This window comes from Trichoderma breve, chromosome 2 (genome assembly GCF_028502605.1).
Source record: "Trichoderma breve strain T069 chromosome 2, whole genome shotgun sequence".
NCBI lineage: Eukaryota > Fungi > Ascomycota > Sordariomycetes > Hypocreales > Hypocreaceae > Trichoderma > Trichoderma breve.
In genome coordinates this window covers 5,133,356-5,404,879 of record NC_079233.1, presented here as the reverse complement: position 1 = coordinate 5,404,879, position 271,524 = coordinate 5,133,356, and the positions used below count along the sequence as shown (strand labels likewise).

Genomic DNA, 271,524 nt, shown 5'->3' with positions numbered 1-271,524 from the left:
TGATTATAGACGGCAAGCGAAATTCCCCGAATTTGCAAGCATTAGGAGAGTATCGGGGAAGCGCTGGGAAGTGGCATGACTGTTTGAGATTCAGCACTAAAGGCAAAGGATGAAAAGGGGGAGCGAAGAAAACGCAGGAAGTGACAGGTAACTTACGGAGACAGGTCTGAGGTGAGAAGACAAACAAATGAAAGCTGGAAGACCGTGTTTCGGTCGGCGAAGACCTCGTCAAGATGGTGTGTTGTTGGTTCTTGGACTTTATGCGTTTGGCTAAAGGATACTAGCTCCGCCCTCCTAAGGGAGCGTCCTTGGTGTGTCCTGTGGCCCCTCCTTTGGGCAATACGACATTGTGAGTTACCCAAAGATATTCAAAGGCGACAAGGACTCGAGAGTGGCTCTTTTTCAAAGCGCCTTTCCCCAAAGAGCCTTTTAAGCAGGCGTTAATACTGCCATGGGTGGGCGAGACTTGGAAACTTCATGGTACGGCCATGGGACGGGGTGTCATGCGACTAGCCGATTTCATGGCCAGGGGAAGATCCCAGTAGGACTCCCGACGGCACTGGGGAGGATGTCTTGAATACTCGTAGAGTTGAATTGTTGCTGAGGTGAAAGCCCAAGTAGGTCATTGCTTCGCTGAGGCGTTGCTGGGAGTGTGGGTAGGGTGTGTATGGCAGCTCCCCCGAGGGTGGTTAAAATTTGCGGTAGTGGGCGCGCGCAATACTGGCCTCAGTTACATCGTATCTATCGAGCAGCCCCGCCTGCACCACTTGGGAGAACGACCCAGCCATTCACATGTACAGGTGGACATGACTACCGTGGAGCTGGCTGTTGGTTCCAGGATATCGAGGCCATGATGTAAAGCGGCGGGCATTTCAGAGACTCGAATGTTATTGCGGTATCCTCGGCGGACCCAGGACTTGGGAAATTTAGTACTCGTTGGGTACGAGGTTTATGCAGTCACGTCTCGGGCGTGTTCTCTCAACGGAGGCGTGAAATTGGCCGAGGCGCATGATTCTGGGCCGCATTGTAGATGCAGCACCGCCGCTGGTAAAAATTGGATTGAGGATGGAGGCGGAAAAAAAAGTTGAGCTTGAGGAGATGGAAAGAGTCTGAGAGAAGGTACAGCCAAGGTTGTATCAATGGATTGGGACACCGCCTACCCAGAACAGCCCTCACTGAGCAAGTACAATACTAGGAGCATCAATGGATCGTAATGATTTCTATAGCACACGGTCTCCAGGGTAATTGCAAGTGCCTACCACGGTACACTTATGGGTGTCTTCAAAATTCTGACATTGATGGCTCCATTGGAATATTTACGGCGTGTGCAAATCAAGCTCTCGGATAATGCGAGGTGATGAGCTTGAGGCTAGTCAGAAGTACATCAGCAACGAGACGCCGCAAAGCCGCCCATTGAGCAACAAGACGTTCTCATATCGAAATTTTGGTAGCAGTCTGGTGTTACTGTAGCGATACAGAAAGGGAGGCGTGCAGCTCAGCCCATTTGCATCTATGATGTCGGCTAGGCAGAGAGGGTGGTATCTACCACCCTGAGGAAATTGGGAGTAGTACGAGCAATACTTGGTATAAGCAGCCTAATTTGCACCCCCATGGGAGTACGAATCTCCAGACGCCAGTCATGTAAAGAAGAAGAGGAATTCTCTAGTCTGCTGGAGCACTCGTATGAGGTGGTGACGGCATACATGTTGCGGTGTGAAATGATGGTTCTTTTCAGCAGGTATAACGCACGGATGCCGGTGTGCTCCCTACACCGCACTCCGGCAATGCTACCTCATAAGAAGCCTACCACTCTACCTAATCTGTCGTAGGTAGGCCTTGCGATGCGGAAGGTTACAGCCATGGATAGAATCAGACCAGCGCCATGGAGTAGCCCAAGCCCCATGAGCAGCTCTGACCCTTGTAGATGCAAAGTCGCCGTCGACGATAGTGTCACTTGGACGGGCTGAGAGCCACTTGAATTCTTGATAACCCATACCAGTATGCAGCTAAGGCACAACAATCGTTAGTACTGAGTATCACAGATGGGTACCAAGAACATGAAGATGTGCTAGTTCTCGTGCTAGAGATCCCTTGCACATGAAGAGACGTTGGACGTGGTTGAACCGCACATGGACGGATATAGGCCAATGCAGCATCACCAGTCACAAACACGGCCTCGCTCTCTACCTCGGTGCTCACTCTTTGCTGTTGGTTGACTCTTGACTGCGCTTTGCCCGTCGCAAGTGGGGCCTCGGCGGGTCGCGCCGGGACAGCGCAAAGAGCATCTGATGTGATGAGCTTGTCTTATAAGAGGAAAAAACACAGAGTATCCGTCTGGTACGAGGACTGGATGATGCTGTACGAGCACTCGTAATTGTAATTTGCACAAGGCTCCTTGCCATTCGTACCGGGGCTCATGGCATTGCAGGCATTCTCCGTGCTCGTACACGCCGGCCCGGCCAAATTGGATCCTGGCATCGATGCTCGTGAAAGCCGCACCGATCCCCGGGGCCAGCCCAAATCATGAGGTGGTGGGCAAATTGATGCGTCCATGCAGGCTAGCGACCAATCCGGCCACCTTACAGCGTCCAATGTAAGCTGAATGTTTTCCATGTTGTCTCATTTCTCTATTTCGTATGTTCGTCTCTTTTCTCTTTTCTCTTTATCTTCCTTTTTTTCTGTAGTGTTTTAACTTGGGCTGTCACACCAGAGAATCCTAAGCCACACTATATTAGCATAGCCAGAACCGGCTCATGCCACCATGTACGTCAAGTATAGTACTCCAATTCGTACAAAGGGGAGCTAAACATTATGGATATGGAGGACATGTAACCATTGGATGCCAGAGAAGTGCTGCAATTTACCTTAGCGTACACCCAGGCAAGGCGCTGATGGACGTGCGGGAGCCAGAGAACTGGTCAGGACTGAACCTGGAGCCGCATCTGAATCCGCTGGAACCAAGCCGTCGGATTCAGCGCACGATGCAGCCCTCGACACAAGCTTGCTCCGCCTTCGCTTTGGCGCTACAAGTATAGAGGATGGAGTACCAGTAAATAGTCTAGTACTACTGGGTAGCAGTAATCAGACCATTCGCAGATCTCATCTCCATACTCATACTCATATTCGTGTGTACATGTACGGAATATGTCGGTACCAACAGACAACAACTACCACCAAGACCAAGAGGTGGTATTGACTCCGAGGGCAAGACGTCCAATTGCCCTACCCAGCAGGGTCGCCGATGCCCGCCTGGTCGATCCCGGCGCCGCAGTGAGAGAATTAGGCATGGGCTCAAAGGCTCAAGGTTGCATTTCTGCTTGTTGGCTCCAAGGAATAACTCCAGGCAGCGTCGAAATTTTTACCAGGACGTGCAAGCATCTCGGCAGGGTGGGACCCCTTGAGGAGCAAAGCAGCGCGTCTGGCCACAACGAGTCACCACCAAGTCAGTTGCTGCATGGATCCATGAATCTTTTAATGCGAGTGCAGGCAGAAAGAGGCATCGCCCGGCACCGCGGAAGGTCGTGCAAAGCATGGATAGGGGTGGAGGGAGGGCAAGGACAAGCAGAGCATCAAATGACTGCCAGCCAGCGATCTTGCACTAACATGCTCGTCTAAAGCTGCCGCGAAGGCCCTCAGGCATTGATGACAGACAGGGCTGGCGCATCGTCCCCTGGCAAGCCTGGCTCCAGTGCACTGAGCAGCGCAGCGCATTGATCTGATACACCCTCCCCCTAGCAGCGGGCACTAATAAGGGTCAGCCGCAGGCATGGGATTACGTAGGATTGGGCAGAGGACAAGAAAAAGGATCCCCGGGGCCTTGGGCAGGGGACGATTGCGAATGGGTACGGAGTACGGTCCAGTAGGTACTTGCAACTTGCAACTTGCACACCCGCCACTTTCACGGCCAGTAAAAATACACGAGCCACTGGGGAGTCCAGGTATCGGGTACTCGCTGCGGCACCGGTGGATGTACGAGTGCTCGTACCGGTACACGCGCTGGCAGGTGGGCCGCCGCCTGGGCGTGGGGAACGGGGCCGTGGGGCGGTCGCAAAGTTTGAGGTGCGGCTGGGAGGATTGGAGTGGCTTCCGGCGCTGCGGAATGATGGATGGATGGGCTGGGCAAGCGAGAACTAGAATTAGAACTAGAATGAGAACAAGAAACAAGAAGTGAACTGACACGTATAATTTCAAGGCAGATTCGAGGTGGGTTGTAATGAAAGGGAAACGTGAGGGTGTGGTGAAGGGCAGCTGCAGTGGCCCAGGACCTGCAGGAATATGCGCACTTACGGAGCCGGCGATGCAGACGCCACTAGTCGAATCAGCGTTGGCGCCTCGTCCAGCGGCGTTGAAAGAGGCAATCGATCAAGGCCCTGTGCTGTATGTAATGTAATGTAATGTGCCGTAATGGATGTCCATATGCGTGTCAGGTATCTAGACTAGGTGTGAGCACGTCGTGGTGTGTGCCTTACTTAGTAAGATCCATCGATTATCACTATCAAAATCGACCATGGTAAGCAAAAGCAAATCATGCAATACGCAGCCAAGCACGTACAGTATGTACGGCAAGACAACGATGCTGCATCCATCGGCCTGCGTGGCGAGCGAGTTGCGCGAGTGTGTGTGTCTTGTATCAATATCATTTGCTGCAAATCCATGCAAGGACGTCGAGCGTCCAACACAGCGGCCGGGGGATGGCCTGGCGTTGGGGCTGTTGTTGGCTGTTGGTCATCAACGCATTTGCTGAGCTGGGCTGGGCTGCTTTGTACAAGTACGTTGCACTCTGTACTACCTCCCGCCTGGGCTCGGTGCATTGCTAGCACGTTCTTGAGCACCAGAACGTCTACCACTTACCTTCCTAGGAGTACTCGTACATGCTAACCAGTCTCGATGCTGGAAGTGTCACGGTGCTTGATGTGTCTGGTGTCTGGTGTCTGGTGTCTTGTCTGTCGATTGCATTGACGCTGATGTCATGCCACGGAATGCTCCCGTCTTTCCAGGCCCTTCGGCAGACCACCGGGACAGCCGCCACAGTCCCGCGATCCCCTTTGATCCCATACGCCCATCATCCTGCCCTGCCGGCATGAGCAAAACCCGCTGGCATGGGAGTTTCCCCCGGCTGCTGCGGAGGATTAAGGCCGAGTAATGTTAGAGCATAGTCGAGACAAGCACTACAAGTACAAGGCCATGGCAGTGGCTAGAGCGGCCCGAGAAAAGATGAGATGGACTGCGGCAGTGGCCAGTTGACTGGGAGGGCCGCACGGGACGGACTTAGTGCAGGGATGGACGGCTTCAACAGCTTCTCAGAGAATGTACCGATACCAGCACCACCACCGCCGTCCGTAGCGGTACACCCGCCGCATGTACCAACTGGAAAGTAAGCCAGGCCAGGCCCGGCGCCTGCATCTGGATCCACGCGCCACACCACCTAATTGCTTTCCTGGTAACACTGGGACCGCTGCCCATGTCCTGACTTTCATACTGGTCTGTTCTGTTTCTGTCTGGCGCTGGCCCTCGCCTTGCCCAGCTCTTTTTTCTGCTCTGCTCTGTTCTGCTTCGTCCCGTCAACCTTCCATGCCCATGCTGGTGCCCGTGCTTGAGCGAGAGAGCGAATGCGAGAGCGAGTGCTGGAACCAGAGCCCTGAATCACCAGCCAGCCTCTCAACCACCGCCTTCACCACATCACCAACCCCCGCCAAACCAAGCCAAACCAGCCCAGACACCACACCAGACAGGGAAGACCAAGGAAGACTGAAGAAGAGCCGCCCTGGACCACCAAAAACCTGCCCACCGCGTCTTCGTCTAGCCTCCCTCCACTCTGGCTTCGGAGCTCTTTTGCTCTAGCGCCAAACCGCTCCAGCAAATCATCTTGTGTCTGTCGAGGCATTCAGACCGTTGTTATTCGCACTCCTTTGCTTTGCCTTGCCGTCCCAGCTTCTCGGGATACCATTTGCCATTTCGCCTCTTTTTCTCTCCTTCTTTCTCTCAGTCCCCTTCTGTCGCTCACTCTCTGCTTCCCCCATCTCTCTCGCTGTGTCTCTTCTCCCTTGTTTTACCCACCACGCCAGACACACCGGGCTCGGCACAATCGCTCCCGTGCTTCCTCTCGCGCCGTTGCTGTCTCAATTATACCTACACCATACGCCTCTCTGCCCTGTGTTGGTAGCCCGTCGACCCAAGAGCGACTGAAGGGGGGGAAAACCGAAGCCAAAATTTCACTAGAGCCCTGGCTTCGTCGTTGCTTGCTAGTACAGGCCATTCATCCCGGGCTCGCGTCAATCCACCAAACCCCAAAGAGCCCTAGAACCTCGCGACACTCGCCATTGACCCAACGGCTCACAACGACCATCTGTCGAGTCGATTCTCGACTCGGCCTCCGTCGACTCGGCCAAACCCTCCTCTCTGGTCCACTCCGGGCCCGAGTTTCGCGCCAGTCTTAAAGGGCTAGCCGTCCTCCCCCCCTCTCCTGTTCCTGCTTGCCGAACGACAGATCCCGACCTCAACCTGGGAGTCGTGATACTTTCGATACCGCTCTTCTCCGCTCTCTTCAACGTCATTCGCTTGTGTCTTACAAACGGAGCTACTACGCCGTTAAAAGACCTTTCCATTTCCTCTTCGACTTGCATCACTGTTTACCTTTACCCCCCCTACTTGTTGCTGCTTCTCGTTATTACGACTTGGTGACAAAAGGTGGCTGAGGTCATTGGAGCTGAGATACATGTACTCGAGCTCATCCAAGGAGCCCCATCAGAGTCCAGCCCAGCGGCTTCCTAAAACACATCACGAACGAAGATCGAATCATCGCTTAATCTACCCTCCAACATCTGCACGGCGCACTCTCGTGATACATACATCGGCATCCGTGTCACGTCGTTGGGATTTCGACCAGTTGAATTTCTTCATGTAAGTCGCTATCTATCTTTGTTATAAATCTGGTTGCTCTCCTGCCGCCCGCCCGCCTATTCGGCTCTGTTTCCCTTTGGTTTATTTGTCCATCCTGTCTCACTATCGTCATGTGTGTGAAAAGGCGCCGTGCATGCTATTTGTGTCCGGCCCGGACTGAGTTGCTGTGCCCAGCCGACATGACTTCCTCCTTGGTAGCCAATCATAGCATATGACTGTTCACTGCATTTTCTTATCTTATTGAATACACCTTCCCATTTTTCCTTTTAAGTGTGAAGCTTTTCCCGATTCTATGTCTTTACGGCTTCTCTTTTCCTACATCATTTTGTTAATTACTTCTTCGTCCTGCCAGCAGCCAGGTGACGGCTGCGATTTCACACATTTCCTTGATTATTCTTTTTTCCTCCTCTCTATCTTTTGGTATGACCTGAAGCTTTAGTATGCTTATCGGGAGATATCTCAAATCTCCTTCACAATTACTCTCCATTTTCAGATAATGATCCGTTGCTAATGACTCGTTGCAGCTGGATAATATTTCGATTGGTCGCCTTATTACATTTCCCTGTAAATTACCCATTTCTCTTTCCTGGACTCTGGAACAATTGCCTGGATTTTGCCAACTCCATTCCCGGACCTGGATCGCCGCTCCCGTAGCCCCTCGTGATCTTCCAAAGGACTCATCACACGGTCGCCATGTCGCTCAACGCTCGAAATGGGTGTGTTCCACCCTCCCCAGCTATTGTTGCTCCGCCTTCGCCCAACGCAAGTCTGCGACTAACTGTTGGGGATCCGGCCAGTGAGCCGCCAAGTCAACCTGCAGAGCGAGTTCTTCAGGCCGGATTTTGGGAGCACGGCCGCTTTTATGGTTCTTGGAAGCCTGGGAAGTACCTCTTCCCCATTGACAAGGTTTGTCTTTGTTTCTGCTTCATGTCAGTACCCCACGTATCGATTCTGACAACATCATCTAGGAGGAGCTCAATAGACTAGATATCTTTCACAAATTCTTCATGGTGGCAAGAGAAGATCGCATCTCTGAGGCTCCCTTGGACAAAGAAGGGCAGCCAAGGATTATGGATCTCGGAACCGGTACAGGCATCTGGGCATTCAACTTAGTAGAAGAGTAAGTCTCAACATGTGCATCAATCCAACCCGACTAAATTGCCGTGCTCACAATATCCAGCTTCGCCCATGATGCTCAAGTCCTGGCTGTCGATCTCAACCAGATTCAGCCAGCTCTGTAAGTTGCGATCCGGAAAACCTTACTTTTCCCGGGCTCTAACATATTGCCAACAGCATTCCCCGCGGTGTAACTACTATGCAGTTTGACATTGAGGAGCCTTCATGGGAGCCACTGCTTCGAGACTGCGACTTGATTCACCTTCGATTGCTCTACGGTAGTATCAAGGACAGTAACTGGCCTGCTATTTATCACAAAGTCTTTGAGTAAGTAGCTGCTATACCCCACGGCTTGTTCACGTGAATCTAACGAGTAGTGTAGGCACTTGGTCCCTGGGGGATTTATCGAGCACATAGAGGTAGACTGGGCACCACAGTGGGAGGATGATAATATCCCTACTCATTCGGCCCTGCGCGAGTGGGCTCACCTGTTCCAGCGCGCCATGCGTCGATATCAACGAAACGTCACAGTGTCATGTGAAGGTGCCCGAGACAATATGGAAGCCGCTGGTTTCACCGATTTTACTGAAACTACGATGCGGTGCTACGTGAACCCGTGGTCTCCCGAGCGCCACACCCGGGAAACTGCTCGCTGGTTCAATCTCGCCCTCAGTCTAGGCCTCGAGGCCATGAGCATGATGCCTATGATTGATAAACTCGGCATGACGAAAGAAGACATTCAAGACCTCTGTAACAGAGTCAAGAAGGAGATTTGCATTCTGCGCTACCACGCCTACTGCACTCTGTAAGTTACTTGCCAGTCCAATGACGCTATCAAGTTGTTTCGACAGAATTGTTATTAATCCGCATACAGACACATCTGGACAGCCAGGAAACCTGGTGGACGGCCCCTGCCACCGCCTCTGCAAGCGTCACAGCCGCCTGTACTGTCGCCGACAAGTGCCTAGAGAAGCCACCCGCAAAGCTGGAACTGCCACTCCGGGTCAATTATTCATCACCATCATACAGAAGTATAGACTAAGAGTCTATATGAGATTTGCAAGGGCTCAAACCCTTGACAGCTTCATCTTCCGGCTAAGACGGCTGGCAGATATCACGATATTAAGAGCATTCTTCTGATTGATGGCACAGTGATTTCGCGAAAATTTAGCGTTTTGGGGATAGCAGCCTAGAGTTGATATGATACCTCTTGCACATTTACAACGTTTCCCCTTTTGCCTAGATGTCTTGAGGAGGAAAGGGGTCTCGCGGCATTTTCCTTTTACCTGTTCGGCCTTTACATTTTCCTTTGCTCTCTAGTGTATGGTATATGTTTTCTACGAAAGGGGGGGAGGGGGGAAGGGATAATGGTAAAAATGTACGGATTTAGACGAATGGGAACAAAGGTACCAAATGAAACCAACGGACGTAACGCCTGAGAGTGCATCCGTGGCCTTATTGGAAGGGCCATTATGAAGAGCTGGGGGTGTTACGCGATGATTGGTGTTACAGGGCAATGTTTTGTAGCTTATGCTTTTTGAATGGTAGATTGGATTCCTCGGGTTCGCTGTCCGGAATAGTGTGAGTGATGATGTTGGACGGAGTAGCTGTGACTTGGGTTTTTTGTGTTGTTGGTTGACAGGGGTAAAGACGAACGAGGCTGTAAGGCGCCAAGATGTACAACATGATACCTGGACAGATACATCATGGCAAAGAACGAGACAAAGATGCAAAGAAAAAGAAACAAAGCAAAATATCCCCTTTCTCTCTTGACTTACACTCTGAATAGCAGGAACATTGAGTTCTACAAGTAATACTCCATGACTTTGCATTTAGGACATGTACTGAGCTTTAGATAGAGGAGAGGGGGGAAATGTTAGGAGATGCGGTTTCCTCCGTTTGGGGCAAGGTTCATGTGAACCCGTAGCCTAGCAGATCCGCTAGTTCCACAGAAAGCAGGGGATGGGGATGAACGCAAACCGGGAAGAAAATAGACAAATAAAAGAAGAAGAAGAAATTGGGAGACGAGGGAAGAAGTGAGGGTTTTTGGTGCTTCTGATTTAAGGATTTTGTGGAAAATAAACTTGTTATTTCTGAGTTCATAGGTACTCAGGATGAATGAACCACTGAAGTAAGCGTTTCTTGATTCTTTGCTCATTGAAAACAAGAGATGTACAGCAAGAACAGCAGAATGCGGGTTTCTTCGGCTTGCTACTGTACAGTAAATGTCTTGACAGACATGAACCATACTCTAAGAGTACCTGTACATGTATTCGTCAGGGGTCAAAGAAAGTGACATATCGGCAAGGGGGGGATCGCTGTGACCAGGGGGGGCCCCCAAAAGAACTAAACTCCATACATAAGGGTCTTATAACAGCTCACAACATGCGATTCGTGCGGACAACGCATCCCGAGATGAAATGTCTCTCTCGACAAGAAGAGTAAAATTTGGCAAGGAAGCATTCTGGCCAGTCGGCTGGAGCCCATCAAGCCACGAGGTTGCACCAATGCTACATGTCAGTTGACACAAGGCTGTTGGCCGACAGCCGGTCTTGACGGGAAGAGCACAAGGAGATTGATTTGTGACCATCCGAAGAATTTCGTCATGGATTAAGTTGCTGCTTCTGCTGCTATGGCATCAAGCAAGTTCTCTGATGTACATGGTTGTAGCTGGGTGTATGCGTGACAAAGGGGGTGTAACAAAGAAAAAGATAAAAAAGTCAAAACCAAGTTGCTCACACGTATACACACGAGGCAAAAGAGGGATTCTCCAGATGTCCAAGCCCAAACCTCTTGCTAATCCCTCCTGTCCCTCGCCTCGTCTCGCCCGCCACGCATTCTCTCACTCTTCTTTTTTTTCTCTGCCAACCAATTGGTCACACCAGATATCCCTCGCTTCGTCAGTCGGGGGTTGTCACACCCGGCCATGTTTTCCTCTATTCCGTTCCTCTTTGTCTATCCGTACATGCCGATTTTCATGTTTTTTTTTCTTCCTATATGGTATGCGTGTGATATGTGTGTGCTTGCACTCCTTCCTCGTTCACTCTCCAGAATTTTTTTGCTTTCTTCCTCTACCACAGACATTTCTCATTCTTCGAGCATCAACAAAGCTTGGCCGGGTGAAGTCACGCTTTGGTACTTGATGCCTGTATAATTTTGACCTCCTTTAAAAACATTAAAAGGACTTAGACATTCGCAGACACGTTTAGTGGTGCGAAGCGGTCTCTCCGCGGTAGCCAATCAGCTTGAATCGGCCAATCATCTCACCAACGGTGAAGAAACCCAGGCACTCGGCGAAGATGACACCACCAGCAACCAGCTGGCCAGGAGTCAGGCTGCGGGCCTGCTGGAGAAGGTTCTGGGGAGACTTGAGGATAGCGCCGCTCTGGATAGACTTCCACAGGGACTGGTAGAAGTTCTGGAAGGTGGCAACGGAACTACGGGTCGGATGGTTAGTGTCACCGCTCGAGCAGATATGGAAACGAGTCGCTTACGGAGGGCTCATCTTCTGGGCGTGGAAGACAATCTTGCTAGTCTCGACGGCAACCTTGCCGTAGTAGACGGCCTGAGGGGTTTGCTCTGTAGATAGCAAACACGGGTCAGCAAAATGCGCGGGATTGGGCTACGGCGGTTGCGTCACGTACTCTCAACGAAGCTGATGAGCTTGCCAGTGCGTCCACCGACCTTGCCGAGCGCGCTGGTGAGGCCACGAGCAGCTCCGGCAATGGCAGGGCCAGCGGCACCCGCGACGCGCGACAGCCCCTGCGCAGCCTTTGCCTGGTACTCCTTGGCCTTGCCGGCAGCATCTTTGGCGGCGTCGGTGGCCTTGCTGGCGGCGGAGCTCTCGAAGCGGCGGAAGGCAAGCTGGCGCAGGGCCGGCGAGCGGAGCATGGGGCGAGCAAGCGATGAGGGGGCCATGATGGTTTCTGGAGCGAAAGTCTGGCGGTTGGACCGGAGAGGGAGGAGAAGGAGAGAGAGAGAGGAAACCGGGTCGGCTCTAGGGAGAAGCGGCGGGTTTCGAGGAGGCTCGTCTCGGTGGCAGGGAATCGCTGGCCGGGGCGCAATTGATGGCGATTTTTTTGGGTTTTTTGAATTTTGGATCCTCTGTATGAGGGAGAAAAAAAAGCTCGGGAGAATTCGTGAGGTCGCAAAGCCGAAAGGTGTGAGGTGTGGGGGCTTGGCCCGTTTTGGGAAAGCACATCGGAGGCGAGCGCTTGCTGCTTTCCAGTTGTCCAGAGGCTTGGTAGATGTACTTATTATCAGGCTTTAGAAAGAGGGGAGTTTAGGTACTGGAGACTTTTTGCTAATACTAAGTGCGTGCATGCTTCAAGAAGTTCGTACGATTGTTTCTCGCAGCACCACCTTCTACTTCTACGTGGTCATTGAAATATAGAAAGCACCACTAATCTTATTACAGACATAATAAATAGATAGGCAGCTATACATTTTCTTTTAAATATTTTTTATTCATTTATGTATTTATTGATTCCCCAATGCACCAACTCTGAGTGATTATTTGATTTGATTCATCTACATTCTCGTTCGCCAGCTCATCGCCATATTGATGCTCTTTGCATCCCGTCATCCTGGAAGAAGCAAGACCAGGGGGAAAGGGGGGGGAATGGAGAAAAGAAAAAAAGGAAAAAGGAAATAAACATTGAAAAAATGATGCTTCGGGACACAGTCAGCCAACCCAGTATCTGATGCTTGCAAACCCCTTCAACCGGTCCCTGTTCCCCCCAGTTCTTGCGCACAATCCTTCTCTCGCCTCAACATCTACAATGGGCAGCTCAACTCTCAGTCCAGGCTCTGAATCATGACCTTGATGGCACCGCTCTTGGGGTCCGCCGACGTTTCAAACGCCTTGACGGCCTCTTCCAGCGTGAAGCGATGGGTCACAAACTTTGACAGGTCGAGCACGCCACTCTCAATCAGGCGAATGGCTCGCGGCCATGTGTTGCTGTAGCGGTACTGTAGCTGGATATCGACCTCTCGCACGCTCGCCCGCATAAAGGGGATGTTGATCTCGTTCTTGCCCACGCCAATCACAAAGACCTTGCCTCCAAACTTGGTGGCCCAGATGGCCGCAGAAATGCTGCTCTCCACGCCGGTGCACTCCATGGTCACGGCCGGCTCGATGCCGCCGAAGGAGTCGACAATGCCCTTGGCTGTCTCTTCGGCTGACTTGCCAATTTGAATCTGATGCGTGATGACACGGGGGCAGATTTCCTTTGCAAACGCCAGGCGGCTCTCAGAGATGTCGGTGATAACCAGAGGACAAGCACCGGCGGCGGCGCAGCAGAGCATCGACACAAGACCGATAGGCCCAGCTCCGCAGACGAGGACGGGGTCGCCAAGCTGGACCTTGGCCCTCTGCATGCCAGCCAGGGCCACACTCAGAGGCTCCAGCAGCGCGCCGTTCTCCCAAGACATGTTGCCAATCTTGTGACACCACACGGCGGGGTGGTTGACGTAACGCCGCAGCAGACCGGGTACCGGTGGTGTGGACAGGAATTCGACCTTTTCGCAGCCGTTGTAGCGGCCCGTGAGGCAGGGCTCGCAAGCGTTGCAGATGATGTTAGGCTCAATCGCAACCCGGTCGCCGACCTGCAGGCTGGTGACAGTCGGGTGGACGGCGATGACTTCACCCGCGGACTCGTGGCCGAGGATGTGGTCGCCCTCTACAATCATGGGTCCAATGCACCCGGCGTGCCAGAAGTGGACATCGGATCTAGATGAATTCTTTATTAGCTGGCTGCTCCTCTGCGCTTGGGCGCCGAACAGGAATAGGTATAGGAATATCACATACCCGCAAATACCAGTGCTACGGACGGCAATAGTCACCTCACCAGGCTTCAGGTCAGCTCCAGACTTGACGGCATCGGCGCTGGGTTCGGCTTCGCTGATCCAAAGATCGTGCTTGGGGTTTGTGAAGACGCCAATGTTGGGCTTGACTGAGATGGCCGCCCCTCTGGCCTTGGGGGCGTCATCAACCGCGGAAGGCGACATGGCGAGCTGTATGCGTGCGAGCGTGTAACGAGGAGCTTGGGAAAGTGAAAAGATGTCGGGCTTCAACACAAACACAATGTCTATACCGATGAAGGACGGAGAAGTAACAAAGAAGATGTGAGTTTGTATATTTATACTCGCCGTCTCTGCTTCTCCCACTCTTCTTCAGGGTCTAGAATGGCAGTGGCGGCTATAAAAGGTAAGGCATCGACCAATTTCCACCTACAAGAAAGCGTTCTTGTCCCCTCTTCGTCACCCATGCGAAGATGATGTGGGGGTTTATCAGCTTCCCGTACTTGATGCGAGCATCCCCGACTGCTAAATGCTTAGCTGTACGGTATAGTTGCGTATGAAATAAGTGGCTCATGCCCAACGGTCATGTTCTGCTTCTCCAATCCCCCATTCCGGAGCGATATTGGACCCGGAAAATGCCTAAGCGCACTTATAACCACACAAGACGGTCCGGGGCCGTTTAGACGGGTCCGATCCTGACCCGCGCCAATCACCGTGACGGGGGCACGAACAAACCAATCCGCCGCCACATGTGTGGACCGAGAGATTTGGAGTGATCCAGGCAACCTTTTCCGTGGGAGATGTGAGCAGGTGATGGCTAGCTGTGCAGATGCTAAGAGCTGAATTGTTTAATTATGACAAACAGGTTTCATTGAGAAACTGTACAGCTAATACAAATTGGTTTTCTCGCCGGAATAGAGATACCAAGACTAACAAATGCAGTTGCAGAAGACCACTTCTTTACCTATTCTCAACCAAGTTGCCACGATACGACACAGCATGCTAGTTGATCAATTAAAACACCCTTCGGAATAATTCTGGAGAGTCCTAATTCGGCTTCTCGTCACCCTGTTTCTGGCCACCTCCTCTCCCCCACACCTCAATGCATTGCGAAAACTCGGGCTATGAGTGGTACGGATATATACTCGGTGGATCTACGTTGCGTTTGATTTTAGGCGTGTTCCATTCGTACAGTCCCGTGGTCGCAACAACGGACGGAGTTGCCCTTGCGTGAGCGTTTTGGGGTCTCGATTAACCTACATAAGCGTCTTTGTATATTTTCATTTTTTTGTCACATTATTTTTCCACCTTTTCTCCATAGGGAAGTGATTCAATGGCAGATACGGAGAGCTCCGTTGTCGGTTCTGTTTAGGCTTTGTTGCGAAAAGTGGCTGAACGAAGCTTATTGAACTTTGTATTGGATGAAGTAGCTACAACGATTCTTTACAAGGAAACAAAAAAAGAAAAGACATCCACGTATATTCCCATGTGTAAAAGCGTGCAAATGCAAGAAGAGGAACAGAGGAAAAAGAAATAACAACTGGATAATATATGCAAAAAGTAAATTTCAATGCGTGAACTGGGAATCGAACCCAGGGCTCCCCGACGTTGCTCGGATGGCAACGGAGAATTTTACCACTAAACCATTCACGCTGGTTCTTATTGAAAGCTTATGTTCAAAATTCGATCTAAGACTTTTGGTCTCGCGAACGAAACCGTCTCTCCTCCAGAAAGCTCGTCCTTGTACATTTCCAAAAACAACTCCCGTTGTAACCTCGATGGAATCTAGTGTATCAACTGTGACACGTATGTTCATTCTCGCAAACATTCTCGTTTGTGTTTGTGGAGATACACTGTATGCAGCAAGCCGCCATCTACAAGGGTAATTGATGTTATTTATGAACCATCCAAGCACGATAACCAGTGTGATACCAAATTCCGCGTTTGTATTCTGGCATAATCAAGACCTATATCGAGCCCTGCGTTTCCCAATTATAGTCGCAAATGCTTCATTTAGGATAAGTTTTATATGATACCATGGCTACTTTACAAAATAGTACTACTTGCTCTGCAGTGCCAGCCTCCAGTCTTCTCGTTCCCCCATCAATGGACAATGTTAAGAAACAAACTCGTGATCATATTCCGTGCTAATCACTGGTAAGCTTCTTGCATCTATAGAACGATCGTCCACGGTTACACAACATCCGTCCCGATCTTCTGCCAGCTCCCTGGGCAAACATCTGAAGGCGACGTTCATCCACAAGCACTTGTATGGCATCAGTCAAGAGTAATACAAGGGAGTAGCTATTCACCACCCCAGTGGTTCGTGAAAGTTTGAGCGATGGAACCGGAAAGCTGTTTGTTTATTACTATAGGCATTCACCTTAATAGTAATTGAGAAACATATAGTTGACTTCTTTTAGTAACTACTGCTATTACTACTTTCCACTCCTATAACTACCTATTTCTCTAGGTACTAGGGAGTATCTTCCACTATAGCTACATTTGGTATTCGGGATTATTTGCCACACGAGATGCTGGATAGCAAAGTTGGGTGCTGAATTGGCGTTCCCGTAATACAATCCGTTTAGCAATCAAAAGTGGTCCAATTATTTCTTATTAGTTTTGGCTTTGTTCTACCTGCCGTGACAAGGCGATAGTTCTAAAACAATTATCGTTCATTCATTTCCCTTTTTTCTCTTTCCATTGGTACGCCGATGCCACATTCCCCCCAAAAACGCCGATACCCATCGCTCCAAAATATGCTCTGCTCTTCATGTTGCTGTGATGTCTCTGGGTGATCCAGCGTCAAATCTGTGGCCGCTGTCTGGGTATAAGAATAATGCATTGCCGCCTGTCATCGACGCCATCTCGATATTCAGAGGTGCTGGGTTGTGCCCTAGTTGCCGACAGAGACGACGACATCGCCTTTGCAGTTACCGTATGAGCAACACGCAGATGGATCCATGTCGCCTCGGAGGATGGCGTCCACCTTGATCTAGAAAAATCGTCAGTTACCATCATCCAGTTGACCAAATCATCAAGTTCTTACATCTGGGCACGGGCCTGAGGGACCAACAGGCGCCGACGCAACGAGCATGCCTTGCAGGATCGCAAAGCCTGTCCATAAAAGTACTGACTTCATGGCGTAGATGGTAAGGAGAAGGAAGAGTCGATAGTATTTGTCTCAAAGTTTCGTGATTTAGTCCCCCGTGACAGAGATTATGCGCTGAAGTCCTGAAGCCCCCGTAGGATAGATCTTTGGAGAGAAGAAAAGATTGAGGAAAGGGGACGGAGAGAAACCCTAAAGGTGATGTCCGAGAATAATCGTGCGCCGTTTCACTCCGTTGACGATCAGGAGCCGAGCAAGTTAAATAAAGTTCGGCAAGAGTTGCGCAGATGGGTTGAGAGCGTTGCGGGAGGGGGTGGCGGAAGGAACCTTTGATCTTAGGTTCCGGGGCTTGTTACGGGTAAATCGTATGTCTCGATGTTGCTTGTGTTTGTTCAGGTATGTATATACACATATATCATATACGTCGTTGCAGTCGTTATCAGGACAAGGCCAATCAGGACGGATGCTATATCCTGAATCGTTAGCTTCTTCTCAGCTCTTCGGCAACCTTTAGAATGCATGTGACGCCTACCGCAATGCAGGTATGTTCTTGGTAAAATCGATCAGCCGTTGCTCCCCCCTTGGTACTACAACGTACTAACCCCCAGGAGTAAGTATATACAAGATCCCTAGGGAAAGAGGTAGCAGCCGTTGTGGAATGAAGTATCGAATCTGAGGGGGATTTGCCGTCGAGCAGGACAAACACGGCGGTTTTGTGCACCGCGGGAGGGAGGGCGGGCGCCATATTAGTGCACTCGTACCTTATATCGCCGTTTCCACTTTCTGTATCTATCTTTGCGTCACGATAGCTGTGCTAAATTCTGCCCCCGAGACCCGCTGCCGTGGGCTCTTCTGAATACGAGTTTTGTTGTCTCTGTGGCTGGTCAGGATAGATCCTTGCTCGGCTGCGCTCTGCCCTTGCTGCACAGGCATGTACAGATGCGGTAGTATGGAAATGTTTCTCTCGCTTGTCGGATCTTAGTCGGCACCCTTAAGAGAGACAGTTCAGGGATTTTTGTGCTGCTTGTATGTGGTTGATGAGGTCATCACAGCGCCTTGAAACACGCAAGATTTTATTCTCTGGGCTCTCCCCTTCTATCTCTGGGCGGTATTGCCTAACGAGTTCTGCCAAGAAAAATAAGGCATACGAAGAAGGCGGTGGGCAAAAAGTACGAGCATCTCCAGCGTTGGCCGCCGTATCTACATCGTGATAGTGGACCACGAAAAAAAAAGCTAGCTGTCTATTTTTTTTCGCGTACTGCGTCAGATGGTCCGCCTGTGACTGGCAGCTGAGACGAAAATGTCTGTCCCAACTCCCCTAATGTCTTTCTCTATTCACACTCATTTCAAAAATGAAATATAATAATTTAAAAAGGTCCCTTGTGTCGAGAGACGGCTGTTTCAGCGGCCTCGCGTCAGCGTCGTACTCGGTACACTCGCAGCACCCTCCTATCCTATCCCATCAAAAAGTCTCTCGAGGCCGCCGTTTGATCTCATGTTAACAGATGCCGCACATCCACCCGCTAGTCGACCCCCGGTGGTTCTTGTTCGTCTAGGTTGGACTTGGACCCCGATTATGACGACACAGCCGTTGCTATCACAGCTCCTAAGCCAGGACCCCTGGTCTGCAGTCTTCACGAAAGCTCCATAAAGCCCACCTGTGCCCATTCAGCTATTTAACGCGCCGCTTCCCTTTTCCTTCTCAATGCAGCTTTGGCCGAGACGAAACCCCGAAATGCCTGGTCGAAGCCTGTCCATCTCTGGGTTCCCTATCTGATTGAATGGCCGGGGGGGAAGGGCTAGGGAGTAGCTTGGGGAAGCCGTGTAATAATCTGCGTGTACTTTCTGTACGGAGTGGCCGTATTACCGATTACGCGATGAAGGCATTTCTTGCAAAACCGTGAATATTGTCAACTCTGCTCCCTTGTTGACTAGAATGGCTGGCTCACTCCAGGCTCCAGGCCTCAAGCCCTACACCCGCGAATACTACAGTCGCCGCGTCGCTCTCCAACCCGCCAACGGCTGCGATATCTCCAGCATCTGCCACGCCGATACACTCTCCCCTGATGAGCTCGACATTCCAATCTCCGCTGCTGGGGATTCTCCACAGCTTCACGCGCTGATCGTTGCTGACACTGATTCCCACGACTCCTGTGCGTCGACGAACTAGTAGTACGCCTGCAATAGCTGCCGCGTGGGCGTTGCGAACGATGCTTCGCTTTGAGAAGGTCCAGCTTGCATCGCCTGTGCTGCCCGAGGTCCGACCGAGCAATGTTACTCCTACGCTGTTGTCGTCACCTCCAGTAAAGACTTGATACCCTTCTCCTGATTTCATCATGTCTAGGCTTTTGATGCTGTTTTGGTGCAACGGCACCACCTGTTTTAGAACATATTTGCGCTGCGTCCCTTCGTCTGGCTCGGTCCGCCATAGGGCAAGATGGCCATCTGTGGATGCCGTGAGGAGTAGTGGCAGCTGATCGCGCATGCTGAGATGGCGCGTTTGAGTGAGACATGCTCCTGTGTAAGTCCCCTTGGCAAGGAGTTCGAAGCGGCCACCGTCGCTTGTGTAGCGATACGTCCTTAGCACCGAGTTCGAGAACCCCATTGTCACCACGATGCCGCGTCCATCATCAGATCGACAGACGTCAAAATCCATGATACGGAGATCGGCATCCGCGCTCTTGTCGGTGAAGACGCCCTCACAGACTACGGCCAGCCCCTTGTAATCGGACTCCAAGTTCTGCACTTTCCATACAAAGAACTCTTCGTTGCCAGCGCTGCTGAACAGGTAGTCATCTCCTAGCCAAACAAGCTTTTGGAGGCCTGTGATGTGCGTCTTCATGGATGCCACGCATCGCAGCTCTGCCTCTACACCTTCTCTTACAGGTTGATACTCCCATATCCGAATGGTCGTATCCTCAGCACCCGTGGCAATATAACGACCATTGGAACTCAATGATCGAATCTCCCTTCCGTGAATTCCGGCCTTTACCCATTCGTGCGCCATGCGGTTTGATGAAGAGATGGAGAGCTTGGAGGTCTTGGTATAAGCGAAACGATACCGACCAGGTATTGACTCGTTGTATGTTAGCTGGAACGTGCGATGAGCTCCACCACACTCAATAGTGGCCAATTCTTCACGGCGTGTCTCATTCCAAATGACAAAATCCTTGCTTCTGAACCCATATAGTACAAGCTCAGGCACCTTGTCTTTGGTAAACCACGCACCAGCAATCAGAGGTCCAAACGGTGGTGAGGTTTCATGTCGCAGATGAAGAAGGGTAGAACCTTGGCGCTGATCTAATTCATATATCCTGTACTTTCCATCGCGGCTTGCGACGAGGATATAGTGAGAGGCCTGTTGTGAGCCTGATTTCGGAGGGAGTGGAAGAATGGCAGTAATGGCATCACGGCTTCGAGTCAAGATGTCTAGGATTGGGTAGTACGGCCCATCCTCTTTCCGGTCAAGGATGGACAGAAACCCGTGCCGAGAGCCGATGAATAGCAAGTCATTCATTTTCCCAGCCGCTGTAGGGACGAACCTAGGATCGAGCCCTTTGGCCAGCCCTTGGCTGCGTAGATCCCCTGTAGAGACATCGATTGCAAAGTAATGAGACTCTGCCCTTCCATGAAGGAAGACTAGCACCTCAGCCAGAGAATTGTCCGACTCATCCCTACTTTTGTTTGACAGGCAGTTCATTTCGACGATCTTGCCTGGCATGGAGGCAACTAGTTTAGTTCTCCGTAAGGAAATATCAAAATGATAAATGTTCCCACTTGATGTGCCCAACAGAGCTGCTGTAGTCGCAATGCTTTTTACGACATAGCATAGCTTCATGTCCCCTCGTAGCTCTTCAGCAACTTCAATCTGCTCCCATTCTGGTTCAAGCTGAGCATCTTTGAAGTGACCTAAAATAAGCCTCCCGAAGCTGGTGGTGACGAGGATATGGTCATGAGAGAGAAAATCGTAGCGACTAATAATTTCCTTTGTAGGTATAGTTGATGTTGATTGGTCGATGAGGCCTTTGAGAATGTCCTTAGTGTCTAGAGTTATCGAGCCGTCAAGACTGCCCAGTCGTTCGTTGAGTAAGGTGGACTCTTCGATGAGACAGATTTGGCTATCTGCGCCGCCGGTGGCAACGAGCACAGCCTCGTCTTCAAGCAGCGTGGCTCTTGACCATAGGTGCTTCCCAGTATGCAGGGAGAATGTTTTACCATGAGACAGCTTCCCTGTCAGAGGACTTGCGGCGAGGTCAGCTTCTCCAGCCGACGCGGCGTGGCTAATCTGGAGACGCCATCTCTGCGCTGTTGCATCTTCCCCAAAGGAGTAAATAGACAAGGCATTCTCCCCGCACGACGTGCCAAATTTTACTCCCCATATGCGCGATGCGTGGCCCATGGCAGCGGCAATAGGAGCACTCCCTTTGCTAGAGTCTTGGGTACTATCGCCGTCGTTGAAGTCGTTACCGCCGAAGCCAGTGTTGATCACCTTGGTGGTCTGAGACTCACGAGAATGGACACTGTCCTCTCCTCGCTTCGTAATATCCCAAACCCGGATCGTTCTATCGTCGCTGCAGCTGGCAAGTATCCGTGCCGTGCTGCCGTCTGAAAGTGTGATTGTACAAATGTCCACGCCGAAGATAGATCCCTCATGGCCTTCAAAGTTGAATAACGTTTCAGCTACCCCCTTGCCGCCTTCTTCCAGCCGACATTTCCACACGACGACGTGCCCAAAGACAGTCCCACCAGCAACTAGAATGGTATCGTTTGATATCCAAGTAAGATGAGCGGAGTAGAGCATCGGTCTTGAAGGCGCAATGGGGGTGCTGAGGATAATCTCTCCGGTAACGGGAGAGTATTTCAGGGGGATAACTTCATTGTGAGCCGTAGCCAGAACGGCGACAGAAGGGTCCATGTCTGAAAAAGCTCCATGATATATCCAATCAGGAGCCGTCGCCCTAGATATCACGGGCGTCGGATCATGGTTCTCAGTAAGAGCGTCAACAGGTAGGATAGCTACATGGCAAAACCCCCACGCGAGAACCCGCCCATGCTGCACATGAATCCCATGAATGGGTTGGTCCGTAAATACGCTTGTCCGAGAGACGAGGCGGCCCTTGTGCTGCCCATGTTTCGCCTCGTAGACAGCGAGGTCCGAGTCCTCGCCGGCTAAGACGAAGAGTTTTCCGGATGGGCCGCGGTATAAAGCGAGAGCTGTGATGGGGACATGGGAGAGATCCCGTCTTAATCTGATTTGGTTTGTGGCCTTGGATGATTGATTAGCTATGCCTTTGTCAGAGTGAATGCTTGAGAGGGCTGAGGAGGCATGAGAAGGACGAGGTTGATGCTTATCAAAAGCAGAAGGAGGGGCAGTTTAAAAAACGGCATGCAAAGACGCACATGAACCATGATGATATATATTCGAGGCCGCGGATTGGTGGTGACCCCTTCTATGATATGAGCCACGGGCCCGATGAAGCAAATGCACTATACAGACATCCAATTTCAGTTGAGTAGACGGGTCTTTACTAAATGCTGCTGGTGTTGTTGCGTGCGTGATGAAATATGTGGTGCCAAAAAATTTTGTGCATGCACCAACTATCGCTACACCCCATCTCACTAGCACTTGTCAAAATCAACGTTGAGCAAATCTTCGACAAAAGGACATCACAACACGATGAGACAATATTCAATATTTATCAAGCACGAGGGTTCCATGTATTATGGGTTTAAATAAATTTTCTTGTCGTTCATTCATAAATGTATCCTCCATACTCTATGTACAGATTGTTCCCACCGTCTTGGGTATCCCAACTACCAACCACTGACTGTGCCACCCCGTATCCTTCCCATACTCAAAATATACCAAACGCCGCGCAAAGGAATGTTTAAAAACGCATCACAACAAGCACTCAAGTACTTCTTCGGTCGTTTATGTATCTAGATGTACCACAAATGGTCGGTGCCTTTTAAGGCCTTTTTGATTACCAGGTCGAGTCACACCGTCCATTTAGGCGCGGTGGGAGTAGGGCTCGTAGGCAAGGTCGGATCGGCCAGAGCCGGCGGCGAAGCGAGGAGCAGCGGAAGTGTAGCCGGTCTGCTCGCCCAGGGGAGCATATCCGCGAGATCCAAATCCGCCAGAGGGCAGCAGCTTCTCGCCATCGCTGGAGTGGTGGTGGTTCTTCTGGCGCTTCTCGGGCTTGCAGCAGCAGATGGTGAAGATCCAGAAGAGACTGGCACCGATACAGAAAGCAGCACCAATCCAGATGATGGCAAGGAAGCGGCCGTCAAGGTGAACCTTGGCACCGTAGAGCGACTTGGAGCCCTGGACAACACCGGCAATGATGGCAGCGGTGGCAGTGGAGAGAGAGCAAGCAATGATGACAAGGATGGTGGTGATGACAGATTCAAACCACGTCAGGCAGGAGACAGCCCGAGAGAAATTTGAAAATATGCCGATGAGAAGCTCCAGGCCAAGGGCGATCAGAGCAATGATAAAGGCAACCTCAGACCACTTGATGAGCTTCTGGAAGACCTTGAGGGCGTCCTTGATATCCTTGGGCAGCTCGATGGTGGTGCTGCCCTCCTTGATGTCATCGGCATTGATCTGCTTGCTGGCCCAGTCGAACTGGCTCTTGGTGCAAGTCCACTTCTTGTTGTCATCGGAGGAGCAGGATCCCCAGAGCGTGAGGTCATAGTACTTGTGGAGGCCGAGGGCTTCGGCGGTGATGTTATCCGTCTGGGTCTCCTTCATATTGAATTCGGCTCGCGAGGTGAGGGTCTTTAAGCTCAGCGGGCTGATGCTCAGGTTGCTGAGGTCCACCTGGATGAGCTTGACGTTCTCGTGGGCAACGCCAGCGAGAACTGCGTAGAGCAGAGTGCCAATGGAGGCAATTGTGAGGAGCAGTGGCAAAGCCACGCAGAAAAACCGACCGGCACCCATGCTGTCTTGTTTCTGGTTGGATTTTTGGATTTATTTGTTTGTTTGTTTATCGGTGGGGGATTCCGTCAGGCGGAGGGGTTGACAACGAGCGAACTGGTCGATGTCTCTAGAGCAGAAGAGAAGAGAGGGTAAAAAGGTCGACCGGTGCAAAACGAAAGTCGAGCTGACGCACTCACGCAAAAAGGTGAGAAGACACAAAACAAGACGGGATGAGGATGAGATACGAAATAGACGGTGGCATCTAGTTGGGCACCAGGTGGTTTTAAAAGCTGGAGGCGGGCTGAAGAAGCGTCGTTTGCTTACTTGTTTAGGTGGGCTGCAAGATGCGGCGAGTGGGTGGCGCAGTCGAGACAAAGCCCAGCCCAGAGGCGGGTTGACCACTGTGCGAGGGTGGGGTGGATCCTTCGGCGGGCAGTGCGAGATTCTGGTGCAGCTGCGACGATCCAGCCGGTGCTGACAGAGAGTCGGATGGCCTCAACCTGGCAGATATGGTTAAAACCGCGCAGATGGGCCTTGGACCGGCCTCTCTTACTGGAGTAAGCCCTGCTAAGCAGGGTCTTGCAGGGGGGAGGCTGGGGAATCTTGGGACGTTGGCACGAGGTTGGTGCCAAATACTACAGCACTATATTTGACTCTATGTATGGTGTATGTACGAGTACGGAGTGCATGTTGATGGTTTTGCTGTCTGTGATCAACCATGATGAGCAGCTGGGTGGACTGTGATGCACGTTACCTGTACTGGCCAACAAGTGGCGTTACTAATCTGCACACGCACAGGTCCATAAATAGCCAGCACCTATCGAGAGCTGTTCCTCAAATGTGGCTCAGTGTACGAAGGGCAGATAGCGCTCGTGCTATCTGTGCTGGGCTGCCATTAAGCCCGGGGCGTGCTAAGGCGCGGAACTACTGCTGGGCTTCCCTGTCGTGATACAAATAGCTACCCCATGATAAATTGGCCCGTAAGCACATGTTTTACGCCAACTGGAAAGAAATAGAGCCGTGCTATTTTGGCACAACCGCTTAACGTCCGTTGGTCATCTTTGGAGCTAACTTGAAATAAAACTGTGCTTGTGCTTCTTACTGTACAGGCACGACGAGCACGGTCGAAGAAAATGCCCCAGACTCGCTGTCTGCTGGGTTGAGTTGTGGCGGCGGCCTCCAGGGGTCAGGATAGACATAGTAAGGTACTGGACTGGACTCGATATGATTGCAGGTGTAATACAGTATCAATGGGTTACTATACTTGTTCTTGTATCCTGCGCCCCGCTGGAGGTGCTGGAGGATTGAACGACCCAAACGACATCCATGGACATGGACATGTATGGACCCAGCCCCGCGTCATAGCTTGAGATGGCGGCGTTGCGGTGGCTGGAGTCCCCTCTTTGGGAAACATGGAATTGATCAATGTCCATCAATTCCCGAGTAGATCACCCAGCAAAGTGGCTTTGGATCTTCAGTGACCAACTTTTCCAAACTGTGCCTGGGATGTAGTCCGTATAGACAAACAGAATAACCACAGTGATACGCGTACGACTCGTGTTTTCTTGGTTTGGTTTTTCCTGTGCTGCTTTTTTTTTCTGGAGCTGCTGACGACGGCAGCTGAGTGTGTGTGGTTCCTGGCGCTGATCGCACGGACAAGCATTTTTTGCCTAGTTCTGACTGTGCACGGAAAATGGCATCCGACAGTAGCCTCGAAACCCCCCCAGCGCGGCTCTTTGTCGAGCTGCGTCTAATTCTGCAGGCCCAGGGGGTAAAAAAAGCCTTCCTGGCAAACGTGCCCAAACGTCGAGGCATCTTCTCCGTAAATATCCCCGAATGCTCATTCATTTTTGCCTTGACCTTGTTTGTATGTTTCTTTCGTACCTACTTACGTACAGGGTAGTGGAATCCGTCGCTTGGCAATCATGACACAGCCCAACCCAAGGCTAGCTCTGGATAGTTTGATGCGCTAAGTCGGAGCTGTGCTGCCCGACACTGGGCTGTGAGGCGAACCATTCCATGAGGGCTTCTAATTATAGCCATCCCGATTGTTAGCTGGGACTTGGAGTGTCACTCGGTACTAGCCCAACGGCAACGGTACTCCGTACAGTACAATGCAAGTTATTGTTGAAGCGTCAATGCAAAGAAGCTACACCGCAACCACTATCGCTGCTATTTAATAGATCTTGAGTAGATGTTGGATATTGAATTTGGGATGCCGGCTACGGCTACGGAGCACATGTGGAATGTCCCATCGCCTCTCAGTCTTGTCAAATGGAAACGCGGAACGCTTCAGCCAGACTGATTGGGACAAAGCTGCTCGGGTTGCTTACATGTACCCGTACTCAATAGTCCAAGTGCTCAAGGCGGAATTTGATAAGCAGGGACTCAGCTTCGACTAAGAATGCGAGTGTGTGCCAGGGGACAAGCTCATGCGCACGATTCCTCGCTTTTCCAAATTTGTGAGTCCAGTAAGATCGAAGTCTCCTCCTAATAAGCTGCCTTAGTAAGCATCAATGTGCTTTTTTTGCTTCACAGCGTTAGGTTCAATGTTTCCAGCAGAGATGGTACTCTCCACTTATCGATTTCCAAATCCTCCTCATTCTCACTGGTTATTCCATTATCGTCCATCTTTTTTAAGCTCCCCCTCCTGTGACTCCCCCCTGCATTTACATCATGGATGATTACTCATATTATTCGCTGCCTGTTTTACAATTCTTTACGCGGACATATTTAGGTACCTACCCTAATATCTTAAGGGAACGCCTATTCACCCTAATTTTGCTATTCTGCATCCCGTGTCGCAAAAAATACTGAGTACTAGATCAATACAGCTAGCTATAGTAGTGAATATTGAAATTATATGGAGGTTATACTTATTATCAAGAGGGTCAGTAAAACTGCAATAGCTAGGTCAGAGCAAGGCTACGCCCTAGCCTTTTGGTTAAGCCAGAATCAATCGTAGCTCAACTAGATCGGCCACAGCCGACCAAGTCAAACCTCGAAGATTTAGGCCAAATAGTATGACCGCTGCATCAAGGTTCAAGACCAAACTCAAATCATTAAAATTATATAACTATAGTAGCAGATACTTAGAGAATTGGGTACCTAATATCTAGGTACATGTACCTAGTATGACTTGAGTAAATGCTTTCCCGTAGCAGTAAGTAAGCGACTTGCTGGTTCCAATGCTCAAATTTCACGCAGTCGCTAGGTTTCTGGATACACGTAGCCGACTCAGGGTATTGAATAGGTACATATAGCTGCTCTCTATATTAACCTCTTATAAGAGTCTTCAACTGTTAGGAGTATCTCTCGTTAGGAGATTCATCACATCTAAACGTAACAAATGCCACATAGGGAAAAGGCAGACAACATGATGGGTTAACCACTATAACATACCTACCCTTATCAAGTACCTGAGTAATACCTTACTATATGTAGAGCCCGAAGTTAAACAGTGAATGAGCTGTACCACCAGATAAAGTTTGGCTTCATTGATACTTGTATATATAAGCTCCTGGTTGGAATTTCGTGAGATAAGAGCACAGGTCCTCACATTCAATCCTTTTTCTCTCTTCCGATAAAAACATGAGTAGCCTCAAAGATCGAGTGATCAGGCTCTTCGAACGCCTCAAGGCGTCTCGGATTCTTCTTGTCGAGTGGGAGACTACCCTTTGGATCCGGTTAGGCAACCGTGCTCTTGCATGGAACGGAGTACGTCAATATCCCTGGCTCGCCAAATGCCAATACACATCCGACTAACATGTCGATAGAGCCTGTTTCTTCTGGTTCCGGACCATCAGTTCCAACAAGTCCTCAACCTCGCCATCGATGCAGGACTATCCCCCGCAGATGAGGACACCCTACCTTCAATATACCCGTGCGAGATGCTCCGTTGTGCAGTCCGTTTCCTTATCGATGAATCTCCCTCCACAGAAGGTCAACCGCGGCGCAGGCTCGTCTTTTTGCCCATGTTCTGGACGGGGATTACGCGTGGGGAGATCGTGCCACGCTCCACTGGCGCCGACTCCAAGGAGTACTACCCACCACTGCCAAGTTCTATCCAGACGGTGCCTCTGTCGGTTGCAGTTGCTGCCCTGTGTCGCATTGCTAACCGCGAGAATGGGCCAAGTCGACTGCGAACAGATGTTCTTGAAACCATTTCTGGCTTGACTTCAGGCGGCCGCCGATAAGAGTGATGATGGAGAATATATGGATCTTCCACCAGATGAGCAACCGCTCTCAGGCCGGGACATTTTGGAGAAGGAGGAGGCTGCCTGGGAAATTAGCAGATGAGATTTTAGAAGCGACGAAGAGTGGGTTAGAGACATCTTGATTCGAATTATTACTGAAGAAAGCACATACGGCAATCTACCGTTTGCTTGAACATTCCAACATGTATTAGTCGACGGGAATATACAAGTCTGCCTGTCGGCGTCTTGCTGTCTTGTATCGTGACATTCGGTTTTGAGTGTGCACTTGGTTATTTCAGCTTAAAAGAAAGACGAGCTACATAAGTAGTTAGAGAATGGGAAATACTATTTCTCATTGCGAGAAGTTCAAGTGTCGGAACAAGATGCGAAGGGAATCCTATATACTTACGTATCTACAATAGAGTAGTAGATGCCCGGCTCTTTGAGTACATATATCTATTACTGACACTCCCTTTAGCTACTGTCGATACTTTATTCTATTGTCTGCTGCTGTGGCTATATTCCTCTATGTAGTTTCTAACATTATCAGTCGCTGCATAATATGTGGCTTTATAATTGAGACACGGGATGCTGGTCAACACATTTGGGGCTGGCTAGCATTTCCCCAGAAAATGATCTAAATAGGCTGATATACCACACAACATCTGTCGTCCATCCTTTCGTTCACTTCATACCTCTACCTGTATATCTCCTGGACTAACCTTTGATTCGTTCCCTCGAGCAAGCATTCTATCGAAGGCCCGAGCTGTCCGAAGTACGAGTATGGCGTCTTTCAAATGAGTTTTTGCCTACAGAGGAAAGATAATAGCCTCCAGGAATTCGGAATCGTCAGCAACCGCATGTATTCATGAAGTGGTACTAGATCAATGACTTGGTAATCATCAAAAAGGCGGTAAAGATGAATCATGCATGGTTCTTTTGCCCCGACACAGTGCTCGTCTCACTCGCGGCATTCTAGATTACTGGAAGACTACCATGATATATTGTTGGCTAGCAGACCATCCAACTGGCTGCGCATCAATACTCATCCATTTTGCAGAGCCAAGAGATGGAATGGCCGAGATAATGGTGGATGACTTTGTGCCAGCTGACCAATACACTTCCCGAACACGCGAACCAGACTTACGGCAAGCAGGTAGAAATCATACCGGAAGCTGCTTGTTGTCTCCTTGGGGTCTGTTTCCTCACGCTGGCATCATCTCACAAGAAATAAATATGCGATGCCACACGGGGAAATACGGAAGTTTTGTCTCGATCCGAGCGTCCTCCGAAGGATGCAACCGTCCACAGAGGCTCAGCTGTTGGGCAACCGGGAACATAGGCAGCCAATGGGAGGCCATGGAAGGGCGACCGCGCATGAGACGAAGGAAAAAAGAAAAAACAAGGAAACAAAAAATGGCCATGACATGTCACTGCTTTTTACTGCCAACCAGTGCTACCTTTGTGTGATTGGAAAGACAAGGTTCGGTAAGGTTGTGTTCTGTAACGGAAGGGGTTTTGTTCGAGACCAAACAAGGAGCCTCATGTCGTGCGTGGTTGAGTGCGAGTATCATGTCACTTTGAGCCGCACATTTTAGGCACGAGGATGCCGACGAAGCTGCCTAGCTGGCACTACTCGTATATTATTCGCCGCACATGGGAAGCGCAATGCATTTCGGGCTCCAAGAAACGGCAGACGGTGATATGTCGAGCCGCAGTCAATCTGTTGCAATTCTTGATGGCATTTGCGATCAATGGATCAATTCGAAATTGAATCCAGAAAGCCGTTGCGGCCCCGGCACGTGCCCTGTCGAGTCGGTCGACTTGCGCTGCAGGGGGCCAGCTGGACGCACGAGCTGCTGGCCTTTCAGTGGCTCCCCGGGCTCGTGGGGGCTGGACTCGGTCTGCGAAAGTGCAAGGCCGGACTGGGATTAGGCGGCCCCGGAGCCGTTTAGGGCCACTAGGGCGAACGCTACAGCGCGTTGTAGGGGGGTCCCCTGGCTGGCTGTCAGCGCCCAAGATGCCCAATAGTGACCGGGGGTCGCAAGAAGCGTTGCGCGGCATTGAAGGCATCGCCTGTGTTTTTGCTGGCTTGTTTGCTGTTTTCTGCGGGTCAAGTAAAATTTCTTTGTTGTTTTTGTATGCCATCGTCGTTGTTTATTTCTGCTATGACATGCTCTTGTATTGAAGCTTTCAGCTTCAGATTGATACTAGACTTGGCCAGGACAAGTAAGCACTTGGTGCCTATTAAATCCATCACTCCTGACTAAGCACTCTCCGTACACCTCCAGCTTTCGGTGTCCTGACGGGCAAACGCTCCGCCTCGCCGCATCCAGTGCCTCCCTTCCGGAACCGATAGCATCTCGAGTCTGTCGCCTTTTCGACCCCCAAGAGCCCCAAGAGAGCCAAGAGGGGGTTGTGGATGGGTGTGAAACCTTAATCGTGGGTCAATGGTTTTCTGCCCCGGGCGGCTGTGTCACAAGGTCCCGGGCTGGCCTCGTCCGCATCCAGCTTCGCGGCTATTCACAGCTGGAGCTTCTGTTGGAGGTTTTCTCGCCTCCGTCTTCCCATTCCTCCCTACTTTTTTTGCCCATCACCATCCATCCTTGCGAGTGTGTATATATAATATATATCGCCATCAGCATTCTGAATATTCTCTTACGACTCGGCACATGGATAAAACTTAGATCGAATAGCCAACCTCCACCAGCCATCTGCGGACCGCGCCCCACCAGCCTTGCCCAACGCCCGATCCGCACGGTAGACGCCTGGATAACCGGCTCTCCTCTTGCATCGTGTTTTTTCCTTCTTTCACGACCAAGGCGTAAAGACGAGGCGAGACAAACTTTACATAAACTGCTGCCTGCCGGCGTTACCAGCTCTTTGCTCCGTATCTACAAAGTACTGGCGCCTTTCTTGTCTATTGCCAGCTTCACAGCTCCATAAACCCGGCTCTGACTCTCGCAGCTAGCCCAGGCGAGGCGGCGAGTGTAAATACGTGCTAACGCCGCCATAAGCTTGCCGAGATAGGAGCTCCGAGTGAGCATCGCCACCATCCGGGCCCGTCCTGGCACGCCGTCCGCACGCACCTTGTTGTTGCTGATGTATGTTGCATCCAATCTGTTTTCTTCTCTCCTCCCATTCCTCCATCTCCATCTTCATCTCCCGCGATACTGCTCCCCCCAACCTTAACCGGGAAAACAACAACCAACACCAACGTCTTAAGACGCCCAGGCCGTCCCGAGACCTTGCCCCTCCAACCCCATTTTGCACGTCCGATCCATGTCTTGGACCTAAGGCCCTGCCGTGAGCTGGCGCTGGATCTGCAAGGTACCTCTTGTTTCCAATTCCATCGCATCAAGTTTCGGGCTGTCTCTGGCAGAAACCCGTTGCATCGTTCCTATCGTCGTCTCACTATCGCATCCTGCCCTCGAGACCGCGTCACTCGCTGCGGCGCTGCCATCCGCCATAGCCGTTTTGCTTCCCATTGCCTTGTCCGCGTTATCCAATACCTGTACCCATCCTACTATATCCCACCCCGCTCCTGCGCCCTGCTGCAGTCCCGCGGATGCAGTAGACACACTCGCTCCGGATCGGCCGCGCTGATTTCGCCGTCTAGAATTTTTTTTTTTGCTCACGGCCGAGACCATTTCCACCGTGGCATCCCCGGCTTAATTTTTGGCGGTTCCAAAGCCGGAGCGCTGTTTCCAGAGCTGCCAGTCTCGACCCAGAGTCACGAGCTCTTACCACGACGTCATCCGCAGAGCTCCGTTAAAGCTCCTCCAAGCTGGCCTGTCTTCCTAGGCTCTCGCCTAAGACAACCAAAACGGACGTTCCAAGGAGTCAGCGGTCCTCTTTCTTTACCGACCTCGGTCGACGATTTCATCCTCCCTAAGATTGGCTGGGATTGCTGTTACTCATCCATTTTTGAACTCCCAACGACTTTTGCCACGGGATCCCACGAGCTGCTGAACGATACCTAATCAATTCAACGATACCTGAACGAGTCTCCCGTCGCGACCTGATAAAAGGGTCCGCCAGAGAGGCAACCTAGACCTTAGCATCCCCAACTTTCGCCACTTTTTCCCCATTCTCTCTTTGCTGTCTTTGAAAAGCACAGCTCTCGCCCTGCGAGCTCTCTATCTTCACGCACCTGATTCGCAATGGGTAACCAATCTTCCAAGGAGGGCGGCTCCTCGTCCAAAAACGGCTCTCCCTCGGGTGACGCTCTCTCGTCGTACCCTTCATTCAGCAAGTCGGACACCAAGGACTCGACTCGTTCTTTTCGCGGGTTACGGTCTAAAATCCCGGGTAGTGGTAGGGTTGACAGCCCGAGAAACTCGATTGTCGGCGACTCGGGCGATGCCGCCTCAGTAAAGTCTGGGAAGAGCGGTCGCTCCAGCATCTCGCGCTCCGGCCGCAGTACCGATACAATCCCGTTGAGGGGCAACTCGACCGATCTATCCGAGCCGCCTTCTCATGACGACCAACTACCTCCGCCATCACCCGTCTCCGAATCAGTCAAAAGCGGCGCTCACGACGTGAGCGCAGCACAGGCCTCGGGCGAGGTTGACCACGTTTCTGACCAGCCTCCGTCGGCCAATGCCAGCCTCAACACGCATCTCCTTCCCCCGGGCCAGTCCATCCTAGTGAAGCGCGACGATGCCCCAGTCAAGAAGACCAAGCCAAAGAAGCCAAAGAATGATGCCATGGGCATGGACGAGATAAAGGAGATGGACCTCGATGATTACATTAAGCGGCTCCTCGATGCTGGATATGCCGGCAAGGTCACCAAGAGCGTGTGCCTCAAGAATGCGGAAATCATGGCCATATGCGCACGTGTCCGAGAGGTGTTCCTGGCTCAGCCTGCCCTACTGGAGCTCGATGCTCCCGTCAAGATTGTTGGTGATGTACACGGCCAGTACACCGATCTCATTCGCATGTTTGAAATGTGCGGCTTCCCTCCGACGTCGAATTACCTCTTCCTCGGAGATTACGTCGACAGAGGCAAGCAATCCCTCGAGACGATCCTGCTACTGCTCTGCTATAAGCTCAAATTTCCCGAGAACTTTTTCTTGCTGCGTGGAAACCACGAATGCGCCAACGTAACCCGAGTCTATGGGTTTTATGATGAGTGTAAGCGAAGGTGCAACATCAAAATCTGGAAGACATTTATCGACTGCTTCAACACACTTCCCATTGCTGCCATTGTGGCCGGCAAGATCTTTTGTGTCCATGGAGGCCTGTCACCTGCCCTGAGTCACATGGATGACATCCGCAACATTGCCCGGCCTACCGATGTCCCTGACTATGGGTTGCTCAATGACCTGCTCTGGGCAGACCCGGCTGATATGGAACAAGATTGGGAGGCCAACGAACGAGGAGTGAGTTATTGCTTTGGAAAACGAGTAATTACCGATTTCCTTGCCACCCACGACTTTGATCTAGTCTGCCGCGCCCACATGGTGGTCGAAGACGGTTATGAATTCTTCAACGATCGAGTCCTAGTCACCGTTTTCAGTGCGCCAAATGTAAGTTGCTCCAAACCCTGTGTCGCATAATCTGCCACGCTTTTCAGCTTTGACTAACCTCCCGTAGTATTGTGGCGAATTCGATAATTGGGGAGCAGTCATGTCTGTATCTTCCGAGCTCCTGTGCAGTTTTGAGCTCCTCAAACCTCTCGACTCTAGCGCTCTGAAGAGCCATATTAAGAAAGGCCGTAACAAGCGCCAGCAGATGCTCAACAGTCCGGTAAGTGAGCTGTCGGATCTTAAAATGACTTGGAGACTAACGATAAATAGCCTGCGATGGTTCAACCACAGAGTGTCTGATGATGAGAGCTTTGAGAAACTGCACCCGTTGGGTATATATTCTCTTTTTGCCTTGTCTACTCTGCGCCTCCTTCTCTTCGCATTTCCGTTCCTTAATGTTCCGAAAAAAATGGAAAAGAGAAGGCTTGAGATTGCCAGTAGACAGCGCCATCCATCTTATACATATCTTAAGAGGAGCTACGTGTCCATGTGATCAAGATGGCAAGACAACACAGCATGTGGCTGCCGCAGCCACGGGGTAACAACCGTGCCGAGCAGTTTGACTGGCTTTACCTGAGCAGCAAGACGTAATTGTCTGAGCCAAGACCTGGAATGGTCTCTTGGCACTGCGCCCTTTTCTATGGGCCTCATTTTTCCTTGGGCACGGCAGAAATCACCACTTTTTTTCTTGGCTTTTTGTTCTTTTTTTTTTCAAATACAGGTTGGCGCCTCAGGCATGGGAGGATCAATGGGTAGATGTGTTGGGTCTTGTAGCGAGAGAGGTCGACAATCAGGACATTAAGAAGCATTGGTTTGGAGCTTCATACAAAATGGGCTCGCGCTGGAAGTCTGTGGCATCCAATGCGGCGTTAGATGATGTGCCTTTTTGTCTTTTTGTCTGGGCTGGCTTGGAGTAGAAGATTTATTATGGGAATTTCCTGAACAATACATTAAATCGAGAAAAAAATTTATCGAGCATTGGAGTGATGCATATCCCTTTTTTGAGTTTTAAGATAACCAGGCCAGAGTTTTTAACTTCACCCACCCTTATAAACTTCTACGAGAACACTCAACCTTTGCCCATCTCACGAGACTAAATGGTTTTATTCTTCACCTAGACACCATCACTGACAGACATTGAAGCAAACTGGTGTCTTTCGCCAGTATGGAAACTTGAACGGCATGGCCACCTACAAGCAACTCCAGCGCGAACCAACTCTTAGAGAGCTGTTCAGCAGGAGAATCACAACCCTGCAAGATCTATACAGCATTTCCAAGGACTCGACCTTTATCGCAATCGACACCGAGCATTTTCCCATTACAAGCGGAAAGGATCGGAACCTCCATCAGGTCGGCCTGGCACATGTTCAGAGCCTAACACAAGATTTGCCCCAAAGGAACGATACATCACGCAGTACCAGCCGGCCATGCTTTCAAGATTTCTACACTGAGAACAAAATCCGGGCTTTAACTCTCAATATCAATATCAACAAAGAAAAGCGAGAGGAAATTGTTCGTCTTAAGGGGGAAGGCGGCGTGCCAACCCGACGTCGGCATCGTTTTGGCAGAGAGCAACAAGTTGATCTTCAAACTTGGAGGAGATCATTATTGAATTCATACAGAGCTGTGAGGGCAAGGGAGATTTGGTTCTGATGGGGTTTGAGATGGCAGCTGAATGGACATACTTGTCCAGAAACTTCCCTCGTGCAGTACCTTTCTTCTCGGCGTGGATGGATCTTCGGGATATTATTGGTAAAGATATAATTCGTCAGTTGGGGTGATTCCTGGGTTGATGTCTTTGTTGAAGATTTTTGGGTATTACTGGAAGGACATTCAGCCTGGAAGAGGGGATCTCGGCGGTGGACTTGCTGATAATGCTGGAGATGATGCTGTGGCTACTTGTGTATTAGCCGGCGCTCTCTTCGATCCGGAGAATCATGAGAAACTGAGGTTTCGACAAGAGTGTAGCCGGATTGCTGGGAGGAAAGGTTTCCGGGCTCCAGACGTGAGGGATCGTTTTGCTGTGTCGATCTGTGCTGAAGGATCGCTTCCATATATGATTAATTCGGGGATGAAACATGCCCGCCAATTCTTTAATTATTCACCACGAGCTGCTGGAGTAATCTCCAAGGAGATGGCTTATCTTACATTCAGAAATCAAGATCAAATGGATCACTTCGTCGCTGCTATACATGAACTTGCACTGCCTACAGGCGAGATTTTATCTGTTCAAGGCTATTCCCAGGAAAATAGATCAATGGAGGGTGAAGATGATAAGCGAAAAGAGAAACAGGAGCTAAGGCGGAGGAAGAGGCTGGAAGGGATTGTAAGCGAAGTGGAGGATTTGGAAAGTCTTTTTTCCAGTCGGCTTCTTTCTTCATAAATTTCTTGACTTAATTATTATACATTCATAGAATGTCTCTTTGTAATTAAATATGGAAGAAAAGTTGTTTCCTTCATCGATAGAGACACATTCTGTAGTCAACTTGCACTCTTGTTGTATCGAGTCCGTCTTGTTGCGCGCTTAGTCATCCAACGACAGAATTTGGTTCTCTGCATCCCAAACCATCCCACTTCACCACAAGAAGATTCCCGAGAGCCACCAGCCGCAACAATGAGCTCTCAATCACTCCGCTCGATATACCGAGCGAGGCCAGAACTGGCACAAGCCGGAAATGCCCTAAGAGGCTACTTTCGCCAATTCTCAACGACGCAATCGCAGCTCGACGAGGCCCCGGCGGATCCCAATGCCAAACCTACAGCTCGACAGCGCACCCGCGCGGCGGCCAGCGAGATCAATTCCTTGGTGAAGAACCGGACACCTGGCCAGGGAGCCCGAAATCCGACGGATTCTTCAGCGACGCCGGCACAGCCAAGAGTGATTGATGTGCGGAGTCTTCCCAAGGGAGGCATGCTTCGAAGGCCGGGCGGACTGCGAGGACGAGGCACAGGTGCGGGCACAGGCACAGGCGGGCCAAGTGCTGCTGGCGCTCCTCGAGCTGCGTCGCCGACCGGAAACCGATTCTCGGCCGCCAACAGAGGGAGGGGAGGCTCTGCGCTTGGAGCAGGACGAGGAGGACGAACAGCCGGACGACCAGGAGGCAGACCCGGCGCGGGCAAGGGCAGGGCGGCGAAGAAGACCGAGGGCGAGGGCGGCAACAAAGCAGCCGGTGCCGCCGGCCCTCGTGGCAAGAGGCAGGACCCCTTTGAGAGGATGGACCCCCAGGAGCAGCAGTTTGACGACGCCGTGCGGTTCGGCACCCGCACCGAGTTCAAGCCCTCTCTGACCAAGGAGGCCCTGACGACGTTTGTGCCGGCCACCCCCGCGACGCCTGAGGGCCACCTGGCCACCGTCATGGAGAACCTCAGCATCCTCGGCGGCAGGGCGGATCCCGTGGGCGTGCCGCAGGGCCTGCAAGCCAAGAACTACGCCGACGAGGTGCAGGACAACGGGGCGCGCTTCTTCGCCGACGTCAAGGCTCGAGAGGCGGCGGAGCATTATCTCCAGGAGCAGCGAAGGGAGAAGTTGCTGGCTGAGGGCAAGGAGGTGCCTGCTGAGCAGCAGCCCATTATCAAGGACGCTGAGGAGGCTGTCAAGAAGGCCATCTTGGATCAGGCTGTGGCGGGGAAGCACGAGACGCCGCGGTTTGCGACGGACCCTGTCGGTATTTCGAGGGCGTGGCACTTGAGGTCTGGGACGTACACTCAGAGAGACGTGGAGAAGTTTGAGAAGAAGCTGACGACGTTGTTGGGCGTGGGCGCGGCTGGTAAGGGAGGCAAGAATGTGAAGGCTCAGGCGAAGGCTTGAGATGGGAGAAGTTGATGAAAGAAGACAAGAAGAAAAAAAGTATTTTGTACGATTAAAAGAACGCTAGAAATATGGCTGCTGTTTTGATGTAAAAATCTTCATGAATGGGAAACATACATGTTCATATACGCTGCAATTCCTCATGTGATATATCAAATTTGTATTATACAAATGGGTATGGGTGGCTTCCTATGCGCATACGCCGGGAATCTACCTGCGATCAATCTGCTTAATCACCTGCGCCTCTTCGCCATCAATCTCCTTCATCTTCTTGTCCTGCAGCTTCTGCAGCTCCTTGTCCGCCTTGCGCACCACGTCGGGCAGCACAGTACCGTTCTTCTTCCAGTCCTTGAGCGCCTTCTCATGCTTAGTGCGAGCCTGGCGCACGCGATCCCTCCAGCCTTGACAAGCGTCCTTTACACGACGCACGAGGTCCTCCTTGCGCTCCATCTCGACCTTGAGGAGGAGCTCGAGCTCGTTGTCATCGGAGCGCTGGGGCTGCTGGTTGAAGTCCTTGCTGGCCTGGACGGCGGACATGATGGGCTTGAGATACTCGCGCTCATTGACGAGGAGAGAGATGATGCGTCCGGAGCGAGGCACGATCTGGGCGAGCTCGCGCAGGGGGAAAGTAACCTTGGAGCCATCGTCGTCCTTGATGGCGACGGAGAGGGCGCCGAGGGCGTCGGGGTTGAAGCGGCCGCCGTGCAGGACGGCCTGGAGCTGGGTCTTGAAGTGGGCGTCGATGGAGACGTATGCGGCGGTGAGGGAGGAGAAGTCGAGGGGGTCTTCGGGGTTGGGCTGTCCGTGGTCGGCCTTGGAGGAGGAGCTGGGGGAGGATGATGATGAGGGTGAGGGAGCGGCTGAGTCTGCGTCTCGCGAGGAGGGGCTGTTGCTTGCGCCGGCGATTTTGCGCTTTTTGAGGAGAGGCGCGGAGTTGTTGAATGGACGGACGGATGAGGGGGTGTGAGAGGGCCGGATTGTGTGTGTAACGATCGTCAATGGGAGGAGAGAGGAGATGCTGGAGAGTTGGCGCCTGTATGAAGTTGAATGCTAAGGTTAGCTTGAGCTGTTCCATCCGTGGGAATGGCAATTGGTTTGATAGAGTGATCTTGCCCTTCTCTCTGCGCCAACAGGCGCATTCCGTGGCTGGCAAGGCTGCTAGTACGTGAGAGCGCCATGGCAATGGATGTGTTGGTGTTGGTGATGGTTATGGATAGTCTTCTGTTTCGTGTAAGAGCTTGCAGAAGCTTGCACGAGGTACCAAGTACGTCACCCCACCTGCTGCGTCCTGATAAGATAAGAGTGTTGACGGTCACAAGAAGTCTGCTTGAGGAGCTGCCGAATAGACCGAGTAACTGAATTACATATCTATGTCGTCTACATTATGTTTCTTGATTCTGTACTCTAGAATATGCAAGGAAAGTTAACCTGATATAGCTGTACTCTTCTGTTCATTTGTAGTGCCCTCCATACCCTCGCAAGACCTCTTACCCCACCATTAGATCTCCAGACCAAAAAGGGAACATCAACACGACATCTGCAAGGGAGCAGTAAGCACCTCCGCAAGGTCTCAGTGCCAAAAAGAAAACAACAGATGATGATAAGTATATGAATAATAGCAAAAAGAGAAATCTCAGTCTTGAGAAATGACCATGGCAGGGGTCGAACCTGCGACCTTTCGCGGTATTACTTTGTAAGGCGACTGCGCTAACCACTGCGCCACATAGTCTGGTTACTAATTGTTGTGGGTTTGCAGAAAAGAAGATTTTATAAAGTTTACTGTTCTCAGGACACTTTCAGAGCAAGAATTTGAATCGATGTCATCATACTGCTATTTCTTACTAGGTGCAGAATGTAAATAGAGTTGCAGATGGTTGGATTTCCATCAGAAGTCTAATTCCTTTTTCTGACTGCAGAAGACTAGTTTTTGCCCTTTTTGGATGGCTTAATATTACATGGGTTCCTGGAACCATTATTTGCAGAAACCAAGCACATTTGGGACTACGATGCCATTATCTACAAAGGAAAAGATGGCAGAGTTTCACTTCTGGTATTGATTCATTCCATGTGTGTAATTATCGTTATTTCATTGAATCGTGGGACATTAAAAATCATTGGCTACTCTATCTCGCTTTTAACTACTTAGCTCTGCAGAGGCTTACCCATACCGCCGTAGGTAATCATCTTGGTGATTTGGTACTCTGCAATACCATACTTTGATCCCTCTCGGCCGAAACCGCTCTCCTTGACACCGCCGAATGGCGCCGCAGGGTCGGAGATGATGCCCGTGTTGACACCAATCATGCCAACCTCGAGAGCTTCGGCAACGCGGTGAACCCGCTCCAAATCGCGAGAGAAGAAGTAGCCGGCCAGGCCAACCTCGGAGTTGTTGGCCAGCTGGACGACCTCGGCCTCGGTCTTGAAGGGGAAGAGGCCGGCAACGGGACCAAAAGTCTCCTCCGAGGCAATGGCCATGTCAGCCTTCATGTCGCGGAGGACGGTGAGCTGGAAGAAGTTGGGGCCGACGTCAGGCAGCTTCTGGCCGCCGACGAGGAGCTTCGCACCCTTCTTGACGGCGTCCTGGACGTGGGCGTCGACCTTTGAGATGGCGCGGCCGTGGATGAGGGGGCCGTGGGTGGTGCCCTCGGCGAAGCCGTTGCCGACCTTGAACTGCTTGACCTTTTCGACAAACTTTGTGACAAAGGCCTCGTAGATGCCCTCTTGGACGTAGATTCGGTTGGCGCACACGCAAGTCTGCCCTGAAGATCGGAATTTAGACATGATGGCGCCGGCCACAGCGGCGTCGAGGTCGGCGTCGTCGAAGACGATGAAGGGAGAGTTTCCGCCGAGCTCCAATGACAGCTTCTTGAGTGTGGCGGATGACTGCTTCATCAGGAGCTTGCCGACACCAGTGGAGCCAGTGAAGGAAACCTTCTTGATAGTGGGATGGGTAGTCAACAGTTCGCCAATGGCCACGGTGTTATCCAATGTCGTCACAATGTTGACAACACCCTTGGGGATACCCGCGCGGTGAGCCAGCTCAGCGAGCGCAAGGGCTGTGAATGGTGTCTCTCCGGGAGCTTTGCACACGACTGTGCATCCGGCTGCCAGCGCAGGGCCAATCTTTCGTGTGATCATGGCAGCGGGGAAGTTCCAACTGTGGCCATTTGTGTCAGCATATATATCCTACAATGAGAAGTAGTCGGTTCAACGTACGGTGTAATCAGACCACAGACACCAACGGGCTCCTTGAGAGTCCACACCCGGTTTCCAGGCACGGTGGCAGGAATGACATCACCATATACGCGCGGCGCCTCCTCGCTGAACCACTCAAAGAAGTTGGCAGCATAGGTAGATTCGCCTCTGGCATCGGCAAGCGGCTTTCCGTTCTCCCAAGTAATAAGCTGGGCAATATCCTCGGCGTTTTCCACGGCGAGGTCGTACCACTTGCGCAGCATCTTGGAGCGCTCGCGGCCGGTCAATGAGCGGAAGGTCTTGAAAGCATCGGCGGCGGCAGTGATGGCTGACTCAGTGTCTTCGATGGAGAATTCGGGGGCAGTTCCGATCAATTCGCCAGTGGCAGGGTCTGGCATTCGAAGGGGTTAGCTACTTTCATAGAGACACTCGAGAAGATGGGAATATGAGGCCGTGACTAACCGTTGACCTTGAATGTCTTGCCAGACTTGGCAGCTACCCACTGTCCGTTAACATAGCAGACATCCTGCTTCAGCAAGGACGGATCTCTGAGCTGTACGTTTTCAATTCGGATTAGCCTTCAGCCAGTTTTGGAAATTGGACACTTGGGCTATTGCGCCACTGCGCACGCACCTTGGGAGCCATGGTTGAAGCTCTTCTGTATAATATGGACGATACACCGGGAGCGAAGCGAAATGTCGAGGGAGAAGCGAGTCTATGCAGTAACGCCATGGGAACAAACAAAAAGAGGGGAGAAGTCGACGAAAAAAAGAGAACGGGTCAACCTAATATATGAGGTAACGGTAACGACTCGCGAAATGAAACCGGCAGCCGTCAATTGGGGGGAGGTTCCTCGGGATGTGATTGGAAATGCAGAATGCGGAGGAGACAGCCTTCAAAGACCGGGCCGGGTCAAAAGGTGCGGATGGAGGCGGGGAAAAACAGGGCGAAGGTGATGCGCACAGCTCTGACGTCTCGAAAACGCGGGAGTGCAGCAGCGGGGTCACAGGGCACAATGCCGGCACTGGCCAGGGTCCAAATTCCGTTTCTAGGCGCTAGAAGCCAAGAAAGCGTGGGCTTTTTGGTGGAATCAATTGATGGTGTTCATTATGGATCCATTACTTGATGTGCAGAGGCCGGGCCGGTTCTGGGGGAGCGACTCCGGAACTGGGCCGGGACGGAAGATTCCGCCTGGAATCGGAACTTCTCTGGTTGTTATCTTCATTATCTGCGATATACGGCGACGCATGGCTTGTAATCAAGGCTGCTAGGAGAATTTGCTATATTTGGCTGGATTGTTCATCAAATGTGGGTATATATATAAGACAAAAGAAAGGAAGAGAAAAGAAAACATATAGGTGGACGGTGGCAATTTTTGGAGGTGGCTTCTCATTCCTCCTCCTTGTGCCTGTGCCTGTCAGCCTCCAGGGCCTTGGTGTCATTAACCGTCATATTACATGCGTAAAAGCATGGAAACGCCTTGCGCCGATTTTTCCCGCCGAGTAACCCAAGTCGCCCATTTGTCAGGGGACGTATAAATAGACAAGAAAAGAAAACACAGCGTGCCTAAGAGTATACCATCGCCTCGTGCTCCTGTCTTAGCGGAAGCTTTCGGTCGAGGATGTGGAAGGCTTGTGTTCTCGGCGTAAAGGGCATGGCTCCCGATGCCATTGGGGTTTTCATGTTGGTTGGCCAACCGGACATCTCCAGGCCTTTGCCCTCCTTGATGCTCGGTGCCTCGTCATCCTCATCCTCGTCGGTCTCGAGATTGTTGAGAGGGTTTGGCCACATGCAGTAGAGCGAGAAGCCGAGGACAATCACATATATGGTCCTGTGAATGGAGTTAGCATACATGCAGAGAAACCGTGGCGCAGACATCGGATGAGACTTACAACATGTACAACGTGATAAAGAGCGAACCCTGCGCAATCTGGCAGTTGGTGTACTGTCCATACGGCTTGGCCATATCGCAGCCATATCTAAAGTACCATGCTGCCGGGGCAGGGTATCTCGGATCACTGTAGTCGGGGCCCACCTGGCCGTAGACGCTCACGGCGTAGAGAACAAGCAGTGCCAAGCTGCCCAGAGTGGACAGGAGAGGGTACCAGATTCTCATGATAACCGCAATGAGCTTGGTGAGCAGGAAGAAGAGAGAGATGACGGAGATGGCGACATTGAAGTCAGTGAGCCTGATATGACGCTGTCAGTAAAGAAATTTCCCTTTTCAACGAGTGAGTCTTTACTCACGTTCTTGACCAGATGAGAGGAATCTTTGGCTGAGCCACATGGTTGGCATAGGCAAAGAGGATGACATCGGGGTTCGAGTTGAGGCGGTGGTCCCAGCCAATCTTCCACATGGCAGATCGATACAGATCAGGCTGGGAGAGACCAAAAATAGTCAGGATGGGCACGAGGCCGATGAATTCCGCCAGCATCAACCAGCGGATGGCCAGTCTCGGGACTCTGGGCCATTTTCGATGGAGGATGTGGTAAGTGAACTTCCGGTTGGTGTCAAGGATGCCCATTTTGTCGACTGTCGTTTATCTTCTTCTCGAGAGTAGTCTTTGGTTGCTTGTCGACTGCGGCTGCTCAAAATCAATCCCGTAGATGCAACTCGATAATGATTCGGTGTTCTTCTGCGCGAAATCGAATCCGTTACGCAGGGCGTCGAGAATTGAAGCTCGGATGCGCGCTTTGGCTTGGCAGCGAAGCAGAAGCAGCTTACAGGCTCATGTCCGCATATGCATATGCACCCGGACGTATAAGCTCTGACTTTAGTTGGTCGACGTCGCGATCTCGAAGAAACAACGCCAGCGCTTCAACTCCAAGAACTCGGACCAGCCTTGTAATATCCGTTCAAAAAATCACAGCACAGCTTTATTTGAATTGAACTCACGCTGCCCATCGCTCCGTTGGGGGGGCGGCGGCCGTTTAAAGGGCCTGTGAGAGGGAACCGGCGCCTCTTGGCTCTGTGAACGGGGCCCTTCCAGCGACCACTGATAGCCTGATGGCTTCATTGGCACTCGCTGGGAGGTGGGGAAAGCTTCTGCAAGGTGCGGGCGCTTGAGCCTGTGATGGGCTACGCGCCTCGTGATTGGGCCGAGCGCGGGTAACAGCAACAGACCGGGCCAATCGCAGCGGCGGCTCGATGGGAAGTTTAAGCGCCCAAGATCGGAGATGCATGGCTCGATTGGCCGGGCCGGACATTGACGGGCCAATCACGGCGCTGCGAGGGCTGCCGTTCGTTGCGGGATTTGGACAGCTGAGTGGGAATCTCGAGAGAAAAAGGGAAAACCTGGACATTGAAGGCCATGTTAAACCCGGGTCGACTCGTGGTTTATGCGCCCATTCCCTTGCTGCTGGTGATGCCGAGCACGTTTCTTGCAGGTTCGGATGTCTGGCATCTCGTATACATGTTACTGTCACTGTACAGGCACAACCAACATGAAGGCGCCCGGCTCCGGCATTCCGCTCAAGCAACGTTGACGCCATCTCGCGTGTTGAGGTGACGCTCGCACAACTTGTTGCTCTGGAATCTTATTCGGCGACGGGGTCAACAAGTGGCGCCATTAGTGCGCCGACTCGAGCTTTTTGCCATGGATTGGGATTGGACTTGTGTCTGCTTGAAGCTGCTGTGCCTGGGCGCCACCAATCTTAACAGCAACGAGCACATACATCCTCTGTACCTACATATGGAGTATCCATACTACTTGAAATGAGATTCTTGAATTTGCCAGTCTGCTCCATACAAAAAACGTCAATTTTCCTCTTCATTTTGCACGTGTAAATGAGATCTCGTCTCTTCATTCTTGCTGTGTAAGTGTCGTGCGCCAAAGTCTGAGTAAGCTGACCCTCAACTTGGCTTTGAGGCGGCGACGCCTCTTCCGCCGCGACCGTCTCTTGTCTGAGTCGCCGCCACCAGGCCTTAGTCATTTCATGTTGAAGCGAGCCTCATCAACCCTTACAGATGCGGTACACGTTGTACGACAGTGTCTGCGACAGCCTTAAACCCGCTCATACAGGCATTCAGAGGCTCCACTCGTTTCTCCGCTCGGAACGGGATCCGGCCTTTTGAGGCGGCAAGATGAGACTCTGCATAAACGCCATGAAACAAATATTGAGTCTAGGAATATACGGGCGCTGCGGTCTAGCTGAGCTGTCCTTGCGCTGTATCGATAGGCAGCTTGGTTGATGCTTCTTTAGCCGGCCTTAAAGCCTTCCAGATCGTCAACTCTTTGTACGTATACAGTATGTCAGCAAGCGATCAGCAAGGGACATTTGCTGTCACCGGAGCTCTGTTAGCCATACTGTCTAATAATGACTACAATGGCCTATCGGCCAACAAGCAACACCAAGGTTGCGTATATAGCGTACATACGTATATTTAGGGAGTGGCTATTCAGCGCCCCCGATTTGCTATCCAGCATCCCATGTCTTGAATGTAAAGCTACCCACCGCTATGTAGTGATAATACCAAGTGCTAGAGAAATATAGCCATAGCAGCATATACCAGAGGAGAGTGGCAGCTAATCTTGAATAGAAAAAGTAGCTATATCTGCAGATACCAGACTTTTCTTCGCATCTTGTTCCAACACTTGAACTCACGCAGTCATTAGAATGCTAGATATCCGACTTGGAGTGATGAATAGTACTCTCAGATATGTGTTTATTTATCTCCAAAGTATTAGCGCTTAATCAAGGACCAATTTCCAAGCCGCTACCCGGCATCCACATAACCTTTCATGCGGCGATGCTCTGCTTGAAGCCGGGTAAGCATCCCAGGTGCGCAATTAAACGATTTACCAGCCGCGTAACCAGATCAGCCCATGTCATTGCGTGAAATGGCCGCGTCTTGAGCGACCTGCAGCGAGGTTCACATGGGGGGTAACGGGTAGGAGGGGGCTTAATTCGCAAAGGTGCCTGGGAGGCACATGCAGAATAGATTAAGGGCCGGCGACAATATCCGCGGCGCTAAAAGCTCGAACGAACCACTGAGTACGGAGTACATGTACTCAAATGTATGTAGGAACATTCAATTACTGATTTGTAGAGCTCTCAGGCTCTTTCAGGCGAGTATGTGCCATATTCAAATATTATTTACTAAGCCGTTTTGTCAACAGAACTCGCCGTGGAACGGCTGTTCTTTTCTCGCTATCGTGGGAGGTCGATTCCAAGATATTCGCATCCGTTCTTTTCACATATCATATCACATGCAGCGTGACGCAAATCCTTTACTCCATATGGATATCTAACGGTTTTTACTCATAGGTTACTTCCGGTTGGGAGGTGTGGATCTTCCTTGTTTTCCTCTTCTCTTTTCCCGCTTTCTCAAGCCTCCGGTGAGGAGAAAAAAAATAATCAAGCACTCCAGCACTGCCTCTACACTACCTGCCCGGTGGCCAAACCTGTGGATTGCTCATATGCCGAGGTATATCTGAAGCCTCTTGGTTGGACAGCTAAAGAATATTGAAGTCAAGCTGCCAGCTCTATCGGCATTCTCTTTGTCAATTTGCCTCCAGCTAGCGCCCTAAAAATCCAAAATTTTCAGTCACCGAGCGGCAAATAACCAACCCTGCGGCCCCTGTTTTAGCGGGCAGCGAAAAGGCATCTAGACCGGTCGATGGCGGTAGTGAGTGCAAGCGTGAGTCTCAGTTCCGCCTCAGGCTCAGCAATCGAAAATCAACGGCAGGGATCCAGCTTTATACGCACAACTGTACATACCCGGCCTGGAAATGTACAACGACACAGAATGCACTCCGCACCGACGTGATCAGTATGACGCGGGTGTGTATCCGTATAACCCTCGCAGTCCGATCTCGATGCTGTGAGTCGCGAGCGCAGAGCATCGGCCATCTCTCAACGCTGCCTGTCCTCGTACTCGTCGTATGTAGTTGAGACAAGCCGTTATGCGTCCCAACTTTGGAATCTCGTCCAGCTCCAGCCGAGAAAAGGCTGTGGGCTTCGGAGGGGCCCCTCCGCGAATCCCTGCCAGGCCAGACACCAAGCCTTGACCAAGCCTTGCTAGGTGGGAATTACCCGAGGAGATCCATCTCGGTGCTGGAAACACACGACGGTGCGCATAGTCTTGTGTATGCACTATGCTACAGCTACAAGTACAGCGCAAAACGGTCCGCCTGACGTGAAGAGTTGTAGGCTGGTGCAACGTATGTACAGCCCGTTCATAGCCCTAAGGGTTCAAGGGTATCGTATAGTAGGTACAGTAGTCACCGAAGAGTAAAAAGGAAAAAAAGAAAAAGGAACAAGAAAAAGAAAAGTTGGGGGCTCGCTCTGAAGCCAAGGATGACCCGTGATGGCCAGACCTTGGGCGGATGGGGTCTTTTGCTTCCCCCACCGAGGCGCCCCGTTCGTCTCCCTGCTTTCAATCCATCTCACCCGTGCAAGCATTGGCATTACAGTAGCATGGTAACACTCCTTCAGCTGCTAGCAGAGCAGTCCGGTTGAGGTGCCGGCATAATACCACATAATACCACATAATACGAAAACCCGCCATGCTCGAATCGAGGGTTTGGCCGTTGATCAGCGCTCTGCCTCGTCCTCACCACTAGCAACAGCTGCCCATCTCCACAGACAAACTCGCCGTGCTGATCAGATCAGCAGTCCCACCACCAGGCGACCCTTATTGTCGGGTCCGTCAATCGTCCCCGGCTCTAGACCCTAAGACTCTGGACCTCAGACGACTCTCAAACTTGGGCTCCGAAGCTCTAGACCGGCACTCGCCGCCTGTGGCCGTTGTGTGGATGTCTGTGTGTTGATTCAGGGCCGGGCAACTTGCAATCAAACCCCCTCTCTCTGCGAGTTGTCGAGTGCTTTCAGCTGTCTGGTGCTCTGTTTCTGCGCTGCGCAAATCTCCCCTAATCCTTTGTCTTCCCGCCCGCTCACAGCTGCTTACGATTATTCTCCTTTCCCACTGCCTGCTTAATCCTCGAGGGTCTTTCCCTCAGACTTGATAAGCCCTACCCAGTCTCGGAAAAGCTGCGTGTCTCTCTGTCCGGATTCGCCTCCCGTGTGCTGGCGCGCAGATCTTCAGCAGTTCAGCTCTCGCCCATCATATCACAGCACAGCCCGGCCTGTCATCGCCATCGTCTGCCGTGCTTGGGCCCTGCTCGCATGCCTCCAGAGCCAAAGCCGTTGGAGAAAAGACGTTGCAGAGGATCAACGCTCCGTTACCCACTCCATCATCCACCCTCGCCATCTCGATCTCGTCCCCTACTAGGCCTAGGTCCCTTACGAGACCACGCTATCGTGCAAGGTTCGACGTCCTAATAGCGCAACACCCTCTCCATAAACCCCGCTGTCAGTCAGTGCAAGCCGCATCTTGGGCCTTGGTCTTCATCGGAAGTGCCTTGTTTCAAGCTTTTCGAATCAAGCCGAACCGACGACCCTCCCTCGCCTTCTGGCATCTTCGTCCCCCCCACCGGCGCCTCTATGCAGGAAAAGGACGACATCTCCGCTGATAGCATTGGCTTCGCCTCCGCCTCCGCCTCTGCCCGTTCCTCTGTTTCTGGACCTGCTTTTCCCACGAGTACTGCTCCCGTCGACCATCCGTCCTCAGCAGCGTCTTCGACTCGGGCACCCGGCGCCTTTGACCCCGGGTTGCCGAATCCCGCCTTGGCCTCTACAGACGAACCTGCCGCCTCTCCTCGACCTCTTGCTGCGGTGTTGGAGACGGCTTCTTCTTCTTCTTCGCCGTTCCGCAGCAGCTCTTCTCACCTTGCCCAGAGCCATCTAGACCACTCGAGACATCATTCGGCAGGCCTATCGGCGGCACCATGGCATACTGACAGTAACAGCCCAGATCACATCTCTTCGCCATCCCCTGCGCATCCAATCACAGCCCTGCCGTCGCACAGGAGCTATCCCAGCCTCAACGAAGCCTTGGCCGCAAGTCTATCGTCGGCTGATAGTGGGAAGCGCCAGTCGCGCAAGGTCAAGGACGACCAGGCCATGGGGTCGACACCAGTCAAGAAGGCTCGAACCGGGGCCTCTCCCCCTAGGAGACTCGAGATGCTCAGCGATGCCATGTTCCCCTTATCCACCAAGGCCGCCGCACTCCAAGTAAACCGCGAGGACGCAGTCTCCCCCCTCTTCTTCTCCCATGCCCCTGCGAGGCACTTCAACCGCCCTCAGAGCGTTCCCGTCTCAGATGTGGCTTCGGCCATTCTAGCACACGCTCGCAATGACGATGCAGACCCCATCACGACTCTCAAGCTCCCCAGAGCAAGCGTCAGCTCCACCAATGCCGCTCTTTCTGGCAGCACGCCATCCTCCATGGACATGTCTGCGCCGTCCCTAAGCCCTGACGTGCGCAGCCTGCCTCCTAGCTTGCAGATGCTTCAGGGTGTTGGTGTTCTTGAGCTTCTCGAGCACGACGACAGGCCCACCTTCCTCGTCGATCTGGCAAACCCAGTAAACACTCAACGGCCTGGGTTGCCCATAGTGTACTACAACGCCTCTCTTCGGGCGTCTGAGTCACTCCACGGCCATCTGAGCCCCGACCAGGAAGACCCTGCTACCCCCGACCTGATGGATGATTTTAATGACTTCAAGTCCTGGGTTTTGACTATCGGTGTTGTTGATTCCCTTGATACTCCCTCGTCGACGTACGAATACCGGGGAGTTACGTGGCTGTGTACAACTTTGAGGCGTCGATTTCGATTCATCAGTGGGAATGTTACCTATCAAACTACTCGCCAGGCGTCACCAAATGTGATGATGGAGGAGGAAGGGGAGGAGGCACCGGGGCAAGATGGCAGTGGCGACTGTCTATCAACTCCAGCTACACCTGCTGCTGACATCCCCGAGCCACAAGATTACTTTGGCACCGCGACTGCGAAGGACACGATTGAACCCATGGACACAACCGAAATAACTCCTGCAACTGGCACCATAGAGCCAATATATGACATCAACCGACGCCATCCAGATGACTTTACTAACCAAGTCTTGCAATCACAGCCTGTAAGGTCAACCTTTGACTGGACCAGGATTCCATACAGCGAGAACCTGCCCGAGCACATCAAATTAGCAAAGTCAGTAGATTGGGCCTCCACGCCTCTTGGCCCTATGAGTGAATGGGGCTACAGCCTGAGAGCCATGGCAAATTTAGTCATGGGGAGCCCCAACCCGGCTGCCATGTACTGGGGCCGTGAATACGTCAGCATCTACAATGCCGCATATGTGGCACTGGCAGGCAGTAAACATCCATCCCTCATGGGCAAGCGTTACGCAGATGCCTGGTTCGAGCTCAACGAAGAGTTCGCCCCCATATTAAAGGCGGCTTGGGATTCCGGTCAAGCCACAATGAAGAACGATGACCAACTCTTCATCAACCGACATGGCTTTTTAGAAGAGACTTTCTTCTCGTGGTCCATCATTCCCCTTCTTGGCGAAGAAGGCGAGGTTGTTGGCCTGTTCAACCCGAGTTTCGAAAACACCAGGCGGAGGATCAACGAACGCCGAATGCTTACTTTGCGCGAGATTGGAGAGCGGACGGCGTCGGCAGCTTCCATCAGTGAGTTTTGGCCGCAGGTTAGGCTAGGCTTGGCGTTCAACGAGTACGATCTTCCCTTTAGCATGATCTATTCCGTCAAGGATGATGCCGAAAGCGAAGTGTCATCACTACAGTCTGGTAGCCTCCCGCACTCCCCTCAGCTTATTCTCGAAGGATCTCCTGGTGTTCCGGAGGGCCATATTGCAGCCCCACCAACTTTGGATCTACGTACATCAGAAGAAGGGTTCGCGCCATATGTACGGCAGTCATTAGCAAGAGGCGGCACCCCTGTTGTGCTTTCCGAAGAAGACGGTACCTTGCCAAAGCATCTCATAGAAGGATTTGAGTGGCGGGGTTTCGGTGACCCTTGCAGGACAATCGTCGTCTTTCCAGTCGTCCCCACAACCACGGGCGAAGCTGTGACGGGATTTATTGTGCTAGGCGTAAACCCCCGGCGGCCATACGACGACGACTACAAACTGTTCATTCACCTTTTGTCACGGCAGTTGGCCACTTCCATGGCCTCGGTTCTCTTGTTCGAGGAAGAGATTCGACGTGGCCAGCGAGCGGCTCACCTAGCTGCTTTGGACCGCCAGGAGCTCTCAGAGCAACTTTGGCAGCGTACGCAAGAAGCAGAAGAGCTGGAAACCAAATTCACGCGTATGGCCGAGTTCGCGCCGGTCGGAATGTTCATCGCCGACCCAAGTGGTCATATCAACTATTGCAACGATATGTGGTGGCAGATTTCTCGACACTCTCGGTCTGAGCAAATAGGCACTGCTTGGATGGATAGTGTACGAATCGAAGACAAGCCAGGGTTGATGACAGCCTGGACAAAGCTTCTTGAGCAAAAGATGACCATCTCGGTTGAGTTTCGATTCAACTGCAGCCAACTGTGTGGAGATCACACCGTCGACACCTGGGTTCTGATGAGCGCATTTCCGGAGAAGGATGCTGATGGCAACTTGACGTCCATCTTTGGCTGTATCACAGACATTTCCTCTCAGAAATGGGCCGAAGAGGTACAGAGCCAAAGGCGTGAAGAGGCTGTAGAGCTTAAGCGGCAGCAGGAAAACTTCATTGATATTACCAGCCATGAAATGAGGAACCCCTTGTCGGCTATTCTTCAGTGTGTCGATCAAATCGCCAATAGCATAGCCTCATTCACAGCCCATTCGGATAGGACAGAGGTGGACGCCCTTTTAGAGTCCTGTCTTGATGCTGCCAACACCATCAATTTGTGCGCCAGCCACCAGAAGCGTATCGTTGACGACATCTTGACGCTGTCGAAGCTCGACTCCAACTTGCTAGCCGTTACTCCCGTCGATGAACAGCCGATCAAAGTTGTGCACCGTACTTTGAAGATGTTTGAGTCGGAATTGCTTGCTCATGATATAGACTTTGAGTTCCGCGTTGACAACAGCTTCGAGACCTATGGAGTTACTTGGGCCAAGCTGGATCCGTCAAGGTTGAGGCAAGTACTCATCAACCTCCTAACCAATGCCATCAAGTTCACCCAGGGCCGAGAGAAGCGCGCTATTACTGTAAGCATGTGCGCAACCAAGGACATCTCCGAGATTACGAGTCAGGGGACTTTTTACTTTGAGCGGAACGACGTACAGCGGACAGTCGGCATGGATATCGACAACGAAGAGGAATGGGGTACCGGTGAGCGCTTCAACATCCACTGTTCGGTGGAGGACACGGGCGCCGGATTGGGCGATGAGGAAATGAAGGTCTTGTTCCAACGCTTCCAGCAGGCGTCTCCCCGGACGCATGTGCAGTACGGAGGTTCTGGGCTAGGATTGTTCATCTCGAGGATCTTGACGGAAATGCAAGGCGGGCAGATCGGAGTCTCTTCCCAGAAAGACGCTGGGAGCAAGTTCAGTTTCTATGTCCAGAGCCGCAAATGCTTGAACCCTCCGTCTCAGTACGAACACATTACGCCGTTCAAGCTCGAACGCAAGATTCAATCTCCGGCTAACAACAGCGGCCAGCCCGCGAGCTGTCCCACGTCACGAAGCCAGTCGGATGCAGGCCGCAATCCCCTTTTCGACGTCCTCATTGTCGAAGACAACATTGTTAACCAGAAAGTCTTGCAGCGACAGCTGCGCAACTACGGCAATAACACGTTCGTGGCCAACCATGGCAAAGAGGCTCTGCAGACGCTGGCAAAATCGAGATTCTGGGCGGGCCAAGAAAAGGAAGGCGTCGATATTTCCGTCATCCTGATGGATTTGGAGATGCCTGTCATGGACGGCATGACTTGTGCAAGAAAGATTCGCGAACTTGAAAAGGAGGGGACAATTATCAAGCACATCCCCATCATCGCAGTCACGGCGTACGCACGGCCTGAGCAGATTGAGAATGCAAAGGCTGCCGGAATTGTGAGTCTCGGACCTACTTCTTTATAGACACGCCATTGATTAATGTTGCTGACTGACTAATTACACAGGATGATGTTATCTCCAAGCCGTTCCGCATTCCCGAGTTGCTCCCCAAGATTGAGGAGCTCGTGGGCAAGTACCAGAGCCTTTCTGTGTCGGATAATGCATAAAGGGCAACAGCATCCAATCTCCCTTGAAGGAGAAACGGTCATGCGACCATGTCTCTCTGCTGTCTCGCTCTGCAAGGCACACTTCGTCTAATGTCTCACGGATACGACACGCCGCGGTATTTCCAACCTCTTCCTTTTCCCTTTCTCTCTCCCCTCTCTATCATTTCAGCATCTTCTAGGTTTACCTACATGTGGGTGCTCAGCGTATCATTTCCAGCCTGGGCGTTTCGGTAACTTTCGTGACTTATTGGGATTTTCATCTTTTCTACTTCATGTTTCTTCAAGTATACTGGGCGGAGTCGGATGCGAAAATAGCCAGCCAGGGATTTCTTTTCGTTTTTTTTTTTTTATTTGTTTCATGTTGATTCTTGTCAGTATTTGCGAGGCGGCTTTCCTCAGATACCAAGTTTGTTTTTAGACAAAGTCTCCATTTGCATACGATTGCGAAGAAGGAATGGGTCCGGGCATAAATATAACTAGAGTTATGTCCCGAGAGGAGCGATATCACGATGGGATTTTTTTTTTTCTTCATATACGAGTACACAAAAAAGGACGATGCAGGAAGCGGGGATATTAATAATGGCGGGCATATAGCATCACAATATTTAGAAAGAAATACAAACACGGGAATTTTCACCACGTTGCCGGATCCCTCGGGGTTTCAGGGTCCCTTGACCTTTTTTTTTTTTTTTTTTTAACGCAAGGCTGTGATGGGGATTTGAGCGATTGTCCATGCATACGCGTAGACACGGGCTTTTTTTTTTTTTTTTTTTTTTTTTTTTTTTTTTTTTTTTTTTGGAATAGAGAATAGAGAAAGTAGATACTGTACGGAGCAGCAGCAGCCCACTTGCGCCGGTAGATGTTAAGCGTAAATAGTGGAGCGATGAGAAAATCCTCGCTTCTTCTAACCCATAATTCAAAGAAGAAGAAAAGGCCCCGGCTTTGTGTCCGTCTATACTGTCTAAGTAGAAGATTTGCCACTTCAAAAGACGACTTTAGCGTGACTTTGACAATAGAAAGAAAAAGAGAAGAAGATTTGTTTGAGACAATCCCGAATGCCGTGATTCTCCGTGATAAATCTAGCCTGTGGAATTCAGATGGGGATGGGGGTACCCATTGTCTGGCTCAAACAACAACTGCGTGAGTGAGCTTGGCGTCACTCCGTTGTCAAAAAGAAGAAATGGTGGCAAAAACATTCAAGGGAAGAAGAGAGATGGTTTTAAGTTTCTACAACTGGGTGCATTCATGAGAGGCAATTATCTCTTTGAAGTTGATTGGCAAGTTAGAAAGACTCAGTTGTATGTAAACATTAAACATTAAACACAAAGCAGTATGATTTACTCGGCAACAATAGAATTAAGAGACAGGCAACTTCACAGTGTAGAAATGATAGTATAATAAGATTAGACACACATCATCTGTATATTAGGTATTAATTATCTCCTCCTCCCGGGTATCGAACAAAGCAGAACGCGAATGCTGTATACTAGCAACATGGATTTTTTCAAGTTTTTTGATGTTGAATTTTCGTCCATTGACGTGCAAAAACAAAATGGAAAGTGGTATCAGTGAAAGCAGTCTCGACAGGGTATCTTGGTATCTTGTGAAGAAATGCAGATCCTTCCATTCCCAGTCCTCTCATGCGTGTTTTTTGTGACAATTATATCAAGGAAAGTTTGCAAAGTGTGTCTTTAGTCGTAAAACACTCACTGTCGGCGAGTTCTCTAAGCGGCCGCAGTGACGACGGGGGCAGCAGCAGGGGCGCCCTCGGGCTTGTTCTCAGCCTCAGGCTCCTCAGGCTTGGGGGCCTCCTCCTCCTTGGCCTCCTCCTTGGCAGCCTCGGCGGCGGGAGTCTCCTCCTCCTCCTTGATGGCATCCTCCTCCTTGGCCTCCTCGGCAGGCTTGTCCTCAGGCTTGGCGGCGCCCTTGCCCTTGATGGTAGCACGGAGCTTGGAGAACGCGCCCTTCTTCTCCTCTCCCTCAGAAGCGGGGCCAGGGGACTTATCACGCTTGCCGAAAGTGAAGGGCAGAGAAGACTTGCGCTTCTCCTTCTCCTTCTTGGCATCACCGTTGGTCACGGCAGCCTCGGTGGTCTCAGTAGGGACGGTAGCAGGGCTGCTGACATCGACGGCCAGAGGGGTGGTGGCCTCGACGGGAGGGATGACGGGGGCAGCCTCAGTGGTGGCGGGGACCTCCTCCTCCTCCTTGGGGGACTCAGCCTCAGGCTTGACATCGGCGGCCTTCTTCTCCTTCTTGGAGAAGACGTTGCCGAAGAAGCTGGTGCGCTTGTTGACAGCAGGCTTCTCCTTGGGGGACTCGGGCTGAGCAGCCTCATCGGAGGTCTTAGCCTCGGCCTCAACAGCAGGCTCAACGGCGGGAACAACCTCCTCGGTGGCGGGAGCCTCAGTCTCGGGGACAGGCTCGACGACAGCGGGAGTCTCAGTAGCGGCCTCCTCAGGCTTGGCCTCCTCCTTCTTCTCCTCCTTCTTGCCGAAGCCGAAGAAAGAAGCGCGCTTGCGGCTAGCGGAGCGACGCTTGCTGGGCTCCTCGGCCTTCAGCTCATCCTTGGTCTCCTCCTTGGCGACGGTCTCCTCAGCGGCAGCAGGCTCAGCGGCGGGAGCAGCGGCCTCCTCAGCGGGAGCAGCCTCCTCCTTGGGGGCCTCGACCTTCTCCTCCTTGGGAGCAGGCTTGAAGCTCTCAATGGTCTGCTTGTAGATCTCAGACTCAGTGACGGTGGTGGCGAGCTCCTTGGCCTCAGCGATCTTCTCCTTCAGCTGGGCAACCCAGTTGTCACGCTCGGCGGCAGAGTTGGCCTTGAAGCTGTGCTTGTTGCCCTTGGCAGAGAAGTGGAACTTGTTGGAACCGTCGTTCTCAGGCTCGGTGGCATCAGCCTATGAAGTCTCGAGTTAGCTTCAGATATTTCAACAGTAGGGGGGTATTTGTCAATGAATGCCTACCAGGTTGATGACGCCATGGGGGGCCTTCTTGTCGCCAATGAACAGAAGACCCTTGCCGGTGTGGGTGGCCCAAGCGATGTTGTGCTGGGCAACCTCGACGTGCTTCTCAGCCTTCTTGTAGGCGGCGAGAACTTCAGCCTCGACGGCATCGGAGCCGAAGAAGAAGAAAGCCTTGCTGGCGATGAGGTTCCTGTAGGTTGAACTGGTTAGCGCCCGGCGAATCCTATTGACGCAGCCACACAAAGCCAACATAAGCTCTCGCTATACTCACTTGGGGAAGCTGGCGCCCTGAGCCTTGTGGCCCAGGAAACCCTCCTCAATAGGCTTCGCCTCCTCCTCCTTCTTATCCTCCTCCTTGGCAGCCTCAGCAGGCTCCTCGGTCTCGGCGGGCTTCGCCTCCTCAGCGGGCTTGTCCTCGACAACAGGGACCGGCTCGACAACGGCGGGTGTCTCCTCAACGACAACAGGAGCAGCGGTCTCCTCAACGGCCACCGGGGCGGCGACCTCAACGGGCTTCTGTTCCTCAGCCATTCTGGATAGAAAAAAGGGTATCTTAAAGCGCGGGGGTATCACAACAAACAAAGGGTATTAAAAAAAAAGAAGGATCCAGAAAAGGCCTTTCGGATGTGGTATGGAAATAGTGTGTGAAGAAAGTAGAAGTGGGAGCAGGAGAAGAGAAGCAGCAGAAGGGGGTGGCAGGGCTACTTATTTGCCTGTGAGCACGCACGGGAAAAGAAAAAGGGTAGGGGGAAGAGCTGGTGCGGATTGTGTGACAGCTTCGTAGTGGGCAAGGCCTGGAATCAAACCCTGCAGAGGAGGGCATCAACCATCAAATGGATGCGATAGCAGCTGTAGCAGCGCTGTCAAGTACCGTACGAGTACAGCACAGTGGCTCAACCCAACTCTCTCACAATGCTGTCTTGTGCCATCGCCAGTGACGCCACGGCGGGAGAAGCTCACTGCAGTCGGCGCCCGCTAGCGCTAACCGGAGCAGTGAATGCCCTGAGACCTGGAGCTCTGGCGCTCTCTTTTGGGTTGCCGGGGGCGCGGTGGGCCCCTGCGTGGTCTGTGCGGGCCTTAAGCGAGTGGGCCTGAAATTGCAGACCCGTCGACCGGCCTGCGCTAGTGGCGGACAGAAATGTTCGGCAGCCACCAGGGCTGGCAGCGGGCCTAAGCCTGGCAGGCCTGGCACTGGTACTTGATGGCCGTGCGGCTCGGCGGCTACTCGCACGGCCCGGCCGGTCACTCTCGTTCGTTTCCGCTCAATGACTCCCAGCCTCCACTCCTCATTTTAAACAGCCTTCTCCTTTGTCCCGTCTGGGCCATGGCCGCCGATAAGCTGGCTGCCGGTACGAGCAACGGGGGACTGACTCGGGAATCCGCGTAGAACCTCTGGAAGCTTGGTCAACATGGATCGCCGTGAACCATGGATGCTTGTGCTTGTGCTTGTTTGGGCCGAGGGCCATCTAAGATTATCTTGCCTGCCCCACGATCCATCTTCGCCTGCTGCAGCTGCGCATATTGCTCCGGTGTCTCGTACGTTATATCCTTTGTAGACGACGTCAAGTCAGTGCTCCCGCTAGTAGTCGTAGCCGTGGTGTATAGCTACGGTAAGGAGCAATATTCTACGGTATTGCTCCATATCAATGATACTATTATTAGGTAGTACTGCTTCTCCTTTGACAACAAATATTGCCAAGTACTTGAACTGGTGAGGGCTGGGAATTGCAGTATTGGACCGGCCCCCCTTTTCCTGAAACTAGGTACACTGGGCTTTGTTTAAAGTACAAACCGATAGTGCGCATTGCAATCCAATGTTGCCTCATTACACCGTGATCAAAAAGTGGACGGGCAGGTCCAGCATCAAATGTCGGCTCGCGGTACAGAGTGGTATTGTATTTGCAAGAGTTCGTTACGCGTAATTAGCAGCAAAGACGATCTTCACTCGGCGAAAGGAGAGGGCGAGGAAGATGAAGATCAGGTAGGCGAGACAATCAGCTCGACGACAGTCTCATTCTCGCCGTCCCCTATTCATCTATCAAGGTAAACCTGCCCTCCGTTCGGCCATTTCATCTTAATCAGTCGTTCAATACGGAGTACTTGGACCAGCCCAGTGTCAGCACTGTCCGGCCATGTGTTATTCGTCCGGGTAAACAGCGGCATATACCTTGCGGGCAACAAACCGTCCAACTGCCTTGTCGATCCCTCGCTCCATTCAGTGTTTATTACCACAATGTCCACTTCCACCGAAACGCTCCTGGTCTCGAGGCTACTAGTGAGTGCGCCAGCCTTGGTCCCTGGCCATGGCACGAACCACAGCAAAATGCTAGAATGGAATCGATTTTTTTTTTCTTTTGTCCTTTAGGCGGTGGATCACAGTACAGGTACAAAGGACGAGTGCTGCAGCCACAGGTTCATGCTGCTGATTCTTTGTCCGTGCTAGTGCTCTGCAAGTACGAATAGTACGAGTACCACCTCGACGTCGCAGAAGAGAGCAGCAGAAGCAGAAGCAGGGCAGGGGGGGTGCCAGGGGGGCACAAGAACGAAAGGTCTTGTTTGAGCGCCCATCAATCAAAGGGGGCCGTGATTCGACCTCCTGATTCTCCTGCAACAAGAAGCCGCCCTGATGAGTGGCGGTGAAACTCCAGCGCAGCATTAATTGGAGGGCGATCCAGCCATACGGAGCACATGCTCGCAAACCAGCAGCAGAGCAAAACAGGTACAAGTACGAGCGCAGCACCGTATGCCGTGTCAGTTAGTTGTGGCCACCCATAAGAATGCTGGACTGGACTGGATGGAGCAGTGTGGGACGAATGGCCATCTCGATTCATTCTGGCCCTGTTTGCCTCTTCTGATGCAGCGAGGGGAACATCACGATGCTCCTCCCGCGGCTACTCTCCTCCCTACTGTACCGTGTGTGTACATGCAGATTACCACGTGAGAGTGAGTGAGTGAGATTGGGCATGAGCATGAGCATGAGATTGAGGGTGAAATGATTGACGACCGCTACAGTACAGTGCAACTACGGAGTACTACCTGCTGAAAACGCACCAGGACAGGCGATGAGGGTTGCTGCGATGCGGCAACATTGCGTATGGGATGGAGGATGGAGCACATTTCGCATGACGCTGGGCTGGCAGGGAACCAACCAAAAGTAGCCTCTCGCAATCAAGTACCGAGATGGCACTTGGCTGCACAAAAGTGGCGCGCCGGACCCCCTTCTCATGTACAAGTACGGAGCGGCGCTAAAATGCGCTGCAGTGCGTGCAGGTACTGCTACCCCTGCCCGTCCAAGAAGACAGAAATGCCTTCACATTGGATCACTCCATTGATTCCACTTGTGGCGCGCCCCTCCGTCAGCGAGATTGTCTGGACTGGACTGCACGAGTACATGCATGTACGAGTACAGTACTGTATGGGGCAAGGGACGTTGAACAGGTCATTGGGCTGTTGGTGATGGATGGTGTGAGTGTGAGCCCGCGCGAACCAGCAGCCATTCGCAACACCACCCAATGGCATCACACACATTCCGTCGCCAGATAACAGCTAGCCGGAGCTTAGCTGCACCACCACGTTGTTGTCATCGGCCATGTGACACCTGCTCTAGCGTCACTGGACTGATATCATGAGGGGCGCCGAAACAGAAAGAAGAAGAAGAAAAGCAGCTGGCTGGACCGGACCCGGACCGGCCTTGCCTTGGATGCGCTGCGATGCGATGCGATGCGCTGCGGGTGCGGATGCGATGCCCGGCTGCGCAAATTCATCCTGTCTCGACCGGTGCTTTCCTCAGGTCAGGTCAGTCTAACGGCGCTGCTGCAGGGTTTCTTTCATGGAACAGGCCGGTTTGAGAGGCGTCCCTGGCATGGCGGTTTGCCTATTCCAATATCACCCCCTTTCAATTCAAGCCACTCAGCATTTGATTTGATTTGATTTGATACCTGCCAGCTTCTTATATTAGTACGAGCATGTATTTCGTACACTCCAGCCCTTGCCTTATCACGACGCTGGGGGAGAGCACAGTGCTCACCTCACTCACTTTTTTTCCAGCCCTTTTTGAATCATTTCTTTGACCATGCATCCTCGTACGAGAGATGCCGTGATACGAGGATATTATTACTACTAGCTAAGAAATGCCCCGACTTGTATCTCCGATGTGAAAGAACCCAAAGGCCAAAAGAAAAATTACACCAAAAAAATTACAGGGTACCAGACCCAGTCTTTTAGCAGCTGCTAATAAAGCCGGAGAGAAGAGATTTCATCCATGCGACAAGGATCTTCATCAAATGAGAGACGGTCGATAAGTTCGTGCGCCTTGAATTTGTCCAACCGCAAAGATGAAGAACGGGCAAAATAAAACCTCTTTCGGTGGTAGTCCGTGGCTACTATAACGGACCCGGGGCCCTTTACTTGTGCTCTGAATTCCAGGCCTCCAGGCCTCTCCCCAAGTACAATAAATAGGTTGCGAATATTGCATGCATGCAATACCTATAGCAGCAATATCTCTGGCCAGGGCAGCTTGTCTCTGTTGTTTGCCAAGCGAAGGATTTGTTGTTATCAGTCGCTTGCTACTCGTATGCTTGGATACAAGCATGTGCTTCATGGTGCCGAATTTGGAGACATGTAATACAAAGCAAATTTGCTTTAGGTATTGCGCACCACTCAGGCTCCATCACTGACTGTTTTGGCAAGGCAAGATGAAGAATCAAATTGCTACGTGTTCAAATACAAGAGTATTGATATGAATATCGTAATAACCTGAATGAACTTACCACCACATTCGGCACGCATCGAAGCAGCATCAGGGTTTCAACAACCGCCCACAGGTCCGTGTAAATGCTCCCAACTATGCTCATGTGCTACAGCGCTTGGCTATTCTGAAACCACGGGCATGCAAAACCTTTACCACCTATGAGCTGATGTCTGAATGGCTGCTTTTTGCATCTTTTGACTCCCAAACCTGCCAATCTACTGTACGAGTAACAGCATCGAGGTGAGGGCCGTGCTTCGCCCTCCCGCCCTCCTTGACTCACTTGACTCACTTGACTCATTTTACCGGCGGAAAAGGCAAATACAACATGGAACTATTTTGCACCCTAGCCAGGCACGCCGGCGAATAGGGACTGCTGCTAGGGCGCGAGATGAAATGTGACGTTTTGGCGGCTCCCACCCCAAGCAGGATGAAACATTTTATTATTAATGAATTTTTTTTCGTCAAATCTTTTTCTGGCCAGTCTCAATATTGGGGACCAGTGAAACACGAGGTTTGGGACACTTTTTGGATTCTTCCCGGTGGCTGGTTCGATGGGCTAGTAACAACAGAGTATACAGTACGTAGCCGCTCAACTTCGTCCCATTCATTCATAGGTACGAGTATTAATAGATTCGATGACTATGGCTGCTAATCTTAAACAATACGGCAACGCCCCTTGGGAGCCTCGTCCGTTCATTGGATTTGTTCTGGCCGGCGCCAAGAGGCCTTGTGACGACAAGCCACGACTCCACTGCCCGGGAGTTGCACTAACAAAAAGGGAGCACACAGCTTTTTTTGCCGCCTTTGTGATCTCCAAAAGCGCATCTTGATCGCCAAGTTCACCCCGCTCTCAAAGGCGGTGGGGACGGCAGAGGCTTTTGAGTTGTTTGACATGATTCCCAATTCCGTACGGATATACAGGCTTTGAACAGTCGTGGACACTTTTTGGATACGTGTGTACAGTACAGTACAGAAGATTTGCCTCTGTGTTCCCTTGGTTATGATCGATGGATCGTATGATGATGCCTGGGCTCGTTACTTGATACACACCGGCATAAGCACCACCTCACATCATATCCTTCATAGCCGCCGCCACTGAATGGTCGTCGACGTTAAAAACCAAAAACAAAATCAAAAGAATGGAATCCAAATCCCGGCGGAGGCCGCCATTTCCCGGATCTCATCACGGGTGATTCCTCGGTCCGCAGCAACGGCCGGCGGCACCGGAAGACTCAGAGAGCCCGCGGGCTTGTCAAAAGCGTGTAGTCGTACCTTTTCTCGTATCAAAGCGGTTGAGCAGTTTCAAAAAGTTGGCAGTGGCACGACCGCTCCCCAGTGGCTAAAAGGTGGTGTGACTCTGCACCGGACTTTTTTGGGATGCAGCAGCAGCAGCCTCATCCCTGTCCCCTTGTACTCCGTATGTACGTAAAATCTGCAGCGAGCGAAAGCGCCAGAAAAAAGTTGATTGTCATGCCGCTGCCCGGAACAAGATCCCTTTGGCCGATACAGGAAGGCCGTTTGCCTGTGCTCCCCCCGTTTCGGATGCAGCTTTGGCGGGTTTTCAGTTGATGTCATTCATTGTTCTGGTTCTGGGGGAGTGTTTTGGGTCTCTTCCATGTACGATACTCGTACTCCCTACTCCGTACAAGTGATGGGTCACGCATGATACGACCAATATTACATGTATGCAGGCCCCGTGTGAGTAATCACATTTTTTTTGCAGTGTGTGTGGGAAGATATCTTCCCGCCTGGCAATCGATGATTGTCAATGTTACCCTATAATAACGAGGATATCTGTTGGGAGGGAAAAGAGGAGAAACAAGAAGAAAAACCTGCTCTGTGTTTCGTAGGGCGTTGGTCGTGCAACTATACTAGTATTTTCTTAGTGACACCTCAAAGTGACCAAAGTGGTGCGCCGTTGGAGTAGCTGAGATCCGACATGGTCTTAGATATCGAGTCGTGTGATCCATCTCCCTTTCTACTTTAAGAATAGGATCGCGATTAGCATGCCCGTGTGTAATAAATACTGGTGCCGAGAACTTTTTTTCCATCTTGGCTAAGCCTTGGCTGGAGTGAGGCGGGTTGACGTGATGCTTGACCATGTCTAGGTCAGGTATATTCCTAGAGCCGATAGCACCCACGCGAGGCGAGCGTAATTACGCTTTCGCAGGAGCCGAGCACGCAAAATGACATTGTGATCTTTTGCCTCCTTCAGAATGTCTACTTTCTGTCTCCATCTCTCTATGGGTATTGTTTGATGGGTTACTGAATCGGTGCTGATAGCAGATATCGGGCTTGATTCGCGATTCGGAGAAGAAATGTTGGAGGCGAGGCTCGGCGAGACCGATGTCGGATACCACGCATAGACGATTGCTTGGGACGGCAAACACTTGAAGATCGAAATTTCTCGAGCTTTCATGGGGCTGTGGGAGTCTCAGGGATTTTGACGACCACCGATGCTGACCTTCCCTGCATTGCTCATTTGATGCCCTGTCACTACGACAAGCCTGCAACGGTGAAATGAGATGTAGACTCATGATGCGAAAGAATAAATAAGAACTCAAAGTGTCGCTTAATGTCGTTTAATTAGATGGTTATACATGATCCGTCCCTTGACTGTGTTGCTCGACGGTCTTCTTGTATGCTATCTCTGCAGGAGGCGGGAGCAATATCGCTTTGACGTCCCCTGTCATTCGCATTATCGATTTCGCTTTCAGATATAATTGCTTGATATGAGATATCGTATTTGTTGGAACCTATGCCGTGTAACAGATTCCGGCTGGATTCGCACATACATCGGGTGCTGATGGCATGCTATGTGTATGTCGATATCACAGCCACATATATTCTCAAAACGGAAAATTTCCAGTGGCATCTGCAGTCTATATATAAACATATATATTCAATTTTGTTTCTGCTTTATACTTTTTTGAAAAAGTATTGTCGATTGACTGTAGTTTGCTTGTAGTCGATCCTTTCCCTCGGCCGTATTCGTCTTTTAATTCTGGCATCTGATGTTTTGGGAATGATGTCTTCGTAGCTGAGTGAGCTTGCCTTTCAAACGTCTTGTTTCTCGTCATGTTTTAATTTATGTGTATATCCTCTCAATGAAACGTATCGACTCAACAACATAGGCAGCTGGTTGCTTTGCACCTATATTTTGCGGTTAGAGTTGGTTCTGATGGGGGATGTGTCGACAATCATTGCATACCTGGACAGTTTCTGGTATATGCCTTCCGTTTCGTAGGAGAGACTTCAAGTGTTGCAGATGGTATTCGTGTCACTGAATTGGCTTTAGCTAGGCAGAAATTTCGGCTCGCTCTGCCGGGTCATTGCTCGTTCGCGCTTAACGAAATTCGAGACAAGCCGAAGCATCTCTACAGGAAGAGTAATCGTAATCATGGTGTGAAAACTGTTCTTGGATATCTTTAGTTTCATGTTGCCCATCATGGCGATACCTATGTTTTCTGGCTGTCTTTAGAATGTTTCTAAAGAGAGCGAAGACTGTCTTTGTGACACGCTCAGCTCCAAGAGGGCTTGCGATTTGGAATGTTCTCTCATTCTGTAATCTATTAGTAGAACAGTCTTAGTTCCATTGACAATCAGAAATACAAAAATTCCTGATGTCTATCTTCCTTTTATTTCTCTGGTACTTAAGTGCTACGGCTTTAGGATCGCCGTATCGTATTAGCTATCGAGAGGTGGTGGTGCACTCTATTCTCGGTGGGGAAATAATGCTCTTCGTATTCGACTTCTTACGGCGGAGGATATCCGTAGTTAGGGTTTGTTCCTAGAAACCAGCGATGTTAAAGATATGTTTAATTTCTGGGAGCATAGTTTTGTTTGAAAAGATAGAGGAATATGTACTTATGGCGAGTTAGCACGTCTTCGAAGCTGCCTTTCAGCGTGTTGACAACAAAGGCGCGCGCGTTGTCTCTCACAACATCGCACCAATACTCAACGCTTCCTTGAAATTAGCATACATGTACTTTGACGGTTCCCGTGCTGGATAGTTAGTCATTCAACGGTATCGTTTCTTGAACCGCGATGCAGCATCCAGTACGTGCTTGTAGACGTGAGTACCTTGTCCCTGTCAAAAGAAGCTATTGTATGGAGGGATTTGTTCAAGCTAGGTGCTGATTCTTTCATCTGTCTGTATACCAGTGGAGTGGTTGGTAGTAGGGATATAAACAACTTGGTGCCGAGAATTTCGTGATGTTCTTCGCGTCATTCTGTTCGAGATGAAGGGCCAAACAAAGTGAATAATGCTAGGATGATTTTAATTGATAGGAAGCCAGCAAACGACTTGGATATGTAATGGTGAGTAGTGGATAATGATGAAAAAGAGAAGGAATTGGGGATACCCAAGCATCACGGTTCTGCTCCTGGACTGTGGCTGGCGGTCGATTTGGAGACAAAGGTTGTTTCGGACTGCATAGGTAGCTATAGGAGCCAACTCGGGTGTAATGAAATGAAGATGCAAAATAATTGTTGACCTAATGCATCAGGTAACTAGAAGGGTTGCAAAATTCTAAAACCTTAAACTTCAAGCAATGTTGCTAAGAGAAGGGGGGAGTGGCGGGCATCAAACGTCCAGGGGCTGGGGCAGCGCTGAATGCAAGTAACCAGAACTGACATTACCATGAACACGCTTGCTGTTCTCCTTCCGCAGGAGAACAAACAACAAGATGTGAAAACAAAGCAGATGATCTTATTGAGTTAAAGACGCTCTGTTCAGCAGGTGCATTGCGCACAACAGCTAGGTGCTAGGCAGGTATATATGGGAAAAGGATTCGCAAATTACAATAAAAGACTGTCAAGTTCTACACACCTGATATTTCGTAATTATTCGAGGTAACTGAAGACGGACAATAACTATTCGAGAGATAATAGAGGACGGATGTAGATGTGTTTGGCATTAGTTTGCTCCTGAGAATCAGACCTCACAAGGCTAGGGAGGTGGATATGAACCAGTACATGGAGAGATGCCTTATAGCTCAGACAACCGGCACTTTAGTGAATTATGAGCCTCTCCCATCAGCTCTTCCTGCAAACCAGCTGCAAGCGTTGGTGGCCTCGAGGTGCGAGTGCGAGTGCGTGTGCGGCCCACACGTGCCTTGCAGTTGTTATTCCAGCCGGCTACAAAACGCCCTTCCCCTTTCACTCCCCTCTTCCTCCTCCTCTCCTCCTCTCACACTCCTCTACCTCAACCCAACACACAGACATCATCACAATTTGCTTCTTTTCTCCCAGATCAAGTGCACATCGCTTGAGATAGATTCCTGCTCTCAAACCTCCTTGCTGGATATATCAGCTTCCTCCCCGATGCCTTCTCTCGAGAACTCTGCTCTTTCAATTTGGTAAGCTCTTCTCGATCTTCTGACTTTATTCTACATGACACGACTTTGCTTGTTTCCATCAATCAATCTTCTCTTTCATCACCGACACAAGCCAAAGAATTGATGGAACTTACCCGCACATCTCTCTTCTCGTTTACTGCACCTGGCCTTTCCACCATCTCTTTGTTATCCTTTCTAGTATCTTTCTGAATACTACAAGCCAGAAAGCTGTCTTTCACACAAATCCTATTCAGCATCAATCCCCCCTTCTTTCTTCCCAAGCGCTTCATGAAGGAGAAGAAAAGCTCATCCACCCGACGCTAAACATATCCAGTGCGTGGTGTTGAAAGACTGTTCTCCTCTATCTAGACAGAGTTCTTGCCCTCCACATATCATCACTCACGTTTGTCTCTTATGGAAACCATATTCATGTGCATCCATCTTTGAGATTATGACTACGTATTGGCGCAACATATATTCTGCCGCTTCCTGATAACTTCTTTGCTGTTTTGATCACTGGTAAACAGATGAACGAACGATAGAAATAAAATTCAAAGCTCGTTTGGCTCACACTCAAAGCGATAGACACATATTTGAACCAAGTCTCTGTTATCGCAAAAGATTCGTCAGAGAACATTACACCAAGCCCTCCCTGCTGACCCAATGGATTTTGACGATGATGATTTCCGTTGTAAGTGCTTCAAATTCATAACTATGTTTGGAATGTACTAATGTCCATCTCAGGCCGTGTCACCCATTACGGGATGTCTGAGTCCAGGAAGCGTCTATCAGATGGAAAGTTCCATCCAGATGTTACCACGAAGACGGCTGCACAGCTGGAGAACGAGGCAATAAGGTACCTCAAGAGTAGAGTTTTCCGGCCGGATCGAAGCAAATATTTCAAGTCTAAGAAGCAAACATTCATCACAAGCGGTCGGATATATTACAGACTTCGCCGCCTCACAAAGGTAAGCAACTGCACGACACTAAAATCTTGGGATAGAAAACTGATGACAGTATAGGGCCCATGGTTTGTCACTGAACGTCTTTCGAATAGGCCGGCTTTCAAAGCGGCAGCCAGCCGCCCAAAAACTGTCTCGGCTGTAGTTGAGACTACACCTTTTATTCCCCCGGAGATTGTACCTGTTGTAGGACATCTCTATCTTGGCCCTAGAATCATGGAAGATGTCTTCCGTGATGGTCATAAGACAGCTATGAGGCTATCTCTGACCTCGAGCAAAATGTTCAAGCTGGTTGGCGACAATGTGGTAAGTTATCATGTACCATGATAGAATCCAATGAGTGTCTGACAGAAAAACAGAATCGGTGGGATTTTTGTGCCATGGCCTATGTCGTCGAGGTTCCCTCTTCTGTAATGATTGTAGAGGTTCCCCAACACACCATTGGGGATATTCTCGAAGCCCAGAAGAAATATAAGTTGAGACTTGACTCGCCCGAGTGGAAGGAAACGCGTCAAAGGTTGGAATCTTTGCAGGACTTTGATAACTATAAACTGCGATCTATCGAAATGGAACAGGTCTTCTTCCAATGGGCACGGATTTGGAGAGCTGAATGCTTGCGAGTTGCTGGGCCTTACTGGGCAACGGACGATCAAGGGATTGATCCTCTAACTACTGATCGTGCCAAGGAATGGTGGAAAGACGATGTCAATGGCATCAACGTCATGGGTTCTCTCGAGCCACTCGACAAGATGTGGTCGGCTAATCAGTTTGAGGGGACCAAAGATAAACTGCATAAGATGCCCATCAGTCTCGCGATGGAGAGTCTTTTTAAACTGAGTAAGTGCCGCGGGCATCACCTTTAACACTCTGGAGTACCGAGTCTAACGTCTTCATCAGTGGCTGAACTACACAGGGCTCGTTCGCATATCGAGGTTCTGCACCTTCACAAGGTGCCCCTTCTCGACCGACGGATGCTCGCCATCATACTACGGGGATTGCCAAATGTGACCATGGTGGGCGTATACAACTGCCCTCTCATCCACTTTGGCGACGTGATCCCGATTCTGGATCTCATCCATGAGATCAACAATGATCGGCGTAAGAAAAACATGCCAAAGATCAAGGCATTTGATTTCTTTCCCCATTTTAACCAGGGCACGCCATATGCACACGAAAACGCGGCGACGTATGGTATCTCTTGGGGGCCAATCGAGATGGATATTGCCCAGCGAGGTTTCTATGCCATTATCCTAAAGGCCGTTCTGAAGTCAAAGGGACTGGGGCTAGACCTGCTATTTTCCAAAGACCATGCATTCATGGACTACCTTGCCAAGGTGCCAAACATTCCACTAGGCGTCTATAGCTTTCTAGATGCCGTATATCGGTATATAGAAGTGGACAGATGGGCTTGGAACCGTGGCGACATTAAACTCCAGGCAATCTACGACATGCTCAAGCCAGTTCGAGTAGCGGTTGAAAAGCATGTGGCTCACGACTGGCCCAAGTATTACCTCAAAAAGATGGCTACGACTTTCTTCTGCTGCTGCTCTTGCGGCTATCAAACCTTTATGGAGTTCTTCTCAGCCGATTCGATAAATCTATTGCAACCCCATAGACGCATCTGTTGCGCCTGTCATTTGCAGAAACGCCTTGACGCGGAGACAGACCATTTGAAGGCGCAGAAGAAAGGTCTCTTGGACAAGCTCTGCCCTGACTGGGAGCAAAAGGCTTTCAACCAGGATGCACCCCTTTTCCGTGGCGGAGTGGGATTAATTCGCCTTCACTCGACCGAAACTGTACGCCATCAGCCGAGACTCGTGTTTGCTGAGGGCGTTGATGGTGTTTTTAGGTGGCCTCATTACCGGCAGCGCCTTATGCGAGACAACAAGCTGCCACATGACTCGCTGGTTAAACTCCCCAGCCTTGAAGATGTCGCCCTCGATGAAGCTACCGGACGTCGCTGGCTAGATGTCATTGCCTCTGCCGTCAGAGAAGACGTCCATCGTCTGGGCATCCTGGAACTTCGAAAGACTTATCCAACTGGCTCGAAGCGAAAGGGAATTCCCGCATATGGCCCCACGCGAGAGGATGGAGGGGCGCCAGATGATCTAGATGAGCTCCAGCTTCCACGTCCAGACTATTTTCGATACTTTTTCGATTACGAAAGTGCCTTAAAGAAGGCACGTGAGCTACAGAAGGAGAGCTGGTGAACAGCTATCGACGTCTTTCTGGGTTTCTATTTTTCTGGGTTACCCACGATTTGAACACTTTTTTTGGACGGTCTGCTTTGATACATTGTGTTCTTTCTTTTCGTTTTGCTTGCTTATCAGCCGCATCGGTAGCTGTTACACTGATTGACCAAGAAGGACTCGAAGGGGTGAAAAATGCTGTGGTGAAGCTGAGACGCTGGGAGGAAGGAATTTGCTGGATCGTCCCTGACCAATACGGCATAGGGCAAAGCTTTGAGGCTTTGAATATCTATGGATGCTGAGGAATTGCGCTTATGTATGAACAACATGTATGAAAACTGGCTATTAGATAGTCGTAGGTACTAAGCTCACGGATGGTTTTTGTTGAACCATATACCCAACTTGCGCCAACTTGGTGAGACGGACTGTGAACATGCATGGAGACAAAGACGGGCTTTATGCCAGGGCCGTGACAATGAAATGCATAGACACTTAAAATCATTATAGAGCCAAAATTATTACTTGGCTATATTTTTGGAGCAAAATATTTGCTTTTCCCTTCCTGAAATGGAAATGTTCGAAGGTGACGCTCAACACCGGCAAGCCACGTGACCTGTAAAAGCAGATCGCAAACCTCCAAGTCCCGAAAAAAACCGGCCCATGTCTTATCTCTGCGCAGCCCAGCAACAATCAGCACATCGACAATGGCATCCCTGCTGCGCACGCTCTCTCTGGCCGCAGGGCTTTTGCGCTCTTCTCAGGTTGTCAAACCGTTTGCGGCTGGCAGCTTTGCGACGGCAACGAGCCCGGCCTCCTCATGGATGGGATGGCTGTCCAAGCCCGCAATTGGAGGAACCCTGCAGCAGACGCGGGGCATGAAGGTTCACAGCTCGGTCAAGAAGAGGTGTGAGCACTGCAAGGTGGGTTTGAATTTGGATTGATTCTTTTCAGCGAGACTTTGGTTCTAAATCTTGGGGTTTGCAGGTTGTTCGAAGAAAGGCTGGCAAGCGACACAATGGATACCTGTACATTATCTGCAAGGCCAACCCTCGACACAAGCAGCGACAGAGCTAAGGCGGCCGCGAAGATGTTTCTTCTCTTTTTGACGACGATGACGACGATGACACCCGGACGAGTGGGCATTCTGTATATTATTGGCGCATAAACGGTGACGAAAGGGAGCGACGAACAAACACACACAACGGTCTGGCAAAAGCAATTGATAGACGATACTACGGCAATGGCTTCGAAGACGTGGAGGACATGACACGAGCCGAAGTGCGGACTGATTTCTGGAAGAGCTTTTCTTGCATGCTCGAGAAATGACGGTTCGACAGCCGTCGTAAAAATGTACAATTCTATGTAGTGTTACATACCCCCGATATACCTCTCCATGCTTTCCCATTCCGTCTTGCCTGTTGATAAAAGATATCTGATGTGAGACTTGTTTGCCGCGGAGGGGTTCCAAGTTAGCAGGAGAAATTTTTCTCTTTCACGCGAGGGGGAAGAATGGATGGACGGTGACATACGATGTCTTGGACGTTGCGATGCCGCTCAAACTCGTCCCGGGCATATTTGCGGGATTCGGCTCTTGTCCGAGCATCTGCAATGCGCCTTGTGCCTCTCCAGATGGTTCTGTATAATGCCAGGGCTTTTGTTCGTTGGAGAAACTTGCAATCGGCTTGTTAGCTGGCTGCTGTGGCGGGAATCTCAAAAGGCTGGCTGATTGACGTACGTGATCGAGGCTTATCGTCGGTTTGAGCCGAGAGGGTGGCCGTTGGGTGGCATAGCCACGGCCGAGGGGCAGCAGGCGGATGCCGGGATTCATTAAGGATTATTCATTGAACCTGAAATAGACTATTGTACAAGAAAAGGAAAAATAGCTTTTGTATGTGGATTTCTAATCAGATGAGGCAACTCAGAAAAGTTGGCGATATATTGAGAAAAAGAGCTTGAGTCGGGCAAACTTCGGGTAGGGGTAGCGGGTTGTTGACGGCTTCTATGAGGAAGGTACACCGACCTTTACGGGCTTGATCGTTTCTATCATAGAAAGGTTTTAATAATTGCTTGCTTTTTTTCATTGTGAGTCAAATTCTACATAATTTCATCACTATAGTGCCTTTGAAGCCGCAATATTCGAAATTAGTAGTCAGTGGAATATTTCTAGGTCCTAGTTTCGGCAGGGCCTTTGGCTCCATCTCGATTTACACAGGACGCTTTTAGCATTTCTTCACACTACCTACAGGTTATTCCTATCCAGGCCCAATAAAAGACACAAAATTACACACAATGGCTGAAGAACCAAGAAGAAGAGAATTCGGATCTTTTCCAAAGAAACCTCAGAAAATTACCCCAATCGCGACGGCCAACGGGAAGTCGGATGAAGAGTTCATCAGAGACTACATAAAACCCAGGTAAGGATATCATACATCCCATGCAAACCCCTGCCAATCACATTATGTCAAGACATTTTGCTAATTCAACAATTTTAACTTGTTTGAAAGCCAAGAATGGACAACATGGACTCACCCACTCACACAGAAAAGCTACTCGCTCGAGTTTCTATCGTCACACGAGCTCAGCAAAGATGACTTCCGGACTTGCTTTGGCATCATCGAGACGACAAGTGGCGTAGATTACAAGAATTCGTCTGTGGGATGGCATCCTGCTATGAAAAGGAAAGAGATGAAGTCGCCGGATCTCCGGTACATACTCGTCAAAGATGACGGTGGCGCGGTCCAGGGCTTTACATCCTTGATGCCTACATTTGAGAATCATGAGCCTGTGTTGTATTGCTATGAAGTGCATTTGCTTCCTGAACTTCAAGGGCAAGTTATTTTCCTATTTTTGTCTCTTCTTCTTTCCAGTTTGACTTTCTCTTTCTAGACTTTGTTACTACATCAGGCTGACCTATTGGCATTTTCTATTAGATCCGGCCTCGGCAAGCATCTCATGAACCAACTCATCACTATCGCGGAAAACATCCCGTCGACCAAGAAAGTAATGCTCACTTGCTTTACGAGCAACCTCAGCGGTCTCAAGTTCTACGAAAAACTCGGCTTCGCGAAAGATGACTTTTCCCCTGCAGATCGCACTTTAAGAGGCGGGAAAGTGGTGCGTCCTGATTATGTGATTCTGAGTCGTGAGACTTCACATAGAGGGTTGGATGGGGAGCTGAGGGATACAAACTAGATTATATAGATATTCGAAGCGTTTAAATGACTTATACAATATCAAGTCCTGGTATCGGCCGCAGTTCGAGTATAAAGCTCTGACCAAGTCCAAGAATCAAGCAGAAAATTTCACAGCATGGCTCTCCAAGTCACTCTGAATTTTGGCATGCCCCGAGGGAGCCGCCGCTCTTTATTAAATTTATGAAAATTCATCATTCATGTCATCAAACGCGCCAAGCCTGCCTCTAGAATCATTGCTGGGAGGTCTTTTGTTTACTCGATAGCTTCCAAGCTTATCACCACATGCATCCCTATACCCAAACTCCAGAAATCAAATACAAGCCTTCCCTTTTTGTCCACTCCTTTTTGTACCGGAACCCTATCCGGAATTCCCTTTTTCATCAATCATTCCTTTATGCGTAGAGCTTCTTCTCATACGACTCCATGTTCACGTTGCCCTCCAACTGAGCGCTGGCAGTGCGAAGCTCAAATCGCAACACACCGCTGGCAGCAGAGTCCTGAAGCTCCTGCAGGCTTTTCATGCCGCAGTCCTGCATGGAGTGCTTCAGGCCAGCAGCAAGGTAGGGAACGAACTTGGCGATAGATCTGATTACATGTCAGCTTGGATATTCACGCATATTTGAGAGAAGGGAGGCGAATTGCGTGTTAAACTTACCCTCGGTGAGCCACGGAACCGGAAACACCCTGAGCAACCAAGACGCTGTCACCTTCGGAGAAGTAACGAGCAGTACCGGCGTTGCTCTTCTGGCTGTCCTTGCCACCGCCACCAGCCTTCTTGTCCTGCATGGCGTCAATGCTGCCCATGCCACGGTAAGCCTTGACCAGCTTGCCTTCGCGCGAAACGAAGGAAGTACCGGGAGACTCGGTTGTACCAGCCAGGAGACCACCCATCATGATGCTGGAAGCACCGAGGGCAAGACCCTTGGCAATGTGGCCAACATTCTGGATACCACCATCAGCAATGCAAGGCACGCCGAAACGAGCAGCAAAGGTGCTGACTGCGTGGACAGCAGCAGCCTGGGGTCGGCCAACAGCCATAACCTCCTGGGTAATACAGGCTGAACCACTGCCCATACCAATTCGGAGACCGTCAACACCAGCGGCAATGAGGCTAGCAGCCTGCTCGCGGGTAACGACGTTACCGCCGATGACGTCCAGGTTGGGGAACTCAGCCTTGATCCACTTGATCATCTCCACCTGGTACATGCTGTTACCCTGGGAGCTGTCAAGGATGACAATGTCAAGACCAGCATCAACAAGCTTCTGCAGACGGATCTTGTCCTCTGGGCGAGTGCCGATGGCAGCAGCGCAGATGAGCTGCTTGCTATCGGGAAGCTTAGAAGCCAAGGGGAAGTGCTGGTTCTTGGTCAAATCGGAGCGGGAAATCATGGCAACCAGGTTGAAGTCCTTGTCCACAATGGGCAGTTTGCCCTTCTTGGACTGGGAAAGAATCTTGTTGGCCTCGGTCAGGGTGACACCGTTGGGAGCAGTGATGAGCTCAGTGACCATGACCTTGGAGACAGGTGCGCTGAAGTCATCCTCGAACTGGATGTCTCGGTTGGTAACAATACCAAGGAGCTTGGAGCCGATCTTTCCGTCCTCTGTGTCAAATTAGTCAGGATGCTGTCGATGGCAAATTTGGACAACATTGAGAATGAGACAGGTGCTGGTCATAGTAACGGTGGTCCTCAGGACAAAGGTCTTTTGGTGGAACGAAAGTTATAATTGAAAAGATTTATAATCATTGCAGTGTGAAATGAGAGATATAGAACCAAGTGAAAATTTTTCTTACCAGTAACTGGGAAACCTCCGAAGCCCCATTTCTCCTTAAGAGCCTTGGCCTCGCCAACAGTGGTGTCACGGTTGATGACAACAGGGTCGAGGATGAAGCCGTTCTCGTAACGCTTCACCTTGCGGACCATGTCGGCCTGAGCATCGGGAGAGCAGTTGTGGTGGATAACACCCAAACCGCCCTGGAGAGCCATGTGAATGGCCATCTCGTGCTCAGTGACAGTGTCCATGGGGGAGGAGACGAAGGGAGTCTTGAGGGTGATGCGCTTGGTGATGGGCGAGTCGAGGGTGACCTCAGAGGCAGGGAAGCCAATGTAGCCAGGCAGGATAAGGAAGTCGTTGTAGGTCAGGCCACCGTGCTTGGCCGTGTCCATAAGCTCTTGTCTGTCGAGGCCATCGCGAGACTTGTACTCTCCCAGCACCTCCAGAGCGGTGGTGTGGTCGAGGATCTTGGCGGAGCCGTTGGTGGCCATTTTATCTATTCTGGTATTTTCTTTTTTGAAAATTGAAAGGAATAGATAGCAGACAAAGAGCGAGGATAAAGGCTGTGAATCAAATCTAGTCAAAAAAATGATCGAAGCCTTTTCCCGAGAGAAAAAAGAAAAAGAGGAAAATTCTCGAGTCGAAACTTTTTTTTTTAAGGGCCTGCCTGGGATCCACCTATTGCGAGGAGGGGCAACGCCAATGCGGGGGCTAAAAAATTAGAATCAATTACAGGTACTGATGTCTAAGCGGTTTGTTAATCAAGGCTACCCTGAAATTTTTGGATTGCACATGGCGTTTACTGCTATGTACAGCAGATTAACTTCTGCTATAGTTACGATATGTTTTATTTTGCTGAACTTTGTGTGCTGTCTATCACTTTAAAGTGAAACTTTTTTGTTGGCTGGTGCAGAAATGCCCTTTGTGGCTTCATACATGATTGGCGATGTTTCTCTGCCATACTTGCGTTCTGAGGGTGTGCTCGCGCTCCAATGGACGTGAATCACTTTATCCGACCCCACAAGTGACAGCCGGATAAGTGCGTGAACATGCTTGTAAGTGTCTTCTGAAGGGATATGTAGTTTCCTTGCCCGTAAATCTTTTGTCCGCTTCGATATACTGATCTGATAACAAAAGACAAAGGCATTCATGTCCATGTTCTGCAAGTACTGAGAAGGCACAAGCCCACCTGTGGCTGCGACTGTGCCCCTCCATTGCCGCCGTCAGGTACATCCTGGTACCTGTACCCTGCCAACCTGCCCACTGCGTACCGGTGCTACACAAATTGGCCCATCCAGGGTTCCAGTACGTCACTTCTCGATCGTGTGGCGGAGAATCTTCGGTACAGTCTGCATGCATGTGCATACGCGGACTAGCCATGAGAGATGGGGAAGCTGTGCAGAGTATCGACCTTGAGATCTAATTAGCTCTTTTCTCGATTGCGAATCGAAAGTTGTGGCTTGATTTGCCTTGAAGGGCAATCAAAGGTCGCATCGCCAGAGTCTTTCAGTTCATGAGCTTGCGATAGCTAAACTACCGACCTTAGCTGGCCCGTGCCATCGCCGGAGCTCCAGGGCATACTTACACTGCCTCGATAACCCTTTGTTGACGTGCTGCATGCTGGACAATGTCATGGAATTTGCGACACCATGTCTGACCCTGAAGAAGCATCTCCTGCTGGAGAGCGAGCGGACGACTATGAGAACCCGGCCCCTGCCGTAGAAAACGAAAGCCAAAACGAAGACGATGCCGATGTCCCCCAGCTCGAGCAGCCAGAATCACCGGAAGACCCAAGCTCTGTGAATGCGGAGGAAGAGGAGAAGAACCATGTCATAGATGGCACCCTCCTAGAGCCGCCTGTTCAGAATGGGGATATTTCTGAGATTACGTCGGCGGATGCAAGCTCCATCGATGCGATCCCGCGGAGAGCAGGGAGTCCCATTGAATCCGTCACTTCTGCGCCGGGAGACTCTCCCTCGGTCCAGGTATGCGATGCTTTCTCCATGTTTAGGGAAGCCGTCTGACAGGCACAGGGCTCGCGCATATCCTCACCGGGCAGCAGTGTGTTGCCGTCATTTGCCTCCCGTCCGGGCATCAGTAGTCCCACGCCGTCCTTCCGACCCTTTGATCGACGTTTCCAATCCCGAATAGCATCATTCAACACCCTCAGTCCTCGTCCATCGACTCCTACATTTGTGCCAAATCACAGCCGCCATGCCTCCTTCAACTCCAATTTCCCGTCAGAGCAAGCCGATACTGATACACCGTCACCACCGTGGGAGGTTGTGAGGTGGACAAGGCTGAAGAAGCTAAACAGTTATGCGTTCTCGGAATCAGGGAGACGTAATTTTGGATCCCCTACCTGTCTTTCTGTGTCTGCATCCATTGTTCTGGGAACTTCTAAAGGAATAATCTTAGTTTTTGACTACAGTCAGAATCTAAAAACCATCATAGGACCTGGTACCAAAGGTATGTGCCAAAATGTGATGTGTAAATGTGCATGGCTAATTCTGATAGCTATCGAATCTGGGCCTATCACTGCTCTTGCTATATCGGCAGATCACACCATTATAGCCGGAGGCCATGCGAATGGCAACATCTTCACCTGGGACACAGCACGTCCCTCACGGCCCTTTCTCACAATCTCACATCTGGATGAATCTCAGGTACAAAACAGGACTCTTGATGGCCACATGCCTGATGCGCCTGTTATTCACCTGGGCTTTTTGGGCACTCGACATACGGCCCTTGTGTCTGCTGATGGCCATGGCATGGCGTTCTCTCATCTTGCCACGAGGGGTACTGGGCCTCTTGGAAGAACGGTCAAGACTACAAGAATATTGGGTCGATATCCGAATGCGCCTATGCAGCCGGGAAAAGTAATAAAGCCTAGCACTGTCCTCGCCTTTGCGCCTCTTCCGCTGGGAAACGTTGAGCGCGAGACTGACAAGATGGGACTGACAGCCATGTTGACCCCTTATTTGCTCGTTATTGTGTCTACCACTCCAGTGGCACAGACGCAGCACAAGTCTGCACGCCCCAAGGATGTTCCGGCTCACAGCGCCATGACGGGTTGTTTGGCTTGGTTCCCTGCCGTAAATCTCAAGGTTGCAGATACACACACAGGATCAACCACCTCAAAAGCTAAGCTGGCGTATTGTTGGTCTAATGTGCTTACAGTACTGGATGTGGATGAGATTCCTGGCGACGATAGTGATCCGCCATCATTGAGATTTAAAGCTCGAAGCAGGTGGAAATGCGAAGAGTCTATTGCTGCGGTGCAGTGGCTCAGTCGCTCCGTGTTGACAGTCTTGACCATCTCTCAAAGATTGATTGTCCTGGAGGATAGAACCATGCGCATGACTGAAGCATTTGACTTATTGGAGAGATACATCTACCATACTGACCTTTTCTCCCAGCAGCTGCATACCCTTGTGGAACATTTAGATGAGAATGATGTGTCCATGCATGGAGTTGTAGCCGATGCGTTTTATATGAGCTTCAAGGCATACAAAGGAAGAATGTTCCTCTTAGGTTTCAACGATGTTGCTATAGGGGCATTGTCAAATTGGGCAGATCGGCTAATTGCCACAATGGAGCATGGCGACTACATAGGGGCTATCCAGCTGGCTACCTCATACTACACTGGCGACGCCAATAAACTGACAGTCGGCCTCCCTGACGATACTGAGCAAAGGCACACCATGGTTCGCGACAAGATCATGGAGATTACGAGTGCCTCTCTAAAGTACGCCTTTGCACAAAGGCAGAAGAACAAGACGTCTGTGGATAATGACCATTTGAAGCAGCTTGCCGAAACTTGCTTTGTGGCATGCCAAACTGTTGGCAATACTGACTATCTGTTTGATGAGCTGTATGAATGGTATAGCGATGCTGATGTCGAGGGCATATTTCTTGAAACTCTTGAGCCTTTTGTCCTCGATCAAACAATTCGTATCGTTCCGCCTACGGTGGTCAAGGATATGGTCAGCTACTATGTCACCAAAGGCTGGGAAAGCAGGCTTGAGGAATTGATATGCCATATGGAGACTGCCACTCTTGACTTGGATCAGCTCACAATCCTCTGCAAGCAGCACAATCTGTATGATGCGCTTACCTATGTCTGGAACCAAGCTCTGCAAGATTACATTACGCCAATGATCGACCTCCTTAGCCTTCTGGTCCCGTTGATGTCGAACGGGGACTCCGTCCCTGATAATACGGCTGACGATTACTACGGTGTCAATGCGGTCAAGATTTTCCCTTACCTCTCTTATACTCTTACCGGTCGGGTTTACCCAAGCGGCGAAATCATGGACGAAGAGACGGCGAATAGAGCCAAGGCCGAGATTTATTGGTTTTACTTTTCTGGCAAGACCATTTCATGGCCCAAAGGCAGTGGTAGAGAATTTCTCACCAGACCCGACGCAGAATCAGAGCCTGCGTTTCCTTATTTGAGGATGATTCTCAAATTCGACGCCCCGAGCTTCCTCAGTGCCCTCAACGAAGCATTTGAAGATTCCTTCCTTAACGACTCCACCGAGAAACAACTTAATGGCAGTAGCTCCAGAGTAGACATACCAGAAGAGCAGATCTTTGGCCTGACAATCAACCGACAATACGTTTTATCCATCTTGCTCGACGTGATGAATCCGTCAGATTTTGCACCGGCCGATACCATCTATCTCGACATGTTCATTGCTCGAAATCTTCCCAAGTTCCCCCAATATCTGCTCTTCTCTGGTACAACCTTGTCAAAAGTCCTTACCGGGCTCTGCAACTACCCTGGCCTTGATCTTGCCGAGGATGCACAACTGAGCGCCGAATATCTGCTATCAGTCTATCACCCTTCAGACATGCCTGCGTTAATGCCATTGTTCAAGCAGGCAGGCTTCTATCGAATTCTGAAACGAATATACAAAGTTGACAAACAGTTCGGAAAGCTTGTACAGACATTCTTTGAAGATCCAGAAGATCAGGACTTGGTGTTTGACTGTATTGCGGAATGTTTACGACCCCATAGTGAACTGAGCCAGCGACAACAGCACGAAGTCTTGACCATTGCCGAAAACCACGCAAGAGACTTGCTTGAATTGAGCCCCGAGCGCTCGGCCTCAACTCTCGCTCTACAAAAGACGGAACTACACCAGCATATTCTCAATTCCGCAGAAGATGCCCCTGAGCTACAGCATGCTTATCTAAAGACGTTACTAGAGCCAGAAGATCCGCTGGCAGATGGACAGCTAACGCATGAGCGGCTACTTGTTGAACGATATGTTCGACTGATGTGTAAATTTGACGCACAACACGTGTCGGACTACATTGGGCTCGTCCAGTCGGTCGATCTTCAACTAGACAATCTGTTACCCACTATGGAAGAAACGGGTGTGGTGGATGCCGCTGTTGTGCTCATGGCCCGAGCAGGACAAGTTGCCATGGCCATGGATCGACTAGTGCGTCACCTGGGCACGCTCGAATCTGCTATGGAAGCACTTTTGCGCTCATCCAGCTCACAAGACGCCGAAGAGGGCAGTGCACCGTCGCTAGAAGCCTCAGCTGAAGCTCTTCTTGAAAGCCTGCAGAACTATGTCCATGTTGGGATTTGGTTATGTCAGGAGCAGACAAAATCTACAAGGAGAGTCAGCGTGGTGTCGAAGAATAAGACTTCCCAGGAGAACCTGTCAGCAGATGAAAGTCTCTGGCTGAACCTCATCGGTGCCTGTGTACAGGTCACTCAAAATCTTTCACCCGCCATACAAGCTGCTGCGAGCGGCAGCGCCTTTGATGAGGAGAAGCTCTTGGCGAAGCTGCGATCGCTTGTGCAGCATACGTTTACTTCGCTCCTTGTTTCTACTTCAAGCCAAGCTTCGAATCAAGCAAATGGCCAGTTGGGCTCCAATGCTTTATCAAGTGCAGGGTCCAATCTCTCGTTCCTACGAATATTGAGAGCGTTCCTTGCAAAAGCAGCAGCATCATCACCAAGCTTGGCTGATCTTCGCAGTGTGCTTGCGTCCATATTCTCGGCTTACGCATACGAGGAGTCTATACTTCGTCTGTCGAACCGACTCCTGGAACGAAGTCTCTTCACAAGCGTGGATACATCTGTCGAACTTAGACAGCGCGGGTGGAGGCCGCGTGGTTCTACATGCGAGGCATGCGGCAAAAGAGTCTGGGGCCCAGGGCTCGCTGGCTCGACAGTGTTTGAGGCTTGGGAAGACAAGCAAGCGGCGGAAGATGTGGCCAGACAGCAGAGGCAAACGCAAGTTGCGGAACGAGCCAAGGGCCACGCAAGAGTTTCAGATCGTAGGAGTAAGGGGAAGAGCTTGGACATGCGGCCGTCAAGCATGCTCATCGAGCAAATCGCTGGAAAGTCGAATAAAGACCAGGTCTTGGGGCCGCTCGTCGTGCTGGCTTGTCGACATATTTATCACCAGACATGTCTGGATGCGTTGCAAGAGAAGCAGGAGAATGGCGTCTTGCCTAGGGAACTTGATTATAAGTGCCCTATTGATGGATAAAATACGGAGATGAAGCAAGAAGGTTATACGTGTCTATCTACCCACGTGTATATAGCAGCGAGCAAAGCGATTGGGCGAGAGGTGTCAATGTCTTGTTGATCATGGCGAATTGAGATAGCAGCCGCTGTTTTTTTTGTTTTTGGTATATGAATAGACAAGAGATATGAAGTTGACGAATTAATTATACCTCGCGTACAGCTTAATACAGATTTATTCTTGATGGCTTTGCTTGAATTGATATGTGGTGTTAGCTTTGTGTAGGTGCTGCGATCAACTGTGGCGGAGGTATTGCCGAATCCCGTATTCCGCCTCTACCTGTAATTAACAGCCCGTCCATCTTTATTCCGTCGCAACTCTACCAACTCCAACACTCTCAGCCAAACAGGCATTTCACCATGTCTGGCACCGACGAAGACGGGTTCGATGGCGAGTACATCTCAGACAACCAATCCTCGGGCTCTTCAGACCAGGAATCGCCGCCGCCGCCGCTCTCGCAGAACTACTTTGCGCCTCCATTCTACGGCCGACCACCCACGCCTCTGCCTCCATCTCCATCTCTAACCTCGCTGCTACGGCCCTCTCGTCCGACGACTCCCGATGCATCGGACGACGACATCGCGCCCGTCCCGCGCACGGCGCCCAGGGTGCCGACATACGAGTACTACGGCTTCGTGCTGTACCTGTTCAGCAGCCTCATCTTCCTCATGTATCTCCTCTGGAGCTACCTCCCGTCGCCGTTCCTGCACGCGCTGGGCATATACTACTATCCGGACCGCTGGTGGGCGCTGGCCGTGCCCGCGTTCCTGGTCATGACGCTGGTCTACATCTACGTGGCGCTGGCGGCGTATAATCTGGAGATCCTGACGGTGCCTATGACGAGCGTGGAGACGATTGTGGACGGGGCGGGCAAGCTGGCGGTGATTGATTCCAAGGGGAGGCTCAAGGGGAGTAGTAAGAGGGAGAGGAAGGTCGAGAGCAATGGGAGGCTGAGATGGAGGGAGATTTGGAACGAGGGGACGGATGCGGTGCTGGATATTCCGCTGGCGGGAGTGTGTGAGGTGTTGTATGGGGAGGGGAGGGAGCTATCTGACAGTGATGAGGGAATTTGAGAATGGATATAGAGTGGGATTCTTGATTGATGGATGATTTATGGCGTTTTTGGCAGAACAAGCGGGCAATGGGTTTAGACATTCATATTTACAGCTTCATAGAGGATACCCATGATTGATATGGCTAGCATGAGTGTTGACAACTTGAGATTAGAGGGGAGTTTCAATACGTATCTAATGAAGCAAATTCATATATATATGCTACATTAAATCAACGCAGATATGAGTACACGAAATCTCACTACTTTGGAATTAATAGCTTTGCTAATTCCAATTCCAAGTAGAGCTGGAATTGCACATGTTGATGCTCAATCATCCATTGCTGAGCCCAAGCGGTTTAGCGCCATCTTGTAGCGGCTCACCCCACTACAGCCTTGCAGTAAAAAAAGTTCCACGGCTGAGCTACAAAATTTCTACATACATACAAACCAGCAACCATAAAAAACCTTGAATATCCTTGGTAGACCAGGCGCAAACCACGACAATTTCTTTTTTGTCGCGCCTCTCACACAATGGATATCCTCAAGGTCTTGTCGCGCGGCACCAAAAAGAGCGCAAAATCCTCTCTCTCAGGCGGCAGCGCCGTGGGCAAACTCCCGTCCTCGGGGACAAAGACGAATCCGCAGCTCTACCACGACGAAGTTCGCGGCCACAAGCGAAAGCGCGATGTCGAAGAGCCCGAGAACAAGATCCCCGAGGTGCTGCCGGAAGTCGACTTCTTTGCGCCCAAGGATGTGTCCGAGTCGAAACCTGCAAAGGCCGAGTCGAAAAAGAGCAAGCGAGCGGCGAGTCCCGTCGTTGAGGCGGCCAAGTTGCTGAGTGCGGACGAGTGTCGCCAATTGCTGCGATCGCATCGACTCAAGGTCACGCTGCTGTATAAGCGAGAGGAGCAACACAAGGTCAAGAAGTCCAAGAAGAAGAAGGCTGTTGTTGAGGTCAAGAAGGACAAGAAGCCGCAGCTGGCTCCGCAGCCATTGGAGTCTTTCGGCCAGCTGCGAAGCACATACAACCTCTCTCGACGGGTGGCTGAGAACCTGTCGTACCAGGGCTATAAAATACCGACAGAGGTGCAGATGGGAAGCATGCCGTTGCTCATTCGGCCTGACGTGGCCTTGAGTGAGGAACAGGGACTGGAGAATGGTGTTGATTTGCTGGCTGTTGCGCCAACTGGAAGTGGAAAGACGATTAGCTTTCTTGTGCCAACAATCAACAACATCATGAGGAGGAGAGCGCAGGACAAGTTACATGGTATCCATGAGCTCGAAGCTATTGTCATTGTGCCGACCCGAGAGCTTGCTTACCAGATTGTCAATGTTGGCAACCAGTTGGTGAAGGGAACCGGACTCAAGGTGGTCGGCATGAGAAAGGGCATGATTCTTGCTGCTGAGAGCCAAGATATTGGTGAGGACAGCTCGGATGAGGAAGAAGAAAAGGCAGAGGAATCTGATGAAGAGGAAGAAGAAAAAGATGCAAAGCCAAAAGTGGTGTCAAAAGTGGACATTTTGATTACAACACCTCTTCTGCTGCTCAACTTCCTGACGTCTGGGTCAGCAAACACTCAAAAGGTCTTACCCACCGTCCGAAACCTCATACTGGACGAAGCCGATGTGCTCCTCGACCCGTTGTTCCGCGAACAAACTCTTGGTATCTGGACGGCCTGCAGCAATCCAGATCTTGGCCTTTCATTCTGGTCCGCAACCATGGGCTCCAACATCGAGACGCTGGTTACAGAGAGGCTGGCTTCCCGGGCCGAGTCTCTGAGCATTCCCCAAAGGCCACTGGTTCGCTTGGTTGTTGGTCTAAAGGATACGGCCGTGCCCAATATTGTGCATAGGCTGATTTACACTGCGAGCGAACAGGGAAAGCTTCTCGCTCTGCGGCAGCTCTTGCGGCCTACTTCGAGCATTGACTCAGGACCGCCATTGCGGCCACCTTTCCTCGTGTTTACCCAGACCATTGATCGAGCCACTGCGCTGCAAGAGGAGCTCAAGTATGATATCCCGCTTGAGGCAGGCGGTTCATCTAGAATAGCCGCCTTACACAGTGGTCTTCCGGATGCGGCCCGAGCAGCCATCATGCGCAAGTTCCGGGCTGGTGAGATTTGGGTTCTCATCACGACTGATGTGCTGGCCCGAGGTGTCGATTTCGCTGGCGTCAACGGAGTCTTGAACTACGATGTGCCTGGATCGAGTGCCGCCTACGTGCACCGTGCAGGAAGGACAGGGCGAGCTGGTCGAGAGGGCGGTATAGCAGTCACGTTTTATACCAAAGAGGATATCCCCTTTGTCAAGACAGTGGCCAATGTCATTGCTGAGAGTGAAAAGCAGGCCGGCAAGACAGGGGACGAGGCGGGGGTGCAGAAATGGCTGCTTGATGCGCTGCCGAACGTGGGCAAGGAGGATAGGAAGAAGCTCAAGGAGAGAGGTGTTGAGTCTAGGAGGAGCGGAAACAAGGCTATGATTACGTCCAAGAGCGGATATGAGAGGCGAAAGGAGCATAATAGGAAGGGTGCTATTGAGGGGAGCAAGAAGAGGAAGATGGAGGTTGATGATGGCGAAGGTGATGCCAAGGGCAAGGGAGATGGTGAATGGGGTGGATTTGACGATTAGTTTCAGCACGATATCCATATATACAGCACACATCTTGTAGATCCATTTGGCAATCGGGTCTATATCCCTTTATCATATTGTACAAATATTCTCCTCATACTCTTGCATGGTGTTTGCTGTAGTACCTATACAATCCGCATATTTCCAAGTCTAGTCATGGGAATCGTAGCGTTTATTTCTCATTAGTCTTCTCATCAGCCGACAACCCAACAACATTCCGTATCGTGCCGAAGCTCAAACAGTCGCTGATGCGGTTGGCGCCGGAAAAGAGCATCACCAGACGCTCGACGCCGCATCCCCAACCACCAGTGGGGGGAAGGCCATAGTCGAGGGCCTTGACATAACTTTGGTCAAGCGGGGAAGCTTCCCACTCATCCTCTTCAACTTCAACGATCTCTGCGTTGGTTTCGGCGTCAGTATCTAAAGCCGCCGACTCTGCGAATCCTACAGTGCCGTCGGGTTTGTTCACGAGGCTGCGGTGGACGGCAAGTTTTCGTTTCTGCTCCTCCGGGTTGTTCTCCTCTTCGTACATGTTGGCAAGCTCCCGGCCGCCGATGAAGAGCTCTGCACGAGCAGATACTAGTTGATATGTCTTTGGGCAAAGGAAGCTCTTTGCGAGGGGCGACATGCAGGCAGGATGGTGCGTAATCAGGATAGGTTCCGTAAAGGACATGGGTTCCAGATACGTCGCGGCGAGTCGATCAAGGAGCTTTGGTAGAGACGTAGGCACCTCGCCAGGAATCTCAATCCCTGAAAGCTTCAGGATCGCGAGGAGTTCAGGAAGAGCGCCATCTTCCGCGGTGAGCTTCGGGAAGCGAATTCCAATGGCTTCCTCCAGAGCAGGGATGAACTCCACTTGCTTGAAAGGTCTGGTGAATTTGCTGAGGTCGATAGGTGGCAGGGTAGTAAGCTGTGTTGATATCAGCTCTTGGGAGTGTTTTGCAAGGCTATATATCAACTCCTCCGTCTCCTTGATGAGATCGGGCAGATTGGTATAGGCACTGTAGAATTCACACATTGTAAATTCGGGATTGTGAGTGGCATCGACACCTTCGTTTCGGAAGGCAGGGCCCATCTCGAAGACCTTGTCTACACCTCCGACGACAAGGCGCTTCAGCCATAATTCGGGCGCGATTCTGAGCGCAAGATCTTTGCCTCGGAACTCTGTGGCTCGGGTCACAAACGGCCGGGCGACCGCGCCACCGGCATTCTCAGCAAGAATTGGTGTTTGGAATTCAAGGAATCGTTTGGAGTGGAAGTGATCCCGGATCTGCTTCATGATCTCGGCCCGCAGCCTCAGGATGTCGACGACATCACGATTCACCAACATATCGACATGGCGCTCTTGCATTTTGGTCTTGGGATCCGTGAGCTTCTCGGGGACCTGCTCCATGGATGGGGACAGGAGCTCAGGCAGCTCTCGAGCCTCTAGCGAGAGCTGTCCGGTGTTTGTACGAGTGGCAACGCCAGTGACCGCTACCAATTAATTAGCCTCGGAAGAGACAGGCAAAGGAGCTCAATAGGCCTACATATATGGTCTCCAACTTGAATCAAGTTTTTAAGAAGGCGGAATTTATGAACACGCGACTCTTCCTCTGACGCAACTTTGCTCTTGTTGATCATGATCTGAACTTTTTGGAATTCGTTGGTAATGTCGAGGAAGATGAGCGAGCTTCCCACAACACGCTTCGACCGAATCCGCCCAGACAAAGTGACGGGTTCGTTCGAAAGATCATGTTGAGATTCCTGCAAGAACTCAGGGACGCTCTTCCTAATGGACGACGATTCTAATCGAGGATAAGCCTCGGGGTATAGCGGACTCTCGCTCTTTTGGTCCTCTTGCAGCTCCTTCTGGCGATGTCTCTTGAATGGCGAGACCACGTCATGCTCCTCCTGTTCCTCCTTGACAAACCTCGAAGATTCGTTAATCCGAATACCAGGCTTGGCGGACAGAGCGCGAGTCGATTGTCTGCTAGGAGCCCATCTCCATGGCACAGTTAGAAGTGCAGCTCTAGGGCCACAAGACCTTGAGCTACTATTCAACGCAGCGGACTGGCGTGCCAGTCTCATGCAGCTGGCGGACCTCATCTCTTCTGTTCAGAACGAATTAGCTTTTGCCATGACGTGGTAAGGGCTAAGTTCCAAGAAATGAATGATAATTCGTGAGGATCAGTAAATAGCAAGTTGTTTATCTCCAACAGCCGAAGCCGTTTCAATCGCAGCGGTTCTGAAGCGAGAATGCGTGTTCATCATGATGGGAAAGAAAGAATAATAGAAAATAAAAATAGAACTGTTACTTACAAACATAGCGACGGCACTGCACCATATGCCTCACGTGCAAATTCAATTGCAGGTATAGATGCAATGCTCATCCAAAGATCTGGAGTCCAGATGCTTTGTAGGATGCAAATTTGTGCCTCGTCCGGACAGTGTGGGCGATATTTATTTTCTTTTTTTTTTTCTCCAGCGCCGAGCTCCCCCGTAATTGGAGACACCCCGCCAAATGCATGACGCTCACTGGCTGAGCGCAACACCAACCGAAGGCCAGGCCAGGCTGAAATTTATTCCGACGCGCCGTTCCTTGTACCTCCAACCTCCCTCACAAGCGCGACGTTCCCACTAGAAACTAGACGCAACTTTTGGGCCATCTCGACCAATTGGCCGTTATCACAAGCATCGCAATCATGGCCCAGCAGCCTTTGCCCACGTCGGCGCAGCCAACCGACATTTACGGCGGAGGTGCGTTTGTAGTGACTGACACTGCCTTTCACAGGGCGAATCGAGCAAGACGGTTGAGCTAATGGTGTTGGAGTACAGATGAGGTCTCTGCCCTCGTTCTCGATCCCGGCTACTGCAACACGCGCGCAGGATTTGCCGGCGAAGATGTCCCCAAATCAATCCTGCCGTCCTTCTACGGCCACATCACCAGCGATCCCCCGCGAGACCTGTTTGGCGATGAGTGCATCATCCCGCGCGGCGACTTCGAGGTCCGCAACTACATGAACAAGGACAGCGTCGTGGAGGATTGGGATGTCGCCGCCAAGATGTGGGAGTTCATGCTGGTTAAGCGCCTGCAGCCCGAGAGACAGACACCTCCGTCCAAGAATGGATTGAACGACGACGTGAAAGACCAGGACGGCGAGGGCGATGTCGCGATGGAGGAAATTGAGGGTCAGGAAAAGCCTCTGGAGGAGTTCCCATTGCTGATGACAGAAGCTCCCTGGAACTCCCCCAAGGCGCGTGAAAAGGCCATTGAGCTCAGTATGGAGAGCTGGGGAACTCCGGCCTTTTGGTTGAGCCGGACACCTGTTCTGTCTGCCTTTGCTGCTGGCAAAGCGACTGCTCTTGTCATCGATATCGGTGGCGCAAACACCTCCGTCACAGCGATCCACGACGGCATGGTTCTCAAGAGATCTATCCAGCGATCACCCGCAGGTGGCCTGTGGCTGTCTTCGCAGATCCGCAACATGTGGGAAACTTCTGAGCCCAAGGTCGACTTGACCCCCACATTCATGGTTGAGAACAAGACTCCCGTGGATGCACTTGCTCCCGCCCAGGCACGACTACGCGAATTCCCATACAAGATTCATGACTCTTTCCGAGCGTTCGAAGAGGAGCGACTGCTGACCGAGTTCAAAGAGTCCGTTGTCGAGGTTTGGCGTGGTCCTGGACGGTATGGCGCCGCTGGGAACGAGGAGTACATCAAGTCACAACCCGGTCGCGTATTTGAGATGCCCGATGGCTACAACCAGATGTGGCGCGAGCAGCGATTCAAGGTGGCCGAGGGAATGTGGGATGAGAACGCCGGATACCCCGTTCCCGAGGCTGAGCGTCTCACCAAGGCTCAGACCATCCCTGAGCTTATCCGCTCTGCTCTCAACGCCATCGATGTTGATCTTCGAGGCAACCTTCTCGCCAATGTTGTCGTTACCGGTAGCACAAGCTTGATCAACGGCTTCAACGACCGACTCAACAATGAGCTGACGGCCATGTATCCCGGATTGAAGATCAAGATTCACGCGGCCGGTTTGTCGAGCGAGCGTAGATTCGGTGCCTGGATCGGTGGCAGCATTCTGGCCAGTCTGGGTACTTTCCACCAAATGTGGATATCCAAGAAGGAGTACGAGGAAAATGGGCCGGGCATTGTTGAGAAGCGATGCAAATAGAGGATAATTCCTAATCTTGGGGGCTATGTTTCTGGTGGAGGATAATGGCGTACGGAGTTGGAAGAGAGATGTTAATGCTATGTAACTACATGTATTTTGAGAGCAGGAGGATCCTGCAACTAAAACGATCAGACATCCCGAGGTATGCGTAGATCATAAAAAACTACTTTTTGCAACATGATGAATAATTGTCTATCTACCACGTAAATCAGAGGCGCATCACTTTGTTCATTATACTGCTTCAACTCAGGCTACATCAATATCAACTAGCAAAGCTGACCTTGACTTCGACTTCGTCCTTTAGTCCAGGCTCCAGCTTCATATCCGCCCAAGCTTTCTCGATGTCTACTTCAAGTACATGTTCATCGTTTTGCGAGACACGCACAGTCTCTACTGGAACCGCCTGATCCTGAAGCATAACGACAAAGTCTTCATTGAGGGTCAGACCGGGTAATGCAGAGATATAAACACCTAAAGGGGAATCACTGTTAGAAACTACGCTCCAACTTGGATGTACCTTGCTTCACTTACCGAAAACTCCCAAAGCCTTCAACTTGACATCAACCAACACTCTTCCGTTCTCCTTCAGGGCAACACTGCTGGCCTCGATGGCCACACCTCCGGTCATCTTGCTAATAAGCCCGAGATTCGCCACCCACATGTCTCCGTGTTTCTGACCTGTCAGAGGTACAGCGTGGAACGCTGTGAGAATCTCGTACCCTCGCACATCTAGAGATCCGGCGATGAGCGAAGTTGGGTCCCCAATGTTCATAGGCGTCGATGTCTTTCCTGATACATGGGCTCGTACAACATAATGCAGAGATGGGACTGTGCCTGGGAAGCAGGAAAGGGGTATGAGTTCGGTGAGGGGGCGTGCTGAGATGTTGAATATGGCAACCATGGATGTGCCAGTCTCCGATGCTCCTACATGAAGTTAGTGAAACAAATTCAGCCAGTTTGGATATATCTCACATACCATGATAGCTGCCAACCTTGAGGAGCAAATCGTCATCATAGCCAATATAAGGATAAATGGACTTTCCTAGAACACTTGGTCGGAAGATGACAGTTTTCCCCTTGGGAGTCACACCCGTCATTTGCTTTATTAGGTCAATGTTGTGCTCCCCAGGTACATCTGTTATATAAATCGGCCCTCCACTAACACATCTCGCGGCAGCGTGAAAACCAGAGTAATCATGCACCGTTTGAAACATATCCCAATCAGGAAGAACGTTCAAATACTCCATAAAAATACTGTTGTAGGCATTTGTCCACACATGCCAAGGGTGAGACGAGGGAATTTGCGGGAAGAAGTCATCCGAATTGCGAACAAGCAAAGCAGGCCGATTTGGCAGCATCTGAGAATTGAACAGCGCCTGTGGGATCTGCGACATGCATGAAATAGCCTTGACACTGAAGTAGCGAAGAGAAGTGAGATTCCACGTATCCAGATATGTGTTGATGAGCTCGCGTCTGACGGAAGCGCTGAGCCACATGTCAACCATGAACTGCGCGTCTGTTTTGACGCCATCAACACCAGCATCGGAGAGAAATTTGTAAAAGTCTTCATAGAATTGGGGAACGTCTTCCTTGGCAATTACCGTCATCTTGCCGCCAAGTGGTAGATTGCGTCGTTTAGCTTCCTCGCGAACCACTTCAACTGTCTTGTATTTCTTGGCGAGCTTCCCATCAGGTGAGATACCGCCCCAGTATCCTAACAATGCATGCCAAACCGCAATGTGTTGGATATTTGGGCTTCTCTGTCGGATTTTCGTGATGGCTGCCTTGAGGCCGTTTGGAAAGCCTTGTGGTTCGGCCTCAAAATCGACCCATCCGTATTGAAACTGACTAGGACCTTGGTAGTCAATCGACTGCCAGTTGTCATCAATTATCAGAGACGTGATGTTTATGTTGTGCTTTTCCAGTTTGTCAATTGCGTCAAGGATCTTTCCCTCAGTGAGCCTTTGACCAAGTGCATTCCATGTGCCTGAGAGCTATTAGCCTATGTTGTACGAAAAGGAGGGAAGAATTGGATGAACAAACAGAAGCCAAGCCCATCATACCAGTTTTCGAGCCACTCTGGCCGAACTGCATCAGCAAGAGTCTTTAATTCGGTCTCCAGAGCTTGGTTTGTGCTCCGTGCCCTCATAACAAGGGTCCTTGCGTGGTACATCACGGCAGCAACGGCTCTTTCGAAGTCGTTTCCCTCGGACACGAGAATAACAACCTTCTCATCTGTAAGTGAGTCGTTTCGCACATTTACCGAGACAGCGCCACTGGGAGTGTGTTGGAAAACTGGCACTAAATCATTTATACCAGAGACAGCGAGAAGAACCATGTTTCTGCCTTCTGGGCTCTGGAAAGCCAACAGTATTGCATCTTTATCAAGCGAGAAGTGTGTCTTTCCATGGCGTGGTGCTAACCAAGGAGACCAAAGTCGAACAATAGCAAACCACCTAAAACTCCGGGTTAGGCACTGCTATATCATTGCCAAATGGTGAGGAAATAGTTCGAAGAAAAGACTTGTCACTACTAACCTAAGAAAAGAACCCCAAGGTGTTCCCAGCTCAACATCAGTGTACGAAGATAAATCGTTTTCTCCGGGAGGTACTGCAGTCTCAAGAGTCCATAGTTGAGTTTTTGGTGCTTGGCTCATGCGAGATGTAACCTTCCACGCCGGATCAAGTCCATAAATAAGGTCGGTCAAATTGTCAGACTCGGTGGGAGCGGGAAGTAGCACAATGTGGCCATCCTCCACCCCTTGCTCATCACGGATCCATCTCCAGGGGTCATTGACATTGGGGCGAAACTTGATAGTAAATTGTAAAGACTTATTAAAAGACAACTTTGTTGCAAAGTATATCCTAGAGACGCCTTCTGAATCGATATGGAGAGCTTGAGGCGCATCGGCGCTCTTTATCCTAGGTATTTCACCGTCGGTCCAGTCTTCTCCATCAATAGAATGCCAGAGAGAAAGTTCCCAGCTCTCTTCAGCTCGAAACTTTGGTATCTCCAATAAAGCAGTGAATGAGACGCCGTCAGAGCTTTCCACTGGCGTTACCTGGCTCAAAGGTGGGTAGCTTTGGATCAGCGCCTTCATGTTTTCGGCCACAGGAGCTGGTTCAGGTTTTTGCTTTGGTATGTAAAGGGTCTTGAAGTCGTTTGCAAAGTCATATGTTTCAGGCGCCATTGAGATTGTTCTACGCAAATAACAGAAGATTAGTTGATGAGCTGGGTGAAGGTACGCTTGCTTCCTGTTGTTGGGAGAAACAGGTCGCGGTCAAATGAGGATGATTAAGGTGAGACGAGTAAATGGTAAAATTCTATATTCAGGAGAGAGATTTCACAAGTCTTAACGACTATTAGAGAAGAGAGATATAAGTGTTGGGCATAGGAGAGTGAGATGCATGCAGTGAGGAAACACTAACAGTGACGATGGCTTCCCCGCAAGAAACAGCAAGGAGGCCTTAAGGAGGGGCGGAGAGAGGGGTGAAGAAGTGCAATAGAAACCTCTGAACTTATCGCATTAGAAGTAGGCTGGATGATGACAGAGTCTATTTGGTCATTCCCTCTATGACTTGTGCAACCTATACTTTAATTCCATAAGGCACTATCGTGCCATTAGGTATCAATACCTATGTCGAATGCGATTCTACAGGTACATGTACGCAAGCCCGTGTAGGCATTGAAGTGGACATTTTTTAACAGAAGATGAACATTTATTGTTTAAAAGTCACTATTTTCTACTATTCCTACTGTTGATAAATTAGTCTGAAATTCGTAGTTTATTATTTCACTGTCCGATTTTAACCCCATTGTGTATGATTGTGTACTTTGTACGGAGTATCTTCGTGAATACGTGCATTCTTCAAGTGTGGAGCAGACTCGGATGATGCTGTTAGTAAATTCCCGCTCGTGATTGGCCAGCTGCTTCGGTGTGGTCGGGCATCGGAGCTGGTCGGAATGACTAAGCAGGCCGAAACCTCGAAACTAAGGCCACAACCCGCTCAGTAAAGCTTCTTGCCGAGCAGTGGAAAGATTTCATCAAACCGCTCAATTGACCATTAATCCCCCAAACCTCCGCCATGGCGTCCCGCAGATTAGCTTTGAACTTGTCGCAAGGCCTGCGAGCCCGTTCGGGCTTCTCAGCCGCCGGATCTCTGCGACGAGGCTTTGCTACGCCCTCGACCGTGGGCAAGACCCAGACGACGACTCTCAAGAACGGCTTGACCGTGAGCGCCAACTCCGAGGGCCAATTGGCCGTGTATCGTGATCATGAACACCCGTCTTGCTAACGTACGAACACCAGGTCGCCACTGAGTACTCACCATGGGCTCAGACTTCCACTGTCGGCATGTGGATTGACGCTGGTTCCCGCGCTGAGACCAACGAGACCAACGGCACTGCCCACTTCCTCGAGCACCTGGCCTTCAAGGTGGGATGTCCCGATATGGCATCATAAGAGCCCGGAAAGGCTGACAATTGTTTCAAGGGTACCGCAAAGCGATCGCAGCATCAATTGGAGCTCGAGATTGAGAACATGGGTGGCCACCTGAACGCCTACACCTCGGTTGGTCTTATTTTTCCTCACTCGCAATAAGCGCATCGAGAAAAAAAAAATCGAACCACTAACACGACTATCAGCGCGAGAACACCGTCTACTTCGCCAAAGCCTTCAACTCCGATGTCCCTCAGACCGTCGACATCCTGTCCGATATCCTGCAAAACTCCAAGCTCGAGCCTTCCGCCATCGAGCGCGAGCGCGACGTCATTCTCCGAGAGTCCGAGGAGGTTGAGAAGCAGGTTGAGGAGGTTGTTTTCGATCACCTGCACGCCACTGCTTTCCAGCACCAGCCTCTTGGCCGCACCATTCTTGGACCCCGCCAGAACATCCGTGACATTACCCGTACCGAGCTCACCAACTACATCAAGAACAACTACACTGCCGATCGCATGGTTCTCGCTGCTGCCGGTGGCGTTCCCCACGAGCAGCTGGTTGAGCTTGCTGAGAAGCACTTCTCCGGTCTTGCCAGCCAGGGTCCCCAGACTGAGGCCTACCTCCTGTCCAAGCAGAAGGCTGACTTCGTTGGCTCTGATGTCCGTGTCCGTGACGACACCATGGCCACTGCCAACGTTGCCATCGCTGTTGAGGGTGTTAGCTGGAACTCTGAGGACTACTACACTGCTCTCGTCGCTCAGGCCATTGTTGGCAACTACGACAAGGCCATGGGTAACGCCCCTCACCAGGGCAGCAAGCTGAGCGGCTACGTCCACAAGCATGAGCTGGCCAACAGCTTCATGAGCTTCTCCACCAGCTACAGCGACACTGGGTAAGTTTAAAGCAGCAGCCGAACGAGAAAAGGTGATAAACTAACTGCCTCGATAGTCTCTGGGGTATCTACCTCGTCACTGACAACACCACCCGCCTGGACGACCTTGTCCACTTCTCCATCCGCGAGTGGATGCGTCTCTGCACCAACGTCAGCCAAGCCGAGGTCGAGCGCGCCAAGGCCCAGCTGAAGGCCTCTATCCTGCTGTCCCTGGATGGCACCACCGCTGTTGCCGAGGATATCGGTCGCCAGCTGATCACCACTGGCCGCCGTGCCAGCCCCGGCGAGATCGAGCGCAAGATCGATGCCATCACCGACAAGGATGTCACCGACTTTGCTAACCGATACCTGTGGGACAAGGACATCGCCATCAGCGCCGTTGGCAAGATTGAGGGTCTGTTCGATTACCAGCGACTGAGGAACACCATGAAGCCTAAGTTCTAAGGGTAGAGTGGACACAAAACCGAAGAAGGGGGAGGAGGAATTGTCTAAAAAAAAAGCAAAGACCCGGGTATAGAGTGTATGAGATACCGTTTTACAGGCCTAGTGTACCATAAATTTCCCACATTATTAAAACCAGGTGCTGTGCGCGCAGAGATGCATGTGATGAAGGTTTTGTTTCCGTCTGGACAATGGCGCAGCTTCTAGATCCTAATTGTTAATAAGACGAAGCTACCAGTGGCTATATGCAACGATGAACGGCTCGCATTCACCTATAAGTAAATCAGGCATGCTGCTACGTTTTTGCAAGTTGGCATATGCTTCATAGAGCCAGGCAAGTAATCATCCTCTTATTATGAGGCGGATCGATATATATACTACCAGGTATATATAGAGAGAGGGGGATGTAACCCCTCTACACATCTTGCAATCCTTTCTTCCAACGCCTAAAACGCCTAGCATCAAACAATCCTGGCAAAAGATCCAAGGTTCAGAGCCATCCGATGAAAATGCAGTACTGACTGGAGTTAACGTTGTCTAGCTCTCCTCAGCCATCTCTGCATCCACATCGTCACCAAAGACATCATCTACCGTCCCTCCTTCAACGCCATCACCACCGATATCTTCAGGGTCCGGTCCTTCAATGCCCTCCATGGCATCGCCTTGCTGAGAAGCTGAGCTCTCCTCGTCCTCATCCATATCATCTTCGTCCCACATGTCCTTGAGTCCCCAGCTGGTCCCACTGAGAACAAATCTTTCGCTTGGCAGCCGAACACCCCATTCGTTTGGCACAATCTTTGGCAGAGCAATCTTGTTTCGCTCTCGTGCCAACTCCTGCATGTACTCTTTGCTGATGCCGCCTCCACTGCTTCCTCCGCGGAATTGATAGCCTAGGCGGGCAGCGATGGCAACCTTGACGGCATTTGCACTAACGCTGGCATCGCCTGACGGGGCGGCAGTGGCACCTGCGCCAGAAGCTGAGGGCTTGGATCCAGCCTGTGTCACATACGGATCGCCGGAGAGGTGCAGTGCGTCGCTGAGGACGGAGGAGGTATGTCGGTAGGCAAAGTCCAGGAGCAGGAGGGGCACTCTCTGCTCATAAGATGTGACTCCCTGTGAGGTGAGCAGAAGCTCGACGAGGCGTGCGTCGCGCGGTTTGGGTGCGGCGGAAGGTGGTTGGTGTGTCGAAGGCTGTGGGGGTTGAGAAGAAGAAGCGGCCGGGGGTTGGCTTGTGGTCGTAGTTTGAGTATTGGGAATTGTTTGAGATGTGTTGGCGGACGAAGCTGTCACGCCATTTGTCTGAGGCTGACTCGAAGACATGGTCGGAAATGGTATCGGAATAGAGCGAGGGAAGAGTTATGCGATCTGCCGACTAGAATGAGAGCTGGAGCTGGCCGATATAAAGTGATTATGCGGCGACAAAGATCCAGTGCGGGCTCGAGCAGCAAGGGATATCGGGAAGCTTGTTATTAAAATAATCTTCTCCCTGGGTATCAAGACGGCAACACATATAAGAACAACGAAGAAATCAACTTGCGACTCTGCAATGCATCTCGCGAGCTGTATCTAAAGAATCGCAGCCGAGCAATTGGATGGTTCGCGGTCGGTCGCGGTGCAATACAGTCGCTCTCGGACCATTGTTAATCCGGCAGCGCATTTGCTGTGCTCGGCGTGCACAGACCACACCTTAAATTCAGCCCAATGGCAGCGTCGCAATTCAGTGGATGTGACGGGCTGTAATCGCCGCGCCTGCAGTGGCCTTGGAGGGGCTCGAGGCTCTGGAAAAAAAAGATTCAGCGCACGCTTGCAGCAGAACAGCTGGTGGCGACCCCACCAAAAAATTGAACTGCCGCCGATTCAGGTGCCGGTCCCAGTCATTCGAGTTGTTTTTCAGACGATAGGCTTGACTCATTGATAGCAAGGCTCGGGATCATATTTCTCTTGATTCTCTGCCTCTATTAATTCCCCCAATTCACCAATTCACATCTCCTGTCGTTGCTGTGCTGCAATCGACATCGCCATCCCACTCTGCCCCTCATGGAAACGGTGCTTCCCCTGCCGTTCCTTGTCAGTGTGGCCATTCCTCCGGGATTGGCCAACCTCGACGGTCTCAACCGCGAAGAGGTTTCCATCCTCGCCAGCCCGTTCCTCGAGGCGACTCCCAAGATCCTGGAAAAGCTCTCTCGATTTTTCAGCCGCCACAGCTCCGAATTCCACGCCCACATCGATGCCACGTCCCTCCAATCCACAGACGATGTGTATGCGCTGCTTGACGGCGGGGCACGCACGGCATTCGTTGCGCCAGAGTCGCTCTCGCAATATGCCGAGCTTGGAGCGAGAGTCCTGCCCGCTGTTTCGAAGCTCGATCTGTCTGCTGCTTCCGAGCACGGCCTCCTGATCAAGGACTTTGACCCCACAGCTGCCAATGTCGACAAGTTTGCCGAAGAGGCCCGAGCCAAGAAGCTCAAGGTTCTCTATCTGAAGCCGGTGCCGGAAGTCGCTCTCGAACAGTTCATCCAGGTTGCCCAGCAGTGCAACGCGATTCCGATCCTGCCCTCAACCGGACTGACAACCGATAAGTCCGACGGTAGCAAGCTTCTGCTTTCCAAGGTCATTGCGACATACTGGAAGTCGGATCGCGCCGATGGCCTCATCCCCACGGTGGTTACTGACGTCTACGGGATTGCGCTTGGATTGGCTTACACAAGCGAGGAGAGCATTCTGGAGGCTTTGCGGACTCAGACGGGCGTTTACCAGAGCCGTAAACGAGGACTGTGGATCAAGGGAGCTACCTCTGGCGACACACAAGAGCTGGTCCGCATCGCATTGGACTGCGACAATGACACACTCAAGTTCGTTGTGCAGCAAAAAGGCCGATTCTGCCACCTTGAGCAATTCGGCTGCTTTGGTGAATTGACGGGTATTGCAAGACTGGAGCAAACTCTCAAGTCAAGGAAAGAATCTGCTCCTGCTGGCTCATACACTGCCAGACTATTCTCCGATGAGAAGCTTTTGAGGGCAAAGATCATGGAAGAGGCTGAGGAGCTATGCGATGCCAAGACTCCCCAGGAAATTGCATTCGAGGCCGCTGATTTGATTTATTTCGCTCTTACAAGGGCTGTCGGCGCTGGCGTGAGTGTGGCTGATATCGCCGCCAGTCTGAACGCAAAGGGCTTAAAGGTCAAGAGGAGGACGGGTGATGCCAAGGGCAAATGGGCCGAAAAAGAAGGCATCAAACCGTCTGCTCCCGCTGCGTCGGCCAAGCCTGTCGAAGCCGAAAAGCCAAAGAGTGATCGGATTCTCATGCAGAGAATCGACTCTGCCAACGCTACTGAGGCAGAGCTGCTCGAGACTCTGAAGCGACCTTCACAAAAGTCTCCCGATGCTATTCTGAAGATTGTTACCCCCATTATCGACGATGTGCGCACAAACGGAGACAAGGCTGTTCTCTCTTACACTCACAAGTTTGAGAAGGCCACTTCCCTTACATCTCCAGTTCTCAAGGCTCCTTTCCCCAAGGAGCTGATGGAGCTCTCTCCCGAGACTACCAAGGCGATTGATACCTCTTTTGAGAACATCCGAAAGTTCCACGCCGCCCAGAAGGACGACAAGACTCTCCAGGTCGAGACTATGCCTGGCGTTGTCTGCAGCCGCTTCTCAAGACCGATTGAGCGTGTTGGTCTCTATGTCCCTGGCGGTACTGCCGTTCTGCCCAGCACAGCTCTCATGCTCGGTGTCCCTGCCATGGTCGCCGGCTGCAAGAAGATTGTCCTGGCCTCCCCCCCTCGTGCTGACGGCAGTGTGACTCCTGAGATTGTCTATGCCGCTCACAAGGTCGGCGCCGAGAGCATCGTTCTCGCCGGTGGAGCCCAGGCCGTTGCCGCCATGGCCTACGGCACGGAAAGTGTCAGCAAGGTTGACAAGATTCTCGGCCCCGGTAACCAGTTCGTCACCGCGGCCAAGATGCACGTCAGCAACGATACCAATGCGGGAGTGAGCATCGACATGCCTGCTGGTCCTTCCGAAGTCCTGGTGATCGCCGACAAGGATGCCAATCCCGCTTTTGTGGCTTCGGATCTGCTTTCTCAGGCTGAGCACGGTGTTGACAGTCAAGTGATCTTGATTGCTGTTGATCTTACAGAGGAGCAGCTCAAGGCTATTGAGGACGAAGTTCACAACCAGGCCATTGCCCTGCCTAGAGTAGACATTGTGCGCGGTTCCATTGCTCACTCCGTCTCTGTCCTCGTCAAGACCATCGACGAGGCCATGCGCATCAGCAACGAATATGCACCGGAGCATCTGATTCTGCAGATCAAGGATGCCGCCAAGGTTGTCGACCTCGTCATGAACGCCGGCAGTGTCTTCATTGGTGAATGGACACCCGAGAGTGTTGGAGATTACTCTGCTGGTGTAAACCACTCACTCCGTAAGTCAATAATTTCCTTAGTTCCCTTTTCAGGGTTCACCCTCCTTTGCCATATCATTGTGCTAACTAGCTATATAGCAACATACGGGTTCGCCAAGCAGTACTCAGGCGTCAACCTCGGATCATTCCAGAAGCACATCACCAGCTCCAACCTGACAGCTGAGGGTCTTCGCAACGTGGGCGGAGCAGTCATGCAGCTGGCCAAGGTCGAGGAGCTGGAAGCTCACAGGAGAGCGGTGGAGATTCGTATCAAGCACATGGATGGGCAAAAGTAAACTGGGGGAGGATATATCCGGGAAATGGGTCTGTAAAATTAGCAGGGAAAATATGAGGCAAGAATATTATGAGAACAGAGTAAAAAAAAATATACTATTGGATATTTATTTTGATAATTTTTTTTATATCTATGGTGATATGATGATTGCTTGATGCCGATATTCTATAATAACTCGAAATTCAAATGGACGAACAACTTCAGTAAAACAACATCCCGTCGAAACAAAACTCGCTACAACCCAGCCCAGAAAAGCTGATGCAAGAAAAAAGAACTTTTTCTGCTGGCCCTTGCTTTTGTTTTGCACAACTACCGTTGAGATGAAAAACTCCCCCTATCAGATTCCATGATGCCAAAAACGCCTCGCTATGTAATGCCCTAATTTGCAATATAATGTGAAAACCCCTAGCAAACCTTCGTTTCTGCTCTAAATGCGTCGCCATACTCTCCTCCCCCTTTGCTCCTTTTACAGTGTAATCAAGACGGAAAACGGCGTGAAACTGCGCAGAGCTGAAAATCCGAATCTTCGAAAAGACGTCGATGGTAAAACAAAAACTGATGAACCCAATCGCTTGAATCGTTCCAAAAAGAATATGAAGCGAGGGAGGGAAAACTGAAAGAAAAAAACGAGCCAAAACAAAAAAGGCCCTCGTTACGACGGCGTGGGTGTTCGGATCTCGACGGGTACCTCGACAGCTGGCAGGTCGTGCTCCTGCTCGACGGCGCCGGAAATATTCTATAGAAATCCTTCTTTTAGCTTTGTTTGTTCTTTTTCTTCTTCTTCTTCCTCTTCTGTATTTCTTCAATTCATCGCCTTCTCTTCCATGGATAAGTGACTGACCCCAGTGATTATCTCGGCTGGGACATCTTCCACCACCCGGGTTTCATCGTCCGATGCCTCGGCATCTTCATCTTCGTAATTCTCCTCGTCGTCGGCATAATCATTCTCGATGCTCTCGAGAATGTCGTCGCCCTCGTAGTCCTCGTGCGAGATGTAGCTGTCTGCGAGCCCTTCGCCAACCTCTTCATCGTCTTCTTCTTCCTCCTCCTCTTCCTCTTCATCATCCCCCTCCTCATCAGTGTAAGTGCTACCCTGGTCATCATCGTCGCTATCGCTAGCCGAGAAATCATCAATCTGGAGGGGGTCATCTCTCCAGTACATGAAGTCGGTGTAATCCTCCCCGCCACCCCTGACCAGGGTATCGACAGGGGGGAAATAGTGGTCCACAACCTCATTAATATTGACATAGGTCATCTTGAGTTTGTTAAGACTCAGGAGGTCAAGCGATACTTCTGAGTTGGAGTTGATGGTGAAGATGCGGGTTCGCGGTACATCCACCGTTCGGTAGGAAATTTGGTCTGTGAGACGGTTGCCAAACCCGGCGTAGAAAGGACCACCGTCGGGTCCATACAGGTTTCGAATGTCCCGTAGGGTTGCCATCTTGAACACGTGAGGCTTTCGTAGATAGACCTCGCGACGCAGCGCAGCCATGGTTCGATCGGGAGACAGAATGGTTGGGCCGTGGGGCATTTTGAAGCCCTCCTGGACAATGTTGTTCAGATAGGCCCGAGTCGTGTCGGCCTGTCCGACGGAGCGACTCGTCAGGTACATGATGTTGTATCCGTTCAGGGCAATATCGCTATAGAGCTTTGCGATGCCAGAGTGAGTCCAGTCTCGGCCAATCATGTTGAGCACATGACCAAGGGCATCCGACTTGGTGATGGTGCCGTCAATATCCGAAATGACCACGGGCGTATCGTGCTTCCACAGATACAGGTTGGCCGCGCACGTTGCTCGGTTGACTGTGAAGCTCATCGAGTTCTCTCCGTACTTTAGGCTCATGTCCTTCAACTGATCGCTAGTCAATCGAAGGGTCTTGGCGTAGCTCTTGGGGGGCTGAAGGGAGCCGGTCGGGCTTCGAGGGGGCGTGTGCATGCCGCCAGGACCAGCATCAGACTCTGAACGCCGGTGAGAAGGAATGTGTGGTGCGGTGGTAAGATCGCTGCCATCACTTTGGTAGCCCGGATCCGATATGGCGTCGGCAGCAACCGCACGGCGGTGTGCTTGCAATGACGACTCAATAGTCTTGTTCATAGCGGCCTGCTTGGCGTCTTCGCTACTGTAGACCCAAAGGTTGCCCTCTTCATCAAACCCAAACAAGGCTCCGATATCATAGTTGCCGTCCATTTCCTCAGAAAGAATGTTGCGTGCAAGGACTTCAGCACGAAGCATGTCTTCCTCGTTGCTCTTGAAGCCCGTCATGTCTAGCATAAGATCTCCCGTCTCGGTAATGTGAGTTGGAATGTTGACCGCAGACAGTCCCTTGGATAACGCCCTAGCGCGTGCAATAGCCTCCGTGGGTCCAAGGATCGGAGGGCTATGTGACCTTTCAGACTCGGAAGGGCTTTCGTTGTCCGAAATGGCTTCGTCATGATGTCGTGTCGTTTTTCTCAAGATGTCGTCGCTGTGAGGTCGGTCAAAGGCTTGGCGCCAGTCACCGCCAGGGCCAGGATGTGAGCTTGAGAGTGGAGGTGAGGACGATAGAGGCGTAATCATGCCTGTGACTATAATGAGCAATGAATCCTCACAATTTAGACATGGCTAGCAAAGGAGAGCAAAAGACGTACCGTTCTCATCAGGCTGGATAATGGCGGGTGACGGGCGACGGGCCTTTGCTGGCTCTCCGTCAAGCTCTAGAGTATCCGGCTCTTGCAGGGCTCCCGAGGCATCTGCCGGTCCAAAAGGCGGGCTGCTTGCCGGAGAAACCAGCGGGGATGTTTGCATAGATTCCGGGATAGAATCAGAAGTCTCAAAGACAAAGAAGGCCTCGCCGCCCTCGCCCAGCTTCATGGAGTAGGGCTGCTTGGTGCCATTGATGCGGAACTCGACCTTCTTCTCGTACGGGCGCAGGAGCGAAAACTTGCCAAAGCGGACATGGAAGGGCGAGCAAGCCAAGGTGCCGTCATCGCGCTCGACGACAATCACGTCAATGGCACCGCTGAGAGTGGCCGGGTTGATGGAATTCCAGGCCGTGGAAACCGAGTCGCTGAGGTTTCGCACGTACTGCATCGTGCCGACTTGCTAACGGATCGATCCGCCACAAACACTATTTGTTTCCTGTACCTGTACTTTGCGCAACACGTTCCGAGAGGACGACGGGACAATTGGGCGAGCTGCCTGGCCTGCAGGTCTCTTTGGGCACTCGGTTGACTTTGTATGAAATAGCAAACGGAGGGCAAACGGAGAAGAATTGGGGGACCCTTGCACGGGTGGATCTTTGTTGGGATGCCCGGTGGTGACGTCGGTTTCAGACGGCGCGCTTCCCTGGCATGTGAAATTATGGACACTTTTGGGCGATGCGTCGGCGGTCCGTCACCAGAAATGCACGCAATGGCCGCTGAAACATGCGCCGCAGATCGAGAGGATCGTGAGGTTTAAGCCGGCGAGGAAGGGCAAACCGCGATATAATAATACACATATACACATATAAGAATTCCCCGGGGAAAAGGTGGCAAAGCGGGCCTCCAATTGTTGAGAACGTGCTGCTTGTCCGTTGATCCAACAAGCTGCGCTTCGGCTGCAGGCACATGATCCAAGGCTTGGGCGAAATTCATCCGTTTGACAAGCGCTGTGGGGGGCGTGCCCGGCAAGGACCAAGTACAGGGTACCTGCGCTGTACTCTCCGTTCCGGGTTTGACTCGCTCCGTTGGCACCTCCAGCAGCCCTTCAGGAGGTTTACCGCAGTAGGCAGGCCGCTGACGGGGGGCAAGGGGGGAGCGAGATTTGGCATCGCTAGCAGCCCTGAAGCCCCATGGAAGGCCCTTGGAAAAGGCGGAACATCGCGCGGCGAATCCGGGGTTACCCCCAAGTACTGGGAACTTGGCGTTGCCGAACCACGGCCCATCATGTGCTCAACCATTTCCATGGGACATCAGGCGAGAAAATTGCAAAAGAACAACGTAATAGTTCGCGGAATAAAGCAACACCCCCAACAAGCCGAGGCTCCAGGCTTCCATTGGCCTTTTGCCTCTTTGATGACTGGCTTCACACGCTCACACTGAAGGATTCTAGCGGCTATTCTCGTGCAAGCATCCGTGACGGGGCCATTCCGTATTACGAGGAGGCTCACCTGACAGACCAAGCATGCCAGAGATGAGTCGTCGAGCCGGGGCCTGATCCTTTGCTTGCCAAACTTGTTGCCCCCAAACACCGCCCTTGTGGTTATCGACTACGAGCAGTAGGGCTCAGATCGTAGATGGCTGGAGCCTGGATTTTGCGGGTGACTCCAAGGAGGTCTGCCAATATCATCAGCTTACTACATGTGCAGCGCATGGTGGTGTTTATACATCAATAAGTGCACTAAGGTAAGGGGCATACGGTTTGACACATGCTTGTGGAGGCCATTGTCTCTTCTCATTTGTGCATGTGTAAGACAGCATCTCCCTACCAAGACTTTTCTCTTGATTTTTTCCTGTTTGGGGCTTGCTTCCCCAGACCAAATGGATGAGGGAATAAGGAGGGGTAATGAGAGGCTATACATGGATGTTGATCTAGTTCGCATGCTGATCTCAATAGAGCCCATCACACAAGCATCATCGTGAAATAATGGCTAAAAAAGGCTCGCTGACGTCAATAGTAGAGTTTCTTTACAAAGGCCCAGGAAGTCATGTTACAGTTTGGTAGAAAGATGCAGATGTATGTAAGGAGACATTAACCCTTGCAGCTGGGTGAGCAAGCAACATCTGTAAGAGAGAGTTAAACAAGCAACCCCACGATACCTGGCGCAAACAAAAGCGGTGGCTGGGCTTGGAAACTTTATTCGTAACCAGCATCCCATAGAGCGAGGTTCATGTAAGCTGCGAAAGCTGGCTTGGTATAAGTAAGACGAATAGCAACATAGAGCTGAGCTGACGATATCCTCAGAGACCTAAGCTGTTCACCGACTTTAGCCTCATGCCATTGACACACTTGCTTCCGAAGGTTACACAGCTCAAGACTTGATATATAGTAGCAATGCTACTTGACAAAGCAGATGTCCGCCTACCTAGATGACAGTGCACGGCCGTTGTATTCCACCCATGTACTTGCGCCCAGAAATTCTCTCCGAGTCTAGTCTTCCTAGTAGTCTATGATAATCGTAGATTGCACTGGTCTTTACATGTGCTTCTATGGCTAAGGCATGGGTAACCTTAACCACAACGTAAAAGTAGATTCAAGAAACTGCCACATATTCACAAATTTCTTCTACAATTGAGTTTTCTGCCTCTACAGATCGGCCTTGAGATTAACCAATGACTCCAGCAAATCATCAACAAAATCTAAGGGTCGTTGCTTGTCCGCAGCCACCGCTCAGACCGTGCTGGCAAATGATGTGGTAGCACGGAATACACCTCGGCCTTCCCCTCCCGTGTATGTGACAGCCGTGTGCATCATGTCCCGTGAAACTCGCATTGACTTCAAGTGGTCGGATATGCAGGCTGCCCCCAGTGGAGAGAGTGCATGTATTTAACCTTCCCACGTTTCCTCCTCGCTACGATAGGGCAATGACGATAGATATCACATCAATTTGATGCATTTCCCTCTACGACTCCTGCTGCCTTGTATCTCGACAACTCGAATGCCCGAGGGCTTCCCAAAGCAACAACTGCCGAATTATCAGGCTCACCTCGCGGATCAACCCATTCACAAGCAGCCTCCAATTGCCCTAGCAAGGATTGCCACACAAGGTCCACTCCATACATTTTCTGGGCAATTCGAGGCGGTCTCGCTCAGCTTTTTTTTTTTTTGCCGATACGATAAGGCCTTATGCACGTCAATTTTTATTCCCTTTTTTATTTTCCTTGCGAGCAACACTAATATTCAACCTTGGATCCATTTTTAGAACTCCTTTTCCCACAGCCGAAGCTCGAGTGGCGCCGGCACTGTCTTTTACAACATACCGTTCACAGTGCCTCTTCGACGCCACGCTACTTTGCACATTGATGTTCAGCCTGAATGCACCAAGTAGCGCCTTGCACCACAGACTCCCAGTTACAGCGTCTATCTTCAAGCTCGACTACGGTCTTCCCAGCTTAGCACCTCCAGTAGGCTGCTAACCTCCTTGGCAGAGACTAAGTCGTTGGTTTTACTGCCAGGATTCTTTCAATTAGCAGCACAGTGCGGTCTTTGACTCCTTCTACCGAAGCTCTCTGTGTTGGGAGTGCATTACAGTACATTACGCTGGTTCGGATTGAATTTACGGAATACTGAAGGCGGCATCTTGTCCGTGCCAGCTTGTCATCTTTGCACGGCGTCTACACAGTAGCAGAGAAAAAAGGGAAAGAAAAAAAGAGCCAGCCCTCTGCTAGCCGGCCAATCGGCGCCCCGGCTTTACTGGGGTCGCCTGCTGCTCTTTTCTCCCGCCTCCAAACCTCCAACTACCGACATCCTCCCGCCTGGGTCGGCATTTCTGGCTAAGTCCATCTGAGAACATGTCATGGGAGCTTCCAGCCCTGACCCTTCTCTCCCTCAGCGCTGTTGGCTTTTGGGGACTTGGTAGTCCTCAGCCCTTCCACCGCAAGGCCCTGTATATCCTCGTCAGCGCCTCCGCCGTCCTCATCGATCCTCGCCAGCTCGCCGCGCGCATGTACGCAAGCGCCCACGACGCCATTGTCGACTACCAGCTCGATGCGCTGCTAGCCCAGCACTTCAAGATGGCGCTCACTCTCGGAGCCGTGCTCTGGTTCGTTGCTAGCCCATTCCATTTTGAGCTGTTGCTGTTGCTGTTGCTGTTGCTGACTTGTGTCCAGGCTGCTTCACCGGGGATGGCAAACCCTCTGGAAACCCGTTCCCGAACTCATCAACATCCTAGGTGTCGACATCCCTGAACCTCCCGATGTCAGTCTTGCTGGAATTCGATCCGATGCGGCTACTCTCAGCTGGACGCGCCCGACGAGCAATCGACCTGTACAGAAATACTCTATCCAAGTCAACGGAGTGCATGGTACGTATTGGCTGGCATGAGATTACTACATTTTGTCATGTGTCTGTGATCTGACCTTGTCTGGACAACAGTGGGCGATTCCCCAGGCAACGAGGTGGCCATTACGGTGACGGGGCTGAAGCCGAACCATTTCTACAACATTCGCGTTGTTGCCGTGGGCCCGAACAACTTCCAAGCCGGCAGTGCCCTTTTACGATTACGCACGTTTGGCAAGGATGGGAGACCACTTCTGGGCAACTCACGACTGCCTACTAACTTTACGGATCCGGACCAGCCTCGAACCATTCCTGGTGATGATGAAAGCGACGACTCTGACGATGCCCAATTCCCCGTACCATCAGTCGAAGCCGCCCCTGTTCTCGACGGAAACTCGGCCAACACTCGCGATGCCAACGGTACCGTGCCAGGGCAAAGGCGCAACACGATAAATCGTCGCCACTCGCCTTCTGTCGCGAGCATGGACCAGCCTCACATCAAGCTCCCAATTCTCGATGGCCCCGAACTGTCACTTGACGAGTTGAATTGTAAATTTGAAGGCATTAGGAAGGAAATCGAGGATACATTGGCCGTTTATGCCAAGGAACAGGCGGAGGCATCGCAACAGGAAGAGGAGTTGAAAAAGGAAAAGGAGCGTAAGCGTCAGATGTTGAAGGAGAAGGAGGAGCAGACGGCTCAACTCAAGGCCATGGTGAGAATTACGATGGAGCAGATGAGAGCGGCGGAGAAGGAGCGAGCAAAAAAGGAGCAGCAATTGCGGGACAAGGAGGCCAAGAAGTCCAAAGTACGAGATAATGTCTCCAAACTTGAGTCTGAGATCCAGCGCATGAAAAGGGATCGTGAAGGGTTTGAGGCGCAAAAGGCTGCCTTGGCAGAAAAGAGGGATAAGGACGTGCGAAAACTTGACGAGATTAATGCTGAGCTCTTGGATAAGTGTGCTGAGCTTGAGGCGGAGTTGAAAGACAAAGGGAAACAATTGCAGGACCTCAAGGCAGCTCGAGAACAGCTTCCTGATGCGCACGATGAGCAGTGGAAAGAAGAAGACCTAAGATTAAGGAGGGAATGGGAGGCCAGGAGAAAGGAACTACATGCTCGGTGGGTGGCGGAAGCCAAGAGATCCTACGAGCTTGACCAACAGATCAACATGGTGACGAAGCAGTTGAGGATGGAACAGGCCAACCTCGAATTCTTCAACCAGGGAGTCGCTCCCAACCCTAATGCGGACTTTGACATGTCCCCGCCCGCTCGACCTCGGCGTCTTAGCCAACATGGCGTCTCGATGCCTGAAAATCTGGCACCAAGCCCGATCGTTCCCTCTGACTCTACCTTTCAACCGACTGCCGGCTTCTCCAATGCTGGATTTGGCCCGGCCCTGTTTATGGACGTGGCGGCTCATGGCCAAGGCGAACCTCAGACGGAGGCTGAACTTAGGGAGGCCAACGGGCCGTTGAGTCCGTCGGCAGCTCGCTCATTTCTCCCTTCTAATATTTTTGACGAAATGGAGGAGCCTGACCTGGACCCCGATGATAATCTCCTGCCTGAGCCTATTCAGGCAGACGACGACGACAACATTCAGTCACCGGCTTCCGCAAGCCCACCCTTTAACATATTCGCAAGCCCTCATGGTTCTTCTAGCAATTTACCATTTCCCCAATACAATGAGACCCGCGACAGGCGACCGTCTTTGACTTCGCTGGGGTTGAATCACTCTGCGACTTCTCCTCCCGCCACAGGCCATAGGCTGTCCAACCTGTTGGCGGCGCTACGTAATAGGGGCGCAAAGCCTGCGGATGAACTGGGGCCTGCCATTGGCTCGCTCAAGCCCGGGCAGAGCCAGTCTTTCCCTCGAGGAACGGACGAGCAGGAGGTGTTGGAAAATCGCCGAAAGATCAACTTTTCCTCTTGGATGAACCGCAACTCGACCGGGCCGGATAGCTTTGCCGGAATCCCCTTTTCGACATCCCGACCGTTCTCAGCACGACGGCTGATTCCGTTTGGCAACTCAAGCGGTGGTGCATTTGCCGACAGAGACGCTGACGGATCCAGGCCGCCGTCCATAAACTCCATCGACCTGCCACGACCGTCCACAGACAGCGGCTCCATCTGGGGAGTTCAGGGTGTTCAGGGAGAGCAGGGAGGCTTGCTCAGCACCAAAAACCGGCTGTGGTCGCCTGACAATCGATGGCCCTCTAGGAGCGGCTCTCGGCGCCCGTCGATTCACGGATCGCCATCCATACTGACCACCACATTGGCGTCCGCCGAAGATGTCATACTCGACGATGATGACTTGCTTGACCCGCAGACGTCGCCTAGTCAGATTGGTGTCATCGGTTCCCGCCCGCCAACAGCGTTGAAATCTATCAACCAGCGTCTGAATCCGACGGCCCCGACATTCATGGGCAACTTCTTCCGCGGTGCTGACAAGTCCAAGAGCAAGGATAAGAGCAAAGACAAGGCGAAGGAAGAAAAGACCAAGGACACAGAATACCCCCATGGTCTGGATGATTTCCCATCCGAAGCGTCAATGTCTCGGGACACCAATTCCATTCACACTCAGGGCTCAGTTGCCGAGTCTCATGAATCGCTGATGCTTGGCTCGACTTTGTCCAACACGCCATCTGATCTCAATTCCAACGCTGACTCGGCTGCCAAAGATCAAGACAACGTCGTCATGAAACTGTTCCGCAAGGGAAGCTCTAGCAAGTTTGGCCTGTCGACTAGACTAGGCAAAGACTCGGGGCTATTCAAGAAAGGTCCCGGCAGCGCAACGAATTCGGATAGAAATATGTCCGTAGACCATCGGTCCAGCATCGGTGATATCGACGACCTAGGCGAGGACGCCTCTCAGCTTGGCCGAAGCTTTGACAGCTTGGCAAGCAGCCCTTCACTTGGCCCCTCCAAATCGAGAGAGTCGAGGGAGAGTCGGATGAGCGGATGGCGCTTCTCCATGAAGAAGAAGGGCAAGGACACGGTCAAGGAAAAGGAAAGTACCGAGTTTGACAAGTACGCCGAGGAGGAATAAAGCGTATGTCAGAAACGCATGAGGAGGAGTTGAGGCCATATCCAATGCCTCACGGCGAGATGGGTCTAGGCAATACACGTACCAAGATAGCCTGTTACCAGGTAGTCAATACAGCATACAGAGCAGCCGTCATATGCTCTTTATTTTAACAATTGAGTCCCAATGAACTTTTTGGTTCCGAAGCGTCTCATTGGATAATAATCTATTCATTAATATCTGATAATGTGTATACCTCTGTCTGGTGCCAATTGCAGTATCTCGAAGAAACCGTGAGACTAACAGGAAATGCGACCCACTTTAATTTGAATAAGAACGTCCAGACTAGTCCACCCTTGGCAGCCCCGGCTCTTGCAGCATCAGGAGCTACCCGTACCTGGTACCAAGACATTTGGTAAACGAGACACAACCTGGCCCAGGTTAACACCGGCTTTACACAATTCGCATCATCCATCGCTGAACAAAAGCAGCTGCCATCTCTTATCTTGCTGTACTGTTATCATCCATTTTCTAACGAACACTCATAACTATGAATGGCTCTCTGGCAGGGTCTTCTGCCGCAAGTCTCGACGCAAGTGAGTCGCCGGCCGAATGACAAGCTGTTCGCAACTAACATGAAGATGGTGGCACAGTCGACTACGACCCCATTGACCACCTCAACCTCCTGTTTTCGCATCCGTCCGCCGTCTCGTCCATAAGCCAAGTCTCTCAGGCACTCAAGCACCGCCAAGATGACCTTTCCTACGAAATCAACACCCTCGAATCGGCCCAGGCCTACGAACCAGACTCGAGCCTGGAGCGAATGCGGTCCGCGCAAACGGAGCTTGCGCAGCTGTTTCGCAAGATTGAAACGGTGCGGTCACGAGCGATAGAGACGGAGCAGAACATCACCTCGATGACGGCGGACATCAAGAGGCTGGACAATACCAAGAAGAACCTGACGCTCAGCATGACGGCGCTGAAGCGGCTGCAGATGCTCACAACGGCGTACGAGCAGCTGAGGGGCCTTGCAAAGACGAGGCAGTATCGGGAGTGTGCTGGCCTGTTGCAGGCAGTGCTTCAGCTGATGAAGCACTTCAACAGCTACAGGAGCATCGAACAGATCGCGACGCTGAGCCGAGAGGTGTCCGAGCTGCAGAGGGAGCTGTTGGAGCAGGTCTGCGAGGACTTCGAAATGGCCTTTACAAAGGGAGAGGTCAGCGCCAAGAGGGGAACCTTGGTAGAAGCCTGCCTCGTCATGGACGCTCTGGGAGACTCGGCGAAATCCAGGATTGTGGGCTGGTACATCAACACGGAGCTGCGAGAGTATCGCCAGGTGTTCCGGGGCAACGACGAGGCCGGCAATCTAGACAACATCGGACGAAGATATGCGTGGTTTAAGCGCATGATGAAGACGCACGAGGATGACCATGCTGCCATTTTCCCCGCGCATTGGCGCGTTAACGAAACCCTAGCCACTGCCTTTTGCGACGGCACGCGTGATGACTTCAAAGGCATCCTGGAGCGTAGCATGCGGCGCCCAGACGGCAACAAGATTGACGTCAACCTGCTTCTCGCGTGCTTGCAAGAAACGCTCAATTTCGAACAGAACCTGGAGAAGCACTTCTCTAATGACCCAAGGGCCAGCATCGACACGCTAAGCTCGACAGAGGAGAAGTCGCACACATTCAATGGGCTGATATCGGTGGCCTTTGAGCCCTACCTGAGTCTCTGGGTCGAGTCGCAGGACAAGCAGCTGGCCACCATGATACCCAAGTACCGCACACAGCCGCTCATTCCCCCAGAAGAAGAATTCACGCCACAGGCCGTCATTTCCTCGGCTCTAGAGCTTTTCCATTTCTACAAGCTAACTCTATCCCAATGCGCGAAGCTATCCACGAGCGACCGCCTATTGGATCTCTCAAAGACACTAGCCAAATACTTGGACGAGTACGCTCAGCAGGTACTGCTGCGAAAACTACAGTCGAGCGGGCAGAAGGGTCCTTCCATGCAGGATGCTGTCTTGGTCCTGAATACGGCGGATTTCTGGCACATCAACACGAACCAATTGGAAGAGAACATCAAGAAGCGCATTGACTCAGAGCTGGTGTCCAAAGTTGACCTATCGTCACAGTCAGACGCTTTCCTAGGTGTGGCAAGCGCTGCCGTACTGGCTTTGGTACGCATTGTTGAGGTGGACTGCGAGGGCGTCTGGCGGGAGATGAAGAATACAAACTGGAGCACCATGGATAGCGCGGGTGACCAGAGCTCTTGGGTGGGTGAGCTCGTCAAACACGTCAACGACAAAACGGAGGAGATCTTGGCCATTGTCACCAAGCAACAGTACGCAAGAGCGTTCTGCGACAACCTGGTGGATCATCTGGTGACGGCCTTTATCAACAATATTGTCCAGTGTCGGCCGATATCCGAGGTTGGGGCACAGCAGGTAAGAGAGACAGCGAGAATAGGGGTCTGCTTCGTAGCTTGAGCTAACCAAAGGTCGTACTAGATGCTCGTTGACAAGTATGCACTGACAAAGTCGTTTGGGAATCTGCTGTCCTATCACAACCCATCGCCAGCACAACAAGCACCGTCCGCTACTTTTGTGAGGAGGGTTGAGCAAAGCATGAATCGGATGGATCCTCTGCTCAAGACGCTGCAAGTTCGGCAATCGCCTCCAGAGGGCCTTGTGCAGGCGTACCTCATTCACATTGCAGATCGCTCAGATACAAACTTCAAGAAGATCCTGGATCTCAAGGGGGTGCGCAAGATAGACCAGGCTCACCTGATTGAGCTGTTTGGCATCCATCGCGACAGCAGCTCCAACGAGAAGCTCGCACAAAACTCGCCGCTCTTGACGCCATTGATGTTGACGTCGAGTCTCAGCAGTACTGGTGCCATGGGCGCAATCAACACTGCATCATCTTCATTGGCAGGCAGCTCAGCGGCAAGATTCGACGCGGGGTCGTTGGGCGAGAAGCTGCTGAGCGCAGCGAGGGACATTAGCAACACTGGGCAAAGCGGCTCAGACAAGGCCACGATCAATGAGAATCTGAGAAATTTTGGAAAGTTCTTCAAACGAGATATAAGCGGCCTTGGGCTCAAGTTTGGCATGCGCGACGGTGCCGAGGACGGGCAGCGATGAGGGGGCACATGAACGGGGAAAATAGGGGGAGGGGGGAGGGGGGAGGTTTTGGATATTTCGCAAAAAGATTCCAGTTTCCGCGCTTAGACGTCATCCAACCGCAGCGCATCCCCAGGAGCCCAAATCTTTTGAGCTTCGAAACACCAGGCACTTGGGATTTGTCAACCTGACAAGCTACGATTCCAGGTCCAACTTTAATGCGACGAGTCGGGAGCGGCGTCTGCGGTGCCGGGGGGGCTTAGAAATCCAACGATTAGCACACACACAGCCTTGTCTTGATTCCGTACAGTAGAGACTATGGCGAGGCAAGCGAGGGTACTTTGCTGAGTGTTAGCGGCTGACCGCCCGGGAATTGTGTGCCAGGGTTACTAAGATGCGGCTTCTGTCCAGTTCTGCAACTCACGGCCGAGCCCCGCCATGGCGCCGAACTCGTCCGTGTGCTATTTTTCCATCTCTGTCTTTTGCATCTTGTATAAGGGATTCACTTCTGCGAACGCGTCCATAGAATCTAAACCGCTATATATACCCGTCTTTGCCGCCGTCTCGTCTTACCTTTTCCTCTCGTATCTTTAGACCAAAAGTCGCCAAACTGTTCGCCTCAACTTTCCGACGAACGCTGCGTTCGAGTGCTGGGCTTTCGATTGCCGCTGCCGCCACCACATTCACAAAGAACCCTACCAAGCCTGTTGAACACGGAGCAAGAAAAATGCATAGCAAGGTTGTCGGTATGTTTGCTCTGCTGGAGTTTTGCGATTGAGACGGCCATGGGAAGAGCCGTCTATGAGTTTGCGATACCGAGGCTAACTTTCATTGCAGTCATTGGATCTGGCCCCGCGGCCCATACTGCTGCCATCTATCTGGCCAGAGCTGAGCTGAAGCGTAAGTTGGCTCCCCCATGAGGTACGATGTAAAGTAATGGCATGTGCTAAACGGTTGGGGGGATTACAGCTGTCCTGTATGAGGGCTTCATGGCAAACGGCACCGCTGCCGGTGGCCAATTGACGACGACGACCGAGATTGAAAACTTTCCCGGTTTCCCCAAGGGCATCATGGGCCAGGAGCTGATGGTGAGTTTTGCAAAGACGCTCTCTACTCCTCGTCTTGTTTCTTCCTTATACGGACATATACTCACACAAATTCTTCTTCTAGGACAACATGCGCGCCCAGTCCGAGCGCTTCGGCACCGAAATCGTCACCGACACCGTCACCAAGCTCGACCTCTCCTCCCGCCCCTTCAAGTTCTCGACCGAGTTCAACCCCGACGAGACGCACACGGCCGACTCCGTCATCATCGCCACCGGCGCATCGGCCCGCCGCCTCGACCTCCCCGGCGAGGACAAGTACTGGCAGAACGGCATCTCCGCCTGCGCAGTCTGCGACGGCGCCGTGCCCATCTTCCGCAACAAGCCTCTCTTCGTCATCGGTGGTGGTGATTCTGCCGCCGAGGAGGCTACTTTCCTCACAAAGTACGGCTCTCACGTCACTGTCCTGGTGCGTCGTGACGTTCTGCGTGCTAGCAAGACCATGGCCGCACGCCTGCTCAAGCACCCCAAGGTCACCGTGCGCTTCAACTCCGTCGCCACGGAGGTCAAGGGCGGCGACGACGGTCTCATGAGCCACCTGGTCGTCAAGAACGTCGTCACCGGCGAGGAGGAGACGGTCGAGGCAAACGGCCTCTTCTACGCCGTCGGCCACGACCCCGCCACCGCCCTGGTCAAGGGCCAGGTCGACACCGACTCCGAGGGCTACATCGTCACCAAGCCCGGCACCACCGAGACGAGCATCCCCGGCGTCTTCGCTGCTGGTGACGTTCAGGACAAGCGGTACCGCCAGGCTATTACCAGCGCCGGCACGGGCTGCATGGCTGCTCTGGAGGCGGAGAAGTACATCACCGAGATGGAGTAAAAAAAAGGTTATACCACAAAGGGGATAGAATCTAGATCATACATGTATATAAGCAGTGACGGTTTTGTTTTCTTGAAGCGAAAGAACAAAAGAACAGTAGAAATAGACTACAGTCGATTCGCCAGATTTCACCAAAAATGCTTAAATGTGATATGAAAAAAGTCTGGTATTTCAATCAAGCAGCCCAAGAGAATCATATCATATTCCATCTTAGGGGGGTGAACAACCCAATATGCTAACAAGATTCCAAGCTCTTCATTCCTTGCTTCAACTTCTTTCATCTGCAGATCGCTCGACAGAGGAGATGCGGCCTTATCCACCGCAGTAGCCTCGTAAATTCATCCAGGCCCATGCCACTAAAACATTACTCTAGTGCTAACCAACGCTGATATTAAAATAAAAAAAAAAATCATTAAAACAAATATTCCTGTAGCCTTTTTCTTTTTCTTCGTTTAGTTCTTCTCCAGCTCCAGAACGGCTGGAGCCACGATGGTCTTGCCGTTGAGGTGCTCAAGTCCCTCGCCGCCCTGCGAATTATTGTTAGTATCAGGCTGGATTTACCGTGAGGAATGAAGTGTCAACTTACGTAGCTGATCAGGGGAGACACCTCGATGCCTCCATCTGAAACAACGGTGGCGCCGGCGGCCTGGGCCCAGCGGAGACCCTGGTTCATGATGTCGGCCTTGCTGGTCTCGGGGTCATCCTGTCCGGTGCCGCTGGCGTTCTTGAGGGGAGAAAACTCGTCGGCGCGGTTCACCTCCATGCAGGCAAACTTGTCGAGGGCCAGCAGAGGGAAGCAGTCAAAGACAAACTGCTCGAGCTTGATGCCGTTGGGCTTGGCGGGCTTGATCAGCTCGCCCGTCTCCAGGTCGGTGGCGGGAATCTTCTTGCGGGCGACGTGGTGGGGCAGCTTGTGCGCCCACTGAGGAATGCTCTCGAGGAAGCTGAATGAGTAGTAGTGGTTGACAATGTTGGCGGCGCGGAACTTGAGCAGCTCCGAGTTGTTGGCGTCGCGGGCCTCGGCAGTCTCCTTGTCAATCTCGGAGTACTCGACAACGTCGGGCTTGCCGTTCTTGGTGAGGATCAGGCCGACGGACTCGGTGGCATCACGCTTTCGGACCACCTTGGTGGCGATGTCGACGTTCAGCGAGGCAGAGAAACCAATGAAGACGGGGTCGGCAACCTTGACCAGGCAGTTGTCCACGCAGTAGGCGTGGATGTGCTTGATGCCGCGCTTGCGCATGTCGTCAAGAACGCCAGAGACGACAAGGGCCTGGTAGAGTCCACCGTTGCCATCGGGGGCGACGGCGACCTTGCCCTTGTTCTCCAGGATGATCTTGCCCTCGTTGGAGATGCAAGGCAGGACACCCTGCTCAAAGATCATGACGTTCTCCTTGGCAAGGCCAAAGTAGTTCTTTGAGGAGAAGAACTCCTCGGTAGGTCCGCGAGTAGGTCCGCTGGTCATGACGTACCAGGGGACAACGACCTTGTCAACGCCAGCCTTCTTGGCAGCCAGCTCCTCGACCTTGCGGATGCGCTCGGCCTGGATCTGGAAGAGGGGCTTGTGCGAGGGCAGACCAATGTCAAAGCAGCCCTTGGGCGCAGAGCTTCCCAGTCTGGTGCCCTGGCCACCGGCCATGAGCACGACAGCAACCTCGTTGCTGCCAATGAGGTCAAGGCCAGACTCGTACCACTTGTTGATATCGTCAGAGCTCGAGTCGAGGATACTAGCAGTTGCGGATTCGGGCAGGGGCTCAAGTTTGGCAGCACTCTCATCGACTTGCGGGGGGTGCAGCGCTCGGTCGGTGATCTCGTTGATGTAGGCAGGGTCAAAGCCGGAGAGCTGCTCGAAGAGGGTAGCCTGCTCGGCAGTGCTCAGGGAGTCGTAGAATGTGAAGACGTGCTCCTGTCCAGCCTTGGTGTACTTTTCCTTGAGCTGGGAAACAGCCTCGGCCGAAGGGGCGGGCTTTGTAGCGCCATTGGTGGCCTTGCTCAGAATGTTCTTGACGGCTTCCATTGTGTGGGTTTGGGGATATCTATGGAATACAAGCAGAAAAAGAAACAGATATTAATAGGCTAATAGATGGTAGAAGATGGTATGGAGACTCAAGCGAGCGAATTGAGTGCGGTAGCTAGGAGAGGAGAAGAAGAAGAAAAAGTGATGATGTCGAGAAGAAGAACCGGAAGCAGGGAAAGCTGCAGTGAAGTATAAAAGGAGACGATGACCAAGGAGGGATCAATAGGAGAGAAGCTTCTTCTGCTTTGGTGCATACGCAGGTACTTGGTCTTGGTACTACTGCAGATGGAAGCGGACCTGCTCTCCACAATGCAAGTACTTGCTGGACTACGCCGGATTGTATTGTTGTTTGGGTCGTCGTCAAGTATCCAGCCCGTACCTCCTAATGATCAGCAAGACGGGCTTTTTCTCCTGGCTGACGTCGTGGTGCCTCTAGCCGTGCATGCTGTGGCCCGCCCACCCCTCCAAACCGAAAAAAAGCCCATCAGGGGGGAGGGGAGCGCATTAGTGGGAGGAGCTTAACAGGCTTGAACCCTGGCAGCTGTCGGTACAGGTACAGGACATGTACTCTTTTTGTGAGTGAGAGTGAGCCTATTACTCAAGTACTGATACATATCTGTGCTACTACGAGTATATCTGCGATGGACGCTGCTGCCAAGCATCGCCAGTGGCACTTCGTATAAAAATACCAGCAGACTTACAACAACTTACTCGTGCTAGATAGTATCTTGGCGGCAAAAACAACAATTCGATTGAATTCAATTCACTTCTGTGATTAATTACCTTAGGGTACACACATCCCATACGAGCGCCGCAAGTGGCACCAGGCCAGGCTGAGGCGGAAATATGGTGCTGCTATTTTCAGCTTGGGGGGGAGGCGGTGCGGCAATTGGCATCCACTGGCATCACTGTCAGCCCTCCGCCTCGCAGGAACGCTGCAGGCCAGACTCTGCACTAACTGGCCAGCTGGAGCCCCCTAGCGGTAGCTGTGGGTTCAGCGCCTGGGAAGTGGGAATTCTGTATGGATGCATTGATGAGATTGATTTGTTGGTGTTGCGTAAGAAGGAGTAAGAAGCTGATATTTTCTGTCTGGCTGTCTGTCTGTAGGTTAGGTTCAAGCGTCTTAGTCAACATTACTCTCTACCTGAGGATGCCTTGCCAGAAATAAACACATCTCGACATGTGATGGAATTGATTGAGTCCGTGTTGACATGATTTGATAAGATTGATTGAGCAGGATTTCTTCTTCTCAAATTCACCGGGACTCGACAAATGCACGAGTACAGTAGCTGCAGCAGCGCATCCGCAATCCGACTGCACGGCCGGCTACCCACGCCTTGGAGCCGATCTCCCCGTATGTACCAAGTATGGATCAAATCAATGTCAACTTAACATGGGCCGGATACGAGCCATCAGGGCAGCGGACCTCCCGATTCGAGCCGCACATGGTTTCGTGTGTGTGCTAGCAATAGCAGTAGCACAGGTGAGGAGCCCCTTTCTTTGTGTGCCCCGTGTGGCATCAATTACAAGCAGCATGTGTGCGTGTCCCTACAGATGATTGCTGGCATCGGATACCGTATGACGTCCGCCGTGGTTATTACGACTACATGTACCTACTGATGCCGCACCCGTATCAAGATTGATTGATTCCATGCCGCATCAATTGGCGCCCTCGGACCCCGTGCTGCCGTGTGTCGGCAATTCTTCCAAAGATGGCATCCCCTGCTCGAACCAATACTCGTACATACACCACCACGGCCTTGATCTCTGTCTGGTTTGGCTTTACAGTACAAGACATGGAAACTGGCTTGACGGTGAGAGGGCGCAGGGTTCGTGCAGGGTCGGCTCCTCACATCCAAGGCACCCTGCGCTCCGCACTCCACACATTTCTACCAAGATGCGGTGCTAGCAGCATCACACGGAGTAGAGCATGGCAGCAGAGTAAGTGATAGACCTGCAGCTGCTTGGTTCAGCCGCACGGCAGACACGGTTGAGTGGTCGTTGGCAGGCCACGATAGCAGGCAGGATGGCTGCAAGGGGCTGGTTCGCAAGCACCAACCTGCTGCAGAATCAAGGGCTTGCATCTCGAGGCGTGTCCACGATTGTATGGCTTCTGCTCGGCTTGGCGCTGATTCTGATTCAACAAGATGCTCTTACAATTTCGAAATGCCTTGCCGGATGCAGGACTTCTTCACCGCAACTTATCCAGCTCAATCTAGCATCAACTGGATATGGTGCGTGTACAAGTTCAAGTAAGGTACTGACAGGTCGGCCGACCCCTGAAGCGTTCCCTAATGTCTAGATCATCTCTAGCATCCAAGTCTAGATGATCGGGTGGTTGGCTCACCGACATCCTAAAAGCAGGAGGCCGAGACGTCTCTATCTCTTCACGTTGGTCTCTATGAGCACATGGAATTGGTCACAGAAATACAAGCACTTGGCTGCTTTCTTCGACATATCCATATCCATACCAAAGGGCACCTGCTGCTCTCTAGGAGGAACCACGTGATTGAAACGTTTGATAGTAGAGCAGAATTTACACGACTCTTGGGATGATTGTAAGAGCGTCAACCTCCTTGGCCACTGTACATGCAACTGCTCCGTGCATATACTCTTTACTCGTACCTGGCAATCCTGAGCCAAAGATGATGCGCGATCTCCCGTGCGCGGGCCATGGCAAACCGAACAACTAGGCTGTGGCTGTGCCTGCGCTAATCGACCTCAGCATCAGCCATTCCACCAAGGATCTAGAATGCTTGAATGCACTGCGTCGAACGTTGAATGAATCGCCAACCGAACCTCTAGACGCACATTTCTTTGCTTTTTGCAACGTGCTTCATTCGGCTGTACATGATACTAGGTAGCTAGTCCTTTGCTACGCCAACAAAAGCAGCTTGTTCTTTTCAAACCCTTGCTGAAAATTAGGCAAACAGCTCGTAGTGCATCCACATGCCGTGCCTGACCACTAAGCCGGCGCAAAAATAGCCCGGTGGCAATCTTTTATAAACCGTTCAACGTTGTTCAACCTCCAAGTGAGCGTGCGAAATTCGCAAGGCATTCTCTTCTTTGTCACCTTGAAACATGCTTCTCAACGTGTCATAGCGCTGCCAAACGCCAAGGAAGATATAAAAAACTCCGGCTTGATAAGCGCTATCGGTGTCAAATCGAGCAGACCAGAGAGCTCAGCTTACACACGTTCACGCATGATACACCAGGCTGTGGGTTGAGTGATATCAACATGGAGCCAGGGGAGGAACTTCCAGATACGGCAGAAGCCGTGGGCTCTGGAAACATGAAGCCTGCGACATTCGAGGGGCGCTTACAGTTGAAGAAGTTCATGTACCCGTCGCAACAGCCCATCCGCAGAAGCCCTCGATTTGCGGCCGCGTCCGAATCGCCATCGTCATCTTCAGCCACCAGCGTGACAGCTTCTTCATCATCCAACAAGCGGCGTCAGTCAGCAACTCCAAGCTCAGCATCTTCGTCTCCGCAGAAGAAGAAGCGGACCCGGCCCAAAGCTGGATATGCACCGCCTTCTACTTATGCTCATCTCCCTGAGCTCCCTGATGCCGTGGCACCCAATCTCTTGGTGTTTTTCATCGGGCTGAATCCCGGAATAGAGACTGCTCGGTCGGGCCATGCCTATGCGCACCCCTCCAATCTCTTCTGGAAGCTCCTCTTTTCGAGCGGCGTGACGCCCCGTCCGTGCCGTGCCGACGAGGACAGGCAGATGCCGGAGCTGTACAGCCTTGGTTTGACCAATATCGTTGCGCGGCCAAGCCGTAACGGCGCCGAGCTGAGCAAGCAGGAGATGGACGACGGCGTCTCCATCTTGGAAGACAAGGCCCGCAAATGGCGGCCGGAGAGCATGTGCGTCGTAGGCAAGAGCATCTGGGAGAGCATCTGGCGCGTGCGTCACGGCTCTCCTGTGGGCAAAGCATTCAAATACGGATGGCAGGACGAGTCTGAGAACATGGGTGTCATTGAGGGCGAGTGGGCGGGAGCCAGAGTGTTTGTCGCAACAAGCACGAGCGGCCTTGCGGCGTCCATGTCTCCCGCTGAGAAGCAGGCGGTCTGGAATCAACTGGGCTCTTGGGTCAAGACGAGGAGAGCCGAGAGGGAAGCCCAGAAAGAGAAGGAAGAAGTGCAAGCGAAGAGTGAAGATGAAACGGGTTCGACTTTGTAACATTAAACAGCCTTTAGATTTGCATAACTAGTGCAAGCCATGTCTATGTGCTTTGTTATATGTTTTCGCTGATACTAGCAGAGGCGTTGCATAGGTAGTTATGTGTGGCTTCGACTTTATGGAGTGCGTCTTTCAATATTTCTTTTAAAGAATTGAACTTACGATAATTGAAATATCACACACTCGAAACATTAATTAAACATATATTTTGACTCTCTTTCATAATGAAAACTTACAAGCCGTCAAACGTGAAGCCTCCCTAGGAAATCCACATAGCCAATCACATGCACCGCGCAAATCCGGTCGCTCCACCAAAAATGACATCGTCTCTGCTTCAAGCTTCCCAACTCCTTCCTCTACAACCTCCATCTCCATCAAATTCCTCCCCAACAAACAAATAAAAATACTACAAACGGAGTGAACAAACCAGAAAAATCAGAGAATGTCGTCCATAGGCCCCCAACTCCCGCCTCAACTAAAAAGGAGCCGCGACGACACAGATGACGATACGTCAACCACATCAAACAAACATGCTCGTCGCGAAGACTCTCTGCAGAACCAAGACGAGATAGACCTCAATGCCTCCGGATCAGACTCCGAAGACGACTACGCACCGAAAATGCCTGCTGCCGCCGCGGCTGCACGATCAGTAGGGCCTTCTCTCCCACCACATCTCACCGCAAACAACAACGACGACGAAATCAACCTCTCCGACTCCGATTCAGACACAGGTCCAGCTCCTCCTCCCGGCGCCAATCCAAACCCCGAAGCCAACACAAACCTCGACTCCGACTCTTCAGACTCTGACGACGACTTTGGACCATCCCTCCCATCAGCCTCGGCCCCTCGGCGACAAATCGGGCCTTCACTCCCTGCATCTCTCGAAGACGACGCTCCCAAGCGCGACGACTGGATGCTCGCTCCTCCGCCCTCCTCATCCACCTTCTCCGAGCGCGACACCACCCGCATCCGCGCCCGCAAATTCTCTTCCAAACCCAAGCCCTCCTCCTCCAGCACCCCCGGTGCACCATCCATATGGACAGAAACCCCAGAAGAAAAACTCAAGCGTCTACAAGACTCCGTCCTCGGACGCACATCATCCACGTCCGACGGGGCATCCAACCTCTCAGAGGAACAGCAAAGAAAAGCTCGTCGCGACGAGGCCCTCGCGGCAAACATCCAGGCCCAACGAGGCAAGACGCTTCTCGAAGAACATCAAGGCGGGAAAAAGGCTGTGACAGCGAGTGGGAAACCTGATGAGGAGGAGGAGGACGATCCGAGCAAGAGGGCATTTGACAGGGAAAAGGACATGGCGGTCGGGGGCAGGATCACGTCGACACAGAGGAGGGAGCTGATTAACAAGTCTGCGAATTTCGGGGGCAGGTTTCAGAAGGGGTCCTTTTTATAGCGAGTTGTTTTGCATTTTGTAATAAGACTTTGGATATATGATGATGGTATCTTGAATGTCAACAAGAGCCTGGGCAGTGGCATTGGGTCTACAAAGCATTTTTCATATATGATAATATAGAGATGTTACTAAAAAGCTAGGAAACCATGGCACCAAGGATCTGGGGTCCATCGATTTGGATGAGTTTACGGATATCATCTGCGACAAAGCACTCTTCAATAGTGGCTTTTGGTCAATAAACTGTGATGCTAGTATATGAAAGCTTCAGTCATTCAGAACTAGAATCAAATCAGTCTCATATGTTAAAGTCGATCGGTCACAGCAGGTTGAACCGACTTTTAGATAGTCAAGTCATACCAAAGACAACATATACAAAATACAAAATAATACCAGTCACATTTCAACGAAACAGCAACACTTCTTCACTGATGCTTTATTGCTAACATCGAGCTACCAAGAGAAGCCACTATAGCCGCCCAACTCCGCCGCTCATGTCCCGTTTCACCTCCGTCTTTGACACGCTCGGAGCTCCGTGGATAAGAAAAAAAAAAAAACCTGCCCAATGCAGGGCCCAAAAGCAAAGAGCAAACACCATTCGTACATGGGCTCCTTCATACATAAGAACCGTGCGTCGCCCCCCTTCCCTGCCATCCTATTTCCCATAGCTAACCATATTTTAAAGAACTGCCTTACCTTGGGTGCCCCTTTATGAGCGTATATATACGTTGCAGTCCACTTCGACGACGATTGTGCATCCGCCTTGGCATGGCTAAATACACGTATAAAAGGGGGCGAAAAATCAGAAATGCTGTCATAATGCGAGATAAATTCCAAACCAGGTGGATGATACGATTCGAGCTGGTGACGGGTGTGCTCAACACATATGTTGTAAGAGAGAGAATGCCATCGTTGCGTGATAAGTAGATCGTGTGGGGACGTTAAACTGAAACAGAAAAGAATAAATGCAAAGACGCAATCCGCTACATTATGTAGCAGTAGTTGTTGGACGAGTGCCGGCCTCTAGCTGCGCTGGGGTCACCGTCTCCGCGTTCATCCGTGGTGACGGCTCGACTGTGCGTCCGAAGCGGATGGCATGTCGAACAGACGAGAGCATGGTGACGGGAGGAGACGGCTGAGATGTCTCTGCAGCATTGGTTGCTGCCTGAGCCTGCTGGGCTTGTGTTGTCGCATCAAGCGCCGCTTCCTGCGCCCGTCGCCGAGGGAACCGCAGCAAAGAAGAGGGAGCTCTTGAGTTGTCATTGTTGCTGTTGTTGCTGCTGCTGTTGTTGTTGTTGCGGTTACTTGAAGACCGGAACCAGGCTGTTGATAGACCCATGGGCAGATTCATTCGGGAGTTCTGGCGAGGATCGAGATTGGCGGAATTGCCAGCCGCAGCGGCATCGCCTTCGGGGTTGGGTCTGGGCTTCGGGACGTAATAGTCGGCTTTGCACAGCGGGCAGCATGCACGGCGGCTAGTCAACCAAGGGTCGACGCACACAGCGTGGAAGGTATGGCCACAAGTCAGTCCACGGACGTCATCGTCGTCTTCGAGGGTATCGATGCAAATGGCGCAAGTATCGCCAGATGTGTTGAGAAGTTCCGGTGGCAGAGCAGCGGTGATTTGCTCGTCGTCCTCGTCGTCCTCTTCATCCTCTTCTTCTTCGGTTGTTGTTCGCTTCAAGTTGCCATGGGGCTTCACGGGTCCGTCTTCTGCCGTTTCGCCGACAACCGTAACGTCCTTCTTGTCCTCGTCTTCCTTTACGGTAGCCTCTTTGGCGGGTTCGGTTTTGGTGGCAGGTGTAGCCTCCTCGAGGGCACGAACCTCAGCTGAGGCGCGTTCTTTCGGAGCAAGGTCAGGAATGGCTCCGTCTACGTTGTGAACGCTGTTGGGCCGACTGGGCGCTTCAACTCCTCCAGACGTGGGCAAGCCTTCTCGAGCACGTTGCGAAACCCAAGTCTTGTACTTCATCATGGGGAACTTGTCGTTGACCTCGTCCATGGTCATGAGTTTCTTTTCTCGTCTTCTCCGGTGAGGGCGAGGCATGTTTTCGAGCGTGATGGGCTCGCCATCTTCGTTGGTCATGCGCGCCCTGTTGCGAGCATTATATCTAAAGCAGTACTTGACGCCGACGATGATCCTACAGGTATATTATTAGACGAGGATACTGGCAGGGGTGGTAGGAGGAGATCAATTGGGAAGGAGATATGCAAATCATGTGTCCAGGCGGACTGTAGATACTCACCACAAGTTTGTGAAGACGACACCAAAACCGAGAGCAACAAAGAAGAGCAGCGGCGAGCTGGAGCCGCCGCCTTTGTTGTTGTTATTGCTGTTATTTGTGTTGGAGGGAATAGCAGTCTGCGGGCTGGTGGTGTCTGACGTTGTCGAAGAGGCGGTTTCTGTCGCAGCCCTCACGACGACGTGGGCGACGACGTGAGCGACTTGGTCGATGACAGTCATTGTGGCGGCTTTGCAGGATGGCGATGGCAGGTCGTGAACTCGACGTCTAAATTGCAGGCGAGACAGGCAGCATGGATCGTGCGACAGCGGTTGGGTTCTCTAGTCCAGAGCGATACAGGCTCGGAGTCGTCGGCGAGCGAATGGAGTGCACCATGCAAGGCTGAAGTCGGGCGTAGGTCTACAAGCGCTCTCTTTGCTGGAGTTGTCTCTTTTCCGGCTCCGTCCCGGGTGTCGCTTTTTTTCTGCTCAGTGTACCATCTAGGTCATATAAGAAAAAAAAACCTCAAGCCTCGCTGTGAGTCGACAGCTCCGGACGCTGAACAGGCAGCTATCAAAGGATTGCTGCGTGCAGGTGTTGTTGCGCGGCTCACGAACAGCGGCAAGCAACGCGCGTGGGAGGAGGAAGAAGTAAAAGAATCGAAGCCAGAGCAGAGCAAGAACAGATCAATGGTTCAAGTGCGGAGTGCAGGTGGTGGGCTAGACTGTTTAAAAGACCACTGGAGGGCGATTCAGCAGCATCCACCTCCCTCGCTAGTTGTGGCAGCGGCCGGTATGGGTGACCTGCGGGAAGCGTGGGCCTGCGCTGCACGACGAGGTACGGGGTACGCAGACGGGCCAGATGCTTTTCGAGCTGCGACTGTGCTAACCCACACCAGCCCAGCCCAATAGCGACATAGGCAAGGGCTCTCCCCCCCGGCCCCCCTCTTTGGCTGCCACACCCCCTCTGGCAGCAAAACATTGCACGATCCATTGATTTGAACTCAATTAGGCACAGTGTGCGCAGGTGCTGTGACGGAACTTGCACCAACGCCGCCTAGAGGCCCTCCAGAGGGCGCTGGGTCCACAATCCCCAGCGTCCTAGTGGCTGCTGCGACGCGCTGGTTTCTGGCGTATTACTGGGCTGGCGCCGGTATTACGGGGCGTGAATTGGTGCTCTTTGGTGCTGTGCAAGACCATTGGGCTTCTTGAGCGCCGTCGGCGTTGCAGTTGAGCCGGGGGGGGATTGAAGACCTTGAGGTTGAGTCCATCAGATGCGCACATTGATGGATATCAAATGAGAGATTTGCGGCGCAGTTCGACATCATCATGCGCACATGTCCGCTCATTCGGAGGATGCGGGCTTTGATGACAGCTGCAGTAGATACATGGCAGACCTGTATTATGTGCGCATCCCAAAAGGAGCAGCTACTGTATACGAGTGTGTGCGCGCGGCTCGGACAATTAAAGTCCATGTATGCGGCTGTTCAGTCTGTGCGAATAAGCCACAGGCGCATTGCGTATTACGAGCTGCATCCAGGCAGGAATCGAGATGCAGATGCAGAGTCGCAGCACTACCACCAGACTGCAGCCGTCAATTCATTTGCATCTACGGAGTGCGGAATACGGAATACGGAGTGCTCAATCATTCATGGGCGAGTCAGCAACAAGACCAAGACTCCCGCAGCTGTGGCGCCACTACCGACGGCAGGGGCAAAAAAGCAAAAAAAGAGCTGGAGCTGAATAAGTAAAAAAAGAAAAGAAAGTGAAAAAGGGCATGCTGAATAGCTTGAAACCAAGGCAACCTGAACCCAATGGATTTTATTGTCTCACAATATGCCCGCAAATAGTAACAGTATCCTGTAGCTGGCCCGACTGGCATGCGACAGTTCGGAACTTGAATACTACAAGTACCTTATTCACACGTGCCTGGAACACATCACCAATTGCGCCGTGGGCCATGAACATCAGCAGCCTCACCTTGATTGAACCGAATTCCAGCCATTTCTACAACCAGAATTCGTATCTCCCGTATCTGCCTTGCGTATTTCGTATCGCCAGAGTTGCAAAACGATGCTCTTCTTCCCTTTGCACTGCCATATTAACCGGGCATGTGGATCTCCAACACCAAACTCTCAGTAGTCTAAACGGACGTCCAGAGCCACTGATAAGTTCACATCATGCCATCCACTGGCCGACGACGGCACCGACCACCGTAACGGCTCGGCTTCGGCCACAGCGGGTCGACTCGAAGCAGAGTTCCGGCCTGTGAGCCACGCCGTGCAGCCCTCTTGCTTCAAGTGCTTCAGACTCGATACGTAATGGACATGCGCCTAAGCTACGGCTGACACGGCACCACTTTGGACCTAATGGGCGGCCGCTGTGTTAGTGCTGCCGTTGGAATCAATCCCTTTGGGTGGTCTGGCTGGGTCTGGAGAAGGAAAAAAACAAAGAAAACCTGAATTGATAGGAGCAACATACCGTCCGTATCTGATGGAAAAAGAAACGAGCTCGGGCGCTGGGAGAGCAAATTTCCAGCCCGAATTTATTTTTGAACACACCTAGATGTCTAGACCCGTGCCGTGCCTTGCTTTTCGGCCGCTTTACCACCAAAGCTCTGAGACATGCATTGTTCGCAGATTCAACCTGTCAAATTTTCCTTTCTTTTTTCCTTGGTCGCTATCCCACTCGCCGCATACCTCCGCGACTGGCCCCAAACCTGGCCTGGCCTGGTCTCTCTTTTCGCCCTGCTTAGTTCGCGAAAGACGCCCCAGGATGCTTCCGGCTTCGTGCCATTCCCGGTGGCGATCGTGGCTGGCTACGACTCCTGCGTAAGCGTCTCTGGGTAGTACCAGATCGGACAGCCAGAATAATATTTGGAAAGCTTTTTGCAATAGGCACCGGGTTCAGCACGGGTTTTTCGTCCTTTATCCATGTGATTCAAAATGCGCGTTTCCATCTCATGTTTGCGAAATCGTTCACATGCGGTCCTGTGGTGCGACAGGCGGGGCGTGTGGAGGTCCGATCTGATGGACAAGGACATGGAAAATGCTAACCTGTGACTTGCTTGATGTGTCTGGGTCCAAGTATCCCCCGCTCTGGAGTTGAGTGCTTCTAGGGCGCATATCGCAGGCAGAGTGACATTCTTTCCGTCACTACCGAGCGTACCGTTACATCCTGGGGGTTGCGATTCTCAACTGCTGCGTCGCCTTGATTTTTCTGGCCAGGGCGCTGACCGTCCGTGTGTTGGGCGTGTGAGGAGTTGATGTTTCTGGAAATAGCATCAATTCATGCGAGTGCTTTCAGCTTGAGCTGTTACTCTGCATATCGACAATGTCTCGTCGATATAAGCTCGAAGCCATTTAGAAGACACCAGCCTCAAGCCGAATTGGCAATCGTCTATCGTGACAAGCTTTTGCGAGCGACACCGGCTTCATTGTTCCCTGAGCCAGCCATGCAACAGCACCAGCAGTGGCGCGCCGCCAGTTGCCTATATTGGGTTGGGACTTTGTTGGCGCTCCAACATCAGCTTCAAACTCCAGCCCATGGGGGTGCTGTACAGTGCACGACACGGTATCTAGCGTCGATGGAGCGGACGGAGCTGCTCCGACAGAAATCATCTCTCCGTCTTTTCAAGGCACGAGCACGATGCTAGATGGAGCCGCCTTGCATGACGACACACTAGGCGTTGAAGCGGCCGTAAATCCGACGATGCTCAGCCTCATGTTTTCTGAGATCCGGGTTTTTGGATTTGGAATTGCATCTGTCAGCGGAGGGACGCGATGCTCGGTTTCACGCTGATCGGGATTCATGCCGAGCATGGTTGATCCGACATCTCTAACACGCAGACTCTCGACCTGGTGCATGCTCACGCAGCCTCAACGCACGGCCGTTTCGGCCCTTCCGCCATCCGAGCGTTTTCTGCCAGGTACGGCGTATTGGACATGCTACTAATGAAAAAGCACAGAGACCGAATTGACCCAGTTGATGACCGTGCTCGTCAGCCTCGTTTCAATACGATATCAGTAAATGTTAATGCAGCAAGACGAAGTTTGAACCACTCGATACAACGACTATCAGCTCGTATCCGTACAACTCTCCTTAGTAATTGTTCTACGGGCTGACATCATGATAGCCTGACTGGGAAGGGTTCCTGAGCATCACCGCCTGTCTGACCTCTTGAGGCTCGTCAATCTCATCCCGCCCGCATCCACCAGAAGCTAAAAAGGGCATGCAGCTGCTGCTCCGCCCCATTGTGACAGAATGATGGACAAAAGCTTGGCCAAACTATGAAATAATTGTCAATTTCTCCCACACATGACCTCTGCTTTTTTCTTTTTTCTCCATAGAGGCTCACCATGAAGCATGCCCGGCGTATTACCTAAACTTGCTCACACTCTCTCACACGCACAACTCCAACGGTATTAGCCATTTGAGCTCATTTCCATCTTCGAATCACTCCGTTCAATCGACGCCGGGCCGGCCCCCGGAACAACTCTACTTGTCCAACGTCTTTCTAGATCTTGCCACTCCATGTCCGCAAGAGGGCTGTGCTGCTTCTACTCCATAGATACAGATGCTTCGCTGGCTTGGCTTCAACAAAGAGACACTTTCATTGGCGCCGATAGCCCCCGCGTAACTCTTTTGTGGGTTTGACCAGGCCCAAGATGGACCCTTTTAGCCGCCAGCTTTTTCTTTCACACATTCGCTCTCTTTTGCTTTGTCTTTGTCTTTTTTTCGCGCTCACTGCGTTTTTGATTTCTTGCTTGATGGAGAGATGGGACTAATGCGCAATGATGGAGCCGGTGGTATGACCAACCCGATCCCACGGACAAACTCCACGCAACTTGCCAGGCACTGCAAACTCGCTGTGTTTTCTTAGTCATTATCGCCGAACGATGACATTTTCTTCCCTCTCATGGCCTTTCTAACATTCTTCTCTGGGACAATTGTGGGCCATTACGCGGCTTTGCAGTACAGCGGTGTCGTGTTCCTTGCTTGGTCCGAGTTCTCTTTGATGCTGGAAATCAATGGTTTGCTGCAGATGCAAGCCATCTTTTTCCCACTTTGGCTCACCGCAGGTAAAATATGGAAACGAGGAAGAAAAACCGTAAGTTCCTTAGCACTAGGCAGCTCTGCCACTTTAGATGGAAATCGCCCCGAGAAATTGGCCGCGTTGATAAGCTTGTGAATAACCACCATTCCTTTGGGTATTGGTATCGCAAGCCACTGCGGTTAAATGCTTCTTACATCATATGTAGTTCATCTAATTCCTCACCAATTGCCCTCCCAACAGCCAGCTAGACTCAATCGCCAACAAAAACGCATCCATTATACAAAAAGTCAAACTGCGCCGGATCTCTCGGGGACTTTGATACCGACCCGCGATCCCCCAAGTAGTGGATTAGCAGAAGTAATCTATTAAATCTTGAATTTCTGTATTACGCGCAGATCTGTTACCGTTTGCGCAAGGTTTCAGGTCCCATACCAGAATCCCCATTGTCAGCGTGCGGTGCCTGTTTCGTGGCGTCCTGGTCTTTTGGGCTTGTGAAGCCACTTTTGGCGCGGGACGTTTTTGATGCTGAATGCGGATGTTCCGAAACGCCGAGGCGCTTATGGGCGTTGCGTGGGTGAAGCTTATTGGGATGTTGGATATTGTGTTGACCGTAGCATTTGTATCACATGAAGCACTGTATCACTTCTAATGAGTACCCATTGAAAGTAGAGCAGAGTAGAGTATATTGAAAGCTGTCTGTATGTGCTATATAAAGCAGAAAAATGAAAGCATAGCAAGTCAGTATGAATCCCCCATGGTATCATCAATCCGGTATCATCACATCCAACGCCATCTCAGAAATCACAACAAGAAACGGATCACTTCATCGCATAATTTCATGTGTAAAAAAGACACTTCAAACAAAATCAATGAAACAAAGCATGCATGACCATTCCCAGGGCCTCATAGAGTGCCATATAACTTTAACCGAAAGCGAGTAGAAAACCTAAACGACAGGAATATAAAACCTCCCAGGGTCCTTTTTGTATGTTCCCCATTCCGTAAATGCCAAACCGTAAATAAAACCGCGGGATTGCTAGATTGTGTCCTAGGCCCCTATCGAAAATGCATCAAACCAAATGAAACGATGTGTATGCGTAAGAAAAAGAAAAAAGGAAAAGATTGTGAAAAGGATGGAAGAGATGCATCGAGATATAAAACAGAAGGTCAAGTTGCCAAACCATGTCCCCCTTAAATCACACCAGATATAATCCAAACCAAATCCCTTCAACAAGCACTTAATGGTGGCCGAAAGCCCAGTTGCGCCTAGCGACGATGGGCATAAACGGCGTCACAGTTGGACGGTTGTCGATGGGCTCGATGCTGGAGCTGGAGCTCGACAGGGTCGAGGTCGGCGCCTCAACTGGACTGTCGCTTGGCGGCGTGGCAGCAGGCAGGTGCTTCGTAATGGTCATGTAGACGGTGGAAGGAGAGTGATGAACCCTACTGGTGCTAGTCGAAGTTGTGGATGTAGTGGTAGTGGTTGTCGAGGGTGTAGGCGCAGCCACGGCAACAGGGACATGCATCGTGACGGTCTTGATGACAGTCGGACGAGGCTGCTCCACAGTTGGCGAGGCTGAGGTTGACGGTCCTTGGTCAGTCGACACTGTTCTGTAGAGTGTCTTCCAAACGGTTGACGGCTCGGCAGTGACTAGGCGAGTGACGGTGTGTTGAACGTTGCCCTCGTTGCCAGCTGGCGAGGTGGGTGCCACTTGAGAGGGCTGAGGAGCAACTGCACTGGGAGCGACAGGGGCTGCAGGAGCTGAAGGAGCTGCACTTGGACTGTCCTTGGCGCCATTGGCATCAATGTTGACTTCAAAGTTGCTGGTCATCTGAGACTTGATGGCTTTGGTGTAGATGTCTTGATTATCGACGAACTCGCTCATCAAGTTGGCGTGTGTGGCAGAAGAGTCACCCGTGATCCTGATGTCGATGGTGCTAGCATAACTCTCATTCTTGGCGATGGCGGCCATGGTGAAGCCGTTGGGATCCTTCTCTCCGCGCATAAAGGTGCCAGCCCAGGGGTAGAGGCCGTTGGTAGTGGCAGCAAAGTTGATGTTGTCGGCGTTCAGGTCGGGCCAGTCCCAGTACCAGTAGATGGTATAGATGGAGCCAGGCTTGAGGTCGCTAGGCAATTGAAGGGTAGACTGGCATCCAAGCTCAATGTCATGGTTAGCTCCCTCAGGGGCGAGTTTGGCAGCTCGCTCAGTGCTGATGGGACCGGGGTTTGGCTGGTAACACTGGCCATCGTCGTAGTTGCGGGTAGCCAGGAGAACGCCGCGACCGTCACCTCCAGTGCCCTTCTTGTTCCAAACAAGGTGGACATCAAAGAGACGCTCGCTCTCCTTGGGCTGGCTGGTGCCGTAGAGGAAGACAGTACCGCGGTTCAGGGGCTTCTTGGGCTGATTCTGGGGAAGAGTAGTGTGACCGTTCTCAAGATGGATAATGGCTATGTGGTCGCCCGGTGCGGCTTCCAACATAGGGAAAGGAGGGTTCTCATCCAACTTGTACTTGTTCAGCACCTCATCCCCAGAATAAGCACTCTGGCCAGCAGCGGGGAGAATCCACTGAGGGATGCTGTCGGCGAAGGGAGGGTTAGTAGAAGTGCGAGGAACCCAGCCTCGAGCGTAGCCTTCAGCTCCAATCATGGTGCCGTTGGGGGCGACCTTGAAGGCACGCTCGATCCAAGAGTGACCGCTGGCGACGGTGGCGAGAGTTGCAACCACCGCGGCCTTGAGGCCGACGTGAGGTTTGGCAGCCATTCTCACGGTTGGAAGGCGTCTCTTGGAAGATGCTGGTTGTTTGGAACTGGCGACGAGAGGGTGGCTTTGAGTTATCGAAGAAGTAAAGACTGAGTCAGGAGACGATACCAAGGAACGGATGCTTTTTGATCTCTGTGGGAGAAAAGCTGAACCAAAATACGATCGTGACGATGACTTTGCTCGGAGTTTGTTTTTGTTTTTGTTTTGGAAAAAAAGAGAAGAGAGAAGAGAACGCGAGAAGAAGAGGGAGATATGGGTTGCCAGGTGGCAGGGCGAACCTGTTGGCCAAACTGGACGGACTGACGAACAACTGGTGAACAGCTGTTGGCTTTTTTCCCTCCCGATTTTTTTTTTTCAGTGAACAGGTTTTGCCAAGAAGAGTATTGTCAAATGGGCTGTTCCCAATTAGTCTCGTATGTGCTCCTTTGTCTTTCTGAATAAGATCGAAGCGGGTATGTGAACGCAGAGTGTTGTTGTCGATGTAGGTTCGCAACTCGAGGATAATCAAGGAGAGTGAATCACGTCCAGCGCCGTTCAACCCCTGTGAATTAAAGAAGAAGAGAAAAAGAAAAAGGAAATCGTTGAAGAGAGTCGTTATTATTCCCAGAGAGAAGAAAAAGGAAATGACAAAAGAAAAGGAGAAAAGAGAAAAAGGAAATAGTTGTCTTCTCTTCACCTTGCCATCATCGATGCCGTCTCACCCGTGGGAACAATCAAAAGCTGTAACAATCAACCAACACTAGGCAAACCGGCACAGTTGTAAAACAGAAAAAAGCCCACGCAATCAGGCACGAAAAGTAACTTGGGCTGAGAGAGAAAAGATAGAGAGAGAGAATGAGTAAGATATGACGAAAGCAGGTGGGAACGGAGAAGAAGAGTCACCCCAAGGCACAATTCACCACGACAGAGGGAACAGAAGCCATTTTTAGCTGAAGCACGTCGCAGTGCCGGCCGGCTTCAACGGCAACCTATCGACAGCATGCAAGCAAGCAAAAGCACGGCAACAAAGCGGTCGCTCTGGCGGTCGGTCATGGGAGGCGGCCGGTTGACGTGAGACAGACGCTGGGCCATTCATTCATGCGGCGGCTGGCGAAATGAGGCCACAGAACAGCCCACGGCATGACACGACACGAGCGAGCAGACAAGATGGAGAGGCTGCCATATCGAACAATTCTGTGTAATTGAACCTGGGCTTCGTTTCAGCAGACAAGGGTCTCTGAGGCGATGATAGGCTGAGACAAGCGCGGCTTGCAGGGCCGACCCGATCTGGCCATGCGAGAGTGCTAAGTACTGTCCAGGTCTCTTTTTAGTTGGAATAAGCAGCTGGGGATACATCAGTGATACCTTGCAAATCTGTGGAATCCATCTCTTGGTCGCAGATTGCGTACAGCTGATTCCATGCAGAGGAGCAGCGTGGTGCATCCCCGGTACGCGGCATGTACGCCAATCTGTTTAAGCGCCACGCAAATTAACATTGTTTGGGCTAGTACTGCAGTGGTACCAGCTGTTGTTTGGGCGTCTCAGGCGCCATCGCAAGCCTCAAGCGACTGGCTGTCATTCGTCGCCTCTGCCGACTCTTTTGATCTGCTGTTCAGAATTTGCCGTCGCATCGTTTGATCTGCTTTTTGGGCTGTGTAACAGTGGCGTACTGGGCATTGTAATTTTTGTTTGAGAAATTCTTTGTTGTTGTCGGTTCAAGTCACGAGATGTCTTTGTACCATGATGTAATACAAGTTTCAACTATTTAGAGAGCGTTCAAGGGAACATACTATCTGTGAAACCGCAATATATCGATGAATTGCCGACATTCAGACATCTACACATACACTATTCCTTCTTGGCCCAGTTTCATTTCCTTTGTCCGTCTCACGGGCGCTTAAGTCCACGCTTCATCCATGCTCAGCGTCGCATCCCGCTTAGCCGCTCCCGCGCCTTTCGAGCGAGAAGGTCCACGATAGACGAGATGAAGGATAGAAAAGATCCACAGCTATCTCCAGCAAAGGTGGTCTCTATATATTTTAGCTTCTTCTAAGCTCGCATTCATAAACTTGCGTCAAGAAATATGTGTATTGTAAGCCTTGCTATGCAGAATTCAGGTAAACGTCCAACTTCTGACCAAGCCACTCTTTGTCAAAGAGTTCTGCTTCAGCGAGTAATTGATCTCTTCCAGCGATATCCTTTCGGTCAGGGCTCGCACCTTTCTCGAGAAGTATTTCTATCGTTTCATGATCGCCGTTATGAACTGCCATTCGTAGCAACTTTCTTCCATACTTCCCTTTAAACCTAGGCTGGGATCCTTCTCAAAAACCATCTGGGCAACTTCTGTAGTTTGAAACGCTACCGCAGAAGAAAGTATCATTCTTTTGACTTGCGCTGCCTCTTTAACTGGATGAGTGATCTTGTTAAGAAAGAGTTGAACTATGCGCTTATTGCCCAGTCGTATTGCCAAGCCAATGGCTGTGTAGTTCTCGCTAGGTGTATCCAGGCGTGCAGTATAATCAGCGCCATTTTCAAGAAGTAGTTCAACAATGATCGGGTGATGCAATTTCCACAGCAGTCATATATAAATAGAAAAGAAAAAAAAAACCTCATGGGAGATCCATCTTCTTGTCTTCCTCTTCCTCCTCCTCCTTCTCCTCTTTTTTTATTTTTATTTTTTTCTCTTCTTCTTCTTCTTCTTCTTCCTCTTGCTTAAGGCCCAAGGCCAGCATCTCCCTCTTCTTCTTCTCCTCTTCAAAAAAAAAAAAACTCCTCATGGGAGATCCATCTTCTTGTCTTCCTCTTCCTCCTCCCCCTTCTCCTCTTTTTTCTCTTCTTCTTCTTCTTCTTCCTCTTGTTTAAGGCCCAAGGCCAGCATCTCCCTCTTCTTCTTCTCCTCTTCCTTCTTCTTCTTGGCTACCCATCTGTGTCAGTTTCGAGATCGATCGTTTATATAGAGTATGTTCTTCTTACATCCACGCTTGCCACGGTGCCCTATCTCAATAGTTAGTATTAATAGATCAATGCCTGGCCAAAACTTACTGCTGCCCTTCCCACCGCCACGACCGCCATCGCCGCCGCGGCTACCAGGAGCGACCGCACCACCACCCTCGCTCCTCAAAAGGCGGAGGGCTTCGTCGAGAAACTGGTCGATATACTATATATATATATAGGTAGTTAGCATGCCGTAGCACATTCGGCCATGTTTAGATGACAGCAAGAAGGTGTTGAACAAAATTCACCATTTCTTTTCTGAAAAAAAGAAGAAAAAAACAGCGAGAATAGAAGGATCCTCTACACGAGTTCTTTCATCTGACAGTAGTTATTCTGTACTTTTCAAGCGCTCGCGTACGGCGTTAGTGTTGTTGCTGCTGATCCGCTACCGCTGATGTTGATGAGGGAAACAAAGAATTTGCAAACTGGCTCCCACCTGGGAAAATTTTGCTCCTGCCTCGGTTGCGCGCGTACCTTACAAGTGGCCTCACATTTTCGGTATCTACAGGCAGTGCCTACCTACCTGGTACTAACCTACCAGGTACCTACCTCTGTATCTTTTTTATACCTAAGTACCTACCTACCTACCTAGTAGTAATAGAAGAGCATAGCAAAACACAGAGAGTTTCCACCTTTCAGCTTTTTACTGACCAGAAAGAGTATATGGCCATCGACTGTATTATCTGGACTAGTACTAGGTACGCAGTGAAAAGGACGTTTTGTGCTTTGAGATGGAAGAAGCAGGCTTAGTGAACCATTTTCCCTGCGTGGTCATCCGTGGGATATGTAATTACTACTACTCATACAAAAATGTGTCGAAAAGACGACACAGCTTGAAAATGAGAGCTTATTACTGGGTAGGTAGCAACATTGTCTGGTATTAGCACCAATTGAACAATTCTTTCACCCTATAAGACTGATATAGAATTTGCGAAAATAACAATTTAGTAATGTGGGGAATGACAAAGGACAAATGTGAAGCCAAAGTGCAGGGAAGGGAAGTGAAGTGACGCGAAGTGAAGTGAAGTGAAGTTTTGTGCATTCAGACCTCCTCAGGCAGCCACTCTCTTTTTTGCCTCCACCATCAACAGCAACAGCACCAACAACAACAGCACCAGCAAGTCGTAAGTAAGTTGCCCAAGAGTATACAGCTTAGCTACTGACAGATGGAACATAGCTCTTCTTTTTTTTCCATCCCCTCGAGGTGGAATCTTCCAACACCATCGACAACGTCAAGTCCAAGATTCAGAAGGAGAGCACACTTCACCTTATCCTCCGTCTCCGTGGTGGTATACAGATTTTCATCAAGACTCTCACCGGCAAGACAATCCTCGAGGTGGAATCTTCCGACACCATCGACAACGTCAAGTCCAAGATTCAGGACAAAGAGGGCATTCCTCCTGACCAGCAGCGCTTGATCTTTGCTGGTAAGCAGCTGGAAGACGGTTACACCTTGAGCGACTACAACATCCAGAAGAAGAGCACACGATTCTCTTTTTTTTTTGTGTCCAAAAAAAATGGTATGTTCTCAGTCACCAGCTCTCTTTGCGTGATACAGACAAGTAGTCCTTGAAACGTTGTGGCAGATTCGTCATGGCCGCGAGTAGTATAGCATCCTAATGTTTTTCATATAGGCTACTGATTTCGACACGTTCCTGGAGATCGTGACCCTTTTAAGGGAGAGGGAGAAGAAGGAGGCGGCGGCGGCCGGTGGTGGTGCTGGCGGTGGTGCTGGCGGTGGAGATGAGGGCGGCGGCCCTGGACGCGGTGGTATGCTCCCTTTCTCATCAATAGTACACATTTGGTTCATTTGTAGACTGACATGATTATAGGCCACGGTGGTGGTGGTGGCTGTCGGGGAGGAGGGAAAGGCGGCAGTAAGTTTCTCTTTTTCGTCTCTGTGGGTAACGATCAATACTAAATACTGAAACAGGACGCCGCGGAAAGCGTGGATGTAAGAAGAACACACTCTATATACACGATCGATCTCGAAGTTGACACAGATGGGTAGCCGGGAAGAAGAAGAAGGAAGAAGAGAAGAAGAAGAGGGAGGCCGTCGGCGACAGCGGCAGCAGTAGGTCATGCACTTTTGATATATAACTTATTACATGGCTAACCATATATACACTATAGGTGTTGTTGGGGGAGGAGTCATCAAACTCCCCCCAATCCGAGGACGAGGCCGTGGCGGGACTCTGTCCCGGTCCCAGTGGAGACACCTGCGGGCTTTGGGCCTTGAGCCCGAAGAAGAAAAAGAAGAAGAAAAAGAAGAAGGAGAAGTAGAGGAAGAGGAAGATGATGAAGATGCGGAGATGGATCTCCCTTGAATTTTTTTTTTTTCTAATTTCTATAAGACTCTCCTAATACATGAAACTCTTGGCTGAAAAACCACACCTGTGTACATCGTGATATAAAGACATCTCGTGAAACACTTCCCCTGCCTGGTCATCCGTGGGATATGTGATTACTCCGATTCACACAAAAATAAAGAGTGGCAAGGCTATGCAGCGATGACTGCGGCAGCATACGCGAAAGATTTGATCCGTCAGCTCCACCCGAGCAAGGTTGAAGCTGAACAAAGGCTCAGCAAAGTCCTTGATAAAGGTTGGTCACTTCTTCCTCTTCTTCCTCTTCTTTCTTCTCCTCGGGCACAAGGCCCAATGCCAAAACTCCGCGTAATTGTTCACGGGACAAAGTCCCACCCGCGCCACGACCCCCTCGGTAACCTGCCGGGACTTTATAAACCCCCCCACGGAGTTTGACTATGTGTGAATTAGCTACTGAACATGATAGACATGTGTATGCCATGCGTCAAAGTGCGAGACTTACTGCGGCCGCCGCCCTCTTCCTTCCTTTTCTTCTGCTCTTTTCCCCCTTCCCCCCCCTCCTTCTTCTTCTTTGCTATTTTATCACAGTTAATCTCAAGATCGATCGATCGTAGAACCTAGTATGTGGGAGATTCTAACACTCACGCTTGCTGCGGCGTCCTGTCTCAATAATTAGTATTGGGATCGATACTACGAAAACGAAGAAGAACAACTTACTGCCGCCTTTCCCACCACCCCGACAGCCACCATCACGCTCAGGGCCACCACCGCCGCCGCTACCAGAAGCGGCCGCACCACCCTCAACACCCAAAAGGCGGAGAGTTTCGTCGAAGAATTGTCTGACGTCCTACATAGGTATTTAGCATACTGTAGCACATTTGGCCTTGTGCAGATGACTGCGAGAAGTGATTGGGTCGAACTTACCATTTTGTTTTTATAAAAAAACACAACGAGAGCAGAAGATTTCTGTACACAAGTTAGCTGGCTCTCATTTCCCTTATTTTGAACCATTGCTGTTGAACTTACAAACAAGACGTCTTTTCGAAAAAGAAGAACTTTGTTCCATCTGCCAATAGCTATTCTGTACTCTGCAGGCGCTCACGTGTGGCGTTGGCGTTGTTGCTGGTGATCCACCGCCGACGTCGACGTTGATGATAGAGGCAAGGAATTTCCAAATCGGCTGCCGCCTGCCTCGGTTGCATGCGCACCTTACGAGGATGGGGTGGGAACTTGGAACTTGAGAAGTTACCAATTTACCATCATGTGACAAGAGTCACGGCGCTGCCTAGGTAGGTAGTAGAATACTCCTGTGATGTCGACGAGGCTGAGAGGCCAGTGTTCCCTTGGATGTCAATAAAGGCAAAAAAATTTCTCGGCTGCGTACGCCTGGTGAGTAAGGTATGAGAAAGGAGGCATGCCTACCTACCTGGTATGTGCCCACCTGCTGGGCACCTGCCGGCCTATGACAGACAGGGAGAAGCTCCTCATCGCCGTTCCCGTGACTGCGAGAAATTTCATTAATGTTAAAATGAATAGAATACGAAGGAAGGCACGTTATTTATTAGTATCAATAGGTAACTATCTTCATCACAATCCAGATTTTAGACACCCAGCTATTTTCACCGTAGTACTCCACCTCACCAGCTACATTTACCAATCGCAATTACCCCGCCCTCATACCAAGATACAATATCACACACTGGGAAAAGAGATCTTATACAAACAATTCAACACTTCTCCCGGGATAAGAGGCCATCATAACTTCATTGGCCTCGGGGTCGGTCCCGGGGTTGGTCTCCGACGCGGCAGCAGTTATTGCAGCAGCAGCTATCGCGGCCAGCCTCGCCGCAAAAGAGACTGTTGCGCATCTTTGCGATCGTCCTCTTGTAGTTCCCGTAGACTGTGAGTATATGCGTGACTGGGAGTTCCGCGTCGACTGTGACGAAGATATTATAAAACCTAGGCAGTCTTAAGCAATGTTGTAATATAGGTACCTACCTGTATGTGATGCTCCAGGGTGTTACACTGTAATTGGGTGTGGTTTACTAAGAATGGTGGTGTATTCGCAACAGCTTTAGTATGGGAACAGGCCATTACGGTGAAAATAGCAATATGCTACGGGGAAAATAGGAAGACTCAAGATGAGAGCGACTGCGTAAGGTTCAAATGTTGGAACAGGGTGTAAAGGGAACTTACTTACCTACCTTACCAAACAGGTAGGACTTGGATATCGAGCTCTTTAAGTTTCTGCGACTGCCACTATTTTCTACTACTATGGCTACATTTGTCCATCATCAGCTACCATTTAGATATCTTTCTAGTATCTGCTACTCTCACTATGTTACTCTATCATCTGCTACTATTGCCACATATGTCTAGTATCTGCTGCTACGGCTATATTTCTCCCGTTTCTGGTATTATCACAATATTATGTAGCCTCAATTTGACACATAGGATGCTTGAGAGCAAATTTGGCTTGCTGGCTAGAATTTTCCTGGATAAATTGTTCCACTATCTCAATACGACTTGGAGTTGCTCTCGAGTTATGGCAATTTACCAGATGTTAGCACCTTTCAGTTATGATTGGCAGAAGGATTCATTGCTATGAGGGTAAGTTTAGTCGAATTTAATGAAAATACAGGGTTGATACGAGCTACCCACCCTCTTCTTTTCCCGAGCCAAGTTCTCTGAGTTCCCCCTCTGTGTCATGCACCTGCGACCAACTGTACAACCCATATTGCTTCTCAGGTTCTCCAAAATCATTCATTTCATGCCAAAAATGTACCCTGCTGCCAAGATACCTTCTTGCAATCTTCAGAGCATTCATGATACAGGGCTCAGCCGCCATTGTCAAAGATCCACTGATCTTTGAACTGAAGGGCAGGAAGTATCTGCTAGGCATATGCGGACATTCGCCTATCCCCGAATGTACAAGATTTCTTTCGGGGCACTTGGAAGAATTTGGGAAGTCTAATATTTTACCAACTTCCTGCCGTCCTTTCTCATCGTAGACGTCCTTGTACTTTTCGATAATTTCGTCTAGAAATTGTTGGTATGGTTTTTTATTTTCGTCGTTTGCTTCGAGTCTCGGGAAGATGTCAAAGCCACAGTCAAATCCCACTGTAATGGAATTGTATGCAAAATTTCTTCAAGCCCAATGGAGCAAGGGAATATCCAGGTAGCTTTGCTCGTATATCAGTGTTCAGGTTTGACAGCCTATGAGAACAGTTGCCTGTCTCTCCGCATGTATTTGAGCGTTCTATCTGGCCCCCTTGAGTTTTGCACACAAGGGAAAAAGCATAGTTGAGTGCGTGAGTATGGTAATTCACTATAAATGTTAATGTATTTCCTGCCCTCGGCCGTCAATCTGATTTACGCCGGTTAAATGTGCGATATCTGGTTGTCTACAGGGTACCTGTAGGAGCTATCGGGGTTGGAGCTTGACACGGCGTTCGGTGAAACGCACGGGCCGCATAAATTTCTTGCGCGCCCCACTCTTCAACCATGCAAATATCAACGTCGAACTTTTTTCCGTGTAATTTTTTCCTGGCCCTTCTCAAGCTCAACCTTCGCAAAGTCCAAAACTCGATATCAGATATGCCTGCAAGCTGACAGGCGGTCAATTGCTTTTATATCCATTGGCCATAACTCAAACATGGAGACAACCAGAATTTTTGTCAAAGGCCTTCCGCCTACTATTACAGAGGCGGAGTTTCGGAAGCACTTTTCGGCCAAGAACCGCGAGATCACCGATCTCAAGCTCATCCCTCAGCGGCGCATTGGCTATGTGGGCTACAAAACACCCGAGGATGCCTCAGGGGCCGTCAAGTACTTCAACAAGTCGTACATTCGCATGTCTAAGATCTCCGTTGAACCAGCTAAGCCGGTAGGTGCTACCCGTGATCCTGCCTGTGACCTCTACATAACACGAACCTATTCTGATGGAATGATAGATCTCAGACCCAGCCCTGAACAAGAACACACGATCAGTCCATTCCGATCATCAGGTGGCGAGCCACCCACCCCTCAAGAAAGATGAGGAGGGTGGCTCTAAGAAGCGCAAGCGAGAGGACCTGGATGAGTCCGATCCTAAGCTGCGAGAGTTTCTCCGCGTGATGAAGACGGGCAAGGAGGGTGTCATTGCTGATGAAACAAATCCTGATGCCGATATGGCTGGACTTGCCACGAGTGGAGAGCCCCTTGTCGTGGAGGGCGAGAGTGACGATGAATACGAGCAAATCCCGAAGAGAAAAGAAAAATTACGCAAGACAGAATCATCTGAGGCGACTCGAGATCTGGTGATGAACCAAAAATTACCAAGGGAGACGTCGGATCATGGCGCTCTGCCTGCGGCGGAAGAGGTTGTCGCCGACGATGTGAAACCTCAAGAGGCCGAGAAGCTTCCTCAACCGGAAGCTGGGGCGGCGACAGATGACGACTGGCTTAGATCACGCACAAGTAGATTGCTAGATCTTGTTGATCCTGACGACCTCCCACAGCCCACAGAAACAGCAGTTGAGGCTGAAATTGTCGTGCAAGACAGCGGGGATAGGGACGACACCCCGCCTTCTCCTCGCGAAGCTGTTGATGAAGATACCCCCGAAGAGGTAGATGACAAGGGAGCGGAGGGCACCGGTGTGGATGGTGCGATTGCCACAATCATGCGGACGTCTCGGCTCTTTGTTCGCAATCTCCCTTATACCACCACAGAAGAAGATCTCCATCAAGAGTTTGGGAAATTTGGCACTCTACAGGAGGTAAGCTGAGCGATTTGATTTCCTTTTGTTTTTATGAGAAAATGCAAAAACACAGGCAACATGATGAACCCCAGATAGGGACATCTTATGCTACGGCATGTGATGAGAACCCGGGCGATTATTTTAGTAGATGCTTCGACCTTTCTGATATCCTGTTTATATTCAAAACATATCTTTGCGATCCATGTTTTGTTGATCAGGTGGCTAACTTAGTCAGGTACATCTACCGACCAATGCTTCGGGAGTTCGCAAGGGGTTTGCGATGGTGTTGTTTGAAGATTCATCTAATGCCGTGAGTGCATTCCAAGCTCTTGATGGGGTAACTTTCCAGGGGCGCATTCTGCACATCATTCCTGCCGAAGCCAAGAAGAGTGTGGACGAGTTTGGAATGTCAAAGTTACCCCTGAAGAAGCAAAACATGATACGCAAAAAAACTGAGGCGGCAACGAGCGTTTTCAACTGGAATTCGTTGTACATGAGCCAGGACGCCGTCAACGCCTCCGTTGCTGCACGCCTGGGCGTCTCGAAATCTGAAGTTCTCGATCCCACATCTGCCGATGCGGGCGTCAAGCAAGCCATTGCAGAAACGACAGTCATCCAGGAAACCAAGGCTTTTTTTGCTTCCAATGGCGTAGATTTGGATGCCTTCAAATCACACAAGCGAGGGGGCTCCTCTATTCTTGTCAAGAACTTTCCCTACGGCACTTCGATGGAAGAACTCCGGAAAATGTTTGAGGAGTGTGGTCCAGTTCTCAGAGTTCTGATGCCACCCACCGGCACAATTGCCATCATCCAATTCGCCCAACTGAATCACGCAAAGGCCGCATTTGGCAAGATGGCGTACCGTCGAGTCAAAGACAGCGTCCTTTTCTTGGAAAAGGCCCCAGTCGATCTCTTCAAAAAGGACGCGGCGCACGACCAGGCTAGCTTGGTTGTGGATCAGCAGCGCACTGGGGTCCAAAAATTAAGCGTCGACGAATTGCTGTCAAGCGGCGATAAGGTCGAGGAGCCTGCGGAAACCGCATCACTCTTTGTCCGCAATTTAAACTTTGCCACGACGACAGAGAAGTTGGCTGAGGTCTTTGAGCCTCTTGACGGTTTCGTCTCGGCTCGTGTCAAGACAAAAATAGATGCCAAAAAGCCAGGCCAGACGCTCAGCATGGGCTTTGGCTTTGTAGAGTTTCGATCTAAGAGCCAAGCCCAGGCGGCGCTCAAGACTATGGATGGCTACGTTTTGGATGGCCATGCACTGGGCGTCAAAGCCTCACACAGGGGCCACGATGCTGCCGAGGAGAGACGGCGCGAGGACGCGGCTAAAAAGGCTGCATCCCAAAGAACCAAGATCGTCATCAAGAATTTACCTTTCCAAGCCACCAAGAAAGACATCCGCACGCTGTTCGGGACGTATGGGCAACTTAGATCGGTCCGCGTTCCAAAGAAGGCGGACTATACCGCAAGAGGTTTTGCATTTGCTGACTTTGTGACCCCTCGAGAGGCAGAGAATGCGCTAAACGCATTGAAAGATACCCACCTGCTCGGCCGGCGACTAGTATTAGACTTTGCTGCTGCCGAGGCTGTCGATGCTGAAGAAGAGATCGAGAAGATGCAACGAAAGGTAGGGGGGCAGGCCAATAAAATGGCCCTTCAGCAGCTTACTGGAGGAGGGAGGAAAAAGGTTACTATTGGCAATGACGAGGATGAGCTTGAGGCTTAAGGTGGAAAGGCAGAGCCGAAACTATGTCCACGGGCTGTGTGTTGCACTGACAAGGCTGAGCTGTGCCCCCCCTTAGCCCGCGCTCTATTGAACATTATACATAGGAATATCTAATGATCCCTTGGCAAGGGGAGGGGTGTCCAATGTCGAACTTCTACAACGGCCCTCCCCCATGGACCACGGCGTGGGGTCCCATCAGCTGGCCTGGATCTCGGGCGAAGAATTCTGGTTTCGCGATGCCCCAAGGGCTGCCGCGGCGCCGTGTCTGATGTTAATCTCGTTCTACATGCCTGGGGCAGCGCGCCCAAGATGACCTGGTGCACATGTGTCTGGGGAGAGGGTGGGTGAGACCATGGCGTCCTGGCCCCGCCTTCAGACTCCCTTGCATGCCCAACGCCCCTCGTAACAGAACAGACCTCACGCTGCCATGTGCTGGTGGGTGACCTCGTTGTGCTTCATTGGCTGCTGAGAATAGTCTTCTGAACGTAGAGCTGCCGCCTGGTCGAAGTTCCACCCCCGCCGCACCAGCTTCCCTGTCCATCTTAGATGCTTTGCAGATGGACGAAATCTTGATAGCTTAGAGCATGTATCTCGGGTTGGAGGGGCCAAAGACAAGCTGCTAACCACCCCCGTCCTCCCCTTTGTCAATACAATCCGTTGGCCCTCCCGAGTCTCGAGTTTATATGTTATCGGGGCTCTCCTTAGAAAGGCATGTTCCGTTCCAATGGCTGTTCTTTGCCTCGTACAAAGCGTACATTATCCCACCATTCCACGCCCCGAATTCCTTTCCACATTTCTTGCCCATCAGGCTCTGCTCTTTCTTCACCAACGTGGGCTGTGGCAGAAGCTCTTCTCTCTTTGGGCTTGGAGCTGAGTTTTTGAACATCTTCTGTCGGACATTCCTTTCTTTCCCATTCAGGCCTCTTTTCCATCTTTGGTATCATGGCTTCCATCTACCAACCAAGGCCAGTCCTTGCCTCACAAGGAATTTCACATGCACCAGAGTACGTCGACGCAAGACGGACCGTTCATGGCGGCAGACAGCCTCTCCGTGAGGCTGCTGGTAATGCCCAAGCACACAGCTTCAACAGCAATATCCCGTGTTACCCGACCCCGGTGTCTTCGCTGCCACCATCTATTCCTCCTCACATAGTACCATCACAATCCATCGATGTCATTTATTCCAGGCTTCAGACACCTCGTCATCAGCCCCGGCAAGTTCGCAAGAGCCGACAGGATATCAACCCTCTCTACTACTGGCCGGCCTTTAAACACTACCGCAATCGACAGGCTCACAAGGACACTCAAAAGGATAAAGGCGGCGTCTGGCGCCGACCCGAGCTCGAAGATGCCTTTGTCGACTGTGAGTTGCATTACTTTTTACTTTCCTCCCATGTCTGTTTCCCTACTCTTGTCCACATGAGGCTAATAAGAAAATTTCTACCCAGCCGTGCTTCTCATGCCTCACATGGGCCGGCGGAAATTTTCCATGGGGGGCAAGCTGCATGGCCGAAACATGCTCATCAGCGAATACATCTTTGTTATCTGCGTAGCGCTGCTTGGTAGCAAAGAAATCTTCCGCATTGACAACAGCAATGACAGCATTGAGCAAATGGGACGCAAACAAGTGTCCAGCCACATGCAAGTTGTCAAAAAGTTTTTCGAAGATCTACGGTGCTGTATGTGCACACTCCCCTCCTCCCCTCCACCCCCTGCTTTTTATAGACATTAACTCGTTGGGCTTTATCTCATCTTCTAGTTCATTTTCTGTTTCCTTCTGAAGAGAAAAAGGAGCCCGGATCAACCAACTCTGACGATTATTATGATGAAGAAGAGCAAGAGTCGTTCAAGTCCAACCCCATCTTGACGGCGTTGGCTGAGGGGCGAGTGCCCGAAGTGAGACCCAACTACGACTACTTTACCCAGCTACTGGCGCTGCAGGGATCCATCTCAGTGCGGCCCAAAACGTGCGAGATCTATGTTTCTTCGGCAGAGATTAAAATCCGGGACGACGTGGCCTACGACGCAAACAACACCCCCCTGGACCAAGCTTCATTTCCCCATTTGAACAAGTACACCAACTGCGATGACTTCCCCGATGCCCTGGGCAAGGACGTCCTGTTACACGAATACACTCGAGCTCTGGACCGGGCGACCTCTGCATGTTTGAAGACGGTAATTCGGCGTTGGCAAAAGGATGCGCCGGCCATGTACGAGACGCTCGACCTGCCCACTCGGGACCAAGACTGCCTCCTGCTGGAAATCTGCTCGACGCTGGAGCTGCACGAACACGCCAAGTTCCCCTCAGGATCAGAGCTCACCGGTTTTGTTGAGGTGGCCATCACGCAGCCGGAGCTGCAACAGCATCACTGGAAGTGCGTCACCCGATTGACTCGACCAGATGAGCTGTACGGAGACGACTCCAAGCGCGGTGTCTACACCAATGAGAGCGGCATCCACCATCGAGGATGCAGCGACTCCAAAATGAACGACTGCAATTGCCACATGCGGCCCCGACAGGACATCCACGTGCCCTTCCCTGCAGTGGAGTGGGCCAGCATCTTGAGCACAGCCGTGCAATACCCAGACGTCGAGCACCAACGCAAGAAGGAGAAGCGCCACGAATCGAAGAAGCAGCACGAGCTAGGGAGGGCCGGCAGTAAGCGCAAGAGATCTGAGGACGAGGGCGATGCGGCGTCATGGAGCCGCCGCGAGCCAACGGGCAGCGACCTCATCTGCAAAGTTGCCATGTACCAAGAGCTATGGTCCCGTGCTCCCGACTCGTCGCAGTGGAAGAGGCAGGCCATCATCTTCTGGCGCTTCAACACCACGAATCAATGGTACAAGTACAACCCGGTCTTCAAGCCCTCGGGGACTTCTTGGAGATGGCTCACCATCAACGACCCCATGTCGCGATATCACCAACAAAAGGCTCTGGTCTATCCCTCGGCCGGCGTGTCAAGAGACGCCGTCATGTCACCGACACCCAGTGTGAGCCAGCAGCTCGCAGGCATCATGAACGAGAACATGAACACGGCCTGGACTAGCGGTGCGGGCGTTGCGCAAGTACCACCAGTACAAACAAACATCAACGTGTTTGACTTTCCGACAGGGCTAGCCACACCACCCCCAACGGCGACTATCCATGGCCCTTATGCGGGTGGGAGCTTTGATCCCAACATGGCCTCGATACCGGATGTGAACAACTACCTGCCAACAGTGAGCACGACAGCGGGCGGGGCAGCGAGTGAGCGCTCACATTCACTGTCGTTGGCTCACAACCCTTCCTACTTTGAGGGACAGGCTGGCTTCCCCGACATGAAGCCCATGACTACGGCTGGTGTGAATCAGTACCTTGCTGCAACCACGGCGGCCTCATTAGATCTGTCTACTCAACTCGTATACGACGACACCACCAGCATCACTGCCTGGGACATACCGAATCTTGATACCTGGCCTGGCCCTACCACATCGACTCAGGCAGGCAACGAATGGGCGACTGCGCCCTCGACGCAGCCAAGAGCGGATCCCAGTGACCACGCTGGGCTGTGGAATCCAACCCAATGGCATATCGCGGGTGTTGCAACCACACCGGCATCCGCGGGGGCTGAGCACGACGACAGCCCTAGGTCAATGAAGAGGCGACGGACAGAGCCTTCGATGGGCACACATGTGCCTATTCCTAATGACTGGTAGTTGGCTTGTGACAGTCAGGCTACAGTACTGAAAAGGGACATGTTTTAGATCTGGATGGCACTTTTGAGTCATGGATAGGAACTATTTTTTACACTTGGAAGGATACACGGCAAGGAAACAGGGAAATGGAAATTGTTTTACTACAAAATACCCGGGGAGGTGTGATCGGGGCAGGTTGATTGGATGATTTAACGGCTGAAGGATGCTGGAGAAATACGGCGTTTACACTGTCTGTGTGGTTCCTTTGGTGAGACTTGGATGGGCGTTGGGTCTTGGGTTCGGGCAAATTTTAGAAACAAACACGAGTAATAATCAACACACACTTGTTGCAAGCAACACACACAAGTTCAAACCAGTGATCAGGTCATGAGAAAGGACCTTTGTTACTCCGTACATGACAACTGACTTGCATCTGTGGCTGAACCTTTTTGTCTCTTTCATGATCGAATGAACGAGGTGGATCGCCAAGGTGGGAACTTTGGGCGAAAGTGCATGACCGTTTGCGGAAGACGTACGTAACATGTCTCACTCTACGCTGGATTTGTTCCGAGGTGAAAGAAGACGAGAGAAAAGAAGAGAAAGAAAAGAGAAAAGGAACGGTCTCACTGTCCGAGGCGCTTAGGCCACCTAGCTAGACGGGATCCAAAAGAGCTAATCCCATAGAACGGGGGAGGGGAAAGAAGAATTCCAAGGGAGGATGAGTACTACGGTTTCTTCTTCTTTCCGTGGGTTAGGGTCTCAGGAACAGGGCAGAAACCCATTTAACCAATATTCCAAGGGAGTAAAGGACGCGTATATTGATTCCAGGGAAACCCGCGTAAAGTGGTTTTGCCGGCGCTAGTTGCGAGCATATAAAGGATGCCGAGTTCCCGCCCTTTTGCTCCCTTTGAGGAGGAACGATGTGGAATGAGGAGGAAGGGGAAGGTATTATTGGTTGCGGTATTGGATTGGAGAGTGAGGCTATTGTTGAAGGGGATTGGAATGGTTTGGCTTGTACTTGATGCGTTGAGCATTTGATATTTCAGGTTGAATATGGTGGTGGATGCGGCGTGAGAAGTGTTGGCTGCTGTGGGTGAGTACCGTACGATGGAGGTCGATCTAGTAGATGCTAGTAGATCGATCAGATGCAGGTATTTCTGGTAGGATTTGGTAGATGTAGATCGACAGATACTGGGTAGATCTCGTACAGTAGATTCACCTCTTAGAGACGGCCATCACACGTTTCCTTTCTGTCTTATCCAGTATGTGTCACCATACTACTGACGCTCCTGGCGATGCGTAATTCATCTTCATTGGTTGTATCAGATGCAATTATTTGGTCACCAGATTGCGTATACGGTATTTCCAATTATAGCATCCGATAATGGACGGTGATTGTCTCACGACCGCAGCCACGCAACTCCGACAAGGCTGTAAGCTGCAGCCTTTTATTCGCCAGGCAGCAGGGCAGGATACTTGGAGATGTTTCTCAATTGCAAATTGAGGGCTTCATTCGAAAGGCGCAGCGGTGAGTGAGGTGATGGTGGGATTGATAACATCTCAAAAGCAAGAATAGAGTTCAGGCGAATCGGTAACTGAGACTAACTGCGCCATATGCTAAGGAGGCTCTACAACGCACCGCAGTTTAGAAGTAGATTATCGGCCATAAGCACAGGGGGCGACTGACAGCTCTCTGATTGGGTGAGGCTCTATTCTTGCAGTTGATATTGAACTTGCTTGCGGCTCGCGAGCGGGCGAGGCTTTGGAAAAATCTCTTGTGGCTCGCGGGCGGGCGAGGCTTTGGAAAATATTTTGCTTCGGGCGAGGGAATCGTGTAGTTTGTGAATGTAAGGTGTGTGATGAAGAGGTTGAGGAAGATGAAGACGAAGAAGGAAAAAAGAGGATGGAGAAGAAAGACCTAGGAGAGGGGGTTAGTTAGCTGTATATTTTGTTCAAGGGGCAGTGAATTGAGACAGAAGCTTGCGTGACACAAACGAAGCTGTCCCTCCTCTCACTTGTTTAGATCTGGAATCCTACTTCAACGCTCCCATCGAGGCCCTGCGGGGGCCTATTGACAGAATTGATCGATCAAGAAAGTGGCTATAGAAGCTTTTTGGGGGGGTTGAGGCAGAAAGCTATGTGTGAAGCACGAGCACAGTTTTGGCGGACGCGATGTGGGTTAAAACATCATTCACGACCAAAGGTGAAGTCGGGGAAACTACGGGAGCATAGGGCTCTGGGCACTTAATTGGTTAAGATAAGCGGGCCAAAGGTGTAGCAAACTGTCGAACAAGGTTGGAACTTTGGCATTGTCGTATGAAAGTGTAATGGTGTGGGCATAAGAAAGATGCGTAGGTGAAGCTCTACTTATAAATTCTGTGTAATGTACATTATTGCTTCGCCAGTCACGCTCATCACATACATCGGTTAGATTTATGTCAGAAACGATGATTTAACGGTAATGGTCTCATGACTGCAGCCCTGCAATTCCGACAAGGCTGTAAGCTGTATCTCTTTGCTAGCCAGGCGGGAAAGCAGAATATCTAAAATGTGCAAGCATAAATTATAATAAAGCATTATATTAACTATCATTTAAAGATTGAATTTGGAGGTTTCGTTTATTGCAACATGAGGGGCATCTTGATGTATCGACGAGTGGCGTAGCTCTGCTGCAGCTCGCAGTCACGGCAATGCAATATCTCAAGGACATTAAGCATGGATCAGCCGATCGGTCGCGGCTTCTAGATGAGCGTAGTAGTATAGTTTGCGTGATTGAGATGGTATAGGATCGTTTGGGAGATTCGCACGACATGCCGCACAGTGACAACATACTAACGTCACAGTCCACCCGTTTGCTCGGCGGTACAGACGGTCCCTGCGTCTCTTTAGACAAGTTCTAGATAAGATTATTCCGAACTAGCATCTTAAGATGAACTGAGACAATTGGTGAAGCCTTTTTTCTGGCTGTTTGACAAGAAGAAAGTAGCAGGTTTACTTGTACGCTCGGAAAGATCGAAATGTTATTTCAGCCTAGTCTTGCAGAACAATGTGATGTACGAGCTTCACATCTATTGAGTAGGAATTACTTGTGGGAAATTGACATCAGAGACTTAGTAAAGCTAGCAAACTTTAGGTTTGACAAAATTGGCGACAAGCTGGAAAGCTCAGAAGCAAAGTCTCGAGATAGTGATGCGCGAAAGATCATCCACTGAATAAGTCCACCATCGTTTCGCTGTCGGCATTTCACTGTTCTATACAGGGTCCAGCCTGGGGCCGGCATGTAGCTATTGAAACATGCCAGTTTTCGTGATTGGGTGAAGGGCAAGACTGGGACTCTCTGGTGTCTTGGGATACATTGATTCTACGAGCTATTGGGAAGGCTTCCTTGTGTATATGCTAACTTGGCGGCTTTAGCTGGGGCTGGAAAGACAGGTCTCGCGTATATTGTTTCCTGTTCTACTAGAGATTTACATAGGCAGCTTACGTTTCCACAAGATCCCTAATCATCAATGATCGCGAAGAAGAACTACCGCGTGAAAACACATTTTGCTAATTCGTCTGCTGCGATTATAACGAGCGCAGCAGCCAAACTCAAGTGTTGATCTCGTCCAGCATACTACAGCAAATAGTTTAAAGGGATTAAAGCGATTCTCTACCTTCAGAAGTGATAACGTTATACCACGAAGATAAAATAATATCAGAGTCATCCGACATCAACACAGATTACTAGAATACGGGGAAAGTCAGTTTCGAGACTCGAAACTATTCATCTCTTCATCAATGGTTTGGACAAATGCGCTGAATCTGAAGAAGACGCTGCCCCATCAATATACTACGAGAGAGTTGTACACTGGGGAGTTCCTTGACAAATATGACCTCTCTCGTAAAAAGATCTTGATGAGTAGTCACAGTGGCCTTGGATACCGGAAGTAGATAATACAGATGCCCACTAAGGCGCCCACAGGGGCAAACAAAGCTGCTGCATTGATCAAGCTCTTCCAGTCCGATCAAGATCCTCTCATTGTTATTGTCTCTGGTGTCTAGATTGCTATTATAGTCGGTTTTACTAAGCTTTTGCCCTCCGGCTGCCGGGGCTTGCCTGCGGCGCTTTATCTCTGCGGCGCCAGGCGTTCTTATATAGTAAAACTAAAATCGTCTTGAAGCGCGAGAAATGCTGATTATTTCTGTATCAATCGCATAAGATTGAGTTAAAGCGCCATACAGTAATTTGCCATTATTACAGAAAAGAGAAATACGTAGCTTTTGAGTATATACTAACACCACAAAAACAACGTCGTGATACCGATTTAGACTCTGGGAAAACACTGCAATTGAGAGTCTCTGATATATACAAAAGCGGTGACTTAAGATGAAAACAAATAATTACAACTCGAGATATTTTGACTTTCCCAGCGCTTGGAGAGTTGTCAAATTAATAGAAGCAAAGCTGGAAGCAGCTCTTCACTCCGATTGAACCTTCGCCCAAAGCTGCTTCGCAGCTTTCCTAGAAAATAGTTTATAGAATATTTTCATCTTTTTCAACGCCGGAACTTCGTAAGTTATGACAAGAAAGCGCTGGATAGTGCGACCTGAGCCCCCGCCACTTTACATATGCCATGAGGTAATATTTGTGGAAGGAGAGCATGATATGCTGCATGAGGTTAACGCTGCTCTAGATAAATAAAGTAAATCTATATATGAAAACTCTGGCAGGGTATACTTATAGTTATAAAGATAAATAGCAGGCTGGTGGATTTTAAAAAGATAGCGTAATATACAGGAGTTAGGTTAGGATACTGGATTATAAACTGAGAGATGGAGACCAATATAAAAGACCGTGAGAGAAACCTTTCTTATAATATTGCAAAATCCATAGAGCCCCAACAGCTCCTGCTTCACAGCTGACCATAGTCCTTGTTTAATAAAAGCAGCGATTGAGATGGTGAGTCAAATGTACGATGGGAAGAGCAGAAGAAAGAGGGAATGAATTATGGTAGGATAAATCGGTATATGTGACTTTGTAGGTTCTAGTAGATGCACCGCTAGAGGAGGCATGGGTATCGCGGTGGCCACAATTGCCGGAAGCTAGAAAAAAAACTCGTAGGAAGAACGCCAGCTGATAAAATAAGCGCCCGTTAGATCTGTGAGAAGCATAATCGGTTGGTGAAGCTGGCAATTTTACTTACTAACGCTGAGAAAAGATGGCGCCAGCTGCGTAAACACGACAAGCACGCTGGTAAAAAAGCACTGAACAAGTGAATGATCGTGGGAAGAGGAATGTAAATCACGCTGCGCTAGATGGATTTTTAGTGTAAATAGACGTAAATTAGACAACGATGAGCTAAGGAAGGGAATTTTATTTATAAATTTCTACGCAAAGTTTCTCAAAAAGGCCGAATCAAGATTTGTGACTCGATTATAAGCGCAGGTACGGACACTTTCATACTATGATCCGGGCTGCAGCCGCTAGAAAAGGACATGAAAAGGAGGAAATCACAGTGAGAGGTAGAGTAAACAATGAAGGGGAAAGTTGAAGCTTTTTTAAATTAGTATAGAAACATATAATTTACAAATAGGTAACTTTTTAGATCTGGACGCAGGTAGAATCGATGTCAGGGCGATTTGTATGGGAAAATGAGAAATCAAGGGGTACCCCTTGGATTTTGAAGATTCCCATACAAATCGCCTGGAAAGGGAAGCATTACAGAGAAACTTGACTACTTGAGCCAACTGTAGTAAATACTTGATACTGTCTTGAATATATATAAATAATACTTATATAAGGACATCAGAAGTTAAGATATATATTACTTAGGTTAAAAATTTAATACTACTTGGAGGTTTTTTATGTAATGACATATGAGAAATGAGTAAAGGGGGGATTTATATGTGATTTTCTAATTTTAAGGCTGACCCCTTGCTGAATAGAAAACCTCATATAATTCTTACTTTAGCACAAACATGAATAGAAATTATTCTTTCCCAGTTCCATAAATTAAACATGATCAACATTTACAGCAGAAATAAACAACAGATTCTATCATAAACGCCATGAAAGCTTTACAAAATGCCTAACGGAGTTAATCCAGGATTCGTAAATCTCAACTCTCTTACATAGATCAGGGGCGAGAAAGTTTTTCCAGTCGAGTTTTTCATGTGATAAAAACGCGGGTTGATCTTGTTCACTGCTTTTAATTTGGAGATTCAGAAAAATTTATCTAGCGAAGCAACAGCACATGCAAGTGAATTCCCCCCCCCCCCCAAGTAGATGGCATCTGTATCTTTACCCAAATCCCCTCCCTTGCCTTTGCCAAAATATGTTGCCCATCGCAATCAAATTTTGTGACGCTTGAGATTGTTTCTGGACCAACGCAAAGTCGATTGACATCTGCTATCACTTTCAAAACTTGGCATCATATAGAGGTGAGCAGGGCTTTCGAAACGGTGTTGTGGATGACTGTAGATGTTGTTGTGTAATTGTGTTATCGCCGTTGAACCCTCGGAGACTGATCCTAGTCCAGCATGCCGCGTGTCTCATCCAGCGTCTTTGGAGCATTGTGGTGATACGTAAAGGCTGCTCAGCTTGCTGGTCCATTTATGTGTATGATGGATGATTTGAAGCTGAGTCTGCGTCATGAGATGCGAGGTTGTAGTGTGAAGGCGTTGGTGCGAGGATGGATCTTCCATTTAGCTAGCCTTTGGCATGGAGCATCTTCTGCCCATTCTGGGCCATTTGTTGGACTTGTAGTTGCGGTGCCATCATTGTAGTGTGATACCAACTCAAAGTGAGTTGCGTTGTGACTGTTCGTGGGCCGGCATGTGAGCACTTCGGTCGTCGTTTGTCTGTTCACTGTTTGCCTATTGTTTGGCGAGCAAAGGCAATAGATGTTGCGAGTACTTGTGAGTCAACAATTGTCGTATGAAACATGCGCAATAACTCCAAGTCGACGTTAAGTGTACCCAGTAAGGATGGTCTGCCCATGGATGTGCCCGTACTCGAAACGCTTCTCTTGGGCTTCTTTGCAACCGTGAAGGCACCGATCTCTCCGCTGGGCATCAGTCTTTGGCACGCCGGTTGTGTATTGGCTTTGACGGCGCAACAAGAGGTCCGATCAAAGTTTCGCCAGTAAGAAGATCGATGGCACAGGTAGCCGGTAATTCGCTTCGGCAACTCTTTGCCTACCCTTTTCCCCTCCATTCTCTCACACTCAATCTCCCTCTCCCCCGCTCTCCTTCTCCCCCTCTCCCCCTCTCCCCCTCTCTTCCTCTCATATATATATGTTTATTTCTTCTTCTTCTTCTTCTTCTTCTTCTTCTTCTTCTTCTTTTTTTGGCTTTATTTGTTCCCCATCTTGTTTCTCTCCCATGCCTTCTCGAGTTTGGCATAATCGAACAACAACTCGTTGTGCTACACCCGCGTGTCGGACCAGTGTGCATCAGCTATGCCGTCCTCGTCGCCACATCCCTCTTTCTCCTTTTTTTTTTTTTTTTGTGTTTCACGTCTTCCCAACTCTGCCCTCACCGTCCCCCCTTTTCCTTTCCTTTTCTTCTTTTCTCTCTCTCTTTTTTTGTCTCCCTGTTTGTCAATGATTCCACCCCGCCATGTTTTACTTCGTCCGTTTTTCGGACGATTCCAGCATCACATCACACCCTCCCCTCTACTTCTGACCCTTCATGGAAATTGAAGTCAAAGTCGAAGTCGGTCGCCATGTTGATGATCTGTGTGAGTGTATGGGTTGCTTTTCTTGTTGTTGTTGTTGTTGTTGTTGTTGTTGTTCTTGTTGTTCTTGTGGTTATCGTCGTTTTTTGGTGTGGTGTGGTGTGGTTTGGTCTGGCCTGGTTTGGCCTGGTTTGTTTGTTTGTCGTTGTCCACCCAACTTCCTCTTCATTCCGTGCCCATTGTTATCTGTCCAACCCGCCTTCGGCTTCCAGCCGGCCAGAAGATGATATCTTGCTTTCAGTTTGCTCAAAATGCATGAGTTATATGCAGAGCGTCAGTCCGCCCGCCCCAACTGCTCTTGACCCAGTGCCGTATTGTAGGCGATACAATGGGCTCAAGGGTCTCGGCAGTGTGCATGGAGGCGGCTGTTTGAAAGCAGTCCCCTTCTTTCCTGGCCCCCGTTCCTTCTCTTGTTGCTCTCACTTGAGTATGTTTGTTTGATGATGCCATGATCCCTCGTAGGATTGACCCCGTGTCACGATGCGCGCCTCCAAGTGGCTGCTTCATGATTATGACGGTAGTTTTGATCTCAATGATCTCCATGACGCTCTCCAGCGTCTCGAGGTTGGCGGTCACATCACTTTAACTGTTAATCTTGTACATGGCCAATGTATATTGTTGGTTTGTTATGGTGCTGACTTGGCTTTGAACAGCGTATAACCATGAACTTCACCAACGGACCAACAGTCACTTTCGACGGATGGTACACAGCAGAATTTACAAAGGCTGGGAAAAGCCTTCGGCATGCAACTGCATTGACAGCATCCGGTCGACATTCGAAAGCGCCGTACAGTGGAGTAAAAGTCCACTGTTTACTGCTCTCTACAATCGCCCTTAGCAATACTGAATTGCTGGGTTGGAGAGCAGGCGCTGATGGGTGTGTGGTTCGAGGAATGTCGTGTTGTGTAGGTCCACACCCATTGCTGAAACTTGGCTTCACCAAGGTTTTCTTGGTTACTGGTCCAAAACACCACGAAGAGGTGTCCAGTCACGTTTCGGAATAATAGATTTGTTCAATCTATTACGGGCGTCGCACCCCATTTGTCCACCTACACAAGGTTTCTCGGGGCGACCCCTGGATCAGCCTTTTCAACACTACTCCCGAAGGTAGCGGAATCAGACTTCCGTGTCGTCTTGTGGACCATTACTTTCAGTATGGCCACTTCCAGCTGGGTGACTTCCAGCTGGTTGGATCTCAACTGGTTGAATCTCAACTGGGCGGGTTCCTGAGCATGAAGCTTCCTTTAAAAACTTGAAGCATGGCATACAAGCCCAGCCGGGGTTCCACACCCACCACTTGGGTGAGCCATTGCCAGTGATGCCGCATCTGAGGCAAGCTCTAGACTTCATCTCGGCCTTTGAGGGCCTCACGCTATTATTAGCGGTTTGTCGGTCAAGTTGGCGGCTGCACCTCAACCAATAGCCGTGGCATCTTAGACAACGGACGTTGCCATCGCCTGCGACATCGACTGTAAACCCCTTTGTGAAATTGGTATGATCATGGCCACAAACTGAGAAATTGTGGCATCGGGGTCTGATGGGCCGTTCTACCCCTTGTTTCATGAAAACAGATTGGCACGGTTGGCACCTGCGGTTGCCATCCGCCGTGCTCACATACCATTTGATGTCAGGGCCACTCGCATCACAATCAGGATTGTGACATGTGTATGCCAAACCCCACTCGACTCCATGCTTGGTGAAGCAGGCGTGACAGCGACCACAACGATATTTAGTTGGGTCTTCAAGATCGCGAAGCCAACTACTCCCCTCGGTAACGTTGCAATTTGGATTGCAACACTCCCTTTTGATGAGAGCCTTGGGGAGACTGCGGTATGTCTTGCTCTCACAAGTTATGCAAAGAACTTGTCCATCTGCCCGTTGTCTGGTAGGGGTCATGTTTGGGTCAGCGTCGCATGCTGAACATCTCAACCCAATACAGCTGGTGCACAAATAGCCGCCATCAACCTTCTTCCAGCCATTAGAAGAGATATATCGGGCACATTTGGCACACTCTGTGGAGTTGAACCTGTGACTAGCCAGTGGACCAACTGGCGGTTTTGGCAGATCTTCAGCTTGACTGAATTCATCGATGCCAACTTCATGCCAATAATCACATCGGAGACAACGCCAAAGATGTTCATTGACATTCTCAACAAGCTTCCAGGCACGGTATTTCTGCTGGTTATATCTTTTAACCTGATCCCAACAAGCAGTATTTGCACATGATGGAATTACTTTACCATCTGCGTTGATTGGAATACCGTCTTGAAGGAATGAGCAACGGCCGCTGTAGCAAGAGCTACATAATTTGGACGGTAGGTTGGCGTCTTTGCGCTTGTCAACCTTGGTCCATGTGAATATGCGCACATTTTCTCTGTGGCAAACCTCACAATTACCTTCTTGATCATAATGATCTTCTTCTGGTAATGAGTACTCTTTGTGATGCTTATAAGCAAATTTATAGCATCTGTAGCACCTAATGCCATTTTCTACGCCGTAGATATTGGCACGGGGATGAATCAACACGCCACAATGGATATTGTGACATTTGCGTTCATGTCCGTTGGCAAGCCAGACTTTGTTAATTTCTTCAAAGTCGCTCTCGTGCCACCATCGACCGGTGTCTAATCCCTGTCGAGATCGATTCTCATGATGCTTGCGATAGTATGCGCTGCAATTTTGACAGTAAAGGGCAGCCAACAAGTCTACAGAGCCGATTCTGACAAAGTACTTGGTTGGAAGTATCCCCAGCTGCACTGCATCAGTTCCGGTTCGTGGACGGCGGCACTCTGGGTTTGCGCAGACCTTCACAGATGTAGGTCCAATTGCAACACCTTGCATAAGTGGCCAAGCTTTATTCAAGCTGAGGCTCTCGAAATCGGGACATGAAGTCTGATCTCGTAGAATGTCCGCCAGAGTATATGAACTTGGTGGAAACAGTTTTGGCATGTGAGGCACCGTATGTCTCTTGGTATAAAGGCCAAGATAAACCATAATTAGGCCCTCAACTAGGGGAACAATCCATCGTGAGACATCTTGGCCATCGTAGCTACTGTCAGCGTATGGGTTCTGCCATGCGCCAACCAAGCGAAAATTTGGCACAACGTCAGGTTCACAAATGGCATCGTAATGACTACTTTTCTCACGTTTGAGATAGCCATTTGCTATACCAAGATGCTGGCGAATACGATATGATCCGCCTTTCCTGTTGGCACTTGAGCCGACATACAAGTTGACTTCAAGTGCTTGGCTCAAGTCGGCTGAGGACTTTGCCGTCTTTCTGGGCTTACATTTGTCACCAAGGTCGTGAGTAATGTGAATATCGCCCATTGGTAGACGAGTTGCTACATCCAAATATACCAAACGATGTTTACACTCGAATGGTATGATTGGGAGATCAAAAAGATCTACTGCATTGAGATTTGCTCTACCAAGGACTTTTCTAGTCTGTCTTGGCATGCCATCAAGACAAATTTGGATCAATTGAGCAGGATTTAGTGCAGCCCTGTGAAACAATGAATGAAATCCTGCGGTCATTTCCCTCTGTTCACGGGGGAGTTTGTACCAGCCATTGTTGGTGCTATCAACAGCCCATTGGCACAGGAATTCAATCATGCAAGTGAATGAATGGTCAAACCTCTGTAGATCAACATCATTAGGATCCACAGGATGTGACTCATTGTATTCCTCTATCCAGAGAGCGGCATCAACATGCGCTCCTGTGTCTACAGCTATGACATCGTCAATTTCGATATCATCAGCTTCATCGACAACATCCTCAAAGGGGATGAAACTGTCGTCATTGGTATCAAGGAAGCCAGGATCGTCTTCCTTGTCCACTTCACCCAGATGCTCATCAGGTTCATCTAGAGGCTCATCAAACTCCTCTGGTGTATCATCAGAGTCATCAAGGTACTCGTCAGAATCGAAAGGGAGCTCATCGATCAAAGATCTTTTACCCAAGATCAGCTGATCAGGAATAACGCTCTCATCCTCTTCATCCTGAGGCACCCAGTCGTCACTACAATCGTCATGTGGAACACCACAGACGTCGTCGACGAGAGTGCTCTCATCAATAGCAGGAGCCTTGGCCTTACCCTTGGCCTTGCTTCCGGCCTTTGGCCTGGGGATAGATGGCGGTGTTGGAGGAAGCCCTTCGGCTTCCACAGCAGAGCTTATGCTATCCCTGGAGCTATCTTTTATACGAGCCGTTGCATTTGCGGCGGCAGATCGACTTGATCGCCGAGGAGCAACGGGCTCGGCACCAATAGATACAAGAGGGACAACTGGGTCAATGACTCCATCAACGTTGTCACCATCTGCATCTTTGTTGGTGCTTTCAGGCCGACGGGCACTTGCCTTGCCTGATTTCGCCCTTTTGGAGGGAACCTCGTTAGAGGCGGCGATATTCTTTGTGGACCTAAGGGCCCTCTTCTTGCTTGACTCCACTGGCTGAGGTTGAGACCTGCCAGCAACGGAGTCGATTGACTCCTTGCCAGAAGCAAGTGGCTCTCCACGGTCTGCTTCGCCAGAGGTCATCTGGGAGTTGGACACAGGATTGGCCTTCTCCTTTGCTTGCGCCACGGTCGACGCAATATCACCTCCGAAACCATCAGTTGATGGATCGGCAGCAGAAGAAATCTTATTCTTCTTCGCTGGAGAAGGCTCAGGAGCCTCGTGTTCAGCCAGAGGGTCAATAAGAGCCCTCTTCATGCCAGCTATAGTGTTGGCAAAGGCTGATCTTCTAGGTCGCCTCTCACGGCCATTGGCCAAGGAAGTACCTTCAGAAGTGCCTGAAGGGGCAGTCCGAGTAGACGCCCCGTCATTGTCATGTCTCTGGCCATTGTCCAGGGAGACATTGATAGAGGCTGATATCTCTTCAGATATGCCAATATCGTTGTACTTTGATGCCGGTGCAGCAGCTCTGGGAGCCGCGCGAGCATCGTTGTACTTGAATGAGGCAGTGGCCCTTTCGGACATGCCAGCATTCGATGCCGGTGCAGCAGCTCTAGGAGCCGCGCGAGCATCGTTGTATTTGAATGAGGCAGCAGCCTTTTCAGGCGCGCCAGCATTCGATGCCGGTGCAGCAGCTCTAGGAGCCGCGCGAGCATCGTTGTACTTGAATGAGGCAGTGGCCCTTTCGGACATGCCAGCATTCGATGCCGGTGCAGCAGCTCTAGGAGCCGCGCGAGCATCACCGTACTTAAATGAGGCAGTGGCCCTTTCGGACATGCCAGCATTCGATGCCGATGCAGCAGCTCTAGGAGCCGCGCGAGCATCATCGTACTTCGATGAAGCAGCAGCCTTTTCAGGCGCGCCAGCATCATTGGCACTCAAAGAAGCAGCAGTCTGGTCAGACGTGCCAGCATTGAGCTTTGGGAAATAGCGGAGAATCGACGCATTTCCAGGCATTTTGAAAAAGGGGGGGAGGGGAGGTGTAAAAAAGTAGACAGTGATAAAGACTCCAACAAACTGGAGCCGAACGATGGGATCTTGGTAGTAAATCGAATATTTGAAGTATGCCTAGAGAGAGAAAAAGAAGAATCATCATGATCAATCTTGTCTTGTCTTTTTTTGTGCGTCGTGATGCGGCTCGTCACTGGGGAAGGAGCGACTGCCTCCTTCCCAAACAACGACGACTTCGTCACAGACACATCTTTACACACGATTGGCTGGACTTTAAACTAGCATTGCAAGAAAGAATAAAAAACAATAAAAAAAGCTCATGCTTGCCTCTCATTTCTTGAATCAGTTGGCAATTTCTACGTTGCGTGCGCCGGATGGTTGACATTGCTGTCTTATTACGTTGGAGCACAAATGCATTTGACAAATTCGTCTCACGATTGTTGGATATGTCTTTTTCTATAGGGGTTTCTCATAGTGCGTTGCCGATGTATTAAGAGTGTGCATCGGAGAAACTAAAGGACAGCATGGCATGCTCTACAATTAATAATCTTCAGTTTTTAATATACACACATATACATACACTTGGACATTGCACATAAGTTGATGAGCAAACCACATAATCTTGCATGCGGTGCCATGGAATCTCACACAGTATTTAGCATACAAACAGTTCCACAAACAGTTCTGAACATTAATCTAAACATAACATCAGTAAAGCCTCCAGAAAAGTATTTCACTCGATTAATTGTAATATGTTTGAGAGCAATGAGTAAAATGTTAGGGCAACCCGCAGCCCATTGATGAAGGTTTATGGTCACTCCATTTCAACTAAAATATGAATCAAATGTCGCTAACACGAGGGCGTTCAAGTTCGTTTACAATGACCAAAATATCTCACTTGCTGCCCTAACGACCAAATACAAGGCGTATTTACCAAAAAGTCACCGGCCGTTTATCTCCACCTGAAAGAATGGACACATCTCCATGGCAATTCCCTTTTGTTGAGCTAATCCGATGACATGTTTTGAAGCTGAGTCCCGAACAAGCCGCTGAATTCGTCAACATCGTCGTTACTTGCCGACTGTTCCCAACAACGAAGTTATAAAAGCACCCGAGACTTTGAGTTGCATAAAAGCCCCTATTGAAGAGAAAATCTCGCAATCTATCTTGCCATTCAATTTGCCAACTCTCTCTCTTATCCTCTTCTTACTTTTTGCATCTGGAATTATGTCGATATTACCATTAGTATGTTTGCCAGTACAAGCTCAAATGCAACTTGAGATAAATATAGAAGACGGCGATGGGTAACGTTATTGAGGGAATGTATACAAATAAGGCAGTTGGATAGAATTACCGGCAAGATAATTAGCCCATGGGTGTAAGATATACTAAAAGATTATAATATAATTGGGAGAGAGATGTGGCAAGATTGCAAGAAATAAAAGGTCATCTTGGGGAACAGGTGCAAAAATAATACATATTTGAATATGAACTGTTATATAAGATGGCATTAAATCAGTAGTACTATCGGTTTTGCATAATAGATGAGAGGAGGTTTGTAAGATGGATTGTCCAAATTGGAATAGAAATTGGCAAATATCTCTATGTAAAAATAGATAACAGTCATATATTGCTTCATGGTAATAAAGGTAGACGTAGTGGAAATATTATATTTAGTATAAAATATAATATCTTTGGGGAAACTAAGTTCAATAATAGCCATGTTCTGCCAGCTGGTATGGGACTAAAGTATACCTGGTGACCATACTTGAGCACTGACATAGATGCTGGGGCTGCGTTATTGATACAATGGAAAAGTAGTATATATTTAAATTAACTATATATAAATAAAATACAGTACTTAGACATACCTAAAGTTTGTAGTTTATGATCTCTAGATATATATTTTTCTTACTTACTTACAGACGTAGAAGGGAAAATAGATCAAGGACATGAGAATACTTTAGTAAATATAATAGATAGACACTAGCAGGAGAAGGAGAAAGTTGCTACTGTGGTGTCTAAGGGATGAGATATTATGAATCGATAAAAGAACAGTAATGGATAAGTTTTAGAGCCAAGACATAAGAAGAAAGCTTATCTGCTCGAGGGACTTTGAGGATTCGATTGAAGAGCCAAGTCTAGATAGAAATTTCACTACCAGCTGAGGGCTGAGCGCTTACGGAATAACGTATTTAAATAATATCGACGGACACGAGAGAACAACTCAATCAGTTTGAGAATCTTTGAGAAGGCGCTCGGAGTTTGACGCATTATTTGAAATCTTTTACTATATGAAAATATATGAGCTCTACTATGAAACGTTAGGGAGCTGGACAGTTTCAAAATCTACTCTTGCTGCTTGGACTTTAAGGAAGCTCTCAGCTTGGGAAGCAGCTTCAAAAACATTTGTTTTGGAACGCCCAGAATATTACGCTTTGGGACAATCACCAATACAAAAACAATATATGTTCCGGAGCGCACAAAGCCATATTCATTCATAACAAATTAAAAAAACGAAGAAAAAAACAACGGCCTCCCAGGCCAATCTGCCACGAAAAAAAAAAAAAACAGCCCCCAGGGCTTTTCAACAACAGAAAAAAAAAAACAACCACCCAGGCTGTTCAACAACAAAAAAAAAATAAACGGCCTCCCCGGCCCGTTTTTTCAAACGAAAAAAAAAAACCTCCCCCGAAGTTTCTCTTTTTTTTTTTTTTTTTATTTTTTCGCGGCCGAGCGAAGTTTGGCCCCGGAGGGCACACCCTGGCTGGGCACACGGGCCCGCGATCGTCGTGGGGTGGTCGCCACCACCACATCATCATCATCGTCGTCGTCGCCGTCGGCCATGTCCTCGTCGGACTCCTCCTTATCCTCGTCGGACTTCTTCTTCTTCTCCCCCTTGTTGGGGTCGGCGTTGGCCTCGGCGTTGGCCTTGGCGGCGGCGTCGGCCTCGGCGTTGGCGTCGGCGTCGGCCTCGGCCACGAGGCCAAGGGCCGCAAAGCCCCGGCGTTGCTTCTGGGACAACGTCCCATTGGGGCCACGCCCCAGCAGGCCTGGGAGCTTGGTGACTCCCGCGGGTTCTATGTACCTATGATTAGCCATGAGATAGACAATGTACACAAACTGTAAAACTTACTGGGGCCGCTGCCCTGCTTCTTCTCCTTCTTCTCCTCCTCCTTCTTCTTCTTGCCTATTCGTTATGATTAGCTTCAACTGTGCGATTCGTAATCCGTAGATGGATCCTTACCACCACGCTTACGGCGTGGGCCTATTTTCAAAAGTCAGTACTGAGATAGATGCCGGGTTTATTAAGAAACTTACCACCAGCCCCTCGGCATCCTCCTCCCCCTCGACCTCCTCGTCCTCCTCGTCCTATAACCAGGTCAGTGTACTTCCTTATATATATACCTTATAGGTAAGTATGGACAAAAGAGCGACATACTACCGCCACCGCCACCACCGCCGCCGCCAGAAACAGCAGCATTGCCGCTGGGGCGGCCCAACACCGCCAGAGTTGTCTCAAAGAAAGTTCGAACGTCGGTAGCCTATATAATACATATTAGTATAGTGTACTTTACGATGGTACTGAGAGACTGAAATGGTTTCCAAAAACTGTGGTATATCTGACGAGTGTAGGATGGGAAATTAAGGGGTTATATACTGAAGGAGGCGCAAACGATTTCCAAAAAGCTTATCGGTTGTGACAAGAGTAGAATGGGAACTTGAGAAAGTATTAACTTACCATTATGTTGACGAGGCTGATGGTTGTCTGCGCACCAAGTTAGCCCTTGCGCTCTTCTGTGCATGTTGAAAATGATTGTGTTTGAACTTACCTGAAGAAAAAAATTGTTTTTATAACGACCTGCATCTCAAATTGTCAGTAGCTGATCGCATTCTCACGATGGGGGCATAGACACGTACGTTTCGATGGGCTTGAAGGAGGAAAAAAAAAATCCAAGAGGGTGGCGGCCTGAGGAATTCTTTCTAGGCGGCGTGTGCGCCTCACATTGCCCTCACAAGCTCGCGTAGGGCTAGCCAGTCGGCCCCAGGCAGCCCTTTCAGCACTCAATCACTGCAGATGACCCTTTTACTCTGGTAGACATCCGATAAAACATATCATTGCTTGCATCTTGACATTATATATGTTCGCGAGTGATACAAATAATATCTTCTCGCCTCTGGAGACATTGCTATGTTGACTGTTTAACCAGACGTGCAAGCTTATGGGGGTCTCTCTAGTGATGCATTATAGTTGCAATGTTTGACGAACTATGTATGTCCTGTATCGATCATTGCAGCCACAAGCACGAGGGAAACACGGGTAAAGATCGTTGCCCAACTCGTCAAAAGAACAAGGAAGCGCAGGGAAGCACCGGAGACTCTAGAATCTGTGTAAATTGACAAGATACTACTCTAATTATGGTACAAAGACTGCTTTGCCAAATTTCACCGTACCTCTTGGTAAGGCCTCAGCGTAGGCCGATGTTTTGGCACGGCACCAACACATATGCGGTTGTTCTACTCGCCCGGGTATAGCAAATCCGGGCATACAATAATATCTAACACTACTAAGGCGTTTGATCTAGTAATCGAGCATGTACAGATGCTGTGAGCGTATTAATTGGTTCTCATCTTAATGCAAGCTGGTAAAATAGCAACAGTTTGCCGTTTCCACCTAGATCCAAAAGATGTGCGCAAGCAAAAACACCAGGAAGAATATTTAATCGATATTATGTCTCTGACATCAAAAACTTTCCTTATTATTGCCATTCTAATTCTGTTCATATGACACCGGTTGTAGGGAGTGCTATGTGGGCATCCGAAACGTGAGCGCATCGTCGCACAAAATCCATCACATCAAGCCTCGTCCCGCGGCTTGTCGTCAAAAGTGGAATTGCCACAATATCAAAGCGGTCATCTGATTGGCTTTGACTTCCCTGCAAGTCAAACTCAATTCAGGTAGCTCCCGTGGGGCCGGAAGCGATACTCGGTTGCGAGTCTCGGGGTAAAGTATAATATGCATACATCCGAATTTGGATGACGTACTCGTATGTACAAGTACCTAGTCGGTACGGAGTACATCTGCACAAAACGGAGCAACAGTCGGCGGAATCATATCCTCGAACTTCGCGGGTATGGTACAGTGACATATGATGCGTGCGGGTACATCTAGTCCCGCCATGATCAAGGACGGAGCCATGCATACAGGGTCCAATCGCCCTCGCTCTTGGTCATTATGGCTGACCTAGCAGTCTCACCATATCGAACCCCCATTGTGATTGGCTGAAGGTCGCAAGACTGTCAAAACGGGGGAGAATTCGAAGATTTTGTCTCGCTTTGGTGCGTTGGTAGCGGCGTCTCGAGGATTTCACGTAAGGAGTTCTAGTCGGATCGCTGGCAGCCTATTATACCAGAGTTAGTTTGTTCGTCTAAGGTTAGATAGGTTGATTGAGGGTACTTAGTTGGGTCAAAGTCTTGCGAAGGACACCATCATCAATTTCGATCAAAGTGAGGCAGATTCATGAAGGTGGGTCGATCAGGGCGCCTAGCGGTGACCAGAAGAGGGACCGCAAAATCAGTATTCACACACAAAGGAGCACCAAAGGGACTGCTTCAGCGGACTAGGTGCAGCTTTTGTGTGCGCATAATACAGCTCTTGCGTGTTCAGAATTCCTGGATTCCCTGCTTTTCTGGTCGCCACTCGGGCGGCTGGGAATGCAAGAGAGGAAACTTGGTGCACGGGAAATCGTCGGATGTAAACCGGAGAATCTGCGGCGGTATACCTATGTATGCTCCTAATTGGCCAGTGAGGTTTCTGTGCTGGGATTTCATGAGAACCTGAACTTTGCCCGATTGACCGCCTTGCCAGTGCAAATACTGCACGCCCTGCTTGATCTAGGGAGAGCCACAATACATGATCGATAGGTAGATAGAATGTTGCCAGAAGTCATGTTGATTGTTTAAAGTTGTTGGACTGTGTGGACAAAGCGCTGGTGTGTTCAATTGTTTGCCCGCTTGGATTTTGCAATCATAAAATTCGACAACAAACAGGGGTGTCCCACTGTGGCAAACCCCTATTGCTAGACGTAGAATTTGGGAATCTGAATAGCATCGGCCCATTATCATATTTTAATATGATATAACATCTTACCATGTGCTATTCAGAACGTGGAAAGCTTTGGGCAGAGGAAGTGTTTTACCTGACAGACTTTGTTTGTTCAAACAGCATTGTTTCTTCACATGACAGATACGGTAATCCAGTAACTCTATGTATACGAAGTATTTGTTTCCAGATTGCATTATATTCAGCACCAAGGTAAACTGGGGACAGGGCTTTGGGACCGATTGTAAACTGCCACTAATGATGGTGCTCCATTTGCGACTATCTTCCTGATGCGATATTGTGTTGTGCCACATGATTGCGTAGATTGTGAGGCCGTCAATAACGACAAAGTGATTTGTTTTCTTCTTCAGGACGCTTGTTGAGTGAAATTTCGTACGACGACAACCATGGGCTTTCGGGATCTCTCAGCCACACATTACAGCCAAAGATGTATTCTCCAAAGCCTTGTCCTGAAAGTCACGCCTTTGCTAATTACTTCTGTGACCACATTGATGAAACTATTCAAAGAGATCTTGCTTTTCAAGGCAATCTCTGTCGAGAGAAGTATATCGCTTCTTCAGCGTGAACTTCCAACGAAGACTGTGGAGAATATTTTTGGGCTAATTACATGTAAGCGGGAATGGGCTCGCGGGTAGCTTTAACAGAAGCTGAAGGGTTTGTGGCCGTTGTCGCTTTGCTGTGCCCGCGCAATCACAACCTGAACGTTTTCAAGAGGGGACCCAAATGTCGCGCTCATCTTCTTTCCAGTACTTTGCAAATGACGTGTTGAGCGATAGGATGGCGCACGTTGGAATGTAAGGGGGCGCCTGGTTCACACTATGTCTTCAAGTGCTTGGATGTCAATCGCGATGGGCCAAAACAGAAAATGTATATAGTAAGGAACTAACCCCAGGTAGAGCTGTTTCAATCTCCGGCATCTCGGGAATTTCGGTCCCAGCTTGATGGATAAGGTTAAACTCCCAGGTAACAGCACTGAATCGCAGTCACCTTAAATGGTCGCACCATGACAGAAGGAACAACTGTATCTGCTTCACTAACTCTTCCAGAATTAATATCTTAGCCCGATAGAGTTCAACCTAGCGTGATTATGAAGAATATGAAGTACTAGTAGACAGATTAGAGTCAAGTTCCAACACGTGTATCTCCTCTGGTACTGACGTCTGCTTTAAAAGTCACAGAGGTTTTGTATCACATGACATCAGGAGCACCAGCTATAATATCTGTTGACAAAGTCGCCGACCTCTATATAGGTAAAGATAGTAGGCGGATACATTGCCCTCATGTCTGCGGTTGTAGAGGCCAGGTTGAAGTTGTCCGTGAGACGGACGACGGGGAGATTACAAACTAAAAGACAAAGGCAAAAGAAATTAAGGAAAGGAAGCACCAGGCATTTGAAGTAATCAATGAAAGCGAGTGGAATCCAGAGTGTGATGGCGATTTTAAAGAATAAGAGAAGAAATACTACTATGTAAGTAGACGTGCTATGGCGGATGAGCAATGAGGAGGAATAGCTACATGTATGTGCCGTGGGGTTGCATGATCAACCCTTGTACTCAAACGGTGGATCTTAATAGGGATGGGTGCCGACTTTTAAAGCTGGAACAATATGTTTGTATTGCAACGAATGTTTTGTTCGGCGTTATCCATCACGACTTGCGAGTGCTCTCAACACTCTGGAGAAGGACATCTCTCATACCTTCGCCCTAAGCGCAAAAGCCCCGAAATCTACATGTATATAGGGTGTTAAAACTGGCGCCGATGGTGAGTATGAAGAGTTGACGAGCAAACAAAAATTAGCGAGTTATTTACGCAGCCGTCTAAAATAGAAATATCTGCACAGCAAACAGATATTACGACTTTTATAACTGCTTGCTTACAAGACCAGGTCAGACTCTCAAAACATGTCGCCAAGGATGCTAGTTTAAAAGACGACATTATCGGGGCAATTATCCAAAAAATCTCAGGGAATGTAAGCTACACCTGATGTATTAGAAGAAGATATTTGAGCTGACTGAAGAATATTCCGACAGGTTCTTATTGGCAAAACTACATGTGGAATCTTTGTCTCGAAAGATTAGTCGCAAAGACGTGCGTATTGCGCTGAAAACTCTACCCAGTACCTTGAATGCCACATATTCAGATGCCCTCGAAAGAATCTACAGTCAGGATTCAGAGTCTGCTGAATTGGCTGAGTTGATCCTGTTCTGGGTTGTCTCCGCTAAGAGGAGTCTCACAGTCCAAGACTTGCAACACCTGTATGCCACACGAGAGCTGTCGGATGGGGAGTCCCTTGACGAAGATGACATCCCAGATGGCGACATTTTGACGGGAGTGTGCAGTGGTCTCATTATTGTGGATGAAGAATCGCAACTGGTTCGTCTGGTCCATTACACTGCCCAGCAGTACTTTGAGAACTGTCACCATACTCGACTATTGGAAGCAAAAATGAGCCTCGCAAACATTAGCCTGACATACCTGACGTTGTCCAACTTTTCCAGAGGATTCTGTACGACCGACGAGGCCATGTCTCTCCGCTTAAAGCAATTTCCCTTCCTCGTTTACGCTGCCAAGTACTGGGGTTCAGATCTTGCCGAGCTGGACTGTGCCGACATTGGGCCAAGGATTGAGAAATTTTCTTCTGGAGCGGCTGCAGTAGAAGCTGTCAATCAAGCATGGAGTCTGAAGACTACCAAGTTCCAATACACAAATTGGAGCCAGGAGTTTCCTAGACACGTACCTGTGCTTGTACTGATAAGCGCCTTCTGTCTCCCAGAGGTTCTGCAATACCTGGTATCACAAGGCCATAAGATTAATGCCAGAGGGAGCGACGGCGAGACTGCCCTTATTCGATCAGCCGGTTTCGGACATGTAGAAAATGTACAGATGCTCCTTGAACTGGGTGCGGAGGTAGACGCTCAAGATCACATGGATGAGACTGCACTGCAGAGAGCCGCCAGAGTTGGGAACGAAATCATAGCCAAGATCCTGCTCGAAAAAGGCGCAGACGTTAATATGAAGGCGGCGAGCGACTTGACGGCGCTCATGTCTGCAGTTTCCAGTGGCAATCTCGAAGTTGTCAAGACCTTGGTCGAAGCGGGCGCCGATTTCAAAGCAGAAACAGTTTGGGGAGACTCTGCATTGAGCATTGCAACCCGCAGTGGCCAAGAAGCCATTGCTAATTACCTTTCCGATCAAGGAGCGATTCTACCCAAGGGACCTGCAGGGCGCCGCGCCTCCATAATAGCCTCTCGCAAGGGTCTCCATCAGTTGGTCAGGAAACTCACTGCCAACTATGACGCTGTCGCCGACAAACCGCTAGAGCGACAGAGTTCGAGGCTCATGGAGGGACTGTCTGACATCCAGGAAGCAGAACAAGTTGCTTCTGATACAAATGCAGAGGAAACTATAGTTGAGCAGACGAGAGCTGACTCTCGGACAGAATTTCTGGATGATATCGAAGAAATTGGATACAACATTGGGTTTCACAAGCGATACGACTTACTCCAACAGCTCGGCAAAGGCCATTACGCGGAAGTGTACCTCTGCGCAAACAGAGTAACGGGCGTAAGATATGCAGTCAAAGTGCGCATCTTCGCTTCTAAAGCATCCGAGAAACAGAGGTCGAATGAGTTGTTCCGAGAGGCGAGGATGCTGCGATTTCTCCAAAAGGACCCTCACCCGAATATCTTGCGGTTTGTCGATCTCTTTGCGGAACATTCCTTCGAGAGGACTTACTTGATCATGGAACTTGTGCCGCACGGCGAGTTGTTCAACTATATTGTTGCGAATACGCGCTTATCGGAAGATGAGTCCCGAAAGGTGTTCCTGCAGTTGTTTTCAGCGCTGGAGTTTTTGGTGAGTTTCTTTTTCTTACAGAGTGACTACATGTATCCAGCACCCGACTTGGCTATCCTTTGATTCAAGAGCCGTAGCAAGCGAGATGCAGTGGAATACTCAGCGCCTATGACCTATTTGAACATTTAAGTATATCTCAAGTCAGACTGCCTGTGACCGTGAGAGACAACGCAGGGAAGACCCAGCGTCCCTTCATTATCCCGAAGGACCTTGTGCTGGCAGATCAGGGTTCAGAGTCCAATTTCATTTCTCAGGAATTCGTGCAGGAAAGGGCCATGCCCATGAGAGACCTTGGACTAGTAGGGTTCAAAGGTCTAATCATGACAAACGCTGACGGCCACCGCACCCCGGTGACGCATTTTGTAGTCATAAGAATCACCTGCATGGATGTAAGTCGAGAGGTGTGGGCTACAGTCAATCCTCAAAAGGTCCCACATAAGGAAGAGGTGGCCGTGCTTCTGGGACTCAATCGCTACTATTGCTATCTTGTTCTAGTACCTGCTAGTATCGCTACCTTGTTCTAGTATCTGATATTACCGCTACTTCTTCTTCTAGATAGCCAACTCGGATTGCTGGTTACAGATCCCTTTGCTTATGACCGTCAGGCGAACGGAATCGTTTCTCCGTCCAATGATTTACTGACAGTGTTGATAGCATGATCAAGGATGCATCCACCGCGACATCAAACCCGAGAATATTCTATTGGCAGATGAGAAAAACCTTGTCATCAAGATATCAGACTTTGGATTGGCCAAAATCATTGGTCCTGGTACTGAGAAATGGGAGTGGGTGACGACGCTTTGCGGAACACCAAGCTGTAAGACTCTCCTCATCTCCTGCACCTTCTCTTCTCCTTTGGTCCTTTCAAGCAAAGTGATGGCTAAATGACCCTAGATGTGGCCCCTGAGATACTGGCGACTGATTCAAAGCGGAAATACGGGTTTCCAGTGGACATTTGGTCCAGCGGAGTTGTCTTGTACATTTGTCTATGCGGCTTCCCACCCTTTTCTGATGAGTTATACTCGAAGGAATTTCCGTATACACTCACTCAGCAGATTAAATCGGGCAGGTTTGACTATCCATCACCGTATTGGGACCCGGTTGGAGATCCGGCGCTGGATCTGATTGACAGCATGTTGGTTGTGGATATGGAGAAGCGGTTTACCGTCAGGCAATGCCTTGAGCATCCTTGGATGCGCGAAGCGGTTCCCCAGATACTGGCAGAGGCAATCAGGACAGAAAGCCCAGAGCCAATGGGGGAAGGGGAAGAAAGAAGAAATGGTCCAGCTCAAAAGAGGTCGTTAATCTCGGATCTTAAGAAGTAGAACCTTGCAAGGGATTGGACAAGGTTGGAGCATCCTTTATATTGTTCAAAAACCACCAGTGCATGTGTGCATAAAAAACAACTCAACAAGCTCAAATTACTAATCCAGGCAGTACTTTTTTCTTCAGTGATAAACTCATTAAGTCACTGTCAGTCAACTCTTCAACATCCATCTTCAACATCTCATGTTGTTGTCTTCTGATTCAGCCCTGCAAGTTCCTGGATAGAGCAGTGACCTACAAGTGCCGTCGTCGAGGCGGCTGTGCCCCGCCAAAAGGGCCCCTAGAGGTACCTCCCCAAGCTCCCGCGGCTGGTACCTCCCTAACAGCTTCTTGGCAGAACACGGCATGCATGGCTCGTGCGCCCCGATGCTTAGCCTGTGATTCCGGTCCTTGTCAACTCCAAAGCTCGACTTTAAGGAGACGCGAACCTGCAACAATTTGAACTTTGCGCACACGACCATCTTCGATACCACACGCAATTCCCCGAGCGTGACGACCGTTTACGAGCCGAGCTCTACACAGCTACAATCTTGAGGGTAAGCGCTCCCGCTTCCGCAGCGTCCGTTTGCCAGTGGCGATTACAGGGGGGAAGGGGCAACGAAACCGTCTTCGGCGCCGCATTGCTGTCATGGGACCTTGTTGCTAATGCTCTTTTCTTCTCGTTATATACAGCGGAATCGCGTCAAGCCCATCATCAAACTATCAAATATCCTTTCGTCTATCAGAAAACATGGCGGACAAGCCGGTAGAAGCCTCTGCGACCAGAGAGAAGTTGGAGGGTAAGTCGCGATCCCACATCACCAGCACGAGGAGGAGCTTGGCTAACAGTTGACATTGCAGCCCAGATCAAATCCGCAGACATGGTGAGGTCAACCCAGAGAACTGGCCAGCCCCGACGACCCAGCTAACGAATTCGAAAGACGGATGATATGCAGCAGGAGTGTATAGAAGTTGGTACGTTGGATTCGACAACCGCCACCATTGGCAGGGAAAGAGCCTATGCATGAGAGAGGAGGAAACTAATGATGGAACTATAGCTCAGGAAGCCATGGCCAAGTTCACCATTGAGAAGGTATGTACCAGGTGCCATGCTGCGATCGATAACAACTACTAACAACACATGATAGGACATTGCACAGCACATCAAGCGAACAGTCAGCCAACCTGCCCTTATACGAGACGAGACGATAGGTTACTAACCATATATGGCGGTACAGTTTGATGAGCGAAAGGGCCCAACCTGGCACTGCATTGTCGGCCGAAACTTTGGCAGCTTCGTCACTCATGGTACGTGGACGACTGCTGCTGCGCTGTCATACCTCCCTGTTTCAAGGTCCGGGTGCCGGCTAACATTGTTTGACATCTACAGAGACTAAGCATTTCATATACTTTTATCTCGGCCACTGCGCCATCCTGCTCTTCAAGACGCAGTAAATTTTCCTAGAACGAGGAATACACGAGGATAGAATATGACACTTGCGAGAGTTGCGACCATGGCTATTCTTGTTTAGGGCGTGGAAGCGGCGTCATAATCATAAGGGGAAGTGTTTGATATGCACTTTGCGGCTTCTTCTTCAGAACTTGAATTATTATTGTGTGTATTATCAAAAATAGAGATGAAGTTTTATTCTCATTACCAAGCAGCATCCAGCTAGTATTATACTTTATCATGTGATTCCAAATCTTGTTCTTCTTTTCCCCTGGCCTACATGATTAACTTTATCACATCACAGGATCGGCATTGAATCGAGTCAATCTATCATTTCATACAAAACGGCAAAGGGAAGGAAAAAGAGGGGGCAAAAAGGAAAATGATACAAGCTTATTAGGCGACCACCCGACGAAACATTCTTCAGCATGGCCCCCCCTTCTCCAGATGCATGTCTCAAAAAGCACTTGCATGAAACTTGCATCTTCATCTCAGACAGCCACTTGCGAGCCCTCCCTCCTTTTTTTTCTGTGCCGCGCTATACAAAAGAAACCGCCACCTCGTACCCTGGATGTAGAATCTACAGTAGTTGGATGTATCAAGAGCTCCCCCTCACTCTCACATTTGCCCCTCCGTTGCTGCATTGGAAGGATTTTTCATCTTCCGTTGCTGTTGGGCTTCTTTGCTTTTTTTCTTCATGTACCCCAAGAGGATTGACGAATCGTGTTTCGCTGAAGAGGCACTTTCTTCTTCTGTTTCATGCTGTGTTACCTGAGTAGTGCAGCGCCAACCTATCAAAACTGCAGAGACAGCAAAGCTGGATTGGTTTCCGCATACGGTAGAGTACATGTAATAGTACCAAAAGAAGATGGACATACAAAACCCAAAAGAAGAGAAACCCCGAGCAAAAAGGCGCAACTTGCTGCGAAATCTCTCCGAGTCGTTTCCTCCCCAGCCTTTTTCTTCTCAAAGTTCGCTTTTTAGTTTAGCAGCTTCGCCTAGAATCAGAAGTGACGCGCTATTTGCTTGCACTTGTTAGTTCCATCGCCCGCCGAAATGTCACTGGCAAACTGGCAATTAACGGGATAAAGCAAAGCTCGGCCACAGCCCAAATTTCCCAACGGCAGCGCGCATCCAGGCGGCCAAAGCTAGATGAAGCTAGCCCCCAAGCTTTTTTTCATTCTTTCCATGCCTGGCAGGCCCAATATTTCAGCGCCAGCCAGCCAGCCGAAATAAAAGAAGAAGAAGAAAGAGCTTGCGGCCTATCATGCGCGTCCATTGCAAGAAAAGCAAAAACCTGCATTTCCCCTCTTCATCCAATGATCAAACAAAAAACAAAGCTGCGGAAGGCCCAATTTGCTTCCCCGTCTAAATTCAAAGGGTAGACTAGCCGAGATTGGTCCATTTTGACGACGGGCTCTTTTTTTTTTGTCATTTGTGCTTCTTTTTTTGCTTTGTTGCTTTGTTGCCCACACCCCGCATTTCCCTCGCCACGTTAGTACGACGGTCCAGGTTCAAACTATTTGGCTTTAGCAGCAGTCTTGTGGCTTGCGTAGCCCAAGGGAACAAGAGACGAAAAAAGATGGTGGCTGTAAGTCGGCGAGGGAAACAGCCCAAAAACTGCTCAGGAGCATATCGGTTGCATTGCGGGATCGGAATCGGGGCAAAAGCGCTATCCAGCAATCAGTCGGGCCATACTCCATACGCATAGCGAAACTGCCAACAGCGGCGCTTTGTCCCTCCTCTCTCTTGTCCTTCTTGTCCATTGTGCTATTCTCCGCGTGTGTCCAAGGGTCGTGCCGGGAGCATGGGGGCCGTCCTCTTTTATCAATGGGTCGAGTCAGCCCGGTTAGATGTCGCATTGCAGAGTCGGGGAGAAAGCAAAAACGACACACCGATATATCGTATGTGCGAGGACGGAGCCCCGTTCCCACTCTCAGATGCAAAGTCGACACTCTTTCATCTCATCTCATCCTCGGTCGTCTCATCCGTCCTGGCATTCATTCCCTTTGTGACGGCTCGTCTGTACCTTGGCATGTATACCAGTACAGTACAGTACTTGGAGGTGGCGGCAGAACGGTGATTAAAGACCTAGGCTAGCCGTGGATCGTTCTACACACCCCCCCCCTCTGTTCTGGATGATCTGACCCCGGGTCATGCAATCAGCCTTGGACCCCTCAGAGAGCAAAAAAGGCACATCCATGTGGCTTCGCTCTAGCTGTTTATATATTGGTCGCACGCAGAGGGAAACGGTGCCATGCTGGTTCACGCTGGCCGCCGGGCCATTGAACTGCTTCTTCGGAGAGAAAAGGGAGGGGTGGAAAGGCCCGAGGATACATGTACATGTAGAAACAGACGCAGGAAGGGCTTCAATCGGTTCAATTCAGCAAACCGTCTCGTCTCGGGAGTGCCTGTCAAGCAAATCATGCAGGAGAACATTCAAATTCACACGGAGTACTTTGGGGCCGTCGTAACTCGGGCAAAAACAAGACAAGAATGAATGCAGCTCATACAGGTGCCTCTTGTACTGCGGGGCCCGTCGTCCAAGCAAAGGCCAAAAATGGCTCCATTGCCATGACAGCGCTCGACTCACTCACCGAACAGCACCCACAGGACCCTTGTTCATCAATCAACGATCCATAATGGCTTCTCTCTGTATTGTATTGTCCGAACGGCGGAAATGTCGGGGGGCCTTGCGTGAAGTCCCGCTACCCTGATAGGATAGGCAGCAAAGAGGCAGTTTTTTTCCCTTCCGGTTTCTTGGTTTCTCATCAGTTGCCAAATGACACAATCAAGGTCCACAAAATGCCGCTGGACCCTCTCCCCAAAAACGAAACCAAGCCAAACAAGAGCTACCCCGGCGGGAGAAAAGAAACCGTTGGAAGAGGATGGGTAAGGCAAGACTAGCCCTTGATTACAGATCATCTGATGGGAACGGGACCACGGAACGAGTCGCGGAACAAGTCACTGGATAGAGGGTAGTCACGGAGTAGCTGGTACGAGTGCTACCTTGGTACTGCATCGTGACGGTGTATGAGTACCGGAGCAGGCTGTCGTGAGCGAAATATGCGTGGGGAGGGAGCGAAAGAGAAACACCTGGGCGGATAATGCCGAGATCGCTTGATCACCCATCACCATGGGGAACCAATAGAATGCGCGGCGGCCAGATGACCCAAGTCAAGTACAGTACTCCCGGGTCGGGTATGTACCTACACATGTCTGTTGGTTGTGATGTTTTTCGTTCTTACGCTACGGCTGTTTTAGTTTCCTAGCTTTACCGTGCTGTTGGGTACTGTAGTCGATCTTATAAATCGACAACCCGGGATATCGCGAAACAGAAGAAGAGAGAATAGCCAAGAGCAAAAGAAAACAAGAAAAAAAAAAGTAAAGCAAAAAAAGAGAGCCATTTAAAAATTTTCTACAGGTAGGTATAGACGGGTAAATCTCATGCATCTAGACTCCGGCAAAACTGATAAACGGCCGGGCCCTGCGGTCGACCGTACATACGACCTACATAGAGCAGCAAGCAAGCAGCGGTAGCTGCAGGCGACGGCGTCATGGCCCGGCTGGCAAAAAGAAATTTCCAATACATTTCCGCACTAGGCATGCATTAGGAAGTGGAATCGGTATAAATACGTGGAGAGGAGCGAGGGAGCCCAAAGAGTTGTGTGGTTGCGTGTGTCATTGAGGCGCGGCGATGTTGCCATATGAGAAGACAAAAAGAAAAAGAGAGGCCATCCATTTGAAAAGAAGGCCTGTCAATACTAGATAGTCGATCAAATGCCGGGCGCAGCGTGATATAGGCAAGTGAGGGAGAGAAAAAAGATCCCCAGGGAATTTCATTTGTGCGACATCCGGGTGTCTCAAATCGGAAACAGAGAAACCTGGAAAGCTTCGTCAGGCGATTTCCAGACGCAAGTCAGCGGTCCTGCTCATCTACCCCGTCGATGGGACGGCTCATCGTACTACGAGTACTAAAAAGAGAAAAGAATAAATCACGATGACGGGGGGGAGAGAGGGTGATGCGTGTGTTCGTACTCCGTACAGGCACAGGCATCACGCAGATACAAAGGAGAAGAGTAACATCGCGCCATGCACCGACCACCAGAGATGCTGCACCGGGACCTGAGCGAGGCGTCCCGCGAAGAAAGCCATGGATCGGGGACGGCCAGTGGGAAGAATCTCAGTACCTCTGTACCTCTGTACAGCAGCTTCTGCGACACCCCCAGCCAAAAGGCAAAAAAAAAAGGCACATTACAAGCATACACACAAACATGCGTCCATGCATGTAACGACAGAAATAAGAATAAAAAAGATTCAAAAAGTACATCCAAACACTGTGGTTGAAGGGTCTCGTATCCCGACCAAATCTGACTTTCGCCTTGTACCCCGAAGGTACTCGTACTCGTACGAAACAAAGTCCGGCCATCGGGCGCAGAGGTACTGGGTCGTCGTACCTGCCTTGCTGCTGCACGCTTGCGAGTGTGGCGCACCACGCCATGCCCGATTTGCATGACTTGCAGCGGGCCTGTCCGCCATGCCCATCCAGCCTGGAAGTCAGAGTAGAGGTACTGTTCTGTATTGAACGGAGTACCTGAGGCTTGGGTAAGGTCAATGCTTTGGCCTTGTCTGATGTGACTGGTGTTTGATGTTTCTTTGCTAAGATTGGGTTGATCTCTTTTGCCCCATCCCGGCCTTGCTTCACTACCAAAAGGCCGGGAAGGGGATTCTACAGGCCTCAACACACACACTTCGAGATCCGTCTGTCAAATCACTTTTATATACTTCGCACACAACAAACACGCCCCCCAAAATGCGGGCAAACCGCAGGGCCTCCCAAATGCGCTGTCAGCGGCAAGCAACGCCAAATGTGGAAGCTGGCGATTGGGCCCCGCGACGGGACAAACAGCGGCACGTGCCAGCAATTCATCGCTCATGCGGCCTGCTATTCTCGCACGCACATGGAAGCTGGCGGTGATTGGCGAATCCAGCCTTTGGGATGATCCCGTTGCAGCAACACCCAGATTCTTTGGGGTGACGGCGTTCGACTTGTGTGCTTGGCGGAAGAGACATATACTTTTAGACTATTTTCTCTTCCTTTTTTGCTGTCATGGTCCCCAGAACGGCTGTCGCCATCTATCTCCCCGACAACTTAAAAAGAGCCAATGCGCTGCGGCTTACAGCCCGCCCTGAGCCTTGCCTTTTAATGTTTTGCCAGCTCGTATTCCCCTCCAGAGAGCCGTCTTACAAGCCCCGAGTACCGGTACGGTACTTTGTCCATACTCCAACTTCCCATGTACTACCTACCAGGTATCAATCAAGCTGGGGGCCGTCTCCCAGCGGGCGCGCGCCTGTTTGCGAATCTCATCACTGGGGTCTAACCGCCGGCAAAGCCCTTGTCTCGTTGTTGGTCTGCCAGATCGTCTCAGGCCAGCCAGCCTCCAAACAACAAAAAGAGACTGCTTTGGGGGCCTTTATCCTCTGGCCGCACGACTGTTGCATCTCCCCCATTCCGGTGGCACTGGTCAGATGATTCATCCGGTTTTTGTGTGTGCAAGATGCCTCAGCGTGAGAGCTGCCTTATTGGATTGGCCGTGAGCAGAGCGCCAAGTGGTGGGGGGGGCCTTCGCTAGGGATTATGTAGCCGCGGGAGATCAATCTGGAACAGACTGCGTACCTCACGGCAGTGTCGAACCAGGTGTCTCGGGCAAGGGAGATGCTCGTCACTCACAGAACGTGCTAACGTTGATACATGGCCAACCGTGGCAGAGCCATCTCCCTTGCATCGTCACAAGCCTAACATGCTGTATGTATGGCCGCGGTTGCCATGGTAGGTTAGCACACCATGTCGGACCAGACCTGCGATGAGATGGTTCGTGCAAGGCGAGGCGAGGCGTATCGACATGGTAGCAAGTCAAGTCGAGTAGTACGTGCTAGCCAGCATCAGATCAATTTGCTCGCTCCCAGATCCAAGTCTCTCGTTCAGGCTTGGGGGTGTGCCTGTACGTACTGGAGTGGGATCATTATACGTGTCTGCGGCACTGCCGGCCGTCAGCCAGCCAGCGGTGGCGAGCGACGACCTGCACCAAACGCAGGCATTACTGCTACTTGCGTAGCATTGCGTTCCAGACATGGCAAAGGCCGTTGCGCCGGATTGCATTACCCAGCCGCTTTACCCAGGCCAAGACGCTGGTGCAGCGAGTGAGACGACAGAGGCGTCTGTTTCTCGCTTGTTTGAGCAGAGGTACATACTGTACGAGTGCAGACAGACCGGGTGCCCATTCATCGCGTATGCGCATGCAGGGTGTAGTAGCACGATGCTAACGAATGAGCTCTGCTCGGGCTCGAAATGGAAAAGAATCTCATTTGGCCCTCGTCCAACAAACCGACTGTCTGGTCGTCCGCGGGTGGCTTGCGGTGATCAAATGTCAATATTGAAATAAATAGCCCCGGTGGAGCAGGCTAATACTGGCGCCGGCGTGCGGTACCAAAGCTCCAGGCCTTGCTTGGCTGCTCGCAGATTGCTGCCAGCTAGGGATACCAGGGAGGGATGCCCTCCGTCTATCTGCAATACAAGCAGCTCTGCAGAAGAGAGCGCAGGGCTAGCCACCGCTGACTTGAGCACGGAATGTTTCAGAGGCTACCCTGAGATTGAAGATGGGCCTCCAGCACGGTCGCTAGGAACCCGTCAGCAGCAGCTCCGAAGGATTCAGGAGCCAACCAGCAACAGCAAGTCGAGCAGCCGTTGAAGCTGGCTTCAAGCTGTTTCTGGCTGCCTCTGCTTGGTGCTACTGTACTGCTAGCTCGGGCAGCGGAATGTACTCGTATACATCATCACTTCTACCAGCTGACGGCGAGATTGCTTTCCGGCGCGGGCACCGAAGCCGTGTCGACTTGCGACTTTGACATGGGGTACGAGTGATGAACGTGGGAAAAGGCCGTTACTAACGACAGCTGACTGGTGGCCATGCAAGTCTATCGCGGGAATGTCGCACACACCCCCTCCACTAATATCGACGCCCATATTTTTCTTATTCTGCTGCTTCTTCTGCTTGACCTTCATGTAACATTGGCACGGTACCGAGGTGCGAAGTAGTAGACATGCATGGCCAGAGGTATATACAAACATCAACTTGAGTTAGTAAGGCGAGCAGGAAGAGGCAGCTCAAAGCTCGGAACCAGTTCGCATCTGGATGGGCTGATGCCTCCCGCAGAAAAAGCATCCAATGCGTCCTTGCACACTCCTTGCGCCGGCCGGTGACCGAGCGATGTCCGGATCCCCCAAAAAAAGGCGGCCACCAGCCACGAACTTGGCGTGGTCAACCTTCACGTTCGCATGCCGGTGCAACGTCCATGTGCATGCAATGGCGATACAAGACATGCCCGTCGGCGACGTCAGCGGGCATTTTGCCTTGCAAGGCCAGCTCACAAAGAAAGAAAGAAAACGTCAACGCTGCCTGTCCTGTCCTGTCGGGCAAGGCGAGAGGCGGAGAGGCTGTGACGCGCTCTGCATGTACCATTGGATCCTTACTAATGTACATGTACACGTACAGCTACACGTACAGCTACACGTACAGGTACGTCGAGTGCCCGCAAGAGCTGTGCGCTGCGTGATGTCAGCGCTCGTGTCGTGTGCCACCAAGTTTCTCGCCGACCCCCGTGAGATGAGAAGCGCAACTTGAACTCACCGAGCCCAAAGCGGCGCCACCATTGGTCTGCAGGTATTCTCGTATGCATGAGAGAGGAAACATCAGGTTGATGCCCTAAGATGCAAATGGGCACAAGATGGCAATGGGCAGCGAGATGCTCCCTCTCAGTGAAATTCCAGGTTTGGGGGTTGAAACGGTACGTACCCGGGTACCGTACTTTCGACACACGTCAAGATGCGGCTTGTAATAGCCTCATTTCCAGCTACATGCCGGACCAACTTACCCTGCAAACACGTGCATTGACGATCATCCTTCCAAGCTACGGGCGCTGGATGCTGTACGGAGTACCTCGCTGCTGCATCATGTACCTCTCTGGCTTTCTTTCTGGGCCGTCTGACAAATAAACTTGGGGTGTTCTTGTCGAGATTATGCTGGGTCTGCTAAAGGACGTGCAGTCGTATCGCGCGCAGCCCCCAGCTTTTTTTTCTTTCTCGAAGGAATTGCCCAGTATTTTAGATGCTGCTGAAACAATCACCGGCCGTAGGGCTGCTGTCAGCAGAGCGCAACCTCACACCCTCTCTGCTCGCCCAAAAGGCGTCTGTGTGATGCTGATTGGACATTGTCCTGCTACACAGATTGTCCAATACGGAGGCGCGACTGTCAGGGAAATTCCAAGCGACGCTCGCAGACGAATAAGGCGGCGTGGCAGACACCTGGTTCCACATGACACTGCAGTCCGCTGAGAACGACGGCGGCGCTATTTGCTGCCGTAGAGTACAAAGGGTCCCTAATGGAAGCAGAGAGGAGGGATTGACAAGATGCAATCAGCACGGGATCAACCAAGAATTCGATCGTTTTATATCTACTGGGTGAAGCAGTACTTGTGTGTGTACGGGCATCGGTGCTAAGCTCCCATGCTGTCATGGCTGTCGTTGAATCTTTTACCGTCTTGCTGGGTTAGCTCCCCTGCTCCGGTGATCCCCATACAGCTTAGGCCGGGTGGTACCGGGGAGATACATACCGCTCACTTCGTCATGCGGATAGCAACCTGCTTCATGTACAGAATCATGCCCGCGGATGACTCGCAAGGCTTCGTAGGGCACATGTACTCTGTAGGTATCTGCACGACCGCTGCGAGGCTTGACTCTTTTCTTTTCTTCTCTTTTGCTTCGCCAACCTCTGCTCGACTTGCCAGGATCAGGAGCTCGCTAGCGTTTGTACGACTGTGGCTGCATGCACGTACATCGACAGCACTCGCTTGGCCTTTTGCCATGACCGCCCGCTGCCAGAGGAAATGGGAGGGGGCGTGGCCTGAGAATTGGCCCTTTGCTGGCAAATGCTGGCCCAAAAGTTCAGTGTACTCGTGCAGAGTAGTGGCAGTAGCACCAGAATCCAGAGGGACAGGGCCACGTTCGGTTCTATATCCGTTCTGCTAGAGATGTTCCCTTCGAGGGGCACAAGGGCAGCCACAGCACATTCTAGAGTTAGGGCCTGTGCGCCGCTGTGCCTGATGAAGGAACAGCAGTCCCGCACATAGACATACAATCACGCATGCATCTTGACTGTATCCATTGCTTCGTTGGTGGTGGGCTGTTGATTGATGAGCAGAAAAGGGGGGGCCTGGGCAAAGGAGGTGAAGAAAAAAGACCAGAAAAAAAGTCCAGACAAAATCTGATATGGGGCAACTGCATCTGCTCCGTAGATGAGATGGGTCAATGCCTTGGGTGAGGAAACATAAAGTACCAGACATGGAGGCGATTGAAGAGGCCAGACGCAGGGGGGAAGAAAGATCAACGCAATGGAAGGTCTCGAGACCTGGGGGCAGTGGGTGAATCAGCGCTGCTCTGGTCTGCGCTGAACTGAACTCAACTGACCTGAATCAAAGAAGACAAACTGAGGTCAATCTGAAGTGAAGTCAAACTCAACCACACTAAAACCGAACTGGACCACCAATTGCACAGATCAACCATCTTTTGATGCCTTGCCTGCCTCGGGTACGTGTACATGTGCAGTACGAGTACAGCACAGCACCCTCCAGATATGTGCAAGCAACTGGCTGGTCCGGCGTGTGTGTCACAGCAGACAGAGACTGCGCTCAGCGCCTTATTTTGGCCCAGCAGGAGAAGGCTCCGAGCCGGGTGGAATGAAGGTTACCCGACCTCACAGGTACTTGGCCCTTGTACCGCAAGGCTAAGCCCGGTGGCGTTAGGCTGGGAGCTCCTTGGCCTGGCGGAGTACCGCGGTGCCCTGGCCCGCCTTTTTGTCGTCCTAGGTACCGGATGAGGTCCCGTAATGTCGACCCAGCAATGTCCAGAAGTAGCCGTTGAAATCAGTTAACCCCAGCACGGCTAGAAGTGGACGCTGGGAATTCGTTGGTCAGCCCAATAGTGGTTGAGCGTTGCTGGGCGGTTCTGGGGACTGCTGGGCATCGCCCGAACAGCGCTGGAAAGCCTCTGCCAGCCTTGGGCCTCGTGCTGGAACGTTGGCTGCGCGCTGAGCAAAGTACTCGTACCTCGCTACCTGAGCCTCTAGCTCCGGGTACCTCCTCTGCTGGCCTCCACCCGTCCGGGGCCCTGTCGATGCCCTGTCGCTGCCCTGCCCAGGCGTGCGCCGCCGTGAGTCTGTAGCGTCGAGGGACAGGCAGTAGCGCGCATGTATGGATGTATGTACGCAAGTACTGCAGTACAGGTACTCGCACACGTACAGGTACACGCACAGGTACGCATACAGGTACACTCACAGGTACTCGCAGGTCCGGCCAGTACGGGCTGGGTACAAGCTGATGCGTCCACCCCCTCTGCATGCGCTGCTTGGTGCTTGGTGGTACTGTCCAGCGGTAGCAGCCACGCCCTGGGCCTTGTTCCCACTCTCCCGCTCGCCGCCATTGTCTCCGCTCCCCCAACTGGAACTGGAACTTGCCTCTGCCTCTTCTCCTGCCGTAGACCTCTCCAGTTGCTATTCCACAACGCCTCTCCACCGCGGGAGCTGCATCATTGCACTCTTTTCCCTCTCCCACGCAACCTCATCTTCCCCGTTGCTCGGCCTGTGCCTCTGCCTCTGCGATTGCGTGCCACCAAAGCCTCCTGCTGCGGTGTTCAGGCCGGCCTTTCGAACGCTGCACGCAGTTCCGGATCTACCCATTTCCCGTATTGCAGGCCCACCGCGCTGCCTGGATGTGACTCGCCCTTTGTCCTTGAGCCTTTCTCACTTCACTTTGCCTTCACTTGCTCAACAGGTCGTCTTCACTTTCTGGCCGCCGCCGAATTCTCAATCGATCATGTGGCGTCCTCCCTGCCGCTTATAGAGTTTGTTTTCTTCAGTTGAGTCTGAGTAAACAAGCGTCTTTTCTTCCACCCGTCTCCAAAACTCAACTTCGGCATCTTTATACCCTCAAGACTGCCTTCTTCCTCTTGTCTTGACCACAACAAAGCCCTCCCGTATCCGGCTGTTGCCTGCGAATTCCCGCAATTCTCTGGCTCGTCTGTCTGCCACTGGGAAGCTGCATCACACCAACCTCGCATCCACATCCTCAGTCGCCAACATGAACTCTCTCAAAGTCCCGGATAGCGGCCTGCTCCTGGCGGGTTCTGGCTCCGAGTCAGGCCTACCGCCACAGGCTTTCCACGTTCAGCTCGACAGATCGACGATCGACTCAATAATCCAGTCTTCTCGCAATGGCGAGGACCTGCGCCTCTCGCTGGGCCAAACTCCCGTAAGTCTGCCTCCTTCAAGTGTGCCCATAGGGGGTATGGGAAACCTCGTGTGCTGACTGCTCCGGGCCTGATCTTTAGACAATCCAATACGGCTCCAAATCGCACCGCATCGCCGCTCCCAACGATTCCGCCGATTACGACCTCTACCTCACCCGCCCCTTCGAGTCTACACGCCGGGCGGAGAGAATACCCAACACAACCAACGTCTTCGCGAAGCCTGACAGGCCATACCGCCGAAAGTCGTCAACCCCTGGACTGGACTCTGATATTGAAGCTCTGCAAAATGGCTTGGCGGCACATGACGCAGCGCGAGAGAGGTTTGTGCTATTTGCATGTCGCTGTGGTGTTGTGTATTAACACCGTTTATCAGGGCTCGTGTCGTCGGAAACTTGCCAGAGTCCAAGGCCTCGGCAAAGTCCAGGGCCAAGCCCATTTCCAACTATGGCTCAAAGACTGGCTCTTTGCCAACCTCACCCAGCCTCAATGGCATCACCTCGCCTTCGCTGAACCCGACACTCACCGCATCCCAGCAAGCTATGGAACGTGCTAAGGAGCAGAGAGTGACTCTGGTTCACGAATTGGCCGTCAAGGACCGATCGACGGAATACTTGAAGAAGAAATGGGACGGCAAGGAGCACGAATTCCGATTGACCCTCGAAAAGGTTGCCGAACACAACGCCGACTCAGATACATGGACCATGCGCAAGACGTATTGGAAGGAGCTCGACCCTTGGAGCTACGATTACGCCTCTCAGGACGAGCGGCAAGTTGTTATTGACAACGCAATCCGCCAATTCGACAAGCAGAGGCTATCGGCTTACGAGGCCGTGTGGCAGAAGCTGCTTCCGAAGGAGGAGCGCGGCAAGGGAAAATGCTTGAGCCGGCTGCAGGCAAACCTGGCAAAGGGGCCCCCTCCCCCGGCACCCAAGATCAAGGTGCAGAAAGCCGACGACGGTTTCACCTCTGGCGATGGTTTGGATAGCGAGAAGATGGTACGGTCATCATCCAACCCTCTCCCTGCCAAGGCGAAGAAGGCCAGCAGCCAGGAGTCACAAGTCAAACGGCTGCTCCAACCCTCCAAGGCGGGCGTTTCCAAGCCCAAGGCGAAGCCCGCCGCCCCAAAGGCTTCTCCCACCAAGAGCAAGGCTGGCTCCAAAGGCAACGACAAGCGTATACTATCACAGGAAATCATTGTCAACTCCGATACCTCAGGCGACGAGGCTCCAGCTCCGCCTCCTGTCAAGGCGAAGCCAAAGCCTGCGGCCCCCAAGGTCAAGGACACAGTCATTGTCGCCGGTCGTCCACCTATCAAGGCCCCGACTCGCCCAGCACCTGTCAAGCGGCCTCGTGAGGATGATGACTCTAGTTCTAGCTCTGGAACGCCGCTGTCGAAGCGCATCAAGCAGAGACAGCCCCTGCCCGCACCCCGACTGAAGCACCGCCCATCCGATGCCAGCGTCAACTCTCGTGGCACAGTTGCATCATCATCCTTCAAGAGCAAGAATACCTCGCCCACCAAGTCATCCCCTCTGGCTTCCTCACCACCTACCAATGCCTCCGACCTCGAGGACAACGCACCACCCCCACCCAAGCTGAAGCGAAAGACGGATATGGAGTCCAAGCCTTCGGCGGCGAAGCGACGAGCGGCGGAGAGCGTCTCGATTGAGATCCTACGCAAGGCCAACAAATTCAAGGCCTACTACCAGCAATACGAAGCATTGCACCACGAGATCTCAGCGTTGGACAACCCTCCCCACGAAAAGCTGGCCGACCTGCTGGATATGAGAGGTCGGCTTGAGAGCATGAAGAAGGAGATTTACCGAGAGTGCTCGCCTGCATGAGATTAGGCAATGACAGCACCACAACCAAGAAAATTACAGAGCACAAAACATCAACACAATATGGGGAGGTTTACGATTTACAAGTTGAAATGACGATTCGATAATAGGACCAAAAAGGGACTGGATAATTTTGTTTTTTTCTTCGTTTCCTTGTTTTTTACATTTGGCGTTCCGGCAAACAATGAGCTTTCTGCATTTACCCCAAGGAATTTGGGCAACGGATTTTGCATCTCGCAGCGAAGGCCTTTAGGATAGGCACGCTCTGGCGCAGGATATGGCTGATACCATTCGAATTTAGAGTCTCGAGCAAAGAGACCAGCAGAGGAACATCTGTCTGAATTGCTTAGTTGATATTTCAAACACAGGGCCCTGCTACACGGGGCGAAAATTAGTGCTGACTAGGCCTAGTAGTTTAGGCATGTAGCAACTGGTAGATACAAAAAAGATACAAAAAGTCTTTGAACAAAGAATGAAGTCATCGTGTTGGTTGTGTGAAGTTGCCTGGCTGTGCTGTGACGACGATTGTTGATGTCATTGATGCTGCCGCGGTCTGCGCGAGGGATCTAAGCCATGCGCGAAGACGATCAGTGTCAGCATGAAGATCTTTGTTGATCACTAATGCCCAGACAGATGCTAAGATTCTAGCAGATGCTACTGTAGTGTTACCGGTTTTACGGGGCAGCCGAGGGCCGAAAATGTCAAGGAGCGAACTAACGCTTGCAGCTGAAGTTGAAACAAGACTACTCGTACTGTATTTTACTCTTTCCATTCGCCCATTGCTTTTTTTTTTTTTTTTTTTTGTTTCACGCCTGGGGTTTGTTTGATTGATGTTTACGGGAGATTCCGTGTGATTTGCATGCAAGTCCCTTTTCATTTCTTGGATAAGCTGCGGCGGGTGTCGGGGTAACGGGTTTGAGGATAGCGGTTGTATGGGAGCAACCTACCCTGGATGTTTGCTTATTTTATTTATTTTTGCTTGTTTCTACCAATATCTTTCCTACTTTCTTTTCGGGCGGTAAGGGGCCGTAGATTTAGATCCTTGCATCTACTAAATATATCTCTACCTACTATCTACTGCTAGGTAGATATCCTCGTAGTATTATATAGTAGCTGGAGGTCTATCAAGTATTTTCTCATTGATGCTTAATTATAAATTGACCATAACCGTAAGCTAGCAATTCGTTCTTTTCTTTTTTTTTTTTTTAATTGAAAGGGATCCCCACGTGGGGTGTAGCAACGCCCCACCTTTTTGTATCTTTCCTTCCATTCACATCCATGAAGTGCCTGCCATCTGTACCGCCCTCTTTCTTAGTCAGGGTCCGATTTTTTTCTTTTCGTGCGCGGGTGACATCCATGCATGTGGATTCTCTTTTTATATCTTTGCTTGCTTGTAAAGCATCTCTTAGAAGTCATCGCTGTATATTGGAACAGATTTTACGATACATATTTTCATCATGATAGCTCCTTAGATTTCCGCTCTCTGTTGAGAGGACCGATTTTTCTTTTCTTTTTCCTTTATCTATTTGGCGATTTAGAGGCGCACTTTGACATTTTTACAGCTTTACCGCTTATTTTTTTTTTTTTTTTTCTCTCTTTACGACTTTGGGGTTTGCGAGATTTGAAACATGGCGACGCTCGCTGTGGAGGATTTCCCGCAGATGTGGCAGCGGCCGAGCTACGAAGAGCTCTTTGCCATTCTCCAAAGCCTGGAACTCAGCCCGCCCGTGTGGAACCACAGACAGAAACAGTCGGACATTCTTGCGCATCAAGAGTCACTCGCTACCCAGCGCAAGGCTGAGGTGACACGCTACATATCGTCTGTCATCAAGAGCCCCCTCGCATGGATCGACGACTACGACAAGCAAGAGGCGCTTTGGGAGCTGGCGAGCAAGCGCATGTCCGAGAGATGCGGCAGGACGGCCATGGGCGAAGTCACGAGGCGGTGGCCGTTTGACGGAGACGGAGTTGCGTGCGAGCCGTTCGAGCTGATCATCAAAGAGCCGGCTCTGACGGGTGACTCACTTGGCTTCAAGACTTGGGGCTCTTCGTACGTGCTGTCGCAACATTTGCCTCGCCTTGCTGCAACGTCGCTGTTCAAGCTCTTTGATGAGACTCTTGGTCAGCCGCCTCCTACTGTTCTGGAACTCGGATCGGGGACTGGGTTGCTGGGTGTTGCTGCTGCGGCTCTGTGGCAGACGCATGTCATTCTCAGCGACTTGCCCAACATTGTTCCCAATCTCAAGGACAATACGGAGAAGAATAAGAGCTTGGTTGAGTCCCGAGGAGGATCCATGTCGGTTGGGCCGCTTACTTGGGGCGGAGAAGAAGACGAGATCGATCAAGACCTCTTTGGTGAACCCTTTCAGTTCAAGGTTAGTTGAAAATTCACCAGTCGTATGCGATACAATTCGTAAGAATATTCTTGCTAACGTCATTGCGACATGAATAGCTCGTTCTCGCTGCTGATCCCTTGTACGACGATGATCACCCGGCACTTCTCTCTTCAGCAATCTGCCAGAATCTCGCTCTTGGCTCGGAATCCAGGGCGGTGGTCATGGTGCCTATGAGGGACAACATCACGCGGACTCTTTTAGAAGCTTTCAAACAGGCCATGTTGGATCTCGAGACCCCGCTGTTCTGCGAAGAGGAGAGTGAGCTCGCTGGTGAAGATGATTGGGGCGACGATGAAGAAGAGGGCCAGGTCAAGTGCTGGCTGGGAATATTTTCGCGTGGGGGGTCACCTCTGACGACGTGAATCATAATTGACGATGAGTTGGAGGGATATAGACGATAGACGTTGGACAAATGAAGTATAAAATGAGGTCATGATAGACTAGAGACTAGAGATGGGATATAGAGGCTAGATTCTTATACATAGATTCATATGAACACTTCCACTAGACTTAGACGCAGTATGAAGCTTGGTGATGCATCTCCACGCAAGCAAAAGCCGAGCACCAAGATTTTCATCCCATCTCCCGTCACCGTAAGTCTGCTTGATGCAAAGCCAAATATTCGCGGCGACCCACCTCGTTTGCTGGTTTCCCCCAGGCAACTGACCTGCTGTCTACCAAACTGGCACGATGATTCACTGCATCTAGAACACTTATATGCGTCAAACTGACCTATTATTTGGCAACGCGTATCGATTCTCTTATTGTTCTCTAGCACAATAGATAGGGCTGCATCAGCCACGAGGCAACTCCCGTATCTGAATCAGAAACGCGGCCCGTTCTTTTGTATCCGGGCCTAGAAAGAGGGAGTTTACCTCACGCAGCTCCTCCTCCTACTCCCCCTTTTCGTGATATCCCTTACACCTAGATACATTCTCTTCAAGTTGCTTCACTCTTTCTGCATTTACGCTCTCAAGCAGCTTATCATTCCATTTTCTCTACGCAGCGTTTGCGCTCTCATAAGTGTGAGAAATAGCAACACCTTCTTCTCTTTCTTTTGGAGAGGCGCCGACGTCGGAAGTTCTCGTGATCGGGAGCCCGGAGTATTTCTCCGTGTCGTTTCCGGCCTGGAGGATCAGGCCGGCATTGACGCCGGCTTCATCTTCGTGGACGCCCAAGTTTGTCCTCTTTCTTTTCTTGCTCAAGCTTGAGCTCTCTATGTGATTTTCCCATGTGATTCCCCATTTCTTTATTTAACCCTTGTTTGCTGGATAGAACGTTACAGAAAGTGGTGGTTTCCCCTTCTGTACCTCGAGAGTGAGTCAGTTTTGAGCCCAAAGCAAACAGAAAAGTGCCGGTGCTTTTTCTGTTTTCACATTTCGTTTGGAAACACAAGAGGTCGTATAAGACGTCAAGGAGCCAAGGCGCTGAGGAAGAGGCTTCTATACGAGCTCCTAGCAGATTCGACTTTGTATTTTGAGATATCAGCTCTACCTACGGTAGGGAGTTCTTCTTTGGAAACCTTGTGATATCCCTGCCGTGGTCGTCGCCGTATCGCGAGAGCCAAACAAGACAAACAGAGCAGCCATGGTCGGTGCGGCGCAGTATCTAGACGAGGAGATTGACTGGGTTCTCTCTGCCGTCGTCGGCAAGAAGAAGCAGTCATATATCCAGACGAACTTCAAGGATAAGTTTGGACGCAGCTTGAACCATAATCAGATTCGTTACATTAAGAACAAATACGGTAAAGACCCTAGGTTTAAGTATGTTATCTGTCCTCCCCTCTTTCTACTCTTGTTCTAGAGATATTGAGAGATCCCCAGTGCCGGCGATGTTTATAGAACAGTAGCTAACATGATGTTATTCGCCGCGTTTTAGTAGCCCGTTGGTGAATACTCGAGCTCCCAGAATAGCCACGTCACCCAAACCCGGTGATCTGGGTGAGCAGGAAGGCGAAGAAGAGAAAGGCAATGAGATTGATTTCAGAAGTCTCAAAGAGGATAGACCGTCACTGAACACGAGGAAGCGACAAGATGAATCAAAGGATGAAGCGGTGGCGATGATAAGGGCGAAGCGCAAGAGAGGTGCTGATGATTCGGGCCCCGGCCGGTCAAGGTATGTCCTGCTTTACGAACAGCAACTCCGTCATCTTGAGGTCATATCTAATACGGGATTCTTTCAAATTCAAGGTTCATCAAGAAAATCATAGGGCCACAACGGCCACAGCTTCAACGAGATCGAGCGTCAAAGATTGTTGAGCATGAGACGCCTCCACAACAATGGAACACTCTCGATCTTCAGCTCTCTACATCGCATGTCCATTCGGCTTCTACACCACCAACCTCTTTGGGGCATGGCTATCATGATACTCAATATCTACATACGGAAGCACATGATAGCACACAACAGCCGATGCTCTCGCAATTTCACAACATCAGTACCAGTGTTGGTTGGGCACCATCGGTGCCGCTGACTACCTGGGACGCTGGCGACTCTCCCGTGTTTACGAGTGTCAACCATATCATGAATCCATCGGCTTTGACATATCCTGCTTCAACGATGGAGCAATTGTACTGTCATCCAGCCGAGCAAACCCATACACTCCCTCAAACACCCACAATCCAGTATCAACCGCAGCTGGTCCAACCTCCCTCAGTCTCGCCATTCTCGCCACTTATACCGAGCATTACTCCGTATCCCTACCATAGCTACCAAGAGCAGCAATACCATCAACCGTCGCAGAGAGAACAGCATCTTCAGTTTCGCCTCGAAGCCCCTGAGAACCCAGACTTTACCAGTCTCGCCATATCGGAAGTGGAAGGGCACCCTTCTCTAGACACACTTTCTGGCGTCCCGAGCTTCCAAGAGATGCCCATCGAACCAGCATCTTCCCAGGGCGTCGCTGAGCTATCGACCTTGAACTTGGCCGCAGGAGATGTCGATGTCCACGAGCACCAATAGGACTGGGCTCAGACGATAGCCTCTGCGCCCTACGATTGCTCGATATTCAACTCCATCTCACATCCGTCCATCGATGCGAAATTTCAAGATGTCAAGTACAGCGGACTCACGGGTGATACCTCCCACGCCATACGTCAGTCATTCATCAATCACTCTGATATCGCTACCGCAGGGACGATTGATCCAATGCTCTTGGTCAACAATCGTACTGGCCACTCGACTTCCCCTGTGATCAAACATGAAATGGAGCCCCCGTCGAGCTTATAGCCTAGTTTTATTGTCTCGGGAGTCGATGGTTGGTCCTGGAGCTGAAGAGATGCTCTGTAGATCGTTTTACACTACTTTTTTCTACACTCTTTTCGGTAGATAGATTGACTTTCGTGTCAAATTGTTGGAGTAAAGGAACTGAAGTCAAAGGATTCAATGAAATAGCATCCAAGTCAATTATACTTCGCTCGCTATGCTTCATACTAATATTAAACCCAAAAAACTGACAGATAGCCTCCACACGTGAAAAATCAAACAGCCTCTAACCCTTTTGCCTTGCGGCGACGTATCGGCATCAAACTTCATTATCCAAACGAATGATTGCACGGCTCTACCCTTCATTTCTTCCCCCTCCCATAAACGGTATTCTCCGGCGTACATAAAACTATCCCCCTTTTCCCTTCTCCTCCCTCACGCGCCATGATCAACTCAAAGTATAGTGTAAAGGGGTATCTAGAGCGTTTTTGAAACAGGAAAAGATGGTCGCTAAATCTCTGATCATGTTGTCTCAATTTTCTTTCTTTCTTTCTTTTTTTGCGCGTATTTTTCCATTTATTCTTCTTCTTTTGGTGCGAGGGCACCTTGGAACGTATAATGAGCCTTTATACGGCGATGCTTGTGTGTCGTCGAGCTTCAACATCCTCAATGGGGAACTTGAAGACGAATGTAAAAAGATCGCGCAAGTAGGCATAACGCGGCGAGCTATTGGCCAATGTTTGGATACTCTTGGCCATATCTACCGCTGGAACTCGCTTGCCGCGAGAGGGAATCGAGTGATTCCGGGGGATAAATGCGTCCATCAGAACGGAGTTCTTAAACTGTTGAAGGAGAGTAGTCTCTCTTGGCCCAGTGCCGAACGCACCCGCAGGGAGACTCTGCACAAACGTTTGTAGCAGGGCGGGCGCTGTCTTTGGGTCGGTGATGGTGTCACGGTCGAAGCCAAGAGTCATGGCAGCTCGAAGAACGAGAATCTTGGCACGCGTGACGTTGGGATCCTCGGTTGCCGTGGTAGTGGTGGCAGTGCTTGAGGTCCTGTTGCTACTGTGGGAATAGCTTGACAGGTTGGATGCACTGCTGGACCATCTGCCACCTCGACCGCCGTCACTGGAAGGGCCGAGCACCAGGAGATTGGGCATCTGAGGAGAGCGGCTTTCTGGAGAGATCGGAGTGTCCTCAAATTCTGTGACTGGGGTTTCGGGAACTGGAGGAGGCTTTCGTGGCCGCTCTTCCTGATGGGTACTCTTTATGCTCACTTGTTTGGAGTGGCGTGATGAGCGATTTGACTGTCGGCTCTCACGTCCAGTTTGATCAGAGGCGAGAGAGAAGTAGCTCGCCTGGGTAGACGGCCGAGGGGTATGCCTGTCTGTATTCACCTTTGCCCAACTGTCTTTGAATATATCGCCCAAACCCCAACATGCTTGAACCGCAGAGAGAAGTAGTTCGCCATCCGCTGGTCTACCCTCGAGTCTGTTTTGGCGCAAACTGAAGAGCATCTCGGCGAGGCCCCAGCAAGCTCCGAGAAGCTGATCTGTTTTGCCAAAGAGCTCACCGCGCTGTTTCATTAAACGATGACATAGCGTGATATAAAAGTCAAGAGTTCGTTCTCGGAACTGTTCTGGAAGAGTCTGGTTGTCTTGTGCGCTGTATAGACTAGGGGGAGGCATTAGACACCATACAAAGAAGCGAGACGTTTGTGGCAATACTCACTGATTATTCAACTCAAAGCTAACTCTTAAAACAGAGTCTGCTAGCTCGTCTTTCTTCTCGCGCACGTCGAATAGGGCTTGGCAAAAATCTCGGCATAGGTCTAGATTGAACTTGACGCTTAAATATGCCGGGTCTTCATCTTGGTTGTCGTAGAGGCGGTGGCAGAGCTTCCAGCACGCTTTCCAGGCTCTTTCAACAGCATCTGGGGTTCCCGAATCCCTAAAAGCTCGTGGTCGATGCATTGAGCTCAAGTTGGCCAGAGTATTACACAAGGTCCAGGATTCGTGAAGAAGAGTTCGTAAATCGCCAATCTCATCAGCTACTTGAGGCACGTGAGGAAAGGGTTCGTCATCGTCATCATCGCCCTCGGCCTCAGTCTGTTCGTCAATTTCTGTGCCTGGTTAGCGACGGTACGATACTGTTGAGACTTTAAAAAACCAACTCTCAAGACTGCTGGTGCTGCTAGAACGCAATCGGCTTCCATCCTTGAGCATTTCTTGCAAGTCCTGTGCTCGTGGTGTGGCACCGTCTAAGCTGTATCGCACAGGCTTGACATCGGTGGAGATGGGAGGGCGAGTAGGATGGCTGGGAGGCTTTATAGAGAGTTACCTTTATTAGCATTTGAAATCTTTGCAGAAAATCTTTCCATGCTGGTAGAGATTGGACTAACGCTGTTGAAGGTCCCGGTAGATGATGGCTGACTGGCGCCATCGGCCTTGGGGGACGATCTCTCCGTTGATGTGACTGACATGGCGGAGGGCTCGCTGGATGCCTGCATAAGTTAGCTACATTGCAATTTGACAATGATTTTGCCACATGTAATGCTCACCCAACTAGCAAAGCTTTCCGGAGCGTGAATGACGGAGACGGCTTCCTCTGGATTGCCCTGACGAACGATTTCCGGGAGATTGGTGGTAAGCATGAACATCTAGATTGGTGTTAACGCTGGCAGAATGCAAAGATGGTACTGGGTAGCTGCTACGTACATCTGAGTGACGAGGGGGAGGCCCCGCTACATGATGGTCCAGCTCGAGATCGTCGGCGACATCGTCCTCTATCTCGGTGGTCTCAGTGCCGTTGGAAGTGACAGGCGAGGGCCCGACAATATCACTGGGGCTTAACAGATTCATCGAATGGGATGATAGCCGATGATGCAAAGAGTCAGGCCGAAGCGAGGAAGAGTCTGTGGCGGGTGGAGGAGACGACCTAGAGCGGACGGGTCAATAGAGCACTTGCTTGGTGCACAAAAGTCCTAGACTTACATGATTCTGAACGGAGACCTGAATCCATCTGATTCGGACGTCGCAGACATGTCTCCTTGATTGAATTGAAACTGTAGACTTCCAGTGGATGATCGCAGCGGCGCTTCGAGGGCCATGATAGATGAATGCGATACGATGCAATGCGCAAGAGCCGACTGCGTTCAAAAAGGCGCGATATCGAGCTGCTTTATGCAGTGCGTCTGCTCTGCTTCCTTTGCGATCTGCTCTACACAGCAGTCAAGAGGCTCAGAAAGCCCTGCTTGACGGCTGACGATGCAGAATGCTTCTGATTACCCCACGAAAAGCCTTGAGGGTCTCAAGCGCGGCCGTGGCGAAGGCAAAGGTGCAGCGCTCGCGATTTGGATGCAATGGAGGATCGAAGCACTAGCAGAGGCGGTCGCAGTTCGCGGGCCTCGATTGACGGTCAGCGTGCTTCCAGAATAGAAGCAAAGCTGTGCGATTCGAAACGTCCCAGTCGTAGATCAGGCGAGGCAGTTCCAGGCACGCTGGACGGATGGCGGGCTGGCTGCTTTAAGAGACGCTGCGGCCAGGCAGATGGACCAGGGGTCGAGACAACCCTTGCTTAGGACATGCAGCGCCGCCAGCTGTGGAGGAAGACGTTATTCACTTGTTGGAGCTCGCGCCTAATCAGCTGCGGGTGCTAGTTTGCTGAGCGGGGGGAGAGGAGCTCGGGCTAGATCCGGCAAGTCGAGGTTTCTGTTGCAAAGAGTTGTTCACGATATTGTGTGTGGGAGAGAAGAGACGAAGGAGTTCGTCAGCAGGCGATTGGAGGGAGTGAGAGGGAGACCGGGAAGAGAGAGTGAGAAAGACACAGAGAGAGGCTCTGCATTAGCCGGGCTGGCTGAGAGTGGAGGGATCAAGGTGCTTCCAGGCCGGCGAATCGCACACGAGGCTCTGGGGAAGGACGACGGATCAATAACAAATGACAGAGGGAGGTTAGCTTTGGGTGTGGGAGGAAGAGGAAGAGACAAGAGGAAAAAGATGTACGAGTACCGGTAGACACATGGAAGTACTAACACACATAGCCTGTGCCTGGCGCTGGTGCTACCTGTCCAAGCAGTACCCGTGATGACTGCTAGCTTGTAGGTGCTAGCCAAGTATCAACACGACACGGCATATTATTGATCACCTCACTGTAGGTATTGCCGCACACACTCGTTGCCCGTATGGAGCACTAAACAAATAGTACGTGCATGCAATGGGGCAACCTTCAAGATCCTTCCAGCTAACTAATGCTAATTAATGTATGCAGCTCGAGCCCGCGGTTAAAAAAATGACGAGGCTCGTCGTTTCTTGGGCTTCAGGCTTCAATGTGGATAAACAGACGCCAGCCGCAGCGGCCACTCTGTCGCTTAATCTGCCGTGCTCCTACTTGGCCGCTGACAATTGACCAGATCAGCCCGCGGAATCCCTGGAAGAACGCGTCTTGCGAAGCCGGGGAGTGGTGGATATTGCTGAAAGAAGAAAGGACATGGCAGTGTGTACATAATTGTCTCGTGGACAGCCGCGTCTCGCGCAAGACTGCAGATGGGATCAGCTACGGTATTACACGAAGGAACGCCGCCGGGAGGAGCCACATGTCGAGCCGGCAATGGCTTGCAGTTCTGGCCAAGTATGAAAAGATGAGTTGCTGTTTATACATTGGTGGTATTAGACAAAGTGAATGATAATGACATGTATGTGTCTAATCCTCTCCCCTCACAACATATAGACATCCATTCTTCATACTTCGGTCTTCTCGTCAACCTACAACGTACAAGCCCAATGCCCACACTCTCAACGTTGACATTGACAGCCTTGAAAAGCCCTGCCTGGGCAATGCGACACAGCAGGTTGGCCGTTGGAGGGGCGGGGGAACTGCTTTGCTGCACCTAGTTCTTGAAGAGGAGCTTGGTTCCGTGGCTGGCCACTCACAGACACGATCGGTCGTGGAGTGGATAGAGCCTGCATGGAGTCGACAGGCGTCGGCGCTTAATTTCAGGTGGATGACATGCTTTCCCCTGCCGAGTCACGATGTGTTGACGAACCACAATTGTCAATGTCAGTCAGTCAATCAGTCAGTCAGTGCGTGGAAGAGAAAAAAAGAAAAAAAAAAAAAAGGAAAAGAAAAGTGAAAGCTGGAGTTTAGACAGAAGTGGTGTTACTTCTCTCTGTATGTCTTCCTCTTACATTCACCCACTTACACGAACATCACACATACAAAAGGCACTGAGTGACTGCATGAAAATCGCCCCAATTTCCCTCTCAGCGTTCAAATGCGCCGTGCTGGGGTCGAGTCACAGATTCTCTTCGCCCTTTTCCCTGTACGGTATGTACATTCAAGCACCCGAACAAAAATGTTGTTGGTTGCAAGCAAAAAAACACACACAGAAACAAAACACGGAGCCATTTGCCCAACTCTGGCCCTACTCCCAACGTGCATCTTCGCTGTGTGCCGCCAACCAGCCTGGCCGGGCTCCATTTCTGACGGCCAGCACATCAAGCACATGCTCCGCGGGCCAAACCAGAGGCCTCAATTCGCTCTGTCACAGCGCCAATCTGCTCGGTTCGTGGTCCGCGATGCCCCTCGACCCCTGCGCTTCCGTCCAGAGACACTTGTCAACCCGAGCTGATTGGCAGCGTTTGACCCGACGATCTGGTCCCGGCGCTACTGCTCAGACGAAGCTGGTTAGGCTCGGACGAGGCCCACTCGTTCTCAACCCGTCTGTGGGCCGCCGATTTTCTGTTCCCCGAAGCGTTGCAGTTAGCGTGGGCGAGGTTGGTGTTTTTGGTGTTGATGCGTGTTATACGGCCATGTTGTTCTTCTTGCATGCCGTACGGAGTACGAGTAGGATTCAAAATATGCCCGACTTGTATTGCTTTACAGCAGCAGAGTAAGCTACAGAGCCTCCATCCATCCATCCATCCATCTCTGCTGTGCGTGTCTGTGAGAGACCATGCAAGTAGAGAAAAGGGGGAATAAGCCGGATGTGCTGCAGAAGCTTTCGACAGCACCGCCAAGTCACACCGGCCTCGTGCTTGGCTCCGGCGTAGGATTTTAGTCGACTCTTGCTACTGTACAGTCAGTCTCGTGTGACATGTCTCTTGCCGTGGCGATTGACCTTTCTCACAAGGCCGGGCTGTTGTAGTCAGTCAGTCGTGCCAAGTGGTTAGTCAATCACATTCACTGCTACTGACATACGGAACTCTACTTACTGCATGCACACGCATACGCACACACTCTCAAAGGTCCACTCCCGAGCGCAGTTGTCGTCCTGAATCTGAAACCTCACGCCTCCGCCAACAGTTACTTGTTCTGTCGAGATGCTTCTTTTGTCTATTGGAAGGCTGGCAGTCAGCTTGCAATTTGATGTACGTGTGAATCCATCTGTTCTGTAGCCGACATGGCGCAAGGCGCAATCTGCTCTACTGGAGCGTCACATAGAATAAGCGTGGTGAGAGTCAACTTTATGGGTCCCATCAGGTGCACATGAATCTCATAGACCGCTTTCAACTTACCTTCTATTATATTCTCGCCTTGGGAAAGCATCGCTGTGGTGTTGGTGGCTGCCATTACGCATTCGTACAGGTTCGTTTGCACCTATCTAGCCCTGCGCATAAACGCCCTTCCGGCTGTTGGGCGCGCAACCTTCATCTTCTGATACGACAGTTCGTCCTTCGCTTGCACTAGCTCACTCGCCTTCTATTGGTGTGTTGGGTCGAAGCATTACTGCTTCCAATGTAGCTGCTCACCGTTGATTTGCGCAGCCACGAACTTGGCTAACAAAAGCTTGTTGATTTATGCTGCGGCTATCGTGGAAGCCATGGCATACACACGAACATCTGATTTCAGGTGAAGAACAAGAATGCCTACCAGTGACTACTAGTCTGTAATCTTCACCGGAGGTCGTTAGCCCAATCTACTGGGAAATAAGTCATGAAGATTATATCTTTTCTTCATGGAAAGTAGCCTCTAGACATCTTGGAGAAATATAAGCCGTTATACATTTTTCTAGTATATGCTGCTATCGCCATATTTTTATAATATCTGCCACCATTGCACGTATTTTTGGTGTCTGCTGTTGGAGCTATATTCTTCTCGTTTCTACCTCGTAGCATTATCATTGACTAATGCTATCAAATCTGAGATATGGCATGCTGGATAGCAGATTTTGGCTAGTTTTTCTTGGAACTCTTGTTGGCTTCCTCGCGCTGTATCCCCGCAAAACACCGACTCACTAGATGGAATTCAAGTGCAGATGATTTTGGGTGCTTTACAACTCAATATTGGAATTATATGGTGGTCCTGTTTGACATTGCCCCGAGGGAATCCGGAATCGCCCCATCGACCTGGGTTGCGCCCCTGTTAGTGAACTTGTGTTGGCGATGGGTAGGCGCTTTTTCTGATCTCCATTACTGCGTATTGTGAAGCTGACCAACACACATGCCGTAAAAGGCTACTCTGTAGATCCTTGGGGCAGTAAGAAGCGGTGAATTGTCTTGCAAGTCCAGATTTCTTGCGCAGTGCGACACGTACAAGCTTGTTGAGAGAGGCGGCAATCACTTTTTGTTGGATATTCGGTTCACGCCGTCCAACCGACACAAGGATTGAGCCTCAATGGGGCGTGGGCATCAAAGCGTGACCGTGGCAATCTGCAAAGCCCACCATAGTAACCCAAAACTTGTCACAAATGCACCCCCCTCATTGGTAGAGAAAAAGAACCCATCACGATAAGCGGCGGTTGTTTTCTTGTTTTGCAGAGTCGTATAGCAGAAAAATCCTCGTTCCATTATTACGGAGTTGCCTGCGGCTTTGCCGTCATCGTTGCGATCTGATTTTTTATTCTTCCTTGCGCCAAGTCACAATATAGGTAATAACAGGATCCAAAAACGCCAAACTGTGCATTGCATCTTTCTCTTCGCCCAAAACAAAACTATGCCGACTCGTTCAATCTCTGCTTCTTCTCGTTTCGTCCATCGGGAGTGTACCTAGGAGGTTGATTAGCAATCGGAGTCAGGGGTGCCTTGGAATGTCGTAAGAGTCGTACTTGAGAAGCTTCTCGATGAGGTCGACGTGTGTCATGATCATGCGTCTGCAGCAATAGCGCTTAAGGCCTAGCTCGTCCATGGCATCGCTTTCCTAGAGTCAGCCTCGAGTTCTGCTTCAAATGTCAAAGGGCTGCATACCCATCGGTCTTGCGCGGATCGGCGATCAGCTGGAGATAGCGCTCCCAGAGGTCACCGGTGACCTATTGTCATTAGTCATCTTCTTGATTTCTCAGGGACAAAATCAAGATGCCTACCTTTCCACAAGAGAAGCAACGGATGGGAATAATCATCTTGGCGATGTGATGGCGAATGTCGTTTTTGAGTAGTGAACCTGGCAGCGTGAAAGAGTTTAGCTGCGGAAGCGACGCGGATGGCTGAAAATATTATGCCGCCGAGCTTTTGCCGCCCATTGCTTATCTTATCGCTGATAGTGGAAAAAGTTCATGGCGGCACCAAAATTTCTGCGGCGCATTGATCTCAGTACTTTATACCAGTAACAGGGTGCTGCCGCCTCGATGCCATTCCTCCCCAACTTCCTCACAGCGCCATTCTCCGGGATCTCTGCCAAAATGGCGGGTAGCAAGCTCTCCAGGCCCCAGGATAAATCGACCAAAAAGCGAAAGAGAGACCTGAACGAGGCCGATGCGCGATCAAAGAGATCACGGCCGCAGCAAGGCGATGAGGAGGAACAGGCAGAGTCTCCAGCTGACGGAGACTCTGAAATCGAGGATAACCTTCAAAATGGAGCGTTGTTGAGGTCAAAAAGCAATGGTGATGAGAGACTGATCGGCCGTTTTTTTGATGGAGAAACTGGCTGGAGAATCTCTAAGCCTATGGGCGGTAGAATGCTCGACATTGATCCAATCCTTACCCAAGATGACCAGTAAGAGACCAATTCATTTTTTCCTCGGAAGAAGAGCCATTCTCATATCCCTTAGATACCTTATCTTGACATACAACACCTCCATTCAAGTGTACACAGCTAGCGACTCCTTACTCTTGAGACGAATCCCGATAGGCGCCGCCGATGCCTCTTCGTCAAAGGGCACGTCTCCTGCGAACATTGTTGCGACCAAACTGTCCATCCAGAACCCCGAATACCTCTGGGTTGCCTGCTCAGACGGTCGCATTTACTTTGTGAACTGGACAGAGACCGCCGAGACACACCAGAGCTTCCAGACGGTGACAGGCACGGCTCATGCAATCACGGTGACCGCTACCGAGGTTTCGGGCTCAAAGGCCGATGTTATCGTGGTAGCTGAATCAGCCAAGTCAAATCGGATGGAATTGACCGCATATGGCGGGGATATTCTCTCATCTCCGCTCTCAAAGGTTATTTTGAGCACCAAGAAGTCGGGCAATGGCTTGCACTTGATTGAGTCTAGCCAGGATGGCCTTGTCTTGGTCGGTGCTCTCAATGACTCTCTGTTCCTTGGTGTAGCCTCACACAAGCAGTCAGTCGGTTTCGAACAGCTGCAGTACGACTTCTTTTCATTCGACGTGCCCGATATCATCACCACTCTCGATTTCAGAGTTTATCCAGCTTCTGCCCTGAACAAGTCCAAGGGACGACGCGACTCTGAGAACGTCGTGGACGTTATTGTTGGTGGTGCACGAGGAGCTATCTATCTCTACCATGATGCTCTCTCTCGAAGCCAATCACTTGGAAAGTCCAATTCCTCTAAGGAGGGCATCCAAGCCCAGAAATTCCACTGGCACCGAAAGGCGGTCCATGCCGTCAAGTGGTCTCGAGACGGTACGTTCCCGCATATCTTCCTTTCTTGGATTATCTGATTTCCTTGCTAACTTTCTTCACTAGGCAACTACATGATCTCTGGAGGTTCTGAAAACGTCCTTGTGCTGTGGCAGATGGATACCGCCAAAAAGGATTTCCTTCCACACCTGTCAGGCAGTGTAGAAAACATTGTCGTTTCCACCAGCGGATCATCCTACGTTGTGCATCTGGATGACAACTCAACAATGGTCTTATCCACTGCTGAACTTAAGCCGACCACATATATTTCTGGCATTCAATCCGCCGCCGCCGAAGCTTCGACACCTAAAGACTTGCTCGTGCAGCGCGTTTGGTCAGTAGCGGATACAGTGCGACGGCCTATACCCGCTGCAATCAACGCAACGGAACCCTCCAAGCTTCACGTCTGCGTCGGCAACGGCCGCCAAGCAACAATGACTGGAGAGTTCTCGGCGCCCCTGTTGCAGTCTTTTGACCTCGAAACCTTTACGAGCATCTCCAAGCAGGCTTTAGCTCGGACACAACCTACAGACGTCAACTTGACCAACAAGGGCTACGCCATTGAAGAGCCTGTCGTTACACACATTGCCTTTTCTGCAGATGGAAAGTGGCTGGCCAGTGTCGATGACTGGACTCCTACAAATAGGGATGTCGCAACAGTTAGTGGCGAGGCCGGCGACCAGTTCCTCAAGGAGAGGCACGAGTCATACCTCAAGTTTTGGCAGGTCAACGGCGAGGATAACTCAATTGCCCTTGTATCTAGGATTAATGCGCCTCATACAACGAGCCACCCCGAGACTGTCCTTGATCTTGCATCGAACAATGCCTCAACTTGCTTCGCCACTATTGCTGGAGACGGCATTGTTCGTCTATGGCGACCAAAGGCTCGCCAGCAAGAAGGTTCGCGAAACACAGATGCCAATGTGGAGTTCACTTGGGTTTGCTCCCGGATAATTCCCATTGGCGATGGACTTGGTGTCGTCGCAGACATCCCCGGCGATGCGGCTGGTTCTGCACAGGCCCAAGCCCGCCTCGCATTTTCGGAAGACGGTTCTACTTTGTTTGCCGCATTTGGCGCTCTCGACACGGGAGCAGTGTATGTTATCAATGCGGCCTCTGGTGAAGTCGTCAAGATTCTGGAGGGTCTCTGGAAGGGACAGCTGCACTCATTGCGAGTCCTGTCACAGTATCTGATTGTGCTTTCCGAGGAGCTGCATGTCTATGATGTTGTGAGCGACGATCTACGGTATGGAATTGTTGTCCCTAAGACTGGAGCCGATGAGCTACTACAGCTTGCTGTCGACTCGGTAACTGGCCACTTCGCCGTCACCCTTCCTCTCGGAAACACCTCTAGCATAGGAGTCTTCCACCCCAGCGAACCTGAGCCGCTCATCGTTTGCAACACCCCCCATCGAATCGTGAGCCTCGTTTCAGTACCCGGAACCAGTGGCTTTGTCGCGCTTGATGATGTTGCCCAGATCTGGACCATTACCGAAGGCTCCAACGCGTCGACCATCTTGGCTGCTCAGCCCCTTCAAGATTTGCGACTCGATAATGCTTCTCAGGAGGCTGATAATAACAAGTTGGCCGTCCTCTTGGGAGGAGACGCTGAGAGCGATGATGAGATGGAGGAGGCCCAGAACGCAGACGAGGATGTGGAGATGGATGACGATGATGTTCAGACCAACATTATACCCCAACAATACCTGGCAGACATTTTCGACGCTGCCCCAGCCTTTGCCGGCGCTTCTATCGAAGACATGTTTTACAAGGTCACTGGTCTCCTTGCAACCAAGCCACTATCGGCTACTTCTGTATAAAGGTGAAGAGAGAAGAACTGCATCTTGATGGAGGAAATTGAGATGAGTGGTTGGCTGGAATGTATAAAAAGCGATGTGCCATGGCTGTTTTACCAAAATAGGGGCAGGAGACTAAGAGAGAATATGAGTAAAATGCGCTACTTGGCGTTGTTGGTAGATCAGATGCAGGAACAAGCCTGCTCACATGTATATATTGTCCAAGATTAGTGTCGGTTAATAGGTAGTCTAGGGAATCTTATATCGATTCAATTTGCATGATCAGACCATATGTGAATCTGTATCTCGAGAATTACAGTGTGTTGGATGAGGTGAGAGGGGATAAAGCTGTTGTGTATCTGCTAGAAAAAAAAAAGGGCAGCGCCAGCCGTTTTGTTTACCCAAGTGCCCGATATATCTTCCATTGGATAAAATTGCCATGGTGCATGCTGCCATTTATTTTTCTTTTCTTGGAAACCTCAGTCTTTTTATCTGGAGTTCTCCTATTTGCACCGTCATGAATTCCTATTAGACCAAGGAGAAGAAGAAGAAGAAGGAGGGGACCAGAAGGCAGAAGGGCGGCGGCCCGAGTAAGTTTCACACTTTTGATCTATGAGATGTACTTTATGGCTGATTACATATATACAGAACACGGCATCATCAAAGTTGCCGGTGTCGTGGGGCGTGGCCCCAATGGAATTTTATCCCAAAAACAAGTGCAACAGTATGTTGCAATGGGCCTCCAGGCCGAGGAGGAGAAGGATAAGAGAGATGAGAAGGAGAAGGAAAAGGAGAAGGAAAAGGAGAAGGAAAAGAAGAAGGACAAGAAGAAGGACAAGAAGAAGGACAAGAAGAAGGACAAGAAGGAGTCCAACGAGGATGAGGACGTCGCCATGGGCGAGCCTGAGGCCGAGGCCGAAGAGGTCGAGATCGTGGTGCCCCCCGAGGCACCGGCCGCCAAGCCGTCGCGGGCCCCCGTGCCTGCCAAGGGTGTGCCCTCCGGGGCGAAACTTCGCTCTCGAGGCGAGGAAAAAAAAAGGAGAGAGAGGTTTGGGGGGGGGGGGGGGGGGGGGGGGGTTTCGTTGAAAAATGGGCCGGAGAGGCCGTTTTTATTTTTTTCGTTACAGATTGGGCTGGGTGGCCGTTGTTGTCTTTCTTACATCTACCACATCTGCTACATCTACTACATCCATAGTGTAAGTGGCCACCTAGCGTATAGAAGATTCGAATATGTATATAAGACATGCTCATCATAAATACAACCAGAGAGCTGATGAACATTGCAAGGTGGCGGGACGTAGAGACCTTGGTGGCGTACACTCTTTACCATTTCCCACCGGTGGACCTGACGTCTCAAGATCCTACACACGGCCATTCATTCTCTGAACCATTTAATGCTGGAACTGGCTTTTCATTGTCTAAGTCTGCGTCGTTAATGGCTGGTGCCAATGCCGTCACTACCTGGAACAGTGATCCTACGTCTTTGGATTGTTCACGTTCACATCACATGAGAAGAAAAACAAGCACTGGTTACAAGTATGGAAAGTGCTTGGGTAGTGCAATTAGGGTCAAATAGTAACATTGCAATTGGTCTGGAGGTAGTAAAAAGGCAAAAGTGTCTTTTGAGAGATGAGGTGTCACGGAATATGGTTGTTCTCAAACCCAACCAAATAGATAATGGTTCCATGAGAATATACCAGAATATAATGTTGGTCGTGATGGTTCAACGCTGAAAAATATTTCCCCGTGGCCGGCTTTCTTCAATGCTCAATGAGAGTCCGGGGTAAGGTGATGTGAAGAATAACTATGTAGGACGTCAGACAATTTTTTGACGAAACCCTTCGCCTTTGGGTGTTGAGGATGGTGCGGCCGCTTCTGGTAGTGGCGGCGGTGGTGGCATCTCGTGTCTCCAATTAAAGCTGTTCATACGAGGTAGATAGTGTTAATTCTGGATTCTAGAGAAATATAGCTATAATAGGAAATACCAGAGTCAAGTAGCAGATACTAGAGAAGAGTAGCAGATGGTTGAAGAAAGTACTTGTAGCGATAGTAGGAGAAAGTAGCGATAGTAGCAGATTAAAAAAAAAAAGCATTCTTTGATTCTCATCCGGCGTGGCTGAGTGTACTACAACAAGCTGACATATATATAGGCGGTAGTTGATAGATTTCGGAATGATGGCTTCCGCCTTCTGAGGAGTGCTGTTACCAACTAATTCCTGGACGAAACACTCCAAAATTCTGGGCAGTAGTGGTGGTATAGTCGCTACTGGTAGAGGCATCGACGGTGACGGTGGCACTGGACGTGGCGGTATGGACTTACTGGCTCATGATAGAGCAGATTTATATAAACACTAACCAAATTCCTCGACGAAATCCTGCTCAGGCGGTGGTGTAGTCGCTCTTGGTGGCGGCATGGTGGTATGATCTTATTTGCTTGTGATAGGGCACACACAGGGACTACCCTTGACAGATTCCTTGACAAGAACCTCCTAAATCTGAGGAGTGGGTGGGGTGTGGTTGCTCCTAATAGGGGCGACGACGGCGCTGGACGTGATGTTATGCTTTTTTAATACTATCATGTAGTTGATTTGTAAACTGACACGAGTATAGGCGAAAGAGACGACGGTGGTTGTCGAGGGATGGGAATAACTATCGGGGAGATAGAAGACACCGCAATAAGTTTACTCTTTGGCTCTCAAGAGTATTAATCACAGTGCTGACTATTCAATCACGAGACTGAGAAAAGCGCGACTGTGAGAATTTCCGACAAGATGAGTGAGCTGGGCGGAATTGGCATGGTAGATGAGATGCAGGGACGAGCCTCAGTATAGGCCAGTTTTGTCCAAGGTAGTTTGGATATCGGATGTCGACTGAAATTGCATTAATATGAAGTCCAATGGTCTGGGAGAGGTTTAGTGGAAATGTGGGAATTTTTCTTCAAGAAAAAAAAAAAAATCTACATAACAGGTCAATCGGGGCCAGCGACGCTCGTCTGCTAATGGCTTACTTTCTTCTCTTCGTCGTGGTGAGGATTGTGGTCCAGGACTGGCAGAGCCGTCAAGTGTTTCCGGGACAAATTGCTTCCTAATGCCTTGTGCTCGGAGGCGCCGAATCTTGACAGGCGCCCAGCGATAACGATAAATGTAAAGCAATAGTTGAGAAGGTCAGAGAAGAAATATTAATGGGTACCCATCGGTAGCCCGAGACCTGAATCCCTATTTCATGCACTCCCTCGTTGGTGAAGATATACCGCATAATAACGTCTTCTTGTCGTTGAAAGGTTCGTGGGAGGGTATCTCAGTTAAGGTCGCGTGTCTTTAGAAATAAGAGCTGGTGGCGCTTGGCCGGCATACCGATAAGGAGCCTGGTGCGGTAAGTTCAGAACCCCCCGGTTAAAATATGCTCAACGTGTCGAAGAACTGTCGGACATGATGTCTTTTGGTCAATATAAGATGGGATACGAGAAGCGTATTGCTTTGAGTCTTCTGTCATCTTCCGTGTAGAAAGAGTGGGATGCGATGGCGATGGTTGGCGGTGATCTTAGGTAAGGGGAAAATGGAGCTTAATGACGAACTCCTGCCGATGGTGGCTCAATCGCGGGAAGAAATGGAGGTCATGGCGAGTCAATGAAAGCAAACTTAGAGATAGGGTCTTCTGAAAGGAATTGGCATTGAGAAACATGTATTTTGACGAGCAAAATCGGATGTACTGGTGTTTGGTTGCTGTTGGCGGTAAAACGGGCAGTGGGTCTGCTCAAGCGCATTCTTTCTTGTCCTCATATGTGCTACCTCGGTACGGAGTAGAGAATCGGATGTGATGGCGCTTGGGCGCGCACGCATGTCCCTCTGAAAGAAGAACGACATTTGATAGCGGTTGGTTGTCGCAGTAATGGGTGTCAGGTAGCCCGATGTTAGGGGTGCAAATGGGTTCGACGCTCGTCCCTGGACCGCTCTGCTAGAGGAGGGTCGGATGTATGATGGTTCGATTGGGAGAATTTTGTGAGTACGCAGGTTGTCGAGGAAGCATCGGATGTGATGGCGTTTGGTAACCACAATGACGATAAACTTGGGTAGTGGAGCAATAGTGGTTGAGACAACGTGCCGTTGCTTGGAGGATAATTGGATGTCAAGTGCTTGGATGCGCGCGCATCGCGTAAAGTCTCTTCTGAGGGAAAAGTGAGAGATGAGGTCACTTAGTCGCCACATTCACAATAAACCTCGTGATTCAGGAGGCGGCTGTTTAAAGGTGTTCATTGTTCTCCCGATATTTCGCTGTTAATTTCATGGCACTTGGTTGGCACAATCAAGGTAGATTTGGGTATGGGGATATTGGGAGTCGTGTGTAGATTTCGGCGATGCCTTGTATCCAAGAGAACATGGAGACGGAGTCAGGGTAAACTTGGCGTTAATCTGTTTAGTATTTTTCTCTCAGGAAGACAAAGGAGGGATTATTGCACACGATTGTGGAAATATTGCAATCAATGTTGACATGGAGTTATTGTTGTAATGTTGACCGGCAAATGGACGGGAAGGGGGAAGAACTTCGGTATGACTCGGGATGTAGAAGCACAGACTAGTGTGATTCACTACCAAAATCTGCCTTGACTGTGAGCAAGTGCATTGGAAGGTGGCCTTGTTTGTGCGATTTTAGATGGCACAATCGGTGCTTTTGACAAAGATGACGATACTAGGGGAGGGCGGGACCTTGTCTGCAACAGCTGATGCGGGGGACTTTAGCAGCCCTGGAGGGGTTGTCGTGCCTCTGTAAACCTATACTCAAGCGTATGGAGAAGGTTCTTCACCTAATCGATTTATTAGGCAAATGATCACAAAAAGAAAAGGGGGAGGCAATAGGACCGGCAGAAGGAAAGAAAGTAGGACGACACACCAGACTTTTAGGTACTACTACCTCCTAGTAGGTACTAGGTACCTAGTACCACCTACAGGTACTAAGGTACCTTGCAAATTCTGTGTGCAGATTAACAAATAAAATTGAACGCCCTGGGCGACAAGAAAAATGATTTCACTGAAAATAACCCAAAAAGGAAGACCATTTATGTTTGTATGGATAAGATGCCGTCAAAGTGCCGGGGGGGCCGTGCTCAATGAAGATAAAATGGGCATGATGAAGAGGGTTGGTGACGGAGGAAGACGAAAAGTTGAACATGGAAAAATGTGTTCCATCGTGGTTGGGGGGTGGAGAGTAGGAGCAATTAAGAGCTGGATGCTGGGCGTGGAGGTTTAGAATGCAATCGTTTGCCTGCTCCCAAAAGGAAAGGTGGTTGGAAAGGTGGATGACTGTGGGGGGGGGGGGGATACATCACAGTGGATGCATTAAGGGTGGCCTGAGGAACTTGAAGTTGCAACTCAGTCGCCGTGCGCTCACCTGACCACCCTATTGGCACAGTTGCACGAGGAAAGGATGTGCCCAACATGGACGTCACCATTGCCCAGTGTGGCGAGATGTAAATATTGTTGATAAGGCCGCAAGAGATAATTGTCACGTAGGTAAAGCAAAACAAAGTGCCGTTAACATACGTCAAAGGTGAAAACAAAGACTCAAAGTGTATCAACTAGCTAGTCTCTCCATTTATTGCTATCGTTCAACATATTGGTCCCTCTTAGTCTCTCTCCATGTGTATGGCTGTGTTATATTTATACATCATTCTATACAGAATAATAACTCTAAAACATATTACTTGCGACTTTGTTTATCTCTCCGACCACTGTACTATCGTCATGCAGAGATTCCTGATGAAAAACAAAATGATGATTCTTGCTTGGGCTTCTGGTGGTGAGTACGCGCTTCAAAAGAGGACACATGATAAACGATTTGGAAGAAACCAGTTTCACATCAAGCTAACTGAGACTGAAAACTATCAAAAGAACAAGTTACAGTAGTCATGTGGTTAGGTAGCTTGCTACAGTTCTAGGTGAGAAGTGATGTCGCCGTTTGGCTGAGTTATGAAGAGATTTTATGTCTTGTCTCTTTGACAACTTGAGAAGCTATATGTGCATATATTCGTATTGACATTTAAATAGATATGTACAATTGGAGGGCTTTTTTTGCGCAGCTCTCTCCATAGCGCGTTATATGTGGCTCTTCATACACTACGTTCTAGCTCAAGATGTTGAGCTCATTCGAAGCGTCAATTAAGTAGTATAACGGCCAACATCACCACCGCCGGGAGTCCAGCCGCCAGTGTATCCATTCTGGGTGTTGATAAATGTGCCGTCGCCCAGACGCAGTGTGTTGACGGAATCCTTGGAGCAGAGTCCGAAAGCCTGAAGGTTGCTGGGGGTGCTGGCAATCCAGTGCATGGTTTCTTTTATTCAATGTTAGTCACATTCAAAGAAATGAAAGAGGTTTTTGAAAGAGATATTAGAACTTACGTTGACATTCGAATTGAGCGCAGCCCTGGCCAGGGCCGCTGAAGAAAGCCCATGCCGCGGAGGCATATGTGTAGATGTTGGAACCTCCGTTGATGAAGTTTGCAGGGCCCATACGGCATCTTTTATCACCACCGTTGCACCAAGCGAAATCAGGGTCGCCCCAAGTACCAATATTTGCAACCCAAGGAGCGGGAGGAATCTGCTGCGTGTTGGCGCCTTGGTGGTAGTTGGTCTCCGCCTGGAGCAGAGACACAACAACGTTGGCAGCATTGTGAAGATTGAGTTGGTACAACCACCAATGCTCACTTCCTATCGCATAAAGCCAAGTTGCTTTCGTTGACTGAACCAAAATACCACCTTTTCCTGCAATCGAGGTGCCGCCACTGAAGTTCTCAGCGATGTGATCCGCAACCCAGTTCCAAACGTTTTGGATGTAAGGAGATGATCCCTTTGCCACGTGGATACCAATGAAAGCACCCTTACATTCATTGCTATTGTTGGTACAAGCATTAGCCAAGGCTGAAGCACCTCGTGTGCCACCAACAGTGACCAAAGAGTTCCAAAGAGCAACATCACCAGGGTTGTTGCCAGCCATATTGAACTGAACGACAATGGCTCCTGAAAGAACGTCATTAACGGTAAAACGCATGTCTTGAATCTGTGCAATTCCAACATCGCCTGCACGGCCAACTGAGACCACGGGTTGTGGGCTGTTTTCGTTCTTGAAAAAGTTGCCGTTACCAGTGATGGTGGCCCAAGCCTCACCCACGATGCGGGAACCCTTAGGGATAAAAAGAGTGGAATCCACCCGATACTTGCCAAAAGGAAAATAAGCAACCTTATTCTGGCTTGCTGCAAGTTCCAGGATGGCATTAAGGGCCGGTGCTTCATCAATCGTGTTATCACCTTTGACCGTCCTCCCGCCGTTCTGCGCTGGGTCCTTGACGTTGAGAAAGCTCGAGATGGGCAGATCTCCATAAGTAGGGGGAGCCACATAAGGGTAACGACCACCAGGGGCAAGAGCACCAGGTCTCGTATTACTAGACGTAACATCGCCGTAAGTAGGGTTTCTGCCCACGGTGTTGCCGTAAGAGTAAGTGTTGACATGGCTAGAAGCGCCAACCAAAGTTGAGCCTCGGGCAACAACGACAGGTGTGCCATTATCTTTTGTCAAATTCTCAATCATAAATGAAGGGAACTGGGTAGTTGTGAAAGTAACACCGGAATTGATTGACTTTGCATCAATCAGGGCGATCCAGGGCGAACCTCCAGTGTTTGAAATGCCGGTTCCACAGGTGTCGAAGGTTGACGAGAAAATGCTGAAGGTATTGCCACCGCTGATGAGCATGCCTATAGTATTTTGAAAGAAATAAATGTTGTGAAACGACGCTTGTTGATGTCCATCAATCCAAATACCGTTCTGGCCGCGTTCAACGCGAACGTCGGCGAGGCCGAGTGTTGAGCCGCGACCCATCCGGATGCCGGTATGGCCGTTTCCGCCCGAGGAGGAACTCATAGTAATGCGTACATTCTGCAGATGCGCAGCTTGAGCAACACCCCACCATAAGGCAGTAAATGAATTTCCACCTGGTATAGCTGTAGTGTCCAATACCAAATTCTTAATAGCTACGGCGAAAGAAAGCTCTCCCTTCTCGTTGGTGGAGGGGTCTTGAGCGCTGATAAGAGTCTGATCGCCTGAGAAACCGGCAGCAGCCTTAATAATGGGAGGATTAGTTGGGTCGCCCATTAAAATGGTATCAGTGTTGAATCTCAGAGTCTTGGAGATGGTATATGTCCCTGGAGGAATGTAAACAACCTGGACACTAACGTTAGATACCCATCTATACGAATATTTGCATTAAGGAACACATACTCGTGGCTGTGAGGCAAACCACTGTGGATGACGAGAGCCACCCTTTCCATCAGTGTTGATAGCATTCTGGAGAGCATTTCCATCTCCTGAGTTGACAGTCTGATAGATGGGGTAGTTGAAGTCGCCGTCCAGGTCAGGAGCGAAACCCCTGGGCGCATTGACATGGTCCATGTTGGGGTAATAGAAGCTGGTGGCACGCTTGGTGATGCCCTCATCGCTTGCCGGAGGGCTAGGAGTCGGCGTAGCAGACGCCGCGCCCAGCAAGAGCGCAACGAGCGCCGTGAGCTTCAACATGATGCCGGTCAATGATCAACAGATGCTGGATGAAGGACGATCGTCAGGACAGCACCCACGACGGAGGAATATCCGCCTCTTTATACTTCAATCACCGCCTCCGAGTATAAGACCCCTGCTAAATTCGAGTCCTGTCGTCTTTAACACCCCTCACATACTGTTCATGCATGCATCCATCGTAGTCTCGTTAAGAGTCTACCGGTCAGCCCACAACTCCGCATCAGATTCGACTACCATTCGGCCCGGATCTAGCCCAATTGTCAGCTTCATTGTCCAAAGAGGCATCACTTGGCGTGGCGTGAATTACTCCGGAGGGGATGGTGGAATGTCGGGGACATGAAGGGTCGAGGCAGCCATGTCTAATTGTGACTGGGCAGGCTGCGGGGTGGATTGCATTCACCCCACCGATATAACATTGAGCATAGACGAAAGAGCAATAAAAGGCAAGTCTAAAGCTGATAGTACTCTCAGTCAAAATCGTGTTGTCCTCATACTCTACTAAACGCCTTGGCAAAGATCCAGGACTAGCAGCTGCCATGCTACCCCCTCGTCGTTAGATACTTTTTAAGGTCAAAATTCGCCTTGGGGAGATTACTGGCCCCTGTTAAAGAGCAATCCCCTTGCATAATTGGAGCTTGTATCAATCGATGCAACGATCCATTGAGGTAGGTAGATAAACAAATAGTACCACTCCCGGTATAATGCGTTCGGATTAGTATCTGCCTACCTACATATGTAATCATGGAATCTTATAGAGAATATTCCTCATTGATTAGGTGACAGCTCACGTACCTCGCTTCAGAAGACAGACCGCCCATCGTATTGCCAAAACGGCACACGAATAACATACAGTAACATACAAGACAAACTATGCTAGCCAACACACAATTGAACAAATCACATGGTGGGGAGACGAGCTACCTCAATACGAAATGCCAAGAAATAAACGTGAGCAGTTGTAAACGAGCATTGAGTAGCCTATGTAGCCTATATCATTCATTGGTGGGAAATGCCCGGAATCTGCCGCGTCGAGACCTCGCACCAGGCAAGTAAGAATAAGAATAGAGTTACATAACCTTATGAAGTTGCACTCGATACAGACCAGGATATTTAGTAAGGTACATGGTCAGTCACTAATGCACCTCCACAGACCACGCCTTAGCATCGGCGCCCATTGAGCTACGTACAGTATCATGAGATCGTCTAGAACATGAACATGAGAGGGTCGGAGCTCTGCCAAGCAACGCCGGCCGTCTAGGTGCGGTGATGCCGGCCCTTTCCAGCGCAACTGCCTATCCGAGAATGGCTGCGAATGGCGAGAGGTGACATGGGCTGCCGTCAGGATGAAGTATCATTCTAAGCTTATTTCTGCCGGCTCTGCGTAGCGAATAAGTCTGGGATTAGCAGCGGCAGCGATCCTACGAGGAATCAACCAGGATTGTTGCGACATGTTTAAAAGTTAGTAACTTGCTTACAGCTGCTTTGTCTCTTACAACCGGTACTTGCCTTAATGGCGTGCTCCATCAACTCTTCCTGATACTAGTGATAGGACAATGGCATTCTCTCCCACATCCTGGTACGTGATATAAGCCGCTCCGGACTCCCGATATAGCCCCGTTGGCCCAATCGGGTAGGTGATTATTTCTTGGCTATTGTTTCTCACCAGACCACCTGGAATCATTCAAAAAGGAGGAAAGCTTCTGTCAAGTCAATTGATTGTGAAGCCTCCCTACGAGGAGCGAGAGACAAATTAATGCAGGGCACTCAGTACATGTAACGAACCATTGCAGCTTCTTCTGAAGTCCGTTGGTGCTCGTGTAAGCTATGAATGCCGGGTGTAAGTGAAGTCGGGAGTGGCGCAGCTCCCTCCTGTGGCGCTTTCCCGTCAGCAGTTCCAGACCACTAAAAGCTGCACGCTCAGCACACTTCTCCCCTAATGGCGCCCTGTCAGCGGACGCCGCCCGCTATTCCGCTCACTCGGAATTCCGGCGGCTCACCTGACCACCCTATTGGTACAGTTCAGGTTGCAAATTTTCCAGGCTTATCGCATGGTCTTATCGGCTTCTTGGCTCCAAATGTTCCTCAACTTTGAGACACCGCATCTCACGATAATTTGCTTTTCAGTGCATCAGAGCAAACAGTTCCGCCCAACGCAGCTTCGCCTAATAACAATCAATCGATCATCCCTGTCTGACTAATAGCTTCGGCTTGCTCCCCCGCTCTACAACAATTTCATCCCACATCCGTCACAATGGGCAACGTAAGACATTTTCCCGCTACTCCACGGGCCTCTTCCGTTGCATCACTCCGGCGGCTTCTGACCTGCATGATGAATGTTTAGGGCGCCAAGGCACAGCAGAAGCGTGAGCGCAACAACGAGAAGGGTGGAAAGGCTGCCAAATCGCAGCTCAAAGTGGTGCGTTCTACACCTTGATGGCCCGTCCGGCCACCTAGCCCCGACTACCGCTGACCACCCGCATAGAACGCCCAGGCAATGGACATCCAGTGCCAGATCTGCAAGTCGACATTCTTGAAGACCACAAAGGCTCCCGCGTACGACATTTCTCCCTCACATAATATATCCAGATTGGGTCATGGCTAACGAATCACGACTCCGTCTAGACTTCTGGAACACGCCCAGAATAAGCACAGCAAGGGCTTGCCCGAGTGTTTCCCGACTTTCGTCGCCAGCTCATAATGGAGAATGATTCATTCTGACCGTATAGAAAAACTGGGTGTTTGCCAGGCTGCTGGCAAGGCGAAGGGAGTTTGGTCTGGAAGCGAAGCATTATAGCGCTGATACGGAGTATTTGGTTCACAAAACACAATGAGACATAGCATAGCACAGGCCACTTCTGTGGCGTTTCTTGTCATGATGGCCCTTTTCTCTTTGTTTCTGCGTGTTCATTGGTCTGTATATTCCTACATTGGTCCTTTCCCATACTCTTCCAACAGAAGTCAAGACGCCTCGCATGCAAGACGATTCAAGCCCACGGGTCTTTAGTGCGCCTCCACGGCTGTGGGAACCACTTCTGCCGCTGGCTTGGGCACATTGCGGGCCTGCTGCTTCTGCGCAGCCTGTGCTTGTTCCTCGAGGATTGACTTTAGGATATCCGGATACCAGCGTTCTCCAACATCCTGATGGCTCTTGACCCTGTTACGCAGAGTTGCCTCTCCCATTGTGGTAGCTACGGAGCCTTTTCGGAATGTAAACTCGACATCATCGATGCGACCGCCGTTTCTCTCTACGATCTGTTGGCGCTGTTCTTTGACTTCCTCAGGGACTTTGCCGATTCCAACCGTCTCCAGCTCTTCAAATGTCGCATCCAGCTTTACACCTTGGAAGAAGGGGATGCTAAACCGTGCACCGGTTCCTGCGGCAGGGGACAAGACACGATGTGTAGTTGACACGCAGACGCCCTGAGTCAACGCCTCCATGCCCTGTCCAATAGCCACCACAAGCGTTCTGTCGATGGGAGGACAGTCGATCCATTTGCCTTGGACGTTTTGGACCTGCAGACCTCGGTGGTTCGTGGCTTGAAGCAAGTAGCTGGTCAACATACTATCCTTGTGCGGGCCTACGCCTTGCCCTTGCGTGCCCTCTGGAAGTCCCAGCTCAGCCAGGTCCGGGTACTTGACAATCTTGAGCTTGTGTTGCGGATCCGCCTCAAAGTACTTCTCAAAAGCGTTCTTTGGTAGTTGAATCGCCTCGGCAATCAGCGAGGTGAAGTAGATGGTGATTTCGCCCATTTGGCGCATGTATTCGGTATAAGTGCTTCGGAATCCCGGCGCGCTTTCTTCTGAGGGCCACTGATTGGGACCGAGCAAGTTGTAAAACCGCGGCGCATCGGGGCCGGGGAGGACATGCTCGGTTGAGAGGTCAATTTGCTCCCTGTGATCTATGGCCCCGGCAGTGATTTCCGCAGAGAGCTGAGAGTAGCCCAGAAATGAGGGCGCATTCTTCATTTCAATCTTTAGTCTGTATCATTTAAGTTGGATTTTAGTAAGTCAACTCGACTCAACTGTTGCCACGTGGGAGTGAAACCTACTTTTCTTCCTGGGGAATGTCGAAGAAGCCCTTGCCTTGTCTGATAACTTCGTCCCACAACTCCTGTGAAATGCCTACATTTTTTAGATACAAGAAGCCGACTTCCATGAGTGCATCACGGAGCTGCTTGAGAAACTCGGGCTTGGTGGCCGGATCTCTGGAGAGATCCAGGTCGAGGATTGGGATGGATGTGAATGACATGGCGAAACGCGGCCTTGAGTCTATATAAGAAGCGGGCTACCTGTCGCAAAAGTGAGTATACTCGATATAAATTAGCTTTCAGAGGAAGAAGAAACAAACCCTTATATTTCACCAGAGTACATATGAAGATACGGAGGTTCAAATGAAGGTTCAAGTATCCTTTAAGCCGAGTCAGCACAAGCGCAAATGACGCCATAAGCTGTTTCTGCCAAACATCTGCCCATCTCTCCACATCCCCGCACGCGCAATCGGCAGAGGCAAATCGGATTCAATGAATCGACAGCATACACGGACTATTGAGGGTCTCTGTACTCCGAGAATATGCTGTGACACATATAAAATGAATGTGTTTACGTGTAGCTTCAATTGATCTACTTTTCTTCATTGCCAGTAGTAGAGATTTGATGACAGATAAATTTCCTACTACCATTGCGACCGCCTTCTAATAGGGCCCAATATCAAACTATGCATAAATTAGTAGAGTCTATTAACCAAGGCTCTTTTTCAGTAACCTTAAATCTAGATTGCTCATCTGAGACGCAGCCATACTGACGGGCTTATTCCCAGCACGCGTGGTGATATGTTCAACAACGGCGTGCTCACTTGGGCGTAGACTTCGGCGTAGACTTACTTATTCTTGAGATTGACTTCGGCATCAACAAAAGGTTAAACGAAGTGTTAGACATCATTTTAAAGCGACTTGAGTAGAAACTTAGAGTATATAGTTTCCAAAGGCCAAATGAAGAAGAAAAGCGAACATTTTGAGAGAGAAAGGGCAAGTAGGATTTTCACCAAAGATATTTGCGTGAGAATGAGAATCAATATAGGTGAAGCACCGACTGCAGTGACAGATTGGAGGATGAAGAGAAAAGGCCGTGAAAGATAAGCAAGGAGCAACGGATGACGGCGATCTGAATGAGTGGTTATAAAAGTCACATGGGAATTGGAGAATTCATGGAGCACCCGGTATGTCAAAGCGCGGAACTGGTAAAAGGGACAGGACAGCAGATGTTTTTGTGGCACCCTTTTATTATTGTTGTCATTTTTAAGGCCAATGCAATTAGTTTTCCCCGGACGTTTCCTCCCCTGTAAGTTTGTTCGGGACTCAACTTATCTGCTTTGTTTGTTTGTCGTTGTCCAATCAATTTCCCCTTCATTCCGTGCCGTTTGTCACCTGTTCCTTGGTGTCCTCCAACCCGCCTTTGGCTTCAAACCACCCAGAAGATAATATCCTGCTTTCAATTTGCCCAGAATGCATGAGTTATACGCAGAGCGTCAACCCAGCTGCATCAACTACTCTTGACCCAGTGCCATTTAATGGGCAATATTTACATCTCTCCACATTGGGCAATAGTGACCTCCATGTTGGGCACATCCTTTCCTCGATAGCCAGTCTTTGTTGCCTCCATCTTAGTGACCACGTCCAACCCATCAACAACCTTTCCAAAGACAACATGCTTGCCATCTAAGAAGGGGGTGGGAACAGTGGTGATAAAGAACTGAGAACCGTTGGTGTTGGGTCCAGCATTCTAGAAACATCAGTCAAGTTTAGCGATCGATAAGTCACAAGACAAAGAAGGGGTAATGAGGGATTCTTGGACATACCGCCATGGACAGTAGACCGGGCTGTTCGTGCTTCAGGTTGAAATTCTCGTCATCAAATGACTTGTAGCCCCAGATACAGGTAGATCCCGTTCCATCGCCTTTCAAGAAATCTCCACCCTGGCACATGAAGTTTGGAATCTAAAGATAGAGATAAGCTTTGGGCCAACGAATCAGGCTTCCGTGGATAAAGGCTTACAATTCTGTGAAATTTGGATCCCTTATATCCTTGTGGACGACCGCCAGCGTCCTTGGATTCTCCGGTGCAAAACTGTCGAAAGTTTTCGGCAGTTTTTGGGACTACATCCTTGAAGAGCTCAAATGTGATGCGACCGAGGGGTTCGCCTGCGTGAGAGTTAGAGTCAGCAACGTGACGAGATATGAGATTGGAGTTGTCGGAGGCAATTGTGATGTGGATTGAGAGTCTATGCCGTGTGAGGAACGACATGTTCAGCACTTCATTTAATATAGCAAACAGTGGTGCTTGACGCTTAAACGGACTCGGTGGCCGGCATTGCCGCCAGCAGCATTTTGACTTACCCCCCAGAGTTATGTCAAAAAAGACCCTGATTCAGTCTCAATTAGTCTTGCGTATTCCCAAGTGAGCATCGATGGATGCGTAAATATCATTTAGGCGATAGATGCAAAGATATGAGAACTTGAAAGAACGTACAGAGGGTTGCCCGACTCTGGCAATTGTGTGGGCGCCATGGCGTATAGCGTGCCAAAATGAGACTTGACTCGATGTAGAGTTGATTGGAGTTGAATAGCGACAATAGTTCTTCGTTTCAGATGTCTTTTTCTCGCTGTTTGTACTTGATGTGAGCTTCGCGTCTGTGATTGAATTGAGTGAATGAAGGAATCTCATATTTGACGGGCGCACTGTGAAAAAGCGGTGACTAAGCCACTTCTTACTGAGACATCACGATCAAACTGTAACGTTCAGAATGCGATTTACACCTCGAAGCGTTAATGATATTGTGCAATGCAAAAGTATCGTAATTAAAAAACAAGATGCCAATTTTATTCTCAATGTTATCTTTGATTACTTTTTTTTCATCTTTCGGTAGCGGAATGTACACATCAGCTTGAGCTATACTGTTCGCACTGTACGGGGCTCCGATGTTCATGATGTCCTCATCGCCGTAACGTTCCTCTAAATCTCAGGAATAACAGCCTCCTCTGCAGAAAATCCCGCCTTCCATCTAAACGTTGATGCAACGTGCTCATCCAGTGGCCCAGCTTGTCCACTCTTGCGATAAAAGTTCTCGCGATAAGTGCCCTGTGGAACGGCATAATCGTCCCAAAAGAGACCGCGCTTCTTGAGCTCTGGGAGCAGAAGCTCAATGATGTCCTTGAAAGATTGAGGGAAGAGAGTGTAGGCCTGAAGGTTACCAGTCAGTAAGCTATGAATTATAAAGAGGTATGGAATAATTTGATGAAGGAGGTACTGACAAAGTTAAAGCCGTCAATATCGGCCTCTTGAACCCAAGTCTCAAGACCGTCGGCCACCTGCTCTGGAGTTCCTACCAATACGGGACCGTTGCCGCCGATGCTAACATGCTCGGCAATGGTGTGCTTGGTCCACTTGGCAGTGCCTGGGGAAAACCTGGCGTAGCCTTGGACAGTAGATCTGTTATGGAATGTTAGGATCGGACCTAGTTATGACACAGACGAGACAAGGGAGCTCACTTCACGGCATTGCTCTCAACCTCCCGCAGTTCTTCCTCGTCTCCATATTGGCTGAGGTCAACACCAGTCCAGCCGCCAAACAGAGCAAGGGCTCCCTCAAGCGAGGCATATTGCTTGTAGTCAGCTAGCTTGGCCTGGGCTTCCTCTTCTGTCCTGCCGAGGACAGGGCAAACAAGAGCAAGGACCTTGATGTTGCTAGGATCACGGCCGAACTGTGTCTTAGCTAGTTCTCTAATCTCCGCGATGCTTTTGGCGCACACTTGCGGGGCGTGTGCAGAGACGAAAATAGCCTCGGCGTGCTGTGCAGCAAAGATCTTGCCAGCCTTAGAGGTACCGGCCTGTAGCAGTAGGGGGGTTCTCTGGGGGCTGGGCGAGCAGATGTGAGGGCCAGGGACTGTGAAGAACTTGCCATTGTGGTTGATCTTACGGACACGATCAGGATGAGTATAAACACCCGAAGAACGATCGAGTTGAACAGCATCATCCCGCCACGATGACTCAAAAAGCTTATACATCACTTTGATGTACTCCTCAGCTTGAGCATATCGGTCGTCATGCTACGAATGAGTCAGCACATCACGAAATGGCAGCCCTGCATTAGCTATTGCAACATTACTGACCTGGGGTTGCTGAGCTAGGCCCATGTTCTTGGCTGCAGAGTCCAAGTAGCTGGTGACGATCTACATCTACCGTTAGCATATACTCGACCCCCTTGTTGGCTGCATTGCATAAGCCAGATCTTCCCGACTTACGTTCCATCCGATCCTGTCGAGGTTGTCAGCGGCACATCCAACATCAGTGTGAAGTCACAAGCTTAGCCTTACCGTCCCTTACTGAGATGGTCGAGAGTGGAAAGTCTTCGAGCCAGATGGTAAGGCTGTTCATATGTTGTAGAGACAGTGACTCCGAAACCGATGCTCTTGGTCACTGCAGCCATGGCCGAGATGACAGCCAGGGGCTCATGTACTGGCCATTGAGCACCGGAGACGACGGCCGGATCCAGGGAGCCGGAATAGACATCATAGCCACCTACACACCAACATCAGGTTAGAATGTCTATGATAATCCCAGTCTCTTGCCCCGAGATTGGGCCTCGACTATAGCCGGGTTACCTTACCCAGAACATCAGCAATAAAGATGCCGTGGAACTTGGCCTCTTCGAGCAGCTTAGCCAACTCAGTCCAGTGCTCAATCTCATTGAAGCGCGAAGACTGGTCATCGGGATGGCGCCAGAGTCCAGGAGACTGGTGGCCACTGCCTGCAGCCCACCAATTGAGACAGTCAGTACTATCTCTTTTTGCTCTGCAAAGTTAGCAAGGATGTTATTGGACGCACACATCTCTACAAAGGCATTGAGCACTAAGCTCTTTTTCCCGGTTTGCGAACCCATGGCTGCCCAAAAATGATGTTATGACCTCAAGACGATGATGTGCTTGTTTGCTATTCGAGAGGAGGCACTTCCTGAAGCAGCTCGCACGTATGTAATCTCATAGAGATTTTGCTGATACTGCCGATACGGCACATATATTCTACATAGCTCTTCGGAACCACATGTCCGATATTCGGTGCTATGCGAGCGGTCGTCATGGCTGTACAAGACTCAACAGCTTTTGCTACGATGGTGCAATTCAAGTGATGCAATCACGCAAGACGGCCCTCTCCACTTCAGACGGTGATCTCAAATGGTTGCCATTCTGGGTAAATACGGCAGATTCAATCGGATGTGTCCTATCAGACTTGAGGCCCTGAAATAGCTTCCCCCAGATTACCCTTTCTGGCGATGCGCGAGACAAGCTCCGTGTTGCTGAAATCACGTCAGCGCGGGTGGGGATACCGCCATTGAGCAATCAATCTTCAAAACAGCCAAACAGCCACGATTTTGAATGATGCACGCTAAAGTTACCCACTGTCTTACAGGCATCTACTCTATAGATTAAACAAAGTTATCTAAACTGGTGGAGTGCGTATATTTTGCTAGAATAGGATATGGTACGGATACAGAGGTCAAGTAGCGGCTGCGAATAAGACTGCTTTCACATGCGGACTTTGATAGTTCATGCAGTTTCGGCCAATCCCGAAGTATGCAGCCGGCCAGTATATCCATGAGCTAGACAAATTTCTGTTATTTCCAAATTAAAGTCGGTAGCTTAATGCCTCTCGGAATCCCGGTGGGCTGGAGTGGGATTGCTCATGCGCACGATCGATGCCATACGACGCAACGGACGTCCAGGCCTTCTCTCTCTGAAGAGACTTCCTAATACGGTAAAATGTCGAGAAAGATAATTTGTCAATATGGCATCATGATCTGACTTGTTTGTTCCTACATCGGGGCTTGGCTTCATCACGTCTTCCTGGACCTTGAGCCGGCTAACAGCACGCTCTCACAAGTAAAATCTAGAACAAGCAATACTAATATCAGACACTACTGGAACATAGCTAGAGTAGTAGATGCTCAAAGGATATAGTGATAGTAGCAGAAAGTAGCTGCAGTAGTAGATACTCAATGAACCTGGCATCTATTACCTAAGTAGTAATAAGTTCTTGTAGCTAAAGGTGCTTCTCTGCATCCTTTATCACACTTGAACTCTACAAGATCACTAAAGCGCTGAAGTACCATTGCATCTTTAAACAGGGAAAACTTTTGGTATTAATTAATATGATGGTATCGTAACTCCAGATGTAATCTATCCCTTCACCAGCCATCGACAGATTCGGCTCACGCCTCGTGGGCTTTTGTTGGAGTAAAGGTCTCCTCAGCCAAGACTGCAGGAGATTCGTTTGATCCACCTGATTCTCGATCCCATTGTCCATCCTTGTTGCCGCCAATGCGTCTCACCACCAGCCAAGCTGGCGCAATGGCAATGGCCCATAAAGCAAAGTTCATGTAAATTCCACCGACCTGAGCAAAAACCGTCAAAGAAGTCAGACCATAGCTGACGGCTTGCCAAGCGGATTCAGTGCCACGTAGAAGAGCGGCATATCGAATAACCTGGCCCTGGTCCTTGGCAATGTGGGTGACGATAAAGTAGCTAGAAAAGGTGTCAGTCATGTCTTAGCGAAGAACTCACAGTAGATGCTAAACTTACAGGAAGAGATAGTTGATCTGGAACCCGAAAGTGAGGAAGATGTAGACGCCAAAACCGGATCCGAATTCAGAATCTTCCCAGTCATATGTTGGAAGAGTGCGTCGATATCGCGTCGAGATCACTGTGGCCCAAAGCCACCATGCGCCTTGAGTGATGGCGATGAACCAGAAGGTGTATCTTGCGCGTGCCTTCAACGACACCTTGGTTTGATCGAGCCACCACTACGTTGAGACATGTTAGTCGGAGATTCATCCTTAGTTTCATTTGTTTCAACATACGCCAGTAAGGTTGCCAATGATGATGGCAACGACACCGCCCAAGAATGATCCAAGAGCTCGAGCTCTGACAGAGAACCACACTAAAATAAACAGTTAGTAAAACGACCAGAATATGAGATGCCACGATGAGACTTACAAGAGAGGTAAGTGAAGTATACGGCTTCCGAAAACACGGCCTGCCCAATCCAAAGCACAATCAAGAGGAACTGAGGATTCACAAAGGCTTTTGCAGTTGCCTTGATCTCGTACCAGGGGCTCTCTGTGATGGAAAGCTGGACCTTTTTGCCGTCTTGGCGCTGGACGTGCTGGGGCCTGTTGAGTAGCAGAGCAACTAGAGCGCCAGCCGCTTGGATTGCGATAAAGACAAGGTAGACAGCGTAGGACACCTTTCCAGCCTCGTTTCTGCTACTGTTCAAGCCCAGGTTGACGGCACCACCGATGATCTGGCCCATGACGCGAAAGGTTAACCAAAAACCCAGAGACTTTCCACGATTCCATGGTTCTGGATAGGCAATGGCAATAGCTGCTTCGACCGCCCAAAACACACCAGCTGAGATTCCACAGAGTGCTGCTCCCAGAATAACTAGCCAGGTAATGCCGAATCTGTTGTTGGTGTAGAGGCCAGCTGCGTAGGGAGCATATCCCATTCTGGAGAAACTTTTAGCATACGGCAACAAACAGTAACAGAATATCAAGTATAAACCTACGTTCCAAATGCCAGAGCGCCTTTAACTCCAATATAACGAACCAGGACACTTGAGAAGTAGCACGACACCACCATAAGACAGAATGTCAAGGCGTTGGCCGCGTTCACAAGCTGAGGACTCTGACTTCCACCAGCTCCAAGTGAATTCATGGCTCCCCAGATGCCCGGCGCTGCTAAATTGCAGAGTCCAAGGATTAACATGTTATACGCCGTAGACCTGTACCATTTCACCTTTACTCTTTGCGCCTTAGGCAAAGGAGCGGCGTCTAAGGCAACGGCATCAGACGCGAAAGTGTCTTCCTTGTCCGACATCTTGACCACGAGTAACCTCTTTTAGAGGAGCAATGAGAGAAATCGTTTTATCAAGACCAATGAAGTAAAGTATTCTCTCTTTTAGGAAATAATAAGAGAAACAGCGGTATTGAGACAAAGTAAAATAACGTAGCACAAGCCGGTCACAAGAGGCTATCCAAGACCGGGCATCTTCCTCAATATCAACCATTCCCCCAATCATACAATTATTCAACACCGCCGGATTTTACTCGACTACCGAATCTCTTCAGTCCCATCTGCTGACTGATTGCGACATCGGGTCTGCCACTACCGATGGACTGGACCCTTAGTTGCGGCTTGCGAAACGCATGCTTGCCAGCACGTCATCGTGGAGGGGCATCAGATAGCAATCACCATTCACTCTCTACACAAGATCTACGAAAAAACCGATGGCGCACTTAGACGAGGTTCCACGTGTGAAGCATTACGCTATTGCTTAGCTGAGAAGGGGATCTATCACTGAATCTAGGCATCTTCGATGGAGTTGCTACCGAGATAGGCGCTGAGACAAGGGGGCTTGCCACTCCCAGAGTAAGCGTCGGTTAAAAGCTACAAAAGAATCTAGATCTTGAATTTGTGGATTTTATTAAAAAAGACTTTGAAATAACTTTGACATCTGATTTTTTCCCAATCTGAGGTCCGTAGGCTACGGTATGACCCACCAGTTCTCGTGAACGCTTCGTAAATCAGGCTCGCCGGCAGTGAGATACGGAGTGATGTCCGACTGTGGATCGGCCTCGACCCGAGTGCTTCCATTTCCGAAATACCATGCAAACCGGTTGCCCGAATCGGAGAGGTACTCGTATTCCCAATCTTCCCACCGTGGATCCTTTTGGACAACGGTCAGGTGCGTGGCGCTGCCGGGCCACAGGCCATGGATTCGGCCTCCTGGGATGCCGCCATTATACCATGAGCTGCAGTTTTCAGAGAGCACCGTGGTCTCGAAGAAGGCGTCGTTGTAGGCTACAAAGTCGTCGGTGGCCTTTCTGGATGGTGTGATGCTCTTGATGCCTTCACGACTAACCTTGCGAAGGATCTTTGCGAAAAAGGTAATCTGGTTCTCCACGTTGTGCGGCACTGTGCCTGATCTTCCCGAGGCGCTGGGACCGTGAATGAAGAGCAGATTCGGGAAGCCTGGTGAGGCAACTCCCATGTAAGCGTAGGGGAAGCCGTATGTGCCTCCATGGCTCCAGTCGTAGCTCAAATCAGATCCTCCTGAGCGGATGGGGAAAGGAGGTGCCATGTCAGAGTTGGCTCCTGTGGCACAGAAGATGGCGTCGACATCGCGAGTCTGTCCATCTACTGTCTCGATGCCCGTCTCGGTGAATCTTTTGATATGTGTCTGGATGTACTCAACATTGGGTTGTGAGAGAGCCTCAAAGTACCCCGGTCCTGGTGTAAGTCGACGGCAGTGAGGAGAAAAATCGGGAATGATCTTTTCAAACAACTCCGGCTTGCTTGCCAATCGCGTCTTCGCAAGCTGTGTAAAAGTCTCTTTTGCTTTGTCGTTGATCTCAGAGCCCTTCAACCAACCCTGGAAGCCTCTGAAGTAGGTCTGCTCCATCTCTTTGCGGTATTTGAGATACACCTCCGGGTCTTTGAACGACTCACGGAGCTCCTTGGGGATAACCTTGGGTTCAATGGACGTCTCGTGGCCAGCGAAAGAGGCTGCTACCCAAGTATTGTTTCTGGCATAGTGATCCAGCTGCTTGACTCGCTTCTGGATGTTGGCAACGAGCTGGATGCCACTGGCTCCGTTGCCGATGACAGCAACTTTCTTGCCGGTGACATCAAATGTCGGGTCCCAGTTGGAGGTGTGTCGTAGGAGACCTTTGAAATCATTGATGCCAGGGTAATTAGGAAGTTTCCAGGCATTGAATCTTCCAATAGCTGTGAGGACAAAATCCGCCCTTTCAACTCGCGACGTATCTGACTTTAGATCGTGGACATTGATGAGCCACTGAGACGTAGCCGGATCCCAGTCCAGCGCGTCGACCCTCTGAGAGAGCTTCAAGAACTTGTACAAGTCATATTTCCTTGATAGCCCTTTCCAGTACTCGAGAATCTCGGGGCCTTGGGCGAACTCTTCGGTCCACTGTGTGTTTGGCTCAAACGTCGACTGATAGACATGAGCTGGCACATCACATCTTACACCAGGATAAATGTTCTCAAACCACGTTCCAGCCTTTTAATCAAGTATTAGCTGTAAATCTTGTAATGGCGATGAACTGTTGTGGTGTTCACTTACAACATCTGCATTCTTCTCATATATGGTGAGTTTAATCCCCGGGACTTTCTTGGGCAACAATATGCCGGCCAAAATCCCTGCCAGTCCAGCTCCGATGACTACCACATTCAGTTCTCTTGGTTCATCGATAAAGCGATTCAAAATATTGATTTTTGGAACTTCATAGGGCTTGGGGATGGTAGCTGAGGCCGGGGATGTCGAGCTAGCACCTACACCAGGCTTAGGGGAAGCCCGCGCAGTAGCCGGGGGAGTTGGCAGATCAACAGTCGCCATACTGCAAGAAGTATTCTTTTTCCTTTCCTCTTCTTTGTTCTTTTAGTAACACCCTCTTGTAAGCTTTTTTGAAATTAGGCGTTTAGGAGGATAATAGTCCGATCAAGGCGAAGGGGATAGTTCAGCTGAAAGTGACGCGGGCGCTGCTGACCTTTGGTGCTATCTCCTAGCTTGCGTGTAAGTCAAGCATCAAAGAACGGAAAACAAAGAGATCTAGCAGCTAATTAACCATGCATGGCGCTCGCATCATCATCTCAAACGCCCCTCAACTTCACCCATTTTCCCATCCATTTTGTACTTTGGCAATCCCAATAGCCGATGTTGTGACCTGCAGTCGAGTGGACTCCCAAAACGCCCCCGGGCCATGAGCAAGGTTGGTGAGCAATCACGCAATCCTGGCCCAAAACAGGCCCCTCGCCAAAGTGACACCCTCGTTACAGTAGCTTGGCAGGCCATCTGGGCTTTCCCGCGCTGACGAGCCTCCGAAAGCGGCTTTATCGGGAGCTGTTTCCATCGTTCACTGGAGATAATGCCGAATGACTGCTTATGCATCTCGTTAGCCAAATCTGGAGCGACTGGGGTTGGATTTGAGATGCAGCCGGGGAGGCGCGGAGAGCCGTGGGATTCGGCACCGATGCTACAGTATACGATTTGTTTTGATAAGCAACTTTTTTTTCCCCTTCTGTTCTTTTTTTCTTTTCTCCTAAATCTAAATCATCGTCTTTGGTGTTAATTCCATCTAAAATTCCATCATGGCGGGAGAGCCTGTAAAAGCACAAAGCGTCCTGCTTCTTCACGGACCACGACAGGCTTATCAAGTTTCCGAATATGAGATACCTGAGTTGGTAGAGGTGGACGAGACACTTATCAGAACACACACGATAGGGTTGAACCCGATCGACTGGAAATCACCGTATGAGAATACCCATTTCATTTGTTTGCGCAGAGATCACTAACACGTGCCATCGTGTTATAGAGACTTTAACTTTGGCATCGCAACATTGCCTTATATCGCCGGCCGAGAACTCGCCGGCCGAATCGTAACAACTCCCCGGAGAGACTCTCGTCTAAAAGAAGGCGACAGAGTATGATATTCCAAGTCAAAAGGAACGAATACAAAGTCTCAAGCAAGCGCATTCTAACAAACCATCTACACAGGTATTAGCCATATCAACCGACTACCGCGACCTCCGCAAAGCTGCTTACCAAGAATACGTCGTCTCCTCAGATTACAATGTCGCAAGGATACCTCCGTCCATTTCATTCCAGCAGGCTGCCGGTTTGGGCGTCGCCTTTTCTGCTGCTGCGATTACTCTAGGAATATGTATGGGTGTTGACTTTTCATCTATACTTGATGGTCCAGACCTACTTCAGCTCATGCGCTCTGTTCCACCGGAAAGCATACCGGAGGATGTAAGAACAGAGTGCTTGCAAGGCATTAGTGACGCCGAAAGGGCAGTTCCAGGAGACTGGGTGGCTGTCTGGGGAGGTATGTAAACAACTGGAAAAGTATCCGTCCCTCATTTATGTGTAACTCATCATTTTGTAGGATCATCCACATCAGCCAACATCACCGTCCAGCTGGCACGCCTAGCAGGTCTCAAAGTCATCACCATCGTCGACACAGCCAAACACGGCCTCCGCATCTCTGGCTGCTCCGCGCAAAGACCCGACCTCCTCATCGACAGCCACGACACCAACCGAGCAGTCGAAATTATCAACTCCAGCGTCGGCACCCAGCTTCGCTTTGCGCTCGACACACGCGGACGCGAGTCAGCCACGATTCTGCTCGACGCCCTCACCCGCCAAAAGAAGCTCGCCGAAGCCCCTCCTTCGCCTCCAGACACGCCTCGAGAATCTAAGAGGCAGACGTCGCATCTTGTGGGATTGACAGGGCTGCCGAAAGAGGCAGCTCCAGAGGGAATTGCCTATCATACCGTCCCGATCAAGATTTTTCATTCAGTTCCTTCGGTTGGTGAAGCACTTGTATTGTGGCTGGAACGGTTGTTGGAGCAGGGCCTCATCAAGCCGCCTCCCATATTAGGCGTAGAGAGCGGATTTGACGGCGTCAACAAAGGACTAGATAGGATGAGGGCGGGCGAAATCAGTGGAGGAAGATTAGTCGTTGATTTATTACCGTAGTTTAGATAATATCACAAAATGATAGAAGGTATGGTTAATATACATACAATGGGAAGGCTACACATCCATGAGCCTCTTTGACATTGAAAAAAAAAACAATGTTGGACCGATATCGTCCTCTTTACTTTCTCAACCTCTTTGACCTTCTCAAAGATGCATTATCCTCCGCCTGATCCTTCGTCACGACTTTCTTGTCTGATTTCTTCTCCTTCTTCTCACTCTCTTCACCGGAAGCCGTCTGTCTCTTCTTCGCCGATGACGAGGTGGACGCCGGTTCCTTGAATGGTGCCTTGGCCTTAGCTGCAGTAACTGTCTTTGAATCTTTCGTCGTCTCCTGTTTTTTCATCAAAACATACGCCACCTTTTCAATATCCATCGCCGATACGCCGAGTCTCTTCGCCAAGGCCTCCGCTTCGGTGCGCAAGGCCAGATACTCTTTGGGGTTATACTTGATGGGCGCCTTCTTCCCCTCGCAGCACAGCCAGTAAAAGGCCTCGTCAGAGAAGAATATGACCCTCTCGGGATCGTGGACGGAGAGGAGCAGTGAGGCTGTAGCGGGGCCGACGCCCTTGAGCTCGGATAGGAGTCTGACACCGCTGCCGATGTCTTTGGAAGACGAGTAGAATTTGATTGCGAACTGGATTGTTTGAGAGGCTGACGGAGGGTTGGAGGAGACGAGGGACATGAGCGTTGGGCGGAATTTGCCATGTCGTCTATTATGAGGGGGTTCTTATTTCAGTTTTGTATGTATATGTGGTAGTTTGGGATGTGAGATGTAAGGGGAAGGGCAAGTTATGTCGCGTGATGAAGTTTCATGTGTGTGAGTGTGTCATTGAGCGTGAATGCAGATCGTGGTGGAAGATAAGCAAGAACAACGATGAAACCACATGCCAACTTACAGTTTCCATTCTACCAGCAATTTGACATCATCAAGGTTCATCTCGCGCTTGGGCTTCTTCAGGTTAAAGGTGTCCACCGCATCTACATAGCGGTACTGGTCCAGCTCAGAGAGTGTCTTTTGTCCATTTTTGGCTGTTGCGCACGCATGTTATTTGCCCTGATTAGTTCAACGGTGTCTTCCAATTCAACAGCAGCCAAGTACATCAGACGCGTAACTGAGTGTGCTCGTTCTAAAAATGAGTAACGACAAAGTCACACGTACCGGGAATTGCTTCAACCAAGCTCGGATATTGACTTAGACAAGACGCGAACTGTTCCTTGGTGATTTCGCTGTGGGGCACCACATTTGAAGAACTCATTCTTCTGCCACTGAAATCTCGGAGCGTGTTGAAAATGGGTTTCTGGAGAGTGGATATTAGGTAATGCCTTGAGAATGGACAGCGAGGCGTCGGATTTCGGGGTGCGAGGTTCCTGGCGAGACGCGATGTTGTCTGAAGCATTTGGTGCTGGAGCTGAGCTGATCGTGCTAGCATGCTGGAAAGCGGATTAGATTGGGTGCTTATTAGCAGCTCCCTAGGATCGATATCCGCCAGGCTAGGGAAATAGCGGGGATGTCTTCAAACAGAGACAAAATCATGTAGCTACTGATGACGGCCAACTTTTTGATATAGACGATGCTAATAGAGTAGACGAATACAGTGATCTGATAAGAGTAAAAAGAGAGTTACACTATATAGAAGGTAGTTTCTTTTAACCGTATAATGTATATTCTCTCTGTAAGAAAATTGTTATTACTACCCATAATAATGCCCTCACAATGACTCGCTATCTTGTTTACTTATTTTTGTCAACCTCTTCAATTAGTTCAAATCGGCATACATCAAGTTCCACGCACCTCGCTTAATCGAAACCTCCTAGATCCGCTCCTTCATAGCTTCAATTACAAAGCGGTAAAATCGCATCTAAATGCCAATACGCTCCGGAGACTTTACGATACGGCCTTAAGGTTCGGCTCGCGTGAAGCACCTTGAACAGGAAACGGGGCACGGCTCTATCTCCGATCATTGCCAGACGTCGAAGAGTTTGGGGGCATGTCTCGTGTTCTCATGTTATGCTGCTGGATTTTGCATTTGTAAACGTTCTTAAGTCCGGAGGCCGAGCGCTCTACCACAGCATGGGAATATGGCTTCATTAACAGGTAGTGATGAAGGATGCGACAATTGTGTAGATATAAAGGTTGAGGGAGGACTTCATACGAGAGAGAGAGATGCATAGTCAGAAAAAAGTAAAATAAACACCTATCAACTCTCTACATACTTGATTAAACATGTCTGCAAGCGTTGTTCTCGTTACCGGTAAACCCATCCCTCCATCCAACCCAAACTCCCCTCCAAGAACAAAAAGACTAACACTTAGGTAAAAAACAAGGCGCCAACCGTGGCATCGGCTACGAAATCGTCAAAGCCCTTGTCGAATCCCCCCTCCCCTACCACGTCTTCCTCGGCTCCCGCGACATCACCAAAGGCAAAGCCGCCGCAGCCAAACTCCACCCTCGCAGCGGCAGCTCCATCTCCGTCCTCCCTCTCGACGTCTCTTCATCCGAGTCCATCGCCAAAGCCGCCGCCACTGTCAAGGCAGAGGCAGGCCGCTTGGATATCCTCGTCAACAACGCCGGCATCGTCGACGAAAGCCCCGATTCTCTGACCCGCCTCCGAAACACGCTCGAGATCAACACCATTGCGCCCTTTGCCGTGACACAGGCGTTCAAGCCCCTCTTGACAGTCCAACCAGAGGACGGGGTCAAGGAGAAGCGCATTGTCTATGTATCAAGCGGCTTGGGCTCCATCGGGGCCAGGCTGGACCCCAAAAACCCTTATTATGGCTTTAGCGGTACTGAGTACCGTATGAGCAAGACGGCTCTCAATATGCTGGCCGCTTGCGACGCTTTCGAATTGAAGGACCACGGTGTCAAGGTTTTTGCCTTTGATCCGGAGTTTGTGGCTACAGAGCTGACGGGCACGCCCGAGGAACGACGGAAACGAGGTGCACTTGAGCCGAGTGTGAGTGGTGAGAGCTGTCGAGATATCATTGAGGGGAAGAGAGATGCCGATACTAGCAAATTTGTTAGTATCAATGGCGCAGAATGGCCATGGTAAGGAAGGAACTCCGTAGTTGAATAGCAGTAAATAAAAGACGCCCGGATACACGATTTTGGAGGGCCCAATGTTAAAAAAAGATAAAAGTCCCCAATGAAAGCTGTTAATTTGAATCGAGTAATATACAGAGTTAGTCAGGAGACTTCAAACCAGATAAACACACACATCCCAACCCATACCAAGTCACTCTATGCCACTCAGCCGAATAACCTTGCTCTTCCTTGGCTTTCCGCAACAGTGTAATAAGTAGTGTCCTAAAACCGGAAGAGCCGATGGATCGGCTGGAGTAATTCCACCTTATTTCACTTCTTTGTGGATTTGATCAATTTGTTTGTCACTGAAAGATTCAGTCCTCGTCCACAAACATCATTTTTTTGCAAAGCACATGATTCCATGGCTTATCTGCTCTTTCGGCTTTCGCCGTCAACCTGAGTAGCAGCGTACTTGTCGCTGAGCTCATTATAGGCCTTGTTGAGCTGCTCAGCCTGCTTCTTGAGGTTCTGGAGATCCTGGTCCTTCTTCTCGAGCTTCTCCTTGAGAGCAGCAAGCTCGCCGGGCTTGCCGGCGACAGCCAATTTCTCGCTCTCCTTGGTGTTCTTGCTGGTGCCCTCGTAGGTCTTTAGCTTGTCCTCCAGGCGCATGACTTCAAGGATCATGACGTAGGTGCGGTTGAGAATCAAGGAAAGGAACAGCGTGAAGCCGCAGAGGTACATGTTGCGCTGAGAGTAAAACTTGCGGGCCTGGACTTCGAGACGCTCGGATCCCATGACAGCGGCAGCGCTATTGAGTCGTTAGAAAGGAAATAATATTTCCGGGTTTCTAAGGGGACACTCACTTTCCCTTAATGCCCTGCTCGTGCGCAGCCATAACCTCAAGCTGCACCCTGTAGACGCGGTTGAGGCTGTCGACGAAGAGGATGAGGATGAAGACAAAGGTAATCTTCATCCAGTACTGTACTTTGGCGATCAATGGGCTCTCGGAAATAAAGCTATGGTACTCTCGTCAGCGCGTGCTCCAAAAGCATATCGGGCGTTGTTGGGCATCGTACGTAAAGATCCTCCGCTTGATGTTGAACGGGAGGGGAATAAGCAACAGCATAAATAGGCCCATCTCGGCCATTAGAAGGCCAAACACCTTGTACCTCGTTAGCCCATCAAAGCACACTTCTCTCTCTCTCTTCATCTATCTTCGTAAACATACAAGAGTGTAGTAGAGCGTCATCGTGGTGTCGGGGCAATGGCCTCCAATTGCAAGCTCTGATTGTTTTTGTCGGCGGGGGTAGTGTGGGAAGCTCGAGAACGGCAATTCAGCTCTCGACAGTTAGAAGCAGACGATAGATAGACGTTTGGTGTAGAGAAATGCGAAAAGTTTGCAAAAGCAATTCGCAGCTTTTGTAGGCGGGATGAGAGAAGAGGAAGATGGAAGAAAAAAACCGAATTCCAGGCGAAGTGTTCAGTTTGTCGTGTGGGTTCAGGTACCTCAGCTGTGCAGCTCCGTTGCGTGTCGAATCACCCACGTCATCGTTTCCTGTTTTGTGGCTGGGATCCGCCCCGCCCCCGCTACAGAGATGTGGCTTTAATGTTAGCAGCGTCCAAGTGCTCTGTACTGCCGCTGGCAATCTTGAGCAATTCTGATGTCAGTATCTCATTGGCCAAATATATCTTGCGTGGATGTTAACATATGATAGCTTCGTCTCATCAAACGCTGTAAATATACAAAATTGATAAGGACACACAATGGCGCCTGGAGCTGCTCACAGTCAAGATATACATGGCCTGAGTCGCCGAAACAGGGCTTTGACCAAGGCAGACAGCTCTGCGCCACATTTCTACAACCGTCCACGTAAAAGTACCTCGTGGCTGGCGTCGTCATATTGAGCACATGTTTTCACATGCCTGTAATTTACCTACTCAGCACCCTGTTTGCTGTTTGAGGCCACGGTATGATGATTCTTTGAACTCTTTTGTCAAGGTATAAACATTATCTAATAATTCATACAAAACAACGCTCTAGCTTCATTTGTTATCTGGTTCAATACGCAACCCAGATCGCCCCCCGCAAATTGTTCTATAAGTATTCCTTTCTTTTTACAGCTCCTAAATACCCCGTTACGCCTATGCCTCCTCCCTAAATTTCGCCGGTAGTCGTCTATTCCTAGACGTCCTGTTCCTCGTGGCTGATTCCTGGTCATCCTGATCGTCCTGGTCGTCCTGGTCTTCGCTGTCTTCGATTTCAATGGCATCTTCAGGCTCGTGCCCGCGACTTATCCTGGTTTGCTTCGGTGTTGAGGGTAAAGGTACTGGCGTCTGTACGGGGGCAGGCGCGTTGGTATCTGCCCCAAGCTGCGATTCTTGAGTAGACTGTTGAAGAGGTTGAGCAGGCTGAGTAGGTTCAACAGGCTGGGATGGTTCTTTTGGCCTTTGGATGATCCGAGGGTGCTTTCTAGGTCGCCCGCTACCAGGTCGGGCTCCTCCTCGTTTGCCTCGAGGTTTCGGCTCTTCTCCTTTCGCAGCCTGGGATGTTGGTGTTTCGGGCTGATTGACTCTCTGTGATCTAGTTGTCTTCCGAAGTCGCTTCGAACCAAGAAGATCCCCTCCTTCGGAGTCGACGCCCGATTCAGCTACAAATGACGTTGCGTTCGTGCTAGGTGGGTGATATTCCTCCTCCTCTGAGTCGATCAGCGTGTGACGCTTTCGCTTGCGAGTAAGAGTCTCTTCCATCATTTGCTGGACCGCCGCGGAATCTTCATCTGAGACCGTCATCGCTTCCATCAGCGTAGTCGTCGTTGTAGTCGTTGTCGTAGTAGTTGTCCTCACCGTCGTCTCCTTCTTCTTTTTCGATTTTGGCCTTCCCACCTTTTTATGTTCGATCTTGGGTACTTTGCGTGCCACTCGATCACCAGTTTCGGCACGCTTTGGCCGACCAGCCTTTCTTGGCCCGCCCGGCTTCTCTCCAGACTTGTTATCAAGCAGTTTCTTGGTAAGATTGGGAAAGTTCTCTCCGTAATTGAAAAAGAGCTCCTCTCCGGCCTTGATATCCCTGAGAGCAGTAAACTTGATTCGGAATTCGCCGTTCACATAGAGAATGCGCGGGGTGATGTTGCATCCCCGCGTGTCGTGTTCCGAAGCGTGATTGATGTATCGACTCAGATTGCCGTAGATGGCTGCGTCAACCCAGATACCCTCGTTTTCGAGCAGAGTAAATACGTATGATATGTTGGAGTCTTCGTCAAACACGTCGCCACGCCTTGCTTCACGACGGACCCCCTCGTCGTGGGTGATTAGCTCCCCAACATACTCGACGATGAATTCGTCCTGAGCAATATCCTCTGCAGTAAACAGTCCGTAGCCAACCCCTTCAAGTTGACTTTGTCCGAGAAGGAGAGTCTTGTGTCGTCCGCGCTGCAAGTCACAGTTTTGGCATCCCGTAGAGTGCAGCCATTCGTCTTCGGCGTTGGCAGGATCGGCACGTTCAAAGGCGCCGCATGAACCGCACAGTTGCGGATCACACTCACGGTTGAGCTGCACGCATATACAGGGCTTTTCTTTCTGTTTAGAAAGACACGTCTTGCCCTGAGAGTGGCAGGCACACCCTGTGAACTTGTAAAGGCAGTTTGCCTCCGTGCAGCCGCAGAACCTTTCGCACAAAACCCCAGCATCCACACATGAGCATATTTTGGGGGCGCATGGGCCATCGTGAGAACATGGTTCAAGTAATTCACGCCGCTGATGTTCGTGAGTGATGGTATGGTCCTGCCAGTCTCCGAGGAGCATCTTTCGCTTACGGTCATACCATGAAATATGTCGCGGACGAGGGGGTTCTGTGGGTTCCGGTTCAGGTATGATGATGTTGAGGGACACAAATTCCGCGTACACCTCATCGCAATTGCGGTTCAAGAATTCGGTCGCGAGACAGATGGGGTCCATCGTAGTTTTGCTGAAATCAGTCGTGACATATAAAGACCGCAAGAGAGTGCGCTCGTCTTCAGTCCATGGTTTCACCGTCACACTTGGATCAGGGGGGATTTTGAGGCGATAGCACCTTCGCTGACAAGGCACGTCAGCAATCATATTAGCGCCTGCTGCCGCTATTCGTTTCCTCTTCAAAATATCTGACAACGGCGCGCAAGACGACAAGGAAAATGTGCGTTTCCAGTTTTGGTGGTCGTATTCGCCGTGATCGCAAGAATGACTGAAGCAGATGAGGCACCCCAGAATGCAGTATGTGGCCAGATTGGACTCGACAACCTCATCTTCGCTATCTTGCTGGATGATGGAAACGTCCTTGGCCGCAGGCTTATTGTCCATGACACTATCGACAGACTCGTCGAGAAATAGCACCTTGCGCAGCTCAATCTGCTTCAACTGCGGTTGATTTTCCTTGAAGGCTAGCTGAAATGCAGCGGTGAACATCTCTGCGGCCCTGCGCGCCTCTGGCGTCATCCTGTTCCCATCGCCTTGGGATCTGATGATATCCGTCTTTTGCTGTGGAGTTATCGCGTCATCGGATGCCTGGCTTGCCATGTAGCTAATGAGGGTGGATTTGTTGCAGAGTGGTATATTGAGCTTCTTAAGCCACATATCCAAATAGAGCGAAAGAGTCGCAGCGCGCTCGGCCTGGATGATTGCGACAAATTTTTCGTCGCGGTTCATGGGCTTGAAGCCTGATTTGAGATCAATGTCCTCCAATTCTTTAAGCCAAAGGTTGTACTTGGCCTCTTCAGAGCCTTCGAGATCGCGCAGATGGGGAACAAATGTCAGCATGGTGTTTGGCATCAGCACATTCTTCTTAATTTCCACATGGTGGAATCTGTAAGATGGGACAGCGTCCTTGTTGGTTTTGATGCAAATCACGTTGTAGCGAACATCCTTGTGATCCTTTTTGTTTTTGTTGTGGTGCTAAGCGGGGGGAGTCAATTCTCAATGCTCAAACGTCCAATTTCAAGCTTCAAATTTCAAATGTTGGCAATGGGTTCTAACCTTGAATTTGATTTTAATTTGCTTCCCCTTGAGCTCTGGATTAGGATGAGTCTCCAGCTCGCGAAAGAGATCCAGTCCATGATGCGTGCGCCACTCTCTGCATTTGGCAGACTCAATGGCGTGGGCGACGAGCGATGCGTGGTCTCTCCGAACTTCCTGGTTGAAGGCTGTGAGCTGTTTGGCGAGTGTCGGGACGGTCCATTCCGTTACAGGAACCGTCTGAGCCTTGGGCGTCTGTACTGCTTCTGGCTGGCGGTGGCCATCTCGCGACGGCGTTGCGTTCATTGGGGGAGGCATGTTGCGAGCTGGACTGGCGCTAGATGCGACGCCAGGGTTCTCTGGCATGACAGGCGCATGTTCAACGACGCGATCTGCCACAGGCATGGACGCGCGATTAGGAAGAGGTACAGGTGTCCAACCGCTGGGGTGGACGTCAGGTGTGATGTAGGTAGCCGGAGCAGGAGGAGCAGAAGCGCAGGTTCTGGACAACGGAGGAGGGCTAATGGGACCTCTGGTTGAAACCGCGACGCCAGATCCGCTAGTCAAGTCTAGACGGCCCAGGTGGCTTGGGTCGCCATCTTCGGATGCTGCGAATATTGGTACTGGTACTCCGTGGGGCATCATCCTTGCCTGTCGAAAATCAAATCTCTGATTCGCTCTGTTTCTGTTTGTGTCTGTGTTACAGCAGTGTTCTCGGCCAGACGGGCGAAGGATGCCGCAGACCCGAGTCTAAATGAACGGCCGAGGTGCGCAAAAGGGTCAAGGTCTGCATGAGAGGCCCCGAGAGAGTGTGTTAAAAATGAAATGGAACGAAGGAACAGATAGCAAATCTTAGCACGCTGTTGAATTGACGACGAGAATCAAGGCGGGTGAGCGATGGGTGGTGCGGTACTCATGTGAGGCTGAGGGTGAAAGATTTCTGGGTGAAATTGGATGGATGAGATTTGACCGTGGTCCAACTGCAACTGCAAGGCGCCGCCTCTGATTCCTGAGCCCAAGCCACAAAACACAACACAAGCCCAATCCCAGCGACCGCTGCACCGAAGAGGGGGGATTGTATTAGCAGAGCATTTCCATGCAATGCAGCGCTGCTGATCAACAAAGGGTCACCCAACACCTGGCGCTTGGGATTGTATTAGAGATCGCGAAATCGAGAGGCTTCCAGATCGCGTTCTGAATTGAGAGCCCCGGAGCACGCGAGCCCTGGTTGGCTGGGCCGGGCTGTTGGTGATTGGCCAGAGTTTATGCCCCAAATCCACAAAGAAAATCGGTCGGCTAGGCCAGATTCGGAGACGCGTTTCTGGGGCACGGGATGAATTACAGCAAAGACCAGCTTCATTGTCTGCATAGAATAATGGATATGTTGGTACTTGTGCATCAACACATGTCGGATTTTGTGTTTGCCGACTTTGTTCTCAGTGCCTCCTAGAGATTTTTGGCTTTTTCTTTGTATCCATTCAGCCACTATCGCCAAAGTGGACGCTTATCAACCCAGGCTCTACACTTGTTTGGGAACCTTCAATTCCTCTGCCCAGGTGGCGTGTACTACTGTACATTTTCTTCCTCTTCTGCTCAGTAAAGCGCCGTCACCAGTAATGAAACAGACGGGATCTTTACCTTAGCACCTGAGAAGAACCATAGTCTGAGAATCAGATCTGATGGATATGTCATCAAGCTACTGCTGCTACTATCGTACTTCGTAAGTCCAAGTGCCGAGCATGTGGAGCTGTGTACCTGCATGAAACTCCAAGGCTCTCGTGGATCCCCGTCCAGATATGGATGGATTCGCCAGGCTGTAGAGTTGCTTCGTAGGAGCAAAAGGGCTAAGCGAGTCTCCCAGCATCAGGGATTAATTTCCACGTTTGCAGATTCTGCATCTGATGTGCGCCTGTCAAGGAAACAAGGTTTACATACGGAGTACAGCTGCAGATGAGATGTGTCTCCATTTCACAGCTCTGGATATTAACTCCCCCCCCCACTGCGGGAGTCGAGGCTGCAGGACCCCTACTTTCTGTGATCTATGCATTGAGCCAACTGATTCTGGACCAGAGAAGCTACACATCATTATTATGTCTCTGTAAGCTGGTAATGTTGCCAATTGAAACAGCGAGATGGAGAATAGCTTGGCTATTGCAACAGGTAAACAGGATCAATCCTCCACAGGTACTCACAGAAGCGAGCGCTATGGATTGACTGACCTCCACTACCACTACTTCGATAGCAATCCATGACGCATCGTGTCTCACTCTGTCAGATGCTTCCCCCCAGAATAAAAAAACAAGAAAAGCAGAAATGAGTTTGTGCTTCGATTCACTTTCCCCTAGCCCGCGCTAGCATCTTCCCCAGCAGCGTCCTCCAACTGAATGCGGCATGGCGCATCATGGCCAACAACACGGGCGGCCGAGTCTCAGCCCAGGAATCTTCCAGTCGAGTCCACACCGGCTGAGACATGCAGTTTGGACAGCTGCCAGGTAGAGGTACCCAAAATCACCCGCCTTATCACTCTGGTCCGCTGGTCCCGGACCCTGATCTGACGTCGTCGCCGTAGTACCAGAGGCGTTGGATTGGGTCTAGCGCTGGGTTGATAGAGGACTCCTCTTCAGTCAAGGCTCAAACAGGCTCCTGAGCTGCGGGGATGACGTAGCGAAGGCGCAACAGCTGTCCAGCCGATGACGATCCGCCAGCTCCGCCAAAAAAGTAGCCAGCCGTGACATTCTTATAATCATCTCCCCATCCGTCCCCTCCCGTGCCTGTTCAGGTTTCCTCCCGTATTGATACCGCCTACAAACACCATTTGCTGGCTATTTTCCGTGCGCCCAATCCCTGTCGCATCGCCATTGTCTATTCTATTCCCACATCTTCACGCATCGCAATTCTTAGCAGTTAGCGCTCAGCCGCACCGCCAAAATGCATCGAACATATTCCATGCGCCAGTCCCGCGCGCCGACGGCTTCGCAGCTCCAGGTATGGATCGGCCGGCATCTGCCATCTTGAGACCTCTTGTTGTCGGAGCTCAAGGACTGACAAGTATGAATGAATAGAGTCCGCCTCCTCCGCCGTCGTCCACCAAGTCCGGCCGCTTCTTTGGAAAGGGAAGCTTGGGTGAGTGCTGCGATAGCTCTTCTAGCATTGTGCTACCCCGCTAGCACCGATCGAATGACTCTAGCTTCGATCGTTGTCATTTCACGCCTGTCTTGACTGCGAGACTTGTGTTTACGCCGACTAATCATTGGTGCAGGTCATGCTCTTCGTCGCAATGCCGGTGGCGCCTTCGGGCCAGACCTGGCCAAGAAGCTGTCCCAGCTTGTCAAGATGGAGAAAAACGTTATGCGAAGTATGGAGCTTGTCGCCAAGGAGCGCATGGAAGTGGCTGTATGTTTTGCACCTCATCTATCATCATCTTGCTGAAACTGACGTGTGTTAGCAACAATTGTCCCTTTGGGGCGAGGCTACCGACGAAGATGTCTCTGACGTCACCGACAAGATCGGCGTTTTGCTCTACGAAATTGGCGAGCTAGAGGACCAGTACGTTGACCGATACGACCAATACCGCATTACCATGAAGAGCATCCGCAACATTGAGGCGTCGGTTCAGCCCAGCCGAGACCGTAAGACGAAGCCCATGTCGAATAGACGGTCCATAGCACATGCTAACCTCACCAGGCAAACAAAAAATCACCGATCAAATCGCCCAATTAAAGTACAAAGAACCAAACTCTCCCAAGATTGTGGTGCTTGAACAGGAGTTGGTCCGCGCTGAGGCCGAATCGCTCGTGGCAGAGGCTCAGCTCTCCAATATCACTCGCGAAAAGGTCAAGGCTGCTTATATCTACCAGTTTGATGCCCTCCGCGAGCATTGCGAGAAGGTTGCCATTATTGCTGGCTATGGAAAACATCTGCTCGACCTCATCGATGATGCCCCCGTGACCCCCGGCGAGACCCGAGCTGCGTATGACGGATACGAAGCTAGCAAGGCCATCATCCAGGATTGCGAAGATGCTCTTACTAACTGGGTCACTTCCAACGCTGCCGTGAGCTCTAAGCTTTCTACTCGATCCCGCAATCTTTCTCAACGGCGGCGGAACACCATCCGAGCTAGAGAAGAAGGTCACGACTTGTCCCACCAGGACGTGCCGCTGAACGACAACGGCTCTTGGGTTCAGCAACAACAAGGAGTGAGAATGGATAGTGACGCCGAAGAGGAGGAGGAAGAAGAGGAAGAGCGTCACTCTGCCCTGGGCAGTGACGGAGGAATGAACGGCGAGTCCCGAGGTCGCACTCAAGAAATCCTCGCAGCTTAAGAAGCCGGCTTACCGCCCGTGCGAACACAAAACAACAAAAGGGGAAACAGTCTTGGTGGGCAAGGGCTAATCGCCAATAATTTCGATTTGAATGCCGCCGAACGGCGGGGGAGTTTTGGACAAGGCTGGAACAATCACCGGTTGGGTCAATGTGCTTTAGTCTCTTTCGAATAGTCTTTTGGCGCGTGGCTATTCATTAATACCTGGTATGAGTTACATAATTTTATATGAAGTAAAAATAACTCCATTGATCATATCCGCTGTATCATTTCTGCGTAGCCAATCTTTAATTGGCCAAGGTGAATGCACAAACCCCAGAACGCCGCCCTGCTTCTATCAAGAAACATCTTTCGTGGCTATATATACATGCAGATGCCATTCCATCTTGGCCTCATACAGACTGAGTTTTCATTTGGCTCAAGAACTGTTCAGCCTCCATCTTCACAATGTGGTGTCCCGGAACAACGATTAGGCCTAGATATCGAGACGTCATATCCAGGATGGTTGAGCTACCAGAGGCATTTGCCGCAGCCGCACTACGCTCCTCTTCCGAAGGCTGACGGTATTCATGCGTATTTCCCAGTACAATATTCCTATCCTACGTCATCGAGAACCAGACTTAGCATCCAGGACACGATAGACTACAAAGCCTGTTCTTCTTTTTGTTCGGGGAAACGAACCGGATCTGTGCATTTGAAAGTGCCTCGAAACATGCGGCCATCTGTGGTGTAGACGCGCAAACTCTGGTTCAAAAGAGACGAAAGATATTCATGAGCCTCATCCTTATCCATGGTGAAGACTAGCCTTGGCTTGGAGCAGCGCAGGGATGGAGGTGCAAGAGAATCAAAGCGTGGGGGAAAAGCTGCATCTGATCTGGCCGAGGGACGCTGCGATAAGTCGAGCTGGCCAATAGATAGGGCTGAATCTGCACTGGGCAGCCCCACTGCCTTGACTACAATAGCGTCACTGCACGAGTCGATCAATCATCGTGAATCTTCAACTCTTCTTCATCACACCGAATTGCATCGAGTACTTGCAATTCCGCCTCTACGGCTGCGGTGGAAGCGAGTCAACCTCGCACAAACCCCATCGCAATGCCATCACCGCCTCACTAGCCAAACCAACCAGTCGTGGGCTATCAGTAGGCTCACACTCTCGCAATGGGTGTCAACGGGCTTTGGACGGTGATCCAGCCGTGTGCACGGCCTACCAATCTGGCAACGCTCAATCGAAAGCGCCTGGCCGTGGATGCATCGATTTGGATCTACCAGTTCCTCAAGGCTGTTCGCGATAAAGAAGGCAATGCGCTTCGCAACTCTCATATTGTGGGGTTCTTTCGGCGCATCTGCAAGCTTCTGTGGTTCGGTATCCAACCCGTCTTTGTGTTTGATGGCGGCGCTCCAGCATTGAAGCGAGCAACCATTCAGAAGCGCAAACAGAGGCGAGAGGGAAGACGAGAAGATGCCGTCCGGACCGCTGGAAAGCTTCTGGCTATTCAGATGCAGCGACTCGCAGAGGAAGAGGAGGAAAAACGCAAAAGGGAAAAGGAGAGACCGCGCCCGGTAGAACCAGAAGAAGAAATACCCAATGCCAACGAACTGGTTTACGTTGAGGAGATTGGCATGTCTCAGCAAGAGAGGCTGCGAAATCGCAAGTTTTATAAGCAAGATGCCTATCACCTGCCAGAAATCGAGGGTGGGATAGCATCAATGGGAAAGCCAGACGATCCTCGAATCATGAGCGTAGAGGAGTTGGAAGAATATGCACGCCAATTCAACAACGGAGAAGACATCAACTTGTACGACTTTAGCAAGATTGATTTCGACGGCGACTTCTTCAAGAGCCTTCCGCCGCCAGATCGGTACAACATTCTCAACGCGGCGAGATTGAGGAGTCGACTCAGAATGGGTCTGAGCAAGGAACAGCTTGATGATATGTTTCCTGATCGCATGGCTTTCTCGAGATTTCAAATTGAAAGAGTTCAGGAGAGAAATCACTTGACGCAGCGACTCATGTATGAAATCGGAATGTCAGGCACTGACCTGACCCTCGGTGTCAATGCACGTATTGCGGGAGAAAGAGATCGAGAATACATCTTGGTGAAGAACGAGGGTGTGGAAGGAGGCTGGGCTCTTGGAGTGGTCAGCAAAGACAAAGATGTTGGGGAAGCCCACAAGCCAATTGATGTGGATGCCCTTCAATTTCAATACCAGACAAAGGAAGAAGAGAGCGAAGAAGAAGACTTTGAAGATGTGCCAATTGTGGGCGTCAATCGACTACCAAAATTGTCCCAGTCAGATGCTGCAAGCTTTCAAGCTGCTCAAGATATAAGCGGCAGACGACAGCAATTTTACGCAAGCCACAGACAGGATGCTGTCAATGACGAAGGCGCCAACGAAGACTCTTTGTTCGTTGGCGGAAGACTGGATCCGACAGAAAATACTTTCGAGGAACAGCCTGCGGAGCATATGCATCCAGAAGAGGAGCATGATCTCAATCTTGCAATCGCTTTATCATTGCAGAGCCAGCACGGGATTGGCCGGGAGTCAGAAGACAACATCGATGTGGATGATGACGTCCGAGACGAGCCTGAGTGGACTCAAAAAGCCGTGGAAGCGCCAAAGCCTATCGGTCGTAGTAGTGGCTCAATGATTGCGCACATTGTGAACAACCGGGCCAATGCAGCTGTTCCGAAACGACAAGAAGTCCCAGTATCACAGGACAAGGCAAAAGAGAGCGACAGTGATGACGATATGCAGGCAATCCTAGCAAAGTCACGGAAGATGAAGAAACCTCAACCAAAGCCAGCTTTTGAGAATAAGAAGAACCCATTTGATGGACCGCTTCCGTTTCCAAAGCTGGATTGGGGTTCATCTCTGTTTGCTAAGAAAAAGACGCCTCAAGAGAAACCAATTGTGGTTACAGCGGGTGGAGATGACGGACAACTGGATAAGGAGGGAGAACAAGAAGATGGCTTAGGCGGCGGCTTCGAAGTTGTTGAACCTCAGCAAGAAGATGGCCCCAAGCCGCTGCCTCCGTGGCTAGTAGATGATGACACAGATATTCGAGAAGCAATCAAGAAACAGCAAGACGTTGAAAGAGAAATCAATGCTCAGGATAGAGCTGAAGCGGAGGAAGAAGAAAACCTTCGACGAAAAGAGTTACGGGATAAATTGATCGAAATTCCCTCTGAGGATGAGGATGACGATGCTAGCGATGATGTCAAAATTATTGAGATACCACCATCGCCAGAACCGGCACCGATTTCTAGCCCTACGGTCGACAAAGTCCCAGAGGATGATTTAAACATCGAGCCACCTACAAATGAGCCTGCTCCTGAGGAGAAGGGAAGAGTAGAGAGCGAATCGCCCGAGCCTGAGTTTGAAGAAATTCCCATACTCGAGGCTCCCACTGCTCCACCGGTTGTTGAACCGCAGGAGAGCCATGATTCACCCGAACCTGAGTTTGAAGACGTCCAGCCAGCGGACAGCACAGTAGCTCAGGGAGATCCGCAAGCAGATGCTTTCTTAATTGAAAGCCTTCCCTTGGGTCAACCTCCAGCAGATGGCATTGCGGATGACGATGACCTATTTGCCGAGGTAGAATACGACGAGTTTAGTGACCCTGAGGACGAAGAACTCCTAGCACAGATGGCTGAAGAAGCAGAGGAACATGCACGCTTCGCTAGTGAACTGAACAAGAAGTCTACGCAGCAAAACAAAGAAGACTATGAGCGAGAACTAAGGGCACTTCGAAATCAGCAGAAGAAGGATCGTCGTGACGCAGACGAGGTGACTCAGACCATGATTACAGAGTGTCAGGCTTTGCTTCGCCTCTTTGGTATCCCTTATATCACCGCGCCAATGGAAGCAGAAGCGCAGTGTGCAGAGCTGGTACGGCTTGGCATGGTTGACGGCATCGTCACAGATGATTCTGACACCTTTCTCTTTGGAGGAACACGAGTCTACAAGAATATGTTTAACAGCAACAAATTTGTCGAATGCTATGTCGGCGCAGACCTCGATAAAGAAATGTCCCTATCTCGAGACCAGCTCATCTCCCTCGCTCAGCTCCTGGGGTCGGATTACACAGAAGGACTGCCTGGCGTTGGTCCGGTTACGGCCGTCGAGATTCTATCCGAGTTCCCTGGCAAAGATGGCCTCGACAGGTTCCGTGAATGGTGGAAAGAGGTCCAATCCCAAACGCGGCCTAAGGAGGCCGATGCATCCTCCTCTTTCAGGCGCAAGTTCCGCAAGTCACAGGCCACTAAGCTCTTCTTGCCGCTCGGCTTCCCAAGTCCAGCCGTTTACGAAGCCTACCTTCACCCAATGGTCGACAGCAGCACGGAGCCGTTTCAATGGGGTGTGCCTGATGTGGCAGGGCTGCGAGAGTATCTCATGGCCACCATCGGATGGGGCAAAGAGCGCACGGATGAGGTGCTCGTGCCGGTGATTCGGGACATGAACAAGCGGGAGATTGAAGGCACGCAGAGCAACATTACGAGGTTCTTTGGCGGGAGTGTTGGCGCTGGCGCAAGGGAGACGTTTGCTCCCAGGCAGAGAGTTCAGGGGAGCAAGCGAATGGCGGCTGCGGTGGATAGACTGAGGGCGAATCTGGCTGGGGAAGAGGAGGCTCCGGAATCAGGGGAGGGTTCAGAGACTAACAAACGTAGGAAAACGAACAGGCAGAGGCATGCTTGAGAGATGTATAAGTTCATCTTGCGAATTATTTTCTAGGTTAGATTGAAAGAGCGGCTATCCAGCTTCCTATTGCCCAACTTAAGGACATCTTGGTAGCACTTCACATGAATTCCCGGCTGTTGGATAACCAAAATGGGATATTGAGAAGCCACTTCCCGTAGTTATCGTGCATCTGATCTTATCATCAGTCATATTTCTCATTCAATTGTAGAGTAGCTATTCATATATGATTATTTAGTTACCACGAAGAGCACCCAACTCAAAATATGGCAGATTCAGAGCGTGAAATGAGGAAGCCGAACTTGTATGCATCTCAAAGAATGAGCACGTGCCCGCTTCAGCTTCACAAAACCAGCATCCAAGGCGTAGTTCAAAGTCTACGTATCTCATATGCAAATGAATATTCTTTCTTATCATCAAAAGGGAGCATAAAACTCCTTTATAAAAAGCAAGACCATATCATTGATACAGTCTTGGTGTTTTCCCGTATTGCCTTATTTGTGGCATAAAGAGAGCCAACCTCGGCAGCTCCCCACGTGACCCGCCTCAAGCATTCTGCTACGAAATCGGGCGGCTAAACCCCGGACCCTCGTCCCGCCCACAGCCGTCCAAACCAACTCCGTATGCGACGATTGATTCGCCGCGCGCCGCGTGGGCAGAGAGAGAAACTTAGTAGATCCCGATTCCGTACTGCTACCTTTTTTTTTCTCCCTATCAAGTCTTGCTCTTTTTGTTGCTTCCCTAATTCCGAAAAGCCTAGCTGTTCCTTGTCTTGCCCTCTTTCGAATCATCATCGTCAGCTTTAGAATCGTTTTCGTTACCGAGAATTTCCGCAATGCCGGGCATGGACCAGCGTGAGCTCGAGTCGCGCGTAAAGGCGCTGACCAAGGTCGTGGCCGCCAACGAGCCGCCGGAGAATGCGCTGAAGCTGTTGGAGTCGCTCAAGAAGGATGCGTCACCGACCGAGGAGATGCTACGGGTACGTTGATTCTGTCGCCATTTTTTTGCGGCCGTTCTACCTTTACGAGAGGGGATGCTTGGGAATGGGCAGAGACGAGGCTGTGAATGTGTGCGCCCTCTTATACAGGGCCGTGAATGCATGTTCGGGCAGGATCCATTCGATCTGATTATCTGTCACGTTTGGATGCCCACCCTCGTCACTGCCCACCGATTGTGCTCCCCAGGCATCGCCTCTAATCGCAGCTTCTCGTCACCATGATGATGGCTCTCATTTTATGTCTTCATTGCCCGTTGTTCTTTCTTCTGACATTAGTTGTCGCAAACTGCAGGCCACGCGCGCAGGTGTCTTTGTGGGCAAACTGCGGTCAAATCCCAACAAGGAGATTGCTCGAGCCGCCTCCGAACTCGTCATCAAGTGGAAGAAGCTCGTCGAGCAGGAAAAGAACTCCAAGCTGCAAAAGGCAAAGATGGGCTCCCCGTCAGCACCCGCCGCCGCATCTCCGCCCAACCCGTCCGCCAACGCCGCGCCCAGCGGCGCCAAGAAGGCGTTCAAGGGCGACCCCGAGAAGCGCAAGTTCGACACCGACGGCGTCAGCATCAAGCGTACCGAGTCCAACGTCCGCAACCAGTGCATCGGCCTCTTGTACAACGGCCTTGCTTACCGATCCACCGAGTCCGAGAGCGATGTCATCGCCAAGGCCGTTGCCGTTGAGAGCGCCCTGTTCACCCTGCTCAACGGCGAGGGCGCCGAGTACAAGAAGAAGATTCGATCGCTCTTCCAAAATCTCAAGAGCAAGTCCAATCGGGACCTGGGCAAGAGAGTCTTGTCAGGAGACATCTCGCCCGATCGTTTTGTTAGCATGACGGACGATGAGCTCAAGAGCGAGGAGCGGAAGAAGATGGAGATGGAGCTGGAGAAGGAGAACATGAAGAAGGCCCAGGTTCCGATGGCGGAGAAGAGCATCAGCGACAGCCTGGAGTGCGGCAAGTGCAAGAAGAAGAGGGTCAGCTACACCCAGGCACAGACACGAAGTGCTGATGAACCGATGACGACGTTTTGCGAGTGTATGAATTGCGGCAACCGGTGGAAGGTATGTTTTCTATTCAACCCCCCCCCCCCCCCCCCTTCCCCCTTCTCATGTTACAATAGTACTAACGAGGCTTGTTCTGTAGTTCTCATAAGGAGGCAACGAGAAAAAAGAGAAAATTACAACAAAGGCGCCACGTCTGCCTCGAGGACTATGAGGACGCTGTTTCGATTTGCTTGATGTTTCCTACGGAGCGAATGGGGTGGAACTTTTTTCGGGATGGGAGTTATGGAAAATTGATTACTTTTTTTTTTCGGGTATAATATGAAGAACTCAAGACCTTCGGGCGCGATGTAGTGTTTTCCCTTCATCATATTTTTACCCCTTCTTCAGCATGTCTTGCGTCGGCGTGCACATCATGAACTTGGTGTTGCCGCGAGGCTATGCAATATGTTTTATCTAGATCATCTAATAGATCACTGCTGCCGGTTTTCTATCAATCATTCTTTATCGGGCAACATGTGATGGTGCTTACGGAGCTGGCTCCGTTATTTACAGGATAAAGGTCAGTGTCAGATCCAGGCCTTTCATCATGACTTTGATATACCCAGTTCGGCAAATAGATCTGTGGGTTCCCCCTCCTCCAAGCCCATCTCTTTGATATTCTTCCAGAATTTGCTCAAGTGTCGGGTTCCGGAATCGCACAACAAGGTAACGACCCGGCTCCCAGGGGGCAGCTTCATTGCCGCCATGACAGCAGCGGCGCAGTTCACAGAGCTACTGCTTCCTACAAAGATGCCGTCATTTTCCACGAGCCATCTAGCCATACGGCACGCCTGCTCATCGGTCACCTTGACTGCATCGTCAAGCAAGTCTCTGCCGACTTCGAAGTTGTTGGTTATTCGGTTGATGCCGATTCCTTCCACCATGGAGTCGACCTGCTGTCTGCGCCGGGTGCCCTCCTTCTCGGTGGGCGAGTACATGACGCCGTGCTTAATCTTGTTATACAGTCCGCTCCCCTGAGGGTCTGCTAGGATGACCTTGACATTCTTCATCTTGGCCTCGAGTTTTAGGTATCTTGCCACTCCGGATATCGTTCCGCCAGTTCCTGCGCCAGCTACGAATGCGTCAAGGTTTCCGTCTGTCTGCTGGTAAATCTCTGGGCCTGTGCTGACGACATGGGCCTGCCAGTTGGATTCCGTCTCAAACTGATTCGCAAAGAAGCCCTTGCTGCCATCCTCGGAAAATCGCGTGTGCTCAATGGCACGCCTTCGAGCCAAGTTGACAAAATGATCAGGACTGGTGATTGGAGCCACCGGGACTCGCTCAACGGTTGCACCTAGATGAATCAAAAGATCCGATTTCTCGAATGCCTGGTCGTCGGGCATGCAAATGTGAGCCTTGTATCCCTTTGCGCGGGCCAGGGTAGCAAGTGAGATGCCTGTGCTGCCCACAGTTCCTTCATAGATGGTATCGCCTTGATGCGGCGTTAAGAGGCCCTGCTTCTCGGCCTCCAGGATCATGTTGAGAGCCACTCGGTCCTTGGGGCTGTTTCCAGCGCCATTGAGGAACTCGGCTTTGGCCAGGATAATCCGGCCAGTGGCTTCGGAGAGAGACTGGATTTCAATGAGGGGCGTGTTGCCGATGCAGCCTTCAATGCCATTTGTTGCTATTCCAGCGGACCGAGATGTCGAAGATTTCGGCTCATGATCCTCAAGCTTCACCGGCGCTCCCCAGAAGAAACTTGATCTCCTGCGATCATTCACACGGCTGGTGCTCTTGTGCTGGTAGCGGGATTCGAGCTCGGGATACAGCTCTTTGAATCCCAGGGTAGCGATAATGCCGGCTGTAAAGGCAACGGCAATGGCTGCCGTGCCATAGGCCTTGGGATGATCGCTCAATGACATGCTACTGGCCGTGACCGGATATGCCTCGACATAATTGTGTTCAAAATGCCCTCATTTTTCTGCAGGCTATTGAGGTTAACAATAGATGAACAGGTGATAAATTCTGTAGGATAGACTAAACTTTGTCTCTTCTGAGGTCATTGCTGATCCCTGCCGACAGCGCAGAAAAAGAAAAAAGGTACGTACCGAGAACTCGCGGGGCAGCCCTACTCGGAACAAACCACTTTCCGGGCATAGCTGCGGGATCTGCCAATTAGTAGCTACAGCGCCTGATTGGGACGAGAAACATTTCACCTTGTGAAGGCATCGTGACCGTTTGCCATCATGGATTCTCCCATTGTGGCCCATCTCTTCCGGCAGCTGTTTCGACATCGTCCTCGCGGATGTCAAGGCCTGCGCAATGGCCTGCGCAGTGGCCTGGCCAGCAGACAAAGGCAGCAGCCGAGTCGTAGCATCGGCACAAGACCGTCGATTGATCGCGGCATGAAGACCAACGAGAGTCGCTGGCAGCAGAGGACGCATATTCTGCCTGAGGACCGAAGAGAAGAGTTTGCGCAGTATCCGTACATCTCGCTGCAGGAGCTGAAGAAGAGGACGGAGCGGCCGCGGAAAGTAAAGATGCTGCTTCGGGATTTTATAGACGGTATGTGTTGTGTTGCCTCATGCGCTCTCACATGCCGAGATCTGGAAAGGCTGACTGACAATGGACAAAACCATAGACAGTCTGTACAATCCCTCGTATGGTTATTTCTCCAAGGAGGCCGTCATCTTCAGCCCGGGCGACCCCTTCGACTTCAATGCCATGCGTGACGAGCTAGAATTCCAGGCCGAGCTGGGTCAGCGATACACCGACTTCGAAGACCTGCTCGACGAGAAAGAAGGCGAGAGCCCGACAAGACAACTGTGGCACACGCCCACGGAGCTCTTCAGGCCATACTACGGTGAGGCCATTGCCCGATATCTCGTCTCAAACTACCGCCTCACGACGTATCCCTACGACGACCTGCTCATCTTCGAAATGGGCGCCGGGCGAGGAACCCTCATGCTCAACATCCTCGACTACATCCGCGCCGCCGACCCCCAAGTCTATGCCCGCACCAAGTTTAACATCATCGAAATCTCCTCCTCCCTCGCCGCCATGCAGAACCGCCACCTCCTTTCGACTGCCGAATCTCGAGGTCACGCGGACAAGGTTGAGATCATCAACAAGTCCATCTTCGAGTGGGACCGCTACGTCCCCTCGCCGTGCTTCTTCCTCGCCATGGAGGTCTTTGACAACTTCTCCCACGACGGCATCCGGTACGACGTCACCACCGAGGAGCCGCTGCAGGGCCACGTGCTCATCGACGGAGACGGCGACTTTTACGAGTTTTACGTCCATGAGCTGGATCCCCTGGCCGCGAGATTCTTCCGCGTCCGCCACGCTGCCACCGGCGGAAACTACCCCAAGCCGTACCCTTCCAACCCTCTTCTCCGCTATCTATCTACCAAGATGCCCTTTGCCGCCAACCTCTCCCACGCCGAGTTCATCCCCACCAGGCTCATGCAGTTCTTTGACGTCTTGGAAAAGTACTTCCCCGCGCACCGTCTCCTCACGTCCGATTTCGACGCTCTCCCCCAGGCTATCAAGGGCCTCAACGCTCCCGTCGTTCAGACCCGTTTCCAGCGAAGAATGGTCCCCGTCACAACCCCTCTCGTAAGTTCCGAACCAGATCACATCAAAATACGTCATGAGCGTAAACTAACCTGTTTGGACAAATGTAGGTTCACCAGGGCTACTTTGACATTCTCTTCCCCACAGACTTCAACATCACCGAGGCTATTTACCGGGCCATCACCGGCAAGTTGACCCGCGTCATGTCTCACGGAGATTTCATGCGTCGGTGGGCCTATGTCGAAGACACGGAGACGCGGAGCGGAGAGAATCCTCTCCTTTCGCATTATAGAAACGCTAGTGTCATGGTTACTGTATAAGTAGTGTATATAGACATCTCAACCGACTTTGATGACTTTGTATCAATACAAATTACGAGCATTTGAAAAGCACAAAATCAACATCTATCGATTCCACTTTCAGATGAATAATTGTGATATATCATTCTACTCATCTGGCGCTACCTGTTTACCCATAGCCCATCCATCAACCCAATAGACCCATTCTCCCAATTTCATATGTACCTCTTTTTTTTTCTCAATTTGGCAACAAACAAAGCATAACATAGCTCCTATATATAATACACAAAACTTCTTACAGTTTCAGTTTCTCGCTCAGCCATTTCCGAGCAGTCTCGACAGCGTCGTCAATCTTCTCCGGCTGAGTTCCCTGGCCCTGGCGGGATGGCTCCTTGCCACCTGAGCGACCACCAATGACATCGGACACGGAGGCGGCCCAGTGCTCAGCAGTAACACCTTGCGAAGACAAGTGCTAAAAAAAAGATTCAATGTTAGCGACATGTTCATATGATGTTGTCTCTCATGAGATATGACGACAAAGGGGTTGGTTTGAAAATAACTTACAGTTCCGACGTAAACTCCGTGGGCAACAGCGCCCTCCTCGGGGCTGCCGACAAACAAGTAGACAGACTTTGACTTGTCCTTGGACTGGTAGTGCTTGATGACCTCGCCCACGGCCTTGGCGTTGGCGCTGATGGGAAGTCGGCCCACAAACCATTGGCTCTCCTTGTTAGCCTCAAAGTGCTTGGCAACGGTGTCGACAGCAGTCTTGGACTCTGCCTTTTGCTTCTTCTTCTGTTCGGCAACAACAGCGTTGGCAATCTTCTGGAAACGCTGGTTGAACTCATCCTTGGTGAGTGTTGAGATGACCAGCTGGCTAAGGTCCTGTGAGACGGCCTTGACCTGGGCCTCCTTCTCGGGGCCAAAGGGAAGGGCCTCAAGGTCAACCAGCTTCTGCTCAAACAGCTGGGCCTCGCGCTGGACCTGGTGGGCAGCCTCGCCAGTGTATGCGATGATACGACGAATACCCTTTGCGATACCGCTCTCCTCGACAATGATGAGATCCTTGATCAAGCCGGTCTGGTCGACGTGGGTGCCACCGCAGAACTCGACACTGTATTTCCTCCATTCAGCATTCTTGGGGTCCGAAATCAGTGTGTCGACATCCATGCCGATGGAAACCACCCGCACGGGGTTAGGGTAAGTCTCGCCAAAGACGGCACGAAGGCCCTCAATCTTGAGTGCGAGGTCGAGATCCACTTCCTTGGAGAAGATCTTGGAGTTGGCGCGGATGTACTTGTTTGAAAGCTCCTCAATCTTCTTCAGCTCATCGAGCTTGACCTGAGTCTTGTGTGAAAAGTCAAAACGCAGCTTGTCATTGTCCACCAAGGAACCCTTCTGGTTGACATCTTCACCGAGCACCTCTCTCAGGGAGTGGTTGAGAATATGTGTGCCGGTGTGGTTGTTACGAATAGGTGAACGGCGAAGCTCATCGTACTCGCAAATGACTTCATCGTCGGCAGAAAGCACTCCGTACTCGATGTAACCGCTGTGGAGGACGTATCCACCAAAGTCTTGGACATCCATGACCTTGAACTCGACGACATCGTCAATGACGATGCGACCAGTGTCGGCAATCTGACCACCAGACTCTGCGTAGAAGTTGGTCTTGTCGAGCAAAACGCCAATGGCGGTGTTGGCGGGGATATCCTTGGTCGACTTGACGAAAGCCTGGCCATCAAAGATGTACTGAACCTTGCCCTTGCTGTCGCCCCTGAGATACTTGGCATCGTCATTTGTCCTTGCGACCTTGAGCTCTGAGTCGAGCTCAGCAATCTTGTGAACATCAAGCTTGGCAAATGTCTGCACTGAATCCTTGACAGCCTTGCTAGCTTCTCTAGCCTTTTCACGGGCAACGGCAACCTCATCCTCATCAATGTCCAGATTTCGCTCCTCAGCCATCAGCTTGGTCAAGTCGACAGGGAAGCCAAAGGTGTCGTAGAGTCTCCAGACGACATCTCCCTCCAGCTTCTTGACGCCGTCCTTGGCAGCCTTGGCAGCATATCTCTCAAACTGGGCCTCACCGCGGTCCAGAGTTCGGGAGAAGGCCTCCTCTTCCTCGTCGAGGATCTCCTTGATGTCTCCCTGCTTCTTGGCGAGGTCAGGGAACTGCTCGCCCATCTGTTCAACCAGGGCAGGCAGAATCTTGGAGAAGAATGAGCCAATCTCGGCATTCAGGTACTTGCGGGCATATCGGACACCACGTCGGAGGATTCGTCGAATGACGTAGCCGCGGCCGTCGTTGTTGGGCACGGCGCCGTCTGTGATGGCGAACGACATGGTTCGGATGTGGTCTGCGACAACTCGGTAAGCGGTATCAATACCGTCAACGTCGTCCGCGCCGTACTTGTCGGTATAGGGTCTCGCGGCAGTGACTTCCTCAATCTTCTTGAACAGAGGAGTAAAGACATCGGTGGCGTAGTTGGAAGCGGTATCCTGGAGGGCAGAGACCAAACGCTCGAAACCCATACCGGTGTCGATGTGCTTGGCAGGCAGGGGTTTGAGGCTGCCATCCTTTTGTCGGTCGAATTGCATGAAGACGAGGTTCCAGATCTCAACAACCATGGGGTCGTCCATGTTGACAAGGCTGGCAGCGTTGCGTCCTCCGATCTTGTCGTAGTGGACCTCGGAACAAGGACCACAGGGGCCCTGGTCACCCATCTCCCAGAAGTTGTCCTTCATGTTTCCAGGAATGATGTGATCCTCAGGCACACCAGTCTTGAGCCAGAAGTCCTTGGCCTCCAGATCGGGCTCGAGGTTGAGAGCCGGGTTGCCCTCAAAGTATGTGACGTAGAGCCGGGTAGGATCAAGGCCATAGACCTTGGTCAGGAGCTCCCACGCCATCTCGATAGCATCCTTCTTGAAGTAGTCGCCAAATGACCAGTTACCAAGCATTTCGAAAAATGTGTGGTGGTAGCTGTCTTTGCCGACATCGTCGAGATCGTTGTGTTTGCCACCAGCGCGGATGACCTTTTGGGTGTCGACGGCGCGCTTCAGGTTGCTCATGGGGTCGGACTTGTTGACGGTGCCCAGGAAAATGGGCTTGAACTGGTTCATACCCGCATTGGTGAAGAGCAGGGTCGGGTCATTGTGAGGAACGACGGAGCCAGAGGGCACTGTAGAAGAACCAAAAAAATCAGCATGTGTCAGTCATAGTTTTGGGTGACGATGGATGGCTCGCCGCGATGGGTTGAATGATGGAGAGCAGGCAATGCAATCGATGAAAAAAAAGACGAGATCGACATCAAGCATTGCAGATAATCAACCAGCATCTTGTTTCTGTCGTTGCGGCCCATCGCGAGTTGGCGATGTCTCATTTCCCCCAAGCCGAGCCAACCCCGCCACTCTGGAGGGGTGATGGCGATGTCTGTCCAACGGCTCAATATTTTTTTTCACCACTTACCCAGCGTGTGCCCCCTCTGCTCGAAAAAGTCGAAAAAGGTCTTGCGCACCTGCGCCTCGGGCCAGTTGCCCGCCATGCTTGCGAATGTCTGAGTCTGAGTTCTTGGCTGGAGAGCAAAGCGCGTGGTTGCAAAAGTGCAGAGGCGAAGGCGAAGACGAAGGCGAGGGTGCAGATGCGATGCTTCGGAGAGCAATCGGCGGGGTTGTGGCGGGTGGGTTTTGTAGAAACTTCTACAAGAGTGACTCAAGCCTACAAAGGACGTCTGTCGCCCGCTTCTGGCCGAGCTGCTGCACTGTAGCCGCGACCTTGCCAGCGTCCGCATCAGCACAGACGGGAGTCACACGGGGGGCTTCAATGCAATCGGCGAGTTAGTTTGAACGGCGGCATTCCGTAACAGTTGACTCTTTTTTCTTGTTCTCCAATTCGGCTCGGCTAAGCAGGGCGGAACGGAACAAACAGACCATACAGACAATGCTGGGGACCGCGCCCGCGCCAGGCATCATCCTCACTATGGAGAGGCAGCGGCGCAAGAGGAAGGCCGAGACGCTCGACTCGGATCGCGAGCGCCTGTCGAAGCGCCTCAGCCGGCTCAATATAGGTATGTGAGATCTGCAGCTGATCTGGTTGATTCTCGTTTATTTTTGTTTTTTTCTCATCTTCTTGTTTCTTTTTTTCTCTTTCCAACGTTGGAGCGGCCCAATGCATTCCAACCACCTCCGTAAGCGGTCAATTCGCTAACGCCCTGTGACAGAGCCAAAGTCCAAGCTCCACGTCAAGGCCGAAACACCGGCCATTGCCACCGCATCGTCAACATGCCCCAAGCCGACGTCGGATGAGAACGAGACGATGCAAGTCGACGATTCCAAGCATAAAGTGTACATCTACGACCTAGACGCCGAGCTCTCCTCAGACAGCGAAAACGACGACGGCAAGCTCGTCTTCCTGCCAGACATCGAGAAGCATCTGCGTGAGAACCGCATCCCGCGCCACATCCTGGCCAACGACGAGGGCGAGCTGGCTGGCATGCAGTTGGTCCTCTACAGCGACCCAAAGTCCCTATCCGTGCCCGAAGAAAAGGACAGCGTGCGCAGGGCCATCATCGAATCCCGACATCGAGCGAGAGAGGAGCAGAAGAAGATAGCCAAGCCCGACGAGATACCCAACGAGATACCCAACAATGTCATGCCGCCTCAGATGGCGTCTCAGACATACTTCCAGACCCCCGCCGTAACGATGCCGCGCAGCGACCCTGCGCCAGCTCCGTTCTTCCACGTGGACGATCCGTGCGATGCCATGGAGGTTGATTAACGAGTGCAAGACCAAAGATGACTGATCCGCAGCGAGTGACGATATACGTGCATTATACCCGAGGGTTCAACATTCTGGGAGTTTGCTTTATTGGCTTTGACTTGTTTTTTTGTCTTGATTCTTTCTTTTTTCGTCGGCGGCGTTTTGCAAGTTGGCTTCCTTTCCATTTCTGCCTTTTAAGAGGCTTCAGCGCCAAAACCTGTACATTGACCATCATCTATCAGGATACTATTATCCGTAGTAAATACGCATTATTTGCCGTTTTGGAGAGCCCAAAACCTAGTCCTTGCCTCTCACAGCACCCCAAAAGACTTAAACATCTCCCAATCCACCGACATCTATGAACTTCAATCTCCAACATCACCCTGTTTTACCACCCCGTTGTTCAATATTTACTCTTTACTTTAGTATGATGTGGTCATGAAACAACTACGACAGCAAGTAATCACATTGGGTTCTTCCGCTTTGAGAGAGCGGCCTCTTTAAAATCGCCATGACTATTATTATGTTCATACTACCATAGCCCAATCCTATGAAAACCTCCTATAGCCGCAACGCACCTTTTTATAGCAAAAGCAAAAGAAAGCTGATCCCTCAGGTCAGATGCAAAGAAGAGAGGGTGTTATTCAAGTAAAAGTTCACCGCTTGACGGATCGTGGAATCAACGACTTCAATTCCGGCAGCACTCTCAAGTCGGTGTCCGACTATCGCCTTTCCATATATGATTCTATTGCAGATGTCGACGCATTTTCCGACTTGATCGCCGTCATATCGTTATTGCGTGCAACGTCGACAACTTCGGCCACACTTCAAGAGTATAGCTGAAGGATTCTTTCGATTTCCCTTTGAACTTTTGTTTCGACTCCTCGCCTTGCTGTCTCATCTCCTCTCTTATTGCGTCAAACTTCTCATCCAGCCTCATAATTGCATTTTGCATAGTCTTCTCGTGTTGCTCGCGTTGCTGTCTCATCTCCTCTCTTGTTGCGTCAAGTTTCTCATCCAGCTTCATGATTGCATTTTGTATAGTTGATATTGCGTCTAGCAGATCGGGGTGAGGACCGGATGGGGGCGACGACAATACTTCGGCTTGATGGTCATCGCGCTGAGGAGTTGACTCGTAAAGCATATAGCTTTTATAATTATCTTCTATGCGAAGCGATTTGAATACTGACATCATTTGCTGTTGAAATCGTGTTGGCTGTCCTTCGATAAATTGGATCTCTGGGTAAAGCGCCGAAAGGAAAACAAACTTAGCCCATGTAGGCTCATTCTGTAGCTTCGAATAAAGAGGGTGATGAGAAGGCCCTCGCTTAGTATCACGATTCATCTTGAAATATGACGCTTCAAGCAAGCTCAAGTATTCGTTCTGATCAAGTTGTGTCATGTTTGTAGCCTGATCCTAGTAGGCCACAATAGCGGCAACGTAAAATTTTTGATTCCGACCTCCTGGTTGTTGGACATATGGATTGTCAATTCCAATGATCAAAGGAGGTAAATGCGGGTTTGGACACGGGTTATTGTGTGGGAGCAGGCGAACAGGAGATACCGTCGCGTTATCGTCGGCGTCATTTTGAGAATTGCTCATCGACATGGTGATGTTTGTTGTAGACAGTGATGGACGGAGATAGGTAGGAAGAAGTATAACGTCGACAGAGAAGGAAGAACATGCTACGAATGTAAGAACAAGGATGAAAAAAAGATGAAGAGAAGGAAGAAGAAAGAGGAAGATTTTATAGGACAGAAGAAGGTGAAATGAATACCATGTGACATTCTTCCAGCTGCCACCAGCTGCAAACTGAACTTGTTGAAGTCAAGGCACTCGTGTTTCTGCCGCACATACTCTACCGCTATTATTTCACCGCTTACGCTCTATTGATTCTCGGTAGAAGCTTGATTCTTTTACTTCTTTCTTTCTTTTTTTCATCACTCAGCCAGCCATGGATCCCAAAACCCAGGATGCGAAGAAGCCACTTCGGCTGACATTCAGTGAGCTAAACATCCATGGAAACGACGAGAAATAGATTCAAGCATTTCAATGCGTGCAAATTTACCACCAACAAGCGGTTAAGATAGATGTTAAAGGGTCTAATATCTACTATATCTACTATATCTACTATATTTACTATATCTACTATATTTACTATATCTACTATATTTACTATATCTACTATATCTACTATATCTACTATATCTACTATATCTACTATATCTACTATATCTACTATATCTACTATATCTACTATATCTACTATATCTACTATATCTACTATATCTACTATATCTACTATGTAAGAAACACTTTGCATAATGCCCTCTGCTTAATTCAGACTTCGGGATCGATTGCCGCAAGCCGTCAACTGCAGCGTGGAGATCCGCCATCGTGCGTGTCTACTTTTGCATAAGTAGACAAGGAGTAGTCATGCCCCCCTGATATATACATCACAACAACACTTAAAGTCCAGTCACATATCTCAGTATAAAAGTATAAAAGCACGAGTAGTATTTCTTGCATTCTCAGGTTCTATATCAGGCTTCAAAACCTCGAGGGACTATGTATCAAACGACATTCATCATCTTCCATCTCCATATGGAACCCTCCAACGCTCTTCTTTTTGAGGACAGCACAAAATCAAGAAACTCGGCGGAAAAAAAAATTGAGAAAAAAGAAAATAGGGAAATATGACAGACAGTTTTATCCCGGATCAAAACGGCAGGTAGATAGAGGAAGGAGAGGGGAACGCCAAAGACAGGTTCCAAATTCCATACGCATAGACCCTTTCAACATGATTTTTTTCGTGTGTAAAGATGATGAAAATCGTGCGTGGTAGGAAAAGGCTGAAATCCCATGTCCCCTTGCTTTGACGTTCCCCACGCTCGCCTCCTATTTTTGGGGTGGTATCATACATAAGTCTGAAAGAAAATAAAAGATGGGATAAAGAGAGGAAGAGAGACAAAGAGAGAGAATGGACTAGTATTAAAAATGAAACGCTGCACATTGCATCGTATCTCTGGTTGCGATCAAGGGAAAATGACGACGAGTGGTATCAAATTGCGGCAGAAATAGTAAAGAGAAGAAGTATTGATAACAAGAAATCGAACGGATTCAAGCGTTTAACTTGTTCGCTCAGTTATTACGGAGAGGAACTGATGTGCCCTCCATGTTGCCGGTGAGCTCGGCGACCCGGGCCTTGATGCGTGCGACTCGGGATTCGATTGCTGCAGAAAAGTCAGTATATTGCATGCTAATTTGTAGAATTTAGGAGGGGATAGTTATCAGGACGTACTCTCTTCTCCATCCTCGCCTTCAGTCTTTGCGGGCTTGGGGAAGTCATCCGGGCGGGAAGAAGTTCGCTCAGCCGCATTCTTGCGGAGCTGAGCAAAACGGTCCTGAATGCCTGGGCTAATTCCAGCAGGGAGTCCTTCTTTCGCAGGAGGAGCAGGAGTTGCTTCCTTCACGGGCAGCTTCGAAGGAAACTTGGGGGCAGGACGAGCAATCGGTGGTGGCACCGCATCCTCATATTCATCCTCATCATCATCTTCTGGGACAAAGGCTGGCACATCATCCAGAGGGCCTTGGTCGAATCTTGAGAAATCGTGCTCAGGTTCTGGCTGATTAGGGGCATCATCGTTTGCAGCATCATCGTCAGCCGGCTGGTCGTAAATCGGCTCGTAGATCGGCTCTCCGTCCACTGGCGTGTCCGGTTCTTGCTCAATTGGGGAGACAACGGCAGGACTGGCCATTGGCTTCTCGATGGACTTCTTGCCAGCGTTCTGCTCAAGCATCTTGTTCAAATCAGTCTTAACACTTTCCAAGTTCTTGGAGGCACGCTTCTTGCGGCCAAAGATCTTCAAGAAGCCACCCTTCTGTTGTTTTGGTTCGGGGCTCCGTGGAGCATCGAACGACGAGGGCTTGCCATTAAAGGTAGGCGACGTAACCCGGGCAGCGGGCTCTTCTTTAGGCGGTGTTGGTAGGCTAGGCTCTGCCTTTGGCTGCTCAGGAGTAGCAGACACAGGAGTTTGAGCCTGCTCCGGGAGAGGAGAGCGAGATCGCGCCTCTTCCAAAACATTCTCGGGAACCAATGATAAGGCAGAGTGTCCATGGGGCAAAGGCGAGGCAGCCGGTGTCAAAAGACTATCCTTGGGAGGCACTGCGGGCGAGGGAAGATTGTCACCGGAAGGTTCGTGGTTTTCGGTAGGTTCGGGAACTGCGTTTCCTCGACCTGCGTTGTCGTTGGCCATGTACATATCCTTGATGGTGCCCTTGTCGTACTTCTTAACCCACTTCATGGCTGAGGAGGCCTCGCCCAGAATATGGGGCTGAAGGGTCATAACACTATTAGTCTTTTCAGCCATCAACTCGGCATCTGTGCGGCCGCGGCGAACAACAGGCGCCGGGCGGTTCTCCTCCCGGTCCTGCTGAGCTCTCAGCTGGGCAGCCTTTGCCTGGACTCTGGCATGAGCATCCGGGCCAATGCTGGCCTTGCTATCGTTGGCGTTGGCGGTTGTAGTCTTGTCATTCTTGTCAAGAGACTTCTTGCGTCGAGAGACGGTCTTGGAACGCTTTGTCCATGAAAACAATCCCTTCTTTTCCGCAATATAGGCTCCTTCTTGAGCATCAGGAGCTGCTCCTGCGATGATCTCCTCCACAACAAGCCAGCGGCAACCACGGATGGAAGTCTCAACAACTGCGCATCTGCCAAAAGCCGACTTGCGTTCCGGGGTCTCCTCTGGTGCAAGACTGGTCATCCACACCCACCAAAAAGCGTCGTCCAGGTCGATAACCCTAATACTTGCGAGCTCTCCAGGCTCAACATCACGTTCGCTCTCGAGCCTTGGGTTATGAGATTGCGAGCTGTGTTGACGGCTATCAGGCGATAGCGGAGGGAGAATTTTGTCGGGAGGCAGCAGGTAGTTGGGCCTTGATTGGTTGTCGTCGACAAAACCGGCCGACAAAAAGTCTGCCCACGAAGGCGTAGTCGGGCGTGCCAATCCGTTGCCGCCGGAGAGAGGGCTGTTGCGGAGGCCCTGGAACTGTTTGAGCTGTTGGTTTCTCTTTGGCACGACGCTTCCTTCGTCATCGTCTTCCTCCTCCAGGGAGCTGGCGAAACCAATATCCTCAAATCGGGACCAAGAGGCATCTCGTAAGCTCGTAGAAACTTTGACGCTCGACGCTTGTGACTGATTAGCTGATGAGATTGCCTTGAGGACTCGCTGGCATTCGTCTGTTAGTGCCTGCACTGGGTCTTCGTAGCTGGAAAATTCCTGGAGTTCGCTATCGGAGTCGCGATACTGAAAGTGGTTTGCTCGGCGCAACAAGGCGAACGGGGTTGGGGAAACTGTGTCAACAATCATGACCACCTTCTTGGTCTTGACCAAAAGCAGTTCCGGCCTCTGCGGAGGATACTCGGTTTCTTGAAGCAGCTTCTGGAGAGACCTGGGCAGCATGGTGATTCCTGTGGGGTTCTGCTCAGGGGAAAGCGACCTCAGATAAGCGAAAAAGAGATGACTGGTGGCATCGGCAGCACTGCAAGCACGAAAAATATTAGCATGAAGCTCCATCGATATTCCGTATTCAGAATTGGCAGATCGTCGTCGTACCTAAGCCATGCCCCATAACCACCGTCGAAACCTTTACCAGTATCATTGTGGTCAAAGGCCCACCACGAGGCCATACGAGACAGCTTGCGCCCACCAAAGCCATTGTTCTTGCCATGAGCTGCGACTGCCGCTATCAGGCCAAAGAAATCGAAGATTATCTGCTGGCGCGCCGCATTTTCCACGCTGAGGGGGATGAACGTTTTGAAGGAATCGCGGGCCATGTTGGAGTCTTGGGTAGCACCAGAAAGTCAGCACCCGCATGTAACCGTAAATGCTTATTAGTAGTCCCTATCACATACCTCGTTCTCCAACCTTGAACAGTTCATACGCATCCCAGCCAACGAGGCCTCCGTGAAGACGGCTCCAGCACCATTTTACGACTCCCGAGATGACCTGTACTTTTTGTGAGCATTCCGGTTTGCCATGCAAACAAAGATACGTACCATGGGCTCTGTCATGCGCAGCTCCTGGAGCAGCATCTCCCCGCTAATCGGAGGGTCTTGGCTGAAGAAGTTTCGAACAAAGGTGCGAACGGCGCTGGGGTTCGAAGTCGGTCGGAAAGGGAGCAGGAAGAATGGATGATCGAGGCCTGCAGCGTAATCGTTAGTCAAAGGTAAATGCGCAAGAAACTACCAGAATCGTGACAAGCTGCCTAACATCCAGCCTTGGTGAATGACCTACCTCGCGACTTGAGCTCTTCGCAGCAGCCGTGCAGAAGCTCTCGAATCTCCTCGGGCTCAACCGTCTTGCGAGTCCAAGCATCGTCCCATTGTTTCTTCTGCGGAAGTAAATCTGCGTCGTCGAGTCCGTTCTTCTTGGACTTTGCGTCCTTCTTGCGTCGAGAGAAGATGCCAGGCATTTTGGGCAATTCTATCAGCGACTGGAGAATGGATTGTCGATGCAACGATTGGCATAAATCATTCAAAGAAAGAAATATGCTGTTAGGAAGCTGCTGCTGCTGCTAGCTTCCAGCTTGTCAAGAAGCGGTGGATTATAGCCTGCAGACAGAAGAAGTAGAGAAAAGCAAATCCGAGTCTGGGGCGAAGGACCCAGGCGAAGCGATGTGAGCCTGCCGAGAAGCCAATCACACCACCGGCCTCGACAATGGAAATGGAGAGAAGAAGAAGGCAATCAATTCGCGCTGCGAATGTCGTATAAGTGCGTGGGTTGAATAAGAAACAAAGGCGACAGAGAGAAGTGAAAGAAAGGAGGGGCACTTGTTGAAGGCTCGGATGAAGTGAAGCTTTCAACGAGGGGAAGCAGCCAGCGCGCACACAAAAAGGCGTGATCACGATCCTCAAGAAGGGACGCCGTCCCGCACACTGAGGAAAAAGATGATTTCGCTTGTTTGCGATGGCGAAGAAGATGGTGGGAATCTTTTTGCTCGTCTGCCTTTCAGGGGCGCGACACGACCAGACCAGCGACCAGACCAGGGGCCAGTCTACGGGTCTTTATGCGACTAAGATTAGATGCTAAATTGTCTGGTGGGAAGCGCGCGAGTGCGCCAGCTGGGGCCAGGTACTCTCTCGGCGACGGCACTGCGGAAAGGTACTTTGGCTTGGGCACGGCGGGCATCGAAGCTACTGCCGGCAGGCCAACTGCAGTGAGTGGTTGTGCTGGTTGATTTGGTTTAGCATCACAGTCGGTGTTGGTTACCTTGATGTCACAAAGGCCCAATTGGGCTCTGTTCCTGTCCTGCTGGCATGGATGTTTGGTGCCGGGCCAAGGCTTGGGCGATTGGATGTGGTGCGTTGTACCGTACCTGATAGTCTGATAGCATAAGGTGCCACTCCCATTGTCGATGCATGTGCCTACATACATGCAGAAAGTATTGACACGTATTGATGATTCCATGACATGTTGATGCGATGCGATACGATACAGACGAACGCTCGGTGGAGCTGCATCGCAACAAGTACCGGTACTTGTGCCTGGAGGCGGTAGTGGCTTCAGCCTTCGCCGAGACAATGGTGGGGGTTGCTATGACCACTCTGGATGGTCTTTACGCCGTAGCGAACAGAGATGATGCTTGTACCTTGGCGGCGGATGCCCAGCTCTGTCAAAAACTTGCGAGTACCAGTACTTGCTGGGCGCCAAACATGGCTGCCCCGGGAGCCAGCGGACGGCCTAACCCTGAAATTTAAATGAGGCCAGACCATTGGGCGTCCCAGCTGGAGCTCCGTACAAAAGCTCATCACCTCCATCACTTGTGTGTGGCATGGGTGTCCAAGTTTTTACAGGTAACTACTCGTACTATCTTCGTGAGGCTGGATTGGGCACATGCAGATGCAAGTACTGTCTGTCTCTCATGCTACAGCAACTAGCCACGATGCAATGCCAGCGCCACATGCACACCAACTTGTTCTAACGGCGGCTTATCTTGTCCTGTCTCAGACCTGCACCTTTGCCCCAATATTACGGCGCCTGAGTCGGGTATCTGATCTTACTAAGGTGCGAACAGCTTTCTCCATGCGGAGTACATATGTAAGTACGAGTACTCGGGCGGGAATCTTGCTCCGTAAACATGAAATCATACGAGGCAGGGATTGGACAAGCTTGGGCCACTGGCGATATTGTTTGATTGCTTGCGCTAGCATCTCTTGAAACAAATCCTCAGCCTACCATTAGGGCTGTCAGCATCCAGCTTCTTACTTGGTGCAAAGCTGCGAGTTGCCCGTCCTATCAAGAGACGCCGTTTGATGTAAATTGACTTACAACTTTGTCGGTTGTGTACGATTTGGGCTAGTATGTCCATACGCGTAGAATGCCTGTATTCCAACTCAGAGATTGAGATTGAGCATCGTAGATGGTGGCCACATCAACGTTGGCAAGATGGAATAGTACCCTGGAAGAAGAGAGCCCCTATAATTCGACGGTTATTATTACAAAGCAGGTGTAATTAACACTCAGGCAAGGCTGTCGCTGCCGAAAAGGCTAGCTTTGAGAGACACACCAAATACTCTTACACCTCGAAGCTCTTATTCGGATATGGAGTGTGATGGCTGGGATGTTCAGCTGGTTACCTCACGCTACCTCAACCCCCTGCTTTATTGCCTGCTGGGTTCCTGGCATCCAAGGCTTGGAAACGGAATTGACGACGGGAGAGGCCTGCCATTGTCCCGGCTCTGCGGGAAGCTATTGAATAAAATTCCCTGAGTGCTGAATAGCTGGCCGGTTCGAAGCGACGGCTAACCGCGCCCTTCATAATCCAAATACGAAATTGACATCAGATAAACGGCCTGCCTTGCCTAGGATCTCTGGCTAGGTTATCTCTGATTTGGTTACAGAATACTATAACCCAGCGCCATACCTACCGACATATGGAGCTGCACTCTGCATGGTGTATGGAAAAATCCGTGCCCCATAGGCGAAATCATTATAGCCCTGAAGGTTATGAAGTATTCGGCAGCTAAACCCTTGCCTGCCTCCGTCCTCAAGTTCCACAAGACGTCAAGAGTAGCACTTGGGACAAAATTCGATACAATGTATTCTTTTGATAGCCCCGTAAGTTGTCAGTCTCAAATCATTTTCGTTTCTTATACAAGCAATTCAATCTGGAGTCCCAAACCTCGCGCCGCCGACGCTACCAATAGTAGCGTCACCTGAGTTGCCATTATAGTTCGTAAATACACTGACAAAAGTCATGAACATGTCGCTCTTCCTCGATTCGTAGAATTCCCGCCCAATAGCTCTAAGTAAGCCGTTTAGTTCTTAATCTTCTCTTCCGCAATTTTAAGGGCCTCTTCTAATGCTGCCTCTTCATCGGAATCGACGTCCTCGTCATCGTCGAGTTCGGGCTTCTTTGCCTTGGACTCGCCGTTGGTCTTTGCATCACCCTTTGGCTTCTCCAAGGAGTCTTCCTCCGAGTCTTCCTCTTTTGTCTTCTTTTCCTCTCCGTTCGTGGAGGCCGCTGTGTCCTCTTTGGAATCTTTCTTAGGGACCTCTTTGACAGCCTTTTTGGTCGTGTTGTCAGGCCTCAAAGCCCAGTCAATTTCACCATCGTCACCATATCGAGAGATAAGCCACTCGTTTGCCGACTTGAAGTGGCCGCAATCGAAGAATCCCCTAGATGCACTGAGAGGACTAGGGTGAACACTGAGGAGCACAAGATGGCGCTGCTTGTCCACCTTTTGTACGCGCTTGCTGGCTGGTGTTCCCCATGCCATGAATACGACACCTCGCGTCCGTTTCTGGGCGACGAGATCGATAACCTTTTGTGTGAAACGCTCCCATCCACGATTGGCATGTGAATTGGCCTCGTGGGCGCGGACGGTAAGACATGTATTGAGCATCAATACGCCTCGGTCGGCCCATGGTATCAACAAGCCACCCCTATTCGCTGGCTCGATGAAACTGGGGTAATCCTTCTTCAAAGCAATGTACATATTTCTGAGCGAAGGCGGCGCCGGAGTGGGCGGTCGGACGGAAAAGGCCATGCCGTGAGCCTGGTTCACGTTGTGGTAAGGGTCTTGGCCGACGATGACGACCTTGACTTCGTTGAATGGGGTATGGCGAGACCTGGGCATGTTAGGCTATGACATGTGAAGAAGACCACTGGGGCAACCTACCAGGAGTAAACGTCCTCCTTTGGCGGGAACCATTTCTTGCCAGCCGCTGTCTCGCGGTTCAGGAACTTCTTCAATTCGAGAAATTCCTTGGTAGTCACATCATCTTTGAGCAATGCAAGCCAGCTGTCATGGAGAGTTTCAATCTCGAGCTTGAGCAGTTCCTTCTGTTCGGCAGTCAAGCCTTCAACCCATTTCGCCTTGTCAAACTTGGCGGCTGGAGAAGCAGAAATAGCACTGGTTCCGGCTGGCTTTGGGACAGCCCCGAAGAAGGAAGCAATGCTGCCATTGGCCCTTGTCTTCTTGGCCTCTGTCTCGTTGCCTGTCGAGGCCGCTTTTCTCTTGAGATTCGACATTGTGCGGAATTGAAGGCTGTGGAGAAGTGGAGTTGGGCGGCTGAGTCGTCGAAAGAGGGAATATGCAGCAACAGCCGGCGGACGGACGATTGAAGCCACGAGAAAGGAATTGCCGGGAAATGTGTTCAATTGCTGAAAAGAGTGGTACAATTATAGACTCTGTGAAAAGCAGAGAAAAGGGGATGAGATTCCAAGAGCGTCAACCGAGCCGATGCGTGCAGGATGTTTGACGGGAATTGATGGATGGCTGGGCTGTTAAAAGCTGCCAGGAAGCGCGTCTTCCGACGCGGGCTAGGGCAGCCATTAACGCGCTGCAGCCCTGAGTTTTCACGCGTAACGGCTGAAAAATGGCGGCGTTAGCGCTGTGAGCTCCAGGCAGGGAGACTCCCGTCGCCAGCCAGTGCCTCCAATGTGCTCTGTGCTCTGTCCTCAGTACAGTTCTGGCCCGTTCAGCGCATGAGACGCCTGGCAGCGCCACTGGATCTCAGCCAGCGCTTGGGGTATTGGGGGAGACCCTGGCCGAATCGGCCCCACCTCGCCGGGCATCTCTGTTCCAACCCGCAGCTCGCCATTGATCTTGTGCAGCTGTTTCTTGGTACATCATGCAAGGTCGTGACGAGGCATAAAAAGATTGTATATTGGGCATTAGACGTGCATAACGCAGCCATCTTCACCGTGCATGAAGTGGCTTTTTCTCCATGTCTTCAATGTGAATCGTTGCTCTTCTTCTTCACGCTGTTGCGACACGTGCCGGCTGCGGCGATGACGCCACACGCACTCAGGCAGTTCCTGATACAGTACAGGAGTGATTAGTCATCTCACGCCATGGCGCGGAATGGGGAGCGGAAGCTTACCTATTACTCTCCGAGTAGTGGACAGCTTGTACGATACCGAATTGGATCGGATGCAACATCTTGCGACTCACAAGCACCGCCTACTCTTTTCTACACGATAGCCATGCCGCGGGCTTCTATTCCGAACATAGGCACATAGCAATTGCCCAGAATGAGAGGCTGGATAGCCTGGCTACTCCGTAAGTTGCTCCGCCGGATTGTGCATTGCTAGGATTCAAGCTCACGAGGGTTGTCTCAGTGCTTGCGCAGGCCTCAGCCGTCATCAGCTCCCCCGATCAGCAACCTCTCGGCAGCCATAGCGACGCCTCGGCACAAACCGGTGCTGATAAACATGCGGTTGAATCCTTTCTAGACGCTGCAGGAGGGCAGGAAGGCGCTGCCTTTTCGCAACCTGGTATGTAGCCACTTCTCCATGCGAAAGCTGCTGTGGAAGACGCTGACATGGCCAAAGGACACGATTTCGTTGATGCAGCATTTGCCGAGCTCCGAAAGATCCCACGACCACCCCGGCGAAGGCGAGAGTCGTCCGGAATCTTCGGTTCAGTTCTGCGCTTGCTTCTAAGGACCATCCCAACCGGACCCGTCACTGCGCCATCACAATCGAAGACGACACTCAGCGGTCCCCTGTTGAACGCAGTGGAATTCCTTGAGCAGGCTGCCAACCAAAACAACTCCGATGCTTTGTATACCCTTGCCGAGTTCAACTTCTTTGGCAACTACAGCCATCCCAGAGACCTTGGGGCTGCGTTCAAGTACTATCACCAGTTGGCATCGAGCCATGGAAATACCACAGCGCAGTACATGCTTGGGTTGTATTACTCAACAGGTATTGGCGATGTTGTCCCTCGAGACCAAGGCAAAGCGCTCCTCTACTACACCTTCGCTGCCGTTCGTGGAGATACCAGAGCCGAAATGGCTACTGGCTTCCGCCACCTAGCAGGCATTGGAGCTACCAAGAGCTGTGAGACTGCCGTCAAGTACTACAAGCGCGTAGCAGACAAGGCCATTGAGTGGTACCGTTCTGGTCCCCCAGGTGGAATGTCGTGGGTATCTCAGGCATGGCGCATTGCAGATGACGACGGCGGGCTATACGGAGAAGGAGCAAGTGCTTCAAGTGCCGGTATGAATGCCTTTAAACCTAGTCCCAATTCGGATGCCAACGCTGCCATTGGCGATGTCATTGAGTATTTGGATCTCATGTCTCAAAAGGGCGATTCAAAGGCCTCATTCAACCTGGGACGCATCTACTACGAGGGTCAGCGAGGGCTGGATCACGACTACGAGTTGGCCAGGAAATATTTCTTACTGGTTGCGTCGAGATACTGGAGGAATGGACGAGTTGTAGACAATGCCAAATCAGGCATCGAGAAATTGGCCGGTAAGGCAGCCGGCTACCTCGGCCGGATGTATCTGAGAGGAGACGGAGTGACTCAGAATTTTGACAGAGCGAAGCTATGGTTTGACCGCGGCGACTCACAAGCTGATGCACTGTCGCGATATGGCTTGGGACTCATGTATCTGCACGGCTACGGCGTCAAGGAGAATGTTGTCAAAGCCGTAGAGCTTTTCAGAGTATCCGCTGACCACGACTATGCCCCGGCGCAGGTCCAGATGGGACAGCTATACCTCGACCAGGGCGGTACTGAAGATGTTCGCATTGCCAACAATTACTTTGAACTAGCCGCTCGTTATGGCAACATCGAGGCCAACTATTATCTGGCAGAATTGGTTTTCCACGGCCTGGGTCGCGAAAAGCTGTGCAGCATGGCGCTCAGCTACTACAAGAGCGTGGCCGAAAAGGCAGAGCCCCTTGTCTCATCGTGGGCAGACGCAAATGACGCGTATGAGGCTGGAGACTACGACCTCGCGTTTCTTGAGTACCTTTTGGCGGCTGAGCAGGGTTACGAGAAAGCGCAAACCAATGTTGCGTATGTCCTCGATACGATTCGATCCAAACTCCCACTCTCTGAGTTGCTGCGCAAACGAAAGGACAAATCTGGGCTCCTCGATAACCCTGCCTTAGCCCTGATTTACTGGACGCGGGCATCCAGGCAAGCGAATGTCGACGCCCTTGTCAAGATGGGCGACTACTACTTTTATGGTATTGGCGCGGAGCGGGATATCGGCAAAGCTGTTCAGTGCTACACGGGCGCTTCCGACTATTCGCAAAGCGCTCAAGCGCTATTCAACTTGGGTTGGATGCACGAAAATGGCGTCGGGCTGACACAGGATTTCCATCTTGCCAAGAGATTCTACGACCATGCGTTGGCGGTCAATGACGAAGCGTATCTACCCGTTACCCTCGGATTGCTAAAGCTTCGGATACGGAGTGCTTGGAACACGTTGATTAATGGATCAATCCACTCCATCCAAGACGAACCGAGTAAGTTTAACCACCGAACGGAGAGGTGGAAACAGCTAGAGAATGTTTGCTGACAAGTTGTACAGAGAAAAAGCAGGACTGGTCGCTGTCAGAGTGGATTGCCAACTTCCTAGAGGACGATGAACTCTTGTACGACGAGGACTACTATGATGACATATACGACGGCACTATCGGAGATGATGGCGAGGACCCTCTGGATGGAGTTATCGAGAGTGCGCTTATCATAGGCATTACGGGGGCCCTTGTTTTGCTCCTGTGGTGGAGGCAAAGAATGCAACAGCAGCATGTCCAGAATAACGAGGCGGAGCGTCAAGACCAGAGGCAACCGCAGGGCAACGCCGTTAACCCCGAGGATGCCTTTCCCGCCTGGGCCGGAGGAGGGATGGGTTTATAGGCAGATATTGCGTACATATATATTATGGCTGGCGTTACAGGATGCAAAAGTATTAAAGCGGCGGTACTCTCTCTTTTTTTGATAGTATCTGTATCTAGCGATTACAAGAGGGTTATTGAATGATACGGCTCTCTACAAATGTATTTTCGTTCCTTCTCTATGTCGAGGGGGCATTTAGTACGAGCTCCTGAGCGTCACCTACATCGTACTCCGTCTATAATAAAGTATACTTTAAAAGTAAAGATCTATGCTTCTCAATAGCTGGAGTTTTTGAGTCAGACAGCTGTCTGTTGGTTACAAGTGAAAATTAAAGTTCTAGCCCCTGGCTCAGATCATCTCCCCCACTTAGGCAGGTCTACTACTCTATAGATATCATCTCACGATGGTTGAACAGCATTCTAGGACAAGTATAAAAACCGTGTATTAATTTGACCAGGTATGTATAAAAATGAACAAAAATCGACTATGAGGAAGTTGGTTAAACCATCAAGATTGGGGTGATAATATTGAAGGAGCCCTCTTTGGTCTTGGTCAAGACATCTTCAGACAAATCTCCAAAATGGACCTTGGTAGACTTCAAAAGCACAGACTCTCGTGCTCCGCCACCCGTTAGACATATAATTGTTGTATGACTCTTTTCAGAATTTTTTTTTCCGCTTCAGGGAGGAGCAAGGGCCGTCAAATGGTTGATGCCATTGCGATATGTAGCTCAGTAAACTTGGATTTAGTTTACAGTTGCCCTCCGTCTAGCATTGTAGTATATGTGCTTGACAGCTAGAGGCTATATACCAAATTACGACCTTTTTATTCGAGTCAGAAGAAGAAACAGTGGTGACTATGCCGAGAATGGTATTCACGACGTCCAAAGCGCGAGACGGGCATGTGCATTTCGGCTCTCTAATTCACAACGACGTACTCATCTACGTTAGAGAAAAAGTAAAGCTTCCCAGAACTGGATAATTTTCATCTTATTAACAAGCACATCAGAACTCATATACAAAATACTACATTATTGTGGCTATCGTTGCAGCAATCATCATATTCCACGTGATCCTCGCCATCAATCTCCAGCTAAGACTTAACAAGGGCTTGCAACCACGAGTATACGAAAAGGTAAGAGTTGCTTCAACAATATTTTACAGTAAGGCAATGATACTAACAAGTCTTTGACAGTTCTTGTTCAGAGGAGTGATGCGGAAACATGAACGGAGAGTAGCCTCTGCGGCACAGGGAAACAGTCCCCCCGATTTTTATAACATGGCCAATGTGACACCTGGGCCAGTGAACGACTATACAGCGTATACTGCATACCCCGGCCATGCAGATGGAGGCGACAGATTTGATTCGGTGCAGGAGCTCAACAAGAGGCCGGATGAGGAGAATGCTTTACCAGTGAATGAGGTTCCTTTAGGGCCTCCCCTTGCTGCAGTGCTGAAGCGCTAGGACATGATGTTGGGGTACGGAGTTTCAAGATATTGACGAGCTGGGAGCC

The 271,524-nt window shown here is 50.5% G+C and overlaps 74 protein-coding genes across 74 annotated transcripts; 38 read left to right on the top strand and 36 right to left on the bottom strand.

Annotated features, from left to right (window-relative positions):
* Positions 1-7,593: 7,593 nt before the first annotated feature.
* On the top strand, positions 7,594-8,984 carry T069G_03850 (methyltransferase domain-containing protein; the record flags this gene model as incomplete). Its single annotated transcript, XM_056171060.1, has 6 exons — positions 7,594-7,806; positions 7,869-8,020; positions 8,081-8,137; positions 8,194-8,343; positions 8,399-8,821; positions 8,891-8,984. The coding sequence occupies 6 exons, from the start codon at positions 7,594-7,596 to the stop codon at positions 8,982-8,984; spliced, it is 1,089 nt and encodes a 362-aa protein (XP_056031952.1).
* A 2,237-nt stretch (positions 8,985-11,221) lies between these two features.
* Positions 11,222-11,934, bottom strand: T069G_03849 (mitochondrial ATP synthase g subunit domain-containing protein; the record flags this gene model as incomplete). Its single annotated transcript, XM_056171059.1, has 3 exons — positions 11,222-11,453; positions 11,511-11,595; positions 11,661-11,934. 3 exons carry the CDS (start codon positions 11,932-11,934, stop codon positions 11,222-11,224), a joined length of 591 nt encoding a protein of 196 aa, XP_056031951.1.
* Positions 11,935-12,813: 879 nt separating this feature from the next.
* On the bottom strand, positions 12,814-14,025 carry T069G_03848 (alcohol dehydrogenase groES-like domain-containing protein; the record flags this gene model as incomplete). The annotated part of the gene is made up of 2 exons (XM_056171058.1): positions 12,814-13,747; positions 13,826-14,025. 2 exons carry the CDS (start codon positions 14,023-14,025, stop codon positions 12,814-12,816), a joined length of 1,134 nt encoding a protein of 377 aa, XP_056031950.1.
* Positions 14,026-18,875: 4,850 nt separating this feature from the next.
* On the bottom strand, positions 18,876-21,845 carry T069G_03847 (uncharacterized protein; the record flags this gene model as incomplete). The annotated part of the gene is made up of 2 exons (XM_056171057.1): positions 18,876-20,644; positions 20,708-21,845. 2 exons carry the CDS (start codon positions 21,843-21,845, stop codon positions 18,876-18,878), a joined length of 2,907 nt encoding a protein of 968 aa, XP_056031949.1.
* A 1,095-nt stretch (positions 21,846-22,940) lies between these two features.
* T069G_03846 (SUR7/PalI family domain-containing protein) lies at positions 22,941-23,873 on the bottom strand (the record flags this gene model as incomplete). Its single annotated transcript, XM_056171056.1, has 1 exon — positions 22,941-23,873. The coding sequence occupies one exon, from the start codon at positions 23,871-23,873 to the stop codon at positions 22,941-22,943; it is 933 nt and encodes a 310-aa protein (XP_056031948.1).
* Positions 23,874-27,443: 3,570 nt separating this feature from the next.
* T069G_03845 (uncharacterized protein) lies at positions 27,444-28,048 on the top strand (the record flags this gene model as incomplete). The annotated part of the gene is made up of 2 exons (XM_056171055.1): positions 27,444-27,569; positions 27,629-28,048. 2 exons carry the CDS (start codon positions 27,444-27,446, stop codon positions 28,046-28,048), a joined length of 546 nt encoding a protein of 181 aa, XP_056031947.1.
* A 4,163-nt stretch (positions 28,049-32,211) lies between these two features.
* Positions 32,212-33,879, top strand: T069G_03844 (calcineurin-like phosphoesterase domain-containing protein; the record flags this gene model as incomplete). The annotated part of the gene is made up of 3 exons (XM_056171054.1): positions 32,212-33,579; positions 33,647-33,799; positions 33,850-33,879. The coding sequence occupies 3 exons, from the start codon at positions 32,212-32,214 to the stop codon at positions 33,877-33,879; spliced, it is 1,551 nt and encodes a 516-aa protein (XP_056031946.1).
* A 2,314-nt stretch (positions 33,880-36,193) lies between these two features.
* Positions 36,194-37,387, top strand: T069G_03843 (uncharacterized protein; the record flags this gene model as incomplete). The annotated part of the gene is made up of 1 exon (XM_056171053.1): positions 36,194-37,387. The coding sequence occupies one exon, from the start codon at positions 36,194-36,196 to the stop codon at positions 37,385-37,387; it is 1,194 nt and encodes a 397-aa protein (XP_056031945.1).
* A 210-nt stretch (positions 37,388-37,597) lies between these two features.
* T069G_03842 (ribosome recycling factor domain-containing protein) lies at positions 37,598-38,565 on the bottom strand (the record flags this gene model as incomplete). Its single annotated transcript, XM_056171052.1, has 2 exons — positions 37,598-38,420; positions 38,501-38,565. 2 exons carry the CDS (start codon positions 38,563-38,565, stop codon positions 37,598-37,600), a joined length of 888 nt encoding a protein of 295 aa, XP_056031944.1.
* A 964-nt stretch (positions 38,566-39,529) lies between these two features.
* T069G_03841 (aldehyde dehydrogenase family domain-containing protein) lies at positions 39,530-41,227 on the bottom strand (the record flags this gene model as incomplete). Its single annotated transcript, XM_056171051.1, has 4 exons — positions 39,530-40,544; positions 40,604-40,973; positions 41,045-41,135; positions 41,216-41,227. The coding sequence occupies 4 exons, from the start codon at positions 41,225-41,227 to the stop codon at positions 39,530-39,532; spliced, it is 1,488 nt and encodes a 495-aa protein (XP_056031943.1).
* A 921-nt stretch (positions 41,228-42,148) lies between these two features.
* Positions 42,149-43,107, bottom strand: T069G_03840 (uncharacterized protein; the record flags this gene model as incomplete). Its single annotated transcript, XM_056171050.1, has 3 exons — positions 42,149-42,413; positions 42,475-42,771; positions 42,830-43,107. The coding sequence occupies 3 exons, from the start codon at positions 43,105-43,107 to the stop codon at positions 42,149-42,151; spliced, it is 840 nt and encodes a 279-aa protein (XP_056031942.1).
* A 4,921-nt stretch (positions 43,108-48,028) lies between these two features.
* Positions 48,029-52,650, top strand: T069G_03839 (response regulator receiver domain-containing protein; the record flags this gene model as incomplete). The annotated part of the gene is made up of 3 exons (XM_056171049.1): positions 48,029-52,023; positions 52,084-52,480; positions 52,549-52,650. 3 exons carry the CDS (start codon positions 48,029-48,031, stop codon positions 52,648-52,650), a joined length of 4,494 nt encoding a protein of 1,497 aa, XP_056031941.1.
* A 1,724-nt stretch (positions 52,651-54,374) lies between these two features.
* On the bottom strand, positions 54,375-56,138 carry T069G_03838 (pleckstrin homology domain-containing protein; the record flags this gene model as incomplete). The annotated part of the gene is made up of 3 exons (XM_056171048.1): positions 54,375-55,541; positions 55,608-55,797; positions 55,879-56,138. The coding sequence occupies 3 exons, from the start codon at positions 56,136-56,138 to the stop codon at positions 54,375-54,377; spliced, it is 1,617 nt and encodes a 538-aa protein (XP_056031940.1).
* Positions 56,139-66,359: 10,221 nt separating this feature from the next.
* Positions 66,360-68,868, top strand: T069G_03837 (uncharacterized protein; the record flags this gene model as incomplete). Its single annotated transcript, XM_056171047.1, has 5 exons — positions 66,360-66,387; positions 66,441-66,664; positions 66,719-66,964; positions 67,018-67,495; positions 67,556-68,868. 5 exons carry the CDS (start codon positions 66,360-66,362, stop codon positions 68,866-68,868), a joined length of 2,289 nt encoding a protein of 762 aa, XP_056031939.1.
* Positions 68,869-69,551: 683 nt separating this feature from the next.
* On the top strand, positions 69,552-69,921 carry T069G_03836 (ribosomal protein l36 domain-containing protein; the record flags this gene model as incomplete). Its single annotated transcript, XM_056171046.1, has 2 exons — positions 69,552-69,767; positions 69,832-69,921. The coding sequence occupies 2 exons, from the start codon at positions 69,552-69,554 to the stop codon at positions 69,919-69,921; spliced, it is 306 nt and encodes a 101-aa protein (XP_056031938.1).
* A 1,215-nt stretch (positions 69,922-71,136) lies between these two features.
* On the top strand, positions 71,137-72,178 carry T069G_03835 (acetyltransferase (GNAT) family domain-containing protein; the record flags this gene model as incomplete). The annotated part of the gene is made up of 4 exons (XM_056171045.1): positions 71,137-71,261; positions 71,352-71,675; positions 71,778-71,961; positions 72,086-72,178. 4 exons carry the CDS (start codon positions 71,137-71,139, stop codon positions 72,176-72,178), a joined length of 726 nt encoding a protein of 241 aa, XP_056031937.1.
* A 255-nt stretch (positions 72,179-72,433) lies between these two features.
* Positions 72,434-74,305, bottom strand: T069G_03834 (IMP dehydrogenase / GMP reductase domain-containing protein; the record flags this gene model as incomplete). Its single annotated transcript, XM_056171044.1, has 3 exons — positions 72,434-72,626; positions 72,697-73,642; positions 73,834-74,305. 3 exons carry the CDS (start codon positions 74,303-74,305, stop codon positions 72,434-72,436), a joined length of 1,611 nt encoding a protein of 536 aa, XP_056031936.1.
* Positions 74,306-75,463: 1,158 nt separating this feature from the next.
* On the top strand, positions 75,464-80,332 carry T069G_03833 (golgi CORVET complex core vacuolar protein 8 domain-containing protein; the record flags this gene model as incomplete). The annotated part of the gene is made up of 4 exons (XM_056171043.1): positions 75,464-75,799; positions 75,848-76,283; positions 76,332-79,673; positions 79,731-80,332. The coding sequence occupies 4 exons, from the start codon at positions 75,464-75,466 to the stop codon at positions 80,330-80,332; spliced, it is 4,716 nt and encodes a 1,571-aa protein (XP_056031935.1).
* A 395-nt stretch (positions 80,333-80,727) lies between these two features.
* On the top strand, positions 80,728-81,441 carry T069G_03832 (PIG-P domain-containing protein; the record flags this gene model as incomplete). The annotated part of the gene is made up of 1 exon (XM_056171042.1): positions 80,728-81,441. One exon carries the CDS (start codon positions 80,728-80,730, stop codon positions 81,439-81,441), a length of 714 nt encoding a protein of 237 aa, XP_056031934.1.
* A 512-nt stretch (positions 81,442-81,953) lies between these two features.
* Positions 81,954-84,050, top strand: T069G_03831 (DEAD/DEAH box helicase domain-containing protein; the record flags this gene model as incomplete). The annotated part of the gene is made up of 2 exons (XM_056171041.1): positions 81,954-82,842; positions 82,936-84,050. 2 exons carry the CDS (start codon positions 81,954-81,956, stop codon positions 84,048-84,050), a joined length of 2,004 nt encoding a protein of 667 aa, XP_056031933.1.
* A 172-nt stretch (positions 84,051-84,222) lies between these two features.
* Positions 84,223-86,138, bottom strand: T069G_03830 (tRNA synthetases class II (D, K and n) domain-containing protein; the record flags this gene model as incomplete). The annotated part of the gene is made up of 2 exons (XM_056171040.1): positions 84,223-85,526; positions 85,580-86,138. 2 exons carry the CDS (start codon positions 86,136-86,138, stop codon positions 84,223-84,225), a joined length of 1,863 nt encoding a protein of 620 aa, XP_056031932.1.
* A 596-nt stretch (positions 86,139-86,734) lies between these two features.
* T069G_03829 (actin domain-containing protein) lies at positions 86,735-88,216 on the top strand (the record flags this gene model as incomplete). The annotated part of the gene is made up of 2 exons (XM_056171039.1): positions 86,735-86,789; positions 86,868-88,216. The coding sequence occupies 2 exons, from the start codon at positions 86,735-86,737 to the stop codon at positions 88,214-88,216; spliced, it is 1,404 nt and encodes a 467-aa protein (XP_056031931.1).
* Positions 88,217-88,478: 262 nt separating this feature from the next.
* T069G_03828 (raffinose synthase or seed imbibition protein sip1 domain-containing protein) lies at positions 88,479-91,406 on the bottom strand (the record flags this gene model as incomplete). The annotated part of the gene is made up of 6 exons (XM_056171038.1): positions 88,479-88,687; positions 88,748-89,140; positions 89,193-89,316; positions 89,380-90,203; positions 90,260-90,672; positions 90,754-91,406. The coding sequence occupies 6 exons, from the start codon at positions 91,404-91,406 to the stop codon at positions 88,479-88,481; spliced, it is 2,616 nt and encodes an 871-aa protein (XP_056031930.1).
* An 895-nt stretch (positions 91,407-92,301) lies between these two features.
* Positions 92,302-93,990, top strand: T069G_03827 (insulinase (Peptidase family m16) domain-containing protein; the record flags this gene model as incomplete). Its single annotated transcript, XM_056171037.1, has 5 exons — positions 92,302-92,448; positions 92,526-92,651; positions 92,709-92,786; positions 92,861-93,546; positions 93,603-93,990. The coding sequence occupies 5 exons, from the start codon at positions 92,302-92,304 to the stop codon at positions 93,988-93,990; spliced, it is 1,425 nt and encodes a 474-aa protein (XP_056031929.1).
* A 534-nt stretch (positions 93,991-94,524) lies between these two features.
* On the bottom strand, positions 94,525-95,307 carry T069G_03826 (transcription initiation factor IID, 31kD subunit domain-containing protein; the record flags this gene model as incomplete). Its single annotated transcript, XM_056171036.1, has 1 exon — positions 94,525-95,307. The coding sequence occupies one exon, from the start codon at positions 95,305-95,307 to the stop codon at positions 94,525-94,527; it is 783 nt and encodes a 260-aa protein (XP_056031928.1).
* A 717-nt stretch (positions 95,308-96,024) lies between these two features.
* Positions 96,025-98,688, top strand: T069G_03825 (histidinol dehydrogenase domain-containing protein; the record flags this gene model as incomplete). Its single annotated transcript, XM_056171035.1, has 2 exons — positions 96,025-98,413; positions 98,492-98,688. The coding sequence occupies 2 exons, from the start codon at positions 96,025-96,027 to the stop codon at positions 98,686-98,688; spliced, it is 2,586 nt and encodes an 861-aa protein (XP_056031927.1).
* Positions 98,689-99,339: 651 nt separating this feature from the next.
* Positions 99,340-101,757, bottom strand: T069G_03824 (LNS2 (Lipin/Ned1/Smp2) domain-containing protein; the record flags this gene model as incomplete). The annotated part of the gene is made up of 5 exons (XM_056171034.1): positions 99,340-99,423; positions 99,529-99,822; positions 99,883-100,646; positions 100,701-101,252; positions 101,316-101,757. The coding sequence occupies 5 exons, from the start codon at positions 101,755-101,757 to the stop codon at positions 99,340-99,342; spliced, it is 2,136 nt and encodes a 711-aa protein (XP_056031926.1).
* A 3,401-nt stretch (positions 101,758-105,158) lies between these two features.
* T069G_03823 (fibronectin type III domain-containing protein) lies at positions 105,159-108,689 on the top strand (the record flags this gene model as incomplete). The annotated part of the gene is made up of 5 exons (XM_056171033.1): positions 105,159-105,409; positions 105,477-105,670; positions 105,742-105,960; positions 106,012-108,420; positions 108,463-108,689. 5 exons carry the CDS (start codon positions 105,159-105,161, stop codon positions 108,687-108,689), a joined length of 3,300 nt encoding a protein of 1,099 aa, XP_056031925.1.
* Positions 108,690-109,215: 526 nt separating this feature from the next.
* On the top strand, positions 109,216-111,810 carry T069G_03822 (vacuolar-sorting protein 54, of GARP complex domain-containing protein; the record flags this gene model as incomplete). The annotated part of the gene is made up of 3 exons (XM_056171032.1): positions 109,216-109,261; positions 109,319-111,111; positions 111,175-111,810. The coding sequence occupies 3 exons, from the start codon at positions 109,216-109,218 to the stop codon at positions 111,808-111,810; spliced, it is 2,475 nt and encodes an 824-aa protein (XP_056031924.1).
* Positions 111,811-112,516: 706 nt separating this feature from the next.
* T069G_03821 (pyridine nucleotide-disulfide oxidoreductase domain-containing protein) lies at positions 112,517-113,715 on the top strand (the record flags this gene model as incomplete). Its single annotated transcript, XM_056171031.1, has 5 exons — positions 112,517-112,535; positions 112,627-112,689; positions 112,759-112,877; positions 112,960-113,301; positions 113,365-113,715. 5 exons carry the CDS (start codon positions 112,517-112,519, stop codon positions 113,713-113,715), a joined length of 894 nt encoding a protein of 297 aa, XP_056031923.1.
* Positions 113,716-114,167: 452 nt separating this feature from the next.
* T069G_03820 (UTP--glucose-1-phosphate uridylyltransferase domain-containing protein) lies at positions 114,168-115,732 on the bottom strand (the record flags this gene model as incomplete). The annotated part of the gene is made up of 2 exons (XM_056171030.1): positions 114,168-114,242; positions 114,302-115,732. 2 exons carry the CDS (start codon positions 115,730-115,732, stop codon positions 114,168-114,170), a joined length of 1,506 nt encoding a protein of 501 aa, XP_056031922.1.
* Positions 115,733-118,970: 3,238 nt separating this feature from the next.
* T069G_03819 (uracil DNA glycosylase superfamily domain-containing protein) lies at positions 118,971-119,918 on the top strand (the record flags this gene model as incomplete). The annotated part of the gene is made up of 2 exons (XM_056171029.1): positions 118,971-119,153; positions 119,226-119,918. 2 exons carry the CDS (start codon positions 118,971-118,973, stop codon positions 119,916-119,918), a joined length of 876 nt encoding a protein of 291 aa, XP_056031921.1.
* A 442-nt stretch (positions 119,919-120,360) lies between these two features.
* On the top strand, positions 120,361-121,326 carry T069G_03818 (uncharacterized protein; the record flags this gene model as incomplete). Its single annotated transcript, XM_056171028.1, has 2 exons — positions 120,361-120,649; positions 120,719-121,326. 2 exons carry the CDS (start codon positions 120,361-120,363, stop codon positions 121,324-121,326), a joined length of 897 nt encoding a protein of 298 aa, XP_056031920.1.
* A 985-nt stretch (positions 121,327-122,311) lies between these two features.
* On the bottom strand, positions 122,312-123,787 carry T069G_03817 (ring finger domain-containing protein; the record flags this gene model as incomplete). The annotated part of the gene is made up of 2 exons (XM_056171027.1): positions 122,312-123,464; positions 123,570-123,787. The coding sequence occupies 2 exons, from the start codon at positions 123,785-123,787 to the stop codon at positions 122,312-122,314; spliced, it is 1,371 nt and encodes a 456-aa protein (XP_056031919.1).
* A 6,051-nt stretch (positions 123,788-129,838) lies between these two features.
* Positions 129,839-131,362, bottom strand: T069G_03816 (uncharacterized protein; the record flags this gene model as incomplete). Its single annotated transcript, XM_056171026.1, has 1 exon — positions 129,839-131,362. The coding sequence occupies one exon, from the start codon at positions 131,360-131,362 to the stop codon at positions 129,839-129,841; it is 1,524 nt and encodes a 507-aa protein (XP_056031918.1).
* Positions 131,363-134,114: 2,752 nt separating this feature from the next.
* T069G_03815 (uncharacterized protein) lies at positions 134,115-134,586 on the bottom strand (the record flags this gene model as incomplete). The annotated part of the gene is made up of 4 exons (XM_056171025.1): positions 134,115-134,257; positions 134,315-134,335; positions 134,384-134,498; positions 134,584-134,586. 4 exons carry the CDS (start codon positions 134,584-134,586, stop codon positions 134,115-134,117), a joined length of 282 nt encoding a protein of 93 aa, XP_056031917.1.
* Positions 134,587-135,174: 588 nt separating this feature from the next.
* On the top strand, positions 135,175-136,662 carry T069G_03814 (ubiquitin family domain-containing protein; the record flags this gene model as incomplete). The annotated part of the gene is made up of 7 exons (XM_056171024.1): positions 135,175-135,192; positions 135,513-135,839; positions 135,970-136,105; positions 136,168-136,212; positions 136,269-136,289; positions 136,347-136,409; positions 136,469-136,662. The coding sequence occupies 7 exons, from the start codon at positions 135,175-135,177 to the stop codon at positions 136,660-136,662; spliced, it is 804 nt and encodes a 267-aa protein (XP_056031916.1).
* A 256-nt stretch (positions 136,663-136,918) lies between these two features.
* Positions 136,919-137,589, bottom strand: T069G_03813 (uncharacterized protein; the record flags this gene model as incomplete). The annotated part of the gene is made up of 5 exons (XM_056171023.1): positions 136,919-137,097; positions 137,165-137,236; positions 137,308-137,322; positions 137,380-137,509; positions 137,587-137,589. 5 exons carry the CDS (start codon positions 137,587-137,589, stop codon positions 136,919-136,921), a joined length of 399 nt encoding a protein of 132 aa, XP_056031915.1.
* Positions 137,590-140,317: 2,728 nt separating this feature from the next.
* T069G_03812 (RNA recognition motif domain-containing protein) lies at positions 140,318-143,133 on the top strand (the record flags this gene model as incomplete). The annotated part of the gene is made up of 4 exons (XM_056171022.1): positions 140,318-140,548; positions 140,616-141,120; positions 141,169-141,419; positions 141,637-143,133. 4 exons carry the CDS (start codon positions 140,318-140,320, stop codon positions 143,131-143,133), a joined length of 2,484 nt encoding a protein of 827 aa, XP_056031914.1.
* A 942-nt stretch (positions 143,134-144,075) lies between these two features.
* Positions 144,076-146,829, top strand: T069G_03811 (TEA/ATTS domain family domain-containing protein; the record flags this gene model as incomplete). Its single annotated transcript, XM_056171021.1, has 5 exons — positions 144,076-144,496; positions 144,582-144,812; positions 144,893-146,182; positions 146,246-146,293; positions 146,354-146,829. The coding sequence occupies 5 exons, from the start codon at positions 144,076-144,078 to the stop codon at positions 146,827-146,829; spliced, it is 2,466 nt and encodes an 821-aa protein (XP_056031913.1).
* Positions 146,830-156,759: 9,930 nt separating this feature from the next.
* T069G_03810 (uncharacterized protein) lies at positions 156,760-159,940 on the bottom strand (the record flags this gene model as incomplete). The annotated part of the gene is made up of 2 exons (XM_056171020.1): positions 156,760-156,871; positions 157,005-159,940. The coding sequence occupies 2 exons, from the start codon at positions 159,938-159,940 to the stop codon at positions 156,760-156,762; spliced, it is 3,048 nt and encodes a 1,015-aa protein (XP_056031912.1).
* A 2,712-nt stretch (positions 159,941-162,652) lies between these two features.
* On the bottom strand, positions 162,653-163,679 carry T069G_03809 (uncharacterized protein; the record flags this gene model as incomplete). The annotated part of the gene is made up of 6 exons (XM_056171019.1): positions 162,653-163,014; positions 163,071-163,124; positions 163,182-163,202; positions 163,256-163,306; positions 163,377-163,479; positions 163,677-163,679. 6 exons carry the CDS (start codon positions 163,677-163,679, stop codon positions 162,653-162,655), a joined length of 594 nt encoding a protein of 197 aa, XP_056031911.1.
* A 3,985-nt stretch (positions 163,680-167,664) lies between these two features.
* T069G_03808 (protein kinase domain-containing protein) lies at positions 167,665-171,238 on the top strand (the record flags this gene model as incomplete). The annotated part of the gene is made up of 5 exons (XM_056171018.1): positions 167,665-167,789; positions 168,089-168,957; positions 169,057-169,913; positions 170,568-170,730; positions 170,808-171,238. 5 exons carry the CDS (start codon positions 167,665-167,667, stop codon positions 171,236-171,238), a joined length of 2,445 nt encoding a protein of 814 aa, XP_056031910.1.
* A 731-nt stretch (positions 171,239-171,969) lies between these two features.
* Positions 171,970-172,673, top strand: T069G_03807 (dynein light chain type 1 domain-containing protein; the record flags this gene model as incomplete). The annotated part of the gene is made up of 7 exons (XM_056171017.1): positions 171,970-172,018; positions 172,080-172,102; positions 172,160-172,193; positions 172,277-172,311; positions 172,367-172,393; positions 172,457-172,526; positions 172,609-172,673. The coding sequence occupies 7 exons, from the start codon at positions 171,970-171,972 to the stop codon at positions 172,671-172,673; spliced, it is 303 nt and encodes a 100-aa protein (XP_056031909.1).
* An 11,185-nt stretch (positions 172,674-183,858) lies between these two features.
* T069G_03806 (uncharacterized protein) lies at positions 183,859-185,871 on the top strand (the record flags this gene model as incomplete). The annotated part of the gene is made up of 3 exons (XM_056171016.1): positions 183,859-184,029; positions 184,109-184,347; positions 184,401-185,871. 3 exons carry the CDS (start codon positions 183,859-183,861, stop codon positions 185,869-185,871), a joined length of 1,881 nt encoding a protein of 626 aa, XP_056031908.1.
* Positions 185,872-187,496: 1,625 nt separating this feature from the next.
* T069G_03805 (lysine methyltransferase domain-containing protein) lies at positions 187,497-188,626 on the top strand (the record flags this gene model as incomplete). The annotated part of the gene is made up of 3 exons (XM_056171015.1): positions 187,497-187,922; positions 187,971-188,243; positions 188,321-188,626. 3 exons carry the CDS (start codon positions 187,497-187,499, stop codon positions 188,624-188,626), a joined length of 1,005 nt encoding a protein of 334 aa, XP_056031907.1.
* A 1,225-nt stretch (positions 188,627-189,851) lies between these two features.
* T069G_03804 (uncharacterized protein) lies at positions 189,852-191,225 on the top strand (the record flags this gene model as incomplete). Its single annotated transcript, XM_056171014.1, has 3 exons — positions 189,852-190,027; positions 190,143-190,379; positions 190,454-191,225. 3 exons carry the CDS (start codon positions 189,852-189,854, stop codon positions 191,223-191,225), a joined length of 1,185 nt encoding a protein of 394 aa, XP_056031906.1.
* An 869-nt stretch (positions 191,226-192,094) lies between these two features.
* On the bottom strand, positions 192,095-194,577 carry T069G_03803 (uncharacterized protein; the record flags this gene model as incomplete). Its single annotated transcript, XM_056171013.1, has 7 exons — positions 192,095-193,142; positions 193,200-193,590; positions 193,642-193,792; positions 193,870-193,971; positions 194,029-194,127; positions 194,186-194,405; positions 194,462-194,577. 7 exons carry the CDS (start codon positions 194,575-194,577, stop codon positions 192,095-192,097), a joined length of 2,127 nt encoding a protein of 708 aa, XP_056031905.1.
* Positions 194,578-199,395: 4,818 nt separating this feature from the next.
* Positions 199,396-199,800, bottom strand: T069G_03802 (RNA polymerases N / 8 kDa subunit domain-containing protein; the record flags this gene model as incomplete). The annotated part of the gene is made up of 4 exons (XM_056171012.1): positions 199,396-199,450; positions 199,510-199,596; positions 199,649-199,710; positions 199,765-199,800. The coding sequence occupies 4 exons, from the start codon at positions 199,798-199,800 to the stop codon at positions 199,396-199,398; spliced, it is 240 nt and encodes a 79-aa protein (XP_056031904.1).
* Positions 199,801-200,079: 279 nt separating this feature from the next.
* T069G_03801 (uncharacterized protein) lies at positions 200,080-203,083 on the top strand (the record flags this gene model as incomplete). Its single annotated transcript, XM_056171011.1, has 4 exons — positions 200,080-200,393; positions 200,449-201,266; positions 201,330-201,667; positions 201,731-203,083. The coding sequence occupies 4 exons, from the start codon at positions 200,080-200,082 to the stop codon at positions 203,081-203,083; spliced, it is 2,823 nt and encodes a 940-aa protein (XP_056031903.1).
* Positions 203,084-203,793: 710 nt separating this feature from the next.
* On the top strand, positions 203,794-204,259 carry T069G_03800 (uncharacterized protein; the record flags this gene model as incomplete). Its single annotated transcript, XM_056171010.1, has 2 exons — positions 203,794-204,107; positions 204,187-204,259. 2 exons carry the CDS (start codon positions 203,794-203,796, stop codon positions 204,257-204,259), a joined length of 387 nt encoding a protein of 128 aa, XP_056031902.1.
* A 4,952-nt stretch (positions 204,260-209,211) lies between these two features.
* T069G_03799 (pectate lyase superfamily protein domain-containing protein) lies at positions 209,212-211,618 on the bottom strand (the record flags this gene model as incomplete). The annotated part of the gene is made up of 4 exons (XM_056171009.1): positions 209,212-209,384; positions 209,452-210,801; positions 210,868-211,267; positions 211,325-211,618. 4 exons carry the CDS (start codon positions 211,616-211,618, stop codon positions 209,212-209,214), a joined length of 2,217 nt encoding a protein of 738 aa, XP_056031901.1.
* Positions 211,619-213,869: 2,251 nt separating this feature from the next.
* Positions 213,870-214,316, top strand: T069G_03798 (zinc-binding domain-containing protein; the record flags this gene model as incomplete). Its single annotated transcript, XM_056171008.1, has 4 exons — positions 213,870-213,878; positions 213,960-214,034; positions 214,101-214,171; positions 214,241-214,316. 4 exons carry the CDS (start codon positions 213,870-213,872, stop codon positions 214,314-214,316), a joined length of 231 nt encoding a protein of 76 aa, XP_056031900.1.
* Positions 214,317-214,618: 302 nt separating this feature from the next.
* On the bottom strand, positions 214,619-215,867 carry T069G_03797 (uncharacterized protein; the record flags this gene model as incomplete). The annotated part of the gene is made up of 4 exons (XM_056171007.1): positions 214,619-214,973; positions 215,028-215,154; positions 215,218-215,597; positions 215,668-215,867. The coding sequence occupies 4 exons, from the start codon at positions 215,865-215,867 to the stop codon at positions 214,619-214,621; spliced, it is 1,062 nt and encodes a 353-aa protein (XP_056031899.1).
* Positions 215,868-217,195: 1,328 nt separating this feature from the next.
* T069G_03796 (cyclophilin type peptidyl-prolyl cis-trans isomerase/CLD domain-containing protein) lies at positions 217,196-218,180 on the bottom strand (the record flags this gene model as incomplete). The annotated part of the gene is made up of 5 exons (XM_056171006.1): positions 217,196-217,396; positions 217,473-217,610; positions 217,669-217,814; positions 218,010-218,035; positions 218,143-218,180. The coding sequence occupies 5 exons, from the start codon at positions 218,178-218,180 to the stop codon at positions 217,196-217,198; spliced, it is 549 nt and encodes a 182-aa protein (XP_056031898.1).
* A 445-nt stretch (positions 218,181-218,625) lies between these two features.
* T069G_03795 (luciferase-like monooxygenase domain-containing protein) lies at positions 218,626-220,551 on the bottom strand (the record flags this gene model as incomplete). The annotated part of the gene is made up of 8 exons (XM_056171005.1): positions 218,626-218,853; positions 218,925-219,102; positions 219,162-219,718; positions 219,782-219,841; positions 219,914-219,926; positions 219,986-220,190; positions 220,279-220,419; positions 220,497-220,551. The coding sequence occupies 8 exons, from the start codon at positions 220,549-220,551 to the stop codon at positions 218,626-218,628; spliced, it is 1,437 nt and encodes a 478-aa protein (XP_056031897.1).
* Positions 220,552-221,877: 1,326 nt separating this feature from the next.
* On the bottom strand, positions 221,878-223,543 carry T069G_03794 (major facilitator superfamily domain-containing protein; the record flags this gene model as incomplete). Its single annotated transcript, XM_056171004.1, has 5 exons — positions 221,878-222,190; positions 222,248-222,468; positions 222,526-222,605; positions 222,662-223,173; positions 223,233-223,543. The coding sequence occupies 5 exons, from the start codon at positions 223,541-223,543 to the stop codon at positions 221,878-221,880; spliced, it is 1,437 nt and encodes a 478-aa protein (XP_056031896.1).
* Positions 223,544-224,210: 667 nt separating this feature from the next.
* T069G_03793 (flavin-binding monooxygenase-like domain-containing protein) lies at positions 224,211-226,085 on the bottom strand (the record flags this gene model as incomplete). The annotated part of the gene is made up of 3 exons (XM_056171003.1): positions 224,211-225,659; positions 225,717-225,749; positions 225,813-226,085. 3 exons carry the CDS (start codon positions 226,083-226,085, stop codon positions 224,211-224,213), a joined length of 1,755 nt encoding a protein of 584 aa, XP_056031895.1.
* A 752-nt stretch (positions 226,086-226,837) lies between these two features.
* Positions 226,838-228,227, top strand: T069G_03792 (uncharacterized protein; the record flags this gene model as incomplete). The annotated part of the gene is made up of 6 exons (XM_056171002.1): positions 226,838-226,998; positions 227,062-227,170; positions 227,244-227,364; positions 227,404-227,574; positions 227,635-228,056; positions 228,102-228,227. 6 exons carry the CDS (start codon positions 226,838-226,840, stop codon positions 228,225-228,227), a joined length of 1,110 nt encoding a protein of 369 aa, XP_056031894.1.
* A 121-nt stretch (positions 228,228-228,348) lies between these two features.
* On the bottom strand, positions 228,349-229,660 carry T069G_03791 (uncharacterized protein; the record flags this gene model as incomplete). The annotated part of the gene is made up of 3 exons (XM_056171001.1): positions 228,349-228,940; positions 229,127-229,259; positions 229,390-229,660. 3 exons carry the CDS (start codon positions 229,658-229,660, stop codon positions 228,349-228,351), a joined length of 996 nt encoding a protein of 331 aa, XP_056031893.1.
* Positions 229,661-230,454: 794 nt separating this feature from the next.
* Positions 230,455-231,283, top strand: T069G_03790 (short chain dehydrogenase domain-containing protein; the record flags this gene model as incomplete). Its single annotated transcript, XM_056171000.1, has 2 exons — positions 230,455-230,482; positions 230,556-231,283. The coding sequence occupies 2 exons, from the start codon at positions 230,455-230,457 to the stop codon at positions 231,281-231,283; spliced, it is 756 nt and encodes a 251-aa protein (XP_056031892.1).
* A 398-nt stretch (positions 231,284-231,681) lies between these two features.
* On the bottom strand, positions 231,682-232,504 carry T069G_03789 (b-cell receptor-associated protein 31-like domain-containing protein; the record flags this gene model as incomplete). The annotated part of the gene is made up of 4 exons (XM_056170999.1): positions 231,682-232,063; positions 232,119-232,271; positions 232,332-232,417; positions 232,484-232,504. The coding sequence occupies 4 exons, from the start codon at positions 232,502-232,504 to the stop codon at positions 231,682-231,684; spliced, it is 642 nt and encodes a 213-aa protein (XP_056031891.1).
* Positions 232,505-233,397: 893 nt separating this feature from the next.
* Positions 233,398-236,886, bottom strand: T069G_03788 (SET domain-containing protein; the record flags this gene model as incomplete). The annotated part of the gene is made up of 2 exons (XM_056170998.1): positions 233,398-236,181; positions 236,263-236,886. 2 exons carry the CDS (start codon positions 236,884-236,886, stop codon positions 233,398-233,400), a joined length of 3,408 nt encoding a protein of 1,135 aa, XP_056031890.1.
* Positions 236,887-239,169: 2,283 nt separating this feature from the next.
* Positions 239,170-240,563, top strand: T069G_03787 (eisosome component PIL1 domain-containing protein; the record flags this gene model as incomplete). Its single annotated transcript, XM_056170997.1, has 6 exons — positions 239,170-239,226; positions 239,304-239,364; positions 239,501-239,634; positions 239,687-239,870; positions 239,926-240,293; positions 240,390-240,563. 6 exons carry the CDS (start codon positions 239,170-239,172, stop codon positions 240,561-240,563), a joined length of 978 nt encoding a protein of 325 aa, XP_056031889.1.
* A 391-nt stretch (positions 240,564-240,954) lies between these two features.
* On the bottom strand, positions 240,955-241,354 carry T069G_03786 (LSM domain-containing protein; the record flags this gene model as incomplete). Its single annotated transcript, XM_056170996.1, has 2 exons — positions 240,955-241,161; positions 241,244-241,354. The coding sequence occupies 2 exons, from the start codon at positions 241,352-241,354 to the stop codon at positions 240,955-240,957; spliced, it is 318 nt and encodes a 105-aa protein (XP_056031888.1).
* A 369-nt stretch (positions 241,355-241,723) lies between these two features.
* T069G_03785 (XPG i-region domain-containing protein) lies at positions 241,724-245,263 on the top strand (the record flags this gene model as incomplete). Its single annotated transcript, XM_056170995.1, has 4 exons — positions 241,724-242,704; positions 242,777-244,162; positions 244,214-244,743; positions 244,804-245,263. 4 exons carry the CDS (start codon positions 241,724-241,726, stop codon positions 245,261-245,263), a joined length of 3,357 nt encoding a protein of 1,118 aa, XP_056031887.1.
* Positions 245,264-246,098: 835 nt separating this feature from the next.
* Positions 246,099-247,405, top strand: T069G_03784 (transcription factor s-II (TFIIS), central domain-containing protein; the record flags this gene model as incomplete). Its single annotated transcript, XM_056170994.1, has 3 exons — positions 246,099-246,242; positions 246,553-247,314; positions 247,397-247,405. 3 exons carry the CDS (start codon positions 246,099-246,101, stop codon positions 247,403-247,405), a joined length of 915 nt encoding a protein of 304 aa, XP_056031886.1.
* Positions 247,406-247,841: 436 nt separating this feature from the next.
* T069G_03783 (pyridoxal-phosphate dependent enzyme domain-containing protein) lies at positions 247,842-249,158 on the bottom strand (the record flags this gene model as incomplete). The annotated part of the gene is made up of 1 exon (XM_056170993.1): positions 247,842-249,158. The coding sequence occupies one exon, from the start codon at positions 249,156-249,158 to the stop codon at positions 247,842-247,844; it is 1,317 nt and encodes a 438-aa protein (XP_056031885.1).
* Positions 249,159-249,482: 324 nt separating this feature from the next.
* Positions 249,483-251,132, top strand: T069G_03782 (putative s-adenosyl-L-methionine-dependent methyltransferase domain-containing protein; the record flags this gene model as incomplete). The annotated part of the gene is made up of 3 exons (XM_056170992.1): positions 249,483-249,801; positions 249,878-250,854; positions 250,923-251,132. The coding sequence occupies 3 exons, from the start codon at positions 249,483-249,485 to the stop codon at positions 251,130-251,132; spliced, it is 1,506 nt and encodes a 501-aa protein (XP_056031884.1).
* A 274-nt stretch (positions 251,133-251,406) lies between these two features.
* On the bottom strand, positions 251,407-254,650 carry T069G_03781 (tRNA synthetases class II (A) domain-containing protein; the record flags this gene model as incomplete). The annotated part of the gene is made up of 3 exons (XM_056170991.1): positions 251,407-251,583; positions 251,676-254,287; positions 254,575-254,650. 3 exons carry the CDS (start codon positions 254,648-254,650, stop codon positions 251,407-251,409), a joined length of 2,865 nt encoding a protein of 954 aa, XP_056031883.1.
* Positions 254,651-255,045: 395 nt separating this feature from the next.
* T069G_03780 (uncharacterized protein) lies at positions 255,046-255,882 on the top strand (the record flags this gene model as incomplete). Its single annotated transcript, XM_056170990.1, has 2 exons — positions 255,046-255,172; positions 255,326-255,882. 2 exons carry the CDS (start codon positions 255,046-255,048, stop codon positions 255,880-255,882), a joined length of 684 nt encoding a protein of 227 aa, XP_056031882.1.
* Positions 255,883-259,006: 3,124 nt separating this feature from the next.
* On the bottom strand, positions 259,007-262,339 carry T069G_03779 (uncharacterized protein; the record flags this gene model as incomplete). Its single annotated transcript, XM_056170989.1, has 6 exons — positions 259,007-259,098; positions 259,167-261,406; positions 261,481-261,709; positions 261,780-261,873; positions 261,924-262,069; positions 262,162-262,339. The coding sequence occupies 6 exons, from the start codon at positions 262,337-262,339 to the stop codon at positions 259,007-259,009; spliced, it is 2,979 nt and encodes a 992-aa protein (XP_056031881.1).
* Positions 262,340-265,184: 2,845 nt separating this feature from the next.
* Positions 265,185-266,401, bottom strand: T069G_03778 (uracil DNA glycosylase superfamily domain-containing protein; the record flags this gene model as incomplete). The annotated part of the gene is made up of 2 exons (XM_056170988.1): positions 265,185-265,998; positions 266,049-266,401. 2 exons carry the CDS (start codon positions 266,399-266,401, stop codon positions 265,185-265,187), a joined length of 1,167 nt encoding a protein of 388 aa, XP_056031880.1.
* Positions 266,402-267,406: 1,005 nt separating this feature from the next.
* T069G_03777 (uncharacterized protein) lies at positions 267,407-270,032 on the top strand (the record flags this gene model as incomplete). The annotated part of the gene is made up of 4 exons (XM_056170987.1): positions 267,407-267,434; positions 267,494-267,649; positions 267,707-269,638; positions 269,704-270,032. 4 exons carry the CDS (start codon positions 267,407-267,409, stop codon positions 270,030-270,032), a joined length of 2,445 nt encoding a protein of 814 aa, XP_056031879.1.
* Between the last annotated feature and the right edge of the window lie 1,492 nt (positions 270,033-271,524).